At 52.0% G+C, this 267,500-nt stretch overlaps 4 protein-coding genes and 1 long non-coding RNA gene across 23 annotated transcripts; 2 read left to right on the forward strand and 3 right to left on the reverse strand.

Annotated features, from left to right (window-relative positions):
* Positions 1–8,709: 8,709 nt before the first annotated feature.
* LOC129533926 (uncharacterized) lies at positions 8,710–10,859 on the reverse strand. The gene is made up of 2 exons (XR_008680337.2): positions 10,746–10,859; positions 8,710–10,270 (listed from the first exon to the last, which is right to left on the reverse strand). It is a non-coding gene; the product is annotated as an uncharacterized lncRNA (long non-coding RNA).
* On the forward strand, positions 10,811–23,166 carry EIF4A3 (eukaryotic translation initiation factor 4A3). The gene is made up of 12 exons (XM_004040854.5): positions 10,811–11,632; positions 14,175–14,247; positions 16,569–16,635; positions 17,035–17,097; positions 18,273–18,405; positions 18,662–18,742; positions 19,253–19,394; positions 20,138–20,276; positions 20,917–21,032; positions 22,086–22,193; positions 22,290–22,417; positions 22,915–23,166. Exons 1-12 carry the CDS (start codon positions 11,464–11,466, stop codon positions 22,929–22,931), a joined length of 1,236 nt encoding a protein of 411 aa, XP_004040902.1. The 5' UTR covers positions 10,811–11,463; the 3' UTR covers positions 22,932–23,166.
* Positions 23,167–38,560: 15,394 nt separating this feature from the next.
* Positions 38,561–57,738, reverse strand: GAA (alpha glucosidase). 5 transcript variants are annotated; one of them, XM_004040853.5, is made up of 21 exons: positions 56,927–57,738; positions 56,662–56,741; positions 53,430–54,007; positions 52,668–52,813; positions 50,687–50,852; positions 50,506–50,602; positions 49,995–50,114; positions 49,798–49,916; positions 49,577–49,708; positions 48,360–48,470; positions 47,574–47,687; positions 47,389–47,473; positions 46,314–46,431; positions 45,703–45,836; positions 45,411–45,562; positions 45,072–45,220; positions 41,327–41,468; positions 40,687–40,836; positions 40,079–40,243; positions 39,631–39,783; positions 38,561–39,164 (listed from the first exon to the last, which is right to left on the reverse strand). In XM_004040853.5, the coding sequence occupies exons 3-21, from the start codon at positions 53,973–53,975 to the stop codon at positions 39,105–39,107; spliced, it is 2,859 nt and encodes a 952-aa protein (XP_004040901.5). In that variant the 5' UTR covers positions 53,976–54,007; positions 56,662–56,741; positions 56,927–57,738; the 3' UTR covers positions 38,561–39,104. The 5 variants fall into 5 exon arrangements, with proteins under 5 accessions (XP_004040901.5, XP_018883369.4, XP_018883370.4 ...); XM_019027824.4 differs by having other exon boundaries at positions 56,627–56,741; positions 56,927–57,057; XM_019027825.4 differs by lacking the exon at positions 56,662–56,741.
* Positions 57,739–58,679: 941 nt separating this feature from the next.
* On the reverse strand, positions 58,680–124,624 carry CCDC40 (coiled-coil domain 40 molecular ruler complex subunit). 7 transcript variants are annotated; one of them, XM_019027827.4, is made up of 20 exons: positions 123,889–124,624; positions 122,415–122,478; positions 120,334–120,792; positions 113,339–113,462; positions 111,977–112,155; positions 110,753–110,836; positions 110,459–110,678; positions 102,122–102,279; positions 101,793–101,915; positions 95,174–95,295; positions 78,970–79,213; positions 78,701–78,883; positions 73,939–74,184; positions 72,716–72,929; positions 71,162–71,331; positions 70,836–70,927; positions 69,063–69,183; positions 63,658–63,846; positions 61,215–61,373; positions 58,680–59,126 (listed from the first exon to the last, which is right to left on the reverse strand). In XM_019027827.4, exons 1-20 carry the CDS (start codon positions 123,915–123,917, stop codon positions 58,878–58,880), a joined length of 3,429 nt encoding a protein of 1,142 aa, XP_018883372.4. In that variant the 5' UTR covers positions 123,918–124,624; the 3' UTR covers positions 58,680–58,877. The 7 variants fall into 7 exon arrangements, 6 of the variants coding, with proteins under 6 accessions (XP_018883372.4, XP_063562096.1, XP_063562097.1 ...); XM_063706026.1 differs by having other exon boundaries at positions 123,823–123,917; XM_063706027.1 differs by lacking the exon at positions 123,889–124,624 and adding an exon at positions 123,171–123,797.
* A 71-nt stretch (positions 124,625–124,695) lies between these two features.
* On the forward strand, positions 124,696–226,419 carry TBC1D16 (TBC1 domain family member 16). 9 transcript variants are annotated; one of them, XM_055389082.2, is made up of 13 exons: positions 124,712–124,788; positions 147,292–147,530; positions 150,143–150,740; positions 208,565–208,726; positions 209,788–209,935; positions 210,807–210,974; positions 211,518–211,666; positions 212,377–212,511; positions 213,553–213,739; positions 216,498–216,677; positions 219,779–219,925; positions 220,883–221,131; positions 221,296–226,419. In XM_055389082.2, the coding sequence occupies exons 2-12, from the start codon at positions 147,350–147,352 to the stop codon at positions 221,129–221,131; spliced, it is 2,304 nt and encodes a 767-aa protein (XP_055245057.1). In that variant the 5' UTR covers positions 124,712–124,788; positions 147,292–147,349; the 3' UTR covers positions 221,296–226,419. The 9 variants fall into 9 exon arrangements, with proteins under 9 accessions (XP_030866993.1, XP_030866997.1, XP_055245059.1 ...); XM_031011133.3 differs by having other exon boundaries at positions 124,696–124,788; positions 147,288–147,530; positions 220,883–226,419; XM_031011137.3 differs by lacking the exon at positions 220,883–221,131 and having other exon boundaries at positions 124,696–124,788; positions 147,288–147,530.
* Positions 226,420–267,500: the final 41,081 nt, after the last annotated feature.

Here is a 267,500-nt window from a genome sequence, read left to right on the forward strand (position 1 = left end):
AACAAAATTTTTGTGTAATAAGAGTACGAGATGTTTGTTTACCTTTTGAGTAAACTTCAAAAAACAAAACAAAATAGGTGAGGGAGGCAGACAGATTCAGTGGCCTCATGCTGTATTTATTAGTTTTTTGGCTCTTGAATTTTTTTTGAGATGGAGTCTTGCTCTGTCACCCAGGCTGGAGTACTGTGGCATAATCTTGGCTCACTGCAACCTCCACCTCCCAGGTTCAAGTGATTCTCCTGCCTCAGCCTCCTGAGTAGCTGGGATTACAGGCATGCACCACCACGCTTGGCCAATTTTTGTAATTTCAGTAGAGATGGGGTTTTGCCCTGTTGCCCAGGCTGGTCTCGAACTCCTGACCTCAGGCGATCCACTGGCCTCAGCCTCCCAAAGTGCCGGTATTACAGACATGAGCCACCATGCCCAGCCTGAATTTATTAGGTTTATGATTGTTTGGGAAACTGACTCTATTAAAGAGTATATAATTTTTGCTTTTTGAAGTATTTCAATTATCATTGTGGCTCAATGACCATTTTACAGTGACCTATGATCCTATTTTGTGATATGAAGTGTTTTAAACCTTTGATATTTGACAAACTATTTTCTTTTGAGCTATTTATAGCTTTTAACAATTGAGTGAAGTATATTCTTGTGAGCAAAATTTGAAGCATATTTCTTTCTCTTCATCTGATGTCTCCAAGTTTGAAAACTATTTGTGAGTATTCCTAATTTATGGCAATATAGTTATTTGCATAAGGTCAGTAAGAATCTGTTGTCTTTCATAACAGGACACAGTTGGAGACACTGATTATTTTACCAAGGCATTGACTAGAATGGCATAGTTTAGATATGACTGGACTGTTTTGAGGAATTGAAGTTAACTTATAGAGCTGAAAAAAAGACAGTTGAAAAGACTGGCCTGGTACCTTGACTCAGTGGTTCCCCTGCAAGCTTCCTGACCTGTGTTAAGTAAAGAATGTCATTTTCTGATTAGGCCCAGGAATCTCAAAATATATTTTGAGACCTCTAGAATAAGTCATCCAACTTATACAGGTATCTGTAGGCACAGATAAATCCTTGGCTTGGCTCCCAACTCATACAGGTATCTGTAGACACAGATAAATCCTTGGCTTGGCTCCCAACTCATACAGGTATCTGCAGGCACAGATAAATCCTTGGCTTGGCTCAAGAGGCTTTTACAAAGTCTGACCTTGGCCAGTCATGGTAGCTCAAGCCTGTAATCCCAATACTTTGGGAGATCAAGGCAGGAGGATTGTTTGAGGCCAGGAGTTCAAAACCAGACTGTGCAACATAGTAAGACTCCATCTCTCAAAACAACAACAACAACAACAAAGCCCAGTGTAATGATATGTTTCTCTCATCCAAGCTACTTGGGAGACTGAGGTTGGAGGACCACTTGAGCATAGGCATTCAAGGTCATTGTGAGCTATGATCACACCACTACACTCCAGCCTGGGCAACAGAGTGAGACCCTGCATCAAAAATAAATAAGGCCAGGTGCAGTGGCTCATGCCCGTAATACCAGCACTTTGGGAGGCTGAGGTGGGCAGATCTCCTGAGGTCAGGAGTTTGAGACCAGTCTCAGCAACATGGCAAAACCCTATCTGTACCAAAAATACAAAAAATACTCAGGTGTGGTGGCATGTGCCTGTAGTCCCAGCTACTTGGGAGGTGGAGGTGGGAGGATCACTTGAGCCTGGGAGGCAGAGGTTGCAGTGAGCTAAGATCGTGCCACTGCACTCCAGCCTGGGTGACAGAGTAAAACTCTATCTAAAAGAGAGAGAGACAGAGAGATTAAATAAATAGTCTAACCTTATAAAAAGTTCCAGCAAAAGCAACTTAAAAGAGCCTATATGGCCAATTACTATTTTTACTATACTTTATGCAAATAATCGGGCCAAGTGTAATAAGACTAAAACTTATTTTACCAATATATTGGTCTTACTATGATTTCTTCTTGATAACAATGGGAAACTGGAGACAGAAAAAATATGTTTCAAAAGAAAACTACAGGCTGGGTGGGAGGATTGCTTGGGGCCAGAAGTTCAATACCAGCTTGGGTGACATAGCAAGACTTCTTCCCTACAATAATTTTTTTTAAGAAAGAAAGAAAGAATACTATAGTACACTTGTTGTTAGTTTCCAGCCTTGTCCACTGTTTTTTCAGTTTTTATTATTTTCTACAATTTGTGATGAATCCTCCATTCTTATCTGGCTACAAATCTCCAAACTAACATTTTCAAAATCTTCTTCCATCTTTCTGATATGGACTGAATGAAATTGCTACCACATTTTCCCTGAGGCCTTGCAAGCTGAAGCTCATACTATCAGGGGAACCAGCCTCCAATAAATATTTCAACATAGGTTCTTTTCTATTTTCCCTAAGTATTGGCTGGTCTGAGAAATAAAGAGAAAGAGTACAAAAGACAGAAATTTTACAGCTGGGCCTCTGGGGGTGACATCACCTATTGGTAGATTCCGTGATGCTCCTTGAGCCACAAAACCAGAAAGTTTTTATTAGGATTTCAAAAGGGGAGGGGGTACGAACAAGGAGTAAGTCACAAAGATCACATGCTTCAAAGGGCAATAAAAGATCACAAGGGCAGAAGGGCAGAGCAAGATCACAAGGCCAGGGTGAAATCAGAATTACTGATGAGGTTCCATGTCCCACTGGGCATGCATTGTCTTGACAAACATCTTAACAGGAAACAGGGTTTGAGAGCAGATAACCGGTCTGACTACAATTTGCCAGGCTGGAATTTCCTAATCCTAGCAAGCCTGAGGGCACTACAGGAGACCAAGGTGTATTTCATCCCTTATCTTCAACCACATAAAACAGACACTCCCAGAGTGGCCATTTTAGAGGCCTCCCCCTGGGAATGCATTCCTTTTCCAGGGTTATTCCTTGCTGGGAAAAGAATTCAGCAATATTTCTCCTATTTGCTCTCTGCAAGAAGAAAAATATGACTCTGTTCTGCCCGGCCCCGCAGGCAGTCAGACCTTATGGTTATCTTCCTTGTTCCCTGAAAGTCACTGTTATCCTGTTCTTTTTTAGGATGCCCAGATTTCGTATTGTTCAAACACACATTTACAAACAATTTGTGCAGTTAACGCAATCATCACAGGGTCCTGAGGGGACATACGTCCTCAGCTTATGAAGATGATGGGATTAAGGAATTAAAGTAAAGACAGGTATAGGAAATTATAACAGTATTGATTGGGGAAGTGATGTCCATGAAATCTTCACAATTTATGTTCAGAGACTGCAGTAAAGATAGGCGTAAGAAATTATAAAAGTATTAATTTGGGGAATTAATAAATGTCCATGAAATCTTCACAATTTATGTTCTTCTGCTGTGGCTTCAGCTGGTCCCTCCATTCGGGGTCCCTGGCTTCCTGCAACAGGCTGAAGTTTTTCTTTTAGGTTAAAATAGAGATAAGATTGATCAAACAGACTCTTTGTGGCAATAAGATACCAAATTATAAACAAGACCTAAGGCCATGGCAGGCAAAGGCTGATTCACACCCTACTAACCATAAACCCTTGTCAAACTTTTTTTTTTTAATTAACCTGGTACAATGTGGCTTCCTTTCCAAACTGGTTCTGGATGAGCACACATGACAGAATGGAAATCAAAATATTTTTCTGTGAAACATATTTCTTTGACATATTTTGGAATGGCACTGCAAAGCTGTCTTTCGGCTGGGCGCGGTGAACTCACGCCTGTAATCCCAGCACTTTGGGAGGCTGAGGCAGGTGGATCATAAGGTCAGGAGATTGAGACCATCCTGGCTAACATGGTGAAACCCCGTCTCTACTAAAAATACAAAAAAGTAGCTCGGCGTGGTGGCAGGTGCCTGTAGTCCCAGCTACTCGGGAGGCTGAGGCAGGAGAATGGCATGAACCTGGGAGGCGGAGCTTGCAGTGAGCCAAGATTGTGCCACTGCAGTCTAGCCTGGGCAACAGAGCGAGACTCCGTCTCAAAAAAAAAAAAAAAAAGCTATCTTTTGTGGGGGAAATTAATTTGCATCTGTAGAGAATGTCCATTAACATATCCAGGCCTTGCCTGGATCTAGGAGAGATTTGCTGACAGCTTGACACCTTTAACGTCTGAAAAGAGACATTTGACATCCATTTTCTCGGAGGGCTGCTAGAAACCTATGAGGCTTTCATTTACATAACAAGGGCCTTCACCCCCACAACTGCCTTAACTCAAGCATTCTTTTCTACTTACTTCAGGTCTTTAGATGGTAGCTTAACTCTTTTTGACTCCCCCAAAACGTAATATAAATAATAGCTTAACTCTCTCAAATGGCAAGTAAAGAATCTGTAAAACCCACGTATGACTTGTAAGCCCCTGCTCTGGGATATCCTGCTGTTCAGGCTGAACCAAACGTATACCTTCCATGCACTGACTTACATCTTTGCCTGTAACTCCTGTTTACCTAAAATGCATAAAAGTAAACTGTTACCAGCCAGGCACAGTGGCTACTGCCTGTAATCCCAGCACTTTGGGAGGCCAAGGCGGGTAGATCACCTGAGGTCAGGAGTTTGAGACCAGCGTGACCAACATGGTGAAATCCCATCTCTACTAAATACAAAAAATTAGCCAGGCGTGGTACTGCACGCCTGTAATCCCAGCTACTTGGGAGCCTGAGGCAGGAGAATCGCTTGAACCTGGGAAGCAGAGGTTGTGGTGAGCTGAGATTGTGCCACTGCACTCCAGCCTGGGCAACAAGAGTGAAACTCCATCTCAGAAAAAAAAAAAAAAAAGGAAACTGTCTCACGTGTCCTTGTGAAGAGACCACCAAACAGGCTTTGTGTGAGCAACACGGCTGCTTATTTCACCTGGGTGCAGGCAGGCTGAGTCCAAAAAGAGAGTCAGCAAAGGTGGTGGGATTATCATTAGTTCTTATAGGTTTTGGGATAGGCGGTGGAGTTAGGAGCAATGTTTTGGAGGGCAGGGGGTGGATCTCACAAAGTACATTCTCAAGGGTGGGGAGAATTACAAAGAACCTTCTTAAGGGTGGGAGAGATTACAAAGTACATTGATCAGTTAGGGTGGGGCAGAAACAAATCACAATGGTGGAATGTCATCAGTTAAGGCTATTTTCACTTCTTTTGTGTATCTTCAGTCGCTTCAGGCCATCTGGATGTATATGTGCAGGTCCCTGGGGATATGATGGCTTAGCTTGGGCTCAGAGGCCTGACAGAAACTGTTACCTGGGTACCTTGTGACCACTTAAGGCTTTTTGGGTTTGTGTTTTTTCCAGGCCACAGTCACTTATACTGGTTCAGAATAACCCTCTTGAAAACATTTTTACAGGGTTTGGTTTTTCTGTTAACACTGCACATGTGCTAGACTCTGACCAGCCAGTGCAGGGTCTGAGAGTCAAGACAGCAGTGAGGTGAGTTCAGGCAGTGCTCAGCAAGGTGCCTTGCCCCAGCCAGTTGGGTTTAGGCAGGGCTGTGCCTAGAAATGAACAGTGTTCACCCTTTAATACCTACGGATGGGTGGAGACTTCTGGCAGGAAGTCACTTTTAGGGGATGGCCCCTTGGATCAGATCGAGGTCACTTCTATCTAGGACATCAACTCCTGCAGTGATGAGTTACAGGAACCCAGTGCAGCCCAGCAGCACTGCCCCTGAGCCTCCTGGGCAAGAAGAGCCACCTCACCCTTTTCTACCTGATTCCTGGGAGCCAATGAAGGTAAAGGAAAAGGAACAGGTTGGCTCTGGAGGGTGGCAGACCAGTGGGCTGTTCCCATTGTCACAGGGCAAACCCCCAAAGTAGGACTCAGCCTGTGAGACCACGTGGGTTCCTGGCTTCCCACGGGAAGGAACTCAAAAGTGAGCCAACGGAATGAAGTGAGAACAGGTTTATGAAGGAAGTAAAGGAATAAAAGCGTGACTACGTCATAGGCAGAGCAGCCCTGAGGGGTGCCAGTTGGCTTTTATGGTAATTTCTTAATCATATGCTAAAAAGGGGCGGACTGTTCATGAGTTTTCCGGGAAAGGGGTGGGCAATTCCCGGAACTGAGGGTTCCTCCCTGTTTCAGACCACATAGGGTAACTTTCAGGGGTGGCCATAGCATTTGGAGACTGTCATGGCTGGTGGGAGTGTCTTTTGGCAGCTGATGTGTTATAATTAGCATATAAGGAGCAGCCAGGACAGGCGGAGGCTGCTTTCATCACCATCCTGCTTTTGGTGGAGTTCAGAGGCTTCTTTACCACATCCTGTTTTATCAGCGGGTCTTTGTGACCTCTATCTAGTGAAACAAGTCCTGCCAAATTCCTACCTCACCGTCTCCCCCACAGCAACCTCCTGAGCTCACAGCGCTCCTGGCCAGCTGGGACTGCGTTGTGTCCCTCCCTCTCTCTTGCCTCAGAGGTCCACACATTGAGTAAGCCAACAACTATTTATTGAACACCTACTGAGCATTAGGGAATCAGTGGGGGCGAAACAGACATGACCCTAGCAGCCACATTTAATGGGGCGAGTAGCCTCCCTCCCCAACGTGGAAACCATGTGGGAAGTGAGATGCCGGTGACAGCGAGGATGCTGAGACCAGGCATAGGGGTCTGTCTACCTCGGTGACCGGGAGCCTCTTTTCGTAGACACCATGGCAGCCAGGGACAAAGGGCAGGCACTATAGCTACTGTTTAGGGAACTCAGAGCCTGGCCTGCTTGTGCCTTTCCCTGTAGGGCGCTTGAACTTATCACACTGGGCCTTAGTGTCTCCATCAGTAAAAGAAAAAAGATACCTATCTGCATTCTCTACTTATGGAGATAAGGGAGGTTTCCCATAGGAAAGGAAACATTTATCCAGAACTTTAAGCAGGGGACTTGTGGATAGAAAGCTAAGCGAGGCTGTCAGCTCTCATTTTTTAAGTAGATGTTATGCATAGCACAACAGAGCTACACAGAGCCGACACTTTAACAAATCTGGTGCATGACTCACAAGGCATGTTCTCAAGACACGGCTGACGCGATCCTAACTGCCTACCAGTAATAAACAGAACAAGGGGTTTGGGATCCTATTGATGCTAGGGCATCTGCTGAGCACTACATAGGCCATGGAAAAGCACGCACCATATTTCACAGCAAAAACCTCTTCTCCTGAGAGGAGCTCTTGCTGCTCTCCTACATGACAAAAACATGAGTCTCCTCCCATCTATTCACCACCTTCCCACACTGCGTTTTCTAAAGCCTTTTTGGCAACAGGGACAGGTTTTGTGGAAGACAAATGTATTATTCCATTTTCATACTGCTATAAAGAACTGTCCGAGACTGGGTTATTTATAAAGGAAAGAGGTTTAATTGACAGTTCAGCATGGCTTGGGAGGCCTCAGGAAACTTACAATCACGGCAGGAGGTGAAGGGGAAGCAAGGCACCTTCTTCACAAGATGGCAGGAAGGGAAAAGTGCCGAGCAAAGGGGGCAGAGCCCCTTATAAAACCATCAGATCTCGAGACAACTATCGAGACAACAGCATGGGGGACTCATCCCCGTGATTCAATTACTCCACCTGGCTTCTCCCTCGACACGTGGGGATTATAGGGATTATGGGATTACAATTCAAGATGAGATATGGGTGAAGACACAAAGTCTAGCCACGTCAACAACTTTTCCACAGGTGGTGGAAAAAAATTCTTCCAGAGATGGATGGGGTAGTGTTTTCGGGATGAACCTATTCCACCTCCCATCATCAGGCATTAGATTCTCATGAGGAGTGCACAACCTAGATCCCTCGCATGTGCAGTTCACAATAGGGTTCACACTCCTCTCAGAGTCCAGTGCTGCTGCTGACAGCAGGCAGAGCTCAGTTTAGCTCCCTTGCTTGCCTCCTGCTGCACCGCCTGGTTCCTAACAGGCCACAGACAGGTGCCGATACTGGTCCGTGGCCTGGGGTTTGGAGATTCCTACTCTAAAAAGTGGATTTACCCTCATCATCCCAGGGCCCCTCAGCCTCTAAGAAAAGAGGCCTCTTGGTCACAAAGGTGGACAGACCCATTAATCTCTGGGTGAGCAGCCCCGTCTCCAGCACCTCATGTCCCACAATGTTTGTGTGTTGGGGAGGGGTCCATCTCACGCGATTAATCTCAAGGCAGGAGAGCCCATGTCTGTTTTATGCCCCATTGTTTCCCTAGAAAGCATCGTTCACCCAGAGACTGCAGCAAACCTCAGCAGCTCTCATCATTGTCACATTGTCATAGACTCTGGGCTAAAAAGCTACTGCTCCCCAGAAAAGTTAGAGCCCTTTAAGATGTGTGTTCAGACACCTGGCATAAACAACATTTCCAGGAAAATGGTGTAAAATGTTAGATCATCTAGTCATAAAAATATGAAGGAAAACAAACCTAAGCAGTTTGTGGATTAGATTTTAAAACTTTGAACAAGGTGAGGCCTGGTAGCTCACACCTGTGATTCCAGCACTTTGAGAGGCCGAGGTAGGAGGATCGCTTGAGCTCCCGGGCTGGGGCCAGGGTGTAGGGTCCTCAGTAAGGCTTCTGAATAAAACTAACTTTAATTCTTTAAAAGCTTAACTGTTTTTCTTTAGTCAACAAGGTATTTTACATTCTTCTCCTACATTAAGTCATTGAAATCTGTGTGTATTTTACGACAAAGCACTACGGCACGGCCTGGCAAACAGTGTGAGGCACGAAATGATCCTTTGTAGAGTGAGGAAGGTATCAGAACTTACATTTTATTCAGCTTTATAAATATTTAATATTTTGGGTAACACCAGCATCCTTACAAGGAATGTTTATCAGAAGGTCAATTATCTGTCATGGATAAATTCTGGTGCCAGAATGAGACTCACTCTTGGAGAAGGCTGCATTTACTTGTTCACCCTTGAAATACTGCAATCCACCGACTTCTTGATAAAAGGATGCTCTGGTTTTCTGTTTATTTTTGAGATGGAGTCTGCCGCCCTGGCTGGAGTGCAGTGGCGCAATCTCGGCTCACTGCAACCTCCACCTCCGGGGTTCAGGAGATTCTCCTGCCTCAGCCTCCAGAGTAGCTGGGACTACAGACACCTGTCACCATGGCCAGCTAATTTTTGTATTTTTTTTTTTTTTAGTAGAGATGGGGTTTCACCATTTTGGCCAGGCTGTTCTCGAACTCCTATACTCATGATCCGTCTGCCTCGGCCTCCCAAAGTGCTGGGATTACAGGCGTGAGCCACCAGGCCTGGCCAGGATGCTTGGTTTTAACTAAAATTAACCTTCATAAAAGGAGAGCTTTTCAAGCACTCCTAGAAAGAAGCTGCGGATTAAAGATGTGCCCAGCGATGCAAGCCAGATTTGTGACCATAAGAAAGGACAGGACCGGGCTCATGCCTGTAATCCCAGCATTTTAGGAGGCTGAGGCGGGCAGATCATGAGGTCAGGAGTTCAAGACCAGCCTGACCAACACGGGGAAACCCCATCTCTACTAAAAATACAAAAATTAGCCGGGCGTGGTGGTGCATGCCTGTAATCCTAGCTACTCAGGAGGGTGAGGAAGGGGAGTCGCTTGAACCGGGAGGCAGAGGTTGCAGTGAGCCAAGATTGCGCCACTGCACTCCAGCCTGGGGAACAGAGCGAGACTCTGTCTCACACACACACACACACACACACACACACACACACACACACACACAAAATAGTGGGGCGCGGTGGCTCACGCCTGTAATCCTAGCACTTTGGGAAGCCGAGGCGGGTGGATCATGAGGTCAAGAGATCAAGACCATCCTGGCCAACATGGTGAAACCCGGTCTATACTCAAAATACAGAAAATTAGCTGGGCGTGGTGGCGCGTGTCTGTAGTCCCAGCTATTTCGGAGGCTGAGGCAGAAGAATGGCGTGAACCTGGGCGACAGAACTTGCAGTGAGCTGAGATCGCGACACTGCACTCCAGCCTGGGCGAACCGAGCAAGACTCCGTCAAAAAAAAAAAAAAAAAAAGGACAGAGCTGGCGCTCGTGGAAATACAATTTTCCCAAAGTTAAAAACATGATTCTCAACAGCATGAACTGCCCTTCAAAGATGATGGAGCTGCTTCAAAAGGCGTTAGAGGAGCTGGGTACGAAGAAGCACTTAAAGTGTCAGATAAGAAAGCGGTTAGTGGCTGCGCGTAGTAGCGACACCTGTGGTCCCAGGTGCTCTGGAGGCTGAGGCGGGAGGATCGCCTGTGCTCGGGAGGTGGAGGCTGCAGTGAACCGAGATCGCGCCATGGCACTCCAGCCTGGGTGACAGGCCCAGACTGTCTCAAAACAAACAAACGAACAAACCAGGTTAAGATGCGCAACTGGTTAAAGTTCTGCTGGGCAATTAAAAAATGATCCCGTCTGGGTTATCTTTGCTGCAGGACACGCATTAGCAGCACCGTCTACTGACAAGTGGCCTTCATTAAGAGCAAATTGCAGGCTCAGCATGTATTTTACTTTATAACAGCTGTTTGCCGGGCACAGTGGCTCATGCCTGTAATCCCAGCACTTTGGGAGGCCAAGGCAGGCGGATCACCTGAGGCTCCGCAGTTCAAGACCAGCCAGGACAACCCTAACCTCCCCCTCCCCCAACCCCGTCTCTACAAAAAAATTTTAAAAATTAGCCGGGCGTGGTGGCGCGCGCCTGAGGTCCCAGGTACTCCAGAGGCTGAGGCGGAGGCTACAGTGAACCCTGATCCTACCACTGCACTCCAGCCTGGGCGACGGAGCGAGACCCTGTCTCCAACTCACCAGGCAAACGGTGAAGACACACCCAGGCGCGTCCCCTAAGAGGGACGCCGGCGTCAAGGGCCCTGGCCCTCCCCAGCGCAGACCCGCCGGAGCCCACCGCCGCGCCGGGGCCCACCACCGGCGGCCGTGAGGGTTTCCACCCGAATCTCCCCGGCGAGCTGGGCGCCTCCACTACAGGTCGGCGACGCAGTCCACCCACTGCGGGCCCGAGAGAGGACCCGTGCTCGTCATTTTTATTCGAGGCGGGGCTATCTGGGGACCCCGCCCGGAGCGGAGACCCCTCGCGGCCCCAGCCTGTTTCCAGGGAATTCAGGTCCACACGCCGCTCAAAGAACCTCAGCGCCCCAGTCCGCGAAACCCCACAGCCGGCACGAAACACCGCCAACTTCCGAAGTCCCACACCCTCCATCCCTTTTGTAAGGAACTGGGTGCCCCGCCCTCAACGAGATCTCGCGGGAACTGCATATGGCGCGAGAGCAGAAACACCTTACTTTTCCCTGCGGCAAACGCCCAGTTCCCTTTCACGTGACGAAGAGTGTCCCCTCCCCCAGAGGCGTGGCCGCGTCACGCGTACGCACGTACGCACGTACGCACGTACGCACGTCTCGCTTTCGCATACTTACGGCGTCAGTTCTCGGCAGCGGCGGCGAGGTCGGCGTCGGCAGCGGCAGCGAGATCCGCTGCGGCGCGCGCTGTGCTCTTTCGCGGACTCTGAATCATGGCGACCACGGCCACCATGGCGACCTCGGGCTCGGCGCGAAAGCGGCTGCTCAAAGAGGAAGACATGACTAAAGTGGAATTCGAGACCAGCGAGGAGGTGGATGTGACCCCCACGTTCGACACCATGGGCCTGCGGGAGGACCTGCTGCGGGGCATCTACGCTTACGGTGAGCGGGCGCGGGCCGCGGGGGCCAGCCGGGGGCGAGCCGGGGGCTGAGGGCCCGACTGGTGACTCCCGGGCCGGCCCTGCGCTCCGGAGGTCGTGGTCAGGGTCGAGGCTCGGGGGCCAGTGACGTCCGACCCCCACCCCCACCCCCGTCCTCCCCCTCACGCCTGGCTGGGTCGGCGCTTTCGGTGTGTGTCCCCCGTGCAGAGCTCGGCGCTGGGTCTGTCGGGGGCTGCAGCCGCTTCGAGGCACCACAGCGTCGTTCATTCAGCAGATAACTGTTTTCTGCCTATTAGCTTTTCTAGGTACTGGGGTTTTGGCGGTAAACCGGATGGGTTTGCGCCTTTACGGGTTTTGAATTTCGTCTGGGGGGAAAGCAGACTGTCAGGTTGCCCAGGCAGTGGTTGTTGCTGTGAAGAACCTGAAGCGGGGTAATTGAATAGAGTGGGACTGGGAAGGAGGAGAGAATTAGTAAAGCAGAGAGGTAAGGGGGTTCGCAGGAGGGGGTGCCATTTGAGCAGAGGTCTGGATGAAGGAGACAGTTAATGAGAAGAGGGAAGAGCAGTTGGGGCAGAAGGAACAGCTGGTGCCAGGGCCTTGCAGCCCTTAGCCAGCTGCATTCCAGGAGCTGAAAGAAGTCCCCTGTGGTGGGATTTTGGAGAGCTAGTCGGGGCAGATCTAGCAAAGACGTGTAGGGTGACGAATAATTTGAATTTCGTTTAGAAATCTAGTGGGAAGCCACTGGAAGGTTTTAAGTAGCTATGTGACACGATCACATTTACAGTTTTAAAGATTCTTCTGGGTGTCTGTAGATTTGAGGTGAGGCGAGGCAAGGCAGGAGAGGAAACTAGAGTTGGGAGCTTTTGCTCCAGTTCAGGGAAGAGAGGATTGTGCTGCCTTGGAGATGGAGTACCAGGGAGCTGACAGCATTGGCTGATGGATTGAACGTGAGTGACAGAAGAAGGAGAGTTGGAGTGTTTTGAGTAACCGGTGGTTGATGCTGCAAACATTTGGCTAGGTAGGCAGCACTCCAGAGAGTCAGAATCAGGAGCTGTCTCTTGGTATGTTTGAAAGATGTGAGGAAGTTGAGGGAGAGCCTGGAGAAGAGGTTGGGTTGGGCACATAGATGGGAATGACCACCATCTGGGATAAATGGCCTGTGTTTAATGCTTGGGACAGGGATATTTTTTATCCTGTAGTTCTCTTCCTTTTCTTTCTTCCTTTTCCTTCCGACAGTCCTGCTCTGTCACCAAGGCTGGAGTGTAGTGGCATGATCTCAGCTTATTGCAACTTCCACTTCTGGGGCTCAAGCGAGTCCTTTGCCTCAGCCTCCCGAGTAGCTGGGATTATAGGTGTGGGCCACCACGTCCTACTAATTTTTGTATTTTTAGTAGGGAGGGGATTTTGCCATGTTGCCCAGGCTGGTCTTGAACTCCTGACCTCAGTGATCCACCAGTCTCAGCCTCCCAAAGTGATGGCATTACAGGTGTGAGCCACCCCACCTGGCCGTATCCTGTAGTTCTTGATGCCACAACAGTTTGGACAAAGTGAAGCGAAGTTGCTGAGGATGGGTGGTGAAAAAGCATCTCAGGCAGCCTCACAGTGAGGCTGACAGCCCCACCTGGTTTCCTGGCACTCAGGCGGTCCCTGCCCTAAGACACTGTTGTTAGTTTCCCATCTATGTGCTTGCTCTTCATGAAGAGTTTAAATCATCTGCTATATTTGTGTTTGTGTTAAGATGGGAAATTGTGCTACATTTTCTTTTGTTTCTTATTTTTCGCTATGCCCCAGAACTGAGCAGAGCTACATTTAAGAGACTACCAAAAAATAATTGAAATAGAGTTTTTGTACATAAAATCTTATTTACTTCAAAAACACGTGGTTCTTCTTCAAAATAGCCTCACCCTTTGGTGTAGTAGTTGCTTTGCGAGAGAGATGGTGTTGTAGTTAGTGAGCTGCATCCAGACAGAACAACACAGGACACCCTGCAGCGTGACCCGCGCAGGTGAAACGGAGTTGTAGACCTGTCAGCAACACGCAGACTTAATCCTAGCTAGTAGGAGAGAACAATGGCTAGAGTGACTTTCCTGTTTTTTTGTTTTTTTTTTTTTTAATTTAAAAAGTAGTATAGGTTGTTTGTAATCCAGTCAAACCTAAGGGAGTAATTAGAGTAAAAAGTAAGTTTCTTTCCACCCCTCCACTGCAGTAACTGCCAGGAACATTTTGGCACTTATACTTCCAGATGCTGCACGCCCAGATTTTTATTTTTTTTTTTTTAAACAAAGCTGGTGTCTATATTCTACAATTTGATGGTTTTTTTAAAATAGAGATTGGTCTTTACAAATAATATCCCACGTTAGTGTAGAAATCCACTCAGCCCAATTCATTGAGCCCCTGGGTTTTGAGAGCTTGCTATGTTGAACACTGGGTTAGGCTGGAGGACAGGTTCAAAAAACAAACCATGTCTGCTCCTGAGGAGCTCACAGTACAGGGTTTCTATGCTGTCATTGTGGTGAGAGCGAATTTTTTGTTTTTATTTGCAGGTTTTGAAAAACCATCAGCAATCCAGCAACGAGCAATCAAGCAGATCATCAAAGGGAGAGATGTCATCGCACAGTAAGTTGTCCTGGGGTGCGGCGCAGGGCTGGATGTAAATTTGGGCAGCGCAGTGCAGTTAGATGCTCTGGGATGACTGTTTCCCTCAGCTTGTACACGCTCAGTTCCAACACTTTCCCTGACTTTAGCCACAGGGTTTAATAATTTTTTTAATTTGTGTTCTCTACTGTAGAAAGCTTTCATTTTCTTTTTGAGATGGAGTCTCGCTCTGTTGCCCAGGCTGGAGTGCAGTGGTGCCATCTCGGCTCACTGCAACCTTTGCCTCTCAGTTTCAAGCTATTCTCCTGCCTCACCCTCCCAAGTAGCTGGGATTACAGGCATGCACCACCGTGCCCGACTAATTTTCATATTTTTAGTAGAGATGGGGTTTCACCATGTTGGTCAGGCTAGTCTCAAACTCCTGACCTCAGGTGATCCACCCTCCTTGGCCTCCTAAAGTGCTGGGATTTCAGGCATGAGTTACTGCGCCCGGCCAAGGCTTTCATTTTCTTAGCCAGCTTTGCTTAGTGGTTTGCTGGCATGTGGAATTGTATATAACACAATTTCGGCGAAACAGACTGTGCTTTTCCTCTGCTCTCACACCACCACAACAATCATCAGCACAGAAGAAGACTTCTGTGAGCAGAGGTGTGGGGGTTTTCCAGCTGGGTGTCCTCCAGTTCAACTCTCACACCACCTGCCTGGAGATAGGCCATATCCTGCAGGTTGAGGGCTCAGTCCCCATGACTACCCTCTTTTCAGACACCAGTTATAAGTTCGGATCTCTAGAACTTCTGACCAAGCAGCTTCAAGTTGGGTTCCCAGGATCCCCTCTTTAGGTTGGATTAATTTGCTGAAACAGCAGCTCAGAGAACTCAGGGAAACACATTTAGTGGTTTATTATAAAGGGTACTGCAGAGGATACAGATATGGGGGGAGGGGTGCAGCCTCCAAGGGGCGGGTGGTCACCTCCCGGAACCTCCTTGTGTTCCACTGTCTGTGTTCAGCCATCTAGAAGCTCTTCGAACCCAGTCCTCTTGGGTTTTTATGGAAAATTCCATGAGGTCAGCATTCTTTCCCCCATAAGGGAATAGGGCAGGAGCTTTTCTGGGATAATACCATAATGCTTTTTAAAAAAAAATTTGAAATTTAAATTTTTTACATTTTTTGAGACAGGGTCTTACTCTTTCTCCCAGACTGGAGTGCAGTCGTGTGATTACAGCTCATAGCAGCCTCAAGCGATCCTCCCACCTCACCCTCCCAAGTAGCTGGGACTACAGGCACACATCACCATGCCCAATTAATTTTTGTATTTTCTGTAGAGACAGGGTTTTGTTGTGTTGCCCAGGCTGCTCTCAAACTCCTGGCGATCTGTCTGCCTTGGCTTCCCAAAGCCTTGGGATTACAGGCGTGAGCCACTGTGCCCGGCCTAAACATTTTGTTTGTTAAGATATGGGGCCTCACTTCGTCACCCAGGCGGGAATGCAGTGGTGCAGTCATAGCTCACTGCAACCTCTAACTTCAAGGATTAAGGAATCGTCCCGCCTCAACCTCCCACGTAGCTGGGACTGCCAGAATGTGCCGCCGTTCCTGGTTAGTTTTTTGTTTTGTTTAGAAATGGGGTCTCTTGCTGTATTGCCCAGGCTGGTCTCGAATTCCTGGCTTCAACCAGTGCTGCCTCTGCGTCCCAGAGTGTTGGGAATACAGGCCTGAGCCACCACGCCGTGACACGAGGGTCTTTATGACTCACAATCTGAAAGGCAGGGAAGATTAGAGCCCTGCTGTGGAGCAGGTGAAAGGAGAGCAGAAGGTCAGAGAGATTGTTTCCTGAGGCCTAACAAACCCATCAATTTAATAAGACTGTAATAAGGGCTATGGGAGCTGTGAGCCAGGAACTATGGATGAAAACTTGTATATAGCCATATCTCCTAGCACCACAAATCCTCTTCTAATAGCTTTATCCCTCATTTGCCTAATTTCAGAAAAGACTCATTTACACAAAAATTTCTTTGGAGGAGAGAGTTAGTCCAAAATCCTAGAAGGGAAAGAGTTGTATTTAGATAAAGGGGAGTCCTTTTTCTGACACCTGTGAAACGCCTCTTGAAGTTACAGAGTCTGTGGCTCCATTGCCCCCGTGCAGAAGCCATGTCTACTCTCTTCATGGACACTTAACAAGCTGTGACACTGGGCCCGAGTCCTGCCTCCTTGCAGTTAAGATGTTATTAGGTACGGGGGCTTGCTCTAAGAAGGTACCTAAGTGCCTCTGGAGCCCAGGCGTTGGAGTGCAGCTGTGGCGTGGCCTGTCCTCCCTGTAATCCCACTGCTTTTGTTTCCTTGAATAGGTCTCAGTCCGGCACAGGAAAAACAGCCACCTTCAGTATCTCAGTCCTCCAGTGTTTGGATATTCAGGTAATTTGCAATTCTTAAAACAAACTGTTATGTAATTCTAGGAAATACTTGCTTTTTCTTCTGCAACTACAGTGTTCAAAAAGTACAATTTAAAATTTTCTAATATGTATTGACTCAGCAAATTTTTACACAGTCTTAGTTGTACACTAATATTTGCACTAATATTCTGTCATGATTTGCTATTTAACTAGAGGAAGCTCTTGTCTGCAGACGAGGATCCTGACACATTAAGTTATTGCTGGATTTGCAATTTAAATGACATTAATATTTGCTAACCTGTAAGATGAGAAGTATGATTAATATGAGATACTATTTCTCATATAGATCTGAGTGTGAATTACTACAATCCACTTTGATAATACTGCGGATTCTCTATTTTCTGATAAATTATTTCACCAGGTTCGTGAAACTCAAGCTTTGATCTTGGCTCCCACAAGAGAGTTGGCTGTGCAGATCCAGAAGGTGAGATGGCTAAAGATAGCGGTGTCCGATTTACAAGTACTGCTTTTGTGATTTAGTTGTGAAACACCAACTTATTTATTTAATCCAATCCTGTTTTCTGATACCTCAAAATTTTCTTCCTGATTAACATTTTGCCATGAATCATTATATAAATTGCTGGTTTGTATTAAGTCATTTTTGGTGTGGCTTGTGTGCTCTCAGTAGTTTTTTACAGCCTTAGAAATGTAGATTTTTTGCGAAAAATCAATTTTAATAAAAATAAATTAGGCCGAGGTGGGTGGATCACCTGAGGTCAGGAGTTTGAGACCAGCCTGGTCAACATAGTGAAACCCTGTCTCTACGAAAAATACAAAAAATTAGCTGGGCGTGGTGGCAGGCGCCTGTAATCCCAGCTACTTGGGTGGCTGAGCAGGAGAATCACTTGAACCCGGGAGGCAGAGGTTGCAGTGAGCTGAGATTGTGCCATTGTACTCTAGCCTGGGCAAGAAGAGTGAAACTCTGTCTCAAAAAATAATAAATTGTACCCATTTTATACTTAACGTAGTATAAAGATGTATGTTTAAAAAGATGTATATTAAGATGTTAATGTTGGTTTCTTCGGTGGATGGGATTATGAATTTTATATATTCTTTTCTGTTAATGATATAGCTTTTGTAATAAGAAACCAGCAGGCCGGATGTGGTGGCTCACGCCTGTAATCCCAGCACTTTGAGAGGCCGAGGCAGGCCAATTACGAGGTCAGGAGATAACGACTCCCTGAATACACATATAGGATGCACACAGCACGGTGTGCTAACACGGTGAAACCCCATCTCTACTAAAAATACAAAAACAAAATTAGCCTGGTGTGGTGGCGGGCGCCTGTAGTCCCAGCTACTCAGGAAGCTGAGGCGGGAGAATGGCGTGAACCCGGGAGGCGGAGCTTGCAGTGAGCTAAGATTGCGCTGCTGCCCCCCGGCATGGGCCACAGAGCGAGACTCCGTCTCAAAAAAAAAAAAAGCAGCAAAATTAACTTGTTTTTTTCAGAGAAAAGAGCAGGAGAATTTTGTGGTTTCGAGATAATAATGGCATAAATAATAATTGGTGATCATCTCGGAGGAGAAACAGTCTTTCTTTTTGGAAAACGTGGATGTTTCTCTCTCCCACCCTGGACCTGAACCTGTGCTTTCATTTAGGGGCTGCTTGCTCTCGGTGACTACATGAATGTACAGTGCCATGCCTGCATTGGAGGCACCAATGTTGGCGAGGACATCAGGAAGCTGGATTATGGACAGCATGTTGTCGCGGGCACTCCAGGGCGTGTTTTTGGTAAGCACTTTGTCGCTAAAAATGGTGCTGCCGGTAGTATTTGTAAGAAGTGCTTAAATGGTACAGGACAGCTTTCGATTTGGTAGGCCGCACGGTAGACTTTTGCACCTGGGTCACTTGCAGGAGGTGGAGGGAAGGTCTCTGGAACGCTGAGACCAGTGGAATGATGAGCTCTTTCTTGGGAGCCTCAGGTGTGATTATTTCAAAATCTCATAGATGTGATTTGTCATAAGTATTTCAAAATCTCATGTTATAGATATGATTCGTCGCAGAAGCCTAAGGACACGTGCTATCAAAATGTTGGTTTTGGATGAAGCTGATGAAATGTTGAATAAAGGTATGAGTAACAAAAGAATTACTTTTCTACTGACATAATTCTTAGTTCTTAAATTTTCACAGTGTAAAATTGAAACAGCCAGTGACTGTTCTGAATGTGAATAGTGTTTTCATCGTGGAAAAACAATTGTGCCTTGGCGGCAATTATGAACAAAAAATTCCTACCTTGATTTTATTTATTTATTCATTGTGGGTGACTCAGGCCAGCCTCCATTGCTTTTTATTTGGTATCTAGGACTCTCAGGGTGGGTTTCTTGATCCCTAGATCACTTCAGATTGAAGAAGCACCAAAGGGAAACCAGATTCCCTCAACCAGATAACACTCCGGTGGGCAGGGAGTAGGGACGGAGAGAACGCGTGGATGTGGCCTGGTGCTGTAAAAATGAGATTTCCTGTCAAACGTACCTTATCACCACTCTGCCTCTAACCCAGTGGGAACACTGGGCGTGCACCTTCCATTTCTGGGTGTGCCGCCCTAAACATCCTTCACCTGTCTTGCTCCCTGTCCCAGGTTTCAAAGAGCAGATTTACGATGTATACAGGTACCTGCCTCCAGCCACACAGGTGGTTCTCATCAGTGCCACGCTGCCACACGAGATTCTGGAGATGACCAACAAGTTCATGACCGACCCAATCCGCATCTTGGTGAAACGGTAGGAGCCCCTCTTGTCAAGTTTACTAAAACACTGGGCCGCATTTATAAAGGATTTTATGTCGTAATTTCAAAAACTTTTTATAGTCAGAGTCTGGCTGTGTTGCTGAAGCTGGTGTCAAAATCCGGGTCTCAGGCTATCCTCTTGCCTGAGTGTAAAGGAATTGAAAGCATGCAAATTCTTTTAAAATTCCTGTTTTAAAAACCAAATAGGCTGGGCAACATATAGAGACCCTATCTCTACAAATAAAAAATTAACCAGGTAGGGCGGTACATGCCTGTAGTCCCAGCTACTCAGGAGGCTGTGGTGGGAGGATCGCTTGAGGTCAGGAGGCTGAGGCTGCAGTGAGCTTTGATTGTGCCACTGCACTTCAGCCAGGGCAACAGAGCAAGACCCTGTCTCAAACAAAACAAAACAAAACAACCCATCTTTTGTAATCCTCACTGTGGTTTGAACCAATAATTCTAAATTTAAAAATTAGGTGACTGTATTTATTTATCAGTGTTTCGTTGAGAATCGTATTCCATGTGGTGCACGTTGTGAAATGTTAAGTAGGATACAGAATGGAGGCCTGTGTGACGGAAGTGGTGATAGGATGGAGGACAGGGCTGGGGCTGCTGGGGCTGCACCAGATATCACCGTGTGACCTTCTCCACCAGGGTCTCCCTGGATCCTGGCTTGGCCCACCCTCAAGTCCTAGAAGGAAGGATGAGTATGTAACAGGATTTGTCTTTGTCCTTCAGTGATGAATTGACTCTGGAAGGCATCAAGCAATTTTTCGTGGCAGTGGAGAGGGAAGAGTGGAAATTTGACACACTGTGTGACCTCTACGACACATTGACCATCACTCAGGCGGTCATCTTCTGCAACACCAAAAGAAAGGTAAGAGGCACTGCACAGCCTCCGTGTGCTGAAGGGAAACTGCAGACGGAGCCTCTGAATGAAGTAAATCAAGACTTTTCAGTGAAGGGCCAGTTTGTCCATACTTTAAGCTTTCAGGGTATGTGTTCTCTTGTAAAAGCAGCTGTAGACAATATGCAAACGGTCAGACGTGGCTGTGACCATTACAACTTCATTTACAGAACAGCGATATCAGCCACCCCTAAAGATTCAGATTTCGTTGGTTGAAGGTGGAACCCAGGCCTGAGTAGTTTTAGATCCCCAGGTGATGGTAATGTGGAGGCAGACCTGAGAACTGTCGGCCACTTTCCTGAGAAAGGAAAGGAGTTGGGCTACATTCTAACAAGATTGGAATTCAAATTTCAAATGAGAATGAGCACACCTGGCCCCCTCCCCCCATAGAGTCATTATATGGAGAAAATGAAGTAAGAGGGTTTTGTGAGTGCACCCCAACATTTTCTGGGAAAAAGTTTGTACATCCAGTTAGGATGATTCTGAGTTTTAAGAGCAGTTACCTTATGAATATTGATACTGGTTCTGCAAGTGATGCGGTAAAGTCCCGAATGCACATCTCTGCTTTGGTATACTAGCTTGCAGTAGCATCTGCTGATTGGATTTGTAGGTGGACTGGCTGACGGAGAAAATGAGGGAAGCCAACTTCACCGTGTCCTCAATGCATGGAGACATGCCCCAGAAAGAGCGGGAGTCCATCATGAAGGAGTTCCGGTCGGGCGCCAGGTGGGTCCGCTATGCTGTGGCTCTGCAGGTCAGGGTTTGCTAGACTGTGTGCTAAGCACTTCATATGCACTGCCTAAGTGCAGGCCCCACACCCGGGGGGATGACAAGCTTCTGCTCTGAAAGCTGAGGCCCTGGGTGAGCAGAAAACCTTCCAGTTAATGAGGGGTCCGCTGTGCTCCTGTAATACTTAGGTTGAGGTGATAACTAGCCTTAACTAGCCAGGTTGGTCACCTTGGTTACAAGTGTGTGTCTTCTTTTCCAGTAAGTAGGGGGGTTTTCTGTTCATCGTTTCGATTAGTTTAATTCCACAGTGGTCAGAAAGCGTGGATTGGGTGGTTCCATTCATTTGAACTTGATTCAGACTTCCTTCTTTGCCCACCTTGTGGTCAGCTTAACAAATGTGCTGTGTGTGTCTTTTTTGTTGTTGTTGTTTTTGAGACAGTCTCACTTCGTTACCCAGGCCGGAGTGCAGTGGCACAATCTTGGCTCACTGCAACCTCTGCCTCCTGATTTCCAGTGACTCCTGTGTCTCAGCCTCCCGAGTAGCTGGAATGGCTAATTTTTTTTTTTTTTTTTTTTCATTTTTAGTAGAGATGGGGTTTCACCATGTTGGCCAGGCTGGTCTCGAACTCCTGACCTCAGGTGATCCATCTGCCTCAGCCTCTGGCAGTGCTGGGATTACAGGCATAAGCCGCCGCCATGCCCGGCTGAAGTTACCGTTTTTAATTTTTTGCTAGGCAAAAGTGAAGTATTTTTCCCAGTTATTGGTTTAGGACCGATTACACAAGTTAAAGGTAGTCTAGTAAAAGATGTCTATTTTTTTAATCTGATGGAGCACATGACCGAAGTAACTAAATCCACCAACAGCCCCTCTGCACAGGGGTTTCTGGTGCTGTCCCTGAGGCTTCAGTTTGCAGACAGACTGTTGGGAGAGGAGAATCTCGTATATTTTGGACTTGCAGCCAGGATTCCTTAAAATTAGCAATGGAAGCAAGTCCAGTCTTACACTTGTATGAGTAATTTAATCGCCTCAAACACTCTTTCTTTTTGCAGCCGAGTGCTTATTTCTACAGATGTCTGGGCCAGGGGGTTGGATGTCCCTCAGGTGTCCCTCATCATTAACTACGATCTCCCCAATAACAGAGAATTGTACATACACAGGTAGGGTGCAAGCTCTCATTGGCTTCACTTCTGTGACACATTTACTAAATCTTGATTGTTACATATACTAACTGTAATATTGTTTTATTCCTGAAGAATTGGGAGATCAGGTCGATACGGCCGGAAGGGTGTGGCCATTAACTTTGTAAAGAATGACGACATCCGCATCCTCAGAGATATCGAGCAGTACTATTCCACTCAGATTGATGAGATGCCGATGAACGGTAGGAAATCGTCCAGCTCTACTGTAATTGTAGAGGGAACTTCCCTGTTCTTAGTTTGGGGCACTTGAGTTTGTTTTTTTGTTGTTGTGGTTTTTTTTGTTTTGTTTTTGAGACAAAGTTTCGCTCTGTCACCCAGGCTGGAGTGCAGTGGCGCAATTTTGGCTCACTGCAATCTCTGCCTCCTGGGTTCAAGCAATTCTCCTGCCTCAGCCTCCTGAGTAGCTGGAATTACAGACGCGTGCACCATAGCCAGCTAATTTTTGTATTTTTAGTAGAGACGGGGTTTCACCATGTTGGCCAGGCTGGTCTCGAACTCCTGGCCTCAAATGATCCGCCCACCTCAGCCTCCCAAAGTGCTGGGATTACAGGCGTGAGCCACTATGTCTGGCCTGTTTTTTGTTTTGAGAAGTCTGTTGTGAGGTTTTAGTTAAATTTACGTTAACAAATTTTCATTTTGTTTGTGTTGTTCCTTAATCTGTTTCTTTCTTCACTTTCAGTTGCTGATCTTATCTGAAGCAGCAGATCAGTGGGATGAGGGCGACTGTTCACCTGCTGTGTACTCCTGTTTGGAAGTATTTAGATCCAGATTCTACTTAATGGGGTTTATATGGACTTTCTTCTCATAAATGGCCTCCCATCTCCCTTCCTTTGAAGAGGATATGGGGATTCTGCTCTCTTTTCTTATTTACATGTAAATAATACATTGTTCTAAGTCTTTTTCATTAAAAATTTAAAACTTTTCCCATAAACTCTGTACTTCTAAGGTGCCACCAGCTTCTCTAGTCACTTACTGTGTAGTCTTGGGTCATTTCACTCACTTTTCTTTTTTTCTTTTTTCTTTTTTTTTTTGAGACAGAGTCTCCCTCTGTTGCCCAGGCTGGAGCGCAGTGGCACGATCTCCTCTCACCGCAAGCTGTACTTCCTGGGTTCATGCCATTCTCCTACCTCAGCCTCCCACGTAGCTGGGAGTACAGGCGGCCGCCACCATGCCAGGCTAATTTTTTTGTATTTTCAGTAGAGACGGGGTTTCACCGTGTTAGCCAAGATGGTCTCGATCTCCTGACCTCGTGATCCTCCCACCTCGGCCTCCCAAAGTGCTGGGATTACAGGCGTGAGCCACTGCACCCGGCCCATTTCACTCACTTTTCTAATCTTTTTTTTTTGGAGAGAGTTTCATCGTTGATGAGTTTTGCTCTGCTGCCCAGGCTGAAGAGCAGTGGCACCATCACAACTCATTGCAGCCACAACCTCCTGGGCTCAAGCGATCCTCTCACCTCAGCCTCCTGAGTAGCTGGGACTACAGGTGCATGCCAGCACATCTGGCTAATATTTAAATTTTTTGTAGAGACAGGGTCTCACTTTGTGGCCTAGGCTGGTCTGTCACTCATAGGTTTAAGTGATTCTCCCATCTTGGCCTTACAAAGTGCTGGGATAACAGGTGTGAGCCACCATGCCTGGCCTCATTTTTCTAATTTTTTTTTTTTGCTTTTTTGAGAGCCAGGATCTCCCTGTCGCCCAGGCAGGAGTATAGTGGCAGGATCATGACTTACCACAATGTTGACAAACTAAAACAGATAATTATCTGTTTAAATATTTAAATTATTAAAGTATTTAAGTTATCCGTTCAAATATTTAAAGTAATTACCTGTAGCTTTATAGGCACACAGCACCACAGCTGCCCAATTTTTAATTTTTTAGATGTTTTTAAAGACAGGGTCTCCCTGTGTTAACCAGGCTGGTCTTAAACTCCTGACTTCAAGCAGTCCTCCCCCCTCAGCCTCTCAAAGTGCTGGGATTACACACATGAGCCACAGACCGGGCTCTAATATTTGAAATGGAAATGTTAAAACTGGCCCCTCCCTTCCTGAAATTAGTTGGGATGATAATCTTTATTTCAGGGTTAGGGTGAGCTTGGAAATAATTTTTAAATTTCATCAGGTGATTCTACTTGAAGGCATCTGAAATTCTATAGTTTATGAATGGAACTTCCTTTCACTGAAACTGTGACTGGACCCTTGCTAGCCAGCTGGTGGCTGGTAGACCAGCTGCATCATCAGGAGTTGGTTAGAAATGCAAGTGCTCAGGTCCTGTCCTGGCTTGCTGAGTGAGAACCTGCAGGTAACAAGACTCCCAGGTGGCACTGCTGGCCGAGCGGGAGGAGCACGAGACTACAGGCCCGGGCAGCTTAATGAGTTCCTGGCAAGGAGGAACCAGATACAGGTGTGTTCAGGGCATTTGCTCAGCAGCAGTGGGGAGTGACGCCCACCACAGCTGTGGCCAGTGCCAGCCTCAATGTCCGTATCTGCAGGCGCCTGCGCTCACTGAGGCTCACCTGGTCTCATCAGGAGCTGCTGCCAGGCTTGTGTTAGAGGTGAGCAGTGGCTCAGGTTTCCACACAGTCACTCCGGAGGACGGAAGGCCTCCATTACCAGTAAGAATGATTCTAGATGAATAAGCACGCGGTGTTCCAGTGGAGGAGGCAGCATTGGTGCCTTGGGGAGGAGATGGCAGGAGAAGGGGTGGGGCTTAAGCTACCCCACATGCTGTCTAGGAAAGGTCATCCTAAAAGGAAAAATACAGAACAAGTGTTCATAAAAATGTCAAACTGTACTGACAAATAAGAAATGGTATGTGATTATCCAAGATTTAAAAACCACCAGTCCTAAAGGTTGACAAGGAAAGTTTCCAGACTTTCTGGAGAGCAGCCTGGCCCTTGGGCAGTCAGTGATGAAAATGCTGTTTCCCTTTGGTGGTGTGTGGTTCTGCTGTAGACAGCTGTCTGGAATGTGGACTTCTCCAGGAAGTTCAGCGTTGCTTCTGCCTATACCAGGGAAGGATGCTAAGTGCTCATGGATGGGGGCATGGTGTGGGACAGGGTGGAACATTTGCAGTGATGCTGGGAAGAGAAGGATACAAGAGGTAGAGAACTCATGGAGGTTCTTGGGAGGGTGGTTTGGGGCCAGGATCCTCCCAGAGTCCAAATGGTGTCAAGTTCAGGCAGGGGGTCTGCTGAGCCTTGCTAAGTAGGTATCACTGGGCCTCTGGTCAGGTGGAAAAACTGGCTCTAGATCCTGAGGGGCTTCCCAAGGTCCCCAGCAACCAAATCCAGATGAAAAACCCCTGGGTTATGTACTTCATTACAAAAGTATCATCTCACTGAAAAAAAAACATAGAAATGCATAATTTGAAAAAGTCATCCTTAATCCTCCTACCCAGATATAACTCACAATTTGATGACTGTCCATCCAGTATTTTAATTTATCTTGTACATCTACCTGTACATAAAGACCTTTTTAAGCAAAAATTGTAACCCACTTTGCCATTATTAACTCAGGTTTTTGCTTAGTAATGTATCATACATATTTCACTATGTTAAAAAAAAAAAGCTACTTTTCCAGCCTCTCTACCATGCCTCCTTTGGAAGCAGTTGAAGATTCATTAGAATAATCTTTTATTTGTTTATTTTTTTGAGATGGAGTTTCGCTCTTGTTGCCCAGGCTGGAGTACAATGGTGTGATCTCGGCTCACTGCAACCTCCACCTCCTGGGTTCAAGCGATTCTCCTGCCTCAGCCTCCTGAGTAGCTGGGATTACAGGCGCCCACCACCACACCTGGCTAATTTTTCATATTTCTAATAGAGTTGGGGTTTCACCATGTTGGCCAGGCTGGTCTCAAATTCCTGACCTCACGTGATCCTCCTGCCTTGGTCTCCCAAAGTGCTGGGATTAGGCATGAGCCACTGTGCCCACCCAGAATAATCTTTAGAAGTGATTTTCTTGATCAAGGTACATGTTTCAAATTAACGTTGCAGAAAGATTTTCCACCAATTTATACTCCTAATGGTATATTTTCTGTTTTTGTTTTTTTTTTTTTTTTTTTTGGGTGGTTGAAATTTATTCAACAAATACATATAGGATGCCTTGTCTTAAAGCCAGGCAATTTTCCTAAAAAAAAAAAACCACATAAAAAGGGTTCTAACCAAGAGCTAGAGTGTCCTGACCCTTTGAGGTATGTCTAAACTATAGAAATAGAATGGTAATGTTGATGCTGTTGGCATGTTTCTTTGTAGTGAGATTGTTTAAAATAATACATAGACATAAAATGTATGATGAAAATAGCACAGCACCGAAGAAAGGAGTAATGGAAGTATACTGTCAAGATTCTTACACTATTACTTGAAGGCAGATTGTGATGAATTAAAGATGTGAAACATATATAAAAGTGTTAAGCAATTTTTAGGTATGAACCTTTAAAGCAATACAAAAATGTGAAACAGAAATAAACAGCCAACGTAGGAGACAAAATAAGAGTTCTAAGGAATACTTAATCTAAGAATCCTGAAAAGGAAGGAAAAGGGAACAGAGAACTTATGAGATGGACAAATACAAAACGGTAGTAGGTTGAAAATAACTGTGTCAATAATTACATTTATTGCAGATTGTCTGACTCACCTCAAACTAAAAGAAAAGCAAGCTAAACCCAAAGGAAGCAGAAGAAAGGAAATAATAAAGATGAGAGTAGAAATAAATGAATAGAAAAATAATAGAGAAAATCAATAAAACCAACGGTTCATTCTTTGAAAAGATCAACAAAATTGACACATCTTTAGCAAGTCTAAGGAAAAAAATGTTCAAATAACTAAAATCAAGAATGAAAGAGGTGATGGCACAGCTGACTGTACAGAATACAAAGTATCAGTGCCATGGATTGTTTGCCAACAGATGAACTTTGATAAAATGGAGAAATTCCTAGGACAAACAGATTAAATCAGTAATCAAACTTTCAACAAAGGAAAGCCAAGGCTTGTGAATCCTGCTAAACTTTTACAGAGTTATCACCATCACAATTTTTTTTTTTTTTTTTTTTTGACGCAGAATCTCACACTGTTGCCTGGGCTGGTGTGCAGTGGCACAATCTTGGCTTGCTGCAACCTCCGCCTCCTGGGTTCAAGTGATTCCCTTGCCTCAGCCTCCCAGTAGCTAGGATTACAGGTGCCTGCCACCACATCCGGTTAATTTTTTGTATTTTTAGTAGAGACGGCGTTTTACTGTGTTGGCCGGGCTGATCTCAAACTCCTGATTTTGTGATCTGCCCCCGTCAGATTCCCAAAGTGCTGGATCACGAAATCTTTCAAAAAATACAAGGCAGAACATTTCCCAACTTACCCTGAGGCCAGCATTACCTGATACCAAAACAAAGCTACCACAAGAAAAAACTAGATCAATATCATATGAATGTAGATGTAAAAATCCTCAAAAAACTGGCAAAACAAATCCAGCAACATATAAAAAGGATTGTACACTGACAAAGTGGGATTTATCGCAGGAATGGAAAGTTGGTTTAATATCCAAAAATCTGTCAATGTAATACACCCTATCAACAGAATAAAGGACAAAGTCCACATGATGATTTACAGATGCAGAAAAAGCATTGGACAAAATCCAGCACCTTTTCAAGATAGAAAATAAGAATGGAAGGGGGCTGCTTCAACCTGATAAACAGCGTCGATGAAAAACCACAGCATTACCTGCTAAGGTTGCGAACAAAACAAGAATGCTCTTGCCACGTCTATTCCAACGTTGTACTGGAAGTTACGAGCCAGGACAATTAAGCAAGAAAAGAAATAAGGCATCCAGATCGGAAAGGAAGAATCAAAACTCTCTAGTCACAGATAACATGATTTATACCTAGAAAATCTTAGGGAATTTACACATTTAAAAAATCACCTATCAGAACTTATAAATGAGGTCAGCAAGGTTGCAGAATATATGTTCAACATAGGAAAGCCAGTGTTTCTGTACACTAGCAGTCTGAACAACCTGAAAATGAAATTAAGAAAATAATTCCATTTACAATTGCATCAAAAAGAGTGAAATATGTAGGAATAAATTTAACAAAAGAAGGGCTATACTTGTTCACCGAAAACTACAAATAGCTTGTTGAAAGGCATTGCAAACCTAAATATGTAAATGTCCCAGGTTCATGGATTGGAAGATAACTTTCCCAAACTGATTGATACAGTTAGTTAGGCTTTGTGTCTCCACCCAGATCTCATCTTGAATTGTAATCCCCCTAATCCCCACATGTCAAGGGACAGACAAGGTGGAGGTAATTGAATCATGGGAGCAGTTCCCCCCATGCTATTCTTGTGATAGTGAGTTCTCACAAGATCTGATGGTTTTATAAGGGGCTCTTCCCACTTCACTTGGCACTTCTTGCCACCTTGTGAAAAAGGTTCCTGCTTCCTCTTCGCCTTCCACTATGATTGTAAGTTTCCTGAGGTCTCCCCAGCCACACTGAACTGTGAGTCAATTAAACTTCTTTTTAAAGCACCCGGGCTCAGGCAGTTCTTTATAGCAATATGAAAATGGACTAATATACTGCTCTGCAGTGTTTAGGAGAATGTGGAGAAACTGGAACCCCCATACATTGCTAGTGGGATTGTAAACAGGCACAGCCTTTATGGAAAACAGCCTGGCAGTTCCTCAAAATGTTGAACATAGGAGCTGACCTAGCAATTCTCCTAGGTCTATACTCAAGAGAATTAAAACAAAAAATCTGCACACATAAACCTAATGTGTTCATAGCATTGTTCATAAGAGCCAAAAAGTGGACACAAGCCAGATGTTCCTCAGCTGTAAGCAAAACTGGTGAATCCACACAATATTACTTGGCAATAAAAAGGCATGAAGTGCTGACACACTACAACCTGGATGAACCTCGGCAATATGCTAGGTGGAAGAAGGCAGACACAAAAGGCTACACGTGGTGTGATTCCATTTACATGAAATGTCCTGAACAGGTAGATCCATAGAGAGATTAGCAGGACACCATTCACAGTGGTTTCAGGAGCTTGAGGGGGGAGGAGGGGGATGGGTGAAACGAGGAGTGGCTGAAAATGAGTATAGGGTTTCTTTTGAAGGTGATTCTAATGTTCTGGAATTAGATAATCGTGATGGTTGTACAAGTGTACTAAAAACTGAATTGCATACTTTAAAATGGTAAATTTTATGGTGTGTGAATTACATCTCAGCACAAATATCATGACGAATCTCATGCATCCCCCTCTAAAATTACACTTAAAAAGCAAAAAGCACGAGCAAGGGAAAACAAGCAAATTGCCTACTGCAAAATTAAAAGACAGATATTGTTAGGCTGGATTATAAAGCCATACACAACTATATACTATTGCTTATGAGAAATATAAAGACAAAAGTGAAAAGATGGAGAAAAATACACCATGGTAATGCACACATCAAAATAAACCTGAAGCAGCTCTATTAATATTCGACAAAGGAGATCTCAGAGCAAAGACTATTGCAACGGACAAAGAGAGTCATTTGATAATGATAAAGGGGTAATTCATTAAAAGGATATAACAATACTGAATACCTATGCACCTAATAACAGAGCTTCAAAATACAGGAAATATAGGAAGGAAAAATGGATGAAACTGCAAGGGGAAATAGACAAATCCACAGTGGCAATTGGGGCTTTCAGTAACCCTCTCAGGAACAAGGCACAGGTGTCCTCTCCCTTCTGTTGAATATTACACTGTGGATTCTGGCCAGTGCAACAAAGCAAGAGAAAGAAAAGGCCTCCAGGGTGGAAAGGAAGAAGGCTTTCTTCACAGATTATATGTTTCTCTATGTAGAAAATCCTAAGGAGTCTACCACAAAGCTACTGGAACTAATAATTGAGTTTCGGGAAGGTAGCATTCTACAAAGTCAATATAGAAGAGTCAGTTGTATTCCTATATGCCAGTAATGAACACTTGGAATGGGAAATTTGGAAAACACCACCATATACAGTACCATCAAATACATGAAATACTTGGGGGTATATTTGACAAAAGATGAGCAAGCTCTGTAATTGAAAGCTACAAAACGTTGCTGTGAGAATTAAAGATGTAAATAAATGAGAGATACACTGAGCAGATTGGAAGAGTCGACATTGTTAAGACATCAGTTCTCCCCAGGTTGATGTACAGACTCAACACAATTCCAACCAAAATATCAGGAAGCCTTTTTTGGGAGAGTGGGGATAGGGCTAAACATTGACAAGCTAGTTCTAGAAGTTATATGAAAATACAAAGGATCTAGCATAGCCAAAACAACTTTGGAAAAGTGCACCAAGCTACTCCTCATACCAAGAAATATTATAAAGCTACAGTAGCAAAGGCAGTGTGGTATAGTCATAAATATAGACCTGTTGTAGATCCAGGGAAAACAGTAGAAAGTTCAGAAAGACTACACATTTATGGTCAATGGATTTCCAACAAAGGCACTTAAGCAGTTTTATGGGGAAAGCATAATGATTTTTGGGTGTGTGTGTGTGTGTGTGTGTGTGTGTGTTTTGAGATAGCCCAGCTCTGTCACCCACACTGGAGTGCAGTGGCCACAGTTATAGCTTACAGCAGCCTCGACCTCCTGAGATCAAGGAATCCTCCCACCTGAGCCTCCTTAGTAGCTGGAACCACAGGCATGTGCTGCTGCATGCATCTAATTTTTTAATTTTTTTATTTTTAGTTTTTAAATTTATTTATTTTGAGACAGAGTCTCGCTCTGTCACCCAGGCTGGAGTGCAGTGGCGCGATCTCAGCTCACTGCAAGCTCCACCTCCCGGGTTCACACCATTCTCCTGCCCCAGCCTCCCGAGTAGCTGGGACTACAGGTGCCCACCACCACGCCCGGCTAATTTTTTGTATTTTTAGTAGAGACGGGGTTTCACCATGTTAGCCAGGATGGTCTCGATCTCCTGACCTCGTGATCCACCTGCCTCGGCCTCCCAAAGTGCTGGGATTACAGGCGTGAGTCACTGTGCCCGGCCTAATTTTTTGTTTTTTGTAGAGATGGGGTCTTGCTGTGTTGCCCAGGCTGGTCTCTAACTCCTGCTCAAGAACTCCTCCTGTCCCGGTCTCCCAGTGTTGGGATTACAGGCAGGAGCCACCACACTGGCCCAATAAAGAAGCTTTATGTGGTAGGTAGAATAATTGTCCTCAAAGATTGCCAGGTCCAAATCTCTGGACCTTGTGAATATGTCACATTACATGACGATAGGGACTTCGCAGAAGTAAGTGCAGGATCTTGGATGGGGGATCCTGGATTATCTAGGTGGACACAATCTAATCTCACGAGCCCTTAAAAGTCAAGACTATTCTTTGGCTATGGTTGGTCAGAGAATGATGTGATGGAAGGAAGGACAGGCATGAGAGGGACTCAAGTCCCTCATTTCTGGGGTTGAAAAAGGCATGAGCCAAGATATGGGGGAAGCCTCTGTAGGCTGAGAAGGACCTCTGACTGACAGAAGGGAAACAGAGACCTCAGTGCTACAACTGCATGAAACAATTCTGCCAGTAGCCCATGTGGGCAAGGAGACGGATTCTCCCCTGGAGCTTCTGGAAAGGAAGGCAGCCCTGCTGACACCCGGATTTCAGCCAGGAGAGCTCTTGTATCAAATTTCTGACCTATGGAACTGTGATGAAATACATTTGTGTTATTTTAATTCCTTCAAACTGTGGTCATGTGTTACGGCAGCACTAGAAAATTGACGTATGTTATAACTCTATAGTAAGGAACGACCCAGTTTAACAATGGGCAAAAGAGGCGAACAGACACTTTACCAAAGAAGATTTATGGATGACGGATAAGTGGGTGAAAAGATGTTCAACATCAATAGTCATTAGGGGAGTGTAAGAGCCACAGTGAGATACACAGTCACTAGAACGGCTAAAAGGAAACAGACCACGCCAATGCTGGCCCGGATACGCAGCCCCTGCCAACTCCCCTGCACAGTCGGGAGGAATGCAGAATGGTGCAGCGATTTGGAAACAGTTTGGCAGCTTCTTAAACAATGAATAGTTTACCTCCCATATGAACTGACCACATCATCCTTGCTATTTGCCCAAGAGAAACAAAATAATGTCAAAGACTTGTCCATGACTGCTCATAGCAGCTTTATTCATAATAGCCAAAAATTGCAGAGAGGGGCTGAGGGTGATGGCCCACGTTTGTAATCCCAGCACTTTCAGAGGCCAAGGCAGGAGGATGACTTGAGGCCAAGAGTTCCAGACCAGCCTGGGAAACACAGTGAGACACCATCTCTACAAAAAAATTTAAAAAATTAGCCACATGTGTTGGTGCATGCCTGTAGTCCCAGCTGCTCAGGAGGGTGAGGTGGGAGGACCACTTAAACCCATGAGGTTGAGGCTATGGTGAGCTATGATGGTGCCACTGCACTCCTGCTTGGGTGACAGAGCAAGACCCTGTTTTTGTTTTGTTTTGTTTTTTGAGATGGAGTCTCGCTCTGTTGCCCACGCCGGAGTGCAATGGCACGATCTCGGCTCACAGCAAACTCCGCCTCCCGGATTCAAGCAATTCTCCTGCCTCAGCCTCCCAAGTAGCTGGGATTACAGGCGCCCACCACCACGCCCGGCTAATTTTTGTATTTTTAGTAGAGATGGGGTTTCCCCATGTTGGCCAGGCTAGCCGTGAACTCCTGACCTCAGGTGATCTGCCTGCCTCAGCCTCCCAAAGTGCTGGGATTACAGGCATGAGCCACCACGTGCAGCCAAGACCCTGTCTTTAAACAAACAAACAAAAAAATCAAAAACAATTCTGATATCCATAAAGGACAGATAAAGAAATGGTGGCATTTGCATACAATGGAAAACCATTTAGCAACTAAAAAGGATGAGTTATTGATGGATAAATCTCAAAGAAATTATGTTGAGTAGTGTGTGACAAAAAAATTCCCCTTTATACAAAATTCTATAAAATACAAAGAAATATATTTTGACAAAAAACATACCAGTGGTTTCCATTCAGTGGGTGGCTGGAGACTGGAGTGAGGGGATTCCAAAGAGGAGAAGGAAACTTTGAGGGTGATGGAGATGGTCACCATCTTAACTGTAGAGCTGGTTCACAGACATTCACATGTCAAAACGGATCAATTTGCACGTTTTAAATATGTGCGGTGCATTGTCCATTGTTTATATTCTCTCACGTGGGCATCACCGACAGGAGTTCTGTCTATTTCAGTCACCGTTTCACCCAACTCCTGGAACAGAGCCTGACGCAGAGCGGGTGCCCAGCACACGTGGGGAAGAACAATGAGTGTCCGGCTGCACGCATGGTTCTGACTGTGCTTCCAGCCCAGATGCTCTGCTCTTCCCACACACCCTCTTCCTTGTGAGGCAGCTGGAATCACTCTGTTGCCTGCATTCCCGGTTCCCGACGTCACACCTGGGTTGTTTGGGAGGCCAAGGGAACAGCTGTAGGTGCCACTGCAGAAGTCCGTCTTCTCTGCTAATGCTGAGCTTTTTTCTCTCTTGTCCCTGGCATGCAAATAACCAGCCTGTTCACATTCCACCCTCTCACCTGGGCCTTCCCTCTGGCCCTCACCCACCATAATCCTGGTCATGTGGCCTTCTGCAGGCAAGTATGTGGGGGTGGGGTGGTATAGGGGCACCATCCCTTGTCCTAGCTCCTCTCTGAGCCTCCACCAGATCAGGAAGAGCAGGCATAAGGCCCACAGGGCCCCACGGTGGCCGCCAGAGGGCTTCTCTTCAGGCCATGTAACGGATTATTGATGTCATTGATTTGCAAAAAGGAAAGCTGGGCCTTTGTGGAGACACACCTGGAGGCTGCTGCCAGACAGCACTGATTCTTCCTTGGAGTGGGCTGGGAAGGCAATCATCTTCCGAACGCTAAGGACCTGTGGGCTCCACGCCGGGCCTTTGACTAATATCTTACACTTGGAGATTCTCTGCTGGTTTCTATCATCAGCCCTGGCTTTCTGATCCATTCCCCACCAGGCAAGGAAAGAAAGGAAGCATTTAAATTAATCTATACCAACGTAAACGGGAAAGAACGCACCACCCCTTGCAGGAGCAGCCACAGAATTTGCCAAGGGCCCGTCACAAAATGAAAGGCTGTGGGGCCCCTTGTTCAAAAGTTATTCACAATTTCAAGATGGTGACTGTGGAGCATTAAACCCAGCTGCAGCCTGCTGAGCTCGGGGCCTGTGGGCCTGCATGGGTCACACCTGTGAAGCTGGCCCAGCCACACGCAGTGACTCATTGCCCAGAACATCAGCCAAGAGCGTTTTGTCACCAACAGCAGGCCTTGTTTTAGAGGATGAGCTGGGACAGATATGAGGGGGCTGAGCCACGAGACCCCCAGGATGTCTTCTCCCAGGGCGGAGGGTGCCAGCTTGAACGCTCCCCGGCACTAAGACGTCTCCACTGCAAGGCTGCCTGGGGTCCACATCCACATTGCTTTATTTTTATTTGAGATGGACTTTCGCTCTTGTTGCCTAGGCTGGAGTGCAGTGGCGTGATCTCGGCTCACCACAACCTCCGCCTCCCGGGTTCAAATGATTCTCCTGTCTCAGCCTCCTGAGTAGCTGGGATTACAGGCATGCACCACCACACCTGGCTAATTTTGTATTTTTAGTAGAGACAGGGTTTCTCCATGTTGATCAGGCTGGTCTCGAACTCCCAACCTCAGGTGATCCGCCCACCTAGGCCTCCCAAAGTACTGGGATTACAGGCGTGAGCCACCACACCTGGCCTATTGCTTTAAAATTCACCTAAGTTCAATAGGGTCCCACTGAGGCAGGGCCTGTATCAGGCACTGGTGAGAAACAGATGAAGCCGCCTTGAGGTGCCCACAGGCCAGCGTCCCATGTAATGGGCTGTACCGTGTGGACCACCCTGAGGAGACCCCTGGCCTCTCAGAGGATGGAAACAACTCCTCTCCCCCCTCCAACCCTGTCCCTTCCCACACAGGGAGCACTGTCCCACCCCATGCCAACCTCCTCACTCAGGACTCCTGATAGCCCTGTCCTATGGTCTGAAGGTTTGCCCCCCCCCACCCCCAATTCCTGTTGAAACCTAATCCCCAATGACATGGTTTTAAGAGGTGGGGCTGGCCGGACATAGTGCCTCATGCTTGTAATCCCAGCACTTTGAGAGGCTGAGGCAGGCAGATAACCTGAGGTCAGGAGTTCAAGACCAGCCTGGCCAACATGGTGAAATCCCATCTCAATTAAAAATACAAATAAACTAAAATACAAATACAACTAAAGATCCAATTAGCCAGGCATGGTGGCGGATGCCTGTAATCCTAGCTACTCGGGAGGCTGAGGCAGGAGAATCACTTGAACCTGGGAGGCAGAGGTTGCAATAAGCCAAGATTGCACCATTGTACTACAGCCTGGGTGACAAGAGTGAAACTCGGTCTCAAAAAAAAAAAAGTGGTGGGGCTGTTGGGAGGTGATGAGTCCTGAGGGCCCTCCATCCTCATCAGTGGCATTTAGCGCTCAAGGGAGCTTGTCTTCGCCTTCTACCACGATGATGGAGAGTGCGCCATTTATGATACAGACAGCAGCCCTCACCAGACACAGAACCTGCCTCGATCTTGGACTTCCCAGCCTCCAGCCCTGTGAGAAATCCATTTCTGTTGTTTATAAATTACCCAGTCTTGGGTATTTTGTTACAGCAGCCAAGGAAGGGTCAGATCCTACAAGGGGCTAAGGCTACAGTGGCCCTGCCAGGCTGGGCGGTGGCACAGAAGGTGAGGACGCTGATGGTCGGTCCAGGCTGGCCGAGGCTACCACGCTCCATCAACCCTCCCTGACCGTCTTGGGTGTCAACTGCAGACCTGGTGAGCCTGGCAGAGCGTTAGGGCAGGTCGCCCTCAGCACAGAGACCAGGCACGCTGCTGGCCTCAAGACAAACGTTCCTGCTTCTTAACCCCACACGGGACTAGGATGAGGGGAGGAAGTAACATATGTTATTGTCACTACTACGTCCACCTTACAGAAGAACTTTAGGGCGCGAGATGACTTAGTGATGTCAATCTGGATGGTAAAAGTGGCACATGGGGGTCAGGCCCTGGCCTGTGACGTGGCAGAAGAGCAGTGTCAGCTTCTATAAAAGCTGACCCAGAAGACAATAGTGCTGGTCACCCAGATAGACACACTGCCCCCCAGGGATGTCATGCTGCTCCACGGGGAAGTCACTGTACTTTCTGCTCCTGGTTTTCAGGAAGGTGGCAAAAGTAATCCATCGCTCTGCAGAGGACTTCGGGGTTGGCCACTTCTTTTGTTTTTTTTTTTGAGATGGAGTCTCACTCTGTCGCCCAGGCTGGACTGCAGTGGCGTGATCTCAGCTCACTGCAGCCTCCGCCTCCCAGATTCAAGCAATTCTCCTTCCTCAGCTTCCTGAGTAGCTAAGATTACAGGCACGTGCCACCACGCCCAGCTAATTTTTGTATTTTTAGTAGAGATGGGGTTTTGCCACGTTGGTCAGGCTGGTCTCAGACTCCTGGCCTCGTGATCCGCCTGCCTTGGCCTCCCAAAGTGCTGGAATTGCAGGCATGAGCCACAGCGCCTGGCCTTTTTTTTTTTTTGAGATGTAGTCTCACTCTGTCGCCCAAGCTGGAGTGCAGTGGCGCGATCTTGGCTCACTACAACCTCTGCCTCCCGGGTTCAAGTGATTCTTGTGCCTCAGCCTTCTGAGTGGCTGGGATTACAGGCACCCACCACCATGCCTGACTAATTTTTTTTTTTTTTTTTTGAGACAGTCTTGCTCTGTCATCAGGCTGGAGTGCAGTGGTGCTATCTCGGCTCACTGCAACCTCCGCCTCCCGGGTTCAAGCGATTCTCCTGCCTCAGCCTTGCGAGACCAAGTAGCTGGGACTACAGGTGTGCGCCACCACACCCAGCTAATTTTTGTATTTTCAGTAGAGACAGGGTTTCACCATGTTGGCCAGGATGGTCTCCATCTCTTGACCTCGTGATCCGCCCGCCTCGGCCTCCCAAAGTGCTGGGATTACAGGCATGAGCCACTGCGCCTGGCCTTAATTTTGTATTTTTAGTAGAGATGGGGTTTCACCATGTTGGCCAGGCTGCTCTCAAACTCTTGACCTCAAGTGAGCTGCCCACCTGGACTTCCCAAAGTGCTGGGATTACAGGTGTGAGCCACTGCACCTGGCCTAGTCTGGCCACTTCTTTGGCCCCATTAATTCTAAGTGATAAGCTGAAGCATCTGACTGGCTAAGGGCAGTGATTTCTCCTGGTGTTATTTCAATAAAATGGGCTTCTTTCCCTTTCTCTGGGCTTGCCAGGGAGAACCTGGGCCTGAAATCCTCTCTAACTGCATCACTTGGGGACAGATTTCTGGCCTCTGCCTAAAGTCTTAGGCCCCACTGTTGGAAAGCCCCTTCCTTGCAGGGTCCTGTGGTCTACACAGCCCTGGGGGCCACACTCCCACCACATGCCTGACACCCACTGGACATTCCCCAGTCACCTTAGAGATGGGGGAGGCAGGAGTGTGAGGATGAATGGGGAGAGGAGGTGAGGAGGGGAGAGGGGGTGAGGTGGGGTAGGGAGGGGAGGTCCGGTGAGGAGGGGAGGAGGGGAGGGGAGGTGGCGTGGGGAGGGGAAGAGAGATGACATAGGGAGGGGAGGTGAAGTGGGATGGGGACAGGAGGTTGGGAGGGGAGGAGAGGTGACATGGGAAGGGGAGGTCAGGTGAGGAGGGGAGGTGAGGAGGGGAGGGGAAGGGAGGTGGGGTGGGAGGGGAGGTGGGGAGGGGAGGGGAGGTGACATGGGGAGGGTAGGTGAGGAGAGGAGGGGAGGGGAGGTGAGGTGAGGAGGGGAGGGGAGGAGGGGAGGGGAGGTGAGGTGGGGTGGGGAGGGGAGGGGAGGTGGGGAGGTGACATGGGGAGGGGAGGTGAGGTGGGGAGGGGAGGTGAGGTGAGGAGGGGAGGGGAGGAGGGGAGGGGAGGTGAGGTGGGGTGGGGAGGGGAGGTGAGGTGAGATGGGACGTGAAGGTGACATGGGGACATGAGGTAGGCATGTGAGATGGGGGTATGGGACACAAAGGTGACATGCGGCTTTAGGTGATGCGGGGACATGAGGTGACGGGATGTGAGGTGAGATGGGGACAGGACATGAGGTGATGTCAGGCCTCATGACATGGGAACATGATGTGATGGATGCCGGCTTGAGACAGAGGACGGCGCACACCCACTGTGGAAATGTCTGGGGGCCTGCTGAGGACAAAGGAGCTGCCTCTGTTCCAGGGCCCCTGGATACATCCTCCCTGCCCTGAATCCCATAGAGACCCGCAGAAGCTGATTCCAAATGCCCCTTTTATTAAAAATAATTGCACTTAAGATTTAGAATCTCCCAAGTCCTGTGAATTTTCCTGAGTTCCCAGGCTTGCTCGGGGACCGGCAGGCATCCAGCCCTCTGGGCAGCCGGGCAGCGGTCGCGTTGGGGCAGAGCAGCAGGCGCGAAGCAGGAGCTCAGGTGCATACCCCACACCTCCACCTGAGCACCCCCTTCTCCGGTGCTGGGAACAGATGGAGGGGGGTGGCTAACACTACCCGCACGCCGGCAACAGGTGAGGAGGGCAAACCTTACAATCTTATTAACACAGAGCAGCCCTCCAGGGCCCCGGCCCACAGTGCGATCTAGGGAGAAACCTAGACACGTTGGGAGCCAGAGCCCCGGCCCAGGAGGTGGAAACAAGCGATGCGGCGGCTTGGGATGGTTAGTGCCCAGCTCCAGGTGACACACGCAACCCCCAGGCCCGCACACAGCTGCTGCCCGCACACAGGCTCTGCTTCCCTGGGGAACCAGCCTCCCTCTGGAGAGACTAACACACTCCGCCTGGCTAAGACCAGCTGATGAGAAACTGCTCTCCCATCAACAGCAAGACACGGATGTCCAGGACCTGGAAAAGAGAGAGCACAAATGGAGCAGCCCGAGATCCCAGCAGCAGTGAGACCCCAGCGCTCAGAAGGCGGCTCCATCTGGCCCCGAGATCCCAGCAGCAGTGAGGCCCGGCGCTCAGGGGGCAGCTCTGTCTGGCCCCGAGATGCTTCGCACCCGGTTCCTCCCCGGCAGGCGCAGGAGGACCCCGGCTCTCAGTGCGGGTCACCTTAACGCACGCCAGAAACGCGGTGCTGCTTAAACACGGCTCAGAGGTCGTCATCGTGGCCCCATCACCCACGTGTAGACACAGGAGGAGGAAAGGCACAGCCTGTGTGGCCTGACCCTTCCCACTCCTCCCCAAAGACCCCCTTGGGAGGTCCCAGCATCCTCTGTTCCCGGCATCGGTCACCAGGACGCCCAGCACCTTCTGCCCCCTGCACCACGGCTGGGGGATGCGATCCCTGTGCCACTCTGGGCCCTCTTGCCTTGGTGTCGGGGCTGTAGGTGAAGTTGGAGACAGGGACGCCGTTGGAGACGACCTGCTGGGGCGCCGTGGCCACGCCCAGGACAGTCACCTTCTGCAGCTGCAGGCCAGCTCCCTCACTGGTCACACGTACCAGCTCATTCACGATCGTGTTCTGGGCCGAGCAGAGAGAGATGAAAAGGCAGAGAATGTGGAGGTGTCAGCAGACAGCTGGGGCATGAACACCCACGAGAACAGGGACTCACGATGGCATCAGGGAGGTGACCTCCCTCTGTGTACACGAAAGGGCAGAGTGCACAGCCCCACTGCTCACTCTAGGACCCCAGGCCACCTGCTAGAGTGTCCTAGTGGCAGGTAGCCATCGTGGGACCCCCAAGCCCAGGTCCCCTCACCCCTTCTCAACCCCGAGCCGGCCCCTGCCCACCAGCCTGAGCAGCCCCAGGACTCACATTCCTGGCCAGGAAGATGACCTGTGTGTAGGCCCCTCGTTCCAGCACTTCCAGGCTCTCTCCATCGTCCCAGAACAGCTCCCCTCGGGCCTCCCCACCCTTGGTCAGGGCCACAGCCAGGGCCATGGGCTGCTGGCGGGACTCTGTGGTTGTGAGGCCAGGGCCCTGGAAAGGGAAGTACACATGATGTCATCATCCCCACCCTGGTGGAGGTGGAGGCCTCCAGGGCCCGGGAATGCTAGGCTGGGACAGCACCAGGCTGCCAGTAACTAGGATCTGCAGGAACACCTGCGGCCGCAGGGGCTGGAACCCCGTGGTGATGACCCGAGACCCTCCCCACCTCAAGTGCTATCCCACGGCTGCCCGAGGCCAGGCCCGGCAGAACCTCCACCATGCAGACCACTGAGCTCCTGCCGGCCGTGCTCCACGCCTTTGTGGGGCTGTGCCCTCCCCACCTCACTGGCCTGGCTGGCTCCTTGATAACCTACACTGCGGGGGGCGGCCCCTCAGAAGCCCCGCCTGGGCCTCTCCCCCACCATCTCCCTGTGCCTCCCCCAGCTCTGCAGTGTGCTGTCCACACCCCCACCATAGCCGCCTGGCCCAGGTACCTGCAGGGGGATGATGTACCCAGCCCGGAGGTGGACGTTGATGGTGTCCAGGGGGGCCGGCAGCGTCACCCACTGCCCCTCGCTGTGGATGGCTGGCTCACGGGGAGCTGCAGCTGGGGGTGGGAGGCTGCCAAGGGCCTCTATTGGCACCTGGAGGGAGATGTTGCTTTGAGGATTCTGGGCCGTGCCGAGGCCCCCATGCTGTCCTCAGGAACCACGCTCTCCATCTCCCGGGGCTCCACGTGGAGGCCTAGGAGGCCTGGCACAGACGGGCTGAACTGTGACTTCAGGCGCAGACTCAGGGCTCACTGTAGGTAGGGACCCTCCTGGCTACTGAGTGGGGACAGAGCCTGAGAGGCCTGCGTATGCCAGCTCAGCACAGGCACAGCCTGTGATGGCCGTGGGACTCGGCCAGGTTCTGTAAGCAGGCCTCAGTCTGCTCATCTGGGAAATGGGGATGGTGTGAGGAGCGGAGAGGCTGATGGGTGCGGAGCAGCCGGGTGGGGGCCTGGCACATGGCCGGGACTCAACACATACGTTCCTCTTTCCGCCACCTGGTCACACCAACTGGGTGGAGGGGGCAGGTGGGAGGGCTGCTCTGGTCTCCCGCCTCCCCGGGGTTTAGGGTCCCCAGACTCACCGTCTGCAGGTCGTACCATGTGCCCAAGGGGAAGTAGCCAGTCACTTCGGCCTTCCCGGCCTGGAGCACTGGGGTGATGAGCAAGGCCTCCCCCCACAGGAGCTGGTGGTCCACAGTCCAGGTGCTAGAGTCCTTGGGGAACCTGCAAGGGGGATGGGCACACAGGCATAAGGGTGATGAATGGGATGGGGCTGGCTCGTATGCCCACCCTGGGGAGGCACAGGAAGAGGCTGAATTCTGCTCTCTGGAGCTCAAGGTGCCGGAGGACTTGGAGGACTCAGGTCAGACGGGCAGGGATGATTCCAGCAGATAGAAGTCAATGCCGGAGCTGGGAGAAGCCTTCTCCCCGGACATGCCGGCAGCTGGGCTCAGGGCAGGAGTAGGGGCTTGTGCTTGAGGCACCAGGATGGACACAGCACTGGCCTCACTTTGCTCGCTCACTTATCCTCCGGTAACCAAGGCAGCGCGTGCTCGTCAGTCAAGTATTTGGAAAGTACGAAAAAGTATCAACAAAGAGAAAAGATCCCCCCAGTCCCACAACCAAAGGCAACTTGAATTAACATCTGACAAAAAGATGAATGTACACGTGCAAGCAGCTCTACGGAGGATTCTCCGTCTAACGGAGACTGTCCTGCCCTGTGACGCAGCTCTGCCCCCGTCCTGTTTCCTGCCCCCGGACGTGCAGGGGGCATCCAGTGCTCAGCTATGATCCCTGCATGGATACATTCATGGAGCATTCATGCCTTTTGAGGTGACTTCTTTAGGCCCTATTTCTATTTGTAAAATTAACGCATCAATGTGAATCTCAAAAACATTGACTGATATGTACTGTTGCTTTCCACAAATGTGCCAATTTATATTCCACCCTACTGTGTCACTGTGCTCTTGCCAGCAAGGGATAGTCTCATTTTCTCTAATGTATTCTAATTCACGGGCAAAATAAATGGTGTCTTTCTGCTTCAAAATATTTCTTGCAAAATACATTTCTTGGAGTGATGTCAGTGAAGATGGTAGAGAGTAAGCCCCTCTGAAGATCCTCTCCTCTGTGAAAACAGAAACATCGGCAAAAATGGTCAGAGTTGACATTTTTAGGACTCTTGAAACTAACCAAGGGTTTGCAGCCATCTGGGAAGCATGTATTTAACAAAACGGCTGAATCTTTGTAAGAACAGCAAGAATCCTTGGCCTAGCTAAGTGTTGACGGTGCTCCCCACCTCGCCCCAGCAAAGGCTGGGAGACTCACGGATGCCACCTGTGAAGGATATCTGACCAGTTATTGGCTGTCCACCAAGCTAGTCAAGCAGAGACTTTGGTGGCCACACACAATGAAGAACACAGACCTTATGGAATTAGCTCAAGAAAGTCACAAAACAATCAGCAATAGCAACGAGGCCTGAGGGGGATGGGGAATCTGATGACCACAGCAGCTGCGTTTAAAATGTCCAGTCTGAAACAAAAATGTATGAGACACGCAAAGAAACAAGAAAGTATGGCCCACAGATGGGGGGACAGTAGTTAATAAAAATTGTCCCTAGAGAAGCCCAGACATTGGACTTACTAGACAAAGAGTTTACGTCAGCTACTTTAAATGTGTTCAAAGAGCTCAGCGAAACCGTGTCTGAAGAACTAAAGGAAAGTGTGAGAACATGACTCACCAGATAGGGAATATCCTTCACGAGAGAAACGTAAAGGAATGAAACAGAAATTCTGGAGTTGAAAAGAGAGCAACTAAAATGAGAAGTTCACTAGAGGGGCTCAACAGCAGATGAGAACTGGTGGAAAAAAGAATCAGTGACCTTGAAGACAGGGCAATCGAGACTATGCAGTCTGAAGAACAGAAAGAAAACACAACGAGGAAGGAGTCAACAGGGCTGCAGAGACCCCTGGGCACTGTCAAGCATACCAATGTGTGGAACGGAAGTCCCAGAGTAGAAGACAGAAAGGGGCAGAAAAAATATTTTATGAAATAATGGCTGAAAAACCGCCCAAGTTTGATGAAAAACATCAATGCATACGTCCAAGAAGCTCGACAAACTCCCAGTAAGATAAACTCAGAGATCTATACCTAGACACATCATCGGGACTTCAAAGGCCAAAGACAGAGAATCTGGGAAGAGGCAAGACAGAAGCTACTCAGCAGAAACCACGGAGGCCATGGGCTGACAAGTTCAAAGTGTTCAGAGAAATGACCGCCAGCCAAGAACCCTACGTTGAGCAGAACTTTCAAAAAATGAAGGAGAAATTAAGAGACTCTGAAGTCAACAAAAACTGAGAGAATTCATCACTAGCAGAACTGCCCTACAATAAATACTAAAGAGAGTCCTTCTGCTGTAAATGAAAGATGTTAGACAAGAAGTCAAAGCCACATGAAGAAATAAAACCATGGGTAAAGGTAACTACATCAGTAAATATAAAAGGCAGACAGTGTGTATGTACTTTTTGTTTGTAACCCATTTTTCCCTCCGATTTGACTTAAAAGATAATTGAATAAGGCGGTCATTATAAATCTGCGTGGATGGGCTCATCACTTATACAGACGTGTAACAGCACAGAGGAACGAGAGGCAATGGAAACCACATAGAAGCAAAGCTTTTTTATGCTATTGAAAGCAAGTTGGCATCAGTTCCAATGAGGCTAAAATTAAGATGTTAATTGTAATCCCTAGGGCAACCACTAAAAAAAAAAAAAAAAAAAAAAGTGTAGTGACAGAAACAAGAAGGTCATTAAAATAGTAATTAAAACACAAATTGCGTTTCTTGGATTTCCTGGTGAAGAATGTGTGGATACCATTCGTATCTCCTGTTTTGCAAACAGTGTTCCTCCAATTTGGCACTTAGTCTTGGTCTTACCAACATATGAGTTCTCTATTAGGAAGAGTAGCTATTTGCCGTTTTATTGACAATGCCTTCTCTGCTGTTACAGTCCATGTTCAGAGCAGTTTTAATCTTTTTGTGTTTATATTCAGAGATTTACATTTTTTTTTCTGCTATGGTCAAATAAAGTTCACCTTTTTTTTTTTTTATTCTAAATGAAACCTTTCCCCAGAGATACACATTCACTTATCTTTTCCTGTGGAGTCTTTCACAGCTTGGTTTTTTTTTTTTGAGATGGAGTCACACAGGCTGGAGTGCAGTGGCGTGATCTCGGCTCACTGCAATCTCCTCCTCCCAGGTTCAAGGGATTCTCTGGCCTCAGCCTCCTGAGTAGCAGGGACTACAGGCGCCCACCACCATGCCCGGCTAATTTTTGTATTTTTAGTAGAGATGGGTTTCACCATGTTGGCCAGGCTGGCCTCGAACTCTTGACCTCAGGTGATCCACCCGCCTCAGCCTCCCAAAGTTCTGGGATTACAGGCGTTAGCCACCGTGCCTGGCCTCCACAGCTTGATTGTTGACATTAACTATTTAATTTATCTGGAACTTATGTTTCTATGGTATGCAAGAAAAATAAATTGACTTCTGCAAATAGTTAACTAATCACCTTACTCTCTGGGAATCCTCCCTCAACACACTGATGTGAGGGGCTGTTATTAGGAACTCCTCGTGGGTACTACGGCCTGTCTGGAGGATATTACTGGGTTTTCTTGCTGCCCTTCCCCCTTAAGCCAGGCCCAAATGTTGTCTCACTCAGCGGCAACCTGCTGGGTCCTGGGGAACACAGCCCACAGCAGGACAGGGCTGCCTGGGAGTTACGTGCCCCTCCCCCAGGGCACACATGGGCCACCGCCCCTGCCTAGGTCACTCACTCCAGGAAGAGGGGCCGGGCCACGGTCTCCCCGGCGACGTGGGCCTGGTGGAACAGCGTGTAGAGGTGGGGGAGGAGTGCGTAGCGCAGGGTGAGGGCCTTCCTCATGGCCTGCTGGGCTGGCTCGCTGAAGCTGTACGGCTCCTGGGGCTGCAGGGCAGGCGGGGGCAAAGGAAGCACTTGGGTGCTGGGGCCGCGGTCCCCTGGAGTCCCCGCCTCGGGAGAGCTGCACTTCTCAGCCACCCAGCATGGGGTGCTTCTCCAGCAGGGGTGGGATTCCCAGGGGAGAGTCTTGGGTGGGTGGGATCGCCCACCTGCCACGCCGCCACCCCCACCCTACCAGATTAAGCAGGCCGTTGTGGTTCCGCATGAAGGGGTAGAAGGCCCCCAGCTGGGTCCAGCGCACACACAGCTCCTCTGAGGTGTTGCCCAGGAAGCCGCAGACGTCGGCCCCGACCAGAGGCACCCCCAGCAGGTTAAACTGCAGGATTTCTGGGAGGGCAGAGTCGGGCTGGTCCTCAGGCTGCTGCAGCAGAGCCAGCTCAGGCCAAGTGACCCAGAGCCCCACCTGCTGAGTGGGTGGGGGTCCCCGGCTCTACTCTGCTGAGCAGCCCCTCCTGGTAGGAGCTCACCTGGCACGGAGGAGGCGAGCTGCTCCCAGGAGCTCCACACGTCCCCTGTCCAGTGGCCGGCGTATCGGCCGTGGCCAGCAAAGGTCGAGCGGGAGATCACAAATGGGCGTGTCCCCCGAGCCTTCACCAGCGCCCTGGGGTGGTGGGGGACACCGTGAGGGCTGTGTGGAGCGGGGTCACTCGGGAACCCTGTCACCAGCAGGGCAGAGCTGGGAGCAAGGAGCTTTCTGGGATGAGGCAGAGGCTGGGGAGGAGGACGGCGAGGCTACTGCCAATGTCTGCGGGCACAGTTGCCTCTGTCCGGGCCACCTGATGCCTGTAGGTGAGCCAGGACCCCCCCAGCCTCACAGGAGTCATGAGGTCCCCGCGGATGCAGACTCCCTGTCAGCATCCAGCGTCCTTCCTCTCCAAGCCCCAGGCATGAAGTGGGAAGGAGCGCTCCAGCTTCAGGCTGGGGTGCAGGCAGCGGGTGGGGAGAGCACTCAGGCCGCCAGCGGGCCCCGGGTGCTCTGGGCCTCCGCTTTTCCTCCTCCCTGAGGCCCTGCAGAGGCCCCAACCTCGTAGGACAGGCTGTGAGGGCAGAGCCCAGTGGGGCGGGACGTGGCCCTCACCTGTGGGAGGCGATGGCTTCGGTCAGGCCGTAGAGGTTGTGCAGGTTGTAGTGTGTGGAGAGAAACTGGTGGCTGGAGGCACAGATGGTGGCCGCCTGGAGGGTCCCCCCAACCACCCCTGGAAGAGGCGGGTGCTGGTTTCCAGGGAGCTTCCTCCCGGCAGGCTCCAAGGTGCCCTCCCTGCCCCCCACCTCCCGGGAGCCCCTGTGCAGGTCGCTGCCTCTTCAGGCTGGCCCTGGAGGTGCACCTGCAGCCGCTCCCCACGCCTCTGTGGGGCTGGCGTTACCCGGGAACCTGGGTAACCATCTCCACTGCTTCTAAGACAGGGCTGGGCGGGCGCTGGAGCCTGGGCTCTGCAGATCCCCAGACTTCACATCCACCGTCTCTTGGCCCATTTCAAGCACTCCCCTGCCTGTTTACCTAAGCCCAAAACCCCACCCTCTGACTGATTCTTTGCTTGGCCAAACTATAGCCTCAGGCCCCCAAATCTTCTCCCAGGCCCATCCGTGTACTTCCTTGTAAAATCCAGTTTCTGCCACTCCTGCTAAGACAGTTTGGCGAGAAGCCCCAACCTCCACCACCCCTCAGGCGATGTTTGGTCACCCTGGCCTGCCTTCAGCAAGAATCCTGCTGGGTCAGTTCAGCCAGAATCCCCCTGACCCCCATGCTTCCTCTTGGTAATTCCCACCTCTGACCCCACCCTGCTCCCTGGCTAGAAATCCACTTGACCGTGCTGCGTTCGAGTTGGGCCTGACCTCTCCCCACGGGTGGGTAGGTCTCCGCTGCATGGTCCCTGCGCCTATCGAGACGGCCCTGAGTTGAGTCGGCCTCACTGTGCTCTGGCAAGCACCTGTGAGCGGCGTCTCCTCCAGCAGGGCCTGTGCCTCTGCACCCACCCTGTCTGCACTGCTTGGCTGAGTCTCCCAGCCTGAGCCTTTCTCCTGGGGATCCCCCCCACGCCCCTTTCCCGGCTGGCCCATCTGCTTCTCAGAGATGAGGGTGCTAAGTCTCCCAGGCCAGACAAGGGAGTCTCTGATTTGATTAAGTCCCCAGGGTAGGTGGGGGGCGAGCTGACCAGGCACGTAGGGTGGGTTCTCCAGCTCATTGTTGGGGCAGCCATCCTCAGAGCCCCTGATGAAGTTGGAAGGCTCGTTCATGTCCTGCAAGAGAAGCCCTGCTGGTAGGTGACTCTGCCTAGAGTGAGGAGGGTGGGGTAGTCCCCAGAGGCCTTGGGGATGCTCAGGAGGGGGCCACACTTACAATCCACATGCCGTCGAAGGGCACCTGCTCATGGAACTCAGCCACCATGTCCTCCCACCAGGCCAGGGCTGTGGGGTTGGTGAAGTCGGGGAAGGCAGTGGACCCGGGCCATACCTGGACAACGAGAGGCTGGAGTGGGGAGACCCGGCCCCACCCAGGGCCTGCATGGAAGCCCCACTGAGCCTCAGCCTGAGCAGAGGGGCAGCCTCACTCTTAGTGGATGCCCACATTTGCAAATCTGAGAGACCTGCACCCTGGAGGTCAATGAGCAGCTCTTTCTCCACAAGGCACTGATGCGGGGCCAAGGGGCCTCAGCCCTGGGAAAACGAGGGGCCACCCCCAACACGTCCACCCAGGGGCTGGGCTGCAGAACCAGAGAGCGTCAGGGAGAAGGGCAGTAGAGACGGCCCCGTGCAAGCCCTGCCAGGCAGTCTCACATCCGCACCAGACACTCCCTAGCTGCTCCCTCAGCGGGGGCCCTGCCCGAAGGCCCCTGGGGGGGCTGGGAGGACAAGGAGGACCCTAAGGCCTCACTGAGGGTCTGCAGAGCTTGTGCCTGGGCCAGGCCCAGCTGCCCATGAAGTCAAAGGCCTGCTGATGGAAGAACTCACGGGGCCATTCCTCGTAGGAGCCACCATCGTCACGGGCCACTGTGGCCCATTCCTCTCAGCTGTCCCACTGGGCGTGATGGCTCCTCAAATCCCACCCTCTTCCTGAGCAGCTGCCGGCTCCCCCTGGCTGGAGGCCTCTGCTTTCTAACCCCCGTCCCCTGGACCCTCGCCCTACCTTCCCAATCAGCGGCTGGCCGGTCTCGTTGGTGATGAAAACCCCCCTCCGCAGACCCTCGTCGTAGGGCCTGTAGCTCCCGGCAGGGCCCGAGCTGCTGATGGCAGGATCCTGGGAAGAGGGAAACCCGTCAAGGTGAGGGTGGCCCAGAGCCCTGGCGCCAGCCACGGGGAAAACGGGAAACTGAGACAGTGAGAGGATGAGGCTGGGGATGACATCATGCGTGTGTACAGCATGCCTGCCTGTGTACCTGCACACGCCCGCCTGGAGAGGAGCCAGGGCCGGGGGAGTCAGGACCAGCTGGCAGATGAGGGGCGTGCCGGAATGGAAGCTTTACCTTTTCTTTAAACCTCTAGAGTTTCCCAAGAGTTCTACAGTAATCACTTTTCTTTTATAATTAAAAAAATGTGAGAAAGAAAAAGTCTGTGTTTCCACTCCTGCTCTTAAGGGCGACTAATGTTTGCTGCCTGCAGAAGGCAGGGATGGAAACAGGCAGCATCAGCACAGCCCCACATCTCATCTGTGCTTCCCCTGCTCAAGCGGATCTTCCGGGCAGGAACTGTTGGATCTTTTCAGCTCGCCCTGCCTCCCTCCTCCTCCTCTGGCCAGCGTGCCGGACACCAGACTCGGGCTGGACCAGCCCCCAAACTGCATCCTTCTGGCTGTGGGACTGGCTCAGGGAAGGGCCTCTTTGTGCTGGGTGACTCAAGAGTCCTGCTCTGGGACTTTTCTATGGGAGCTGATGGGAAGAAGTCTCCGCTCTGTGGTGCCAGCATGAGGGCTGGAAGCTGCCCTCACTCACGCCATCCTTTCCAGGGATTCAGAGCCAGCCTGAAGGAGAGGCACGGCCAGAAGGCACACGGAGTCACCACAGTTCCAGTGATACCCACGCCCAGGCCCACCGGGCCCTCCACTTTCCAGGACCAGGTGACATCAGCTTATCATGCCCCTGGCCTTTTGCTTTAAGGCAGTTCAAGTAACCTACATCTGATAGAACCCTGAGTAGCACCCGGCCATTTCTGGGGACCCTCAAACCCGACCTCCCTGGACAGCAGGGGCCAAGCCTGCAAACTTCTTGATATTCCCTCGATATCACAAAGACCCTCAGAAAACATCCTCGGCGACCACACAGGCACGAGGATGATGCTGCACAGAGAAGGAGCCACTGGGCACCGGGCGGCCCCCTTCCCAAAGACCCACAGTGTGGGGGCACACACCACGATCATCATGTAGCGCCGCCCGCCCTGGTGCAGCTCCTGCACCATGGCCGGGAAGTCCCGGAAGCCATCCTTGTTGAACGTGAAGTCCCTCCGGGAGTCCATGTAGTCCAGGTCGTTCCACTGGACGTCCTGCAGCCACAACACACGACCGTCTGCTGGGGCCTGAGGAGACGCATCCCGGCCAGCCCCTTGCCTCCCCTGCCACCACCCCAACTCACCAGGGGGAAGTGGGCCCTGGTCATGTTCTCCACCACCTGGCGGGTGATAGCGGTGGAGGAGTAGCCCCAGCGGCACAGGTGGAAGCCCAGGCCCCAGTATGGCGGCATGAACGGGTATCCTGCAGGCCAACGCCGACTTCATGAGGGAGGGAGGAGGGGCCTTGGGGTGGGGGCCGCGGCCAGGGAGCAGGCCCTACCCACAACTTCCAGGTACTGCTGCACGACGCTCTTGGGCTCTGGGCCCAGGAAGATGTAGACATCCAGGATCCCACCTGTCGACCTCCAGCTAAGGGCAGGGCTTGGCTGCAGGACCACATCTGGAAGGGAAGCAGCTCTGGGGTTGGGGGACAGATTCTTCACCTGGAGGGCTCTGCACCCCCAGATGGGCCAATCACAGGCGGAGAGTGAGGCTCTCTCCCCATGGGGAGCTCAGAGTGGCCTGGGGAAGCCGTGCTAAGCCTGACTCAGGAGGAACCTGGCATGGGACGGAAAGATATGTGGTGCCAGCCCACCTCCAGGCAGGGCCCCAGAACCCTCCTTAGGAGCAGAGAAGGCCAGAGTTGGGAGAGGCATCAGCCCATGGGACTCATTTCCCAGAAAACACGAGGCCCAGCACCGTGCCCAGGGCCCCTCATGCGGACCTCCAGTCTCCAGGGCAGGCAGCACGGAAGAGACCCCGGCCCGGGCGCTGGGCGGCGGGCAGCTTACCCATGGCATTGCTGTTCAGCAGGAACACCCCGTGTGCCGACCCGCCGTCCTCCAGCGCCAGGTAGAAAGGGTGAGACCCGTAGAGGTTCGCACCGGGCTGGGACATGCAGGAGACGGCGCTTCAGCACCTGCCCTCCCCAGCTTGGTGCCCCCGCCCACCGCCCGCCGCCCGCTGCTGTACCGTGGGCGCGAGGTCCCGGTTCCACAGGGTGATCCTGGTCCAGCTGGTGCTGAGCATCAGAGGACTGAGGTGCTCGGCGAGGCCTGTGACGTACTGCGAGGGCAGCGAGGTGGACAGCTGAAGGAACTGGTCCGCAAAGAACAGGGGCGCCACCGTCGTGTTCAGCCTGCGGGACAGAGGCCAGCCAGGCTTGCTCACACCCAAGGGGCCACACGAGCCCGAGAGCACCCAGAGAGCACCCCCGGGCCCTGGTGCCCTGGGAGGGCGGAGTGGCCTGGCCAGCCCTGCAGCACACTGACCCTGGGACAGGCGGCTGTGCCGAGCCCTGCAGCCCTTGGCACCCTGGCACCCTGGCACCAGCGTGATCAACTCTCAGGGCATATCAGAAGAGGCGCACCGTCTGGCTGGGCCCACACCACCCCTGAGGGGCCCCCAAGGGGCTGACCTCCAGGAACTGGCTGGTACCGGAACTGGCACACATGCCTGTCCCATGACCCCAAGCAAGGCTGGGCAGGGGCTGAACAGAACCTTTCCAGGCCTAGGAGCTTGTGGCCAAAGTCCTCCCAGATCCCAGCCCAGCCATGCCCCAGAAGGACCCCTGAGGTTTGCTGGGGGTCAAGTGCAAGGCAAACAGCACCTCCGAGAACTGAAAGCCGCAGATAAACCCGGTCCACAGGAAGATGCGTCCTCTGTTAACACAGCACAGCTAATTTCGCAGGACGGGCTCGCACCGCACCCCCCCTCCCCTGGGCAAGACTACGCTGAGTGCTTTCAAGACCGAGATCTGATGAGATGCCTGTTTGTTGTTTGTTTTTTGAGACGGGGTCTCACTCTGTCACAAGGCTGAAGTGCAGTGGCAAAATCATGGCTCACTGCAACCTCGAACCCCTGGGCTCAAGGGATCCTCTCACCTCAGCCTCCTGAGTAGCTGGGACCACAGGCATGTGCCACAATTCCCAGCTAATTTTTTATTTTTATTTTTTAAGAGATGGGGTCTTGCTATGTTGCCCAGGATGGTCTTGAACTCCTGGGCTCAAGTGACCCTCTCGCCTTGGCCTCCCAAAGTGCTGGAATTGCAGACATGAACCACCGTACCTAGCTAGATAAGATGCTTTGAGAAACTTCTCTTGGGTCTCTCTACTCAGAGGTCAGCTCAGAGAGGCCACCCCTGTCCCCTGCATCTGCACAGCTGGTTTCCAGAGTGGCCTCCCCACCCCCCACTCCTGCACAGCTGGGTTCCAGAGAGGCCACCCCTGCCCCCAACATCTGCACAGCTGGCTTCCAGAGAGGCCATCCCTGTCCCCTGCGTCTGCACAGGTGGCTTCTAGAGGGGCCCTCCCTGCCCCGTGTCTGCACAGCTGGCTTCTAGAGGGGCCCTCCCTGCCCCGTGTCTGCACAGCTGGCTTCTAGCGTGCTCTCTGCATGACCACTCCCTGACGCTGTGTCTGCATGGACTTGCTTACGGCTTCCCCTCACTGTGTGTCTGTCCCCGGGAGCAGGATCCAAACCACCCGGCACGGAGGGTCAGTGCGTGAACACTGAGTAAATGAATGAGCAAAAAAAGAGAAACACATTTCCGAAGGCGACTTCTCTTAAGATTAAGGCAAATCCAAGTGCTGTCATTCCTGAGAGTTTTCCTGAGTTAAATGACAAGCAGGGGCTTGGTGAGTCCTGAACACGTGTTTACATGGGATTTAGATAGATCTATGTGAGCAAAAGACCCAGGGAGCGCCCTGTGAGAAACGCCCGTCGCCCTCCCTGCCGTGTGAGAAACAAACGTGTCGCCCTCCCCATCGTGTGAGAAACAAACGCGTGTGGCCCTCCCCGCCCTGTGAGAAACGCCCGTCGCCCCCCCCGCCATGTGAGAAACAAACGTGTCGCCCTCCCCATCGTGTGAGAAACAAACGCGTGTGGCCCTCCCCGCCGTGTGAGAAATGCGCGTCGCCCTCCCCATCGTGCTGGCACAGAGCCCAGAACTCACAGCACGCGGCCGTCCAGCTGCCGGCGCACGATCACCCCGAAGGGCTCCTCGGAGAACTCCACGCTGTAGAGTGGGGACAGTGCCCGGCTGTGGACACGTGGGGTCTCCAAGGGCACCTCGTAGCGCCTGTTAGCTGGATCTTTGATCTAGAAGAGACGGGGGTTTATTGATGTTCCCCACAGCCCCCTTACTCTCCAGAGAACAACCTGCACCCCAAGAACAGGTCAGGTCCTGGTGCAGCCACACATGGATGTGGGACCATGGGCAGCACATTCAGCCTCTCTGAGCCTCGGCTTCCTCATCTGCAGAGCCAGGAGGAGGATGCCTCCCCCAGGATGGAGGTAAAATACAGAACACCTGATAACTCTGAATTTCAGATAAACAACAAGCAGCTTTTCTAGTATAAATACATCCCAAATTTTGCATCCTTACACAAAAAAACAAAGTCATGCCTGGGGTATCTGCAATTCAGGTTTACTGGGCATCCTGTTTTCATTCGCAACCTCTGGCAGCCCTACTCTACCTGACCCACCTTTTCATAAAGATGAATGAGCCCCGAGCCCTGCTTTCTGGAGTACCTGTCACCATGGTGTCCCCACTGCTCCCCGAGGGGCGCTGCCATTGTCTGCTCACACCTCTGCTCCCAGCGAGGGCCCAGCACACAGTGGTGCAACATGCACCCCACCCTTGTGAGGTGCGTGGGTGTCGATGTCCACGCGCACCCTCTGCCCTGGCCGCCGCCCCCGCCCCTGCCCTGCCCACCGTGAAGTGGAGGCGGTTCTCAGTCTCCATCATCACGTCCAGCCGCAGGGTCAGGATGTCCTTGGGGAAGAAGGTGGGGGTGGTACGGGTCAGGGTGGCCATGTAGCCCATTTCAGAGGAGCTCAGGTTCTCCAGCTTGTAGCTGGGGTAGCTGGGTGGGAAGAAGCACCAGGGCTGCCCCATCTGGGCTCCCCGCAGCCCCTGCTTTGCAGGTATGTAGCAGCAGCCGCGGGCCTCGCACTGTTCCTGGGTGATGGCCTTGTCAGGGGCGCAATCGAAGCGGCTGTTGGGGGGGACGTCGCACTGTGTGGGCACTGCTCTGGGACGGCCGGGGTGTGCCTGGGCATCCCGGGGCCCTGGCCTGCTGGCTCCCTGCTGGTGAGCTGGGTGAGCCTCCTCCAGGACTGGGGAGGAGCCACTCAGCTCTCGGGGAACCCGCAGGAAATCATGGAGCAGGATGTGCCCCAGGAGTGCAGCGGTTGCCAAGGACACGAGGGCGTAGACGGCCAGGAGCCGGCGGGAGCAGGGCGGGTGCCTCACTCCCATGGTTGGAGATGGCCTGGACAGCTCCTACAGGCCTGTGGGAGAAGAAAGCGGGCTCAGCAGGGAGGCGGGAGGGGGGCTCTCAAAGCAGCTCTGAGACATCAACCGCGGCTGGCACTGCAGCACCCAGGCAGGTGGGGTAAGGCGGCCAGGGTGGGTGTTGCCCTGCTGTCTAGACTGGGGAGAGGGCCAGAAGGAAGGGCGAGAAAAGCTCCAGCAGGGGAGTGCAGGGCACTTGCACAGTCTGCTAAAATGTTACAAATCAAACACGCTTAGAATGTCCCCAGGAAGACCAGCAAGGCAGGTGGACACTTGAAACAGGCCAAACAGCTGTCGCCTGGGCCAGAGTGCTGTGGTGAGATCCTGGCTCACTGCAACCTCCACCTCCCAGACTCAAGCAATCCTCCCACTTCAGCCTCCTGAGTAGCTGGGACTATACGCACACACCACCGCACCCAGCTAATTTTCTGTATTTTTGTAGAGACGGGATTTTGCCATGTTACCCAGGCTGGTCTCGAACTCCTGAGCTCAAGTGATCCACCCCCCTTGGCCTTCCCAAGTGCTGGGATTTCAGGTGTGACCACGCCTGGCTGGGAGCCCCACTTCTGCATAAAGGTGCGGCTTGGTCCACTGGGTGTCAGCGGAAATGATTCTGGCAACTCATATGTCCTTAGGGGGACCCAGTACCTTCCCTTGCTCCCTTTCCTATTGACTGGTGCACGAACATACCACAGTGGGGAATCCTGGGCACCGCAGCTGAGGGTGACACTCCAGGGGTGGCAAAGCCACAAGAGAGAAAGGACTTAACCTCTGGCGACTTTGCAGATCAGAACCCCTCCCAGCCCCCGAGGTACATGGGGAAGAAACACAGTCTCTGTAACAGTGGCTGCACCTGGAGCCTCGGGTACAGACACAACAAGGATGGCACGTGCAGATGAGATATGGGGGTTCGCTTTCATTATTCTGCTGGTAAGGTTAACAAGTACCAACTACCTTTGTTTTGCTTCTCTGTACATTAATATTTTATGGCAAACATTCTATTCTGGCTCCTCCCAGGAGCAGCCGGAACCCACATGCGATTCAATATACATGGATTTCAATAGGGGAGTCCCTTTGGTGTGTGTAATACACCATGGGGAGGGCGTGGGGAAGGCTGCGAGAGCCACCGCACCTAGGCTAGTCTGACCCCAGGGAAAGGAGGAAGAAGGTGTCCTAGGAGCAAGGCCATGGGGGAGGGATGCAGAGAGGTCCTCAAACAAAAGTCAGCTATCAGAGGGGTCTGCGTCTCTGAGGAACGGGCCTTGGAGCAGAGGCAGGGAAGGATTTCAGAAAGCAGCCCCTGGCCAGTGAAGCTCCTTGGAGCAGAGGACCGTGCGACCTTCTCTGGTACTGGGAGCTGGTCACATACCAGGAAGAAGTGAACTCAGGGCCCGAGGGAGTCTGACCTGTCATGTCATGTTACAGAAGGCTTGGCTGGGAACGGCTCTGCCCCCGGCCGGACGTGGTGTTCCACTGTGGGCCACTGGTAAATTAGGGCTCTCTGGGCTGGAGGGTGAAACATTTTACCCACACTTCTGACATCAAATGTGTAGGGTTTTTCTCACACCCATCAATTCTGCAACTTTCTGGACATGGCTGGGTGTCCTACAATTCAATTCAATCCTGACACTACCTGGAGTCAGCACAGACTCCACAGGTTAAGGGCTCAGTCCCACAACACTGCCTTCACTTCAGAGGCCAATGGCAAATCCCAGGTTGTCACTTGTACTTTCGATCAACTAGTTATAAATTCAGGGGTTCCCAGGACTCCCTCTTCAGGGTCACAGAACTCAGGAAAGTGCGTTTCTTACATTTGCTGGTTTATTACAAAGGATAAAACTCAGACAGCCGTATGGAAGAGACGCGTGGGGCCTGGTGTGGGGTAGGGGCAGTGATGCTGTGCTCTCTGCTCGCACCACCCTCCAGTGCCTTGGTGTGTTCCACAACCCGGCGGGAAGCCCTCTGATCCCTGTGGGTTCTTAGGGGGTTCCATTGTGCAGGCATGGTTGACTAAGCCACTGGTGATTCACTCAATCTCCAGCCCCTCACCCCTTTTCCATCCCAACCCGTCATCAGGCCTTGGTCTTTCTGGCCATCTGCTTCCATCCTGAAGCCACCTGGTGTCCCCGGTCATCAGTCACCTCACGAGCAAAAGGCTCTCTCATCACTCGGTTTCCAAGGGTTTTAGGTGCTATGTGCCAGCAACCAGGGACAAAGACCAGAGACAGTCACCCCTGGCCTGGCCTAAGGGGGTCTTTGTGATTGAGACACTCAGATTTCAGAGCTGGCCCAGGGGCCCCCTCTCAGGCCACGGTGCTCCTCACCCCAGGGATTCAGACCCAGCCATGTGCGTCCTGCAGGAGCAGGAGAGGTGGCTCGGGTCCCGGCCAAGACTGAGCACTGACTGCGTCGATCAAAAGGGGAAAGGAAAGCCTAGAAACGGGAAGATGCAGCCTCCAGCCCCAAGCCCAGCACAGGAGGGCGGCTCCCCGTTCATCTCTAAGCTGAACTCAGATAAAGACCGGGATGACTAGAGGCCGGGGGCTCAAGCTCCGCTCAGGGGAAGAGGCTGGGGGCACGGCTAGGCAGGTTCAAACCCGCTTCTGGGATGTTACCGCCGGCAGCGCGGGGCAGACGTCAGGTGTCTCACCCGCTCCGTGCCTCACTTTCCCCGTCAGCTGCGGCACGCGCAGAGCCTCCCTCGCTGAACAACGGGCGGACGAGGAGAACCTAGAGGTGTCCAGGGTCCTTCGCGTCACGGAGGTCACTGTCCCACCTGCTGCCTCATCCCCGACCTCCACCCGCGGCCACGGCGACAACCTCAGCTTTCCCAACTGAGAGGCCGCGCGGGCAGCCGACCGCCCCACCGACCCGGCCCGCGCTCAGGGAAGCCCCGCAGCCCCGGCCCGGCTCACCTCCGCGCACGCGCGCCCTGGCCGCCCGCGGAGACTCCGGGGTCGTGCCCGGGGGCGCGCAGAGGCGGGTCACGTGACCAGCGGGAGCTCGTCGCGGGGCGGGGCCGCGGTGGGTCACGTGACGCAGCCTCCCGCGCAGGCGCCCGAGGCAAGGGTGCGCGTCCGCGCTACGCCCCCCAGTGGCGGCTCGGGCAGAGCGGGCCTGGGCGCGTCCTCGCTCTCGGAGGGGGCCTGGGGGGCGCGTCCTCGCTCTCGGAGGGGGCCTGGGGAGCGCGTCTGGCTGCGCGTCCGGCGTCCCGCGGGGAGAGGCCCACGCGTGCTGCCCGCTGCCGGTTCCTCTGGGGTCAGAGACGGGGCGAGGCCCCCGCTGGCGCAGTCCTGGCCTGGTCCCCGGTCCCCTTGGGGTCGGATATGGAGCGAGGCGCCACTGGCGCAGTCCCGGCCCGGTCCCCGTGGGGTCGGAGATGGGGCGTGGCCCCCGCTGCCCCGGCCTGGGTCCCCGCAGCTCGTAGGGCTTTGTAAGGGGCTGGAGCCCAGCCGCGCCTTGCGCCCAGGGATTCCTCCTGCCAACGCGTCCCGAGGGCATCATCGGAAAGGCGGCCAAAGGCGCTCAGCGCCAAGTTAGAAACAGCCAACATTTGGAAAGTCCTTAAGTGTGCTCCATAACTCACAGTTATTCCAGAAAGGAGTAATCAAAACATTGTGATAACCCATAAAACTGACAATTGAGAAAACATTAAACTGACACGGGGGGAATTTTTTCATAAAATGAGCAAATGCTTACATTAAGAGGAGCACATTTTTAGATGTGAGATACAAAAAACACACAGTATAACCTTAACTTGCCTAATAAAATGTATGTGCAGAAAAATACAAAAGGAGCCACACCAAAACACAGAGGTGTTGTTCCTGGGTAGGGGCATAGGGGCATTAAAAGCCCCCTTTCCAGCTTGCAGTGAGCCGAGATCGCGCCACTGCACTCCAGCCTGGGCGACAGAGCGAGACTCCGTCTCAAAAAAAAAAAACAAAAAACAAAAGCCTCCCTTCCACCTCTGTTGTGGTTTCTGTATTTCTACAATGTTTTAGAATAAGTAAGCCTAACTCGGAAAGGCTTATTAGATATTCAGATAAAAGATTTTATTCTTCTGCTGAAATGTTTGAAAGTGAAATTATTTTGTAGAGCATTTTCCCTTTAAACTGCAAAGAAGCCCCAAGGTCATTGGTACTTGGAAGTCCAGGGAGAAAGAGCGCTGGGTTAACGATGGAGAAAAGATAGGTGGGCAGACTGGGGCGTAGTCCCTTGGTGTGGACGCCCCAGCGTGCTCTTATTTCAGTGCTCACCCTGTTACGTGTGTCTGGGGCCACTGACTTTCTCCTGCAAGTTGTGGATCTGAATTTAACTCAAATGGGGACATGGGGGCAGGAAAAGGGACCTGAGCTTTCTAAGGGGTGGGGATGGGAAAACTGGTAAAGAAGGTGGTTTGTGGGTTTTCAGATGCACCTAGTAGAGGGAAGTGCTGGGGGGAAGCAGCCTCCCGGGCCAGACTGGCTGGAGCTGCCTTAACTTTCCCACCTCTGCTCAGCCCACCAGCTTGCGGACCTGTGGCAGCGTTGTGTTGTGAGAGGCACGTGCAGATTTGGGAGTGCTGCAGACCAAAGTGTTACCTGGACGAGTAAGCCCAGTGTGGGAGTGTGCGTGTGTGGGTCTGCAGTCACAGGCTCTGTCTTTGCGATGGGATGCCATGGGAAACGCTAGGATTTTACCTGGTTTATTAAATTGCTGAGTGGCTAAAAAGATTCCTATGGGTAGGGCTGGCTTATTTCTCTTAAACGATGCCCTTCTGAGGGTACATGTGGTTTTTAGGAACACAAAAGATTCCAAGTCCCTCATGACAAACACAATTCCGGATCTCTTCCCGGAGGCCTTGCAAGGCGGGGTCCAGGCTGCTCCCTAGGAGGGCCCCGGTGACTCGAGCTTGTTGGCGATCATCTGGCTGACCTTGTGCAGGGCCTCCTGGAACTGGGGGTACTCGTCGCGCACGCGGTCCAGGATGGTGGTGATGAGAGCCAGTCGCTTGTCCAGGCTCTGGCGCTCCAGCATTAGGGACTGCTTGGAGCGGAACAGGAACACGTAGCGCCCCTCTTTCACAGCCTGCAGGTGCTTAAGGCGCGTCTGCAGGGCCACGATCTCTGAAAGGTTCTGAGTAGGAAAAGAGACTCCATATAGGGCTACGCAAACCAGAAGAAAGACACCTGCTGGCCCCCCACAAACTCAGATTCCAGGAAATGCCGAAGAGGAGGCGAGACCTACGCCTGAAAAGGGACGGCGTGAAGGTGTTGCACCCCTGGATCTCAGGGAAGAGGCTGAGAGGCACTGGGTCGGTGCTTTATGGGTCACCCATCATCACCGTCTAGGAGGCATTCTTTTTTTTTTTTTTGAGATGGAGTCTTGCTCTGTCGCCCAGGCTGGAGTGCAGCGGTGCGATCTCGGCTCACTGCAAGCTCCGCCTCCCGGGTTCACGCCATTCTCCTGTCTCAGCCTCCCGAGTAGCTGGGACTATAGATGCCCGTCACCAGGCCCGGCTAATTTTTTGTATTTTTTTTTTTTTTAGTAGAGACAGGGTTTCACCATGTTAGCCAGGATGGTCTTGATCTCCTGACCTCGTGATCCGCCTGCCTCGGCTTCCCAAAGTGCTGGGATTACAGGTGTGAGCCACTGTGACCCGCCGGCATTTTTTTTTTTTTTTTGAGGCTGTCTCGCTCTGTTACCTAGGCTGGAGTGCAATGGCACAATCTTGGCACACTGCAACCTCTGGCTCCCGGCTTCAAGCGATTCACCTGCCTCAGCCTCCCAACTAGCTGGAATTACAGGCACCCACCCCCACCACCACGCCCGGGTAGCTGAGATTACAGGCGCCCGCCACCATGCCTGGCTAATATTTGTATTTTTAGTCGAGATGGGGTTTCGCCATGTTGGCCGGGCTGGTCTCGAACTCCTGACCTCAAGTGATCCACCTGCTGCGGCCTCCCAAAGTGCTGGGATTACAGGCGTGAGCCACCGTGCCCGGCTTAGGCAATGTTCTTGACACCTGCCGTGTGTCAGGCCCAGTGCCAGGCACATTCCCCTCATCATCTCAGTTGGCCAGGCCAGAACCTTGGAGCCATTCTCCACCTCCGTCTCTGCTCACACCACAGCCAACCCAGCAGGAATCCCATTGGGCGATGTTGGCATCACGCATATGCAGAGCCTGATGGCTTCTCGCCAGCCCCACAGGGGCCGCCCTGAAGCACTGCAAATAGCCCCAGGTGCCCCCCGCATCCATGCTTCATCCACATGCAACGTTAGAGCACGCGGGAGCCCCCTAAAGCTCAAGTCACCTCTCGGCCCCAGCGCCCTCCTCTGTGTGCCCACCTCCCCAAGAGAAAAGTCCGAAGTCATGATCGTGCTCTCCCTAAGGCCGCACACAGTCTGGGCCGCCCCTCTCTGCCTGGGTCTTACGTACCCTAACCTCCCCAGCCTGCCCCACTGGCCTCTAGTAGCCCTTGTGCAGTCTCAGGCTCCTGCCTTGCTGGGCTGTCCTGTCCACCTGGGGTGGTTTTGTGGGCTGTCCCCTCCTTCAGGTCTGGACTCCAGTGTCTGCTCCGCAGGGCCTTCCCGCATCACCCTAACTCAAAATGTCAATCCCTCAGTTCACCCCAATGACCCTGACGCTTCTTTCTCTGGTTTATCTTCCTCCAAAGCATTTACCACCACCTAACACACCATTTCCCTTTTTCTTTTCTTTTCTTTTTGAGACAGGATCTCCCTCTGTCACCCAGGCTGGAGTGCAGTGGTACAACCTTGGCTCACTGCAGTCTCGACCTCCCAGGCTCAAGCGATCCTCCCACCTCAGCCTCCTGAGTAGCTGGCACCACAGCTGTGTGCCACCATGCCCAGCTACAACACACTGTATCTTTTAAAATTATTTTGCTCATCATCTGTCCTCCTGCCCCAGGAGGTAACCTCTAAGAGCACAGGAATGTTTGTTTTTTGTGTTCTATTTTGTAGCCCTCGCACGCTGAACATGAGCCCAGCCCATAACAGACACTCCATCAACATTTGTCAGTGGAACAAATCACAAAGCCACAAACGTGTGAGCAGCCGGTGGTGCTGTTACTGGCCTGGGATCAGGACAGGCCGTGACCTGATCAGGAGAGGCCGTGACTCGCACAGAGGGGACGCAGGACCTCTGTGCAAGTGGCACGTTCCATGGCCGTCATCCCCAGGGACCTCCTGGAACACGTTTACCTGTCGTTTGAGGGCCCCAAGCCGGGTGAGGTCGGCCTCGAGTGTGTCGAAGTCTGCCTGAATCACGGACAGCTTTTCCTGCTTCTCTAGGAGGGAGCTGCTCACATTTCTTTGTGTTTCTTCCAGTTCCAGGACGGTTTTGGTGCACTCGTCGGTGGCCTAGGAGAATCACAGGACCATGCTGGGCCCCTGCAGCCCGGCTACTTGGCGGACAGGGAAGAGTCAGGCTGGGAGGACCTGCCAGGCACCTTCCACACACTCCATCCAGGGAGGCTCCCAAAGAGGAATGGGAGGGCTGGAGAGGCGAGGCCTGGGAGATGCCAGGCCCAGCCAGCCCACACTGCACACTGCTCCTTTAAGGCAGGTGTGGCAGAGAGATGGGGGCCTGAGCGGTTCTGGGGCTCCCCATGCAGTGGGTCTGTCCCCAGGCAGGAGACTGGCACAGTTCAGCAGCCGTGTGCCAAGGGCAGGGCTGAGGCTGTAAGGGCCGAGAGGCGGGCTGGGGAGCCTGGGAAAGAGGAGGGTGGGGGCCTCTGCTGAGGGAGGAGCAAGGCTGGGGCCATCTGTGTGGTGTTCGTTCCGCCTTTGGGGAAAGCAGCACAATTAAGAGAAAGAAAAGCCGGGCAGGCAGTGTTTGGCAGCTGACATGGCCCAGGGGGTGATGCAGGAGACACAGTGACTCTCAGGGCTGGCTGGGGACATGGAAGGTCTTTGGGGTGGGGCTGGCAGGGGTGAGGACAAGGACCCATCAGTGATGGCGTCGTGTGGGGCACAGGGCCTGGGGCTGGAGAACTTGAGTGTGGCTTGGAGCAGACAGGAGGTGAGGGGTGGGCATGGGGGTCCTGGCAGGGGACTGAGGTGGTGCCCAGGGCAGCAAGGAGTGGTCAGGGGCCGGGCTAGGAAGCTGAGGGAGGGATGGACATCAGGAGTAGCCAATGTAGTGGAAAAGGACTGAGAAGAGGCCGCTCTGCCGCCTCTCTCCAGAAACTTCCAGTTACTTCCAAATGAGCAGCCCAGGCATGTCTGTCATTTTTGGCTAGCCTTTCCCTACAGGGGTGACTTCAGCACTCTCCAGGGAATCCTCTGGGTGACTCTGAGAGGTGGGCACCCATTTCACGGGTCGGTAAACCAAGGCTCTGGGAGGTCAGACCGTATGCCCCAGTCAGGAATGGTCCAGCGTGGCTCCAAGCCATGCTGTCAGCTGTCCCCAAGGCCACCTTCCCACCCACGGCTGTGGTTGCTGTCACATTTAACTCTGCCCCTCCACCCCCCAGCAGACGAGGCCCTGCAGGTCTGGCAAGGCCCACATGCTCCGAGGTCACACAGCGGGTCAGCGGGGCCGTGGGGCCAACCTGGGAAGTGTGAGTGCAGGGCCCCTGGCTGGCAACTGTTGAGGTGGTAAGCACCGGACAGCACCAGCTGGGCCCTCCCAGTGCAGGCCCAGTGGACATGGCCTGGTGTATGCGGATGCAGGCTCTCGAGGCGCCCGCCATGCTCCCATCAGCTGGTCCCCAGTGCCCACTCGGGCTCCCCAGCATGAGCTGGCCTCTTCCCCAGAACTCTATGCCTTCCCAATGCCACCTCTGATATGCAGGGAGGGGCTGAAACACGGCCGTCTCTGGGTGTCAGCAGCTCTGTCCGGTGCGGGCATTCTGCGGTCTCCCAGAGACAGGCCCCGTGGCAGCAGCAGGTTAGCAATGCTGAGCACGCCCCTCTAACAGCCTCTGGATCCTCACCCCTGACCCCGAACCCAGCAGCAGGTTAGCAGAACTGGGGATGGTCTCTCTGCATCCTCACCCCAGACCCAGCACCCAGCAGCAGGTTAGCAGAACTGGGGATGGTCTCTCTGCATCCTCACCCCAGACCCAGCACCCAGCAGCAGGTTAGCAGAACTGGGGATGGTCTCTCTGCATCCTCACCCCAGACCCAGCACCCAGCAGCAGGTTAGCAGAACTGGGGATGGTCTCTCTGCATCCTCACCCCTGACCCCGAACCCAGCAGCAGGTTAGCAGAACTGGGGATGGTCTCTCTGCATCCTCACCCCAGACCCAGCACCCAGCAGCAGGTTAGCAGAACTGGGGATGGTCTCTCTGCATCCTCACCCCAGACCCAGCACCCAGCAGCAGGTTAGCAGAACTGGGGATGGTCTCTCTGCATCCTCACCCCAGACCCAGCACCCAGCAGCAGGTTAGCAGAACTGGGGATGGTCTCTCTGCATCCTCACCCCTGACCCCGAACCCAGCAGCAGGTTAGCAGAACTGGGGATGGTCTCTCTGCATCCTCACCCCTGACCCCGAACCCAGCAGCAGGTTAGCAGTGCTGAGCACGCCCCCACTGCAGCCTCTGCATCCTCACCCCGGACCCAGCAAGACGCCTTCCTGGAGTGTTCCTTGAATCCCAGAGAGAGGAGCAGGCACCCTGTTTCCTTTCCGCTGCTCCCTACCTTGCGAACGTCCCTGATTTTCCGGCGCAGCTCAAGCTGCTTGTGGTGGAAGTCGGTGCGGGTGAGCGCCTTCCTGTCCATCTTGCGCTGCCCCTCGGCCTGGGTGGTGATGGTCTCTCTGCGGGCAACCGCCAGCTCCATGGCGCGGATCATCTTCTCCTGCTGCTTCAGCAGCTGCCCGAGCCTGACCTGGGAGACAGGACAGAGGGGCTGGGGCTGGGGCAGGCCTGAGCTGCAGCCGCAGAGAGAGGGGCCGGGGCGCTGGCCTCGCTCATCCTCCGGTGACACGCATGGGGATCGGCGGGGAAACAGTGAGGCCTATGCCACCAGGAGGAACAAGGGACATGGAGGCAGCAGCCCTGGGTGGGAACCTGGAATCCACAGGCAGACAGTGCAAGGTGGAGAAATGGCCGAGACCTGAGGACACCAAGGAGGTGTGAGAACTAAAAGCAACTAAGCCAGGGTCAGATCCTGCAGCAGAAAAAAATCTCATTGAGAAAATTGGTGAAATCTGATTAGAGTTTGTAGTTTGGTTAGCAGTATTGCATGAAGGTTAATTTCTTAGTTGTGACAATGCACCTTTGCTTGGGTGGAGGACCTGGGGCTGGGGACTGGGTTGTAGTGTGAGGATTGGCTGCGGGGGCACACAGGAACTTTCTGGAGTCATAGAAAGGTTCTATGTCTTGATGGTGTCCGTGGCTACGTAGATGTGTGCGCGTGTTAGAACCCACCAAACTGTGCTTTTTTAAAAATTTTTTGAGACGGAGTCTTGCTCTGTCACCAGGCTGGAGTGCAGTGGAGCCATCTAGGCTCACTGCAACCTTCGCCTCCCAGGTTCAAGTGATTCTTCTGCCTCAGCCTCCTGAGTAGCTAGGATTACAGGTACCTGCCCCCAGGCCTGGCTGATTTTTGTATTTTTAGTAGAGATGGGGTTTCACCATGTTGGCCAAGATGGTCTCGATCTCTTGACCTGGTGATCTGCCCACCTTGGCCTCCTAAAGCTTGGATTGCAGGCATAAGCCACTGCACCCAGCCTTTTTATAAAAAAAATTTTTTGAGACAGAGTCTCCTTCTGTTGCCCAGGCTGGAGTGCGGTGGCGCAATCTTGTCTCACCGCAACTTCCACCTCCCAGGTTCAAGCAATTCTCCTGCCTCAGTCTCCCAAGTAGTTAGGATTACAGGCACCTGCCACCAAGCCTGGCTTTTTTTTTTTTTTTTTTTTTGTATTTTCAGTAGAGACAGGGTTTCACCGTGGTGGCTAGGCTGGTTTTGAACTGACCTCAAGTGATCCACCCGCCTCGGCCTCCCAAAGTGCTAGGATTACAGGCGTGAGCCACCACACCCAGCCCAAACTCTGTGTTTAAAATAAGCATATTTTATCTTATGAAAGTTATGCCTAAAGTTGATTTAAAAGAAAAAACAGGCAAGAATCCCGAAGATAAGCAGGGTGAAGGGAGACCAAGCTTACTCAGGTTTAAAATGTACCATAAAGTGACTTGGAGCCACATTAAGAAACACTAAAAAGTCTGTGTGGCAAAAGACCCCCTAAACAGAGGGCAAAGACAATGATAGGTCAGAGACACTATTTTAATAGGTATTGAAGACAGGGGTTAATAACCGAATATATAAGGAACTCCTAAAAAATGTTAAGAAATAAGAAAACAGGCCGGGTGCGGTGGCTCACGCCTGTAATCCCAGCACTTTGGGAGGCCGAAACCGGTGGATCACCTGAGGTCAGGAGTTTGAGACCAACCTGGCCAACATGGTGAAATCCCATCTCTACCAAAAATACAAAAATTAGCCGGGCATAGTGGTGCATGCCTGTAATCTCAGCTACTCAGGAGGCTGAGGCGGGAGAATCACTTGAACCCGGGAGGCAGAGGTTGCAGTGAGCTGAGATTGTGCCACTGCTCTCTAGCCTGGGCAACAGGGCGAGACTGTTTCAAAAAAAAAAAGAGAAATAAGAAAACAGCCTAATATGAAAATCAGCTGGCCGGGCACAGTGGCTCACACCTGTAATCCCAGCACTTTGGGATGCCAAGGCAGGTGGATCATCTGAGTTCAGGAGTTCAAGGCCAGCCTGGCCAACATGGTGAAACGCCATCTCTACTAAAAATACAAAAAATTAGCTGGGTGTGGTGGCACATGCCTGTCGTCCCAGCTACTCAGGAGGCTGAGGCAGGAGAATTGCTTGAACCCAGGAGGCGGAAGTTGCAGCGAGCTGAGATGTGAGTGCCACTGCACTCCAGTCTGGACAACAGAGCGAGACTCTGTCTTAAAAAAAAAGGAAGTCGGAGGAATTTCGTTAAGTATAGAATTACAGAAATCAAGACAGCAGGGCATTGGTAAAGGGACAGAAACAGAAATCAGTAGAACAAAACAGCCCAGAAACGAACCCACACAAACGTGTCAGCTGATTTCAACAAGGACTGGACGGTAGTTCGGTGGAGGAAGGGCAGTCTTTTCAGGAAGCAAGCAGGGCTGACTCCAGTGGACATCCAAATGCAAAAAAAATTAACCCCAGTCCACAACTTGCACCATACACAAAAATTAACTCAAAATATATTATGGACCTAAATGTAAAACCTAAAAGCAGGAAGCTTCTAGAAGAAAACAGAAGGGAAGCTCTGCGTGACCTTCAGCTAGGCAGAGGCTCCTCAGATAAGCTACTGAAACCATCCATGAAAGAACAGACTGAGGGGTGGGTGCCGTGGTGCGCGCCCGTAATCCCAGCACTTTGGGAGGCCCAGGCAGGAGGATCCTTTGAGCCCACAAGGTCAAGGCTGCAGTGAGCCATGATTGCACCACTGCACTCCAGCCCGGGTGACAGAGCGAAACCCTGTCTCCAAAAAAAGGGAACAGACTGGGTAATTGGGCTTCACCACACAGAAGAATCTCAAATGCATGAGGCTAAGCAAGGAAAGTCAGGCTCAATATGTCTCACCCTATTTGATCCATTTACGTGACATTCTGGAAAAGCCAAAACGACAGGCATGGAGAGAGACTGGTGGCTGTCATGGCGGCTGGGGTATGCGGTGAGCTGACTACAGAGGGCATGAGGGAATTCAAGGATGAGGAAATATATCACGATGTGGCAGTGGCTACATGATTGTACGTCTCTATCAAAACTTGTAGGGCTGGCTGGGCACAGTGGCTCACACCTGTAATCCCAGCACTTTGGGAGGCCAAGGCGGGCGGATTGCCTGAGCTCAGAAGTTTGAGACCAGCCTGGGCAAAATGGCGAAACCCTGTCTCTACTGAAAATACAAAAAAATTAGCCAGGCATGGTGGCACACACCTGTAATCCCAGCTACTCGGGAAGCTGAAGCAGGAGAATCGCTTGAACTTGGGAGGCGGAGGTTGCAGCGAGCCGAGATCTCACCACTTCACTCCAGCCTGAATGACAGAGAGTCTGTCTCAAAGACGAAACAAAAAACAAACAAACAGACAAAACAAAACAAAACAAAAAAACCCAGAAAATCCTTATAGGGCTGAATGCCCTAAGCTGTGAGCTTCCACTCAACCGAAAAACCTCAATTAAAAAAAAAAAAAAGATAGATAAACAACACCAGAACTGAGAAGAAGGTACAGATATGACTGCCACCATGTGCTTTTTAGACAAGTAATCTGTCAGGCTGTTACAGTCAGAATTTATACACCCTTTGACCTAGTAATCTCACCTTTGGGAACCTAGTATAGAAGAAAAAAAAAGAACCAGTAAGGAAGGATGTGAATATAATGCTGTGTGATGGCTGATTTTAGGTTAACATAACTGAGCTAAGGGATGCCCGGATAGCTGGGAAAACATGATTTCTGTTTTGGGTAGAACTGTGAGGGTGTCCCTGGAAATGATTGGCATTTGAACCAGTGGACAGAGTAAAGATCCCTCTTGCCAGGGTGGGTGACATCATCCAATCTGTTGAGGGCCTGAGGAGAACAAAAAGGCAGAAGAAGGTGGTGGGACAGGGTGGGGGTGGGGGAACACTGGGCCGGGATGACACCGTTGCCTCCTTCTCAGGTCTTAGACTTGACTGAATCATGGGCTCTCCTGGGTCTGCGGATTAGATGCCGGATACTAGGACTTCTCGGCCCTCATAATCATAAGAGCCAATTCTCATAGTAAATCTCTCTCTCTCTCTCTCTCTCTGTGTGTGTGTGTGTGTGTGTGTGTAGTCTACTGGTTCTGTTTCTTTGGAGAACCCTAACACACATTGTGTCTAGGACAAAACAATAACACCAACAACAAATTGGAAACAACCTGAATTTTCACCAACCTGGGACTGGATCAATAAATTGTGAAATATCCATAGTATATATTGTAACTGTTAAAAAATGGGTTAGTATCCATGTAGGGCCAAGGCAAGCCCTGCCTGTGCATTTGTGTGAGATCCAAGAAGGTGAGAGGCCTTATCCCTGCAGCGGCTGACACAGTCGCCCTGGCTGAGGAGGGGGAGCCGGGGAAGAAGGGACAGGGAGGAGCAGCCCGGACCTTCTCTTTGGCCCCCACTCTGTGGAGGAGAGCTTGTCTTGCTCCAGCAAACACACGTGGCTTCTGTAATGTGAAAAGTCAATTAAATTTGGTATTTTTAAACACAACATCTTATTAGCATATGCACTTGATCTGAAAAATAACTCAGCAGAGGAATTTCTATTTAGCATGGCATGGTGAAAGTGAGGCCCATTTATTTTATGAACTGCTCTTACTGTTATCCTTAAGGCCCTGAACCTTTAGCTTGATGACCACTTGCAATTTAATTACCAGCCTTTTAAAGGCAATGAAATCTAATTGTGACCATGGAGAGAAAACGCGGCTGTGAAGGATGAGATGGGGGTGCTCTCTGAGCCCTTCTGTGGTGTGAGACTGTCTCACAGTGGGATACGTTAGAGGGTCACGAAGTTTGAGGGTTGCAACCGGCATTTAAAAATACCAGCGTGCTGTGATTACATGGAGTAGGAATAAAACAACGTTTTGTGAAATGACATGCACGTGCCTGTGTGCGTCCTGTGTTATTCACGCACGTGCCTGTGTGCGTCCTGTGTTGTTCACGCACGTGCCTGTGTGCGTCCTGTGTTGTTCACGCACGTGCCTGTGTGCGTCCTGTGTTGTTCACGCACGTGCCTGTGTGTGTCCTGTGTTGTTCTGCAATATTTCTGCACATTAAGAGCAAGTGTGCGGTGAAAGCTGGGTCAAGGGGGATGTGCGCTTTGCCAGTGCTCGGCCGGAGTGCAGGTCACTCTGCTGGAGCGGGTTGCTCCCTGGAAATCTCACCCATTGCCACCAGCCAATGTGGCCAGTGTGGTTCCCACAGGAGCCCCGGGGGAGCCGAGGCCTTGGTGTGGCCAGGTCTCCAGAGCCCAAGGGCTGGCACCCAGCAGGCCCTGCCACGCCGCTCTCCTCCCCTCACCTTCATCCTGTGGATCTCGCCTTTCATGGCCCGGATCTCCGTCTGGCCGATCTCGGAATCCACTGAGGAACGCATCTCTTTTGCCAGTTGGATTTTTTTCTCCCAAAGCATAATCTGGTGTCTTTAGAGGTAGGAGAGGCAGTGTAAGAAATTAGGAGTTTTCTTCTGATGCTTCGGTGAGCTCACACTCTAAGGCTTTACAAGGCTCTCAAGCTGCAATGGCAGAGCCAAGCAGCTGCGACAGAAAGCGTGAGGCTCTCAAATCCTGAAGTGTTCACTACTGGGCTCCTTATGCAAACGTTTGCCAACCTCTGGCATACAGGGGGAGGGAGGGAGATGGGGGTGGGGAAGAAACAGAGAGACAGACAGAGAGAGAACAGGGATATATAACTGTAGGAGCTGAGAAAGTCAGTATAATTGATAGAAGCTGACTTAAGAAAAAGTAAAAAGCCTGAATACACCAATAGTCTAAAAGCTATTTAAATGTCACCAAAGATACAAGCCCCCCAAAGCATTGGTCCCAGATGATTTTTTGCCTAGATTCTATCAAACCGCAAGGAACAGGCGATCCCTGCGCTATTCATCCCTTCCGGAGCACGCTGAAGAAAGGACGGTACCTCCACACCACGCCTGCTCTGCACCCTTTCCACAGGAAGATATGGGCCCACATGTGTGACATGGAAAGATGGCCATGAAAATACTAAAGTGCTTCAAGGGGGAACTTCTGAAACAATCCCATTTGTGTAAAAAATAGAGCAAAACAAGAAAGGAATATAGCTACACATTGGTTTTCTGGGAAGTGAAGGGCGTTGGAATTATATGCAATTTTCCCTGGGTACTTTGCACGCATTGTATAGTTTAAAATGTTTAGAGCTGGGTGTGTGTTACTTTAATAATCAGACACCATAAAATAATGGATATTTAAAAACTTTATCACAAAGAAAACCCTTCAATTTCTAGCAGTAACTCGTTTGGCTCAAGAACTGCCACCAAGGGTGGTAGACAGACTCTGTGGGGAATCTGGGATCCACTAGGGTGGGTTCCAGACCCATGTCCAGGTGGTCTTTTTCTTCTTTTAGAGACAGGGTCTCGCTCTGTTGCCCAGGCTGGAGTGCAGTGGTGCAGTCCTAGCTCACTGCAGCCTTGACCTCCTGGGCTCAAGCGATCCTCCCACTTCAGCCTCCCGAGTAGCTGGGACTACCGGCATGCACCACCACGCCTGGCCAATTTAAAACATTTTTGTAGATACGGGGTCTCACTGTGTTGCCCCGTCTTGTCTTGAACTCCTGGCCCCAAAGGAGCCTCCTGCCTTGGCATCTCAAAGCACTGGGATTGCTGGGCACGGTGGCTCACGCATGTAATCCCAGTGCTTTGGGAGGCTGAGGCGGGCAGATCACCTGAGGTCAGGAGTTCAAGACCAGCCTGGCCAACATGGTGAAACCCCATCTCTACTAAAAATACAAAAATTAGTGAGGCATGGTGGCGGGCACCTGTAATCCCAGCTACTCAGGAGGTTGAGGCATGAGAATCACTTGAAGCTGGGAGGCAGAGGTTGCAGTGAGCTGAGATCGCACGGCTGCACTCCAGCCTGTGGGATAGAGCAAGACTGTCTAAAAACAAAACAAAACAAAACAACAACAACAAAAAACGACCAAAGCACTGGGATATGGGTGTGAGCTGCCACACCTGGCCTCCTACATGGTCTTCAACGGACAGAGGCCTGTAGGTGCAGTGACCTTCATGACCCACGTGTGGCTGGAGACTGGGACTCACTCTGCTTCCGCCAGTTGATTCAGGAGGGTCGCCTTCTCCTCGCTGAGCTGGTTCAGCTTGTCCTGCATCTTGATGGTCTCCCTCTCAGAGGCCTGCATGGGGGAGGGGGCGGGACAGCTGTGGGGAGGGCCATGGGATTGTGGATGCCAGGGCTGGTGCCCTCTGTCCCGGCACCGAGGGCAGGGCTGCAGGCTGGATTTCTAATACCCCTACAAGCATCTTGAACGGGTGTGGAAATTACGTCCTGGTGCAGAATGCCCACCGCAAGGACCGTACCCCCGCCCTCCATCGTTCTGAGCCCCGGGACTGCGTGGACACGGCCGGACCTTCAGCGAGCGCACGAACTCATTCTCTGTCACCCGGTTGTTCTGCTCCAGCTCCTCCGAGCTGTACCGGTTTTTATTCATCAACATGTTGAGCTTCTTCAGGTCGTTGTCCAGGTCCTTCATGTGGTGCTCGATCTCCTTCTGCTCCTTCTTCTCCTGCTCAATCTTGCCTACGGCAGAAAACAGAGACTCAGGGGGAGACCCTGGGAGGGTATGGGTCCTCGCCCGCAGGCAGCAGTGTCCGAGAGGTGAGCCAGGGTTTGTCTCTCCCTGTAGCTCCCTTCATCCCCTCCCTCTTGTCCTTCCTGGCGCTCCTGCCTGAATCTCATCCCTGCCAGGACAGAGGAGAGGACAGGGGGTCTCTTCTTGGCTGCTAAGCTCCCAAAGCCTGGTCCTCCAACGGAACTGAGAGGACCTGCCTGTGGGGACAGCCAGCAGGTGTGGGCAGGGCGTGTGGGAGGGCCAGGCTCCCTCCCCCAGACACTTGCGAATCTGTGGAGCACGGGGACCTGGTTGATGCTCAGACACTGTGAGTCTCCAGGAGAGGGAGGCCCTTAGACCCCTGCCCTCCCCAGCCAAGCTCAGGGGTAGGGGCAGAGAACAACAGCTCTTCTTGATGTTAAGATGGGTGGAGGGCACAAGAGGCCACAGCTGGTTCATCCGCTGGCCACTCCTCACGGGGCTTCTCCAGCTCCTCCTGCTGTCCCCATGGTGTGCCCTGACTACCCCAGGACATGGGCATGTGAGCCCCTCTCTCTGCCCTCTCCATGGGTGATCCTTCCCATCTCACAGCATGGTATTTCGGCAGCTCTTGCCTTGGGACACCCATACTCAGCTGACAGCTCCATAGGGTCTTTTGGGACTTGCTACTCACCAACAGACGGGTTTGGGCAACCCAAGAAGGGCAGGGCGAGAGGCAGCAGGACCTCCGAGAAGGGCACATGATGTGTCTGGGCAGCATTTCCCATGGGGGCTTTGCTGCAGGCCTGACCAGCATGGATCCCCGACCCAAGACCGGGCAGGACCCGGGATGTCTCGGCAGGTGGCCATGTGGGTGGAGAGTGGTCCAGGAAGGATGGCCGCCTCCCTCATTCCAGGCACCCTGGTGCTTTGGCAGCCCCTTGGGCCTCAGAAGGGTTGGGGAGCCCCGGTGGAATGGTTTTCTAAGCCCAACTGGAGGTGATGTGGGGACAGCACCAGGAGCCCGCCTGGCAGGACCCTGGCTTTTCCTGTGCCAGTGTTTCCACCTGAGTGCCCTGGCTTGGCGGGGATGATAACCTTCCATGCTCCTCTCTCAAGGAGAGCTCTGAAGTCCGCGAGCTTGGAGCCATTTCATGACATTTCTCAACCCTCCCGCTGTGACTGCGAACTGGGCAGCTGGGCAGGCAGTGGTTCACATTTACAAAATACGGGGAGCATGCGTGTTTGTTATTTGCTTTTAAGGCTGCGTGCAAATCCAGTGATGTGCCCCGCTGAGTGCCCCTCCCCTGGGGGGTGCCCGCATCCCAGAGCTCGTCTGAGCATCTCTGCAGGGCCGGGCACGGCGGCTCTTACTTTCTACTCGTCGTTTCTTCTGCTCCATGATGTGGAGCTCCTTCTTGGACGCGTCCAGGGAGGCCAGCTGCTCCTCCTGCTCCTGTGTCACCTTGACCATCTCCTGCTGCAGGCGCAGCCAGGTCACCTGGGCCTGGACCGCCTTGCCATCGTGCTCGTCGATCAGCTTGCTCAGCCTTTTGATTTCAAGCTCCAGGGGCCCCACTTCTTCCCCCTAGATGGGATATTCATCAAAAAGCAAAATTAGGGCTGGGCGCAGTGACTCACGCCTGTAATGCCAGCACTTTGGGAGGCTGAGGCGGGTGGATCACCCGAGGTCAGGAGTTCAAGACCAGCCTGGCCAACAGGGTGAAACCCCCTCTCTACCCAAAATACAAAAATTAGCCAGGTGTGCTGGTGCACGCCTGTGGTCCCAGCTACTTGGAAGGCTGAGGCAGGAGAATCACTTGAACTCAGGAGGCAGACGTGCAGTGAGCAAGATGGCACCACTGCACTCCAGCCTGGGCAATACAGCAAGACTCCGTCTCAGAAAAAAAAAAAAAAAAGCAAAATTAGCCTTCTTGGGCTCAAAGGTCTTTGTGAGTGGGCTGCAGAGGGCCTGGAACCCTGAGGTCATGAAACTGGACGAAGGCTGAGGGGCTCAAGTTAGCTCTCAGCAGAGCCGCAAGCCACAGACCCCGCTGGAGGAAATATGGCTAAGGGGCTCCGGAGCCCCCTCTAGCTTCCCCATGGTGCGTGCGCTGGCAGGGTGGGTGGGGCCTCTGGAACCCAAAGGGGCTTTGAGAGTACAGGGACCTGGATGACGTATATGGCACCAGGCCTCAAACGCATCAGGCCACTTTTCTTAGAGCAGCAGACTATTTCGTGCTGGGTGAAAATTATTTGGAATTCAGACTTCAGTGGCCTTGAATAACATCTGATTGGACACAGCCGTGCCCATTCCTTTACGTTTTACCTATGCTCCTTCTCGCTATGGAGGCAGAGCCGTGTCACTGCCAGAGAGACCAACTGGCCACAAAGCCGGAATACTCTCTGGCCCTGTGCAGAAAAATGTGACTTAGAGCGCTTGGCACACGTGCCATTTTGCCTGTAAAGCGGGTAGGGAAAGAGGCAGTTCTGTGCCTTCCAGGAGTTCATGTCTGACCGTGGGGGATCTGAGGGGGCTCTGCCCCACCAGGCACCACAGTCAGCCGGGGACCGCGTCTCCCTGCCTGGGACCTCACCCCCAGCTCGGAGACCATCCGCTCCAGCTGCTTGTTGAGGAAGTTGATGAGCCCTTGCTTCCTCTCGATCAGGATCGTGCGCCGGGAGATCTCGCTCTGGCTGTTGGTGATGAGCTCGTTGACTTTCTTCACGTCCTGGTCCAGCTCCACCAGTGTCTTCCGGTGTGCGTCCAGCCTGCTGCTGGTGTGTGTGATGTCCAGGGTGGTCTGGGCAATGTCACCGTCGATTTTGGAAAGATGTGTCATCTGAATTGATGAAAAGAAATACCTGTGAATATTGCCCCCACCCGAGGCCCGGGACGAGTTTGCTGATCCACCGTTCCCTGACGGTCGGGATGTTCCTCTGGAGAAATTCCAAACGCACAGTCACGAGTGCAGGAGGCTGGATTTCCCACTGTCTCCAGGACCCAGCAAGGGACCTACTTGTTGGAACCCAGATGTTGGCTTTTTACAGAAAAGAGAGATCATGGTATTAGCTTTTCCTATTGATGTGGTTTGGCTGTGTCCCCACTCACATCTCATCTTGAATTGTGTCCCCATAATCCCACATGTCAAGGGAGGGCCCCTGTGGGAGGTGACTGGACCATGGGGGCCGTTACCCCCATGCTGTTCTCATGATAGTGAGTTCTCATGAGATCTGATGGTTTTGTGTGTTTGACGGTTCCTGCTTCACACACACTCTCTCTCCTGCCACCTTGTGAAGGAGGTGCCTGCCTCGCCTTTTGCCATGATTGTAAGTTTCCTGAGGCCTCCCCAGCCATGCAGAACTGTCAGTCAATTAAACCTCTTTCCTTTATCAGTTATCCAGTCTTAGGTATTTCCTTACAGCAGTGTGAGATCAGACTAACACACTTCTTAAATCGTAGCACACACATTGTGAGGAAATGTGAAAATACAGGCCAGGACAGAGAACACATTCAATTGCCTGCAATTCTGACAGAAGTTAGCTACCATTCCCATCTGTATCCATTCTTCCTCCCAGTCTTTTCTATATAATTCTCCAAAAGAAAAATAGGATCACACCCTACACACTGGGTGCTAACCTGCTTTTTAATCTGGTAACTCGGGTCTTATGTTCCTGTGCTCTGTAAGCTGTAATGGCTGTGCTGTACTCTGTCACATTTGCAGCATAGTTTATGAAGCAAGAAGCAATTGTTAGGCACTGGTTCCTCCATGCGTTCTGACCCCTCCTGCTGTCCGGCAGGTCTGAGCCGCCAGTGCTGGCCTCGTCTGTGGGCTCTTTGGAGGCATTAGACAGACTTTGGATCCCTTCTGGCAACGGGGGGTTTATCGAGAAGACGTTTGTGATAATCAGGAGTGAGGCAGTGGCAGTCACAGCTGCAATGGTGTGGCCAAAGCTGCTCTGGGAACAGGGAGATGCTGTCACCACCAGGACAGGGTCCTCTTCCCCAGGGCATGGCTCTAACAGGTGGCCTCGGGCCCTGTGTCTGCCCTGACCACCCCTGCCCGTCGGCTCCTGCCACACAAGGCCTCGGCTCTCTCACGACTGTAGCTCCCGCCTACCCCAGCCTCCTCAGGGCCATCTGAGCTTCTCCTCCCGCCACGCCTGTGGGCTCCATGTCTCTCACTGGCCACCATGGGCGGCTTCCCAGGAGACCCAATGTCCCCAGGTGGTGGAACCCAGACCCTGCCCACCTGGAGTGGAAGCTTCCGGCATCTGGAGTTGTGTGGCAATGTCAGCTCGCAGCCTCCTCCTTTGCCAAGGTCACCCTGAGATCTGGGCCCCCCAAGGACTCCCTGCCTCCCCCCTCCCCAACTGCCCTGCAGGGGCTGTGGCTCCAAGTCCCCTTCAGTCCCTCCCCCTGTCACAGCCAAGCCTGCGCCCCCGCTCCACTCCTGGCTGTTTGTGGTCCCTGTGGAGCCCACCCTGGCTCCCCCTAGGCATCTACACCATCCCTGGATTAACTGCCTGGACCCCATGGTTGACCCCAGCTCCGGATGCGTGGTCCCGCCCATCCACACTTTGCTCCTCCTCCCAGATATGCCTCCCCACCCCACCTTCTATCAGCCCATGAGGCTTTGAGCAGTTCAAACATCGCGTCGGGGGTGGTACTCTTTTCAGCAGCTGGACTGGCATCTGTTGGAAAATTGTCGTAATAGACGAATGTGTTGGTCCCAGACTCTTTGCTGCCCTCTTCTGGAAACTGGCAGCAAAACACGTATGACCTATCGGGCTGCCCAGACAGGGGCTCGGCGGGGGCCTGGGGGCCTGGGGGCCTGGGGATTGGGAACTGGACTCGGCTGGTAGCAGCACGGCTGGATGGGCTCCTTCACACCCACCATGCCCTTCAGCTCTGCCTGGCCAGCTCCTCTCCCACCCCTCAGGAGGGCAAAACCGGCAGAGCTTGGCATCGGGAATCTGTCACCCTCCTCTGAGACTAAAATGGGGACCGTTGGGCAGGCCCCACTGCTAGGATGTGCTCTGGAAATGGTGGAGCCCGTGGTAGCCTCTGGGGGTCCTCCAAAGGGGGCCTGCTTGAGGCGGGGTGTGGGGGAGGCGGTCACCCCTCGGGAAGAGGCAAAGAAAAAACAATTCAAGTAAGGAATTGTTTTTTCTAAGGACACAAGTCCCCTCCACCCCCACCACAGGTGATAAAGGGTAAAGCAAGATCCCAGGGGATGCGAACATGAGCTCACAATCGGGGGTTCCCTGCCATGGACGTCGAAGTCACACTCCAGGGCCCCCCAGGGAAATCAGCCTTTGGCTGGCAGCTGGCCATGCGGTGGCTCACGCCTGTAATCCCAGCACTTTGGGTGGATCACAAGGTCAGGAGTTCGAGGCCAGCCTTGCCAACATGGTGAAACCCCATCTCCACTAAAAATACAAAAACTAGCCAGGCATGGTGGCGCACGCCTGTAATCCCAGCTACCCGGGAGGCTGAGCAGGAGAACTGCTTGAACCCAGGAGGCAGAGGTTGCCGTAAGCCAAGATGGCACCACTGCACTCCAGCCTGGGCGACAAGAGCGAAACTCCATCTCAAAAAAATCAATAAATAACAACAAAATAAAATAAGATAAAATAAAAACTAGAAACAGCCTAAAGTGCCTAACAAGAGACTTAGTAAACAAAATATGTACATTTGCAGGATAAGATGTTATACAGAAATGAAAATTTAGGTTTTTGAAGAATATTTGGTGGCATGAGGAAATGTTATGTTGAATATGGTCAATACAACAAAATGAAAAACTATACAAGTAGCAAAGATTCATTGGCTCCCATTCTCTCTGTGTCATAGTTCAGTGATATTAATCACAAGCAGATGCAGACAGACCTGGGGGCTGGGCACAGTGGCTCAGGCCCACAATCCCAGGGCTTTGGGAGGCCAAGGTGGCAGGGCCACTTGAGCCCGGGAGATTCAAGACTGCAGTGAGCTGTGATTGTGCCACAGCCTGGGCGACAGAGGGAGACCCTGTGTCAAAAAATAAAATACATAAATACATAAGAAAAAGCAAATGGGCCTGAGTCCAGTGTTGCGTAAGGTGTGTGCTTGTGTGTGTGTGTTTGTAGGAGTTTGAGTGTATGTGCGTGTGCAGGAGTTTGAGTGTGTTTGTGTTTGTAGGCGTTTGTGTGTGTAGGAGTTTGAGTGTGTGTAGGAGTTTGAGTGTATGTGTGTGTAGGAGTTTGAGTGTGTGTGTTTGCAGGAGTTTGTGTGTGTTTGTAGGAGTTTGAGTGTGTGTTTGTAGAAGTTTGAGTGTGTATGTGTGTAGGAGTTTGAGTGTATGTGTGTGTAGGAGTTCGAGTGTGTGTTTGTAGGAGTTTGAGTGTGTGTGTGTAGGAGTTTGAGTGTGTGTGTGTAGGAGTTTGAGTGTGTGTGTGTGGAGTTTGAGTGTATGTGTGTGTAGGAGTTTGAGTGTATGTGTGCAGGAGTTTGAGTGTATGTGTGTGTGTGTAGGAGTTTGTGTGTGTGTGTGGAGTTTGAGTGTATGTGTGTGTAGGAGTTTGAGTGTATGTGTGCAGGAGTTTGCATGTTTGTGTGTAGGAGTTTGAGTGTGTGTGTGTGTAGGAGTTTGTGTGTGTGTTTTTATGAGTTTGTGTTTTCTCGTGTGTGCTGGGGGCATGTGCAATTGCATGTGTGTTCGTGTGTGCGAATGTGTTTGTGTGTGTGAGAATGACTACGTGTGTTTTTGTGGGTGGGTGCAAATGTGTTTCTGTATTAAAAATTTCCAGAAGGAAGTTTACCAAATTTAAAAAAAAGTTGCCTCTGGATGGTGGGCCTAGAGCTGTCTCATTTTCTTCTTTATGCCTTTCTGTATTTCTAAGTTTTCTTTTTTTTGAGACGGAGTCTTGCTGTGTCACCCAGGCTGGAGTGCAGTGGCACGATCTCAGCTCACTGCAACCTCTGCCTCCCAGGTTCAAGCAATTCTCCTGCCTCAGCCTCCTGAGTAGCTGGGATTATAGGCGCACACCACCACACCTGGCTAATTTTTTGTATTTTTAGCAGAGACAGGGTTTCCCCATGTTGACCAGGCTGGTCTCAAACTCCTGACCTCAGGTGATCCACCTGCCTTGGCTTCCCAAAGTGCTGGGATTACAGGCATGAGCCACCACGCCTGGCCTATTTCTAGGTTTTCTACAGTAAAAATGTATCACCCTTACAACCTGAACACCATGGAAAGGAGTGAGCACAGGAGGGCCCTCTGCTCACACTGACTCCGCCCTCTCCACCTCCAGGACGGCTTGCCCTCATATGCCCAGGCTGCAGGGGGCTTCGCACAGCCCCTCCCTGGGACAGGGGCCTACCATGTTGGTCTTCTCCTTCTGCAGCCTCAGGATGAGCTGGTTGAAGTATTTGGTGGTCTTGCTGGAGGTCATGTGCTCCTGCAGCTTCTCCCGGATGGCAGCGTCCGTCTTCCTCCTGAGCTCCAGCTCGCCCTGGATGGCTTGGCGGATGGCCTGCAACTCCTCCGTGAGTATCATTTGTTCCTGGAGACAAGGAGCCACAGGGTGGACGTGCCTGAAGAGGCACCACCGTGTGCCAGGTGTGACCTGTGGGGCGGGCCCGGCCTCACCAGCTGGTCCTGGCTGAGGGCATCCTCTGTGTCCTGCAGGGTGAGCCTGTAGGTGTTGAACTGGCTCTGCAGGGCCACCTGCTTGGTCAGGCACTGGGTGGTGAGCTTCTGCAGCAGTGTGGCTTCCGTCTCTGTCCGGTTCAGGATGCTTGCCAGCTTCTCGTTCTTTTCTTCCTCCTTCATGATGGATTTCTTATAGGCCTCAATCTCGGTGTCGATGGATTTGGCTTGATGCTGGCATTCTCTGCAGAAATGCAGCGGGGAGAGCCAGTTACGTGTCAGACATCAGAGAGCCAGTGCACAGAGCTGCGCCCCACACGAGGGAGCTCACTAAGGCGAACTCAATGCACAGAGAAATAAATTAGGAAGCCAACTCTCTTTTATTTATTTATTTATTTATTTTTTGAGACAGAGTCTCACTCTGTAACCCAGGTGCGATCTCGGTTCACTGCAACCTCCGCCTGCCAGGTTCAAGCGAGTCTCATGCCTCAGCCTCTTGAGTGGCTGGGATTACAGGTGTGCACCACCATGCCCGGCTAATTTTTAAACTCTATTTGTAGAGATGGGGTTTCACCGTGTTGCCCAGGCTGGTCTCCAACTCCTGAGCTCAAGCAATGTGCCTGCCTTGGCCTCCCAAAGTGATGGGATTACAGGCGTGAGCCACTGCACCCAGCAGGAAACCAACTCTTTTAATAGCAGCCAAATCTTTAAAAAATTTTTGTATTAAAAATTTTTATGGATAGATTGGCACATATTTGAGAGGTACATGCGATATTTTGACACAAGCATATAGCATGTCATGATCAAATCTGGGGAACCGGCCATCTATCACCTCAGACATGATCCTTCCTTCGTGTTGAGAACATTCCAAATCTTTTCCTCTAGCTATTCAGAAATACACACTAACTTACCGTGAACTGTAGTCACTGTGACATGCTATCGAACACTGGGCCTTGTTCCTTCTCCCTCACTGTATTTTTGCACCCAATAGCCAAATCTTGACTATTATTTTCAAATAGATCAAAAGAACTATTACCTATCGAAAGCCCAAGTTGACAACTCTTTTGTACTGTGATTATGGGGAGAAGGAAAGTGACGCATGGGTCAGACGTTGGGCTGGGGGTTCTCATCTGCCCACCTTCCTTAACCATGACAATAATCCTAGGAAGGAAATAGTCCAGCTTTACAGATGTGGCCATTGAGACTCAGAGCATTTCAATCACTAGCCCAAGGTCTGCAGGAAACAGCGTGGCTGAGGGAACACCAGTGGGCCCACTTCAAATTCTATTGTCTTTCCCCTCGACATGCTGCGATGAGATACCTGTAATTAACGTCAAGCTCTAAAACACAGATATCGGATAATCATTTCTAAAATACTGATTCAAATAAAATAATCAGATTCAAATCCTGTATTTGTTGGAGTGCAGAGGCACGATCTTGCTTCACTGCAACCTCTGCCTCCTGGGTTCAAGTCATTCTCACGCCTCAGCATGAGGATTTGAATTTTGTGTGTGTGAGGCATGTTTTCCTATTATTCTGGGATGTTCTGCGGTACTTTAAACATTCCTTTCATTCCTTTCTCTCTCTCTTTTTTTTTTTTTTTTTGAGACAGTCTCTCACTCTGTTACCCAGGCTAGAGTGCAATGGCATGATCTCAGCTCACTGCAGCCTCAATCCACCCAAGTAGCTGGGATTACAGGTGTGTGCCACCATGCCCGGCTAATTTTTGTATTTTTGTAGAGATGGGGTTTCACCATGTTGGCCAGGCTAGTCTTGAACTCCTGACCTCAAGTGATCCACCTGCCTCGGCCTCCCAAAGTGTTGGAATTACAGGTGTGGGCCACTGCACCTGGCCATCCAGTACTTTTTTTTTTGAGACAGAGTCTCGCTCTGCCACCCAGGCTGGAGTACAGTGGCGCGATCTCGGCTGACTGCAACCTCCTGGGTTCAAGCGATTCTCATGCCTCAGCTGCCTGAGTAACTGGGACCACAGGCGTGTGCCACCATGCCTGCCTATTTTTTTTTTTTTTTTTGTATTTTTAGTAGAGACAGGGTTTCGCCCTGTTGGCCAGGCTGGTCTCGAACTCCTGACCTCAAGTGATCCACCTGCCTCAGCTTCCCAAAGTGATGGGATTACAGGCATGAGCCACCGTGCCTGGTGATCCAGTATCTATTTTTAATGTGTGTGGATATTTATTGATACACTGATGAGATCAGAAAAAGCCAAAAAACAGGAAAGGGCCTCATTATGGATCGATGAGGATGATGAAATTATGGCACAGGCATCATTTAGAACACAGTGTGAAGAGAACTGAAAAGAACAACGGTGATTTCTATGTGTTCTGACATGGAATAACTCTAAGACACAGCACAAGAAAAACCAAGCTGCAGAGCGGGACACACTAAGCGGCCGCGGGTGATTTTTAAGTGGAGAGATAAACACCCGAGAATAATGCATATGTATGAACGAAATATATCTGGAAAGACCTTTCTGAAACAGTAACAGGTTGCTTGGGAAAGAGAATTGAAAGACTGGGGAGAGATGTGAGAAAAATATGGAAGGTATTATTCTAGTCCCAGAAGAAAGTACTTTCTGAATATTTGAATAAAAACTTATTCAAAGGATAAGACACTATCAATAGAGAAAGGAAGCCTGGCCCACATGACAAAACCCCATCTCTACTAAAAATACAAAAAAAATTAGCCGGGCGTGGTGGTGTGTGGCTGTGTTCACAGCTACTTGGTACACTGAGGCATGAGAATCACTTGAACCCAGGAGGCGGATGTTGCAGTAAGCTGAGATTGTTCTGCTGCACTCCAGCCCAGGTGATAGAGCAAGACTCTGACTCACAAAAAAAAAAAAAAAAAAAAGATAGTATCTACTGTAGAGATTTGCCATGTCCATGAAGCAGAAGATTTAATATTATTAAGGCCTCAATTCTCTTCAAACTGATCTATGGATTCAATGTAATTTCAGTTACATCCCAGAAGGCATTTTTTCCCCAGAAATTGACAAGCAAGTTTTAAAATTGAAATGGAAACCTAAAGGACCTAGGGTAACCAAAATAATTTTGAAAAACAACATCAAAGACTCAGACTATCTGATTTCAAGATTTTCCACAAAGCTCTAGTTAGAAAGACAATGTGGTATTGGTGAAAGAATGACAAAAAGATCGACGGAACAGAATAGAGAGTCTGGAAACAGACACACACACACAATACATTGATCTTTGACAAAGGTGTCACAGGATTTCAATACGGAAAGGACAGTCTTTTCAACAAGCGGTGCTGGGACAACTAGAGAGAGACACACAAAACCTGAGCCTGGACCCCACTCATACCACAACGAACGTGAACTTGAAATGGACCAGATGCCTAAAAGCGAGACCTGGAAAACTTGGGAGAAAATCTTCGTGACCCTTAGACATTTCTTTTTCTTTCCTTTTTTTTTTGAGACAGAGTCTTGCTCTGTTGCCCAGGCTGGAGTGCAGCGGCGCAATCTTGGCTCCCTGCAAGCTCCGCCTCCCGGGTTCATGCCATTCTCCTGCCTCACCCTCCCAAGTAGCTGGGACTACAGGCGCCCGCCACCACGCCCGGCTAATTTTTTGTATTTTTAGTAGAGATGGGGTTTCACCGTGTTAGCCAGGATGGTCTCAATCTCCTGACCTCGTGATCCGCCCACCTTGGCCTCCCAAAGTGCTGGGATTACAGGCGTGAGCCACACTGTGCCCGGCCTGACCCTTAGAGATTTCTTAGAGAAGACATAAAAAGCATGAATCAGGAAAGAAAAAATTTAATAAGTTGGACTTCACAAAAATTTAAAACTTTTGCTCTTCAAAAGACACTGTAAAGAGGTAAAAAAGACAAAGCCACAGACTGGGACAAAAATATTTTCAAAGCACACGTCTGATAAAAGATGTCTCCAGAAGATATGAAGAACTCTTACAACTCAATGATAAGCCACTCAGCGGAAAAATGAGCAGAAGTTGCTTCACCAGAGAAGGCACAGGAATAGAGAATAAGCCAGGGAAGAGATGCTCACCATCGCTAGTCATTAGGGACACGCAGGCTCAGACCGCAAGGCGATGCACCACACATTTGCTAATGGCTATATTTGATGGCTAAAATTAGATGACTGATAATACCAAATGTTGGCGAGGACGTGGAACAACTGGGACTCTCATAAACTGCTGGAGAAAATGCAAATTGGAACCAGTCACTTGGGAAAACACCGCAGCAGCTGTTTTTTTGTTTGTTTTTGAGACGGAGTCTCGCTCTGTCACCCAGGCTGGAGTGCAATGGCGCAATCTCGGCTCACTGCAACCTCCACCTACCAGGCTCAAGGGATTCTCCTGCCTCAGCCACCCAAGTAGCTGGGATTACAGGCATGCACCACCATACCCAGCTAATTTTTTGTATTTTTGGGTAGAGATGGGGTTTTGCCATGCTGCCCAGGCTGGTCTCAAACTCTTGAGCTCAAGCGATCCGCCTCAGCCTCCCAAAGTGCTGGGATTACAGGTGTGAGCCACCGCGGCCGGCAAGCATTTGTTATAAAGTAAAATGTACATTGAGCCGGAACCTTGGAGATACTGCAGGTTCAGTTGCAGGCCACCGCAATTAAGCAAGTATCACAGTAAAGCAAGTCACACAATCTTTTTTGGTTCCCCAGTGCATACAGAAGGTGCATACTTTACTGTAGTCTATCAAGCGTGCAATAGCATCATGTCTAAAGAATGTACATACTTTAGGCTGGGCGTGGTGGCCCACACCTGTAATCCCAGCACTTAGAGAGGCTGAGGCAGGCAGATTACCTGAGGTCAGAAATTCGAGACCAGCCTGGCCAACATGGTGAAACCCTATTTCTACTAAAAATACCAGGTGTCGTGGTGGGCACCTGTAATCCCAGCTACTGAGGAAGCTGAGGTAGGAGAATCCCTTGAACCCAAGAGGCAGAGGTTGCAATGAGCTGAGATCACACCACTGCACTCCAGCCTGGGTAATGGAATGAGACTCTATTTTAAAAAAGAAAAAACAACAACAACTTTATTGCTAAAAAATGCTAACAATCACCTAAGCATTTATCAAGTCATACTTGATAAAGTATGCTGGTAGAGGGTCTTGCATTGATGTTGCTGGCTGCTGACTGATGAGGGTGGTGGTTGCTGAAGGCTGGGGTGGCTGTGACAATTTTTTTTTTTTTTTTTTTTGAGACAGGCTCTGGCTCTGGCTCTGTCACCCAGGCCGGAGTGCAGTGGTGTGATCTTGGCTTATTGCAAATTCAGCCTCCTAGGCTCAAGCCACCACCTCCCTCAGCCTCTCGAGTAGCTGGGACTACAAGTGCACACCACCACACCTGGCTAATTTTTGTATTTTTTGTAGAAATGAGGTCTCACCATGTTGCCCAGGCTGGTCTCAAACTCCTGAGCTCAGGTCATCTGCCTGCCTTGGCCTCCCAAAGTGTTGGGATTACAGGTGTGAGTCACCCCACCTGGACGGCAATTTCTTAAAATAAGACAATGGATTGACTCTTCTTGCCACATCCATTGCCACATGGATCGACTCTTCTTTTATGAAAGATTTCTCTGTAGTATGTGATGCTGTTTGATAGGATTTTACCCACGCAAGACCTTCTTGCAAAATTGGAGTCAATCCTCTCAAACCCTGCTGCTGCTTCATCAACCAAGTTTATGGAATATTCTAAATTCTTTGTTAATTTCAACAATGCGCATGGCATCTTCACAGGAGCAGATTCCACCTCAAGAAACCGTTCATCCATAAGAAGCAACTCCTCATCCATTAAAGTTTGATCATATGAACACAGCAATTCCATCCCATCTCAGCTCCACTTCTCATTCTAGTTCTTGTTTCCACCACATCGGGAGTGACTTTCTGCACTGAAGTCCTGAGCCCTCAAAGCCATCCACAGGCGTTACAATCAACTTCTGTTAATATTAGGTTGGTGCAAAAGTAATTGCAGTTTTGCCATTAAAAGTGATATTTTGGGGCCGGGTGCAGTGGCTCACGCCTGTAATCTCAGCACTTTGGGAGGCTGAGGCAGGCAGATCACCTGAGGTCAGGAGTTTGAGGCCAGCCTAGCTAACACGGTGAAAACCCGTCTCTACTAAAAATACAAAAATTAGCTGGACGTCTGGCCTCAGCAGCGACCACCCCTGCCTCCACCCTCTGCGCTTTGCATGTTCCACTAACCCGGGGCGGGCGGCAGATGGAGGTGTCAGGCTGCTGGCGCCTCTGCAAGGGCAGAACACTAACCTGACCATGAGCGGGGACTTGCACATCTGTCCCCAATAAAAGCAATTCCAACCTTAAAAAAATAAAATTAGTTGGGCATAGTGGCAGGTGCCTCTAATCTTAGCCACTTGGGAGACTAAGGCAGGAGAATTGCTTGAACCTGGGAGGTGGAGTTTGCAGTGAGCTGAGATCGTGCCTCTGCACTCCAGCCTGGGCGACAAAAGAGAAGCTCCCCCTCAAAAAAAAAAAAAAAAAAAAAAGTAATATTTTGGGCCAGGCACGGTGGCTCATGTCTGTAATCCCAGCACTTTGGGAGGCTGAGGTGGCTCATGCCTGTAATCCCAGCACTTTGGGAGGCTGAGGTGGCTCATGCCTGTAATCCCAGCACTTTGGGAGGCTGAGGTGAGCATATCACTTGAGGTTAGGAGTTCAAGACCAGCCTGGCCAATAGGGTTGAAACCCCATCTCTACTAAAAATATAAAAAATTAGCCAGGTGTGGTGGTAGGGACCTGTAATCCTAGCTACTCAGAAGTCTGAGGCAAGAGAATTACTGGAATCCGGGAGGCAGAGGCTGCAGTGAGCCAAGATCGTACCATAGCACTCCAGCCCGGGCAACAGAGCAAGACTCCACCTCAAAAACACCAAGAGTAATATTTTGACCTCCTCTCATGAATCACGAATATCCTTAACGTTATCTAGAATGGTGAGTCTGTTCCAGAAGGTTTTCAACTTACTTTGCTCAGATCCATCAGGGTAATCACTATCTATGACAGCTATAGCTTTACAGACCGTATTACTGCAATAATAAGACTTGAAAGTTGAAATTACTCCTCAACCCACAGGTTGCAGAATAAATGCTGTTTTACAGGTGTGGAAACAACATTCATCTTGCACAGCTCCAGCTCCATCAAAACTCTTGGGTGACCAGGTACATTTTCTTTCTTTCCTTTTTTCGGTTTTAGAGACAGGCTCCTGCTATGTTGCCCAGGCTGGTCTAGAACTCCTGGCCTCAAGCAATTCTCTCACCTTGCCCTCCCAAAGTGCTGAGATTACTTGAGCTAGCATGCCCACCAGGTGCATTCTCTTTTTTGAGACAGAGTCTCGCTCTGTTGCCCAGGCTGGAGTGCAGTGGCGCGATCTCGGCTCACTGCAACCTCCGCCTCCTGGGTTCAAGTGATTCTCCTGCCTCAGCCTCCTGAGTAGCTGGGACTACAGGCACCTGCCGCCACGCCTGGCTAACTTTTTGTATTTTTAGTAGAGACGGGGTTTCACCGTGTTAGCCAGGATGGTCTTGATCTCCTGACCTCGTGATCCGCCTGCCTGGGCCTTCCAAAGTGCTGGGATTACAGGCGTGAGCCACCACGCCTGGCCGGAAGGTTTGATCTTCTGTCCATACCACCTGAACTTTCTCCAGATGCACAATTAGGCTGCTTCCCTTTCTTTTGTGTGTTCATTAGAGCAGCACTTTAAATTTCCTTCAAAAACTTTTCCTTTGTGTTCACAACTTGGCTATCCCTTCGGTGCAAGAGGCCTAGCTTTTGGCTTATCTCAGCTTTTGACATGCCTTCCTCATGAAGATTAATCATTTCTAACTTTTGATTTAAAGTGAGAGGCGGCCAGGAGCGGCGGCTCACACTTGTAATCCCGGCACTTTGGGAGGCCGAGGCAGGCAGATCATTTGACGTCAGGAGTTCGAGACCAACATGGTGAAACCCTGTCTCTACTAAAATACAAAAATTAGCCGGGCACGGTGGCAGGCACCTGCAATCTCAGCCACTCGGGAGGCTGGGGCAGGAGAATCGCTTGAACCCGGGAGGTAGAGGTTGCAATGAGCCAAGATCGTGCCACTGCCCTCCAGCCTGGGGGACAGAGTGTCTCAAAAATAAATAAATAAAATAAAAATAAAGTGAGAGGCATGAGACTCTTCCTTTCACTTGAGCACTTAGTGCCATTGTAGGCCTAACTTCAATATTGTTGAGTCTTGGAGAATAGGGAGGCCCAAGGAGAGGGAGAGAAATGGAAGAACGCCAGCCGGTGGAGCAGTCAGCACACACACGACATGTCTTGATTCAGTTTGCTGTCTTAAACAAGGGCAGTTCGTGGCTTTGCCGAAAACCAATGACAATAGTTAACATCAAAGGTCACTCATTACAGATCACCATAACGGACGATGACAATGAAAAAGTTTGAAATATTATGAGAACGACCACCATGTGGTGCAGAGGCAGGAAGTGAGCACGCACCGCTGGAGAGATGGTGCCGGTGGACTTGCTCCACACGGAGCTGCCGTCAACCTTCAATTTGTGAAAAATGCGATTCCTGTAATCCCAGCACTTTGGGAGGCTGAGGCGGGTGGATCACGAGGTCAGGACATTGAGATCATCCTGGCTAACACAGTGAAACCCCGTCTCTACTAAAAAATACAAAAAATTAGCAGGGCATGGTGGCATGCGCCTGTAATCCCAGCTACTCTGGAGGCTGAAGCAGGAGAATTGCTTGAACCTGGGAGGTGGAGGTTGCAGTGAGCCGAGATCGCCCCACTGCACTCCAGCCTGGGTGACAGAGTGAAACTCATCTCAAAAACAAACAAACAAACAAACAAAAGCGATTCCACGAAGTAGGAGAAAGCGAGGCACACTGAAACGAGATGCGCCTGTATTTACCCGGGAGAAATGGAAACACGTCTCCATGCAAAGATCTTTTCAGAACAGCCACAGCAGCTTTCTTCATGGTATTCCAAAGGTAAAAGCCAAATGTCCATCAGTTGGTGGATGGACAAATACATCTGATGTATCCGTGCAAGGGAATACTATTCAACAATAAAAAGGAACAGACTACTGATCTTGCAACATGGGTGGGTCTCAAAAGCATGATGCCAAGTGGAAGAAGCCAGACAAGAAAAGCTACAGACTGCGCGATTCCATTTATATGACATTCTAGAAATGGCAGAGCTATAGGCACAGAAGGCGGCACAGCGGTTGCCAGGGCTGGAGGTATGCAATTTTGTACATAAATTATCCCCAGTAATCCTGACTTCAAGTAAATAAGTTACTCATTTTCTTTTTTTAGGAAGGAGCAGCCTTATAAATGTCTAAATTTGACAATAAAAATAAGATGCCCAATTTAAAAAGATACAGTTACAAACTGTGCAACAGAACTCCTAACACTCGGGGAAACGTGTGCCTGAGAGTGCGCTGACATGCTAATAAGTCTCCTTGTCACAAAAAGAGAAAGTCGATGGTATTTTTAAATCCTTTTCTCTGTTTTTCAAATGTCCTGTAACGCAATCACTTATCCTTGATAAGGATTATTATTTTTTTAAATCGTACTTTAAAAACTCCGTAGATCAGCAGGCACCAATAGAAAGTACGGGTTCTCCTCAGCTTACGGTGGGGATGCAGCCCAGCAAACCCGTCGTAAGTTGAAAATATCCTAAGTCCAAAATGCAGGCTGGTGCCGTGGCTCACGCCTGTAATTCCCAGCACTTTCAGAGGCCAAGTGGGGGCAGATCAACTGAGGCCAGGAGTTCAAGACCAGCCTGGCCAGCATGGTGAAACCCCGTCTCTTTTAAAAATACAAAATCAGCCGGGCATGGTGGTGGTGCATGTCTGTAATCCCAGCTACCTGAGAGGCTGAGGCAGGAGAATCACTTGAACCCAGGAGGTGGAGGTTGCAGTGAGCTGAGATCGCCCCACTGCACTCCAGCCTGGGCGACAAGAGTGAAACTTCAACTCAAAAAAAAAAAAAAAAAAAGCTGAAAAACCCCAAAATGCACTTCCTGCAGATTTCCTGCGAGGCACCCCGGCTCAGCCCAGCCTCCCTCAAACGTGCTCAGGACACTCCCATGAGCCTGCAGGTGGGCAAAATCATCTCACACAAAGCCTGTCTGATGATAAAGTGTCGGGCATCCATGTAATTTATTGAATACCGTGCTGAAAACCAGGGAGGCTGTGTGGGACTGAAAGCGCAGTTTCCGTCGCCCGCCTGTTGCTTTAATACCGTGGTAAAGTCCAAAAATCGTGAAGTCGGGGACTGTCTGTAAATGAAACAAAAAGAACGGATGGAATCTGGAATATGGCCCAGGCGTTGGGCCCCATGCCTCTGAGGATTAAGGGGGAGACGCAGGAGGTGTCCAGCAGCCTGTGGTCAAGGTCAGGTTCTCTCCCAGGACGCTGCCCGTGGCTTTTGTCCTCGGGTCGGCCTGCCTGGCTGCCGCGGCCACAGCTGAGGGCCTGGGAGGAGGCTGCGAGGCCGTGTGGCTGACCAAGTCACATCTTGGGGTAAAGGGGCTGCGGCTGCGGGCCAAGACCTGTCTGCCCTCTGTATTTCCCGCCAGGAAATAGGACAAAGGCAGGTAAGAGCACGGGTGTTTTTGGCTCCAAGTCCCAGGGGTGTGTGAATTCTGATTAGGTTATCTGTCTCCAAGTTAAGTGCGGTCCAGGCTTTGTTTTCTGAAAGTGAAAGTGACCCGTTTCCCTGCATATGTGATGGGAAGGGGCTGACCGTGGACTCCTCGTGGTTATTCACCTAGCTTTGGGACCCACGTTGGACTGCCCGGACCGCTGCGGTCTTTGAAGGCTTGGTGTGGCAGGCCCGGTCTGGTCTTGAGCGTCACACACGGTTCCTTCAGGACTTCTGGCTGCTGGGGAGGGCAGTGTCCAGCTCCCACAGGCAGGCCCAGATGGACAGGGGGTGTGCCCACAGCCATGGTCATTCCCCGGTGGGAAGAAGGGACAGGACACCATGAGCTACCACAGCAGTCCTGACAGGCCTCACCCATGCCCCTGTGTCTGGGGACACTTTTTTATTTTTTTGAGACAGGCTCTGGCTCTGTAGCCCAGGCTGGAGTGCAGTGGCACCATCTCGGCTCACTGCAGCCTCGACCTCCTGGGCTCAAGCAATCCTCCCACCCAGCCTCCCGGGTAGGTGGGACTACAGGTCTACAGGTGCACACCATGCCCCGCTAATTAAAAATTTTTTGAGAGACAGGGTCTTGCTCTGTTGCCCAGGCTGGAGTGCATTTGTGCAATCACAGTTCACTGCAGCCTCAAATTCCTGGACTCAAGCGATCATCCTGCTTCTGCCTCCCAAATAGATGAGACCACAGGCACACACCACCACACCTGGCTATTTTTTATATTTTATTTTAGAGACAAGGTCTTACTTTACTATGTTGCCCAGGCTGGTCTTGAACTCCTGGGCTTAAGGGATCCTCTTGCTTCAGTCTCCCAAAGCACTGGGATTACAGGCAGGAGCCACTATGCCCGCCCATGGGGGCACATTTTTAAAGGGGTTGTTACTCTGTCTTTGGTCTGTGGCCTCAGGTCTGCTGGGTCACCAGTGTCCTTGGGTACATGGGGCATTGGTGGTGACTGGGACCCACCTGCCAGATCCCCAGGCTAGAAGGAGGCCTGCTGGGGACACTGTGGCAACGCCCACACCCAACCCATCCCACACTGCCTTCCGCTCCCTCCTCCATCAACTGGGGGCAAGGACAGTGTCCCCTTTGAGGAGCTACACCAGACCGAGCTGAGCCTGGGGCTTGTTACCCAGGAAACAGTGAAATCACCCGCTTGTTGCCTAGCTCTAATTCTGCGTTCAGTGTCTTGCTCCATCCTGTCCTCCCTCCCTAGGGCAGGCTCCAGCACTCCATGCCAAGGGGAGGAGCCTTTGAGGAGTCGTCTCTGCCATCATCAGGATTGAGGGAAAAGGAAGTCTAGGAGATTAGGGCAAGCCCTCAGTTTTCTTTTCTTTTCTTTCTTTCTTTTTCTCTCTCTGTCTCTCTCTCTCTCTTTTTTTCTTTTTCTTTCTTATTTTTTTGAGACGAAGTCTCGCTCTGTCACCCAGGCTGGAGTGCAGTGGCACCATCTTGCTTCACCGCCACCTCCACCTCCCGGGTTCAGGCGATTCTCCTGCCTCAGCCTCCTGAGTAGCTGGGACCACAGGTGCCCGCCACCAGGCCTGGCTGTTTTTTTGTATTTTTAGTAGAGACGGGGTTTCACCATGTTAGCCAAGATGGTTTCGATCTCCAGCTCCTGAGCTCGTGATCTGCCCGCCTCGGCCTCCCAAAGAGCTGGGATTACAGGCGTGAGCCACCGCGCCTGGCCCCTTCAGCTTCCTCGGGTCGACTTAAACAGGAAACAGAATAACACGTTTCATGTTTCTCCTGAACTTTTATGACCGTGTGCAAAACTCCTGCAAAAATAGGGAAGACAGCAAGAAAAAGCAGCCAAGACAGGCACAGCTTCTGAGCTAAGCTTGCAGCTTGTGTATGAGACATGGGGGCAAGATTATGGTTACTGCCTCCCCCGCAGCAGCAACCCCCTGACCAAGGACGGGGAAGTCAGACTGTCTTCAAAGCATTAGGTTGTAGACTCGACATCAGACGAAGAGAGACACAAAGGCATGGGAAAAGAGAAAGGGTGAGGTTTGGCTGGAACCTAATCAAAGGTATTAACTTATCTGAAAAAATGCCATGGGTGTCAGGAGGGAGGAGGGGTGGGGAATGGAATGGAGAAAGCAGCCAAGGTCAGGGTGAGGGCTGCTCGGGGGACACCTCCCGCCCATGTGGACGGACAGGCCATGAACTTCGGGGAAGAAGCAGGAAGCAGACAGGGCCAGGGCCCAGGCATTCCGCCCTCTAGCCGGTCCCTGAGCAGGGGTCTGTGTCATCCGCTCCTGTGTCCTCCCCCACAGGTAAGAATCTGCTAGTCCGAGCGTGGAGCATTCAGTTCTTTGGTGTTTATATTTCATCATGCACATAAATGGGCTATTATTCTCAGTTACACGTCAGGCTCTGGTGAGCTCGATTCATGTAAACTAACTCCAGGACAAGTGTGCCTTCTCGGTGTGATGGCAAAACCAAGCTTCTGGGCCAGGGGGTACTGCCCCATGGGGATCTCGCAGGGTGAAGGCTCCAGAAATGCCCAGACAGCCACCAGGGTACTGGCCTGGTATGCACCATCCTGACCATCAGCCAGGAATGTCACCATTTTCTAAGATGCTCTACAAATCTGAACATCTCAAGGTCAATATTTGAGGTATAGTTCAGTCACTGCATTCCTAGCTTGGAAGTCCTAAGCTATGCAATAATTTATTTCTGTAATAATGGCCCTGATCTATTAAACCTGTCTCCAAGTTGCTTCTTCAAATCTATCTGGGTGCAAACAGCAAATCTCTGTAATTACAGTTTATACTTCTCACAATGTTCTACACGGCCTGCACTTTTAAAAGACTGGCCGGGCGCAGTGGCTCCCGCCTGTAATCCCAGCACTTTGGGAGGCCAAGACGGGTGGATCACCTGAGGTAGGGGTTCAAGATCAGCCTGGCCCACATGGTGAAACCCCGTCTCTACTAAAAATACAAAAATTAGCCAGGCGTGGTGGTGCACGCCTGTAATCCCAGCTACTTGGGAGGCTGAGGCAGGAGAATCGCTTGAACCCAGGAGGCGGAGGTTGCAGTGAGCAGAGATGGCGCCACTGCACTCCAGCCTGGGGGACAGAGCGAGACTCCATTGCAAAAACAATAAAAATAAAATAAATAAAAGTTGGGCCTCACTCCTCCCCAGGGCCTTGGTGCGGCGAGCTGCAGGTGAAGTCAGAGGCTCTCTCACTCGTTGTGAAGTGTTTGTGCATGTACATAGTCCACTAAAATATTCACTCAACATTCTGCACATGGACGTTTTATAAAACAAGATATCTATTTTCTTCATCAATCAGATTGGCACAGTCCTAAAGTGTGACAACATGCTGAGCTGTCAGGGGACTTTGAAACACTGCTGCCGGGGGTGTGACTGTCACAATCCTACTTAGCAATACCCGCTAGACCCAGACATTCCGGGCTTGATGGGTAATATAAAAAAGGCTATATAGCATCCTGGTGAGCATTAGCATTCGCGGACCTGGTTATCTACAGCAGCACCGCCATAACAGACGAACGCGAACACCCTCGATGCCCCGGGCAGGAAGCTTCCCCGTAGAAGTATCCCAGTGGAATGCCATGTGGTAGAAAGGCGGGAATGAGCGGTGTTTATATTTTGACTTGGGAAGCGCTCTAGGGACACGCTGTTAAGTGGAAAAAGCAAAGAGGTGCAGAACAGTGTGTGTGGTGTGCTCCCACGGAGCAAGAGAGGGAAGGAAGACTCTGGGTGAACGCATATGCTTTCTTGCGATTGCACACAAGTTAGGCAGGGGATCCCAGAAAACCAGGTGCCTTTGCTTGTCTTGGGAGGGGATTCTAGTGACTGCGGGCCGAGGAGGAGGAGACCTGATCGAATACGATTTTTACAATGTTTGCAACCAAAAGGAAGCCATGTCTCTGAGGGCAATGAGGACGGTTTGCAGAGAGGACACTGGTTAGTCTGGGATGCAGGGGAGAGCTGGACAACAGGACCGTCTCGGAGGTGGCATCTTCCCTTGGGGACACTGCAGGGTTCACAGGCCATGAGCCTTGGAGAGCCAGGCCAGGTGCTGGACCCTCAGAGAGAACCTGGCCTTGACTCTTCTTAAGGCCTGTGGCAGCTGAGCCGTGTAAACAGTCAGGTATCAAGTCCTAGCATTGGGGCAGGAGGAAAAAGACGCCCAAGTGGGCAGATGGCCAAGTCCTCTCGTCCTGGTGTTCAGGCAACCCTGGTGACACAGGGAGAGGAGCCCTTGCCCGGCCACAGCTGGCTCTGGTTCCTCGACCTGCATCTTTACAGGGGAAACGAAGCTTCAGCCAAACATCGCCTGTATCAAACCACAGTGTTCCCTTTGGCTTTATGTTGTTGACTCAAGGGAGTGAAAGAAATGAGTATTATTATTATTTTTAATTTTTTTGAGACAGAGTCTTGCTCTGTCTCCCAGGCTAGAGTGCAGTGGCGTGATCTCGGCTCACTACCACCTCCGCAATTCAAGCAGTTCTCTGTCTCACCCTCCCGAGTAGCGGGGATTACAGGCGCCCACACCATGCCTGGCTAATTTTTGTATTTTTAGTAGAGACGGGGTTTCACCATCTTGGCCAGGCTGGTCTTGAACTCCCGGCCTCATGACCCACCCGTCTCAGCCTCCCAAAGTGTTGGGATTACAGGTGTGAGCCACTGCGCCTGGCCAGAAATGAGTATGGTTAATCCAATATTATTCATTTGAAAATGTTTTGGTCTAAAAACTTTTATCAAAATGGTTTCATTTTGTTTCTTTAATCACAGCACCCAAAAGGAAAAGCATCTCCTGGTTGTGTGACTGCTGCTGGCTGCCTGACTGCGGGTGCTGTGGGGCCAGCCAGTCCCTCATTCCTTGGTCCAGCCTTTCTTGAGCGCTTGCTGTATGCCAGGCTCTGTGCTGGGCACAAGGGGTGGAGACTACGAAAGGTGGAGGGGAAGTTAAAGCTCAGCGGGTGAGACACGTGCCACCACAGTGCCCGGCTTTTTCTTTCCGGGTCCCGAGACCTGGTCACCCTGGGTGGTTTTAGGAATGAAGGCAGCACCTGTGTCTCCAACGCCCTGCCCTGAGCCACGCATCCATCCCCAGAAGTGACGGGATGCCCAGAGGAGGCCTCTTCCTCCCCTTCCTTTGGAGATTAAAATAGGATTTCGGTTGGAATGCAGCCCTCAGGCAGAACAATCGAGAAGGGATGGGGTTTCCGCACTCAGGTGGTGATACTGCAAATCAAAGGGACACCTTTACCTCCCAAAGATAGCTTTCTCTTTACCCTGCTCTGTTTCTACTTAATCCTGCCAGGAAATCTGAGCAGAAAAGCCTCTCCCCTCCCAGCGCCGCGGTGTTGGAAAGGATTTAAGAATCGCTGAAATCTTACCAAACAATGAGAGAGCTTTCCGGACGGAAGCCCGGACCCGGGGATCAAGGTGCACCCTCTGTCCCAGAGATCCGGTGGACCCAGAGAGAAGGGGTGTGGGGCGGGCCTGCCACAGACCCCTGGGGTTCCCACACATCCTCGCTGCCTGTGGCTCTGCAGTACCTGAGCGCCTGCAGCACCGCCCTGTGCGCCTCGTCGCGATGCTTCATGCCCACCAGGCTGGTGGCCCACTGCTGCATGATGCGCCTCTTCTCCACGCTGATGGCATCGATCTCGGTGCAGGCCTGCAGCCAACAGGGGACGGGGCAGGAATGGCTGTCTCATTTCATTTGCGAGCAAAGCCCAAGAACACCAGAGCCTCACATTCCCAAATCTTCCTCTTTTCCTTTTATCATCGGTACTTTCCTTGATCATGCATCTGCAGAGGGGTAAACATGAGCCTGAATGTAGCTTTCAAGATAACTCGTACCCGCTTTGAGCCTTTGCTCAGGGCCTGCGGTGCTCAATGCTTGGGAATGAGGAGGAGGAGGGAAGGGAGGAGAGGGAGGAAGGGGGAGGGAGGAGGGGGAAGATGAAGGAGGGAGAAGGGAAGAGAGGGAGGAGGGGGAAGATGAAGGAGGGAGAAGGGAAGAGAGGGAGGAGGGGGGAGATGAAAGAGGGAGAAGGGGGAGAGGGAGGGGGAGGAGATGAAAGAGGGAGGAGAGGGAGGAGGGGGAGGGGGAAGACAGAGAGGAGGAGGGAGAGGAAGAGGGAGAGGAGGAGGGGAATCCTGGCCAGCACCCGTGAAACACCTCTGCGGGGTTGGTGGTGTCATTGATTCCGGCTGAGGTCCCACAGGACGGGCCCAGCACCGCTTCCTGTAGGGAGCCCATGATGGAAGGCGGTGTTTGTCTCAAGAATGGCCAGGGCTGGATGCTCTCGTCCAGCTGGGGGAAGCAGGGCTGCCTAGACTGGGAATGAGGAGGCATAACTGGACAGCCAGGGGTGGGCAGGTCAGGCAGGCTGAGCAGAGGCTGGAAGTCTAGGGGCATTGTGGGGGTCAATGAGGGGCCACCTGCAGTAAGGGCTTGGGCCCATGCAGGGGAGGGGCTTGAAAACTAGGTGGGTGGTTCAGGAATTTATTCCAAGGGAAAGGGGAGTTCCTTTATGCTTGGGACACAGAAATTAAGGCTGGTACGGCTGCCTGGGCTGAATCTCACCCACTGTGCCTCAGTGTCCCCAGCTGTGACATGGGTACAGGAGCAGCACCTACGTCCCGGGGCTGCTGGGTCAAGTGAGTTGATGCCTGCATGCCCAGCACGGCCTGGATGGCGGTCTTGTTTAGAGTGGTGTTTGGGATTCTTGATGAGTCATCCCCTAATGCAAGCACTGTGACTTGAGCAAGCTGGCGGCCTGAGTCAGCCAACTGGGGCATCCTGTAGAACGCCAAGTCCCAGGAGTGCCTGCACGCCGTGACACCCAGGCAAGCTTGGTAGACAGTGACTGAACCACAGTGCGCTAGAACATCACAGGGGAGCCGAGGGCAGCGCCGGGCATGAGAGAGGCCATCGCCCTGGAGACACCATGCTCGGCTGTGAGGGTTTCTGAACCATCTATTCATTACAACGTAACCTAAAATGGTGTGAATTAAGTATACCACGATGAAGGGACTTTTTTTTCCTCTCACAGATGCTTACTTAGGATTATTGGGCAGCCTAGGAAGGCACACTGTGTACATCCCGGGACTGACTTCCCTTTTGTCTGTAGTATTTCCTTTTATTTTAGCTGACATGTTACAGCTGTATATCTCTGGGGTACAGAGTGATATTTCGACACATGTACAATGTGTACTGCTTGAATCAAGGTAATTAGTGTATCAGTCACCTCCAGCAATTGTTATTTCTTTGAGTTGGGAACATGCAAAATCCTCTCTTCTAGCTATCTGAAAATGTACAATAAATTATTGTTAACTGGGCCAGGTGCGGCGGCTCATGCCTGTAACCCCAGCACTTTGGGAGGTCAAGGCGGACGGATCACCTGAGGTCAGGGGTCCGAGACCAGCCTGGCCATGGGGGTGCAGGTGTCTATTGGACGCACGGATTCCCTTTCCTTTGGATAAATGCCCAGTCGTGGGACCGCTGGGTCACAGTTTTGTATGGGGGTAAGTTATTCACTAAGGAGGCTGCTCTGTGCCATTGGGCAGTGGGAGCTGGCCCAGGCAGCAGGTGGGGACCCAAATTCAGCCAGGATGCACCTTAAACTGAGCCTGTGCAAGGCCTCCCCATGGTGCCCCCGAGGCTGCCGGCCACGGCCTGGTTGACTGAGGTGCAGGTCAAGGCATAAGGATGGAAAGATGGCTGCCGGGCTCAGTCACCCATGCATTTACACCCCGGCTTTTCGCAAAGGCAAGTGTTCAGCCTATGCAAATAGAATGTGCAAATAAGCAAAAAGAAAATGAAAATTCAATAACCCTAACACTTAGAGATAACCATTTCTAACTTCTTACACCTGTGATTGTGTGTGTGTGCGAAATCAAATTCTATATATTGTTTCATAATCTCCTATTAATTTTTTTTTTTGAGACAGAGTTTTACTCTCGTCACTCAGGCTGGAGGAAAATGGCACAATCTTGGCTCACTGCAATTTCCGCCTCCTGAGTTCAAGCAATTCTCCTGTCTCAGCCTCCCGAACAGCTGCGATTATAGGCACTCGCCACCACGCCTGGCTAATTTTTGAATTTTTAGTAGAGACGGGGTTTCACCATGTTGGCCAGGCTGGTCTCGAACTCCTGACCTTCAGGTGATCTGCCGACCTCGGTCTCACAAGTGCTGGGATTACAGGTGCGAGCCACCACGCCCCGCCATATTAAAAATTAATGTATTGTGCCAGGTGCGGTGGCTCATGCAATCCCAGCACTTTGGGAGGCTTAGGCGGGGGGATTGCTTGAGGCCAGGAGTTCCCAACCAGTCTGGGCAACAAAAATAAACACCGTCTCTACAAAAAGAATAATAATAATAAAAAAATTAGCAGGGTGTGGTGGCATGTGCCTGTAGTCCTACCTACTTGAGAGGCTGAGGTGGGAGGATTGCTTGGACCCAGAAGTTTGAGGCTACAGTGAGCCATGAGGGCCCCAGTGCACTCCAGCCTGGGGGACAGAGTGAGACTTAGTCTCTACCATCATTCTCAGCAAACTATTGCAAGGACAAAAACCCAAACACCGCATGTTCTCACTCATAGGTGGGAATTGAACAATGAGAACACATGGACACAGGAAGGGGAACGTCACACAATGAGGCCTGTTGTGGGGTGGGGGGAGAGGGGAGGGATAGCATTAGGAGATATACTTAATGCTAAATGACGAGTTAATGGGTGCAGCACACCAACATGGCACATGTATACATATGTAACAAACCTGCACGTCGTGCACGTGTACCCTAAAACTTAAAGTATAATTTAAAAAAAGTTAGAATAAGAAACTAATATCGAGACAGGTTTCCATGTCAGTAGAGCTCTTTTTGGTGTGGTGTATTCTGATGCACAGGTGTATGAAAATGGGTTTCACTAATGTCCTCTTCTTGGGGTCTTTCTTTCTGATGACACAACACGGTGATAAGCGTCATCTCCCCCATGAGTCTCTATTCACTGTATTTATTTCTTTAGAGACAGGGTTTTCGCTCTGTCACCCAGGCTGGAGTGCAGCGGTGCAATCATAGCTCACTGCAGCCCTGACTTCCTGGGCACAAGTGCTCCTCCTGCTTCAGCCTCCTGAGTAGCTGGGACTACAGGTGCACCCCACCAAGCCTGGCTTTACCATTTTTAACATACAAAAATGTTATCTGCATAGGTCTTTGCTAGGTTCCTTGGAATGGGGTATAAGCACTAACAGGGTGCGGGGTTAGGGTTAGGGTTAGGGTTAGGGTTAGGGAGGGAGTGGCTGCATATGATCGTATCGCCCTGGATGAAGATCTTGATAAAGATAAAGGCCAATCTGTATTTTCATGGTCGACAGCAGGGAGGGCTCATCTCTCCTTATCTTTGCCAACTCTGTAGGGGACTCCCTGTCCTTTGGTTACTTGTGACTTCGCTCGATGAACAGGGGCCCTGCTGTTGCCCCCGCACTGTTCTGGGTGCTGGAAATGAGAAATGAAGGAAGTGCGGGCGGCCCCCTTCCCTGGGGGAGTTGCATCGAGGGGACGGCGGGAGGTGCAAAAGGAAGCATCTACCACGTAGCCCACCTGCCTCCAGGGTGTGGAAGCACACAGGGCGCGTCTCCTTGGCTTTCAGCCTCTCTTCACACCCCTGGATTTACTAATGGCTGCGAGTTGTCTTCTCCTGCCTGTCTCCCCACCTTCATCTGGTTTGTGGTGTCCTTAATCTACAAAGGTTTTATTGAGGGTGTGATTGCCCTCCTAGTCTTTTGTTTTGTTTTGTTTTTTGAGATGGATTCTGGCTCTGTCGCCCAGGCTGAAATGCAATGGCATGATCTCGGCTCACTGCAACTTCTGCCTCCTGGGTTCAAGCGATTCTCCTGCCTCAGCCTCCCAAGTAGCTGGCATTACAGGTGTGTACCACCACGCCCAGCTAATTTTTGTATTTTCAGTAGAGATGGGGTTTTGCCATGCGGGCCAGGCTGGTCTCGAACTCCTGACCTCAGGTGATCCAGCGGCCTCAGCCTCCCAAAGTGCTGGGATTACAGGCGTGAGCCACCTTACCCGGCCCCTCCTAGTCTTTTCCTTTAAGGTTCCTGCTTTTGGTGTTATACTTTGAAAGGCCTCCCCAGCCCAGGATTATATAAATATTTTCATTTGTTTTCGTCTGGCACATTTTCCCCCATTTAAATACTTGATTCCATCTGGAATTTATTTTAGTGTCTGGTATGAGGAAAAGATTTAATTTTTTCCCAAATGATTAACCAAATGTCCCGACATCATTGGATGCATAATTCATTAGCTCTCTGGTAATTTATAATCTACTAGGTTTTTATATAAACTATGGCTTGCTTTGGGGCTCTCTCATAGGCTTCAATGTCTTACCGGTCTATCTTGTGACACATTATTTTAGCCTCTAGAACTTTACGGTTTTGTTTTATTTTAGACAGGGTCTTGCTCCGTAGCCCAGGCTGGAGTGCAGTGGTATGATCATATTTCATTGGATCTTTCATAGTTCAAGGATCTTTCATGATCCTTCCTTTTCAAAATTTTCTTGGATATTCTTGAGCATTTAGTCTTCTAAGTGAACTTTAAAATCAATTCGTTGAGAATAAAGTGTTGTTCTTTTTTTTTTTTTTTGACCTCCCGGGCTCAAGTGATCCTCCTGCCTCAGCCTCCTGAGTAGCTGGGACCACAGGTGCACACCACCATGGTGGGCTAATGTTTTATTTTTTTATTATTATTATTATTTTTTGTGGAGACAGGGTCTCACCATGTTGCCCAGTCTGGTCTTGAACTTCTGGGCTCAAGCCATCCTCTTGCCTCAGCCTCCCCAAATGCTGGGATTACAGGTGTGCACCACCTTGCCTGGCCAGAGCTTTACTGTATACTTTAATATTTGGTGGGGCGATGCTAGGGTGACCTGCCATCCTGCTGTGTCCAGGACCCCCTGGGCTTAGCATGGAAAGTCCCTTGTCTTGGGGACCCCTCAGTCCTGAGCAGACTGGGATGGCTGCTTGCTCCGTTTGAATCTTCTCTTCCAAAACCATTCTTGGCTAGCCTTCCTAATTTATTTTTCAGATAAAACTCCAGAATTGTTTTGTTAATTAAGGGATTGTTTGTTCCTGAGATTCTTATTGGGACGTGCTCTACTTTAATTGCATTTGTAGCTGAAGAGACCAGTGCTGAGTAACGCCCAGCCCCGGGCCCTCCCTTTACCCTGGGAGCCCAGCGTGCTCATCCGTTCCTTCAAGTCCTCTTCCTTCTTTTCCATTGGCTGGGCACGGTGGCTCATGACTGTAATCCCAGCACTTTGGGAGGCCGACGTGGGTAGATCACCTGAGGTCAGGAGTTTGAGACCAACCTGGCCAACATGGTGAAACCCTGTTTTTACCAAAAATACAAAAATTAGCTGGGCATGGAGGTGGGCGCCTGTAGTCCCAGCCACTCTGGAGGCTGAGGCAGGAGAATTGCTTGAATCTGGGAGGCGGAGGTTGCAGTGAGCTGAGATTGTGCCACTGCACTCCAGCCTGGGCGACAGAGCGAGCCTCTGTCTCAAAAAAAAAAAAAAAAAAAAAGTCAATTGTTTCCTCCGTGTCATTCCCGCACCGTGAATGAAGATGGTGACTCATAGTTTTTTTTTTTTAAGTTGCAGTAACTTTGGTTTCTGGTGCTACCACTACAGACCTGAATCTGGGGCCAAGAGGGAGCAGCTTCCATCCGCTTCGTCCCCTCCACTCCCTACTCCACGAGGTGCAGAGATGTAGGAGCTACCCGGAAGGCCGGCTGCCCACGGGGGTGAGAATTGTTAGAAAGACTTCAGTCCTCCCAGGAAGAGGTCCCTGCAGGCTAAGGAACTTGCTGAGCATCCCCACAGCAAGCTGGCCTTGGCGGTCATGAAGAGACTAGAGTACCTGAACCGTGCGAGGCCTTCTGTCACCCACTAGCCAGGGAAGGAAGAGGAATCCGGGCTGTCCACCTGTCGGTATCTACTGTGGCCCCACCATGGGGAGGGCCCGATGTTTGCAGATATAAGCTGGCTGCAGTCACTCATCCAGCAGACAGGCAGGTGCAGTCTACCAGACCCACCAGCACCCTGTGCATGGACACTCACTGGAGGGTCAGACACTGAGAGCTGCGGGGACTGCTTTTACCTCACTCACTGCTTTCCTTAAAATCCGGGTGTCCTCAGCTTGGGCCAAGTACTGAGCCTCAAACAGGGCAATGTCTTCTTCCAGCTGCTGGGCTCGAGTGGTGAGCTGGTCCACATACAGGTCCTGGGAAACAGGATGAGAAGCAGCCCCGTCAGGAGGTGCCCGTGGCTGAGGGCCTGTTCTCCACCAACCCTTGATACAAGTCGACGCCACCCAAGCCGGCCGCCACCCCTCCAGCCGGAAGCCTTCACGCAGGAGGCAAAGCTGAGCCCCTTTTTGAAGCTCCACGGTCTGGTGATCATTAAACATGTGTCGAGTTTGCAGAATACCTGCTTTTTCTTCTCGATTTCTGCCCGGATCCTCTCCGTCTCGGCCTTCTTCACCACTTGCGTCATCACGCGGATGTCGTCACGCATGTCCTGATCGATGTTCTGCATGTAGAAGAGATGCAGGGCCAAGTTCTCCATCTCAGTCTGCAGAGCCGCCACTGCAGGGCGCGGCGGGGGAGAAAGAGAGAGAGAGTGAGTCGGGAGGCTGTCCCAGCATCCCAGGAGGAAGCAGGGAACAGCCGTTCTGGGCACCCTTCCTGCCATTTTTGGGTAAGACTGGGAAACTGCTTTTAAACTATCAAGACACAGACTTTGTCAGCAAAGAGTTTACAGTCTCTTGGAAGAGACAAAAATATACAGAATCTACATCCACAAATTGCAGCAAGCTGTTCCATTCCCCACCAAGTCTCAGAGATCCTCCTGGTAGTCTAAGGATACACTGAAGTAGTGCCAGGTGGTAAGGCTTCGGGTTGATTGCATAGATTTCTTACCACTGAAAGGCTGGCAACCTTAGGTGGAGTCTTAAGTCCCCTGGGAGGAGACGAGAACATCCAGGGCAGGCTGAGCTCCATGGATGCCCCTGCACTGACACCGCCACACAGCAGTGCAGGCCAGAGAGGATGAGGCTAGAAGAGGCAGCACCTTCCATCCTGTCCCAAGTTAAGTGACAGATTTATGTCAGTGCTCTCAGAGGAGGCCAAGGCCTGAGGAACTGATTCCTTTAACAAAACTTGCATGTGATGGATTTCTTTTTTTTTTTTTTTTTTTTTTGAGACGGAGTCTCGCTCTGTTGCCCAGGCTGGAGTGTGGTGGTGCGATCTCGACTCACTGCAAGCTCCGCCCCCAGGGTTCACGCCATTCTCCTGCCTCAGCCTCCCGAGTAGCTGGGATTACAGGCGCCCGCCACCACGCCCGGCTAATTTTTTGTATTTTTAGTAGAGACGGGGTTTCACCGTGTTAGCCAGAATGGTCTCCATCTCCTAACCTCCTGATCCACCCGCCTTGGCCTCCCAAAGTGCTGGGATTACAGGCATGAGCCACCACGCCCGGCCATGAGATGGATTTCTAAAGCTAGAGTGCAAATTTATTGAGGGAGCTACACGTGGGTCAGTACTTCCTTGCTCACTGCACAGAGCACTCCTTTTCAGTGGCTGGATCCAAACAGAAAACTGAATTACAGGCCAAAAGGCTGCTGGACGCATATCATCCTGGAGCCAGATGTGCTCGAAGGATACAGCTTAAACTTGCAAAACCATTTTGGCTGGGCATGGTGGCTCACGCCTGTAACCCCAGCACTTTGAGAGGCTGAGGTGGGCGGATCACTTGAGGCCAGGAGTTCAAGACCAGTCTAGCCAACATGGTGAAACCCTGTCTCTACTCAAAATACAAAAATTAACAGGGTGTGTTGGTGCACGTCCGTAATCCCAGCTACTCAGGAGGCTGAGGTGGGAGGATCATGCCACTGCACTACAGCCTGGGTGACAAAGTGAGACTCTGTCTCAAAAAAAAAAGCAATCTGTGCATTAATATAGTTTGCAGTAGCTAAATTCCAAAGTAATTTCCTCTAAGTTCTCTTTGAGGACTTGCTATTATTCTTTTTTTTTTTTTTTCAGACAGAGTCTCGCTCTGTCACCCAGGCTGGAGTGCAGTGGCGATCTCGGCTCACTGCAAGCTCTGCCTCCCGGGTTCAAGCCATTCTTCTGCCTCAGTCTCCAGAGTAGCTGGGACCACAGGTACCCGCCACCACGCCCGGGTAATTGTATTTTTTTTTAGTAGCGATGGGGTTTCACCATGTTAGCCAGGATGGTCTCGATCTCCTGACCTTGTGATCCGCTTGCCTCGGCCTCCCAAAGTGCTGGGATTACAGGCGTGAGCCACCACGCCTGGCTAAGGACTTGTTATTATTCTTAAATATTTCTTTCATGATCCTTCCTTTTCAAAATTTTCTTGGATATTTTTGTGCATTTAGTCTTCTAAATGAACTTTAAAATCAATTTGTTGAGAATAAAGTGTTGTTGTTCTTGTTGTTTTCTGAGACAGGGTGTCACTTTGTCACCCAGGCTGCAGTGCAGTCACACAATCATAGCTCACTGCAGCTTCAACCTCCTGGGTTCACCTCAGCCCCCCAAGTAGCTGGGACTCCAGGCACATGCCACCATGCCTGGCCAATTTTTCATTTTTGTATTTTTTGTAGAGATGGGGTTTTGCCGCATTGCCCAGGCTGGTCTTGAACTCCTGAGCTCAAACGATCTGCCAGCCTCAGCCTCCCAAAGTGTCGACACTACAGCCTCCGCACCTGGCCCGAGGTGCTTTTTGTTTTGAGGTGGAATATCCGCAGCACGTGTTGCTAAGGGACAGAAAGCGAGGAACCGAGCAGTGGGTATAATATGCAACCATTTAAGTTAAAGAGAGAGAGAGATATACACATACACACACACCCTTGTGACTTTGCTTAGATATGCAAAAAATCTCCAAAAGACTCCACAAGGGCTGAACACAGTGGGTTATGCCTGTAATCCCAGGACTTTGGGAGGCTGAAGCAAGAGGATCACTTGAGCCCAGGAATTCGAGACCAGCCTGGGCAACACAGTAAGACCCTGTTTCTACCAAAAAAAAAAAAATATATATATATATATATAAAATATGAAAATTAGCCAGGCCCGGTGGTGTGTGCGTAGTCCCAGCTACTTGGGAAGCTGAGGTGTGAGGATCACTTAAGGCTGGGAGTTCGAGGCTACTCTGCCATTGCATTCCAGCCTGGGAAACAGAGCAAGATGCTGTCTCGCTGTCTCGAAGAAAACAAAAACAAAAAGAATCCACAAGAATCTACGTTGCCTCTGCGGAGGGCCCTGGTGGCTGGGTGGGGGAAGGGGAAAAGAGAGGAAAACTTCCTCTTAGTTGTAGAGCTCTTGCATTTTGAATCATTACTGTTCCAAAATAAGTAAATAATTATGTTGAATAAATTTAAGTTCACCCAAAACATCTCACCACGGATGGTAACGGGAACTGCAATGGTTTTATTGCTAATTTGGAGGGAAATGGCATTTTTATATCATGCGTCTTCCCAGCTGGTAACGTGGGCACTGCATTTACTTAAATCTGTTTTATGAGCTTTCGTAACATTTATTGTTTTCTTCAGATGGGCTCATCATTCCTTGTTGGATTTCTTCCTGGACTTATTTTAAAGTTGTTATAGCTATCATGAATGAGCTTTTTTAAAAATTGTAATTCCTAACTATCTTACTGGTGTAGAAGAAAACTATAGAGCTGCTATCCAGCTACTTTATTGATTTCTCACTGTTTCTACTGGCTTTTATTTTTCATTAGTAGAGGTTGAGAATTTCAGTATTTCATTCCCAGATCCATATCTCATTTCTTTCTCTTGTTTTCTTTGCGTTGCTGGAGCCTCCAAAACAGTCTGGGGTAACTGCTATGCCAGCAGGCCTCCTCATCTCATTCCTGATTTTAAGTCTAGTCTTTCCACTGGGTAACATGTTCTTGTTAGTTTCCGATAAATACTTAGAACTCTCCTTCTATCCTACTTTGGGATGGATGATGAGTTTTATTAAATACCCATTTGGCACCCACCCAGGAAGCCTTTTTTTTTTTATCCTTGTATTTTGTTTTATTTTATTTATTTTTTTATTTTTTTGAGACAGTGTCTCGCTCTGTTGGCCAGGATGGAGTGCAGTGGCACAATCTCGGCTCGCTGCAACCTCTGTCTCCCGGGCTCAAGCAATTCTCCTGTCTCAACCTCCTGAGTAGCTGGGATTACAGGTGCCTGCCACCACACCTGGCTAATTTTTTGTACTTTTAGTAGAAACAGGGTTTCACCACGTTGGCCAGGCTGGTCTCCAACTCCTGACCTCAGGTAATCTGCCCGCCTCGGCCTCCCAAAGTGCTGGGATTACAGGCGTGAGCCACCACATCCGGCCTCCATTCTTTAATTTATAAATATAATGCACAAAATTAGTAGATTTCCTAATTGTGAATTATTCCTGTGTGAATTCCGGAAGTAAATCCTACTTATTTTTGCTAACGTTTTGTTCAGGATTTTCACTCCTCACATGTGGGGCCGCTATACAGTTGCCTGCTTGTATGCTGTCAGCTTTTGCAGCCAGCCTTTCACTAAGCATTGCAGGACCAGCCTGTGGGGAGTTTCCGGAATCTTCCATGCCCTGGAGCTTTGATAACACAGGAAGTGTTTGTTCCTTGAAAGGTTACTAGAAGCCTTCCATAACATCTTCCAATACTGGTGCATTTAGGGAAAACAGATTTTTGACATTTTCAATTTCTTCCATGATGAAACCAGTACAATGCATAGCTTTCTTGCAATTAAAAACAAAAAACAAAACAAAAAAAACCCTCCCCCAAGTTGTCCTCATTCCCAACATTGTTACTTGCATGATCTCCTTTTCATTGCCAGATAAGCCAGCAGTGTGTAAGGTTTATTGGTCATTTAAAAAAAAAAGCAGTTTTATTTATCAAGTCAATTCATTTTTGATTTATTTCATCAGCTTCTGCTTTTGGTCTTTATTGGTTTCTTTTTCTACTTCTTTCAGTTTATTTCCCTCTTTTTAGCTTCTCGAATAGAATGTCTGTTTTCAGGCTTGTTTGTGGAAATGTAAATAAACTCTGTCACGGGTTTTGTCTGAGCAGATTTGGCTGCAGCCAGAAGTCTTCACGCGTGGACTTCCCATTGTTATTAATTTCCAGAGTCTATAACTGACATGTAGGTCAAATGGTAACAATCCTTCTCCCTTAGAATTCTGTATGCATTGGGAGGCCGAGGTGGGCGGATCACGAGGTCAGGAGTTCAAGACCAGCCTGACCAACATGGTGAAACCCCGTTATCTACAAAAATACAAAAATTAGCCAGGCATGGTGGCGGGCCCCTGTAGTCCCAGCTACTTGGGAGGCTGAAGCAGGAGAATCGCTTGAACCCGGGAGGTGGAGGTTGCAGTGAGCCGAGATCACGCCACTGCACTCCAGCCTGGGCGACAGAGAGAGACTCCATCTCAACAAACAAACAAACAAACAAAAAAACACAAAAAAGAAAATTCTGAATTCTGTATGCATTGACATCCTGCTATTTATATTTAAGATCTGTGATTCTCAGTCCTGGCCGCATGTTAGCATCATCTGGAAGCTTAAGGGTCAAAAAGAAAGCCAGAAACAAACAATGCCTGGTCCTACCCAGAACAAACCAATCTGAAATCTGGGCTGGGATAGGTCCTGGTGGTTTTGAGCTCTCCCTGGTTCCTCCAAGGCGCAGCTGATGGAGACCTTGATGAAAGCGTAGCCCAGGCCGGGCCTCAAGAGGCCATCTGGGTTTTCCCGCCTGGAAGCCTGAAGCTTTTTTTCTTTTGCCGTGGTATTTGGAAATCCCACCAGCAATGTCTGCGGAGGTTTATTTTCTCTTTCAGCTGCATGGCCCGTCACGAGTCTTTCTATCTGCAGATTCGTCTTTCCTGAACTCATGCATCTGTTCTCCTGGACATTGGCTATTGCCTCTCATCTCCTGAAATCTCCCTTACGGACACTGATTTGATTTCCCTAATCTATCGTCCATGTCTTTTATCTCCTCCTCAAGAATATCCATCATTTGGGGTTTTGCTCTATTTCCAGGGAAGATTCCTCGAACTGGCTTTTTAGTTAAGAAATTCAGTTTTCAACTGCATTCATTTGTCTAGTTAGTGCCTTTTGGGGGGATGATGATTATATTTTTAAATTTCACGTACCCCTTTTCCTAACACTTTGTTCTCTTTATGGATGCAACGTCCTCTAAAATCTCATGAGACTACCAGTTGACGCCTCTGCACACTCTGGGATGATGATTATATTTTTAAATTTCACGTACCCCTCTTCCTAACACTTTGTTCTCTTTACGGATGCGACGTCCTCTAAAATCTCATGAGACTACCAGTTGGTGCCTCCGCATGCTCTGTTTTTAGAATCAGGGCTGGGTTGCCTGTCTGTCCAGCTCAGTCTCCTCTCAGGTCTGGGGATCTCCGGTTGGTAACTCACATTTTGGTGTGAAGGTTTAGTGTCGGTGATGGTTAATACTGAGTGTCAACTTGATTGGATTGAAGGATACAAAGTATTGATCCTGGGTGTGTCTGTGAGGGTGTTGCCAAAGGAGATTAACATTTGAGTCAGTGGCCTGGGAAAAGGCAGACCCACCCCCAGTCTGGGTGGGCACCATCTCATCAGTTGACAGTGCAGCTAGAGTGTAAAGCAGGCAGAAAAATGTGAAAAGAGAGACTGGTGTAGCCTCCTAGCCTACATCTTTCTCCTGTGCTGGATGCTTCCTGCCCTTGAACACTGGACTCCAGGTTCTTCATTTTTGGAACTCAGACCGGCTCTCCTTGCTCCTCAGCCTGCAGACGGCCTATTGTGGGACCTTGTGATCCTGTGTCAATACTGAATAAACTCTCCTTTCTCTATATATCTATCCTGTTAGTTCTGTCCCTCTAGACAACCCTAATACAGTCTCCCTCCCAGATGAGGCAGGTGACCGTGGGCTTTCTCCAGGGGCCAGGACCCACGTCTCACCTAAGGGACTGTGCAGTGGTGGCTGCCCCCCCGGTCAGGGCCGGGACCGTTGCCCAAATTCTTCAGTTCTGAGAAGGCAGAGACGGTGCTGTTTGACGCAGGCCTTGCTGGGTTGAAGAGCCTCGGCTCCGGCCCTCTCCTAATCTCCAGGAAGCAGAGTCCACCAGAGTGTTTGGATCTTTTCGGAATCCCACCCACTCTTTGAGCCCTAGCAGAGGGGAGCCGGAGGGCGCTCCACCCCAGCTCCACGGCTCCAGCCTCACTGCAGGTGTGGGGAGCAGTTAGGGGCATGCATCCTCCTTCAGGTGGGTGTAAATTTGGTTACTTCTGGAGGATGTGGCTCTTTCAGTTCAGCGTGGATGTCACTTTCTTTCCTTTTACTGTTTTCTGTTCATTTGATGCTAACTGGAGAGAGGTTCTTTTTTCTTTTTTTTTTTTTTTGAGATGGAGTCTTGCTCTGTCGCCTAGGCTGGAGTGCAATGATGCAATCTCGGCTCACTGCAAGCTCCACCTCCCAGGTTCACGCCATTCTCCTGCCTCAGCTTCCCAAGTAGCTGGGACTACAGGCACTCACCACCACGCCCGGCTAATTTTTTGTATTTTTAGTAGAGACAGGGTTTCACTGTGTTAGCCAGGATGGTCTCGATCTCCTGACCTCGTGATCCACCCGCCTCGGCCTCCCAAAGTGCTGGGATTACAGGCGTAAGCCACTGCGCCCGGCCAAGAGAGGTGCTTGATAAGTGCCCACTTACCCTAACTCTGAAATTTCCAAAACCTCTTCCACTTTTCTCAGGGTTTAAAATGTTTCTTTCCAGAACAGCTGGGATAGCCATGTGCTTCTGTTTTCCTCCAGGTTTGTGTAGGTCATTTCCCCATTATAAGAGTAATACACAGTTGATTGAGAAAGTTGAAAACATCAAAAAGCATAAAGACTGAAAAACTCCGTAGTCACAAGAGGAAGCCACTGTCCCCGGTCACCTACATGACCAGCTCTGTGCAAGGACGTTGCTTTATCGGTAATGTTGCATAGCACGTGCCGTAGCCCCCACTGTCTCATCTGATTCAAAGCTATCCACTGACCTGCCGCACACATCCTACGGCGGTCAGGCCCTGGGCCATGGTCTGACCGTCGTGCCGGCCTCACCCTCGCATTCGCATCTATCGAAACCCTCCATCACCCCTGGTCTGCTCTCGCCTCCTGGTCTCATCTATCCTTCGACCTCTGCAGCTCACCCATCTCTCCCAGTTTTGAATCTCTACACTCTGGCTGTTAGCAGCTTCAGCGTTTGCTGCTTTGCCCTGACAGGTGCCATTTAACATATTTATGACTGGGTGCAGTGTCTCATGCCTGTAATCCCAGCATTTTGGGAGGCCGAGGCAGGCGAATCACCTGAGGTCAGGAGTTCGAGACCAGCCTGGCCAACATGGTGAAACCCCGTCTCTACTAAAAATACAAAAAATAGCCAGGCATGGTGGCAGGTGCCTGTAATCCCAGCTACTTGGGAGGCTCAGCCAGGAGACTGGCTTGATCCCAGAAGGGGGAGGTTGCAGTGAGCCAAGATCGTGCCATTGCACTCCAGCCTGGGTGACAGAGTGAGACTCCATCTCAAAAAAACAACAAAAAGACATTTGATTTATGTGCCTTCCCCTCCTAAAAAGGGTGGGAACCCCTCCAGGATGCACACACATCTTACTTTTCTAGATGCCTGGCCATGGTACATGGAGACACCCCTGGGAAACCCTCAGGACCCGATGGCGTGTGGGGCCGCCGGGTTGCCTTACACTTTTTGCGCTCCTCGTTGGCGGCTGCGCAGGTCTTGGTGTAGAGAGCGCGGGCGGCCTGCAGCTCCTCCTCTTTCTGCCTGCGCTCGCTCGAGGCCATTGCGTGGCGGTCGTGACTCTTCTCCAGCAGCTTCTGCAGGTGTACCAGGTGCTGCTGCACCTCATAGAGATTCACCCCCAGCTCCTGCCGCTGGGCTCGGCTCTGCTTGGTAGCCACAACCTGGACCAAAGAGAGAAACAGGGTCACCAGGATGCAGGCATCCGACCAGGGTGGGAGACTGGACGGATACACACCAGCTCTTGGAGGTCCAGCTTCAACTTTTCGATCTGTCGGTTCAGGTAGTTCTTCAGGGCAGCCTGGAATCTTACCATCAGGGGCTAGAACAATGGAAAACCACAGGTGGTTACCTTCCTGGTTACCCTCCTGCCTGACCCAGGGCTCAGCCCAGGTGGCCACAGGTCTCCCTCCGGTGGGCCAGAGACGACTTCCGTGTGGAGTGCTCCCTGCTTCTGCTTGGGATTCTTACTCTGGAAGCCACAAATTAAAGGCACCTCATGGTCTCATCTGAGGCACTTGCAGAGAACTGAGTGCATATTTTGGCAAAATGACGATGAGCTGGGGCCAGAGGGTGGGGTGGAGCAGTGGTCTGGGGAGAGAACCTCCCCGTGCAGCCCCCAGCTCCTTCCTGCAGTTCCTGGAGCTTTGCAGCTGTCCTGATGGGTAAATGAAATCAACATCTGCCTTTTCCCCTTGCCAGTGGGTGGGGCAGGGAGCTGCGATCCAATTGGTGCCCTCAAGGCAGTGGTTGCCAAGATGGGCCCCACACCGCCAACATTTGGCAATGACTGGAGACTTTTTTTTTTTTTTTTGAGACAGAGTTTCGCTCTTGTTGCCCAGGCTGGAGTGCACTGGTGCCATCTTGGCTGTCTGCATGCAACCTCCGCCTCTTGGGTTTAAGCGATTCTCCTGCCTCAGCCTCCCGAGTAACAGGGATTACAGGTGCTCACCACCATGCCCAGCTAATTTTTTTTTTTTTTTGTATTTTTAGTAGAGATGGGGTTTCACCATGTTGGCCAGGCTGGTCTCGAACTCCTGACCTCAGGTGATCCACAGACCTTGGCCTCCCAAAGTGCTGGGATTACAGGCATGAGCTACCACGTCCAGCCTGGAGACATTTTTGATGATCACAACCAAGGCGGGGGGGTGGTGCTCCTGGCATGTAGCAGGGGGAGCTCAGGGATGCTGTTCAACACCATGCAAGGCACAGCACGGAATGACCCGGCCCCATGGGGCAGTGGTGCCGGGGTTGAGAAACACAGGCCTTACCTATACCAACCTCAGAGCAGAGTACCCTACGAAGAGGCAGGTCAATCAGTGCCGATAAACGGTGCAGTGAACAGGCGAGATACAAGTACAGCATTTAGGGTCAGGAGTGGGAGACAGTACAGGCAGAGAAAGGGGCCTGAGTCATTCTCCATCCGTGTAGGCAAAAGCAAAACCTGGGAAGGCTTCCTTACGTGGTCTGGGTCCAAAACCACCAGCTGGGACCCTTCGTCTTCTGCTTCCTCGTCACTCCCCTCAGACTCCACTCTCTCTGCCACGGCCCCCTCCTCGGTGCTGGGCTGCTGGATCTGGTCCTGGAACACTGGCAGGTCTCCTTCCCTGGGGTGGGCATCGGGCACCCCTGGGGGGATCACTGAGGGGAGAGACAGCGACACCATTGAGGAGCTGCTGGAGAGAAGCCTCAGTGATTCTATTCTGGGGCATCAATGGCACAGCTGCTGTCATGCCTCATGCAGCATGATGGGAAAGTGACAGCAAAAGCATCCAAACGGTCTGTGGGTCAGAAACATCATTCACCCCATCTTCTATTCACTGACTCAATGCATCCCAGAGAAAGCGTCCCGTTTTAAAGGTAGGCAGGAAGGAAATTATTTTTGAGAGGCTTTCTTTACACATAAAGAGTGAATAGAAAGGTGGCCACTTAACTAGTGGATTGGATACAATTTTTTTTTTTTTTTCCCAGACAGAGTCTTGCTCTGTTGCCCAGGCTGGAGTGCAGTGGCGCGATCTCGGCTCACTGCAACCTCCACCTCCGGGGTTCAAGCGATTCTCCTGCCTCAGCCTCCCGAGCAGCTGGGGATTACAGGCACCCGCCACCACGCCCGGTAATTTTTGTATTTTTAGTAGAGATGGGGGTTTCACCATGTTGGCCAGACTGGTCTCGAACTCCTGACCTCAGGTGATCCACCGGCCTTGGCTGGGATTCCAGGCGTGAGCCACCGCGCCCGGCTTGTTTTTTACTAATTTAGACACGTGCTGTTTTCATGTCATTTGCAAGTAATGAAAGGTTTGGACCCGCTGCAGGTCGGTACCACAGGGAATTTGCAACTGCCTGATCTGCCCTCCCACGTCCACAACACTGGGATACTGGGACTACGTAAGAAGACAGGGGTTCTGGAAAGCCTTTGAAAGCCAGCAGACAGATTCAGGCCTAGGGGTGCTGTCACGGCACGTCTCGCTCTGAGACCAGCAGCCAGCAAGAAATGGCCGTCAGGGGATGGGGCTGGGCGTCACTGAATCTTGGCGAAGGCCGCGTTCTGTCACTTAATTGGACCAGTTCCTTAATGCCCTTAGGGAACCTGTCTGTTAAATGGAGAATGATTCCTACTTCATCGGTCACTGTTAGGATTAAATGAGATAAAACAGTAAATGCCCAATAAATGTTATCCATATCTGTTAATAAGATTTTTCTCTTTCAGCTCACAGCCACTCAGGAAACAGGTAACAGATGACAAATGAGTGGCGTCCCTTGCACAGAAGGGCCTGTGCAGGTGGCTCATCGCCAGGGCAGGGTGACCTCAGCGGGTGGGTGGCACCTGGCTCCTGCGAGACGAACTCCTCCAGGTCTGAGGACTCGATGTCGCTCCCGTGGCTCAGCCGGAAGCGGTGCTGGGTGCCCATTGGGAGCACCTGCCCCTGGGGCTCCTCTGTGGATCCTGTCTATGGCAAGAACAACCAAAACTAAGTCAACAGGGCTTAATTGCCACTGAGAAGTTATTCAATTTTAACTCATTACATTTGTGAAAGTTGTCAGACTCAAAATATACAGGTGACTACCTGTGTGTTTTTTAAAAAACCTGGCCGGGCACGTGGCTCATGCCTGTAATCCCAGCACTTTGGGAAGCCGAGGCGCGCGGATTGCTTGAGGCCAGGAGTTTGAGACCAGCCTGGCCAACATGGCGAAACCCCGTCTCTACCAGAAATACAAAAATTAGCTGGGTGCGGTGGCGGGCACCTGTAATCCCAGCTACTTGGGAGGCTGAGGAGGGAGAATTGCTTGAACCTGGGAGGCAGAGGTTGCGGTGAGCCGAGATCACAGCACTGCACTCCAGCCTGGGCAACAGAGCAAGACCCCTTCTCAAAAATAAATAAAGAAAGAAAGTTAAAATCGAGCCAGGTGTTTTTATGAAGGGAAGACATTTTCTTATTGAAATTTCCCTAAACGGGGCTGGTTTGAAAGGAGAGAAGAGGAAACAGTCCTCTTGGGAGACCCTGGCCAGGAGCCGAGGCTTTTCCGCATGCTTTCATGAAGAGGGTGTTCAGAGTTGTGGTTTCCCATCCTCGAGGCGCTCAGCATGTGGGAGCAAAAGATCCCAGGACCCATGCATTCTCGTGCCTGGGTGTTTACACTTAGCTACAGATCCAGACACGCAGAAACCACTCTTTATTATTATTATTATTATTATTATTATTATTATTATTGAATAAGGGTCTCACTCTGCCACCTAGGCTGGCGTGCAGTGCTGCAATCATAGCTCACTGCAACCCCCAACTTCTGGGCTCCGGTGATCCTCCCTCCTTAGCCTCCAGAGTAGCTGGGATTACAGGTGCACACCACCACACTGGTGTAATTTTTTAATATTTTATTTAGAGGTGGGGTCTTGCTATGATTCCTCGGCTGGTCTCAAATTCCTGGCCTCATTCAGCCTTTCCGCTTTGGCCTCCCAAAGTGCTGGGATTACAGGTGTGAGCTGGGGGACCCACTTCTGAATTCCCTGGGCGGGGGAGAGTTAGATGTTTTCCATTTTGGACATTTGCAAAAGTCAAATGATGATCTTTATATCCAAGTGATTTCCTATTACTTTAACAATTATGTTAAATTTTGAGAAATGTATCATCCTAAATAACAAACAGGGAGAGGTTCTGTAAATGAAAATGACATTGATTTGGGGATAGGGCATTGCAATGGGAATACGGGTGTCATAGTAAATTATGTTTGTATTTGGGGAGGTAAAGGAAGATGAAAGTTGACAAAGGAAAAATGAGGAGGATTACATAATTGTTTTGTGATAATTCTCCTTGGCTGTTAAGGATCAATAACAGGGTGGCATCAGCCCAAGTTTCGACAGGCAGTTGCTGGCAGCTGTGCTAGCAGAAGTGTTTTTTTTTTTGGAAAGGTTATGATGATCTTTGTGCAACATTGTGGGGTTTGCAGAGTCTTTTGTGATAGTTTTTGTTATGAGAAGCCCTCCCCTTAATGCCTTTCCCCAGCTCTGTTTTTCAGGGTTTTTTGTTGTTGTTGTTTTTGAGATGGACTCTCGCTCTCACCCAGGCTGGAGTGCAGTGGCACAATCTCGGCTCACTGCAAACTCTGCCTCCTGGGTTCAAGTGATTCTCTTGCCTCAGCCTCCTGAGTAGCTGGGATTACAGGCACCTGCCACCACACCTGGCTAATTTTTGCATTTTTAGTAAAGACAGGGTTTTGCCATGTTACCCAGGCTGGTCTCGAACTCCTGGCCTCAAGTGATCCACCCGCCTCGGCCTCGCAAAGTGTTGGGATTATAGCCACTGTGCCCGGCGTCCATTTTAGCTTTAAAAGAGACTTTTGCAGTTACAACTATTGACAATAATTATTGCTGATGATGAACTCTTGGATATTAGTAACCCAGACAATGAGTCAGGGTTTTGCTGCCCATAAACAACACATTGTTACAAAGCTCATCTCATGCCACCCTCGCCATAACCCCACAAGTCAGGTTCTAGTCGTTTCTGTTCTCCATAGTAAAGCAGCCACATGGAGGCTGAAGGGCTTGCCCCAGTTTGCACGGGCAGCCCCAGGTATGTTCAGCGCCGGCTGTCTCTGTCTCCAGCCCATGCACTGTCTCATGGCACTTCCGCAGATGGTGTTGACTCTGGAAATTATTTCTGAGGCATCTGGAGCCATAACATTAATGGGAGCCCAGGGTCAAAACCCATCTCCAGGGTGTGCAGCAGCGGCTTCTCCTAATGAGAGGTTTCTGGGTGTCCATGTGCACAACTGGACACAAGTCCTACTCACACTGTCCTAAAGACTGAGAGCCAGTGGGAGGTGGGGAGCAAGGGTCGCTCAGGGGCTGTCCCTGCCCTTTGTTCAATCATATTTGAAAACTACTTCCCAGTGTATTTTCTAGAAACTAGGCCCAAGGATGAAAATCAGGTTTACAGAGCAACAAGTGACCTAGACTTCACTTAAACAAAGGTGAAGACACTGGTTTTGCTGTTGTTGAGAGAGAGATATATATATATTTTGTTTTGTTTTGTTTTTGAGATGGGGTCTCGCTCTGTCTCCCAGGCTGGAGTGCAGTGGCATGATCTTGGCTCATGCAATCTCTGACTCCCAGGCTCAAGCGATTCTTGTGCCTCAGCCTCCTGAGTAGCTGGGACTACAGGTGTGCACCAACACACCCGGCTAATTTTTGTATTTTTAGTAGAGATGGGGTCTCGCCATGTTGGTTAGGCTGGTCTCGAACTCCTGGCCTCAAGTGATCCGCCTGCATCGGCCTCCCAAAGTGCTGGGATCACAGCCATAAGCCACTAGGCCTGGCCTGCTGTTGATAAATTCTTAAAATAAGATTTTGGTTTTGGTTTTATATTTGTCACTTGTGATCATAAAACTTAATTAGGGCTCACCAAATACTGAATCATGCTGTTCTCCAAAGTGACTTTTAGAAACTCTTCCGGGTTTCCCAGGGTAGGGTAGTAGGAGGGATGGGTGCCTTGTGGTTCAGAACGGTGGCTTTGAAGCAAGAGCTACCATTTGCCGCAACAGCTGGGTGACTATGCAATGACCTTGCACCTCTCAGTTTCCTCATCTGTACAGTGGGCACAATCATAGTTCCTACCTCGTAGGGTTGTCAGGATTCTAAGACAACACAGAATGGTGTCTAGCCCATAGTCAGTGCTCAGAAGTATAAAGCATCCTCTTTCCCTGCCTCCCTTCCACACTCCCATCTCCCCTTGCAGAACAATTGAAACCTAAGGTATGCTGGGAGTAGGGGGCAGCCAAGGCAGTGAAAGTGGGAGACAGGTTACATCCAGGGGGATTGACCACATCAGTGAATACAGTAAGGATCATGGGGCCAGGCTTCTCCCTGTTGGAGAAAGCAGCTACAAATATGGAAGAGGAGGCCGGGCGTGGTGGCTCATGCCTGTAATCCCAGCACTTTGGGAGGTTGAGGAGGGAGGATTGACTGAGCCCAGGAGTTCGAGACCAGCCTGGGTATCATGGTGAGACGCCCCCTTGTACAAAAAATACAAAAATTAGCCGGGCGTGATGGTGAGTGCTTGCAGTCCCAGCTACCTGGGCGAGACTCTGTTTCAAAAAAAAAAAAAAAAAAAAAAAGGAAGAGGAGAAAACCAGGAGGGACTCCTTATGGAGGTGAGATGGAATTAGGGGTACTGTGGGGAAGCATGTACAGTGCACGCACACAGGCCCTATCTCCTGCCACTGAGAGGGCCTGGGGACAGTGACACCCTAGCATCAATGAGGACCCCAGCACCCAAGTGATAACTTCTAAATTCTATCTTCCACTAACAGAAACAGGGCTCCTGGAGAAACGTCTGATTCTAAGGCTGGGCAGTCTATGGCAGAAAGCAAGAAAGCCCTCAAAGAAGGATGGAGGTGCGTCTGATCACACAAAGGCTGGCTTAAATGGGCCCTCACTGGCCAAATTGAGCATCAACATACACAATGACAGTAATGGGTTATAACCCAGTGAATCACATGGAGAGCCCTGAGTCTATGCAGATGTAAGAATATAAATAAACCAAGAGTTTAATGAGGAACCGACATTCACATCACTCCAAAGTGGCTCCCTGTGTTTATCTCAGAATGTGGGGTTGCTTGAACATCTGAAAATCAATCAATGTAATCTACCAAATCAACTAACTAAAAAGGAAAATACAGTCTTCTTAACAGACATAGAAAAGGATTTGACAAAACCCAATACCCTTTTATGATTAAAAAAAAACAACCCAACAACATACAACAAACCGCGAATACAAGGGAACTTCCTTAACCCGATAAAGGGCATCTGCAACACCCACAGCAAACATGGCGCTTTACAGTCAAAGACCGATGCTTTTCCTGTAAGATCAGGGCAAGACAAGAGGTCTGCTCTCACCACTTCTATTCAACATGGTGCTGGCAGTTCTAGCCAATGCAATCAGGCAAGAAAAAGAAAGAAAAGGCATCTGGATGGGAAAGGAAGAAGTTAACTGCCTTTTTTCTCAGATGAGATGATTATCTTTGTGAAAAAGCCTACCGATTCTACAAACAAGCTAGTCTAACTAGTGAGGGACTTTAGCAACGTGGCAGAATATCAGGTGAGTATACAAAAACCAATTGTATTTCTATATGCTAGCCACAGACAATTGGAAACCATTTATAATGGCATCAAAAATGTGAAATACTGGGCAGGAGCGATGGCTCACACCTGTAATCCCAACACTTTGGGAAGCTGAGGCAGGTGGATCATTTGTGGGCAGGAGTTCGAGACCAGCCTGGCCAACATGGTGAAACCCCATCTCTACTAAAAATACCGAATTTTAGCCAGGTGTGGTGGTGTGTGCCTGTAGTCCCAGCTACTTGGGAGGCTGAGGCAGGAGAATTGCTTGAACCCGGGAGGCAGAGGTTGCTGTGAACCAAGATCATGCCACTGCACTCCAGCCTGGGTGACACAGCAAGACTACATCTCAAAAAAAAGAGAAACACTTAGGGATAAATCTGCCAAAAGTTGTATAACACCTGTATACGTTTGTAAGCAAATATAAGAAGTCCTCAATAACTGGTGGGAATCTGTTACAATTTTTTTCTCATTCTAAATAGTATTCGCCTTCCTATCTTAAACCAAAAAAGAAAAAAGCACCTTCCCACAAAATCTTCATTAAGTATAAAGGAGTAAAAGGTCGCTTCACAATGAAGAATCTTGGTGCTTTTAAATTTGGTGACTGAAGTGAACATCATCAGGAATGGTGGAAGCTGGAATCCTGCATCCCTGATGGGACGCACTGAGAGCCCCACATCGCTTCCGTGATAGTCCCACCAAAGCCTCATGACCCTAACCCCATCATGAGGAAACACCGAGCAAATCCAGGCTGAGGGACACTCTACAAGACAGCTGGCCTATGACCTTCACAAGGGTCAAGGTTGTCAAGGAAAGATTGAGGAGACTACAGAAATATGAGCACTCAGGGCAACGTTTGATTCTGAACTGAATCTCTTTGCTACAAAAGACGTCATTGGGACATTTGGTGAACCCTGAATGAGGCCTGAGCATTCCTTGGAAATGGAGCAAGGCAATTTCCAGAATTTTTTTTTTTTTTTTTTTTTTTGAGACAGAGTCTCGCTCTGTCGCCCATGCAGGAGTGCACTGGTGCGATCTCGGCTCACTGCAAACCCCGCCTCTCCTGCCTCAGCCTCCCGAGTAGCTGGGATTACAGGCATGCACCACCACGTCCAGCTAATTTTTGTATTTTTAGTAGAGATGGGGTTTCACCATGTTGGCCAGGCTGGTATCGAACTCCTGGCCTCAAGTGATCCACCCGCCTTGGCCTCCCAAAGTGCTGGGATTACAGGCGTGCACCACCATGCCCGACCCAGTTTCCAGATTTTGATGGTTGTGTCCCAGCTGTTTGTGGGAAACATACAGAAGCGTTCGAAGGCTTTGGTGATCAGATCCGCAACCCACTCTCCAGTGTTTAAGAAAATAAAAGATCCTTTTTATTGTACTCCGTTTTTTTCTGTAACTTTGTGATTGTTTAAAGAAAATAATGAAAAAATATAAGAACGCAGCTATTGTCATTGTTTTTATCTAGAACTGCACTATTCATTATGGCAGCCACTGGCAACAAGTGGCTATTTAAATGGAAATTAGAATCTTAAACAGTTAAAAGCTCCATTCCTCCAGCTCGCTAGTCACATTTGGAGAGCTCTCTGTAGCCACATGTGACTGATGGACCACATTGGACAATGCTGCTCTGGAAGCCTGGAAACTTGGATGCCCTTACGTGGATGGCAGCTATGGAGGCCCCCAGCCTTGGGCTTGGGCACACTGAAGCAGAGTCCAGGATCTCTCAGCATTTGACCGTGAATCCTGAGACCTAAGCTTGCTAAGAAATTTCTTTTCTTTTTTCTTTTTTTTTTGAGACAAGGTCTCACTCTGTTGCCCAGACTATAGTGCAATGGTGCGATCTTGGCTCACTGCAGCCTCCGCCTCTCGGGTTCAAGCAATTCTCCCACCTCAGCCTCCTGAGTAGCTGGGATTACAGGCGTGTGCCACCACGCCTGCCTAATTTTTGCATATTTAGTAGAGACAGGATTTCACCACGTTGGCCAGGCTGGTCTCGAACTCCTGACCTCAGGTGATCCACCCACCTTCGCCTCCCAAAGTGCTGGGATTACAGGCGTGAGCCACCGCACCCAGCCTTGCTAAGACATTTCTAACAGGGATTGCAGTTTGTATTTATAATGTATTCCCAAGTTCCTCACATAGGGTGACAAACCCCGTGGGCCGTGCGACACTGCCACAAAACAGAAGTCAGGGCTACTCACCAATCTGCCCACTGCTGGCCCAGAGGTGACCTGGCCCATTTGCTCCGATGGGCCTAAGACTCCGTGGGATGGCTCTGGGGAGGTGACCCTCCCTTCTCTGGATTCTGGTGGACCGGTGGCCTCTTGCTGGGAGCCATGGAGACCAGCCTCCCCGCTAACACTATCATACGCCTCCTCTCCAGGCAGTTCCTGAGGAGGACTGAAATACGGGTAAGTCGTATCTGTAGCACTGATTTGCCCTTCTGGGGATGAAGTTTCTGTATAGTAATATTCCTCTTCGCTTTCAGCATCTCCATAGGACACAGCCTCCTCTTCCCCTTCCACTGCTGCTTCCCCTTCTGTCTGGACCTCCCCCTTTTCAATTGCAGCTTCCGCTTGGGTTGTGACTTCTTCAGGATGCTCTGTGCTACCGACAGCTTCTTCACCTTTCTGGCCATCATCCTTCTCTGGTGGTGACACCTGTAAAGGTGTGGCAGGAAAAAAATCAGGAAACAAAGTATAAAGGACCTTGTGAGGTTTTATTCTTTATAGTGTAATTATATCAATGGGAAAACTGCATTTATACCCTTCTCAGCATCACTAAGAGATCATGTTTCACTTTGGGAGGCCGAGGCAGGCAGATCACGAGGTCAGGAGATTGAGACCATCCTGACCAACATGGTGAAACCCCGTCTCTACTAAAAATACAAAAATTAGCTGGGTATGGTGGTGCACACCTGTAATCCCAGCTACTCGGGAGGCTGGGGCAGGAGAATTGCTTGAACTCGGAAGGCAGAGGTTGCAGTGAGCTGAGATTGTGCCACTGCACTTCGGCCTGGAGACAGAGTGAGACTCTGTCTCAAAAAAAAAAAAAAAATCATGTTTCATGCTTCAGTTTACCTGTTCTTTCTTTTTTTATTTTTTTTGTGACAGGGTCTCACTCTGCTGCCCAGGCTGGAGTGCGGTGGCGTGATCTCGGCTCACTGCAACTTCCACCTCCTGGGTTCAAGCGATTCTCCTGCTTCAGCCTCCCAAGTAGCTGGGACTACAGGTGTGTACCACCATGCCCAGTTAATTTTTCCATTTTTAGTAGGGATGGGGTTTCACCATGTTGGCCAGGCTGGTCTTGAACTCCTGGCCTCAAGAGATCCATCCGCCTCAGCCTCCCAAAGTGCCGGGACTACAGGCGTGAGCCACCATGCCTGGCCCTCTCTGCTTTTCATAATCATTTTTGCATCCTTCGTTACAGGAAATGAGTTCCAAAAAACTCAGGGCAACCCAAAGTTGGACATCCTTTGCATCCCTGACTGATCACTGACACTGTGGAATGGGGTAGGAAGAAAATGAGTCTCTCTTCAACTGAATTGAGTTTGTTCTGGTGCAAGATAATGTCATCATACAATATACTTGACCAAGTCCTAATTCTCTTTATTTATTTTTAATTTAATTTTATTTATCTATTTTTTGAGACGGAGTCTCGCTCTGTCGCCAGGCTGAGTGCAGTGGCACAATCTCGGCTCACTGCAACCTCCATCTCCCAGGTTCAAGCCATTCTCCTGCCTCAGCCTCCTGAGTAGCTGGGACTACGGGCGTGAACCACCATGCCTGGCAAATTTTTGTATTTTTAGTAGAGACAGGGTTTCACCATGTTGGCCAGGATAGTCTCGATCTTTTGACCTTGTGATCTGCCTGCCTCGGCCTCCCAAAGTGCTGGAATTACAGGCGTGAGTCACGGTGCCCAGCCTATTTATTTATTTTTGAGATAGAGTTTCACTCGTCACCCAGGCTGGAGTGCAATGGTGTCATCTTGGCTCACTGCAACCTCTGTCTCCCGAGTTCAAGCCATTGTCCTGCCTCAGCCTCCCGAGTAGCTGGGACTACATGTGCGCACCACCACGCCCGGCTAATTTTTATATTTTTAGTAGAGATGGGGTTTTACCATGTTGGCCAGGCTTGTCTCAAACTCCTAACCTCATGTGATCCACCTGCCTTGGCCTCCCAAAGTGTTGGGATGACAGGCGTGAGCCACAGTGCCCGTACTCTGATTCTCTTTAATTCCTAGTAAATATAAGCCCGGAATAACTTCCCATAGGGAATTTTACCATGTGGCTTTCATTATTCCCTTCCTTCTCTCCCTCAGAAGCCGATCCATCTTCCGGATGGGACCTGGTTTTAGAGAAACAATTGAACAGTTTCAAGCAACAGCTTTCTTTTTCTTGGCCCTTATCCCCTCCTGAATTCTGCATATCTGTTTATTTACTTGTTACTTCTCTGCCACCCCCAGGCTGTTGTCACGACTTTGTCTTGTTTGTCAGGAACCAGAGCACTATATCATGCCTGTCAGGTGGCGGAGATGCCACAAAAGCAAAGCTCCATGAATGAATGAAAAATATAATTATTAAAACATCGAAGGAACAGCAGGATTAGATCACCCCAGAAAAGTCACCTCAAATATAACTTGTGTCTGGGACAAAACTGGGGAAAAGAAATACAACGTAGAGAAAGTAGCGCGATCAGAGTAAGTGTTCTGGGGACTCTGAGTTTCTCCACGATTTACGTAGCACAAGAATATATATATAGCTTTTTTAAAAAATTAAAGATTCAAGCTATTTTTATCTGACAAAGGAATATAGATATGTTCAAAGAGACAGACAGTGAGAGTTCCCTGTGATCTTCCCTTTCCTTCCCAAGATAATCATTGGTAACATTTAGGACTACATTCTTTCAACATTTTTCTGTTTTAAACACACACACACACCCTGAATTAGAGATCATAGTATATCTACCCTTTTACATTTATGCCTATCGTTTTATTAATAATACCTTTAGTCTTTCCATGTCAATACATACAGACCCACCTTAAAAAAAAATGAAACAATACCGATGTGTCAAAGGTAAAAAGGCCAAACTCTTTCCAATCGTTTCTATCCTTTTAAACAGAGCCTAAGCGAGCAGAGGCCCAGCGGCAGGGATCTTCACTCAGCCGCCCTCCCTGTGCGCGCTCAGTGCTTCCACCCAGGCCCCAGGACGGTGACCGCGGTCCATCGCGGGGCCGCCTAACCGCAGGGACCCCTCCCATCGCGGGTCACCCCCAAGCCTGCGAGAGGGGATCTGTCCTTGCAGAAGGGAGGCGCGGGGCCGGGCTGGTCTCCGGCCACAGCGAGTGGCCCCGGAGCAAGGTCAGGGGCGGCATCCGACAGCTCCGCGCCCTGCAGAGCCCTCTACTCTTAGGACTGCGCGCAGGGACCGCCACGCAGAGTGGTTGCCATGGTGACTATAGAGCGAGCGGTCCCGGGTTTTAGAGGGAGTCGCGCGCTTGGAGTAGGGGAAAGAGGGAGGCCGAGAGAGGACAAAGGGACAGGAAGGGAGAAGTGAGAAGGGTTGGCGGGGGGGTGAGGGGCTGAACGCAGTGGATGGGAAAGGCCAGCAAAATGGCGACAGAAGGGACACAGGCGAGAGGAAGGGGGAGTGGAGGCGAAGGGGCGAGGCAGGAGCCGACGCGGGGGCCACCTGGATCGGTGAACGGAGAGCGCGGCCTGGCGACTCCAAGACCCGCTGCCCCTCGGCCCGGCTTACCGGCCCGCTGCGCCGCCCGGTTCCGCCATCTCCCGTTGCTAGGCGACGCTGTCAACATCCGGCTGGGCCGGGACCACGCGCGCTGCGAGGGCGGGGGCCGCCGGGGGCGGCGCGGCCTTTGTGCCATCTCCACGCACGCAGAGGCGCGCGCCATCTCGACGTGTCGTCCCTTAGACTGTAATGATTAGAGCACGACCATGCTTTTCCTTTATCGCTCTCTGCGCCCGGGTCCCGCCTCGGCTGCACTCAATTTCTGTAAAGCGACAGCGGAGTCAGCGTGTGCCCAGCGGGCGGCCCGAGGTCCCGAAGGGACCTGCCGGGCACCTGGGGACCCCGGACTGCTAAGCGCCCGGGAATGGCAGGCGGGCTGGGGGCACCGGGGCCGGGGACCCCGCGCATGGCGAGTGCTTTTCCATCTCCTGCCCTAGGGGGCTCCAGTGCCCTTCTCCAGGGGTCCTACGGAGACTCCTTGGGAAGCATGGACGCCCGGGGGTCTTCCGGAGCGTATCTTCCCTTCCTAGCCCGAAATAGGAGAAATCGCCCTGCAGAGGGCGGCAGCGGAGGGCCAGCGCGCACGCGGAGCGTCCGAGGAGCCCTGCCTTTCCCTCGGGGACGCCGGGTTCGGGTCGGGGCACAGTCCCCGAGGCCGGGACGCGGCGAGGCCTGAGGGAGGGCCAGCAGGGAACTAGAGGCTTGGGCCCAGGGCTGGGCCAGAAGGTGGGCGGGGAGCCCGGCCGGGGCAGGCAGGGGCCGGGCCGGGGGCGGGCCCGGGGGCGGGTCGGGGGCCGGGCCTCCCCGCGCGTCCCCGCCCCGCCGCGCCTCACTGGCGGCGGCAGCGGCGGAGGCGACGGTGGCGGCTCTCGGAGCCGGCGCGAATCCGGCCCCCGCAGCGGGACCCGGGTGGGTATCGGGGCCCGGACGGGGCCGCGGGGGCGGGGTCCGAGGGGTCCACCGCGCAGCGAGCAGCGCCCCATCGGCGGAGCTGGGGCGGGGGCGCGCGGGGCGCGTGGGGCGCGTGGGCCTGCAGCCGCGGGACCGGGGAGGGGCCGGGGTCCGGCCGCTGTCCTCGGGGTGCAGGGCGCCAGCAGGAGCGGGAGCGTTGTGGGAAGACCTGGATCACGGAGGGGCACCTGGGGACTTTTCCCCGCGGCGAGTGAGGGCGCCCCGGGCCCGGAATGGGCCTAATTCGGGGAGACTGGTCCCCGCCTGTCTGGAGCGGTGGACCGGGGAACTTGCGGTCTTTGTCTGGCTGAATCGGCGGAGCAGACGTATGAGAACTTGTGGGGTGCCGGCGCGCGCCCACACAGCCTCCAAAGTGTGCGTCCCCCCAGCAGCGCGCGCTCAGCTTTCCCGGCCTGTCGGGCTTGGTGGTCTGGGCTGTTTAAGATCCGCGTGTCGGGATACTCACTTCCGTTCCGCCTGGGCTCCCTTGTTCTTTCCTTTGGGAAAAAAAAAAAAAGAAAAAGAAAGAAAGAACGAAAGGAAGGAAAGAAAAAAAGGAAAGGCAACTGAAGATTGCTAAACATAACCTAGGGGATCCTGCCGGAAGCCGCTGAATCCTGAAATCCTGTGATTCCCACACTCGGAAGCTGGTGTCGTATATTGGCCACAAAGTAGTTCAGATTTGATTCAGAAATAGGAAATGAATAGAAAAGACATAACAAAAGTTAGTCTCGCCGTATGGTAAAGTTTGTTTTACTGTCTGGGTCAAGTTCAAATGAGAAGCTGGGCTGATTGGCCAGCCTCTGCGACTTGATCCTGAAGATCTGCTTTCTTTTCTACCAGAAGGCTCCTAATTCTTTTATCTGGAATAAAAAGGGAACTCCGTCTTAAAGATGCTCACGTGAGGCGGCATATTGCCAGAGGGTGGGCGCAAAGACTGGGGGCTGGAGATTCCATTCCAAGTCTGTTACTGATTGATCAGAACACTTTTTCAAATCCATGCCTCAGTTTTAGAAAATCCTCATTAGAAACGTTAACAGTAAAATTGGTGAATACTAAACACTTTTAAGAACCATGAAAGCTTTTGTAAATAAAGAATAAAGTGAGGAGTAACTTTTAGTATTAACTACAAAGTTCATTAATGGCTGTTGTTTGCATCCTGAGCGTGGTAATTGTGCGCATATTTTTTTGTAAGTGGCATGTTTATGGTGAGACTATGGCTAACGAAAGTTTTTATGGCTGGGTGCCGTGGCTCACGGCTGTAATCCCAGCACTTTGGGAGGACGAGGCGAGCGGATCACCTGAGGTCAGGAGTTCGAGACCAGCCTGGCCAATATGGTGAAACCCCCATCTCTACTAAAAATACAAAAATTAGCCCGGTGTGGTGGCGTGAGCCTGTAATCCCAGTACTCAGGAGGCTGAGACAGGGGAATCGCTTGAACTCGGGAGGCGAAGGTTGCAGTGAGCCAAGATGTGCAACTGCACCCCAGCCCGGGTGATAGAGCAACACTCCGTCTCAAAAAAAAAAAAAAAGGAAAAAAGAAAGTTTTTATCTGTGGAACTATTTAATCCTCTAGCAATTTTGGTGATTGCGTTAGTAGTTCCTAATTATCATGCATGAATTCACTTAACCCACAAAACAAGCTCATGAAGTCAGGACTGCAGTTATGCCCATTTACAGATGGGAACACTGACGCTTAGAGAAGTAACTTCCCAAGCTCATGCAGTTAGGAGTGACAGAATTAGGCCTTAGGCCCAGGACGTCCCAGCTCCAGAAAACCGTTGTACCACTTTGCCCTCTGTCTTACAGAGGGTGCCCACCATTCATATACAAACATTCTGCCAAGTGGTTCATAACAGTGCAAGGAGGTGGGACTAATCCCATGTCACCACTAGCTGCTAATCTCAGTTCACTTCAGTCTGGAAAGCATCCCCCAGGCTTCAGGATAAAGTCATTGAGTTTGCAGAACCTACCTACAATTGCACTGGTCTCTGTCCACAGTTTTGGGTAATAAGGTGCAGTGGTTAAGAACATGGCGTAGAAAGATGGGCTGCTGGCTTCAGATACAAATCCTGGACTGGGCATAGTAGCTCACACCTATAATCCTGTATTTTGGGAGAATCACTTGAGCCCAGAAGTTCAAGACCACCTTAGGCAACCTAGAGAGACCCTATCGCTACAAAAAATGAACAAATTAGCTGGACATGCTGCTGGGCACCTATGGTCCCAGCTATTTGGGTGGCTGAGGTGGGAGGATAGCTTGAGCCCGGGAGGTCAGGGCCGCAGTGAGCCATGACCAGCCTCTGCATTCTAGCCTGGGTGACAGAGTGAGACTCTGCTTAAAAAAAAAAACAACTAAAAAACCCAAACAAACAACAACAACAAAAAACAAAACAACAACAAAAACCCCAACTCCTCTGGCACTTAGTTAATTCTTCAGTGCCTTAATTTCCCCATCTATACTACCTACTTCAGAGACTTCGTGCAAGGATCATGAAAAGCATTGAATTCCTGACACATCCTGAGTTACCATTTAGGATGTGGTAAGTAATGTCAAATGGTAACATTTTAACACTGTTATTAATGACCGTTATTTGGATTTTCCACATTTAACTAGATTGACACAGAACATTTTGTTTTTGTGCTTTGACTCCTCACTCCCCTTTGTGTGGTCCATGAGGTGGAAAGTGATTCCAGGCAGATGTAGGATTTACTATTTGTGCATATGTGTACTCTTATCTTTACAACTTGACCGGGGGCTGGGTCCCTGCAGGATGCTATGGGGAACAGAGCTGATCAGGTTGCCTGGCAACACCACCTCCTGTGAAAATTTTAGCTCCCCTTCTTCCCTGGCTGAGGGACCCTGATTTTTGTCACAGGCCTAAATTCTCTTGTAAGATTAGCTACTTTGTTTCATCCAGCATTAAGCACCGGGGGCGGGTGGCTCTGGGATGTGAAGGTGACAGCGCAGAGGATGATTTTGTGATCGAATTGTACACCATTTGTATTGCGTTTGCATTATATTGCTGTTAATGAGGCCAGTGCACAGGAGAGAGCACACATTTGCACCCTTCCCAAAAATATGGGGCAATGATGTTGGAGGCCTTTTTCCGTTCACCTCAACGGCGGTGTTTTTTATCCCGTTGGCTTTGTTGGTGTTTTTATCCTATCTGTCCTTTGAGCACCTGATCTTGCATCTCTAATAAATCTGCTTTTATGAGCTGTCTGGTGGCATCTGATTTGAAATACGTTCTTTACTCTGTCTTCTGAACTTACATAACCATCCTCAAAGGATGAGAGGAATCGGGCCGCTGTAAGACTAAGTTCGATTTCTGCCCGTGGTGGCTTCTGTCACATGAATAACAGAAAGGAAAGAGAAGTAATCCAAATCCACTGTCCAGTCGGAATGGCCTGCCCTTCTGTTGCTGAGCCTTGGGCGGTGAGTCTGTGCAGGCGTTGGAAGGTGATACATGTGTCTGCTTGCCTGTATGGGCTGCAGACGCTGAGATGTGGCAGTATTTTCTCCGTGGTCTTTCTGGATTGGTCACTATGAAGCCACCGTACTGCGGGTGCCAAGCCCGCGTCAATGCTGGCTTGCACACTTCAGTTGTGTGCTGCTTTTTGCATGTTGAGTGAGCCTGAATTCAATGCTCCAATATAGTTCATCATTACTCTAGCCTTCTGGAAGTGGGGGAAAGGGTGAACTTTACAGATGTCATTTGACAGCCTTTTGCCTTTTATTTTCTGTAACTAAAATGCTTTCTCAAAGCAAGATCAGTTGTGTTGCTTTTGGGTGTTGTTAATATGTCCCCCCCCAGTTTCAGTTTTGTTTTGCGATGCATTCGCTGCTCCTTCACTGACAGATGCTGAGAAGCTCTAGGCCTCCATGTTTACAGGCACAGCATAGAAGTAGGAGGTACCTGAGCCAGACTCAGGGCAGTTTTTGATTTCCTGGCTGGGTCTGCATCTTCCCTTACCCTTTGTGTTTAGTCTTTCCTTAGTCCCAGATCCAGGCTCACCTCTGAGTTGAGTTTCTTCTCCCAGGCCTGACTTCCTTGGCTCTTTGCGGGGGAAATGGGATTTTACAATTTACTATCAAGGGTGTGCAAACGGCAGATGGTCTCTCCTTGGAGGCAGAGGCTTTGGGGTTTTCCAGGGAGTGGGTGCTAATCAGGGTGACCGCTGGACAGTTGCAAAAGGAGAGTCACAGCCACACAGGCCACCAGGTTTTCCCTCACCACCGTTTTGGTGATGGTCCTGCCCCGTTATAGCCTCTCAGGGGTCCTCTTTCCCTATGGTCCAAGATCCCAGCACTGCAGTGAATGCCCTAAGCCCTAGTTCCTTCATTTTAAATACAACTTGATGTCCCGTTCTCGCTTCTGCATAGAGGCTCATCTTTGGGCCCCAGGCTTTCCGGGTGTATCCTGAATGTGGCTTCTGTGCACAGCCAGTATCTTTATTTTCTCAATTCATCCTGTAACTTGAAGTTAAGCGCAGCTGCGAGGAGAAATCATGGCGGCCCCGCAGGGGATTATCCTCCTGATGAGACTGAAGGAGCTACCTTCCCCAAGCCTGCTGCCTGGGGACTGGGTCCTGATCCTGGCTGCCTACAGGATTCCATATCGCCCTTTGTCCCGCAAAGCCAGGGGTTCCCAGAAAGATGGGTAGGGCCCCTGCCTGGCTCTGGGCAGGTGGAGGAAGCTGGGGCCTCATCCAAGGCATGCCAGCAGCAGATGTTCTGCAGCGGGGGGAACGCGATCCTTGTTTGCGTGCATCTGGCTCATGTTTAATAAGGTGTCGCTGTTTCCCTGTTCTTTGTTGCTTGGGCTCTGAGGGCAAAGCAGATGAACCAGTTTCTGCCGGCCATGTGCCAGGTGACCGGGCTCAGTGTGTGTTGCTCCTGAGCAATCTGGCAGTGACATGGCCATGGGAATAATCGGCTGTGGGCTGCGTCCCGTGGCCCCACACCCTGCCTGCCTCTGCCTCTGCCCCTGCCTGTCTCTAGTGGGCATGGGCTGCGTCCCTCTGGTGAGTGGGAACTGCCAGCTCCATGGGTTTCCAGGACCAGGTCTGTCCTGCTGACCACTGCATCCTGGCCCCTAACCCACGGTGGCCCTGAGGCCGGTGCACCGCACAGAGTGAGCAAGAGAAGAGGCTGGGGTAATACCTCTCTCCTAGTGGCTCCAGGCTACCTCCAGGAGGGTTCTGGAAGAGACTTTTGCACCTCTGTTCTTTTTGTTTTCCTGTTTGGGAACTGATGGAGCCCTTTAGGCCAGGACAGGAAACCAAGACCTTAGGTGGAGGCAGCCTCCACGGGCAGGTCCTGGTCATGAACCTGCAGCCCTCCTGTGTCCATTCTCGCTGCCCTCACAGGGACGTCGGGGCCCAGGCGCGCTCCTCTCCTGGGTTCTAGGCCTCGGTCCTCATCCTACTGCTAAAAGAGTAGTCACTCTGTGTGGGGGGTTCACCGTCAGTGGGTGAGCAGGTCAGAGGCCGCCCTGCGAGTTGGAAATCAGCTCCTTACAGTGTCCTCGGCTTGGTGTGGTTGGCAGAAGAATGGCCCCCAAAGATGCCCATGTCCTAATCCAGGGAATTTGTAAATATGGTATGTTACGTGGCCGCGGATTCAAGTTGGGGATGGAATTAAGGTTGCTCAGCAGCTGACCTTGAAATGGGGGATGATCCTGGGTTATATGGGTGGGCCTGATGCAATCGCAGGATCGGGCAGGAGAGTCAGGGTCAGAGAGATGAGGTATGAGAAGGACTCGATCAGCCACTGCTGGCCTTGAAGATGCAGGAAGGGGTCGAGAGCAAGGAGTGTGGGTGACCTCTAGAAGCTGGAAAAAGCAAGAAAACAGACTCTCCCTTAGAGTCTCCAGGAGGAACCAGCCCTGCTGATACCTGGTTTTAGCCCTGTGAGACCCATTCCAGATTTCAGACCTCCAGGACTGTAAGGTTATGCATTTGTGTTGTAGCTGCTAAGTTTGTGTCATTTGTTACAGCAGCCGTAGGAAGCTCATACGCGTGGAATGAGGGCTTTCAAAAGGAGACAAGAGGGGAGACCGTTGTGTCATTTCTTTATCTGTGTTTGCTCATTTCTGGTTTTCTGGTGACTTTGCCACTTTCTACATTGAGGAGGACTCTCTTTTCTAGGGTATAAGTCACCACATCTTGGGCAGTGAATTTTGGGTGGTAGATGTCTTAACCTCATGCTCTGTGAATATTTGCTAGAGAAGACCCACCCCCACTGCTTACACAGTGAGTCACCAAATCTTTGGCTGCTCCAGGCCAAGTTTCAGTGGCCAAGTGGCTCCTAGGGGACGGGAAGGGAACATGTGTGGTTAACAGCAGGCCCACAGCTGTGCCCTGTGTCAGCTCCAACCCAACAGCCTGGCCAGTTCCCAACAGCATTGTGAAAGAATAGATCTGCTGCCCCTCTCCTCCCCTGCCCGCCCCTCTCTCCTTAGGGCTTCTGAGGTTTCCCACGTCTTTACCTTGCAGGCAGCTCCCCCTACTCCAGCCCCCTCAAAGCGCTCTCGTCCTGGAAACAGACTTCAGCTACCTTTATCACCAGTTTAACACCCCTGCCAGCTGCAGGTGCTGCGACTCCATGCTTCTCAATGGTGCTCTAATTCTTAAAGAGTTGCAGGTTTCTGGGAAAGAATGACTCTCTGGTGGAGGAGTTTCTGCACAGTTTTTTGTTTTATGAGCCTGTGTATTTTTGTTGAGGAACGGCCAAGTTGTTCTTTCCTTTCGAATTACACAATGGCCTATTTTGCAGAAATCTGGCCCTACCTACTGGTCAGTAATGGCTTTGAGCAGCACAGAAATCAACTGGTCGGCTCGGGGCGGTGGCTCACGCGTGTAATCCCGGCGCTTTGGGAGGTCGAGGTAGGTGGATCACGAGGTCAGGAGATCGAAACCATCTTGGCCCACATGGTGAAACCCCGTCTATACTAAAAAAAATACAAAAGTTAGCTGGGTGTGGTGGCGCGCGCCTGTAATTCCAGCTACTCTGGAGAATTGCTTGAACCCAGGAGGCAGAGATTGCAGTGACCTTAGATTGCGCCACTGCACTCCAGCCTGGGCGACAGAGCGAGACTCTGTCTCAAAAAAAAAAAAAAATCAACTGGTCATTATGCCCCGGTCTGATGGTTTAGAATCAGCATTGACGCTTTTACTTTTTGCCTTCTAAAATCATTCTTTTTTTTTTTTTCTTTTTTGAGACAGAGTCTCGCTCTGTCACTCAGGCTGGAGTGCAATGGTGCCATCTCGGCTCACTGTAACCTCTGCCTCCTGGGTTCAAGCGATTCTCCTGCCTCAGCCTCCCGAGCAACTGTGATTACAGGTGTGTGCCACCATGCTCGGCTAATTTTTGTATTTCTAATAGACAGGGTGTTACCATGTTGGCCAGGCTGGTCATGAACTCCCGACTTCAGGTGATGCACCTGCCTCGGCCTTCCAAAGTGCTGGGATTACAGGCGTGAGCCACTGCGCCCGGCTATTCTTTTTTTCTTTTCTTTTTTTTGTACACTCAAGCTGATGCAAGTTGTAGATCCTGGCTTCAATCCATCTGTGAATTCTTTGTGCCAACTGCCAAGTTGGCATTGCTATCCTTTCCATCAACAAAAACAAGGCATTTGGAACCTTAACAAAGATGGCATTCTGGGAGGCACATTATAAAAGGAGCGTCTTGGAGGTGTCATGCACTGGGGAGCTTATAATTGAAAACACAAACCGACAAGGACGTCACCGTTTCAAAATACAAATGTGAAGTGGATGCATTTGAGGAGAATGGGGGGTTCTTATTGTCAAGGATCCACCCTTAGCTGCTTCTCTTTTTTTTTTTTTTTTTTTTTTTTGAGTTGGAGTCTTGCCGTGTCGCCCAGGCTGGAGTGCAGTGGTGCGATCTCAGCTCACTGCAACCTCTGCCTCCCGGGTTCAAGCAGTTCTCCCGCTTCAGCCTCCCAAGTAGCTGGGATTACAGGCGCCCGCCACCATGCCCAGCTAGTTTTTGTATTTCTAGTAGAGATGGGGTTTCGCCATGTTGGCCAGGCTGGTCTCAAACTCCTGACCTCAAGGGATCTGCCGCCTCAGCCTCCCAAAGTGCTGGGATTACAGGTGTGAGCTACTGCACCTGGCCTCTTTTTTTTTTTTTTTGAGACAGGGTCTTGCTCTGTCACCCAGGCTGCAGTGCAGTGGCGCAAGTACAGCTCATTGCAGCCTCAACTCCCAGGGTCGAGCGATCCTCCCACCTCAGCCTCCTGAGTAGCTGAGACTATAGGCACAGGCCACCAAGCCTGGCTAATTTTTAAAGTTTTTTTGTAGAGACGAGGTTTCTCCATGTCCCCTAGGCTGATCTCGAACTCCTGGGCTCAAGCGATTCTCCTGACTCAGCCTTCTGAGTATCTGGGACTATAGGCACATGCCACCATGCCCAGCTAATTTTTGCTTTTTTTGTAGAGACGGGGTTTCACCATGTTGCCCAAGCTGGTCTCAAACTCCTGGACTCAGGCGATCCGCCCACCTCGGACTCCCGAAACTGTTAGGATTGCAGACATGAGCTACCATGCCCAGCCTCCTCAGCTTCTCTATCCATCTTCATCTCTCAGGATTTGGGGAGGGGATTTGTAATAATTGCCACAAGGTGCTTTGAGCATCTTGCATTGCTATTTTGATTTTGATGAACTCTGAGTCCTTCCTATAGATTGGAAAAGCCTGGTGGTCTGTTCTTTGCTGCAGGCCTGTCTCAGCTCCCTTTCCAGTGTTCACTCATTTTGTGTCTTAGGAGTTCTGCTGGCTGCCCCCGCCTCTGTTCGTGTACTCATGAGAAGGCATCTGGCCCCTAGGAAGAGCCCCAGGCCCACAGAAGGGAACCTGGATGTCCCCCTTGCTCTGAGTTCCATGCTGGGGCAGCCTTCCTGACATCCAGCTTCCTTGCCTCCCAGGACGAATGGTTTTCTTTGCCCCTCTCAAACCCCGCAGGACTCCAGGTCCCTAAGGTCATGGGCATCAACTGCCCCACACTGCCGTGGGCAAGGGCCATTCAAAGTCTTGCATCTTGCAGATTCAAGGACATTAGGAAACTCTCCCATCAGACAACTTGGGCTGCTGGCAGCTGGGTTCTCAGTCCAGGAACCAAATGTTGTCTTTGACTCTGCTCTGTTCAGCCTGCCTCTAGTGCCTGCCTGTTCTCGGCATTGGTCCACACAACTCCACCCTCGTCGACGCCTCCTCCACACCTCTTTGGATGCAAGCTTCCTGATCTCAAGCCTCTTTTTATTTTAAACTAATAGATTCCCCCCTCCCCCAAGAGATGATGTTTGTTTTGGAGAGAGAGTCTCGCTCTGTCACCCAGGCTGGAGTGCAGTGGCACAATCTTGGCTCACTGCCACCTCTGCCTCCTGGGTTCAAGCGATTCTCGTGCCTCAGCCTCCTGAGTAGCTGGGATTACAGGCGTGCGCCACCATGCCTGGCTAATTTTTGTATTTTTAAATTAGCGATGGGGTTTTGCCATATTGACCAGGCTGGTCGTGAACTCCTGACCTCAGGTGATCCACCCGCCTTGGCCTCCCAAAGTGCTAGGATTACTGGCGTGAGCCACCATGCCCGGCCGCCCCTTTCTTTTTAGTATTAAATAATCCTCCATTATTTAGGTGTATCACAGTTTATTTATTTATTCAGCTGTTGGAGAACATCTTGGTTGCTTCTGAGTTTTGGCAATTATGAGTAAAGCTGCTCTCAACATCCGTGTGCAGTTTCTGCGTGGCGGACTTCATTGTTTAGAGCAGTTTTAGGTTTACAGAAAAATGAGCGGAAGGTACAGAGTGCTGTATGTGAGGAGATAGGGGGCGGGGGGCCACTGCTTCCCTGTGGGGCTTCCTGTCTCATGGATTGAGAGTCCTTAAGGAGGGCTGGACGCCATTCTCTGTACTTCTGTTCCTGCTGTGTGAAGAAGGAACCGTGTGACACTGACAGGTGAACCTTCCAGGGTCCCTGGGTCTTAGGGACACAACCAAGGGACAGAAGTGGACCAGAAGTCACTGCCCTGGGCAAGCTCCTGGCCATTAGGCAGCAGTGTCTCCCTGGCACTCTAGCAGGAGGGTGCTCCTGGGTGGGGGCGGGGGGGCTCCTGGCAGGGGTGTGCTTCCAGCAAGGAGGTGCTCCTAGCAGGCGGCTGCTCCCAGCAGGGGGGTGCTCCCAGCAGGCAGGCCCCGAAGCCCAGGCGCCAGGGCTGCTGCAAAACTCTCCAGGGCTCTCCGGGGGCATTTGCCAGGCCCCTTATTCAGCCCTCAGAGCCTAGGCGCCCCCTCCTCCAGCTCACAGAGCCTGCACTTCCTGCCGCCCGGTGACAGGTGGCTGACTTGTGTTTATGGACCCAAGACAGACCAGCATGGGGGCTGGGTAGGGAGGCTCCTGCAGCCCTGGATCCGCCTGGGGCTTCCCTAATCCTGGAGACAGCTGGGAAGGAGTGGGGCCCAGGCAGCCTCTGGCGTGTCAACACTGGTGCTGTCGGAGAACAGAGGCAAAGCTGGTAGAGCAGAGGGTGGCTGTGTGTGGTGTGTGTCATGGGGTGCGTGTGTGTCATGGTATGTGTGTGTCTATGGTGTGTGTGTCCTGGTGTGTTTGTGTGTGTCATTGTGTGTGCCTATGGTGTGTGTGTCTGTGGTGTTTGTGTGTATATGGTGTGTGTGTGTCATGGTGTGTGTGTGTCATAGTGTGTGTGTATGGTGTGTGTGTCGTGTGTGTTTGTGTGTCATGGTGTGTGTGTGTCATAGTGTGTGTGCCTGGTTGTGTCATGGTATGTGTGCATCTGTGGTGGGTGTGTGTGTCTATGGTGTGTGTGTAGAGTGTGGTGTGTGCCTATGGGGTTGTGTGTGTGGTGTGTCTATGGTGTGTGTGGTGTGTGTGTCTATGGTGTGTGGTGTGTGTGTGTGATGTTTATGCAGTGTGCCTATGGTATGTGGTGTGTGATGTATGTATCTGTGGTGTGTCTATGGTGTGTATGTAGCGCGTGTGTCTATGGTGTATGTGCCTATGGTTTGTAGTGTGTGGTAGGTATGTGTGTCTATGGTGTGTATGTAGTGTGTGTGTCTTGGTGTCTGGTGTATGTGTGGTGTGACTGTGGTGTGTCGTGTGTGGCATGTGTGTCTATGGCATGTGTGTCTGTGTGTCTATGGTGTGTATGTCTGTGGTGTGTGTGGTGTGTGTGCTTATGGTGTGTGGTGTGTGTGTCTATGGTGTGTGGTGTGTGTGCCTATGGTGTGTGGTGTGTGTGTCTATGGTGTGTGGTGTGTGTGTCTATGGTGTGTGTGTCTATGGTGTGTGGTGTGTGTGTATATGGTGTGTGGTGTGTGTATGGTGTGTGTGGTTTGTCTATGGTGCGTGTGGTGTGTGTCTATGGTGTGTGGTGTGTGTGCCTATGGTGTGTGGTGTGTGTGTCTATGGTGTGTGGTGTGTGTGCCTATGGTGTGTGTGTCTATGGTGTGTGGTGTGTGTGTCTATGGTGTGTGTGCCTGTGGTGTGTGGTGTGTGTGTATATGGTGTGTGGTGTGTGTATGGTGTGTGTGGTTTGTCTATGGTGCGTGTGGTGTGTGTCTATGGTGTGTGGTGTGTGTGTCTATGGTGCGTGTGGTGTGTGTCTATGATGTGTAGTGTCTGTGTCTATGGTGTGTGTGGTATGTGTGTCTATGGTGTATGGTGTGTGTGTCTATGGTGTGTGTTGTGGTGTGTGGTATGGTGTGTGGTGTGTGGTATGTGTGTCTATGGTGTGTGTGGTGTGTGGTGTGTGGTCTATGGTGTGTGTGCTTCTTGGCCTCTGACTCCTCCGGAGTGGGAGCAGCAGGCATGGGGTTTGGGATCTCCAAGGGGCTGGGGTCCGTGGGGCGTGCCCCGCTGCAGTCCTGCCTGGTGGGCTGAAGTGGGGCCTCTGGTTGGGGCCGGGGCTGCGGGTAGAGCCGGGTAGGGCCGGGCAGGGCCGCCTGGCCCGGAGCTGCGCTTTGTCGCGGAAAGCCAAAAGCCGCTTCTGCTTAGCCGGCCGGCGAGGGATTTGGGCCCCGCCCGCACTCGCCGAGGGCTGCGTCCTTAGCTGCTGCGCTTGGTCCTCCAGCCTCGTCCTGGAGGGGCCTGGGAGCCCTGTCCGCCGGAGCTCTTTCCTCCCCCTCTTCTGACAGGATCGGGTTAAACTCAGATTTCTCTTCTCTGGCTGGAGGACTCCGTGGACCTGCAGAATGAGGGCGCTGCCAAGGTGGATTTTGGACCCTGAATGGAAATTCACACCAGGGCTGGAGGCGCCAGCTGGGCCTGGGAGGTGGGAGATGAGGGCGGCCTGACACAACCCGCTGTGACTGTGGCTGGGGTGGTGGGAGGGAAGCCCACAGCGGGGCCAGGCGGGCCACCGAGGAGCAGGGCCACCCCAGCCACGCCCTGAGCCGGGGGCCCGGCAGCAGTTCTTGCTCCTGGCCTTCACCGAGGTGAGGAATGCCTGGAAGGGTCCCTGGGTGTGCACAGCCTGGACCAGTGGGCTGTGCGCTCTAAGTGGCACTGAGCGTCTCTTTCAGCAGTGGCCACACGAAGCAGGATTGAGATTCGGGGAAGAAGTGGCCGCAGGGGCTGTGGGCCTCTGCAGGGAAGGGTCTCTGACGAGCTTGCCCTGGGCTCATGGGGAACTGTGGCTTCATGCTGGGACTGCGGGGCGGAAGGAGGGCATGGAGGGCTGTGGCTGCCCGGGTACTGTCCCATGGTAGCCTCCGAGCAGCCGTCGCTGGAGCCCGTTCGCAATACCCCTGGAGGGCCGCCTGCCCATCAAGGGGAGGGGAGCAGCTGGGCTTGATCTTTGGAAGGGACATCTGGTGAATTTCTGAAAACGTATTTTATTGCAGGTGCTTTCAGCAGGGTGGAGGGGGTGGCCTGGGGAGGAAGTTAAAATGACCCCGCCTGTCCCATTTCGCGGTAAATCTTGCCTGTGATGAGCCATTACTCTCACCAGAGCGTGTGATAGTATGAGAACCGTGAATCTCACACACGTGTTTGTCACATGTGCAGCTTTGGGGCAGCTGAGAGGGTGTGGACCATGAGGTGGGCCAAACCACACAGGCCTCCGGGTCACGGCCAAGGCACCTCTTAAAATTGTCCATAAAGTTTTATATAATAAATGTCCCTGGCCAGGCACGGTGGCTCACGCCTGTAATCCCAGCACTTTGGGAGGCTGAGGTGGGCGGATCACCTGAGGTCAGGAGTTTGACACCAGCCTGGCCAACATGGCAAAACCGTCTCTACTAAAAATACAAAAATTAGCCAGGTGTGATGGCAGGTGCCTGTAATCCTAGCTACATGGGAGGCTGAGGCAGGAGAATTGCTTGAACCTGGGAGGCGGAGGTTGCAGTGAGCCAAGATTGTGCCATTTCACTCCAGCCTGGGCGACAGCGTGAGACTCCGCCTCAAAAAAATAAAAACAGGGCCGGACGTGGTGGCTTACGCCTGTAATCCCAGCACTTTTGGAGGCCAAGGCAGGTGGATCACCTGAGGGCAGGAGTTCGAGACCAGCCTGGCCAACATGGTGAAATCCAGTGTCTACTAAAAAAATACAAAAATTAGCCAGGCGTGGTGGTGGGCACCTGTAATCCCAGCTACTTGGGAGGCTGAGGCAGGAGAATCACTTGAACCTGGGAGGCAGAGGTTGCAGTGAGCCAAGATAGCACCACTGCACTCCACTAGCCTGGGCAACAAGAGAGAAACTCTGTCTCTAAATAAATAAATAAATAAATAAAAATAAACATCCAAGCTTTATTAATTTATCATAGATTTCAGTGTTTTTGTCAGATAACTGAGTAAACAATAAAAACAGGGCCTAGCAATAAAAACAACATAAACACTCAATGAACTGCTCGATACTTTAGTTAACATGTGAGTCCCTTTCAGGTAAATGTATGCTTTGAATTAGGCTTTTGAAACGTTAAAAGTAGTTCATTGAACATAGAAGAAAATATAGACCAATGTTTAACGATTTTTAGCTTGGAAAGGATTATATTAAGTATAAAAGTAATAAAGGAAGTTACTAAGAAAAAGTTACCATCAATTTACATAAAAGTTTAAAACCTCTGTATGTCAAAATAGGTAATATAAATAAAAGGCAAACAACAAATTAGGAGAAATACATGTGTGTCATGGTATGTGTTTGTGTGTGTCATTGTGTGTGTGTCATGGTGTGTGTTTGTGTGTCATGGTGTGTGTGTGTCATAGTGTGTGTGCCTGGGTGTGTCATGGTATGTGTGCATCTGTGGTGGATGTGTGTGTCTATGGTGTGTGTGTAGAGTATGGTGTGTGCCTACGGGGTTGTGTGTGTGATGTGTCTATGGTGTGTGCAGTGTGTGTGTCTGGTGTGTGGTGTGTGTGTCTGTGATGTTTATGCAGTGTGCCTATGGTGTGTGCCTATGGTATGTGGTGCGTGATGTATGTATCTATGGTGTGTGTCTATGGTGTGTATGTAGTGATCTTTGCTATATAAAGAGTTCTTACATATCAATGAAAATTCCATCTCAGCTTAATCTCTGTATTAAAAATAATAATTCCACCACGCCAGCAGAAAAATTGTCAAAGCACACCAACAGATAATTCACAAGTGAACACAAATGTCTAATAAATATAGGATAATCTGTCACCCAGGGTGGGGTGCAGTGGTGCAATCATGGCTCAATGCAGCCTCGACGTCCTGGGCTCAAGTGATCCACCTTAGCCTCCCGAGTAGCTGGGACTACAGGCACACACCACCACACCCAGCCAATTTTTTAGAAGTGGGATCTTGTTATGTTGCCCAGGCTGGTTTGTTTGTTTGTTTTTGTTTTTTGAGATGGAGTTTCACTCTTGTTTCCAGGCTGGAGTGCAATGGCACGATCTCAGCTCAGTGCAACCTCCACCACCTGAGTTCAAGCGATTCTCATGCTTCAGCCTCCTGAGTAGCTGGGATTACAGGCATGCACCACCATGCCTGTCTAATTTTGTATTTTTAGTAGACACGGGGTTTCTCCATGTTGGTCAGGCTGGTGTCGAACTCCCGACCTCAGGTGATCCACCCGCCTTGGCCTCCCAAAGTGCTGGGATTACAGGCGTGAGCCACCACGCCCGGCCCTGCCCAGGCTGGTTTTGAGCTCCTGGGCTTGAGCGATCCTCCCACCTCGGCCTCCCAAATTGTTGGAATTACAAGTGTGAACCACTGTGCCCAGTCAGAAAACCATTTTTCAGTTCCCAGCCTGGTGGAGATTTAAATCCCTGGCAGCACTCTTACATTTCGGGGAACCCACTGGGCAGTACGAGTTGGGGTCCAGTTTATCCTCCTGGGGAAACAGTAATCCTGGAAATAATGAGGATACAGATGAAGATTTATGTATGAAAATGTGGAGTTTATTATTTCAGTAGCCACTAGTTGGAAGCCAGATGCCTAGCAATGGCGGCTGATTCTATGAAGATGGAGGGTTGGCATTTATAATTTTTATTTTTATTTATTTATTTGTTTTGAGACGGAGTCTCGCTCTGTCGCCCAGGCTGGAGTGCAGTGGCGCCATCTCAGCTCACTGCAACCTCCACCTCCTAAGTACAAGCAATTCTCCTGCCTCAGCCTCCTGAGTAGCTGGGACTACAGGCACCCGCCCCTACGCTTGGCTAATTTTTGTGTTTTTTAGTAGAGGCAGGGTTTCACCATGTTGGCCAGGCTGGTCTTGAACTCCTGATCTGAGGTGATCCGCCCACCTCAGTCTTCCAAAGTGCTGGGATTACAGGCGTGAGCCACCACACCTGGCCTTATACTTTTTAAATGTGTTAATAATGTGGTATATTTGTTTGCTAGGGCTGCCCTAACAAAGTACCAGGGTCCAGGTGGCTTGAGCAATAGAAATCTCTCTGACAGCCCTGGAGGCAGGAAGTCTAAGATCAAGGTGTCGGCAGGATTGTTTCCTTAGGAGGCTGTGAGGGAGGGGCTGCTCCAGGCCTGCTGCTTGCTGGTAGGTGGCATCATTGTATTCACACAGCACTCTCCTTGTATGTAGGCACCTGCCACCAACTTCCTCTTTTTATAAAGACACCAGTCATATTGACCTCAAGGTAACTTGATCACCTCTATAAAGACGCTGTCTTCAAAAACAGTTTCATTCTTGGGTACTGGGGTTTAAGACTTCAACACAGGAATTTTAGGGGATGTTCTTCAACCCTAAAGTTTGTTATATCATAAGTATATTTCACCTGGGAAAATAGATTTATGATCCAACTGAAAGCAAGACATGATATAATTCCAAGGAGTGGGTTTTTCATTAATTCATTCATTATAGGGCACAAAATATAGTAGAGAATACATAAATGTCTTAGGATTATGTGATTTAAGGGACACGTATTCTTCCTTTTCCTTCTCTGAGTGTGTTTCATAACCAAAAAAAAGTTTTAAAAAATGGGCCAAGGATTCTCCACTTCTAGTTTGCTGGTGACCAGAGGTTGGGAACTAGGTTGGATTTCGATGAAATAGCCTCTTGCAAAACAGCAAATGCACTTTACAAATAAGGAGAATTGTTTTTAGAGAGCAAACAGTCCTGTCTAATGTTTAATAGACATGCTCCATTTCTCCAAAAAGAGCCCAGTCTCTCCAGAACAATCTGGGAGGGGCGGGGGGTGGGGGGGTTGTCCTGGTGTCCCAGGTGGCGGGTGATGGAGGAGCCGGAGTTCTGCACGTGGGGGACGAAGGTCTCACGCTGCAGGGTTTCCCGCTCACGAAATGACCCTGAGTGGTCAGAACCTGTCTTCTCATCCGTAAAGCTGCACTGTTGGGACGCACCTCGCAGAGCCGCAGTGAGGTTCTGCACGTCATGGTTTGGGAGAAAATGCTCTATTTTGAACACTTGTATTTCGGAATCACATTCTTTTGATTATCCTCAGTGCTGGCAAAACATTTTCACTTAAAGAGGGTTTTGATTTGGGGAAGCAGCTGAGAGCTGTGTGCAGCCAGCTCTGGCGACTGGAGCGATCACACTGAGTAGAGCCGTTTGAAACACAGAAGGAGGTGGGCTCCAGCCCCGCTGCGGCCTTGTCCAGTGTGGACACCGCGCAGGCTACAGAGCACCCAAAACGTGGCTGGGCAGAACTTTGACGTGCTTAAGTGCAAAATGCACAGCAGACTTTGGAGACTTCAAGGACATAAAATAGGCCGGGTGCGGTGGCTCCCGCCTGTAATCCTAACACTTTGGAAGGCTGAGGCAGGAGGATCACTTGAGGCCAGAAGTTCAAGACCAGCCTGGGCAAAAAAGTGAAACCTCATCTCTACAAAAAATAAAAAAATTATCGGGACCTGGTGGCATGTGCCGTTAGTCCAGGCTATTTGGGAGACTGGGCAGGAGGATTCCTTGAGCCCAGGAGTTTCAGAATACAGTGAGCTGTGATCACACCACTGCACTCTAGCCTGGGTGACAACCTGTCTCTAAAAAAAAAAAAGAATGTAAAAGATTTCATTAATAATTTTTTCAGGCTGGGCACGGTGGCTCACGCCTGTAATCCCAGCACTTTGGGAGGCCGAGGCAGGCGGATCACGAGGTCAGGAGATCGAGACCATCCTGGCTAACACGGTGAAACCCCATCTCTACTAAAAATACAAAAAAATTAGCCGGGCATGGTGGCGGGCGCCTGTAGTCCCAGCTACTCGGGAGGCTGAAGCAGGAGAATGGCATGAACCTGGGAGGCGGAGCTTGCAGTGAGCCGAGATTGCACCATTGCACTCCAGCCTGGGCTATGGAGTGAGACTCCGTCTCAAAAAATAAAAAAAAAAAAAGAAATAATGTTTTCATATTGACTATATGCTGAAATAATAATATTTTGGATATATTATGCTAAAAATTATTAAAATTAATTTCACTTTTTTTTTTTTTTTGCTTACCAGAAAATTTAAAATTGTATCTATGTCTCCTGCAGTGTTTCTGTTGGACATGGCTGGTCTAGAGGACAGCGAGCAATTTTCTTGCAGGGCTTATTAAATGACCTTGCAATTCTTGAAGAATTCTTGAATTCTAAAACTATTCTGGATAACATTAGAACAGAACATAGCTTTTCCATGTGATTATTGGGAAGGACAATATGTTTTTTGATTTGTAGTTTGCAGTGTGATTTTTTTAATTAAGTTTCGTCACTTGGTTGTCATATGCCCCTGTGTGGGATGAAGTGTTTAGGCCAAGAGTGGCCAGAAGGCTTCCTGGAGAGGTTAGCAGAGAGCTGGTTTGGATAGGTGGAGAAGAATCCCCTGGATTTGGTGAGATGGTCTATGCCAGGGCACTGCCATCTGCAACCCACAGGCCAAAGCCAGCCTTCCACCTGTTTTGTACAGCCTATGAGCTAAGGATGGTTTTTACTTTTTTTTTTTTTGAGATGGAGTCTTGCTCTGTCGCCCAGGCTGGAGTGCAATGGAGCGATCTAGGCTCACCACAACCTCTGCCCCCTGGGTTCAAACGATTCTCCCGCTTGAGCCTCCCGAGCAGCTGGGATTACAGGCATGCACCATCACGCCCGGCTAATTTTGTATTTTTAGTAGAGATGGAATTTCTCCATGTTGGTCAGGCTGATGTCGAACTCCCAACCTCAGGTGATCTGCCCACCTAGGCCTCCGAAAGTACCAAGATTACAGGCATGAGCCACCGTGCCTGGCCGGTTTTTACGTTTTTTAAGGGGGTTGAAAAAATGGAAAGAATTCTTTTTGAGACACATGAAAAATGATCTAGAATTTAAGCTTGAGTGTCTGTCAGTAAAGCTTCACTGTCACAGTCACGCCCATCATTTACTGTCTGTGGCTGCTCCTGCACTCCAAGGGCCGAGTTGAGTGGTCACGACAGAGACTCTCCGGCCCAGAGAGTCCAAAGCGTTTACTCTCTGGCCTTTTGCAGAACAAGTTTGCTGACCCCTGCACCAAGGGGTCGACTTTCTTCTGCAGCCTTCACTGGACATGTTGAGGGGGCCTAAAAAGGGGTGGGCTAGGGATTGCTGAGTGGATGAGGGCCCTGGAGACGGTTGAGATCAGGCAGAGGGCGTCTGTGGCTCAAGGCTGAGGAGGTGAGGATCTGAGCTGGGTCCCCACCCCCAGAACTGGTGATTTTCACAAGTGATGTTGACGTCGGGATCTCTGAGATGGGGAGATGGGAGTGATGGATCTATCAGAGGAAGGACATGGGAATGGGAAGGCCACTCCTGGGCTGGCTGGAACATCTTTGGAATATTGTGCTTGGGAAGTCAGCAGCCATGGAGACAATTGGAAATACACAAACAGGGCGGGGGGAGGCTGAAGCATGGAGGGGTTCAGAGGAGAGGAACCCAGAGAGGCAGAGAACGCGGAGCTGCCTGGTCCTGGGACGGTGGCCATCACCACTGACATCTGCCCCCTGCCTCCTGCCAGGGTGGGAGCCAGTTCTGCTGAGCCAGTGGGGACCCCTCCACCCACCCACCCACCCTCTGTCCCAGAGCCTAGCCAAGTGCTGGAGGTGAAAGGGACTTGATTTAGGGACCACCCTCAACCAGCTCTGGATCTTTGGAGAAATGTAAAAAATGCAGAAAGTTCAAAGAACAAGATCATATACCCAGAGACCCTCCACTAATAGATAATTTTTAACTTTTTTATTGTGGTAAAATCCATATAACATAAAACTTACCACTTTAACCATTTTTAAGTATCAGGTTCAGCGGCATTGAGTATGTTCATGTTGTAGAGCCGCCGCCACTGTCCACCTCCAGGACGCTTCCATCCTCCCAAGCTGAAGCCCTGTCCGCCTTAAACACGACCTCCCCATTCCCCCCACCTCACCCCCTGGCACCCACCATTCCACTTCCTGTCTCTATGAACCTAACTGCTCTAGGGACCTCACGTGAGTAGAATCCTACAGTGCTTGTCTCTTGTGACTGATTTGTTTCACTTAGCGCAATGTTTTCAGGGTTCATCCGTGCCGTAGCAGGCGTCAGACTTTCTTTTCAAGGCAAAATAATATTACATTATACCACATTTGGTTTATTCACTCCCAGTTGCTAATTCTTTTTTTTTTTTTTTTTTGAGATGGAGTCTTGTTCTGTCACCCAGGCTGGAGTGCAGTGGCGTGATCTCAGCTCACTGAAACCTCCACCTCCTGGATTTAAGCAATTCTCCTGCCTCAGCCTCCCATGTAGCTGGGACTACAGGCACATGCCACCACACCTGGCTAATTTTTGTATTTTTAGTAGAGGCGGGGTTTTGCTATGTTGACCAGGCTGATCTTGAACTCCTGACCTCAGGTGATCCGCCCGTCTCGGCCTCCCAAAGTGCTGGGATTACAGGTGTGAGCCACTGCTCCCAGTCAGAATTTCCTTTCTTTTAAGGCCAAATAATATTCCACTGTACCACATTTGGTATATTCATTCCCAGTTGCTAATTCTTATCATGTTGGCTTCAAGTCTTTTCTTCCTTCAAAGAGGTGAAGGTGAAGCCCCTCTGTGGCTGTCCTCTCCCAGCCCCCCGACCTCTGCAGACTTTTGTGAAGCCGGCCTGCATGCAGCCCAGCTGTGGTCAGAGTCCTGGACATCCCCCATCAGTGATCAGGATGCAGCGTGGCTCTGTGCCTGTCTTTTATTTTTTTTATTTTTTTTATTTTTTTGAGACGGAGTCTCACTCTGTCACCCAGGCTGGAGTGCAGTGACTCAATCCCAGCTCACTGCAACCTCCACCTCCCGGGTTCAAGCAATTCTCCTGCCTCAGCCTCCCCAGTAGCTGGGATTATAGGCTCGTGCCACCAAACCCGGCTAACTTTTTTTTCTATTTTTAGTCAAGATGGGGTTTTGCCATGTTGGCCAGGCTGGTCTCGAACTCCTGACCTCAGGTGTTCCACCTGCCTCAGCCCCCCAAAGTGCTTGGATTACAGGCATGAGTCATTGTGCCTGGCTGTGCCTGCCTTTTCACTGACATGGTCGTTCCTTGGCGTGGCTTGGTGTGTGTGTTCATGAACTCCATGTGTGTATAGAAGTCTAGTTGGTTCTCATCTGCTATCTAGAGGTTTGGTGGTTTCATTTTTGTTGGTAGAAACTGGCTGCAAAGCATTTGATTAGGTGTTTCCTTGGGTTCCTCCAGGCAGAGTCATCACATGTTTCAGGTCACAGCGCATTCTATATACATTTCTTACGTCCCAGGTCGTCTTACCCACATGAATGTGTCCTCACGGGGCAGAAGTTCTCTGACCCAGTGCTGAGCCTACCTATGGCCAGGGTTCAAGGGCATTTTCTATTTTTTTTTCTTTTTTTCTTCTTATGCTGGTGTTGACCCACTAAATTGATTTCAGGATCTACGATAGGGCTGCAAATTGCAGTTTGAAGAACCACCCTCAGGTATTTCCTAAAGGAGGAATTTCAGGGGGCTTTGGGCCTTCTCAGTGGTGCCAGATTCTGCCATGTTGCTCCCACATTGGAGGAGACAGGACTGGTGACAGCTCCCCTTTCCCTCATCCTCAGTATTTTTAGACTTAAAATTGCTTTTTGCTGGTCTGTTGGGTGTTGAATTTTTGTTTGAAACTGAGAATCTCTTTACATATTTATCAGTTCTTTGGTTTTCCTCTTGTGTGGAGCACCTATTTTTTTCTGTTGAGATGTTGCTCCTTTTCACCATGAATTTATAGGAGTTCTTTATATGTTCTGGATACTAATCCTTTTGTTTATAAATTTTCCTTATTTCTTTTTTTTTGAGACAGAGTCTTGCTCTGTTGCCCAGGCTGGAGTGCAGTGATGTGATCTCAGCTCACTGCAGCCTCCGCCTCTTGGGTTCAAGCGATTCACCTGCCTTAGCCTCCCGAGTAGCTGGGACTATAGGCACCCGCCACCACACCTGGCTCATTTTTGTATTTTTGGTAGAGATGATGTTTCACCATGTTGGCCAGGCTGGTCTCGAACCCCTTACCTCAAGTGATCTGCCTGCCTCAGCCTCCCAGAGTACTGGGATTACAGGCGTGAGCCAGTGCGCCTTGCCTGTTTATTTCTTTTTAATGAATTAGAAGGGCTCATTTGTGCTGTTGCAGGTGGGAAACTGAGAAAAGAAAACTTTTTTTGTGAAAAAAACGTTTTTGTGGAGGTTTTTGTGAAATTGCTAAGGTGGGAACAGGGTTCCTGTAGCTTAGTGGTTCTCCTTGGGAGGGATTTTGCCCTCCAGGGCACATTTGGCAAAGCCTGGAGATGTTCTAGTTTTCGTACTGGGAAGGGAGGTGCTGGTGGCATCCACAGGTTGAGCCGAGGGACGCTGCTCAGCCTCCTGCGATGGACAGGGTGGCCTGGCCAAGATGGAGAACGTGGCCTACCCTGTACAGAGCTGTGCACCAGCAGGACACGCTCCTGTGGTTAACCAGAAGCCACCGGGTGCCGAGGCGACACGTACTGCTGTGAGACAGGATGCAAGTCCACAACCTTGACCATCTCCTCTCTCTTCCTCCCCCAGGCAGGTCTTGACGAGCCCTGCCCGGGCCGACGCATGCAGAGGATGGAAACACTTGCCCGGCAATGTCTCTGGGCCGCCTCCTTCGCAGGGCCTCCTCCAAAGCCTCGGACCTCCTGACCCTCACCCCCGGTGGCAGCGGCAGCGGGTCCCCCTCTGTCCTGGATGGAGAGATCATCTACTCCAAGAACAATGTCTGCGTGCACCCGCCGGAGGGGCTGCAGGGGCTGGGGGAGCACCACCCAGGTGAGCCAGGGCAGGCGAGGCTCCAGGGTCGCACAGCCCAGGTTATTTTCCGAGCCAGGGCTCTAAAGGCCCTGGGCCACAGCACGTGAGAGTGCATTTGGTTCCTTTTCCAGAACGTGTAACTAACAGCAGCTGTCCTCCCAGAAGGAGGGTCTGGGGGGTGTTAAGTCTGGCTCATGGCAGGCTGGGTGAGTCCCTCAGCCCTGCTGCTTCCAAAGGGAGGGACAAAAGATGGGTTAGTGATCCCTCAGGCCTGCCTGGCCCCTTGTCATTCGTGTGAATGACTTGCAACAAATAAATGCATTGCTTTATTCATCTGTTGCTTTATTTAATTTGCACAGCAACCTCATGGGAGTGGCCAGGGCCCCAGCAGGCCTCTTAGGTGGGTAAGGACGCTGTTGTTCAGAGAGGCTGAGCGACTCTCGGCTGCACAGTGCCAGTGTGTGGTGGAGGTGGGGCTGCAGGGCAGTCTCTGGACTCTCTCTTCTCATTTCTTCCTGTTGCCGTCCCCTTCCCTGGCTGCTAAAAGGATGTTTCAGGGCCCCAGTGTCCTGCAGCCTGGCTGTGGCCTGCACCGGCATGCCCTAACATTTGCTTGGCTCAGGCAAGAGTACAGACAGAAGTCCCAGACAAGATGGCAAAATAGTAAAGTTGTCATCTGGGCGAGGTGGTTCACACCTATAATCCCAGCACTTTGGGAGGCTGAGGTGGGAGGATTGCTTGAACCCAGGAGTTTGAGACCAGCCTGGGCAACAGAGTTAGATTTCATCTCTATTAAAAAAAAAAAAGTTATAAATTACAGTGAGATCTGGGCACTTTATGCAGATTATGTTTCAATCGAATACTGAATAAATGAATTTTTAAACAAGACAAAAGTTTAAATTATGCCAATGAAACATTTAAAGAGAGTGTTCTGTCCCCCTGCCTTGATAAGTGTATCTTTATAGCCACCGGCTGGTTGGCTGCGGCTGTGTGGGCAGGGGCTTCCCTGGAGTGCCCTAGAAAGGGGTGCAGGTTCTGGGCGATGCGGCCCCTCGACCCGGAGGTTGCCTGGCCTGAGGGTGTTCTAGAGAGAGAGACCAGGGAGTAGCCACCTCGGACCCTCTTGCCGATCTCAAAGGATGTGGAAACACTTCTCAGCCTCAGGCTCATGTTATCCTAATGCCCAGCTGGCTGACATTCCCCAAATTTCCCAGCCTGTTTTGGCAACAGGAGCAGTGCTTAGGAGATTCTAGGGGTCTGAGTTGTGGAGGCCTGGAGAGTGGGTGAGGGAGGCCCAGGAATCAGGATATCCCGAAACTGCTTGGTGCTGGGTTAGGAAATGCCACCTCCCCCAAGAACTGAGCACCCACCCACTTGCTCTGGCCCAGAGAAATCCCTCCTCCCATGTCACCAGCAACCCCGTGTGTGACATCAATGCTCATCTGCAAAGGTGGCCCCTTCCTCCAACAATCTGCGTTAAAAAAATGCCATGAGTGCCACTGATGATTGGAAAAGGCCCAAATACCACCCAGCTTGGATGAAATTTTTTTTTTTTTTTTGAGACGGAGTCTCGCTCTGTCACCCAGGCTGGAGTGCAGTGGTGCAATCTCGGCTCACTGCAAGCTCCGTCTCCTGGGTTCACGCCATTCTCCTGCCTCAGCCTCCCAAGTAGCTGGGACTACAGGCGCCCACCATCACGCCGGGCTAATTTTTTGTACATTTAGTAGAGACAGGGTTTCACCATGTTAGCCACGATGGTCTCGATCCCCTGACCTCGTGATCCACCCGCCTCGGCCTCCCAAAGTGCTGGGATTACAGGCATGAGCCATCGCGCCTGGCTGTATGAATTCTTTTTGTGAAACAGAATGAAGTCTCCAGCCTCCATCCCTCCTAACAGTGCTGTAAAGCCATGAAGCTGGGCACCTGGGCCGCTTGGGCTCACACAGGCAGGGAGGCTGCAGGCAGGTGAGCCCTGGGGCCAGGGTCAGGGCTCTGAACACAGGGAGAGCCCCTGGTATACTTGGAAAGGTGCATGGCAAGCCTGAGTTCGTGGCTCATCGCCTGTAATCCTAGCACTTTGGGAGGCTGAGGTGGGTGGTTCGCTTGAGCTCAGGAGTTTGAGACTAGCCTGGGCAACATAGTGAAACCTTATTTCTACCAAAAAAATAAAAAATAAAAAATTAGCTGGGTGTGGTGGTGTGCACCTGTAGTCCCAGCTACTCGGGAGCTGAGGTGGGAGGATTGCTTGAGCCTAGGAGGTGGGGGTTGCAGTAAGCTGAGATTGTGCCACTGCACTCCAGCTTGAGACACAGAGCGAGACCCTGTTTCAAAGAAAAAAGAAACAAACCCAAAAACCAAAAAGAAAGGCGCATGGCAGGCCGGTGCTTGGGGACCAGTGCCCCCTGGATCTGCTGGAAGTGTGTGTTCTTAAAAAACACGCATAGCTGGAATTCATTTCAAGCTCCACAGTTTCCCTCTAGTGTTTTTGCTCAGCACCAGGCTGTATCTGAGGCCGGACTGGCACTTTACTAAAGGGCAGTGGCCTCTCCGAGCAGCTCGCCAAAGGTACCACAAGGGCCTCATCCACAGCCTCCTGGCCTCTAACGCACCATCCCCCTGGCTCCTCACAGGTTACCTGTGCTTGTACATGGAGAAGGATGAGATGCTGGGAGCCACCCTCATCCTGGCATGGGTCCCCAACTCTCGCATCCAGAGGCAGGACGAGGAGGCCCTGCGCTACATCACACCCGAGAGCTCCCCCGTTCGCAAGGCACCCCGCCCTCGGGGCCGGCGCACCCGGAGCTCAGGAGCCTCCCACCAGCCCTCCCCGACGGAGCTGCGGCCTACCCTGACCCCCAAAGATGAGGACATCCTGGTGGTGGCCCAGAGTGTTCCAGACCGCATGCTCGCCAGCCCTGCACCAGAGGATGAGGAGAAGCTGGCGCAGGGCTTGGGGGTGGATGGTGCCCAGCCAGCCTCGCAGCCTGCTTGCAGCCCCTCCAGGATCTTGTCGACGGTCAGTCCGCAGGATGTCACCGAGGAGGGGCGGGAGCCGCGGCCCGAGGCCGGGGAAGAGGATGGCTCTTTGGAACTGTCAGCCGAGGGCGTGAGCAGAGACAGCTCCTTTGACTCAGACTCAGACACCTTCTCCTCGCCCTTCTGCCTCTCGCCCATCAGCGCAGCGCTGGCCGAGAGCCGCGGCTCCGTGTTTCTGGAAAGCGACAGCAGGTGAGTTCCTGGTTCTGGGCGTGGGCTCTCGGGAGGCCCCCAAGGCCTGACCTGGGCAGGAAGCACTCACCTGCGTCACTTGTGATGCCAGGTGAGCGCTGGAGGCATCTGCCCGACCTGCCCGCGGCTGTGGCTGTGGCTGTGGCAGGAGCCCCTCCCCGAGGCAAGGGCTTCAGCAGGGAGTCCCCACTTTACACCCCACTGAGAGGACTGTGAAGGGTGCGTCGGGGTGTCCACATTCTTCTCTCTCCTTGAGACTCACTAGGACTAAACAGGCCCTACCAGGTCTGATGGGTCCATGACCAAGGCTAAGCCCCCGGGAGTCCTGGTTCCTTCTGTTCCCATCACCGGAGGGGCAGGAGATTTTCAGTCCCCAAGCGAGTGCCCAAGAGGCCCGGGTGGCATCATTAGGCTCATGCACAGGGCTGGCCCAAGCCCAGATGTGCTGGTCTCCAGCTCCCCGCTCTGCCCTGCAGCCCACTGGGCACGTGACCTGGCCCCCTGTGGTCCCCGGAGGCTTCAGCCTCCCTCTTTCTCATAGCTGTGGAGGATGGATGTAGTCCCGGGGCAGTGTTGACCATATTCACCCAACTTGGCAGCCGCTATGCACCCTGGGGAGTCCAGCCAGAGTATCTGGACTCCTTGCTGGCCACACTTGCAGGAGCTAGAGTTGGACCCGTGCCCTGCGGTGGGTTCCCTGGGCCTTGGAACCCAAAGAGACCTTCCTGAGTGGGGAGGGTTGCATGGTGCCACGAGGGCCCTCATGGCCTTGAGGTGAGTGCCCGTGTGGTCGCATAAGCCCGGAGCCCCAGAGCCAGCACAGGGGGCCTGCATCCGACTTCCACAGCCCCTTCCTATGCCCTGGCTGTGGTCCTTACGCTCATTAGATTTCTAGGCAAATAATGGTGGTGACCACAGACAACAGTAAGAGCCGACATCAGTCAGCGAGCAGGTCATTAACTGTTGAGCTCGTGGTGTGAGCCGGGCGCATGCTGGACGTGGGTGGTCTGGGTCTCGCCTGGGCGCTGGACACCGTGGGCTATGGATGGTACGTGTGTGCTTTCCACAGCCCCACACCCCGTGAGGTGGGCCCTCCTATTATCCCCTGCTATCGAAGGGGAAAGGGCGGCTCGGAGAAGGTCAGCAATTTGCCAGGGGTCTCCCAGCCAGTGCCCGGGCCAAGCTGGGATGTGAACCCAGCTGGGTCTGCCCCAGGGCTGCAGCATAAAAGGTCACCCCAGGCCGATTAAGCCGGGGAGTGGTGGGGCATGAAGTAAGGACACAGGCTTTGCTGGCCTCAGCAGGGGTGACTGTGGGACGGGTTCTTCCCTGATTTTATCCCTCCAATAAGATGCAGTCCATTAGAGCCCCAGGGTGAACCGATAACATTCATCTCAGTTATTGGAGAGTGCAGATAAAAGGAAGCCGTGAGCCGTAACTGAGGACTCCAGGTGCCAGGAGGCTTGCTGAGCTGGGTGGCGTCAGGCGCCAGGGAACCCGAAGAGGTGTGGGGGAGGTGGGGCCCGAACTCTGGTCCTGGCCTGGGTCCCGCAGGCCGGACTCAGTCGGAGCTCCCCCTGGTGGTGCCAGGCCAACAGTGCAGCAGAACCTGCAGGCGTCCCCGTGTCCCTGCATCCCCAGGGCCCAGGCGAGGGGAAGGTCCCAGTTGTGTCTCAGAGAGGTGGTGGGGTTGGCCCACGGTCTTGGGGCTGAGGATTCTGTGGCAGAACCACAACCAGAAGCTGGCCGGTCAGCTCTCTGTCCTGCAGCCCCATCTCGTAGGGAGCTCAAGTTTAGGAGTTAGGGAGTTGAGTGCCGGTTGAGTCCTGGCACCACTGGTTAGTGTGAACCTGGGAAATTCTTTCTCTTCTTGGAGCCTCGGTTTCCCTGTTTGTAAGATGAGGCTGGTAATATCCACTTTCTGGGGGTATTGTGAGAATGCACCCCGGTTCGCTTTTCCCCGCCCTTCGCCTTGCTGGTTCTTCAACCTGGCTGCATGTGGGGGTTCCTGGGGGAGCCTTTATACGCTGATGCCCAGGTCCTTCCAGGTTCTTCTAGAGCAGTGATTCTCACCCGGGGCCGAGTCTGTGCCCAAGGGGTGTATGGCAATGCCAGGAGACACTCTTTTTTTTTTTTATCACAACTGAGGGTGGGGATGTATTGGCATCAGTGGGCAGCGGACAGGGGTGCTGTGCACTCACTCTGGAAGCCAGGCTGCCCCTCTGCCTGGGACCCGCCGGGGGCCGCCCATCATTTTCAGGATGAAGCGCCATCTCCTTCACTCGGGGTCCAAGGCCCGTCACCATCTGGCCCTGCTGAGCGATGCTGCCTGCCTCCCCGCCCCCCACTGTGCACACCTCCAAGTTCGTCGTCTTCTCTGCCTCTAGATCTTGTGGGGCTCTCTCTGCCTCATGCCTTTGGCTAGGGATCCCCTCTACCTAGGCTTCCTCCTTCCCCTCTCTCCTAACCGGCCAGCTTGTATGGTTGAGACTCACCTCCTGGGGCGAGGCACCTTCATGTCAGCTTTTGGCGGAGGCTTCTCTATTCCCCCAAACCCTGGGCTGAGGAGGGCCCTCCCCATGGCCCCCTTCTCTGCTCTGACACTCGAGTCCCCACTAAGACACCCTGTCCGCCTGTCCGTCCCCAGCTGCTGGGAGGCAGATGGTGGTGAAGGAGTAAATTTTGGGGTCCGACAGATCTGTTTCCAGTGCTGGCATCATCCTGAGTTATGTGTGATCTTGTAGCTGTTACCTCCCACGTCCAAAACGCAGATGCCTCACGGGTGTGAAGTGCGGCCAGGAACCCCCTTGTAGGGCAGAGTCGGCGTGAGGGTTGAGCACCAGCCTGGGGTATGGGGTCAGCGAGCCTGGCCTGGACTCGTCCCCACCCGGAGACCGTGCTGGGGGGTGCTTACCACAGCCCGGCCCTGCTCCTGATGAAGGCTCAGAAAATGCCTCTTGGCCACATGGCCGCGGGCTCGGTGTGGCTGGCACCTCAGGCCTGTGTCAGCCCGGTCCAGCGGAGGCTCGCTGAACGTGGCGAGTTGCAGCTTTGTGCTGGGACAAGGTGGATGTGGATGGGACTCTCCCCACCCCCCCAGAAGCGTGTGCTTCAGTGCAAGGCTGGAGTGAAAACAGCCTGTCTCCGAGACAGACTGCTGAGAGCTTTCTTTTTATTTTTAAAAAGTAGATATGGAGGCCGGGCACTGTGACTCACGCCTGTAATCCCAGCACTTTGGGAGGCCAAGGTGGGTGGATTGCTTGAGCCTAGGAGTTCAAGACCAGCCTGGGGAAAATGGCAAAACCTCATCTCTATAAAAAATACATAAAAATTAGCTGGGCATAGTGGTGCATGCCTATGGTCCCAGCTACTCAGGAGGCTGAGGCAGGAGGATGGCTTGAGCCTAGGAGGTGGAGGCTGCAGTGAGCTGTGATCATGCCACTGCACTCCAGCCTGGTTGACAGAGAGATACCCTGTCTGGAAAAAAAAAAAAAGAAAGAAAGAAAAAGAAAAGCGGACATGGATTCTGAAAGGGGTTGGGCGAGCCCTGGAATCTGCATTTCCCTGGTCTTTCCTTGCTCCTATGCGCTTCTGGCCCCCACCACATGGTAGACCCAGGAAGCAGAGGTGGTGCTCCTTGCCCCATCCCCATCCCCCGGGGCCTTCGTATGATGGGACTGGAGATCCTTGGCTAAGGTGGTTAATTGTCCTAGATGCTGTAGAGCAGGCGTCCCCAGCCCAGCTGCCCGTGAGAATGCCCTGGGGCAGCTTTAAAAATCCTGATGCCCAGGCTGCACCCAGACCAATAAACTAGGATCGCTGGGGTGGGGCCCAGGCATGGGAATGTTTTGAATTTACTGGGGGTTTCTGAAGTGCAGGTAGCGTTGAGAACCCCTGCTTTGAAGGGGCTGAGAGAGAGAGAGAGAGAAAGAGAAAGCGAGAGAGCGGGAGCGAGAGAGAGCGTGAGAGAGCGAGAGCGCTCCTGGTGCTCTGGGGTGGGGAGGGGTGTCAGGGCCGAGGACCCCAGTTGACTGGCCATCCCGCCAGGCAGGGGTGTTGGTGAGGACTCGGGTGCACCCATCGCCACTCTGAGCGGTGGGGCGTCTATTAATAATTAACCCGGAGTTGAGTCCCCCCGGAGGGCAGAGCAGGTAGGCTGGCTCGAGGGTCCCCTCTAGTGGTGGATCTGAAGAACTGCATGTGCAGGCTGCGTGTCTGGCTGGGATTGGCCAGGAGGGACAACTCCCCCACCCCACCCCGGGGGCCTAGGGTCCCCCAGGTATATGGTTATTTGGCAAGTAGTTCACAGAAGAGCTTAGGGGTTAGAAATGGCAGTGTCCCCAGGGCTGCCCACATTCGTGTGCTACCTGTAGAGTATGGCCAGGTGGGGTCTGGATGCTGGAAGGTGAGCCCACCTACTAAACCCAGAGGTCTCCTTTGGAAGCCCCAGGCCCCAGTCCAGCGACGGCCTGGAAATCCTTGACGAAGTGAGTATTCGAGGCTGACTTGGGGGATGGGGTGATATGGAGAGCTGCTGTCGCCAATGCGTCGTCCTGCCTCCCCGCCCTGAGACCCCAAGACCCTGAGCTTCCCCGAGCCGGGGGTGAGCCCTGGGCTATCTTGGTCCTGTGCCCTCCTCAGTGTCAGAAAGCAAGGCTCTCGGGTGTGCTGGGGAGGGTGACCACCAAGCGCGACTGGTCATCCTGCCCTTGGTTTCTGTGCTGGAAGCTACTGTCCAGCCTAAAAGGCCAGTTGGGCGAGGATGTGGAATAACGGGGCGCCATGGGGCTGGCACCGTGTCCACTGACCCTGCCCTGGGGATGTGCATTGGTGACCTGGATAAAGAACTGAAACAAGCCTGGGCAACACAGCGAGACCCCGTCTCTACCAAAAAGAAAAAAAAATTAGCTGGGTGTGGTGGTGCACACCTTTAATCCAAGGTACTACTCCGGAGGCTGAGGCAGGAGGACTGCTTGAGCCTGGGAGGTGGAGGCTGCAGTGAGCCATGATCGCACCAGTGCACTCAAGCCTGGGTGACAGAGTGAGACCTTGTCAAAAACAAAAACAACAACAACAACAACAAAAACGCCAGATTCTGCTCCCTAAGTGAAAATGTCTCCTCTGGACCTCATCCTAAGAAAGAATCCAAATTACAGATAGAAAGGCCAAAGTGGCCAGCATGTGGCTTAAGCCTGTAATTCCAGCGCTTTGGGAGGCTAAGGTGGGCAGATCACTTGAGGTTGGCAGTTGGAGTCCAGCGTGGTTAACACGGTGAAACCCTGTCTCAACTAAAAATACAAAAATTAGTTCAGCATGGTGGCACATGCCTGTAATCCCAGCTACTTGGGAAGCTCAGGCACTAGAATCGCTTGAACTTGGGAGGCAGAGGTTGCAGTGAGCCGAGATGGTGCCCCTGCACTCCAGCCTGGGTGACAGAGCTAGACCTTGTCTCAAAAGAAAATAAAAGTAGAAAGACAAAAGCTTCTGCATGAAGATGTTCATCATGGTATTCCTTACAGTGGGGAAAAAGGAGCAGAACATAAGAATCCAATGGCAGAGGAGGTGGACCGACTAAGGTCCCTCTAAGGTCCCTCTGTTGGATCAGGGAGTTTCCAAACCTGGGCTCACGAGCCCCTGAGATCTTACCCCAATTTTTTTATTTGAGGAGGAGGAGGCACCATCTGACTTCCCAGAAGGTCTGTGACCCGTAAAACGTTCAGAAGCTCGGTGCTGCCAGATAGGAGAAGGTGTGGTATTGACAAGGACTGTCAAATGGTCCATGCTGTGTTGCAGTGTGGAAATTTACAGTGAATCAGACGCAAAGCAGGAAACGGGTTATGATTCTGCACGTTGCAGTTAAACTCTGTGAAGAGGCCTGAGGTGCGGATGAGGCTCTCAGGGCAGGGCTGCCCAGCAGAGCTTCTGCCAGGGCAGACAGAACCCAGGTCTGTGCCGTCCCGCACTGCGGCCACTGGCTTCATGCAGCTCTTGAACCCTTGAAATGGCGCAAGTGCAACTGAATTTTTAATTTTACATAATACGGATTAATAAAATTGTTTTTAATTTTAAAATGTTTTTAAGTTTCGTTTTTAGAGACAGAGTCTCACTGTATTGCTCAGGCCGGCATACGGTGGCAGCAGCACAATCACAGCTCACTGCAGCCTCCACCTCCCGGGCTCGAGCGATCCTCCCACCTCAGCCTCTCAAGTAGCTGGGATTGCAGACATGCACCACCATGCCCCGTTCATTTATTTTATTTTTTAGAGACAGAGTCTTGCTATGTTGTCCAGGCTGGTCTCAAACTCCTAGGCTCAAGTGACCCTCCTGCCTGGACCTCCCAAAGTGCTGGGATTACAGGCATGAGCCGCGTGCCCGGCCTTGATGAATATAAATGTGAATAGCACCTGTGGTCAGTGGCCACGGCAGTGGATGGCAGAGGTTGAGAGGAAGGTGTGCCCATGTGTTAGCCTAGTGTGATTATGAGCACTTTTTTTTTTTTTTTTACTTTTCTGTTTTCAAAAATGTTATTCTGTGATTATATTAAGCTTAGAATGAAAACCAATGTATAAAAATAGACAGAAGGGGATAACCTGCACATTCGGGGGCGCTGAGCATCTCCCACTGCGCTGCACGCTGCTAACTAGTGAAGAGGCCTCCAGGGTGAGCTGGTCACTGAGGTCCTTCCAGTGACACCAGTGCCGCCGGCCTGCCACCTTGGGTCCCGTGCCGCCAGCGGGGCCTCCCCCTGGGGAAGTGAGTGTTTCGTTCTCTCTCTCCCTGGGTCCTCTTGTCATTCCGGCATGCGTTCTCGGGGTGGCCAGCCTAGGCAAGATGGCGTTTGGGTGTTGGGATGGGCTGGGTGGCCTGGCCTCAGAGTTTGGCCACTTGTTACTGTGGTTTCTGTCATGCAGTTCGTGCCAGGTCAGACTCAGTCCAAGCGGGTTGGCGCGGCCACAGGTGGGCAAGGGCCAGGAGCAATGTGCTGCCCACCTGGGGGTGCTGCCGGGACCCCCTGCCCTCCCACTTTCCTCTTGCCCTTTCCTGCACACACACTGGGCACTTCACCCCAAGCATAGCCGCTTCCCACCTTGCTGCCTGCAGCTGGAATGTTCTCCTCTCTCCTGCTGAATCCCTAGCCCACCTGCAGGTGGAAGAGACTTTCTTCTCCGTGACCCATGCTGGGACCTGAGCTTTCTCTCTGGAGAGCTCCTATCAAGACCGCGTGGTGTTCCCTACGTGCGCCACCGTTCCTGGGTGCTTCCTCACAGGGTCCTCCCAGTGCCTGGGCCAGCGCCGTCAGCAGAGCGTCCTGCAGTGCACGCGGTCCTGTGCCTGTACCCCACTGTGTGTGGCCACCACGCCCTAGAAATGCGGCAGATGTGGCCAAGCAACTGGACTTTGGTCTTTCTTTATCTTCAATGAATGTGAAGTTTGGTGGTCACAGCGGGAGGCCTCCATGCCTGACAGCACAGGTCTGGACGGAATGTTCCTGGGAGGATGGAAGGTGGACCCTAGAAACGTAGCGACCCTCCCAGCAGGACAGGCCCGAAAAACTCTCTGTCCAAAGTAATGGGGGAAAGATGAGATGATAAGACAAGGCCCCTCTACTCCCTCAGGGTGGCCCCTGTCATGGGGGCGATGGCACAAGGGTTCACCTGGAGCCGGCCAGTGCTTGGACAGCAGACCCCATGGGGCAGCCGCTCCCCACCACACATGGCTTCCCTGGCAGGTGCCAGCCCACCCCACAGGGCGTGCGAGGCAGTAATAAATGGCATCTAAGTGCTTTCTGCCTTTAGGAGGAAAAGGCTCCCTGTCGACTGAGTATCAGTGGCAGTGGCTGAATTATTAACGGCGTTATCGTTCATCGTTGGTGTAATGGCCCCTGTCCTCCTACACGGCACAGAGGACAGAAATGAGGCTCTCGGGGAAGAGTCCAGTCTCTGAGAATGAGCTAGAGCCAGTGCGCTCGGTGGGCCAGGACCCAGTGCTGGGAAGCATCCTTGCAGGAGCTCCCACAGAAGGCCCTGGGGGTGTCGCCCTGGCCTCACAAAGCTCTGCTCCTTCCGGATCCCTTCTGCGTTTCCTGCCGTTCCTTTTCTGCCCAACCCTCCAGGCAAGCCCGAGGAGGCTTAGAAACTCCTGGAGGTGGGCGAAGAAGTGAGCGGTGGCACACGAATCAGGACGCGCTTTGCCCTTCCCGTCTTTGTTCCGGGGCGCAGCAGCTGCCCAGCAAATCAGAGCCTGGAGCAGGAGACAGGGGGACACAAAGCAGGGGACGAAGAAGGGAGCAGGAGGCGGGAGGTGGAGGGAAGGGCATGTGAGAGGGTCCAGGGCAGGAGACAGCAGGGAAGGGGGCAAGGGGTGAGCAGGGAGGGTGGGCCGTGCGTGTCTTAGGGGCCACTCCAGCAGCAGCAGGGACCAGGGGCAGGTGCAGCACAGATGTCCAGGAGCTGCCGCCACCCAGGGGAGGGACAACTGGGTCCCAGAGAGACCTCGGAGGTGGGATGGCCAGGAGCTGGGAGGGCTGCATCCTCCATTCCTCCCAAATTTCAGGATCAAACCCCCGATCCCGGTCGTGGGCCAACCAGGGCGCCCGGGGATACCCCGAGAGCGCCCGCCGCCCGCTGAGGATGCTCCAGGAACCCCCGCCCACCCCTCCGGGCCCAGCGCAGCCTGGCAGCCGGGAAGCCAGCAGCTCCTGAAGGTCTGTTGTTTGGGTTTGTTTGTGCTTCTGTAACCGGGAGCTGAGATTTATTTCTTTAAAACATCCCATTGCCCGACACCCTGCAATCTGTTCTGTGTGTCGTTCAGACTAATCTCGTCTTGTTTCTGTAGCACTTGGCAGGCTCTGTGTGGCGTTCCTCCCTCCCCCAGACTCCCCCCCGCCCAAGCCAAGGTGGCCACCACCAGCTGCTCCGCCTGCACCCAGAGAGTGGCCGACGTCGGGGGTCTGAGGGAAGCTGTTACGGGAAGGGCAGCTGGCTGGTCCGAGCCCCATGAACTGGCGTGGTTACGGGAAGGGCAGCTGGCTGGTCCGAGCCCCATGAACTGGCGTGCGGCCACAGTCAGTCTAGAAATGGCCACGGGACATAGCCTCGCCCCGGCAGTCTCACTGTCAGGCGGAGAAGCCAAGCAGGCGCCCAGCCGAGCACTGGTCCCCTCCCTGGCTGCCCCTCAGCTCTGGGAGCTTGGAGGGGCTGCCAAAGAATTCGACTGGGATGCCACCGTGCCCAGCCCTCTGGTGTGCAACTGTGGCGTGGCTGTTTGGCTCACACATGATGTCTAGGCAGAGAAGGGGCTGGCGGGCTTGGTTGGGTGAGGCCTGTAAGTGAGCTTTGGTCAGAGGCCCAGCTGTGAATCCAAGCTCCACTCAAGACCCCCAGGCGGTGGCCTTGGATGGTGTTGAACTACTCTGTACCTCAGTTTACTCCTCTGTGAAGTGGGGGCATTGTGGGGGTTCAGGAAGGCCGTGCATGTAAAGCTCTGCACAGAGGGCTCAGTACAGGGCAGATAGACAGTGTACCTGACTGAGTTGCCAGCCCCGTTGGACGTGCTCGTATCAGTGTCCTGGGGCTGCTGTGACAAAGGACCACAAACCGGGTGCTTGAAACAAGAGAAATGTATTCTCTCACAGTCCTGGAGCCAGAAGTCCAAAATCAAGGTGTCTGCAGAGCCACGCTCCCTCTGGAAGGTCTAGGGGAGGGTCCTTTCTGGTCTCTTCCGGTTTGGGTGGCTGCAGGCATTCCTTGGCTTGTGGCCACATCGTTCCGACCTCTGCCTCTGTTGCCACATGGACAGGGTGTGTCCCTTTGTGTGCCCTCTCTTCTTCTCATACGGATGCCAGTCATTAAATAGGGCCTACTCAAATCTAGGGTGACCTCGTCTTAGCTTGGTGACATCTGCTGAGACCCTATTTCTGAATAAGGTCACATTGGGAGCTTCTGTGTGGACACGAATCTTGGGGGAGCACTGTTCACCGCGGCATATGCTCTATGGGTGCCAACCTGAATCCCAGAAACAGCTCCCGACATCAGTGTGGTCATCACCCCGTTTTAGGAAAGGGTGATGCAGAGCTCAAGCCTTCAGCACAAGTGATGGCTGAGCAGTGACTCTGGTTAAAAACAAAAAGCAAAAAACCAAACACAATCAGGGCCCTGAGAAACTCCTTGTTTCTGTCATGTCAGTTCCTCCTCATGGCCCAGCCTCATCGACCCCTAGAGCTGAGCGAGTGAGTCTGGTCAGGAGTCCCAGACAGGTTGCTGGGGCCCCGGCAAAGACACTATAGAAATGGGCTTCCAAAGAGACAAAAGAGATTGTGTTCATTTTAGAAATTCAAGGGTGGCCAGGCCTGGTGGCTCACGTCTGTAATCCCAGCGCTTTGAGAGCCCAAGGCGGGTGGATCACCTGAGGTCAGGAGTTCGAGACCAGCCTGGCCAACATAGTGAAACCCCGTCTCTACTAAAAAGTACTAAAATTAGCCAGGTGTGGTGGTGGATGCCTGTAATTCCAGCTACTCGGGAGGCTGAGGCAGGAGAATCACTTGAACCCAGGAAGCGGAGGTTGCAGTGAGCCGAGATCACGCCACTGTACTCCAGCCTGGGCAACAGAGTGAGACTCCATCTCAAAAAAAAAAAAAAAAGAAAAGAAATTTGGGGGAAAGGCAGAAGGGAAATATTTGTGATCTTTGATCCCTCTGGTGTTGCCGTTATCATTTGGGTTGGTTTTCTTCCTAGACTTTCAAAGTTGGGAATTGTAATTGTCTATTCCAGGGGTTGGCAGGTGGGCCAGACAGCAAGTATTTTCTGCTTTGGGGGCCAAATGGTTTTGGCTGCAGCTTTTCAATTCTGCCCTTGTAGCATGGAAGCCACCACACAATGTATGTTAATTGGCATGGTTGTGTTCCATTAATTTTTTTTTTTTTTTAGACAGTGTCTCACTCTCTTGCCCAGGCTGGAGTGCAGTGGTGTGATCTTGGCTCACTGCAACCTCCACCTCCTGAGTTCAAGCAATTCTCCTGCCTCAGCCTCCCGAGTAGCTGGGACTACAGGTGCCCACCACCACACACAGCTAATTTTTGTATTTTTACTAGAGATGGGGTTTCGCCGTGTTGGCCGGGCTGGTCTCAAATTCCTGACCTCAGGTGATCCCCCCGCCTCGGCCTCCCAGAGTGCTGGGGTTACAGGCGTGAGCCACGGCGCCCAGCCCCATCCACATTTTATTAAGGATACTGAAAGTGGAATTTCATATAATTTTCATGTGTTGTGAAATATTCTCCTCTGGATTTTTTTCAACATTTAAAAATGTTCAAAACCATCCTTCACATGAAACCTGCACGCAGGTGTTTGTAACCACTTCATTCATACGGGCGCGGTGGAAGCAGTCAGGATGCCCTGCAGTGGTGGGTGGATGTGTGAACGGTGGCGCTTCCCTGCAAGGGAATATTGTTTATGGATAAAAGGAAATGAGCTGTCAAGCCTTGAGCAGATGTGGAGGATGCTGAAATGTATATTGCTACGTGGAAGAAGCCAATCTGGGCTGGTGCGGTGGCTCACACCTGTAATCCCAGCACTTTGGGAGGCCGAGGTGGGTGGATCACTTGAGCTCAGGAGACCAGCCTGGGCAACATGGTGAAACCTTGTCTCTACAAAAAAAAAAAAAAAAAATTATAATAATAATACAAAAATTAGCTGGGCATGGTGGCTCACACATGTAGTCCCAGCTACTTGGAGGGCTGAGGCAGGAGGATTGCTTGAGCCCAGAATGCGGAGGTTGCAGTGAGCTTAGATTGCACCACTGCCCTCCAACCTGGGTGACAGAGTGAGACCCTATCTCAAAAAAAAAAAAAAAAAAAAAAAGCCAGTCTGAAAAGGCTGCAAGCTGCATGATTCCAGCTCTAGGACATTCTGGAAAAGGCAAAATTGTGAAGACAGTAAACAGATCAACACCTGCTGGGGGCTCAAGAGGAGAAAAAGATAAATGGGCAGATACTGGATTCCAAAGGCAGCGACACTATTCTTTTTCCTTTTTTTTTCTTTTCTTGTCTTTTTTTTTTTTTTTTGAGACAGAGTTTTGCTCTTTGTGCCCAAGCTGAAGTGCAATGGCACAATCTTAGCTCACTGCAACCTCCACCTCCTGGGTTCAAGCGATTTTCCTGCCTCAGCCTCTTGAGTAGCTGGGATTCCAGGCTCCCGCCACCACACCCAGCTAATTTTTGTATTTTCAGTAGAGACGGGGTTTCACCATGTTGGCCAGGCTGGTCTTGAACTCCTGACCTCAGGTGATGCACCCTCCTTGGCCTCCCACAGTGCTGGGATTACAGGCGTGAGCCACCGCGCCCGGCTGCAGTGACACTATTCTGTGTGAGGCTGCAATGATGGACGCCTGCCACTGTGTCTCTGAAACCCCATAGACTGTACAACACCAAGAGTGAACCTAGTAGAAGCTCTGAACGTCAGTTATTACTGATAATGTATCAATATTGGCTCATCAGTTACAGCAAATGTACCACGCAAATGCAAGACATTAATGGTATGGGAAAGTGTGTACATTGAGGGGAAACTCACTGTACTCTGCTCAGTTTTTCTGTGAACCTAAAATCGCTCTAAAAAAGAAAGTCTATTCATTTAAAAAAGTCTTCGTTCATGGGCTGTACAGAGGCAGAGGGCAGCCTCAATTTGGCCCTCGGGCCACGGTTTGTGGATCCCCCGGTTTAGGCTAGCCGTGCCCAATAGAAATGTAACGTGAGCCACCTCTGTGATTTAAAATTTTCTATTAGCCACGTTTAAAAGTTTTTATTTCGAAGTAACTACAGGAAGTTGCAAAAAAAAAAAAAAAAGTACTGGGAGGCCCTATACACCCTTCACCCACTTCCCCCCATGGTGACATCCTGCATAGAAGCATAGTACACTCTCCAAACCAGGAAATTGAGGTTGGTACAGTCCACAGGTCTCACGGGTATTACAGGCACCCATCTGTGCTTGTGTGTTTAGAATCCTGTGCCACTGGGATACATGTAGCTTCCTGCAACTACCACCACTAGCTAGACGCAGAACCACTCCCCCACCGCAGGGTTCCTCCACGCTGCCCTGGCACAGGGCAACCACTCCTCTGTAAGAATTTTACGTAACTGGAACCCTGCATGATGTCAGCTTTGAGATGGACTTTTTTTGGTTCAGCATCATCCTGTGAAGCTCTGTCCAAGCTGTCCTGTGTGTCAAGAACTTGTTCCTTTTTACTGCTGAGTAGCAGCACCCCACGGTCCACGCGCTCACGCACTGATGGACATGAACCATGGCTTCCCATTCAGGGGCGACTGTGAATAAAGCTACTAGGAACATTCATGTGTGGGGTTTTGTTGGAACCTAAGTTTTTATTTCTCTAGGATAAATTCCCACAAATGCACTTGCCGAGTCATATGTGGATTGATTGTGTGATTAGTTTTTTAAAATACGTTTTTTATCTAGTAAAAATAGAGACAGGGTTTTTGCCATGTTGCTCAGGCTGGTCTCGAACTCCTGGGCTCAAGCAGTCCTCCCACCTCGGCCTCCCAAAGTGCTGGGATTGCAAGCGTGAGCCACCGTTCCCGGCCTATGTGCTTAGTTTTTAAAGCAATTGCTAAACTGTTGCATAGAGTGGCTGGGCCGTTTTACACTCCCACCAGAAATTTACGAGTGCCTTGTTTCTCCACATCCTCATCAGTATTTGGGGTTGTCACTATTATTTTTTTTAAGCATCCTGATGGGTGTGTAGTGACATCTCATTGTGGTTTTAATCAGCATTTCCCTAATGGCTTGTGATGTCGAATATCTTTTTGTGTGTTTATTTGCCATCCAGGTATCTGATTCTTTGGCGGAAGATTTCTTTGTCTCTTAAGCATCTTATATCTTAATAATATATATCGAAAGGCTTATGGGGACAACCTTTGGTTGGAGGATTTTGAAAAAAGTCATAATATGATTTATTGTGGCAACCAGAAGTGATAATTTTGTTCTAGTGACAGGTAATAACCTGCTTTTTTATTCCTGTTAATACATGATTTCTTTTGTGACTGTAATAAAACAATGTATACAAATGATTCATTGCAATGAAGACAGATACCCAAAGACACAAAGAGACATCGTCTAATCCATTTTTTGTTTGTTGACTACTGAGTTTTGAGAGTTGATTATACATTCTAGAAACTAGTCCTTTGCTAGATATGCGGATTGCAAATATTTCTCCCAGTCTGTAGTTCTTTATTTCATCCTCTTAACAGGATCTTGCACAAAGCAAAAGACTTTAATGTTGATGAAGTCCAGGTTATCAGCTGTGCCTTTTATGAATCATACTTTTGATGTCAAGCTCAAGAACTCCTGACCTAGTCCTAGATCCTGAAAGTTTTTTTCTTTTTTTTTTTTTTTTTGAGACGGAGTTTCGCTCTGTCGCCCAAGCTCGAGTGCAGTGGCGCGATCTCGGCTCACTGCAAATTCCGCCTCCCAGGTTCACGCTATTCTCCTGCCTCAGCCTCCCGAGTAGCTGGGACTACAGGCGCCCACCACCACGCCCAGCTAATTTTTTGTATTTTTAGTAGAGACGGGGTTTCATTGTGTTAGCCAGGATGGTCTCGATCTCCTGACCTTGTGATCTGCCCACCTCAGCCTCCCAAAGTGCTCGGATTACAGGCGTGAGCCACCGTGCCCGGCCGATCCTGAAGGTTTTCTCCTGTTATTTTCCTAAAAGTTTTATGGGGTCGAGGTTTATTTATTTATTTATTGCCTATGGATGTGCAATGACTCCCGCGTCGTTTGTTGAAGAGGCTGCTCTTCCTTCATTGAGGCGCTTTGCTCTTTTGTCCAATATCAGTTGGGCATATTTGTGTGGGTCTTATAGGTACAATTTTTTTTTTTTTGAGACCGAGTCTCAGTTTGTCACCCAAACTGGAGTGCCGTGGTGCGATCTCAGCTCACTGCAACCTCCGCCTCCTGGGTTCAAGCAATTCTCCTACCTCAGCCTCCGGAGTAGTTGGAATTATAGGAGTGCCTCACCACACTCAGCTAATGTTTGTATTTTTAGTAGAGATGCTGGTCGTGAACTCCTGACCTCAGGTGATCCACCTGCCTTGGCCTCCCAATGTGCTGGGATTACAGGCTATGAGCCACCGTGCCCAGCCATAGCTACATTTTTACAAGTCAAAAAACAAAAAGAAAACAAACAAAAAGGTGAAAATTTTTGTAAATTACGCAGCTTGTTCAAAATAGTATCATTCTAATGTGGGATCAGTATATACGGCCGCCGATGGGAAGTGTTTTACATTCTCTCTGTTTACCAAGTCCTGGGAATTTCGCGTGTACTTTACACCTAGACCACGTCTCAAGTGTGATGCCACATGTGGCTTGGGGTCACTGCCTCGGCCAGCATGAGTCTACACAGATTGGCGACCTGCTTTTTTGAAAAAACATTCTCGGCCGGGCGCGATGGCTCACGCCTGTAATCCCAGCACTTTGGGATGCCGAGGCCGGTGGATCACCTGAGGTCAGGAGTTCAAGACAAGCCTGGCCAACATGGCGAAACCCTGTCTCTATTAAAAATACAAAAATTAGCCGGGCGTGGTGGCAGACGCCTGTAATCCCAGCTACTTGGGAGGCTGAGACAGGAGAATCGCTTGAACCCAGGAGGCAGAGGTTGCAGTGAGCCGTGATCACGCCATTGCACTCCAGCCTGGGGGACAAGAGTGAGACTTCGTCTCAATAAAAAAATAAACAAAACAAAACAAAACAAAATATTCTCTGGCCAGCCCTTCTTCATGGACTCCCTCTTCCTTTGTCCTTGATGGTTGGGCAGCCTGTAGGAGGAGGGGGTTTCATTGCCTCTTGTCGGGGGTTCGCAGCCCTGGCACCCCCCTGGCCCTGAGCTGGGATTCTAGAAGTCACCAGCCAGGTATGTCCCCCAAGGGAGCTGGATTCCAAAGAGATGTGGGCGGAGCCAGTGCATCTGGTGGGCTGTCTCAAACCATGCTGTTGTTGACTATCTTCCAAAGGACTGACAGCTCTTTAAAAAGCTGACCTTTCTAGTAAAACTGTCAGGACAGGGAGGAAATAAGTGCCTGAAACCTCCTGAACCAAAAAGAAGGAAGTTCAGGCTCCTGGAGAGGCAGTGCTCCCCAGGGATGGGCGCTCCCTGCATCAGGAGGGCTGTCCAAGGTCAGGGAAATGAAACTTGTCAGCCTTTTCCACCGCAGCTCACAAACCATGACAGCTGCTCTGGGAGGCCTTGACGCAACCCCGGCCGGTGGTTGCACGGGGGCTGGGGGCTCCTGGTGCTCTCGAGGGCCTGAGCTGCTCTGAATACACAGAGCTGCCCTTGGGAGGCTCCCGAGCCCCAGCTCTTGCATCAACAGCCCTGGCAGGGGCCCCACAGGCCACGTGAGCTTCTGAGAGCTCTGAGCATGAGGTCACGGGCGCCCAGAGGCAGTGATGTGGCAGCGCCTGTCTCCCAGTGAGTCGGGGAGCTCACACCGTACCTCTGGGGACCCACGCCTGGCTGTTGCAATGTAACCCAACACCTGATGAAATCTTCCCTAAAAGTTGCAGGTAGTGGGGGCAAAGGACCTTTTGTCTTGCGGTCGAAAGACTCCCATAGCTGGTTCTGTTTGGCTTCATATCCTTCCCAGCAGAGTAAACAGAAAGGGCATTTTCACGTGGCTCTTCCTTCCAGTCTAAACAATGTTCCCTAAACACCTGCAAGGCAGAGGACACAGGGCTCCTGGTGCCCGTCCACCTAAGTGCCTCCTGGCGCCTGTCCACCTAAGTGCCTCCTGGCCTCAGGGAATCTGCTTTGGGGACCTGAAAGTAAGGTTCCCTGACCATCAAGAACAGACAGACACTCAGCCACACTTCTGGAAACCTCCGCCCTTTGAAAGGGACTGGCTGGTGGAAGCAGGCGGCCTGGGGCATATCCCTGACCTTATTACCCCCAGGTGGTGACAGAGATGATCTTTAAGTGTGGGAGCCTGCAGCCAAGTCCTTGGCCACATCCCAGCTCTGCCTGGCTGTGTGCTGGTGGGTTATTACCCTCATTGCCTCAGCTTCCCCTCTGCACAATGGGGCTGGCGCTAGTGCTCCCCACCCCATAGACTGTCATGAGAAGTAGCATCTGGACAGGCCCTGAGAGCAGTGCCCATCTCTGTGCCATCTGCTGGGACTGGTGTTGGCCTGGTACTGTACCGTCTCACCCTTGTGTCCCCAGGAGGGGTGTGGGGTCGAGACCAGCCCCAGGGGTTACATGGACAAATGCCTCTTGTTACATTTTGTTCACTGGTTCCCAAAATGAGGTGCAGGCTCTGCAGAGAAAGCAGGCTTTCCCCGAGGGGCTCTGGAGCAGAAAGAGCTCTCTGAAGGTCGGTGTTGGGGCTGGGGTGATGTGAGAGCAAAGAGTTGGAAGTGGGAATGTTCTGGAAGGAGGGAGAGGGCTAGTGGCTGATATGTGGTCACCGGAGGAGGAACCCTGCGATATATATCAGGCAGGGACAGGGAGAGGAGAGGCGACCTGGGACCCCGAAAACCGGGTGGGTGGTCGCTGTGGCCTCTCCTGGGAGCCTCGGACTGGCGGTTAGGGCAGACTCCAGTAGATTGTAAAGGCATCAGGATCTGTCTTGCTTCTGTAAATATTTAAACACTGGGAGGATTATTTTTGGTAGCTACGGTCTCTCTCCGAGCCTGGCGGGCTGCCGGGACGGGTGTCAAGTGACATCGGGTGCAAGGATACCCCACCCCCTGGCCCCACCGGCCCCAGGCTCCGTGTGTTCACCTTTCCAACGGCCACAGTTTGATGTGGGTCACCGTTTCCCCTTCTAGGAGACGCAGAGAGATGGTCTCGGGCGTGCGCCTTCAGCGCGACCAACAGGGATTCCTCGTCCACACAGTTTCCTGACAGCGGTTGAAAGGGACGGGTCTACGCAGGCCAAGAACAGCAGCGGAGTGTGGGGTCAGGAGCCCAGCGGGGGGCACCCCGGGGAGGGGCCGCCTCCGCCAGACCCACCCCGGGTGAAAGGACGCATTGTGTGCCCGCAGCATGAGGGGAGCCTGCAGAGAGGCGTCTTTGTAGGGTCCACGAGGGGGAAAGCGCTTCCCGGCAGGCGGAGCACACAAGCCAGCCGGTGGCGACGGCCGGGGACAGGCTTGTACGCAGGACATTGAGGTCTGGCGAGGATGGGGGGGCCACCAGGCCCCCGGCCCTTTGCAGAGTGTTGCTCGTTTTCTCCCACCCCAGAATTGGGCTTGGCCAACACGGCCCCCCCAACCATCCCCCCACCCCCGCCAGCTGCCCGGAGCCTCTGTGAAGATGGCGGCACCGCCCCTTGCAAACTCCATCAGCGTGGAGGTGGCACTCCTGCTCCGGGAGGGATCCCGGTGCCCAGCAGATGGCAGGCTTCCCCTAGATCAGCCCAGGGCTGGCCGCTGCCTGCGGTGCACACCCCCGCCCTCCCCCTCCCCTCCCCTCCCCTCCCCTCCCCGCCCCGCCCCACCCCCACCTGCCTGTGGCTGGAGGGCAGCACTGCCTGCGCACCTCCCCACCTGACCTCCCTCTTGCCTCCCTGCCTCCTTCCAAGCAGATTTTGGTGAATCCTAAATCACGTGGATATTAACTAGCAAGTGCCTGCAAGCAGTTCTGAGGGCCGGGCTGGGGTGCACACTCACTTGGGCCAGGGGTGCACACTCACTTGGGCCAGGTCCCCCTGGTCAGGGTCAGCCAGACACCACTCCTGCATCCTGTCCACTTTTAGCAGCCTTCTGCCTTCCCTGCTGACTTTCCACCTCTTCTCTGGATGTCTGGTGGGTGGAGAGGTGGAGAGCCTCCAGCACCTCACCCCACCCCACCTCGCGTCAGCCTCAGCCTCCCCTGAGACTACACGGAACCCAGACACGTTTGACCTCTGGCCCCAAAGCAGAGATGCCTGGCCGATGGGATGGGTGGGAGGCCTGACACAGCCAGATGCAGCCTGCTTTGTGTCATTCCTGCTCTCCCGGTGTGGACGCAGGGACCGCCCCCCCCGGGACAGCCCAGCTGGGTCTCCAGGGCGGCCTTGTCTGGAATTTACTTTGTGAACCTCTTGCTTGTCAAAATTGTTTCATAGATGATTCATGGTTATATAGAAGTGTCAGAAATAAAGAGAAGGAGCTCAGATACATGACCACCCCTGCCCATAGCAGCACCGTCCACAGTAGCCCATGGTGGAAGCGTCCATGTTCCCCCGACGGGTGACTAGAGAAACGCGGTGTGTTCACACACACGTTCCACACACACCCAGCGGAACGTTCAGCCTTGGGAAGGCAATTCTGACACACGCCGCAACACGGATGAGTTGAGGACGTTACGCCGAGTGAAATGAGCCAGACACAAGGGGCCAAATCTGTGTGATTCCACTTGTGTGCGGCCCCTGGAGTTGTCAGGCTCAGAGAGGGAAAGATTGGGGTGCCAGGGGCTGAGGGAGGGGACGTTGGGGAGCTGGCGTTTCATGGAGACGGAGCTTCAGTTTGGGAAGAAGGAGAGTTCTGGAGATGGGTGGTGTGACGGTTGCACAAAAATAGGAATGGTATAACGCCACTGGGCTCGACGTTGAAAACGGTTAAGATGGTGAATTTTATGTTATGGACATTTTACCACAATAAACAGAGAGAAGGAAAAATCAGTTAAGATCCTTTAAGGTGACTGGGACTGTGAGACTGGTGCACATTTTCCCAGCCTTTTGAGAACTGACTTCTTGGATTAGGTCTGTAAGCCTGTGTAGGTTGTCCCCACCCCAACAATTGGTCGTGAACTTCAAGCATTGGGAAATCACGTGGGAGGTGGCTGCCCAGGCTCACCTCTGCCCGGGCTGGAACAGGAGGCTCTCATGGGGCAGGTGCTGCGCTGTGGCCAGAGCGCTGGCCGGGGGCGTGGGCTCCCAGCACCTGGAGCCGGCCCCTCGCTGGCTGGGCGCCCAAGACCCGTCACCACGCACGCCTTGTGAGAGCTACGGCTGCTGTCCACCCGGCTTGTTCAGGCTGAGTTGAAGCCTCCGTCCGAGCAGCTGAAAGTCAAATCTAGTCGTTAGACTCTGAAAGCTGGTTCATGTCAGAGACCTGACATGGAGTGTGGGAAAACCTTGACGGAAGCTTCCAGAGCCTGGCAAGATTAGATCAGGAAGTAACACTTTACCTAGTGAGCTTAGAAAAATAGACTCTCCCTGTTGTCTTCTGGGAACTGGGAAATCTGAGCGCAGGTTTCTGGGCATGGATGCTGTACACAGGCCTGCCCCTGGGGGTGGGCAGCAACACCCCAGCCACCCCAGGAGGGTGGGGACCCCTCGGCTGACTTTTGGGAATTCAGAGGGGGTCATTACAGAAGGGCTGGCGCTAGAGTGGCCATGAGGGTACAGTGGGTCCCTCTCCCCACACCTTGACCCCAGTCATCTTTTCAATACCGTTCTCTGGTGGGACTTGCGAGGGCCGATGCTGAGGCTGCTCTGCTTATGCAGAGAGGACATTCGTGTATTTGAGGATGTTCGTGTATTTGAACAAAGGTTGTAGTGTCTTGGCCTCTCGGCCTTTGGCATTGCCAGGTATCTGGGCAGAACCAGCTAGAGCTGCTGGAGAATACATGAGCAGTATCTAGAACAATTCCGAACTCCACAAGGCCGGTTTGCCATGCCAGACTGTTGGGAAGAGGCAACGACAACTAGTATTTATGACTCTGTCCATGGCAGGCAAAGCGAACCGTGGCTTTTCATCCTGGAAATACCCCAGCACAGTGTTTTTGTGGGAGCCTGTTACTCAAAGCAGGCACAGAGTGGAAAAGGGCCCGATCAAGGCCACAGTGTGGGAGCTGTCAGAGCAGGGCAGGCCCGAAGCCCAGGGCTCTGCTGAACCAACCACCAGTGAGAGGGGCTTTGATGCGTCCAGTGATAAAACCCGTCGGGCAGGTCCCGGGAGGGATTCTGGCTTCGGGGACTTTGCTGTGCTTAAGTCATGGGCAAAAGTTCCTGCGCTGGCCAATGTTGTTTTCATCGAATGTGGGGATCCCTGTTCAGGGGGCACACGGTGCTGCGTTTGAGGGTCTTGAGTGGTCCTCCACATTTGGGGTGTCCTTTGGGCCATGTGGAGCCCTGAGAAGGATTGACAGGTGTTTGGGAGTTTGTGTTTGTATCTTGGACGATGGAGGAGTTTCCCTAATCATGGTGTTTTTTCAAGTTAAGAAACTTCCTTTGGAGAAGCCGTTTTCTCTTTTACTGATGAAAGGCTTCTCCTCGGCAGGAGGACTGAAGGTGCTGGGTCCTGAGGGAGGGCCTGGGGCCGGCGGGCAGGTGTGGGTTGGGGAGGGTGGCACCATCCAGCCCAGCAGAGCCCAGAAGGCGGTACCAGGCTGAGGACTTCCACGGGGCTGGCCGGGCTACACAGCACCATGCTTAGCAGGATTGGACTTTGATTTTCTGTGGCTCTAACTGATAAAACAAGCAGGGGCCTTCTAAGTTTTGCTTTGAGGTTGACTGCCGATTAAACAGCCAACATCTGGTGATAGGACCCTCCAGAAAAAGTCTTTTTGCCCTTAATGTTAACTTTTTCCCCCTTTGTTGGAGTTGATTTGTTAAGTTGCTGGTGTGTGTTGACAGAATTGTTTGGTACAGAACGCAGGCACGTGGGTTCACCAGGACCCTGGCTTGCCAAGCGGGAGGTGGTCGACTGTGGACTCTGGGCACGTTTGAGTTTCAGCCGCAGTCTTATGATTGGGCAGCCTCCGTCCGGTTCCTGCCCCCTCTGCCCCTTGGGCACACGCCCAGTGGAGCTTGGACCTGACTCATAGCTCTCTACAGTCGACAAAAGGAAAATGTTTCAGTTTGGGTAAATCAGCCACAGCTGGAGCCAGGGAGAGGCCCATGGGCTGGTGACTTTTCAGGGTGGTGGTGTTTGTTCAGTGTGTTGTTTTGCTCTGTGACTTTGGAGAGTGCATCAAAGGCTCGGCGGACGCCCACTTGCCGAGGAGCCACGGCCCTGGCTGGTGGCCAGGCAAGCACCTCCCAGGTAGGCGTCAGGGGAAGCATCCAAACTAGTAAATAAAACGGCTTCTGGCAGGGCGTGCTATCATCCCCCTCTCCCTTCTAAACACACACACGCTTTCACAGAGAAGAACTTAGAAGTATTTCCTTTGAATCAGAAGGAAATATTGAATATCGTCTCATTCTCCTCCACCTAATTTTTTTTTTAAACCACATTCAGAATTGCTGGGCAACCTCATTTCCCCACATTTAGGATTCTTCCCTCGAAATCTCATGCAGGCGTAAAATCCGAGAGCCTCGGAGGGTTTTTCTGAGCCTCTGCATCTCCCAGCACCCCGCCCCCGCCCAGCACTCATGTGTTTGTCTCCTTTAAAAGCTTCAGGATGGGAAATTCCTCACCAGCCCATAAGCCGCTGTTTGTAGGAGCCCCTAAACTCTGTGGAACCCAAATCTCCCAGTACTGACTTAATTCCCTTTTCCCTGAGAACCGGCTCCCTGCAGCACCCAGGGTTCTGCCCGCAGAGGGAGGCTGTGGCTGGGAGTGGAAAATGCCCAGCCAGGGGCTACCTTCATGGGGACATTCCCTACCCCCATCCCCACCTTCATTCGGAAAGAGTCATGACTCCTGGTCACCAGGCAAACTTCTGTACCTGCTTATTCTGGTTTAAAAATAGGTCAGGCATGGTGAGTCATGCCTGTAATCCTAGCACTTTGGGAGGCCGAGGCAGGAGGAGTGCTTGAGCCCAGGAGTTCAAGATCAGCCTGGACAACATAGCGAGACCCCATCTCTATAAAAAATAAAAAATTTAGCTGGGCGTGATGGCGTGCACCTGTGGTCCCAGCTACTCGGGAGGCTGAAGTGGGAGGATCGCTTGAGCCTAGGAGGTGGAAGTGGAGGTTGCAGTGAGCTGTGATGTCACCACAGCACTCCAGCCTGGGTGACAGAGCAAGACCCAGTCTGAAAAAAAAAAAAAAAATTCCTTAAAGAAATGCTTATTCCCCGCTCCCACCCAGACCGAGACGCTCTGGAACAATTTTCTCCAGTGCTTGAGTTTGGGATGAGGGCCTGGAAAGACCATCCAGTCTCCTGCCCCTGGTGGGCAGCCAGTTCTGCCTTGGGCAGCGACACTGGGCACAGCCCGTGACCCATCCTGGCCCTGATGTCTTGTGGCTCTCAAGGGAGGTTCTTTGGCCCCACCTCAAAATTCAGGGTCCCTCTATGGAAACAAAACATATCCCAGATGGATTTGCTACAAGGCCATCCCAGGAAGGGAGCCGAGTAAACGCAGCAGCAGAGACCGGAGGGTGCGAGGGGACGGCTGACCGCAGTCCAGCTCCTCCCCTGCACCACCCCCTCCCACCCGCCCGGCCTCAGGCTTCTCGTTCATCCACATCTCCCCGTGGACCTGATCGGAGGTGTCATCTCCCGCTGTGGGCTGAGGCTCTGAGGAGGGCCGGGTGTGTAGAGCCTTCCTTGGAAGGGAAAACCCAACCAGGATGTTGGTTTCCCAGAGGAAGCCCGTTCACCCACCATGGTGGCTCTGCCCTTTAATAAGAGGCAAAGAACTCGGGTGCTGCGGGTACCGGTCACTCTGTCAGGGCAGGCATACCCCTTGCCGTTTATCCTTCAAGGGCCAGGCTTCAGCAGGGGGCGGCACGTGTGGTCTCTCTTTGGCCTTTTCTGGTGGAAGGTCCTGGGGTAGGGAGTCCTCACGTGGTTGCTCTGCAGGGAGGGGCCCTCCAAAAATAATCCCGGGGCCTCTTACCCACCACTGCAACGCTGACGATACTGCACTGAGGAATCCACTCTGGAGCTTTGCTTTGAAACGCTGCACATTTGCGTCTGCCCAGACTTCTGTCTAGGAGGTGCTCAGAGATCACCTTGCGTTTATGAAGTGAACATGGCCTTGGGATATAGACCTGGGGCCCCAAGTCCAAGACCAGTGAATAAAGTGAGAGATGGCTTTGCCCCAAGTGGGTGAGGTGGACCCAGCACCCATGCTTGCCGCCTCCTGCCCTCCCTCCCGCACTTTGGGACCACGAGGAAATTGGCACTGCAGTGATTCATGCAGCTGCTAATCAAAAGCTTTTATTTCCTGATTATCTCTCTGTTTGAGGGATGGCAGATGCCAGTGCAGTCAAAATATAAACAGATTCTAGTTGGGACCTTTCAAAGCAGACACCAGCCATTCTGAAGAGCAGAGGACCGCGCCCCTTATGCCGCCTGGCAGAAGAGTTTCGTTGGGAAAAATGGTTTTTCATAACCTTTCTGCTTTGTTATTTAAATTAAGCTTTGCCGGGAGAGTTTGGTAGTAGCAGAGGGCTCCTGATTTGGTCCCCTTTGACCTCCACAGCCTTGATTGGCAGTTTGTTGTGGGGATTGAAGTTGTGGCTGCGAGGTGGGAGCCAGCAGAACAAATACCCTAGGACAGCTGGGCATCCCCGAGGACCCAGCCGAGGGGGGAGTGTGCGCAATTAGAGAGGTCTTCACACAGAAAGTTAATTAGCTACTAAATGGCATTTAGCACAGTTTATGAGAATTGCATGTTTGAAAAGCAAATGGAGATCAATGCGGAATGGCTGCCACCGGATGGGGACCCTTGGACCCAGCACCAGTCTCAGGGCCTGGGATGCCCCCCACCCCGAGCGTGAGTGCCAGGCCGGTGCCTGCTGAGACTGGACTGGGAGATGCTCCTCGAGGACCTGCCTGGCCTTGGGGGGCAGTCCTGCTTCGCACCCACAGCCGAGCTTCCCTGTCCAAAAAAAGTGGGTAAACATGTCTTCAGTTTCCGGGAACTGTGTCTGCCGTGGCCTGGATAGTGACTCCCTTCCCCGCAAATTCATGGCCACTCAGAACCTCAGAATGTGACCTTATTTGGAAATAGGGTCTTTGCTGATGGGATCAAGGGAAGGATCCAGTTGAGGTCTTCCTGGATTAGGGTGGCCCTAAATCCAACGGATGTCTTTAAAAGACACAGACGGACACACAGACACAGGAGGGGCAGGGAGATGGAGGCAGAGATGGGAGCGATGCTGCTGCAGGCTTGGGGGCTTCCAGGATCCAGGACGAGCACCTCCAGCTGGAAGAGGCAGGAAAGACCCTTGCCTGGAGCCTTCAGAGGGGGCGCGGCCCGACTAGCACCTTGACTTTGACCTCCAGAACTGCCAGACAATACATTTCTGTTGTTATCAAGCTTCTGGTCTGTGGTCCTTCATTACAGCAGCCCTGGGAAATGCCGTGTCACCACCAAAACGCAGCCCCCAAAACACAGCCCCAGCTCCATCGCAGGGCTGTGTCCGAAGCTGGAGGATGGTGGGGCGGGTCGGGGGGAGCTAGAGGGAGACCTTAGAACCTGCTTTTTGTTTCTGTTATGATCTGAGGTCTGACTTCAGTGTGGTCTTTTCACCTGCTTGTCTTAGTTCCCTGTTGATCCTATGGAGGGATTGCTTGGGGCTATTTTTGTTTTGGGGAGGGTGGTTTTTGCTCTTTTTAACATTTTTTTTTTTTTGCCTTTACTGTTTTCCATGTTTTGTAGGGCTTTTGTCTCCTTTCCTTCCTTCCCTCCTTCCTTCCTTTCTTCCCTCCCTCCCTCCTTTCTTTCTCTTTCTTTCTTTCTTTTTCTTTCTTTCTTTCTTTCTTTTTCTTTCTCTCTCTCTCTCTCTTTCTCTCTCTCTCTTTCTTTCTTTCTTTTTAATTATAAAAGTAGCACCTGCTCCTAAGGAAATTCTGGGAGATAGGGAAAAGACAAAAGAAGGGTGTGAAGCCCCACCATACCCAGCTCACCATCGTTAACTTTTTGGTGTATTTCCTTCAGCCTTGTGTTTACTTTTATTTTTTATTTTTGCTTCCGATGCCTAAGTTATTTTACAGAGTTGTAGACAGGCAGGCTATATATAAAATTCACTTTCTTGGTTTAAAATTTTTTTTTGATTTTAGGCCAGGCACAGTGGTTCACACCTGTAATCCCAGTGCTTTGGGAGACTGAGATGGGAACATCACTTCAGGCCTGGGCAACATCGTGAGATCCCATCTTTACAAAAAAGTCTTGAAAAATTGGCTGGGCATGCTGGCAGATGCCTGTGGTCCCAGCTACTTGGGAGGCTGAGGCAAGAGGATGGGCTTGAGTCTGGGAGTTCAAGGTCAGCCTGGGCAACAAATGAGACCCCCCCCCCCCCCCCCCACCCCGCCATCTCTGTAAAAAATACAAAATAAATAGTCAGGTGCTGTGGTGCCTGCCTGTAGTCCCAGCTACTCAGGGAGGCTGAGGAGGGAGGATCCCTTAAGCCCGGGAGATCAAGGCTGCAGTAAGCCGAGATCATACCCCTGCACTCCAGCATGGGTGACAGAGCATGACCCTGTCTCTAAATAAATTTAAAATTTTTTAAAATTTTGTCATATTTGATACATGCCAAAGAATATTTGTAGCACGTAAACCATGAAACACAATCATGAATGAACCCCGTGACCCAGCACCCCCTGTGTCTGAACTGGAGCTTCCTAGGAGGCCAATGCTCCACTCCTTCCTCCCCAGTCTGGTTGTTCCGTGCCCCGGTCTCCAGAAGGAACCACCTTCCGGAATGCCGTGGGCGGCACTTCCTTGCTCTCCGAAAACAGGCTTTGCACACATGTGCACTTCTCAACAATGCACCGTTCCATTCCGCCTTGCTTTGAGCCCTAGGAAAGTGTCCCCGTCTTTGTAGCCGTCGGTGGCTCAGCTCCCTGTGCCTGAGGTGCTGCAGGTGCTCACTCCAATAGGGGAACACTGTATCCATGGCTGTTCCCCAGGTTGTCCACACTCCTGTTGATGACCATGTGGTTTAGTTTGGGTTTTTCTCTGTGAATGATGTCACCTTGACAGCTTCTGTGCACACCTTTGGTGCAGAGGAACAGGAGCCCCTCCGAGGGGACACCCCTGGGCCTCACAATGTGCGCTCAACCTCCTAAGACACACCGACTGCATTTCCTGGGGTTGGGCCAGCTGAGAGTCCCTGAGATTACATGGTCTGTCTTGCCATTCTCAATTCATGCCCTGCCATAAACCCCTCCCGCGCTGCCACGTCTTCTGAACGGCCACTGGGTTTCACGCCTGCACAGCGGCCTGTTGGTGAGGGACGTAGCATTTCACTTGCCCATGCCCCTTCCATGGACATGGAGCTGTTCCCGGCTTCCCGCTTGTCCTCGATGAACACGTCTGTGCTTGGAGCTCTGCACACAGAGGCTCGGGGTGGATGCGTGTGCACACACACAGGGATTCTGCACAAACGTGGATGACACACAGGTTCAGTATTTACGTGTACACACATATGCATGCACAAAGAAGTTCAATGTCATATTATTTATTTTACAAAAAAATGGAATGAGTAACATCCCAATTCTTGTCTACAGGGAATTTTTTTGTTTTGTTTTGTTTTGAGACCGAGTCTTGCTCTGTCGCCCAGGCTGGAGTGCAGTGACGTGATCTCGGCTCACTGCAATCTCCGCCCCCTGGGTTCAAGTCATTCTCCTGTCTCAGCCTCCCGAGTAGCTGGGATTACAGGCACCGGCCATTACACCCAGCTAATTTTTGTATTTTTTTTTTTAGTAGATGCGGAGTTTCACCATGTTGGCCAGGCTGGTCTCAAAGTCCTGACCTCAGGTGATCCACCTGCCTCAGCCTCCCAAAGTGCTGGGATTACAGGCGTGAGCCACCACCACGCCAAGCCTCAGGGAATGTTTCAAGAGATGCACGGTACCTGTACACACGTGCACACACAGGTTCGGTGTATTGTGTGCAGACGTGAACACACAAAGAAGTTCAATGTGATATTATTGACTTTACAGAAAAATGAAGCTGGGCACAGTGGCTCAGGCCTGTAATCCCCCTACTTTTGGAGGCTGAGGTGGGTGGATCACGAGGTCAGGAGTTCAAGACCAGCCTGGGCAACATGGTGAAACCCCGTCTCTACCAAAAATACAAAATTAGCTGGGCTCGATGGCGGGCACATGTAATCCCAGCTACTCGGGAGGCTGAGGCAGGAGAATTGCTTGAATCTGGGAGGCAGAGGTTGTGGTGAGCCGAGATCGTGCCACTGCACTCCAGCGTGGGTGATAGAGTGAGACTCGGTCTCAAAAAAAAAAAAAAAGAAAAAACCACACACAGAAAAACGAAAATGGAAACAACCCAAGTCTTTATCTATAAGGAATGTTTAGAGAAAACGTGGAAGCGGCCCTCAAAAAGAGGTGCAGCTTATCCCTGCATACCGACAGGGCTAAGGCCCTGGATATAGTAACTGAAAAAATCCAGGCGTAACACAATGTTGACAGCACGATCTCACTTTTGCTTTAATACATGTGCATGTGTGTGTGTGTGCGTGTGTGTGTGTGCACAGGGAAGCCCCAGAGGGCCGCGTCCTGCTGTTCCCTGGCGCGCCCTTGGAGGAGTGGGATTGAGGTTGGGCCGAGGCTGCTGCTGCAGGGACGGATGTGGGTCTGCTTCGTGCCCGTGGCAGGTTCAGCGTTATGTGCAGTGAGCACGTTCTTGCTGAGATTACAGAAGAGCCGAGGGAGCCGCTCCGAGGGTGGCGCGTCCCTTGCCTCCGGTGTGGGAGGTGCTGCTTTGACTGTAGCCCTCCCAGCTTTGGAGGTTTGGCCTCCCCGCTTTGGAAAATGAAGTGTTGCTGGTAGGATGGCTTAAAAATCATGTTCATGCGCATTTCTTTATCACCGACGATCTTGAATATGTCTCTGCGTGCTTGTTCACCTGGTGTCTTCTTTTGTGAAGTGTGTGCCAAAGAAGGAAGGGGTTAAACTTGTCAGGGGCACCCAGAGCTTCCCTGTCTTCCTCCCTTCTCTCCGGAAAGCTCTGAGGAGGTATTAGAGGATTGCTGGAGGTGGAGGCCCGAGGCCTTCTCCCGGCAGGGCCCGGGCAGATGGAGGGCCTAAGAACATACCCGCCGCTGGTGAACAGCCATTTTGCTCTAAGAATTTTCTGTCGGCCAGGGCCCCAGTCCTGGTTTGCGTCAAATCCTCTGAGCTGGGCCAAGCAGTGCATTGGTGCGGAAGATGCTGGCTCCCCTGAAACTAGGCCCAGGGGGTGGAAAAAGCCGAGTGGAGATTAAGGAGGGAGCGAGGAAACGATGCCTAAACAAGTTCTGTCCTTCCGTCACTGCTGCCACGAGGGGCTAGATACAGAATTCAGCTTTGCTGTGTCAAGTGTGTGGATGGAATTTAAATGAATATAAATGAGTAGCCAAGGTCTTATCAAAGGATGTTGGTGATTGGTATCATGACTGTTTGCCCTTTGGGGTTGGGGTGCTGGAGAGTACCCACCAGTTCCCTCAGGGCCTCCCGGGGCCCAGGTCACGTCACAACCCCAAGCCATGGTCCCAGCAGCTCCCGGTCAGCTCTGGGTCAACTCACAGGCTCCCCTTCCAGCCTGCAGGAACAGTAACGGGGACCAGGGCACAGATTCGGGCAGTCCCAGGTGTGCCACTGAGTCCGAGAAGATTTTTGGGAAGCACCAGTCAGTCCTGCACGTCTCTGCTGTTGGGGTGCGCGGAGGTGGTTCCAGTGAACCCTGGGGGGCTGAAAGGCGGGACCAAGCTATGTGGGATGTCGCAAAGCCCAGCAGCTCAGAATCTAGAAGGTTCTGGCTTTCTGTTCCCCGTTCCTGCCACCCACTGTGTCTCTTCGCCAGTCCCTACACCGTCTGCGCCACAGTGTCCTGGTTAGGGAGAGGAACAGACTGGGCCTGGTGATCTCCAGGGTCCCCCAGGGCCTGCGGGTTCTGTGTCTTTTTCTGGACAAACCCTGGTTACACCACCCCACAACGTAGCGGCCCAGACTCCCACTGCATGTTCCCCTGGGAACCTCTTCTTAGTGTCTTGTTCCTCCGGGAAGGAAGGAAAGCTCCGGCTTGTTAGGCGGAATTTGCTGACCCTACATGGTGGTCAAGAAGCCCGTGCCGTGAAGCCAAGAGAGAAGGGGAATTTGGGCTGCAAGCCTGAAAAAGAGTTCATGAAATTTAATCAGATGCCTAAGGGGAACACCTAAATTTAGTCAAATTATTATTAGTATTCACTCCATTTTTAAATTGCCTAGGGAAACGTCACGCCAAAGTTGGGAAGCCACCAGCCTGGGTGGTGATTATTATGTTTCTGCAGAGCAGTGGGATGCGCTGGGAGGCTCGGAGGCCCAGATGAACCTCGCGGCCGCCCTCCACGGCACGGTGAGCTGCTCCTCCAGGTGCAAGGATGGGCTGCCCAGAGGGTCTGGGGAGGCACCGGTGCCCACAGCCGTGTCGGGCAGGCCTGAGGGCTTCCTGTGTTTGGCCATAATGGATGTGTCTGGGACCTGGACCTTGGCCTCCTGCGCCCCAAGCTCTGGCCCGCAGAGCCCACCACCTGGAAGCCAGAGCCCACCCATAGCAAGACCTCTGTCTGTGAAGATCCCTCCCCTCCTTGCTACTTGGTTATTCTCTGGCCTCAGTCTCTGCTTGGTTCTCTAGTCAGGGTGAGCTTTTGGTGGATGTGAAGGGAGACCAGGGTCCTTTCCTGCTCCTAGTGAGAACCGTGGGATTCGCGGCCTGACAGGTTACATTCCTTTCCGGGCTGATGTCCCAGCTGTGTTTGCAGGAAACAGTGAAGGTCGGCGTGTGCCTTTTTATGGCACCGAATAACCTGGACCTGCGACAGGAACCGTGAGTGTCTTTCTGTCCCCTAAAAGTATTTAGATACTAATTGACTGTTTGGTCCTGCAGAGATGACACAGGGACGTCTTCACGCCCAGATGCATTTGCAGCTATGCGGTCCTCCCGCCTCCTGCTTCAGGCCTCTCCCATCTCCCCTGGGTTTCCACACAGTGTCGCAAATTCACCTCGAGAGGGCCACATGATTGGCGGCACTGGGGATGCCTGAGCCCCTGATCCCTCTGCTGGGGTCCAGGGCGTGGGTGTGCATCCCTGGAGTGTGTGTGCTCTGGGCGTGGGTGTGCATCCCCGGAGCGTGTGTGCTCTGGGCGTGGGTGTGCATCCCCGGAGCGTGTGTGCTCTAGGCGTGGGTGTGTGTCCCCGGAGCGTGTGTGCTCTGGCCTTCCCTGCCCAGCTCCTATGGCTCCTCCTTTCCGTAGGTTGGGCAGAATCTCCCAGGTGTGCTGCTGATGGACAGGCTGAGAGCATGGAGCCCATGAGGGCGCTTTGGTTTAGAATCATCTCATTGGCTTGCCCACGTTAAGCTCCTATAAAATCTAGGGGAAAAAAAAAATAAACATTCTTTTGGGTTCGGAAAAATCTCTTGGCTGTTTTCTTCCCAGTAATGTGTATTTCAAGGACGAAGTCGGGAGGGAATGAAAACAGAACGAATGGCTCTCAAAAGCCTGGTTCAGGAGCAACTGGGAGTGGTCTCTAGACTGCTTTAGCTATTAATTATTTTGCTTTATTTATTAGATGTACCCAGCGTCCCTTTGCCTCCAAGCATATTTGCAAATGCCTTAAGGGAAAAAGAAAAACAAATGATTCCTGCCGTCAGAGTCTCCAGCCCTTAATGAATAACACCGTGTAATCACGCTAAATGGAAAAAGCCCAGTACGGCATCACGTGCACGTCCTGAGTCTAAGTCGTCACAGTCGTAAATGCACGGGACCCACGGAAGCTCAGAAACTCGTAACAGCCGTGAGATCTGTTCAGTGGAATTTTTCTTAATTTCCCTGGGAAATCCACAAGGTCACTCCATATGACTAAGAAAAAATTAAAACAGAAACAGCACTCAAAGGCCTGGTACATTCTCTCCTCCTACCTGCCGCGGATTGTTGCCAGCCCGCCACGGCCCCCACCCCGCCCCCACGGCTGGCAAAGGAACAGAAGAAAGGCCGGGCCTGGTTATCTTTTCCTAAACTGTGCTGGTAATCAACCTGAAGGATGTGCCTGCCCCCTTCCTCCCGGTGATTTACACCTTCCTAATTAGCCCTGAGCGCGCTCACGTGGTGTTGCAGATCCGCAGAGTTAATCGCCGGAGCAGAGACCCTGCCTTCCCAGTTCCCAGCAGCTCTGGCTCTGGGAGTGCGCCGCCCATGCTGCGAGGAGCTGCGATTCATCCCCGCCCCGCTTGGCCCTGTATTTTCCGGCCTTGCTGCTCCCAGTCCCTCTGGCTGGAAAAGCCAGGCTGTCTCGGTGCATGCGGGATGTCGGCGCTCCCGAGCTCGACCGTGACCATGGGGCAGGTTCTAGGCCTGGGATGGCAGAATCCGGCCGGCTGTGCGCCCATCACTTAACATTGCCACTTATGTCAGAAATGGCAGCTTGAGCCTAATAGAGCCAGCTTCCCGTGGGCCCCTCTCAGCATCCAGGCCTCTGAAAAGCTTAGGAGTCCCACCCTGGCAGCAGAAGGCACCACAGTCGCCGAGGCTTTATTGCTCTGCCTCTTCGAACTGGCAGCGGCATCAATCGCCCTCCAGTGCACAGCCGGCTGGGCTCTGCGAGCAGACCCCAGAGCTGGGCCTGGCGGCCTCTGTGGTCAGCGGGAAGCTGGCAGAGTCCAGCCTCTCGGCTGGATGGATCCAGTACCGCCGTGTGCACATGTGTGTGTGATGCTAATTATGCCAGACGTGCTTCAGTTTTGCTGGGAACAGTTAGCTTACTGTGCATTTTAGAAACTGCCAAGATTTTAGAGCCTAATGGGGTTCCTAGAGATCGTAGCGTCCAGCCAACTCATCACCGTCTCACAGGTGGGGGAAGGAAGGTGCGGAGAGCTCTCTCTCCTCCGTCACCCCCATCCTGCAGCATGCCAGGCCCTGTGGGGCGAGGGTTGCAGAGATGGCTGAGACATCACCCTTGCCTGGGGGACCAAGACACACCAGTGGGTTGCAGATGCTGGGAAGGGGCCAGGTGGAGGGATGAGGCGTCGGGGAAGGTGGTCTCTGCCTCGTTGGAGTCAGAGACCCGGAGGTGGAGGCTGCTGCTCCACACGGACCCCTTCCCATCCCATCCCCTCCTCAGCCTTGTAATCTGTGTGACCTGCACGTCCCTGTGCACCGGGCCGTCTCTGGGATGGGGCGGGGCTCCATGCATCTTCCCTTCTCTTCACTTACTGAGGGTGGTGGAGGCAGTGGGGCTTCAGGAAAGCTTTGGACGTTGAGCTGGGGTTCGCCTCGTTGGGGAAGGTGTGAAATGACCCAGGCAAAGTAGGATATTCTGGTGGACGGATCACTGAAAAGGATGAATTCATGGGCAACAGAGATGCTTGGGTTGAATGCTGGATTTTCTCCCTTCCTTCTGCCGGAGGCTCCTGACACTTTTGTTTTAAGTCACCAGAGCAGCTCAGCAGGCAAGTAGAAACTGCCCCATCCCGTGTTCCCTGTAGCTTTCTGCAGGGCAGGCCTCACCTGGGCTGTGTGAAGCAGGAGAGGATGGGATGGGAGGGGGCTGGGATGGAGCAGCAGCCTCCACCTCTGGGGACCGATTCCATAGAGAGGAGTCCTTCAGAGTTTGTTTCAGATGAATGGAAAGGCACTGTCAACGGAAGAGGCTTCAGAAAAATCTCAAGCTTGCTGCTCCCTTTGGCTCCTGCCTCGGGGGACTTAAACCCTCCAGGATAATGATGTGGAGAAGACCCCAGGGCCCAGTGTATCAGGGCCAGTTTGCATCCAGCATCCCTGCTGAGTCAGGAGCGGCGGGGGTCTTGCTGTTTGGATCTCTGGACATTCACCAGAATCCCCTAAGCTGGTCTTTGCATGATGTGTTTCCCTCACGCTTTTGAGCTCATCTTTGTTGGGAAGGATGTGGGCACACCGCACATGTGACCGACGCAGTCATTTGTTTCAGGCGTGTAAACACACACACGTGCACACCCAATACCGTGACTCTAGCCTTCCTCCATCCTCTTCTCTCTAGAACTCTTCTTCCCAAATGTCCAGTGGGCTTCTTGTCTGTCGGCCAACATTGGAAAGCCCTGCGTGAGAAAATGTCTTATGGTTAAAACATAACAGAGGGTAAAGAGCCATTTTCCCTTGCTGCAAGAGAGACAGCCTGGGACAGTGCAGGGGCCGGTGTGAGCAATGACCAGGCCTCTCTGAGCCTCAGTCTCGGCATCGACATGTAGGGTACCAACAGAGGAGCAGGGCTCTTGCATAAGCCTTTAGAGTAATCACTGCCCAGTATAGGTTGGTTCTTATTTGATTCCATCTCGCTCCCAGGTTTGCCTAGACAAGGGTTAGTAAGGCCGAGGTCACAGGTTGACCTGGATGTGCACCTGTTCTGCCTGGCAGGGACAAGAGAGAACTTGGCAATGGCCAAGTCTGACACTGCTGCCTGGCGTCCCCATGCCCTGACTGGCTCTGTTGCCTGGGAAGCCGCAGAAGCTGTGAGGGTGCAGGAAGGTCTGTGCCCATCTCGTGGCCTGGAGAGCCGCCTGCCGGAGCTGCTGCTGCCATCCTGAAGCCCAGAGCTCTGCCCGGTCTCTGCACAGACCCCGTCCATTCCAAAGTGGGGCTCATGCTCTGCAGGTGTGGGCAGACGCAGGCATTGCCTGAATTTGTATTGTACTAAGGGCTGCTGGGAGTGTTAGTGGGCAGTCAGCGACAGGTTTGGGCTGGCTGGGGGTCCCGAAGCTGTGCACAGTTGGTTGCAAACTGGAGGAAAAATGATATTTGTCTTTTCACTTCAGGGTGGACCTGTTGTGGGCAGTGGCTGTCTTCATGCACAACCCCCCCAGTCCCCAACCCTCTGTCACTCGTTGATCCTTTGAAATCAGGAGCTGGGTCTCCAGAGGGCATTGCGGTTGCTCCCGGTCCCATTCTTTTGAGCAAGCTTTTTGTGTAACTGATCAAGAAATCTTCACAGGGGCTTAAAGAACACCTGGCTGGCTCTGAGCAGCCTTTTAAGTAGGCCACGTAGGAGGCAAGGGTTCCCAGGAAACCTCACAGCCAGCTGGGGCCAAGGGTGTGAATAGGACCTGGCAGAAATTCCAGTCGGCCGGAGCTCAGGCTGTACAAAGCTGGGCGTTCCAATCCAGGTGGATTACAGGAGATCGGGTTTGTTTTGTTCTTCCTTGAATCCCAAAGACTAGCTTTCCTGACACGGAGTTCACCAAATGCGAAGGGAAAAACAAAACAAAATGAAACAGAACTCGCTGTCCAAAAATCCAAAGCCCTGCTGGAGGGTGAGGAGTGACGCGGCCTGGCGGATTGTTCCGGGTGTTTGTGGCCTGGCAAGTAACGTCGCGCCCACTGGCAGTGGGGACGGCATGGCGAGGAGGTGACGGAGCAGAGGGCTTCTTCCTTGGGCCTTCTTACCTATAGAGGGCGCAGTGGCTGCAGGAGTGGCCCCAACCCCAGGTCAAAGGCAAAAACCGAGGCCAAATCAGGAATCGGACAGGGAGGTAGCCACAAAGTCACTCTGAAGCAAGGCGCCCAGGCTTCTCCCTCTTTCAACGTTTTTGAACCTATTCCACAAACTCCTCAGCATCATAAGATAAACCTGAGCGTGAGCCGAGCCTCCTACCAGCCCCACCTGTGAGTTGGTGCAGCCTTTGCTGGGTCCCCAGGGTTAGCTAGCCCTACTGTGTGGGTGCCACGCCTGAGAAGAGCCTGGGAGAGCCAGGGAAGATAAGGGAATGTGCTTCAGGGTGGAGGAAGCCAAGAAACTCTATGGTTCACCTGTTTTTTGGTTTTTAGTTGCAATAAAATACATATAGTCCCCCCTCACTGCAGCTTTGCTTTTTGCAGTTTCAGTTACCCTCGGCCAACCATAATCCAAAAGTATTAAATGGGGCTGGGCACAGTGGCTCACACCTGTAATTCCAGCACTTGGGGAGGCCAACGCAGGTGGATCACCTGAGGTCAGGAGTTCGAGACCAGCCTGGGCAGCATGGGGAAACCCTGTCTCTCTAAAAATACAAAAATTAGCCAGGCGTGGTGGTGCATGTCTGTAATCCCAGCTACTTGGGAGGCTGAGGCAGGAGAATCGCTTGAATCCGGGAGGCGGAAGTTGCAGTGAACCGAGATTGCACCACTGCACTCCAGCCTGGGCAACAGAATGAGACTCCGTCTCAAAAAAAAGAAAAAAAAAATTAAATGGAAAATTCCAGAAATAAACAATTCATGAGCTTTAAATTGCATGCCATTCTGGTAGAGTAATGAAGTCTCCTACCCTCCCCCTCATCCCGCCGGCTGTCTGGGTGATCAGATCGGCTGTCCTAGGATCTCAGTGCTTGTGTTCAAGTCACCTTTATTTGACTGAATAATGGCTTCACAGCACCAGAGCAGTGATGCTGACAATTTGGATATGCCAAAGAGAAGCCGTAAAGCGCTTCCTTTTAGCGAGAAGGCGGAAGTTCTCAACTGCATAAGGAAAGAACAGAATTGTGTGCTGAGGTTGCTAAGACCTCTGGTAAGAATGAACTTTTATTACAGTGTATTGTTTTGGGGGAGGGTTTTGGTTTTGTTTTTGTTTGAGACAGGGTCTTGCTCTGTTGCCCAGGCTGGAGTGCAGTAGTGTGATCATGGCTCACTGCAGCCTCCCAAGTAGCTGGGATGATGGCATGCACCACCATGCCTGGATAATTTTTTGTTGTAATTTTTTTTTCTTTTTTTTTTTTTGAGACAGAGTCTCGCTCTGTCGCCCGGGCTGGAGTGCAGTGGCGTGATCTTGGCTCACTGCAAGCTCCGCCTCCGGGGTTCATGCCATTCTCCTGCCTCAGCCTCCTGAGTAGCTGGGACTACAGGCGCCCGCCGCCACGCCTGGCTAATTTTTTTGTATTTTTAGTAGAAACGGGGTTTCACAATGTTAGACAGGATGGTCTTGATCTCCTGACCTTGTGATCCACCCGCCTTGGCCTTCCAAAGTGCTGGGATTACAGGCGTGAGCCACTGCGCCCAGACTTTGTTTTAATTTTTTTTTATAAAGACGGGGTCTCACTGTGTTACCCAGGCTGGTTTTGAACTCCTGGGCTCAAGTGACCTACCCGTCTCAGCCTCCCAAAGTGCTGGGATTACAGGCATGAGCCACCACGCCCAACCACTTCTATTTTATTATTATTGTTGTTCATCTCTTACTGTGCCTAATTTGTAGATTAAACTTTATCATAGGTGTGTATGTATAGGAAAAACATAGTATTTATAGGTCTTGGCACTATCCAAGGTTTCAGGCACCAACTGGGGTATTGGGTTGTATTCCCCTTGGATAAGGGGGTATCACTATAACATAAAATTTACCATTTTAATCATTTTTGTTTTTTGAGACGAAGTCTCGCTCTGTTGCCCAGGCTGGAATGTAGTAGGGCGATCTCGGCTCACTGCAACCTCTGCCTCCCGGGTTCAAGTGATTCTCACGCTTCAGCCTCCTGAGCAGCTGGGACTACAGGTAGGCACCACCATGCCTGGCTAATTTTTTGTATTTTAGTAGAGACGGGGTTTCACCATGTTGCCCAGGCTGGTCTCGAACTCCTAAGCTCAGGCGATCCACCCCTCCCTCGGCCTTCCAAAGTGCTAGAATTACAGGTGTGAGCCACTGCACCCAGCCTTAATCGTTTCTAAGTGCACAGTTGAGTGGCAGTGGGTATATTCACATTGTTATGCAGCCATCACCATACTCTCCACCTCCAGAACTTTTTCATATTCCCAACCGAAACTCTGTTCCCATTAAACAACTCCCCATCTCCTCTCCCCCAAGCCCCTGGCAGCCTCTATTCTACTTTCTGTCTCTGAGATTGACTGCTCTGGGGATCTGATAGGAGTGGAATCATGCAGGGTTTGACCTTCTGTGTCTGGCGTCTTTCACTTAGCGTAATGTCAAGTGTCATTCATGCTGTAGCCTGTGTCAGAATCTCCTTCCTTTTTAGCAGGGCGCGGTGGCTCACACCTGCAATCCCAGCACTTTTTTTTTGGGAGGCCAAGGCGGGTGGACCACGAGGTCAGGAGTTTGAGACCAGCGTGGCCAACATGGTGAAACCCCCGTCTCTACTAAAAATACAAAAATTAGCCAGGTGTGGTAGTACACACCTGTGATCCCAGCTACTCAGGAGGCTGAAGCAGGAGAATCGCTTGAACCCGGGAGGCGGAGGTTGCAGTGAGCCAAGATTGAGCCACTGCACTCCAGCCTGGGTGACAAAGCAAGACTCCCTCTCGGGGGGGAAAAAAAAAAGAATTTCCTTCCTTTTTATAGCTAAATAACCTGCCATTGCATGCAGGGACAACATTTTCTTTCTCCATTCACCCATCGATGGACACTGGGCTGCTTCAGCCTCTGGCCATCATGAATGATGCTGCTGTGAACACGGGGTACACATACCTGTTCGAGTCCCTACTTTCAGTTCTTTTGAGCGACCCTTTTTAAAAATCAATGCCAGGGCCGTTTTCAGAGCACTCCGACCTGTCCTCCGCGGACCTTCCTTGTCCCTGCACCCACTCAGGCTCCTTCTTCCCCACAAAGACCCCCACAGCCAGCCCCCATGCCACCTGCTCCGAGAGGAAGCCTTCCAGAGCCCCCATCCCTACCCCGTGGGATGCTCCTGTCTGACACCTCCCAGCAGCTCACAGTCCAAGTGGTGTCCAAATTATCCACATCCTCAGCTCACCTCCTATGAGGTCCATGTCTTCTGGTGGGTCGGGCACCAGCTTCCTCAGGTCTTCCTTGAGAGAAGTTGACTGTTGTAGAGAAGAGTGATTGACTCTACTTTTATGAGTCAAGTTGAAGAATACATTAAAGACTCTTCTTTTCTAATTGCTCCTGAGCCATTATTCCAAAATGGTGTCTACCAGCAACATGGGAAGATACCTTCAAGTGTGTGTAAACCTGCAGAACGAACTTTGGAAGAAGAGTCACTCAACTGCTGACCAGGATGACCTGGGGGACAGACTTCCAATGCCGATTCTGCACACTTCAGTCTTTTTAAAATTTTTAACCACAACGTGAATTTATTTACCACTTGCAAATGTTAAGCAACTTAAAAAATACTGGGAGTGGGCTGGGCGCGGTGGCTCACGCCTGTAATCCCAGCACTTTGGGAGGCCGAGGTGGGCGGATCACGAGGTCAGGAGATCGAGACCACGGTGAAACCCCATCTCTACTAAAAATACAAAAAATTAACCGGGCGCAGTGGCGGGCGCCTGTAGTCCCAGCTACTCGGGAGGCTGAGGCAGGAGAATGGCGTGAACCCGGGAGGCGGAGCTTGCAGTGAGCCGAGATTGCACCACTGCACTCCAGCCTGGGCGACAGAGCAAGACTCCGTCTCAAAAAAAAAAAAAAAAAAATACTGGGAGTGTGGGCCGGGCGCGGTGCCTCACACCTATAATGCCAGCACTTTGGGAGGCCGAAGTGGGTGGATCACCTGAGGCCAGGAGTTTGAGACCAGCCTGGCCAACATGGTGAAACCCCGTCTCTACTAAAAATACACAAATTAGCCGGGCTTGGTGGTGCACGCCTGTAATCCCAGCTACTCAGGAGGCTGAGGCAGGAGAATGCCTTGAACCCGAGAGGTGGAGGTTGCAGTGAGCCGAGATAGCGCCACTGCACTCCAGCCTGGGCAATGGAGACAGACTCCATCTCAAAAAAAAATAAAAATAAAAATACAGGGAGTGTATATTAATGTAAAATTATTTACAATATGAGATCACTTCCATTCCCACACTGGGAGGAACGTAAAACTCAACAATGCAAGAGCAAACTGCATCTCTGTTTCCAGAGGGTGGCGCTGTTTTTGCACTGGGCTGAGTCTCCATTTCCAGGGTGGCGCTGTTTTTGCACTGGTGTTTTGACTGCTGTTTTGTACTGTTTTGTACGAGGACTGGTGCTTTCTCTGATGTGCTTAGCTTATTTCAGGCATGCATTTCCCCTGGGCTCTCTGCCAGCTCTTCACCTTTCTGCAGGCTTCACTGGGGACCCCCAGGTCCACCTCTCTAGAGTGGCCGTGACCAGCCCCTCCACCTCCCATCCTGTGCTCATTAGAGCACCCCATGACCCGTTTACTGTTTGCTGCCTGGCTTCCCACCACAATGAAGCTCTACACAGGTGGCGACCTTGTCTCGTTGTCTGCAAGTTGAGGGGGTGGGGGACACCCAGAACTTTTTATTGCAGAACAAATATTTTCTGAGGCCATGCTTTGTACAAGACCCTTTGGTGGGAGATGTACAAGATAAATCAGACGGGAGAGAGCGGGTGCATAGTGACCTTTTATTCACATAGCATAAAAGTCACACTTTTAAAGTGTACAATGCAGTGGCAGTTAGTACATTCATGAAGCTGTGTAATCACAGCCTGATTCCAGAACATCTTCATCCCCCCAAAAAGAAACCTCATACTCTAGCAGTCACAGCCCAGCCCTTCCTTCCTCAGCCCTGGCAGCCACTAACCTGGTGTCTGTCTCTATGGATTTACCTATTCTGGATATTTCATATAAATGAAATCATAGAACACGTGGTCTTTTGTGACTGGCTTCTTTTGCTTAGCATCGTGTTTTCAGGATTCATCCGTGTTGTAACAGGCCGGTACTTCATTCCTATTTATAGCTGAACAGTATTCCATTGTATGGATGCCACGATTTGCTTATCTGGTCATCAGTTGATGGGCATTTTTCTCTTTTTGGATATGATGAATAATGCTACTATGAAGGTGTGTGTACATGTTTTTATATAGACATCTATTTTCTTTTCTTTTGTTTTTTTTGAGATAGAGTCTCGCTCTGTTGCCCAGGCTGCAGTGCAATGGCATGATCTCGGCTCACTGCAACCTCCGCCTCCCGGGTTCAAGCGATTCTCCTGCCTCAGCCTCCCAAGTAGCTGGGATTACAGGCATGCACCACCACACCTGGCTAATTTTTGTATTTTTAGTAGAGATGGGGTTTCACCATATTGGGCAGGCTGGTCTCGAACTCCTGACCTCAAGTGATCCACCTGCCTCGGCCTCCCAAAGTGCTGGGATTACAAGCATGAGCCACCGTGCCCGGCCCTATTTTCTATTATCTAGGATATCTACCTATGAGTGGAATTACTTGGTCAAATGTTAACACTGTGTTTAATTTTTGAGGACCTACCAAACTGTTTTCCACAATTGGCTGCTCCATTTTATATTCCCATCACCATGGAATGAGGGTTCCAATTTCTCTAGGACCTCCTCACCAACACTTATTATTTCCCATTTTTTTATTATAGCCATCCCAGTGGGTGTGGAGTGGTATCAACGTTGTTTTTGACTTTTGTATTTCTTTTTGTTTGTTTGTTTTGAGATGGAGTCTCACTCTGTTGCCCAGGCAGGAGTGCAGTGGTGCAGTGTTGGCTCACTGCAATCTCCACTTCCTAGGTTCAAGCGCTTCTCCTGCCTCAGCCTCCCAAGTAGCTGGGATTATAGGTGTACACCACCACACCCGGCTAATTTTTGTATTTTCAGAGAGATGGGGTTTCACCATGTTGGCCAGGCTGGTCTCGAACTCCTGACCTCAGGTGACCTGCCCACCTTGGCCTCCCAAAGTACTGGGATTACAGGCGTGAGCCACCACGCTCGGCCTTGATTTGCATTTCTCCAGGGAATAATGATGTGGATAATTTTTCATGTGCTTATTGGCCATTTATATCTTCATTGGAGATGTGTCTATTTAAATTATTTGCCCATTTTTAAATTGAGTCATTTGTCTTTTTATTCTTACATCTTAAGTGTTTTTAAAAAATATTTGGGTACTAGTCCCTTGTCAGATATATGATTTGCAACTATTTTCCTCCCATTCTATGAGTTGTATTTTCACTCTCTCTCTTTTTTTTTTTTTTTTTTTTTTGAGACGGCGTCTGGCTCTGTGGAGTGCAGTGGTGCCATCTCAGCCCACTGCAAGCTCCGCCTCCCAGGTTCCTGCCATTCTGCTGCCTCAGCCTCCCGAGTAGCTGGGACTACAGGCGCCTGCCGCCACGCCCGGCTAATTTTCTGTATTTTTAGTAGAGACGGGGTTTCACCATGTTAGCCAGGATGGTCTCGATTTCCTGACCTCGTGATCCACCTGCCTCGGCCTCCCAAAGTGCTGGGATTACAGGCGTGAGCCACCGTGCCCGGCCTCACTCTCTTGATAGTGTTCTTTGAGTTTTAAATTTTTATGTAATCAGATTTATCTATTTTTTTCTTTGGTTGATTGTCTTTTTGGTGTCATATCAAAGTATCTATGTTTTCTTCTAAGAGATTTATAGTTCTAGCTCTTACACTTAAGTCTTTGATCCATTTTAAGTTAATTGTTGTAGACAGTGTGAGGTTATGGTCTGATTTCATTCTTTGTATGTGGCTATCCAGTTGTCTCTGTGCCATTTGCTGAAAAGACTATTCTTTCACCCGGTTGGGTGCAGCGGCTCATGCCTCGAATCCCAGCATGCCTATAATCCCTTTGGGAGGCTGAAGCAGGCAGATCACTTGAGCTCAGGAGTTCGAGACCAGCCTGGCCAACATGGTGAAATCCTGTCTCTACCAAAAAATACAAAAATTAACCGGGTGTGGTGGCGCACGCCTGTAATCCCAGCTACTCAGGTGGCTGAGGCATGAGAATCCCTTGAACTCAGGAGGCGGAGGTTGCAGTGAGCCGAGATCTCGCCACTGCACTGTAGCCTGAGTGATAGAGTGAGACCCTGTCTCAAAAAAATTTTTTAAAGATTATTCTTTTATCAATTGAATTGTTTTACCAAGCTTGTTGGAAACAATTGACCATAAACGTGTGGATTTATTTCTGGACTCTCAATTCTATTCCATTGATCAATATGTCTATCCTTATGCCATTATCACACCATATTGATTACTGTAGCTTTGTAGTTAAATTTTGAAATTAGGAAGTGTGAGTCCTGATTTTTCAATGTTGTTTTGGCTATTCTGGGTCCTCTGTATTTCCATATGAATTTTAGGGTCAACCTGTCAATATCTGCAAAAAAGGTAGCTGGGATTTTGATAGGAATTGTGTTGAATCTGTGTATCAATTTGGAGAGTATTGCCATCATAACAATATTAAGTCTTCCAATCCATGAACGTGGGATGCCTTTCTGATTATTTAGGTCTTTAATTTGTTTCAACTTTTATAGTCTTAAGTACACAAGTCTTGTACTTGTGTGTGTACGTGTATTGTGAAGAGAATTGTTTTATTAATTTTATTTTTGTGTCGTTCATTGCCAGTGTATAGAAATACAATTAATTTTTAGACATTGATCTTATATAATGCAACCTTACTGACTTCATTTATTGGTTTCAGTGGGTTTTCTGTGTGTGTATGTGTGTAGATTCCTAATGATATTCTATATGCTAGATCATGTCTTCTGTTAATAGAGATAGTTTTACTCCTTTTTTTCCAATCTTCTTCCTTTTCCTTTTTAAAATTTTATTTCTTTTAAAGATTTTATTTTTAAAATCTTTTTGCCTTTTATTTCTTTATCTTGCCTAATTTCCCAGGTAGACCTTCCAGCACAATGTTGACTAGAAGTGGTGAGTGTGAATATCTTTGTCTTGTCCCAGTTATATGGGGGAAAGCTTTTAGTCTTTCACACTTAAATTTGTGGGTTTTTTTTATAGTTGTTGGTTTTTCATAGATAACATTTATTAGATTGAGGAAGTTCCTTTCCATTTTTAGTTTAGTGAATGTTTTTATTTTGAAATGCTGTTGGATTTGTCAAATGTTTTTTCTGCATCTGTTGAGATGATCTTGTGTATCCTGTCTTTTCTTTTACTAATCCAGTGTCTTACATCCATCTATTTTCATATGTTGAACCAGTCATGCATTCCTGAGATAAACCGCACTTGGTCATGGTGTACAACTTTTCTTACATGTTGTTGGGTTCAGCTTGCTAGTATTTTGTTGAAGATTTTTGGGTCTATTCAAATGGATCTAAAGTTTTATATTCTTGTAATGTCTTTGTCTGGTTTTTGTATCAACAAATAACCTTTATACAAAGTTAAAAGCAAAACACATGAAAAAAAAGACTGATAAGTTTCTAAGGATTTTCCAAGGGAGAAAGGGAAATTAGCATATGTTGGACCTGCTATATGTTTCAGACACTTTGCTTAGTGGCTTCCCTGGGGATTGAAGGGAAGCAACCTGGAGGAAGTAGTGTTTGAGCGGGGCCTTGGAGAGTGGGAAGAATTAGAAGAGAGAGAGAGGCAGAGCAGGCTGACCAGAGAGAGGGACCCACATAAGCAAATCCTGGGGAGAGGAGGTCCTGGGGTATGGAAAGGAAGTGAGCTGTCATGTTTGCCTGTGATCTAGTGGGGGCATGGTAAGGGGTATACTGGATTGAAGAGTGTTCCCTCAAATTCATGTCCACCTGGAACCTCAGATCGCAATCTTACTTGGAAATAGGGTCTTTGCAATTAGTTAAGATGAGGCCATTCTGGATTAGGGCGGTCTCTAATCCAGTGAGTGGTGTCCTTCTAAGAAGAGAAAACAGACACAGTAGACCCATATACAGAGGGAAGAAGGCCACGTGATGATGGAGCAGAGACTGGAGTGATACAGCTGCAAGCCACGGAAGGCCACAGATTGCCAGGAACTGCCCGAAGCTGGGGAGACTCAAAGGAGGAGTCTCCTAGACTTTCAGAGGGAGTGTGGCCTGCTGGCACCTTGGCTTCAGGCTTCTGGCATCCAGAAGTGTGAGAGAGCACGTTCGTGTTGCTTTAAGCCATGCAGCTGTGGTGTTTCCTGCAGCAGCCCTAGGAAACTCATGCAAGGGAAAACAAGGAAAGAGGCGACCAGGCCAATGTGTGGGGCGGGCTCAGTGCCCATCTATGGATGGGAGCTTGACTGGCAGACAAAGCTGACTGTTGATAGTTTCTGAGCCAGGAGCAGGGGTGAAGCGGAGAAGTGGACACGGTTTCAGGGGCATTCTTTCATAGATGTTGTTTTTAGAGTGTTGTCTTCTTTTCCAGTTGTTGTGACTGCTGTCTCTGGAAGGCATATGCCAAAAGAGTCAGGAACGTGAGCTTCCCATAGGTCACGCCTAGGTGTCCATCCTGCCCTGCTGTGGGCCATTCTGAAACCCGGGGACATGATTCCTGGCCTCGGTCTCCTTAGCTATAAAATGGAGTAGGTGCTGTCTCACCCACAAGGTTTATATAAGGAAGTCTTCAAAGCAATTAGGAGAGCTCCTGGCACACAGGAAGCTCCAATAAATGGTAGCCATGACGATAATTGGTTATTTTGCCTCACCTTTTTCTTTTCTAAATTATTATTTTTTTGTTTTATAATATTAAAAGAAACACAGGCTTCTTTTTTTAAAAATTAGTACAGGCCAGGCGCAGTGGCTCACACCTGTAATCCCAGCACTTTGGGAGGCCGAGGCAGGCTGATCATTTGAGGTCAGGAGTTCAAGACCAGCCTGGCCAACATGGTGAAACCCTGTCTCTACTAAAAATTCAAAAAAATTAGCCGGGCGTGGTGGCACATGTCTGTAATCCCAGCTACTTGGGAGGCTGAGGCAGGAGAATCGCTTGAACCTGGGAGGCGGAGGCTGCAGTGAGCCACCAAGATCACGCCACTGTACTCTAGCCTGGGCGACAGAGCAAGACTCCGCCTCAAAAAAAAAAAATTAATACAGAAAATTAGCTTATTATTTCTGATTATCAGAATGATACATTATGCCTTTTAGAAAATTCTGTTAATGCGATGAAAGTATATTATAGACATGCCATGTAGATATGATCACATTATAGTTTTAGTATTATTTTCTACTTCTACATTTGCATAGGTATAAAATACCTGTCAATATATATTATATATAAACAGTATTGATAGTATATTTTTATATAGTTTTGCAACCTACTTTCCTCATTCAGCATAATAGTGTGAGGATTTCTCTGGTCATCACATACTTTTATTAAATATTTTATAAGTGCTTAACGGTGTTGTATCATATGAATGTGCCACAATATATTCAAATATTCTCCTATGGTTGAAAATTTAGCAATAGCACTGAGAGTTGAATATTGGTGTTTTTTTTTACAAGTTTATTGAAGTATACTTGTACAATCAACTGCACGTGCTTAAAGTGCACAATTTGATCAGTTTGGACCTAATATACACTCATGGAGCTGTCATCACAATCAAGATAATGAACAGATCCATCACCCCCAGAAGTTTGTTCGTGTCCCCCCATGTCTTATCTGCAATTTGGCAATGATTTCTTGGCTATGACACCAATAGCACAGGCAATAAAAAAATAAACTGGACCTCATGAAAAATTTAAAAATGTGCGCATCAAAATATACTATCAGCAGAGTATAAAGATCACTCACAGAATGCGGGAAAATATTTGCAGATCATGTATGTTTAATAAGGAATAATTGTCCAGGATTTATAGAGAACTCCTAAAACTCAACAACAAAAAAAACAACTGGCTGGATATGGTGGCTCACGCCTGTAACCCAGCACTTTGGGAGGCTGAGGCAGGCGAAATCACCTGAGGTCAGGAGTTCGAGATCAGCCTGGCCAACATGGTGAAACCCCCGTCTGTACCAAAAATACAAAAATTAGCTGGGCGTAGTGGTGCATGTCTGTAATCCCAGTTACTTGGGAGGCTGAGGCAGGAGAATAGCTTGAACCTGGAAAGCAGAGGTTGCTGTGAGCCGAGATCATGCCACTGTACTCCAGCCTGGACGACAGAGCAAGACTCTGTCTCCAAAACAAACAAGCAAACACACACAAAAAACAACCAAACAACCAAACAAACAAAAACAAACCCCAAACAACCCAATTAAAAAATGGTCAAAGGATTTGAAAAGACGTGTCTCCAAAGAAGAGACACGAATGCCCGATAAGCACATGAAGGTACTCAATATCATTAATCCTCGGGGAAATGGAAAATCAAAACTCCAATGAAATACGACCTCCCACCCATAAGGATGGCTACTATAAAAAAAAAAAAACTAACAAGTGTCGGTGAGGATGTGGAGAGATTGAAATCCCTATGCATTGCTGGCGGGAATGTAAGGCGGTACAGCTGCTGTGGAAAACAGTATGGCAGTTCCTCAAAAAATTAAAAATAGAATGACCATATCATCCAGCAATTCCATTTCTGGGTATATACCCAAAAGAATTGAAAGCAGGGACACAGAGATATCTGGACACCATGGCTTCACAGCATTATTCACATAAGAACATAGAGCAACCCATCAGTTGGTGGATGAAAAGATAAACAAAACGCGGTCCATCCGTACAATGGAATATTATTCAGCCATAAAAGGGAAGGAAATTCTGACCCACGCCACGGCATGGATGAACCCGGAGGACATTATGCTAAGTGACATAAGCCAGTCACAAAAAGACAATACTGTATAATTTCACAGAGATTAGGTGCTAAGAGTAGTCAGATTCATTGAGACAGACAGTTGATGTTGCTTGGAGTGTGAGGGGGGAATGGGAAGTTATCGGGCTGTTTTTTTTTCTTTTTTTTTTTGAGATGGAGTCCCACTCTGTCACCCAGGCGGCAGTGCAGTGGCACAGTCTCGGCTCACAGCAACCTCCAACTCCTGGGTTCAAGCACTTCTCCTGCCTCAGTCTCCCCCAAGTAGCTGGGATTATAGGCGCCCACCACCACACCTGGCTAATTTTTTTTTTTTTTTTTGAGATGGAGTTTTGCTCTTGTTGCCCAGGCTGGAGTGCAATGGCGTGATCTCGGCTCACTGCAACCTCTGCCTCCCAAGTTCAAGCGATTCTCCTGTCTCAGCCTCCCATGTAGCTGGGATTACAGGTGCCCGCCACCACACCTGGCTAATTTTTTTTTTTTTTTTTGAGATGGAGTTTTGCTCTTGTTGCCCAGGCTGGAGTGCAATGGTGTGATCTCGGCTCACTGCAACCTCTGCCTCCTGGATCCAAGCGATTCTCCTGTCTCAGCTGGGATTACAGGCTCATGCCACCACATCTGGCTAATTTCTGTATTTTTAGTAGAGATGGGATTTCATCATGTTGGTCAGGCTGGTCACAAACTCCTGACCTCAAGTGACCTGCCCACCTCAGCCTCCCAAAGTGCTGGAATTACAGGCATGAGCCACTGCACCTGGCCTGGAAGCTATTGTTTAATAGGTATAGAGCTTTAGTTTTACAAGATGAAAAGAGTTCTGGAAATGGAAGGTGACGATCATTGTACAATATTAGAAATGTATTTAATACCTGAACTGTACATTTAAAAATGGTTGAGATGGGGCCGGGTGTGTGGTGGCTCACGCCTGTAATCCCAGCACTTTGGGAGGCAAGGTGGGCGGATCACCTGAGGTCAGGAGTTCGAGGCCAGCCTGGCCAACATGGTGAAACCCCATCTCTACTAAAAATACGAAAATTAGCCAGGCGTCGTGGTGGGTACCTGTAATCCCAGATACTTGGGAGGCTGAGGCAGGAGAATTGCTTGAGTCTGGGAGGTGGAGGTTGCAGTGAGCCAAGATCATGCCACTGCACTCTAGCCTGGCCAACAGAGTGAGACGACTCTGTCTCAAAAAAAAAAAAAAAAAAAAAGGTTGAGATGGTAAATTTGATGATAAGTATTTTTTAACACAATAAAATAATTGGAAAAAGGAAAAAAGTTGCATCTGCTTTGCGTCACTCTAGATTTGTTTGCCTTTTCTAGAATTTTATGTAAATGGGATCACGCAGTATGTGCTTGTTTTTTGTCCTGCTTCTTTCAATCAGCATAATAATTTTGTCATGCATCCATGCTGCTGCGTGTTACAGCTGAGTAGTATGCCATGGTATGTACAGACCACGATTCATTACTGCATTGGCTGTTGATAAACCCTGGGTTGTTTTCAGTTCTTAGCTATTTTATTTTATTATTTTTATTTTAATTTTTTTGAGATGGAGTTTTGCTCTTCTTGCCTAGGCTGGAGCGCAGTCTCGTGATCTTGGCTCACTGCAACCTCTGCCTCCAGGGTTCAAGCAAGTCTCCTGCCTGAGCCTCCCGAGTAGCTGGGATTATAGGCACCCGCCACCACGTCTGGCTAATTTTTTGTATTTTTGGTAGATACAGTGTTTCGCCATGTTGGTCACACTGGTCTCAAACTCCTGACATCAGGTGATCCACCAGCCTCGGCCTCCCAAAGTGCTGGGATTACAGGCGTGAGCCACTGTGCCCGGCCAGTTCTTAGCTATTTTAGATAAAGCTGTTACACACATTTATGTGCAAGTCTTTACATGTGGACATATGTTTTTATTTCTCTTGGTAAATACTTGGGAATGGAATAACTGGAAACAGGCATGTGTTTAATTTTTAAGAAATTGCTGAACTGCTTTCCTAAAGTGGTTGTGCCGTGTCGCATTCCCACCAGCAGTCCGTGAGAGTTCCAGTTCCTCCATGTCCTCAGCAACACTTGCTATGATCAGTCTTGTCCACTGTAGCCATTCTAATAGGTGAGTAGGAGTATCTCATTGTGGTTTTAATTTGCATTTTCCTGACTACAAAGGATGCTGAGTATCTTCTCATGTAGCCTTTTGTGTCTGGCTTCTTTCACTTAACATAATACATCTGAGATGCCTCCATATCGTCATGCATATCAGCAGTTTGCTCCTTTTTATTGCTGAGGCATATGTATTCCCTTGTTCAGATGTACCATTGTTTGTTTAGCCATTCACCAGCTGAAAGACGTTTGTGTCATTTCTTGTTTTCTGCAATGATGAATAAAACTGCTATAAACATTCACACACAGATTTTGTGTGAACATTTTCCATGTATTTTGGGTAAACACCTGGGGGGCATTGCTGAGTCATACGGTAGGGGTGTGTGTGACTTTATAAGACACTGCCAAACAGTTTTCCAGAGTGGTTCTATCATTTGACTTCCCGTCACATTGTAGGAGAGTTCTGTTGCTCGCCTCCTGGCCAGCACTCACAGTGTCAGTTTCATTCCTTCGTTTTTTTGTTTTTTTTTTGGTTTTTTGTTTTTTGAGTTTTTTTGAGACAGAGTCTCACTCTGTCGCTCAGGCTGAAGTGCAGTGGCATGATGTTGGCTCACTGCAACCTCGCCTCCGGGGTTCAAGCGATTCTCCTGCCTCAGCCTCTGGAGTAGCTGGGATTACAGGGGTGCACTACCATGCCTACTAATTTTTTGTATTTTTAGCAGAAACGGGATTTCGCCATGTTGCCCAGGCTAGTCTTGAACTCCTGAGCTCAGGTGACCCACCCGCCTCAGCTTCCCAAAATGCTGGGATTACAAGCTTGAACTGCCTTGCTCGTGGCCTCATTCATTTGTTTTTTAGTCATTCCAAGAGATGCGTAGTGGATCACGTCATGTTCCTTTAGATTGCATTGAGGTGTCTTTCTATTTGCATTTCTCTAATAATGAATGACATTGAGCACCTTTTCATAGGCTGCTTGGCCATCTGAATATCCTCTTTGGTGAAATGTCTTTTCAAATCTTTTGCCCATGTTTGGATTGTGTTTTCTTATTACTAAGTTTTGAGGACCTTTTCTATATTCTGTATAGAATGATGATTTAAAGCATATTACTGACTTATATGATAAGCCCTTTATCATATAAGCATTTGGCAAATATCTTTTTCCCAGTCTGTGGCTTATCTTTTTATTTTCTTAACAATATCTCTTAAAGAGTAGAAGGTTTTCATTTTAATGAAGATTAATTATTTTTTTTTTCACTTATGGTCATATGTTGGTGTCTGGTCTAAGAAACCTTTGTGTAACAATAGTATTTCATTTTAACAGTTTCTTATACATACTCTGGATACAAGTTTTTTGTTGACTATATGTTTTGTGAGTATTTTCTCCCAGTCTGTGACTTGCATTTTTGTTTCCTTTAATGGAGTATTTTGATGAAAAAAAAAAGTCTTTAATATTCCAATTTATTATTTCTTTTACAGTTTGTATTTTTTGTGTTCTATCTAAGAAACCTGGGCCTATTCTAAGGTTACACAGGTTTTCTCTTACGGATTCTTCTGGAAGTTTCCTAGTTTAGGTTTCACATCTAGGTCCGTGATCCGTTTTGAGTTAATTTGGGGGAGTGATGGGAGAAGAGTTGATGTTAATTTTTTTCATGCAGATATCCTGTTGATCCAGTATCGTTTATTGAAAAGCCATCCTTTCTCCACTGAATTGTCTTTGCACTTTTGTAAATAATCAGTTGATATTTTTGGACTCTGTTATGTTCCATTGATTATTTGCCTATTTCACCATAGTTATCTTTTCACCAATACCAAACTTTCTTGATGATAGCTATGTAGGTCTCAAAGTCAGATGCATCCTCCAACTTTGTTCTTCTTTTTTATAGTCGCTCCGGTTATACTAGCTCCAAATTTTAGGGTCAACTTATCAATTTTTACTAAAAATTCCTCTTGGAATTTTGATTGGGCTTGTGTTGAATCTATAGATCAGTTTGGCAAGATTGTTATTGTAACCAAGTTGATGGTTTTATTCCATGGACATGGTGCATTTCTGCGTTTCTTAAGATCCTATTTGACTTATCTCAGCAATTTTTGTGTTTTTCAGTATGACGTTCTTGAATGTCTTTTGTCAGGCTTATTCCGAAGTATTTTATGTGGGGATTTTTTTGCTACTATAAATTTAATGTTTTATTTATTTCACGTTCCAATTGTGCACTGCTACTGTTTAAGAATACAATTAATTTTTCTCTATTAACCTTTTATCCTGTAGTTTTATGAAATCCAGTTATTAGTTCTAAAGATTGTTTTATAAATTCCATGAGGTTTTTCAGATGAACAGTTGTATCAACTGAAAATAGGGGCAGTTCTATTCCTTCTTTTCCAGTCTTTATGCCTTTTATTTCCTTTTCTTGCCTGATGCAGAGGCCAGGGCCTCTGTGAGAGCATGGACTAGAAGTGGTGGGAGCAGAGGCATTCTTACCTTGTTCCTGCTCTTGGGGGAAAACAATTCCATCTTTTACCATTCAGTGTGATGCTAACGGTGGAATATCTGTGGGTGCCTTTATCAGCTTGAGGAGCTTCTCTTCCATTCCTAGTTTGTAGACAGGTTTGTCATAAATGAGCATTGGATTTTTGTCGAATGCTTTTCTGCATCTATGCATGTATGCCTTTATTGTGGGCACCTCTGGCTATGTCCTTAGGATTCATTCCTAGGAATGGAAGTGAAAAGTCAAAATGTATAAACATTTTTAAGCCTTTGGCATCGTGTTTCCAAATTGCCATTCAGAAATATTTGGTCAGGGCCGGGCGCGGTGGCTCACGCCTGTGATCCCAGCACTTTGGGAGACTGAGGCAGGCGGATCACGAGGTCAGGAGTTCCAGACGAGACTGGCCAACATGGCGAAACCCCATCTCTACTAAAAATACAAAAATTAGCCAGGCATGGTGGCAGGCGCCTGTAATCCCAGCTACTCGGGAGGCTGAGGCAGGAGAATCGCTTGAACCCGGGAGGCGGAGGTTGCAGTGAGCCGAGATCTTGCCATTGCATTTCAGCCTGGGCAACAAGAGCAAAAAACTCCATCTCAAAAAAAAAAAAAAAAAAAAAAAATTGGTCAGTTTATATTCTTTCTCCCCCTGAGCTGAATGAGAATGTCTGTTTCCCCAAATCCTTTACCACACTAGATTTTATAATTTGTTAATTGGTGCCAATTTCATAAACCATCCCCCCACCGTGTTATCCCATTTCTATTTCCGTTTATTTCATTACCCTGGGCCTGGAAATTTTATTCATTATTTGTATTTATTCTCTACTAAATTTTTTATTTTCCTTTTGCCAGTTTTCTGTTGGGCATTTATATTTTTCTTTTTAATTTACATACTTTTTTACATACTAAAGATGTTAATCTTTATCATATATATGTCCCAGTTTCTTTGGCTATTCATTTGTTTTGTTGGTTTTTTTTTTTAATAGATTTTATTTTTTGGAGCTGTTTTAGTTTCACAGCAAAACTGAGTGAAGGGTACAGAGAATTCTCATCCATCCCCTCCCCCACCACACGCACAGCCTCCCCCACCAGAGTGGGACACGTGTTACAACTCACGAGCCCACACGTCATTGTCACCCAGAGTCCATAGTTTGTCGGCATTCACACTCGGTCTTGTACATCCTATGGGTCTGGACAAATGTATAAAGACACATGTCACCGTGACCACTCTGGTGTCATGCCGGTGTGTCACTGCCCTAAAAGTTCTCCGTGCTTCACCTTCCTACCTCCCCGCCAGCTCCTGGCAACCACTGGTCTTGTCACTGTCTCCATGGTTTTGCCTTTTCCAGAGTGTCCTAGGATTGGAATCCCACAGGGTGCAGCCTTGTCACAGTGGGTCCCTTCACTTAGTAAACCCCTTCGTAAGACGCACTGACGTTCCCTCCGTGTTGTTCCACAGCTCGACAGCTCATTTCTTTTTAATGATGAGTAATATATTCCCTTGTCTGGCTGCACCACAGTTATTTAAACTTATTTATCCATTCACTACCAAAGGACATCTTGGTGGCTTCCAGGTTTTGGCAATTATGGGGGACCACCAAAGGGTGTCATTCTTTCCAGCCTCCTCTCCCATCATAGCCTCCTCTCCCAACCCAGCACACCGAGCACACCCTGCTCACTCCTCCAATACCTACACATCCCTCCCAGCATACTGTGTCCCACCCACCCTACAGGGCAGGGCAAGGTTTCCAGAAACCAGACAGAACACAGAGACTCGCTTTGGCAGTCACGGGTGGACGGCCTCCTCCCTGCTGCTGTGGCCACAGAAAACTGGTCCCCTGGAGGGCCAGCGCCAGTTTCTATCTAGGCAAGAGTCCTGGACCCAGGAGCCACCGCACACCTCCCCCAGCAACGTGCCTCCAGGCAGAAGTTGGCTTAAACCCTCTCACAACCCCTTAGGGGCAAATTATTTGCATTAATTAATGGATTGATTCATTAATTCAGGACACTGTGCTTGGGACCTACAGCTGGGTTCTCATCGACTTTTTTCAGCAAACTTAAAAGGCTCAGGATGAAGAAAAGCAAGAGGAAATTTAGCAGTTTAGGTATTTTAAATAATGCTAAAATCTGGCCCTGGTAACCTTGAGAACCACAGCTCAGTATGTTTGAAGGTTTCTTCCTCCCCTTCAAGCTTTTTCTGAGAGCTGGCTTGTCCTGTGTGTGTCAGTGATCCGTTGCTGTGAAACAAACCGCCCTCAAACTCAGCAACTTAAAGTGACCACCGGGCCCGGCGTGGTGGCTCACGCCTGTAGTCCCAGCACTTTGGGAGGCCAAGGCAGACAGATCGCTTGAGCTCAGGAGTTTGAGACCAGCCTGGGCAACATGGCAAAACCCCATCTCTATAAAAAATACAAAAATTAGCCAAATGTGGTGGTGAGTGCCTGTAGTCCCAGCTACTTGGGAGACTGAGGCTGGAGGATCGCTTGAGCCCCGGAGGCTGAGGCTGCAGTGAGTTGTGTTTGCACCACCGCACTTCAGCCAGGGGGATAGAGGGACACCTTGTCTTTAAAAAACAAACAAACAAACAAACAAACAAACAAACAGAAAACCGCTTCTTTGCTCACAGACCTTTGGTTTGGGCTGGGCTGGGACAGGCTGTTCTGCTGGGCTCCCTGGAGTTCACTCAGGTCGCTGCAGCCACCAGGAGGCTTGGGTGGGCAGAGGGTCTGGAACGGCCTCCATTGACAGGTGTCGGGGCTCTGGTGCTGACTGCCAGTTGCGTGTCTCTCTCATGAGCTCTCGTCTGTCTGTCTCGCCTGCGCTGTGCCAAGAGGAAGAGTGAGAGGCTGCCTAGGCCCCAGAACTCACCTCACACCATGTTTGCCACATTCTATTGGTCAAAAAAGGCCCACCTAGATTCAGGGGTGGAGAGACAGGTGCTATCCTTGATAACATGAGCTGTGAAGAATTTGAGGCCGTTTTAAATCTCTATCTCTGTATCTGACGTGGCATGGTTTACTGTGGTGGAGGGAGAACCTAGTGTTTGTGTTTGTTTCCAGTGATAGTGCTGACTGTTTTTCATTACCGCTTTTACATTTTGGTGATCTTCAGAAAATGATAGAAATGAAGAACTGCTACATTTCTTAAAGTTTAGCGTCTTCTAGTTTTATGTGTGAGATCTTCCTAATGTAATAGCATCTTGGGAGTTATCGCCTGCAAACCCATCCTTTTAGTACCAATGCATCACATAATTTTATGAACAAGCTAAATTATTTGCAGCATATATGAATATTCTTAAAACTAAATTGCTTTACGTGTGTAGAAAGATAAGCAAAAATAAAACACTGTACATATTTCGTTTTCCCTGTAGTTTATTTTCTTTAAACATTTTTTTCTGTGACTTCAAAATTCCCAGACACTACATTTTCACTTCAGGCATGAGTATTAAATGTCTGTGTGTTCTGCGCCAAGCCAGGGCTGGGAGCTGAAGATGAAGAGACACGATGCAACCCCCACCCCACAGCAGCCGGCCTCGAGGGGCACCAGAGCTCGTCCTCCATGACCGCACAGGGTCTGGGGTACCTGCCAGACGTACCCCAATGAAAGCGAACTGAGGTCTCCATCACCTTCGCTCTAGTTTGAGCTTATGGAACCCCAGCTGTAGGTCCCAAGCACAGTATCTTGAATTAATGAATCAATCAATTAATTAATGCAAATAATTTGCCCCTAAGGGGTTGCGAGAGGGTTTAAGCCAACTCCTGCCTGGAGGCACGTTGCTGGGGGAGGTGTGTGGTGGCCCTTGTGTCCTGGACTCTTGCCTGGTTTGAAATCGGCTCCGGCCCTCCAGGGGACCAGTCTTCTGTGGCCACAGCAGCAGGGAGGGGGCCCTCCACCCGTGACTGCCAAAGCGAGTCTCTGTGTTCTGTCTGGTTTCTGGAAACCTTGGCCTGCCCTGTAGGGTGAGTGGGCCACAGTGTGCTGGGAGGAACAAGCAGGTTTGGGGGATTCTGCTGTTGGGTGTGGTAAGAAGTCTGGGGGAGGAGGCGGGAAAGGATACCACCCTCTGATGGCCCCACTGGGTGGGCCGGGGCAGCAGGCAGCACACGGGGCAGCAGCTCTCACAGTCACAGCAGCCCCGTGGTTCAATAAGCAGATGACAGAAGGGGGCACCCATGGGTGCAGTGGGGCCTCAGACTCGAGACCTGCCCTGTGTTGTGAGCAAGGATTCTGAAGCGCAGCTCCCGCAGGGTCCACTTGGGAAGAGGTCAGGAGCCCTCGGTCTTCTGGGCCCGTCCGCGGCGCAGCCACGGCATTTCAGGTGATGGCCCCACATGCCCATCTCTGATCTAGTTTTACCTGACTCAGTTTCCTTGAGAGCCCAGGGGCCCCAGCAGTGGGAGGACCTGTTCGGCTGACTTCCTTAGGCAGGTGGGGAAGAAAGGCCACCTGCCACTCACCAGGCCCAGGGCTGTGCCTGACGCAGTAGAGGGCTCTAGAAAGGCCAGTCAGGTTTCCCTGTGTGAAGTTCCCAGTGGGGAGGGATTGTGCTGGAACCCTCCAAAGGAGCTTTATTTACTTAGACCTGGTGCTTCTTGGAGGAGGAAGTGCCTCTGGATTGATTGCCTCTAACACTTTATGTTCTGAGCTCAAACGGGAAGGCAGGTGCGGTGAATGCGGCTGAGTCTCTGTGGGGTGCTGCAGTTGGGGTCCAGAGCTGAGTCTTGCCTGTACTCTGGTTTTATTTTAGCAGACATTCGCTAGACATTACTATTAAATCTCAAGAGAGTGTCAGGCGCGATGGCTCACGCCTGTAATCCCAACACTTTTGGAGGCTGAGGCGGGTGGATCACCTGAGGTCAGGAGGTCAAGACTAGCCTGGTCAACATGGTGAAACCTCGTCTCTACTAAATATATAGAATTAGCTGGTCATGGTGGTGGACGCCTGTAATCTCAGCTACTCAGGAGGCTGAGGCAGGAGAGTCGCTTGAACCCGGAAGGCAGAAGTGGCAGTGAGCCGAGATCGCACACTGCACTCCAGCCTGGGTGACAGAGCGAGACTCTGTCTCAAAAAAAAAAAAAAGAAAAAGAAAAAAGAAAAAAAGAAAAAGTCTCAAGAGACAGGATTTAACCTGTGAGGCGGCTGAATCCATATAATAAGATATTTTGCAATTTGGAATGTAACAAACTCATAAAAAATAACAGAATAAATGGGGTTGTACTGCTGAACTGCAGACAGCTGCACAATATGCTGGTGAGAACATGGGCCACAAAGCTTGGGTTCTAATCTCAGCTCTACCACTTGCCAGCTGTGTGACCTTGGGCAAATTACTTAACCTCTCTGGGCCCCAGTTGCCTCTTCTTTACAATGGGGTAATTCCACTATTCATTTTGGAGGATTTTTGTGAAGATTAATTTCAATAAAAGCACCTGAGAAGCATTAGCTCAGGGCCAGGCCCATAGTCAGTGTTTTAATAAATGCTGATGATGTTATTGATAGTACTGAGAACCCAAATGTTTCCTAACCAAAAGCATAAACTGAACCAGTACTTTTCAGGAATACAGTGAGCTGGTTTAAACCACGCGGAAGCCCCATGCTATCTAAAATCATCACAAAACAGCTACTTTTAGTAAAGCCCAGCCCCATGCTGTAGGGAAAGCCAGCCTTGTTATTCTCCTCCCTTCTTTATCCATGGGAAAACGAAGGCTGAGAGAGGCTTGGTGGCTTGGCCAAGGTCACACAGCGAGGAACCCCAGTCAGTGTGACCTTGGCTGTCAGGACGATGACAACTTACTGCCTCTATTGAAGTGGAATGGAATTTGATCATGAAAATGCTTTCCCATCCAAGTGGAAGTAGAACAGTGCAGTGGGGTTCATACATTCATTTATTCACAGGTGTTTACACGGCATATTCAGCCGTGCCTGTATGTGTGTTTAAGCTTGGTGCGTAGGTTTAAATGACTCCCCCATGACCCCCGTCCCCCTCTGGGTAGTGTGGGCAGGGAGAAGTGTGGCGATCATCACATGACCTGTTCCACCAGCCCCCCGTCCAGCTCCGACGCCGGCCTGCGGTTCCCGGACAGCAACGGCCTCCTGCAGACCCCACGCTGGGACGAGCCGCAGCGAGTGTGCGCCCTGGAGCAGATTTGCGGCGTGTTCCGTGTGGACCTGGGCCACATGCGCTCCCTCCGCCTTTTCTTCAGGTAGGAAGCATCTCTGGGCGCCTCCTGGGAGTTGGCCTGTGTGTGTTTTCCCTGGCAGCCTGGGCTTTGCAGCCGGTGCAGTGCACGGCTTGGGGACACAGGGCCCTGGATGGAGTCTTCCCAAGCGTCTGCTTTCCTCCCTCGCTGATCTTGTGGGCAGTGGTTCCCCCACTGCAGCTCCCTGACAGTTCTCAGGCTGGGTGAGCTACTGAACTCACTCCCCTACCTTCAGCGTGATGGTAGCCAGCGGTTGCTTGCAACTCTGGCTTGGGAGAAGAAACCAAACCAGGGCAGAGAGTAGCAGCTGCAGGCGGCTCTGATCGCCGGGAGATGCTCTGGAGCTCGGCCACCTGTGTGGGACGGGCCGCAGCTTTCCGGATGGAGGCTCCCTTCCTTTCGTGATGGGTGGGCGATGCCTAGTTTCCTGCAGTCATTCCCCACATCAGATCCTCCTCCTTATAGTCAGGGCTGCCCAGCCGCAGACATCACCAATGAGAGGCCCGGGCTTAGAAGAAGCCGGCGTGTCCAGAAGCTGGGGGGGGTTCCCAGAGCCAGAGCCACATTCCAGCCTTTCATGTAAGGGCAGCCGGGGCTGGGCTGACGGCACTGACGGATGTTTAGTGAGTTTCCCTGGAGGGTTCTCCCAGAGTTCCACCCACACGCAGCGAAGGAGGCCTGTTCCCAGGAGGTTCTCTTAGCACATGGCCCGCCAGGGCTCAAAACTGGATTCCAGGGCACTCAGCACTGGGACCCAGGTCTGCCGGACTGCAGGGACCATGCAGCCGGGCAGGGGGTGGTGGGGAGAAGGCCACTCTGGCAGGTCTCCAGAGAGGAGCTCCAGGGCCCCCCAGGAAGGAGCAGTTTTGCCATCTTCGGCAAAGGGGGTGATGGTTTTTGTTCGGTGTAGTTCTGTCCCCTCCTGCTAGCAGCCAGCTCCACTGGGACTCACTGTTTCCTGCTTCTGAGGTTGGCGACAGTGGCCTCTGATTATACTTGGAAATAAAACCCCCGTGTTTACATATTCATCGGGCTTCCCTCTCCCCCTTCCAATGGCCCTTCAGCGACGAGGCCTGCACCAGCGGCCAGCTGGTCGTTGCCAGCCGAGAGAGCCAGTACAAGGTTTTCCACTTCCACCACGGCGGCCTGGACAAGCTGTCTGACGTGTTCCAGCAGTGGAAATACTGCACCGAGATGCAGCTCAAAGACCAGGTAGCCCAGCAGACCGCCCCAGAATGCCCAGCCGTTGACACTCCCCACCCCCCACGGGCCCCATCTCCCTCCTGGGTCCTGTGTCTGGGGTCCCCGGGCCCGGGGGCTTACGGGGTGTGACCCACGGTAGTTTTTGGCCGTCAAAGCAGCAACTTTGGGTTTGAAACCTTTGCCCAGGGCTTTCGGTAAAGTCAGTGCCCTGCACTTGAAAAATCATGTTTTGACAAGACTTCCTGCCATATTTTGCTCAATCTACGTACAAATGTAATAAGAGCTCTTTAATTATCTGTTTAAGATACTGTATGTGCTTATTATAAATGGGGCTGACTTTTAAAATTCCCTTCCTTCCTACAGAGCCTCCTGCTGGCTTCCCTTATTACAGTAGCATGGCTTTTTTTCCCCCTACATTGAACAACCTTTGATTTTTGAATTAAATGTCAGCTGCAGTTTTGCCCTGGATTCGTGACTGCTCGCGGAGACAATCTGACAGGCTGGCTCCCTGCTCGCAGAACAGCGATCCCTTTGTATGTGGCCAATCACATGTAATTCATTGCAGGCCCTCCCGGCAGAGGGAAGTTAGGCCGAACGAGGCATTAATTCCGTTTTTGCGGCTGGGGTTGGAGAGAGAGGGGGGCGGCGGCACAGTGGGCCGGGGAGGAGAGAGCCGCAGAGGGAAACCGATTTTAAGATGAAGGTATTTTCATTTTAATTGCGCCTAATTACACTCGCCATTTAGGGGTTTGTATGCAGGGGACGGCCCTTGCCCTCCTTTCAGAAGAGAGAGAGGCTTTTAATCCTGGGAAAAGCACTGCTGGCCTCTGAAGCCGCACGGCTGAGATCCTGACCTTTGCCCAGTTTTCCTCCCGTCCAGCAGGTCGCCCCCGATAAGACATGCATGCAGTTCTCCATCCGCCGCCCCAAGCTGCCGTCCTCCGAGACGCACCCCGAGGAGAGCATGTACAAGAGGCTCGGCGTCTCCGCCTGGCTCAACCACCTGAATGAGCTGGGCCAGGTGGAGGAGGAGTACAAGCTGCGGAAGGTGAGGTCCGGGCCCGCCCAGCGGGCCCCGCGGAGAGCCGGCCGGGAACCGGGAACGAGCGAGAGGGAAGGAGGGCCAGGGCCTGGCCGCCCGCCCGCACCCACGGGCCACCTCCTCGTGAGGGCCCCGTTTTCTTGTGTGAGGCTCTCTGTGAACACACCGATAAAGCAATCAAAGCTGCTGCGTTGAAAAAAAAAAAAAAAAAAACACCTCCCTCGAGGGTTTGGGGGGATACCGTGTCAGCCTGCATAGAAGGGTTTGCAGTGAAATGCAGCATTTCCAAAACCAGGGATTAGGCCATGACGTGAGAACGACACGTTAATCTGAGCGCCACCCCAGGGGGGGCATTGACATTGAAATGAGCCGGGTTTGTGTCCTGTATGGGAATTGAAGGCCACTGCTTTCCCCTTGTAAATATGTGCAAATTGCAGAGATCTGAATCAAGGCGCACCAAAAACCACCAAAACACACATCTCTGGGGATTTGGGGGTTCTTTGAGCTGCCCCATTTTATCCCCTCCCCAACTTTTGCCGCTTCCTCCAGGCCATTTTCTTTGGCGGTATTGATGTGTCAATCCGCGGGGAGGTCTGGCCCTTCCTGCTGCGCTATTACAGCCACGAGTCCACGTCGGAGGAGCGGGAGGCGCTGCGGCTGCAGAAGCGAAAGGAGTACTCTGAGATCCAGCAGAAAAGGTAACCGCCGGGGCCAGCCCGGCCCACCCCGCCGAGCCGCGGAGGAAAATGTCATTTGAAAAGGCAATTTGAGGTGCAATTCAGCATTGATAATATGTTTCGTGACCCATAGTTTCTTTCAAAAATGGGTCTCCCAGGAACGTGAGTGATAGGGTGGGATAAGTGCAGTCATTAAACCAAGCACTCGGGCCTCGGAACTGCGGGGCTCGTTAGCTCACATGTCAAGGTTTTAGAATTCTCGTTCAACAGACTTAACTAGGCGCTGACGTCCCACAGCTGAAGGCTGGGGCTGGGAGCAGGGCCTGGAGGGGTGAAGGCATCCGGAGACTGTGTCCCACTTTGGCTCTGCTAACCCGGGACTGGGCTCAGCTCTCTCTCCAGGAGGCTGGGACTGGGTGAAGCCCCTGGGCTGTGCTCAGCTCCCCTCCAGAACGCTGGGCCAGGGCCAAGGCCTCATTACCCACTGGGCTGCAACTTGCTCTCCTTCCTGGAACGCTGGAGCCTGTGAGGCTGAGTTAATATCAAGGAGAGCCTTGGATACACGCCACCCATCCGCCGCATCCGGGGAGGGTCTGCAGCCGGCAGCAGCCGCCCAGCTCCCGTCCAGGGAACGGGGGTTGGGAGGAAGGGTGGCTTCCTGCAGTGTGTGCGCCACACGATGCCTCTGGGTGCCACCCGCTGACCCCGGCTGGGTGCTCGGCTCCACACAGGCTCTCCATGACTCCCGAGGAGCACAGAGCGTTCTGGCGTAATGTGCAGTTCACTGTGGACAAAGACGTGGTCCGGACGGATCGGAACAACCAGTTCTTCCGGGGGGAAGACAATCCCAATGTGGAGAGCATGAGGTACTCCCTCCCCAGCCAGCTCCTTTCCCATCTGCAAGTCTGCAAGCCTCACCTGACCGCTCTGGGAAGTGGATGAGCCCCCAGCGAGTTTCTGCAGGGGCTCTCTTCCAGGTTCATACATCAAAGCCCCAGAAGTGAAGGATACGCTACTCATGAGCTACTTCAGTTGGCATCTCAGAGCCATGGCATCCCAGGGAAGCCACCCAGGTCCCTGCCCACAGAGCCCCTCTATCCCCTGGGCACCACCAAGCCTGTCCTTGCTTGGCTCACACTTAACCATGGACCAGCTTCCCCATGCACCCCCTCCATCTCCCCGTGGGTGGTCCCGTAGTCATACAGCCACACAGAGCCAGAGGCTGGCATCTGTGACATTCTGCTACAGCCTAGCAAATAATTGCACAAAATTAGCAGCCCACAGAAATGTCCCTGCCAGCCCACCCCTTGTCACAGGCAGTCCACCCTTCAGAAAATCAGAGCCATGTTCCCCCTTAACCCCTGCTCTCAAGATTCTGGGCCTAGACAGCAGCTAATAGCAGGCCATTACTTTTTTTTTTTTTTTTGAAACGGAGTCTCGCTCTGTCATCCAGACTGGAGTGCAGTGGTGTGATCTCGGCTCACTGCAACTTCTGCTTTCCGGGTTCAAGCGATTCTCCGGTCTCAGCCTCCCAAGTAGCTGAGATTACAGGCGTGCACCCCACCATGCCCCGCTAAGTTTTGTATTTTTAGTAGAGACAGGGTTTCACCGTGTTGGCCAGGCTAGTGTCGAACTCCTGACCTCAGGTGATCTGCCCACCTCAGCCTCCCAAAGTGCTGGGATTGTAGGCATGGGCCACCGCGCCCGGCCAGGTCATTACCTTTTGCAAAGCAAGGGTCTGTGTGTCTGGAAGCTAAGCTTGGGCTCTGAGATGGTGGCACAGCCGCCTTCCACTGAGGTGAAGGCAAGCGAGGGAAGGCAGGGTCCACGGCCCAGGGTTCTGCAGGCTGGGCAGTGTGCCGCAGTGAGGGTCATCCCCACCCACTGCTGTCTCCACCGCCTCCCAGGAGGATCCTGCTGAACTATGCTGTGTACAACCCTGCCGTCGGCTATTCCCAAGGGATGTCGGACCTGGTGGCGCCCATCTTGGCCGAGGTCCTGGATGAGTCAGACACCTTCTGGTGCTTTGTGGGTTTGATGCAGAACACGATCTTCGTCAGCTCCCCCCGGGACGAGGACATGGAGAAACAACTGGTGAGGCTCAGGGGGATGGGTGCGTCCAAGGGCATGTGAGGGCCCGTGTTGCCTCTCCCCTTGTAGCCGGGGTTGCCGTGGTGATGCGTGGCTTGGCTGCTGTAGGTCAGTGGGCAGTGGAAACGCCAGGATAGGACTTGCCCGTGGGATATGGGCGGCTTAGCCTATCTCGGCCTCCGGGGATGGCCCTCTGACTCTCTGCGGGTCCAGAGGCCGCGTTGTGTGGGCCGCTCTGGTGGCCTTCCACCCCTGCACGTGACAACCTGGCCCAAGCTCCCTGGCTGGCAAGGAAGAGGTGGCACCATCACACCCAGCCCCCTCTGAGCCTTAGAAAATGGGTCCTCAGGTGTGTCTAAGCTGCTCCCTGCAGGAGTCCACACAGCCAGGGCTTCTGAGTGCAGACAGGAAGAGGAGGGGCACCTGAAACCCCCTGAGGTCTCCGGGGCAGTCCTCACACCCCACCCCTCCCCTGGGGTGCCCTGCTGACACCTCTCCCGTCAAGGCCTCCTCAAAAGGACCAGCCCCTATGTAGACCAGGAAGCACTGAATGTCCGTGGTGGGGCTGAACCCAGCTGGGTAAGGCAGCACCGGAGGGCCAGCGTGTGGGACCGAACCAGGGCCGAGCCAGGACACCTGCTCACTGTTCTCAGCACACATCACCCATGTCAACCAAGTGCCTGCCGGGTGCAGTCACCAGACATTCACCCTCCCAGCTGGGCCAGGAAGCTGGCATTGTGAGCAGAGGACGCTGGGTGTCGGGGAGCACTGTGGGAGGTGCCCGTGATAAGGACAAGAGGGCTCCTGCACCGGGGACAGCTCCAGGGTGTGTGGGGTCTGGCCCTGAGTGTCGCTAAGGCTGGGCTGAGCGGAGCAGTCCCAGTGGTGAGACTGAGTGACCTGGTCTTCCTGGACCAGACCCGTCACAAGTAGTGAGCGTGGAGCTGATGGAGGGCCTTGAAGGCCAGGGCCACGGAGTGTGTCTCATAGAACGGGGGTCCCCACCCCCAGGCCACAGAGCATGTCTCAGAATGGGGTCCCCACCCCAGGAGACAGAGTGTGACTTGTAGGATGGGGTCCCCACCCCAGGACACAGAGTGTGACTTGTAGAACGGGGTTCCCCACCCCAGGACACAGAGTGTGACTTGTAGAATGGGGTCCCCACCCCAGGACACAGAGTGTGACTTGTAGAACGGGGTTCCCACCCCAGGACACAGAGTGTGACTTGTAGAACGGGGGTCCCCACCCCAGGACACAGAGTGTGACTTGTAGAACGGGGGTCCCCACTCCAGGACACAGAGTGTGACTTGTAGAACGGGGTTCCCCAGCCCCAGGCCACGGAGTGTGTCTCATAGAATGGGATCCCCACTCCCAGGCCCAGGACTGGTACTGGTCCATGGCCTGTTAGGAACCGGCCGCACCGCAGGAGGTGAGCGGTGGACGGGCCAGCGAGCATTCCCGCCTGAGCACCTGCCGTCAGATCAGCGGCCGCATTAGATTCTCACAGAAGCTCGAACGCGAGAACCCTACTGTGAACTGAGCATGTGAGGGCTCTAGGCTGTGTGCTGCTTATGAGAATCTAATGCCTGATGATGTGAGGGGGAACAGTTTCAACCTGAAACCATTCGCACTACCTTGTCCGTGGAAAAATTGTCTTCCAGGAAACGGGTCCCTAGTGCCAAAAAGGTTGGGGACCGCTGCTATAGACTGACTGTTAGTGGGTCGCTGATGACAGGCTGGGAGAACTGATGCCAACAGAGAGGATTTGAAGGCAAAGGAGCCCAAGCAGGGAGGTGCAGGCACCTGCACAGGGGGCGGGAGTGGAGCATCTGCAAGGGGGTCAGCCACACGAGTGGGCTTGACCTGACCGTAGGCCACAGGGCGGAGGGCTGGCCGCACAGCTTCAGCGCAGTCTCCCGTGGGAACAATGGGCCGCCTGTGTGGGAAGGGGGCATGTGGCCCCGAGCTCTGCCCCAGGATCCCCCCAGCTGTGATCTAACTCCACCTGGGCCGGGGGGCTGAACCCAGCCAAGCCTGCTCACTCTGCATCAACGGGTGTGTGTGACGTCGGGTGTCCACATTGCTTGGGGAGGCAGTTACAGTGTCCAACGCCATTCGCCTCTGACGGCTCATGGCAGCGCATGGCTGGGTGACTCACTGAATGCTGGAGATTGATTTGCCAGCGGCATTGATGAAGTCCGCGGCCTGGGCCCGAGTGCTGCCAGAAATAGCCCCAATCTTGTCCCACGTCATTGGGAGGTGACCTTAATGGCAGGAATCGAGCATCCTGGGGCTCAGATACATCCCCTTCCTGCCCTAAAACAGCTCTGGAAGATGATAGATCTGGGTGAGCGTAGCTGAAGAGGGGTGGGGGGGCTCCCTGGATGATCCACTCACCTCACCAGGAGGAGTGGACGTGGGAAACAGCCCCCAAGTGTCCACTGAGGGTGGGGAGCCTTCCTGGCCATGGAGCGGCTGCCAGCGTCCTGCCACGCCCGGGCACAACACTCTGCCTCACTCTGGACCACACCACAGCCTCCGGAACAGTCAGATCTGGGAGGAACTGGCAGAGGCAGGTGTGAGCCGATTCCAGCGGCGGAATAGAGTGTTGGGGGGCAGGCACATGCAGCAGGTAGAGGCCCCTGGGTGTGCTTTTCCAGGTTGGGGTGGCCCAGGGAAGGGCCCCAGTGGGAGTGGGCTTCCTGGGCAGCAGGCTCGCATGGAACCGGAGCTAACTAACGCGTGATGGCCTCGCCCCCAGCTGTACCTGCGTGAGCTGCTGCGGCTGACACACGTGCGCTTCTACCAGCACCTGGTCTCGCTGGGCGAGGACGGCCTGCAGATGCTCTTCTGCCACCGCTGGCTCCTGCTGTGCTTCAAGCGGGAGTTCCCCGAGGCCGAAGCGCTGCGGATCTGGGAGGCCTGCTGGGCCCACTACCAGGTGAGCCAGGGCAGGGGCCGGGAGGCCTGCTGGGCCCACTACCAGGTGAGCCAGCGCAGGGGCCGGGAGGCCTGCTGGGTTCACTACCAGGTGAGCCAGGGCAGGGGCCAGGAGGCCTGCTGGGTTCACTACCAGGTGACCAGGGCAGGGGCCAGGAGGCCTGCTGGGCCCACTACCAGGTGACCAGGGCAGGGGCCAGGAGGCCTGCGGGGTTCACTACCAGGTGACCAGCGCAGGGGCCAGGAGGCCTGCGGGGTTCACTACCAGGTGAGCCAGGGCAGGGACCAGGGGGCCTGCGGGGTTCACTACCAGGTGACCAGCGCAGGGGCCAGGAGGCCTGCTGGGTTCACTACCAGGTGACCAGGGCAGGGGCCAGGAGGCCTGCGGGGTTTACTACCAGGTGACCCAGGGCAGGGGCCAGGGCTGGGGAGGTTGGGACCATGGCCCCTGAACCACCGTGGCCACCCTGCCTGCTGCCCCTGTCCGCCTCGCCGCCCCCCACCCACAGCCACACATTAGCCCCCCATACGGCGACTGCCTTCCCGTCCCACGTGGCTGGCTTCAGACCTTACAGCTCGCCTCCCCGGTCACTGAAATCGATGCAAATTGCCCGCTGACTGCACTCATTACCACTTTCTGGGGCTGAGCTCCCTCCTGTCACAACCAATCAGTGTGAGTGACACTGTGGGGGGCCTACACTAGGCCACAGCAGCCCAGGACGCTGGTGCCCACGAGCGTGAGCCAGCACCGCCCCACCCCCTTGGGACCGCCCTGCCACGAGGGCCGACTCACCCATTACCCTCCTGTGCAGAGAAAGGGCCTGAGATCCCACTTCCCTGTCGGCCCCTCCAGAGGGCCCCAATCAGTGATACTGACTTCCACTCTCCGTCCACCTTCACCAGCATCTTCTCAGCAAATTCCCCTTGGAGCACAGCACTGGCTCTGTCACATGGCCTTAACGCCCAAACTAGGGACGAGCTGGAGATGTCAAAAGATAAGCAAGTCTCTTTGAATCCATCAGCCTTTAAAAAAAAAAAACTCACATGGACGCATCCAGGAGGGCCGGACCCTTTTGCAGGAGCTGGCTGCATCCATCACGGCAGCTCCAGCAGCCTCCGTCAGAGAACCCTGAAGATGGAGGCAAACACCCATCTGCTGGAAGACATTTGCGTCAGCGTCTCCTGTCCTCACTCACACTGCAGGGGGCTGATGTCTGACAAAAGCGAGTCTGAAGCCACTGAGTGCCGGTAGCACACGCCGCCTTTGCATGCGGTCATCGGCTCGCCCCTGGCCTGGGTCTAGGTTTCCCTCCTGGCTTAGCCTGCTGGATGTGGACGTGCAGGGTGGACGATCTGCATTAATGAAGGGAAGCACGGCATGGACGGTCTGAGAGGCTTCATTCCCACCACCCCCGAAGAAAAAAATCGCGCCTCCTTGCACGTTTTCCCAGTGGCAGATTTGCCGCCCTCATTCCTTTACATTCAGGCTGATGTTACCTGTGAACTCAGGGCGTGGCCCGGCAGATGGGACCCTTTCCCATGGACACCCACTGTGTCCCAAGTGTAATGAGATCTAGTCAGAATTCCAGCGGGAGGCCCATGTGACGTGGGATCTCTGTTGGCTGCCATTTTGTTGGAAGTCCACAAAGCAAGTTTCTGTTGTTTTCAGACTGTGGGCTCGATTTAGCCACAGTCGGTCCCATCCCTCGATCAATTTGGTAGTATTACGGGGTGGGGGTGGGCTGCTGATGAGCTGAGAGTGAGCTCTGTGGAATGGGAAGGTTGCTGCCAGGTGAGGCCTTTAACTGTTCAGTGACCCCTGAACGAGAAAAGGCTTTTGATGCTATCCGTCCGCTGTCAGCATGTGGTGGGGCTGGACGGCCCTACGCCCTGCCTGTCCTGGGAACTGAAATCTGCCTATGCTGTACAGGCTGTGGAGATCGTGCCCTCCCTCTCCCTCCCCACATTCCTCTCCCAGAGAAGCTGGGCGTCCACCTTCCTGCAACCCCTCCGCTGTGTCTCGCACCAGCCACAGTTCAAATCACTGCAAAAGGATCCGTCAGAGCCAAAACAAGACCGTCCCAGATTAGTTCAGAGGAAGCAGCCGGGAAGCCTGGTGCATGGTCTGTCTCTCCAGGAGCAGGCTGGGGCGTGGGAGTCACCTGTAGCCTCTACCCTCATGGTGTGCTCTGCTCAGCCTGGGCCGGGGACACCGTTCCGTCTGGTTTGTGTGGTCGACGTCAGGAGACTAAACATGGACTTCCCAGTGCCCCCGTCCTTCCTGTGCCTCCGGAAGCGCATGTGCATCAAAGGTGGCGTGCCTTGAGGCGGCCAGGCCGGAGAGCACACAGGATGCAGCCGTCAGGACCTGGCGTGGGCTTCCTGCTGCGCACAGCACGTTGCTGGCAGGCCCTGTGAGGCGGTCTTTGAAGGGAGGGCTGCGGAGTCCTCAAAGTATGCCCGAAAAGAGGCTCAAGGACAGGGCGATCATTTCAGCCACACTGTGGGTGAGCTGCTGTGCCCGCTCTGTTAGGATCTTCCCACTTTTCTAGCCACAAACCCTAGAGTCATCTCTGGGGCATGATTTGGGGGATGTGGCCTGGAGCCAGGAGGACAGGCTGACCCGTGGGTGGCTGCCAGAGGCGCATTCCATGACCCGCTGGAGTGAGTTCTGACCCAGACTTCCGCACACGCCGTTGCTCAGGACCATTACAAATGAGTCCTCCCCATGAGCACAGGCCAGGCCTTCTGAGGAAGGGCGCTCTTTGTACCCCCCCACCCCCACCCTGTCATGGAGACCACCCACATCGCCACCCAGGAGAGCAGCAGCAGCCCATGGGGGCTGAGCTCAGCATCGTCCCCTCTGGATGTCACAGCAGCCTGGGCATGCGGGTGCTGGGACAGACCCCATGTGCAGGTGGGGAAACTTAGGGCCGAAGAGGCGGTGCAGCTTGCCCAGGGCCACACGGCCCCCGAGCTGGGCTGTGAGCCCAGACCCCTTGCCCTGGAGCCCTCACTCGCACCCTGGCACTCAGTTTCTCCCTGAGTGCAGGGCCTGGGGCTCGGTCAGAGCCCGTGTCTGAACTCTACCCGCCTCCACAGACGGACTACTTCCACCTTTTCATCTGCGTGGCCATCGTGGCCATCTACGGGGATGACGTCATCGAGCAGCAGCTGGCCACGGACCAGATGCTCCTGCACTTCGGAAACCTGGCCATGCACATGAACGGGGAGCTCGTTCTCCGGAAGGTGAGGCTGCCCCAGACGTGGGCCCCACCCCGCCCCGCCCCCAGAGCCCCGCCCCACCCCACCAGCTTGTTCTCAGAAAGGTGAGGCTGCCCCAGATGTGGGCCCCGCCCCCAGAGCACCATCCCCACCATGGCCCCCCAGCACGTGCCCTCCCCCACCCATAGCACTGGGGGCTCCCCACTAAGGCCTTGTGGTCAGCACCTGTCTCGGCCTGGCTGTGTCATCTCACTTTCCTGGGGTGCCAGCCCTGACACAGGAGCCTCCCTCGCTGGCTGAGGAGGGAACGAATTCACCGGGGCTGACGGACAGGACAGGTTCCCTACCCTGGGGTACCTCGCTTACAACCCAGAACTGGGAACACTGAGAAGGAGGCTGGACCTGGGGACAGGGTGGCCAGAATACTGGGGATCTTGGGCTTTGGCCCCCTCCCCCACTTCCCAGACGCCTCCTGGAGATGCTGCCTGTTAGCTCTCTGGTGGTCCTCAGGGCAGTGAGGGGGGGTCCTGAGGTCGGCGGTGCCCTCTGGCACAGGACACAGATCCTGCAGGAGCTGAGAGGCTGCTGGGGGTGGGGGGTGGAGCAAGGTGCGGGGCAAAGAGAGAGGGGTGCTGCCAAAGGGACAGGTGGGCTTGGCTGGGCGCCACCCGGCCCTGTGCTGGTGTTGGTCCTGTTCACCCTCCTGAATGAAGCCCATTCAAGGGCCTTGTTCACCTTGAGCCACCTGTGAGCACAGCCCGAGTGCCTTGTGGGTCCCATCACTGCAGCCACCTAAGACCCAGGGCCCCGTGGTGCCGGTGATGGTGGGAGATGCAGGCAGAGCCCTCAGTCCAGCACTCAGTGAGCCCCCAAGGTGCAGGCCGTTGTTGCTGCTGCTGTTGTTTTTGGCCACTCCCATGGGGACCCTTAGCTGCCAGGCTGTCCCCCGGCCCCTCCTCACCCCCCGTCCTCTGTCTGCAGGCGAGGAGTTTGCTGTACCAGTTCCGCCTCCTGCCCCGGATCCCCTGCAGCCTGCACGATCTGTGTAAGCTGTGTGGGTCAGGCATGTGGGACAGCGGCTCCATGCCCGCGGTGGAGTGCACTGGCCACCATCCCGGCTCGGAGAGCTGTCCCTATGGGGGCACGGTGGAGATGCCTTCCCCCAAGCCCCTGAGGGAAGGCAAGAAGGGCCCAAAGACGCCGCAGGACGGCTTCGGCTTCCGCAGATAGGTCGGGCCCCCGACACTGGACAGGGGTTGAGGGGACCTCCCCAGAGGCCCCGGGCACGGGAGGGGGTGGGGCTGGGTGTGAAGGGGACAGGGGACAGTAGAAACCTAAGGAAAATGCTTTTGGGCAACATGAGAGGAACCTTTTCATATTAATGACAAAATTAGAGTCTGGAAGTGACAGAAGTCAGATCTACAGCCACCCAGAGGAAAGTCAGCTCCTGAAACGCTGCAGTGGAACGCACAGCCACCGCACCTGAGACGCAGGCTGGCTGGGCTCTCCTGCTGGCTGCCCTGGAGGATTTCAACATGTCCCAGGATTTGCTCCAGCCTCGAGGGCAGCCAGACAGCGTCGCCAGGCAATGAGGAAAGCAGGGACAGGAGAGGAAGGCCTCACTCACCCACTGCGTCGAGGGCTGCAGAACACAGCGGGGTCCTGTCCAGGCCCAGGGACATCTTTGCAAGCCAGACACACTTCCTCTTGAGACCTCGTTCTCTCGGAGTGAGCCAAACACACTTCCCAAAGCTTCCCCAGCCACAGCTGGGATGCTGATGGAAAGACATCTGCCATAAAAAAAAAAGCAAAAGATAAAAAGCCCAACCGATGTGGGGATAGAGAGGTGGAAGAGCAGTCAGGCTTGAGGAGCTGGCGCTTGTAGTGTTTATCCATTTAAACATTTCGTCCTCCTGGTACATGAAGGGAACTGTCTGCCCAGGAGCCTGAGCCTCAGGCTGTTGGAGAAGCATCTGATGCCTTTTTCTTTGCTGGGGGTCTTCTACGTGAGGTTCCTTGGCGTTGTTTAAGGTCAACCCCACCAAATACAGCAACCAGCTGGGGCTTGAATGGGTCGATGTGTGCGTGTGTCCCTGCGTGCATGCATGCATGTGTGTGTTTGCAAGATCCTCTGACGATGATCTGCTTTGTCCCAGGGACGTGGTAGTGTATTAGCTGACCAACCAAGACAAGGACACCTGGAAATAGTTAGACTCTTCCACTTCCCTTCAGGACCTGTGAACTCAGATATGTAAGTCAGCTTCTCAGGTGGTCGGACGTGAGAGCGACCACAGTGAAGGAGCCAGCACTCAGGGCTCTCTGCCTTCTATGTGGGAATGAGGTCTTCCCAACAGACTCTCCCTCTTCCAAAAGATCGTGTATCAGTTGCTCCTTCTGGGATTTAGAGATGGACAGAAAAGGGTGTGCGATCTATGCTGTGAGAACTCCCAGCCAGCTTAGAAGTGTCGAGCCATTTGCACAGAAAGCCACTCCTTGAGCGAGGAGACCAAATCCCTCCTGAAATCCTCCATCGCGTCCTTCTGCGGAGAAAAACCCTTGATGTGCTGAGAACCATCATGGGGACCAGGATAGAAGGCTTCTTCCCACTCAAAGCTTTTCTCCCTGGAGGGTGGGCACTGCTGGGCCATGCCACTTCAAAGCAGTGTTCCTCAGCAGGAAAGCGGAGGTCACCACTTACCGGCCTCCTCCACCTTCTCGGCTTCTCTTTTCTCCATGAACCCAGGTCGTCCAGCAGGTACTTCCAAGTTCCCAGGTCTGTCTGCCCAAGAGCCTTTTGAGGAGACTGTCCTGGAGCCCCATCAGTGCCCAGATCCTGGGGTACCGACCATTGCTGTCTAGCAGTGGGGGATCCTGTGGTGGGAGTGGGGTGGGCTTCTCATCCATGTTGCTTCTGGGAAGAGAGGGTTGCCTTTCTGGGCTAGGGAGGTGGCTGGAGCTTCTGCCCTGACCCTCCGCTAGAAACCAGTTATATCCATTGCCACAGCAATACTGTGTAACAAATCCGCCAACACTCGGTGGCCTGCAACAGTCAGCACTGATCTAGGGCAGGAGTCAGCAGTCTGGGCAGGGTGATTCTTCTGGTCTAGGCTGGGCTTGTTTGTTTAGGGCCAGTGGGTCGTTAAGTCCCAGGGGATGCTCATGGTGCAGAGGTCGGACCTGGTCCTGCTCTGTGGTCTCTTGCATCCCTCCTGCAGGCCAGCCATGGCACAGCCAAAGGCACGGAGGGAGAGACAGCAAGTGCCTTTCCAAGCCTTGGTGGACACCACACCTGCAGCTCTCCCCTTGGCCACAGCAAGTCACGTGGCTGGGCTCAGCATTAAGGGGTGGGGGACAGGCCTGCCACTTTATTGTCTGCTCTGCACAGTCGGGTGGCAGTAGACTGAGAATTTGGAGGGCTAAAGAACTGGGGCTCTGGAGAGTCTGTGTCCTAATAATGCCTGCTTTGGAGCACTCCTTCCCCACCCACCTGCTCCAGGAGAATAGCGTCCCTGGTCCTAGCATTTCACTAGATACCTCGTGCCTTTGAACCGCTGTGTTTGGGAGGGAGGAAGAGGATAGGCAGGTCCAGGGCTCCCCTCACTTGGGAAGGTCCTAGTAGAAGGCATTCCTTCTGAGTCTCCTGGCCCTACAGCTTCTCACGCCTGCTGCTCCCCAAGACCTGACCCGGACCAATCAGCTGCATCTCTGCACCAAGTGCCACCCCCGCCGTGCACTGCTCGCACCTCACGCTCCCCGTGGGCTGGCCCGGACCCTGGTGAGGTCTGCACCTCTCGGACCAGCCAGGACCTCGGAAGCCATGACCTGGGTGTTCAGGGCTTGGCGGAGGAGACGCTGCTCCGCGGGGGATGGAGAAGCCCCGCCCCTCCACAGCTCCCTTAATCTGGATGCAATTAGAGGAAACCAGCCAAAAACCCCGCGGCAGCTGTTGCCCCGGGATTATTCCCAGCCAGCGAGAGGCATTAGGGCGATAATTCAGTCATTAGACTTCTAGCCTTCCCACCGCCAGAACGTGCAAATAGGGGATAATCAGCCCTGCACGGCCATCCTCAGCAATGCTGCTTATTTAACCCATTTTTTAAAATGACACTTAATGTTATTGGCTGGCGTACGTGTGTGCGCATACTTAAAAGTTGGCGCGTGGTGCGGCCCTGCTGCTAATGTCTGTGCTGACAGCGTCGCCCGATGTTGCTCAGGGCCTCTGGGAAGAGGGGGCACCTTTGATGTGGGCGTGCTGGCACCCAAGAGGCAGCGTGGTCAGGCTCGATGCTTGCCAGCCCTGGAAGGTCCCGCCAGGGTTAGGGGGTCGGGTGAGCACTCAGAGATCTGGGGAGGAAGCGAGGAGCCTGGTGTCCTCACCAGGTGCAGAGGGGAAATGCGTACTGCGCCAGAAGGTTCTGACTCAAGTCTCGGCCCTGAGGACTCAGAACTCACAAGTCATGGATCAAGTACAGAGGGAGGGAGGGCCCCAGCCCACCCGTGCGGGGGAGGAGGAGGGTCTGAAGGTGGGAGGGCAGCTCCATGAGCAGCCACTGTTCCTGACCAGCCGAAGTGCCAGGCAGGGGGAGGTTTCCATGTCCAGGAGGGAGAGGACTTCCACCCTCTGACCTTTCAGTTTTCCGTAGCAGCCCAGTGTGAAGCTCGGCGGGGGTGGGCAGGGCATCAGGACAAGATGAAGATGCTGGTTCTGGAATGAGGCCTCCCCTTGGGCTAAGGGGTAGTGGCTGGCAGAGGTTGCCCAGCTCTTTTGGAGGCCACAGGGAATAGAGGTGGGGTGGCAACAGGAAATAGGGTGTGGGCTGTAGACCATAGTGGGTGGAGTGGTGCTTCCGTTCCTGTGAGGCCCGCCCCCCTGAGCCCCCTCATCTGCTTCTTGTTTGGCAGAAATAGATGTGGGGCACAGCCCCCAGATGATGGGAATCTGCCCACGCTGTGCCCTCTGGGGAATGAAATCTTGCTCCTTGTGCAGCCTCCCCTTTCCCTTGCAGGGTGGGGGCTGGGGGTGCCAAGGCTCCACCCTTGGAGGGGGTTGCTGGGGGTGCCAGAGCTCCACCCTTTGCTCGCTGGGCAGAGGGAAGGAAGCACCTCCCTGTATGCTCTGCAGGGGCCCCTGCAGGCCACTTTGCCTCAGAGGAAGGAGGAGAGGTCCCCTGGGAAAACACACACACACACACACACACACACACACACACACACACACACACACACACACACACACACACGTGCACACACGCACGCATGCACACACACACATACGTGCAGGGGTGCAGCCTGAGTCAGTGGGGCCAGGACTGGCTGCGCAGCTGGGCCTGCCCCATTCTTGGAGTCCCCAGGGAATGAGCCTCAGGATCCACTTCACCCCTTGTTTGTAAGCCAGGCTGCACGGCCGTTCCTGGGTGTGAAAGCATTCTGTCCTGTCTCCAGTCAGAGGGAACCGCCCCCAGACTAGAAAGCTAATTTCCCCCGAAGGTTCATGAAGCCAGAGGCCTGCCCTTGGGGGTCGGTCGGGAGAAGGGTGAGAGGCAGTGCTGTGGAAGGGGCCTGGCTCCTGCTGCCTGCGATTCTCCCCGGGTATGTGGCCTTCTGCCTCCTTCAGCCTCAGTTTCCTCGCCTGTAACATGAGAACAACGATGCCTGCCCGCCCAGGCCACCTCCTGGGACTGCAGTGGGGACTCTAAGTGTAAAACTGTCATGAGGATGGTTTATGAAGTCCCAGGGACCACACCTGCCACTCAGGGAAGAGACTGCTGACCTCAGCCATCAGCCGTGTGCATCGTGAGGGGCAGTGAGCTCAGGACGGAGAGCTCTCCCCTGGTTCAGAGTCAGCACACCTGCACTCCCTTCCACACGCCCACCCAGCTGTGTGTCCTCCGCCGAGGGCGAGCCTCTCTGTGACTATTCTGTAAAATGCACCCCATTCTGCCCACTCCTGCCACGAGACCCATCCTCTGCGATGCCACCAGGCATGTGTGCGTGAATGCATGTGCAAAGCTCTCCATCAGAAGGGTGGTGTGGGCCCTGCAGGTCCTACCCCTCGGCCTTGAAGCTCCCTCGGGCTGCGGACTCTGCCTCCTGGGTCTGAGCATTAGAACCAGGAGAGGGGTGTCCCTGGGCAGAGCCAGGGGTGCAAACAGCCTGCAGCTATCTGGCCTTTTAAGTATAGTGTGTCGCATTTCCAGGTAGGAAGGTAGCATTTCAAATTCAAAGAGAGGTCAAGTCATGCAACCATCTTTCCTCCAGCACCTTTGGGGTAAGGAGGACAGTTTTTGTTATGGTTTAGGGGAAATTTTCATGAAATTTCCACCATTACCAATAGATTACTAATGTCCATGGCAAGTGATCTGTGCTTGGTATTTTGTTTTGTTTTGTTTCGGTTTTTAAATGTAATCACCCATTGGTCAGGCCCAGGACTGGTCACCATGAGCTCTGCTAGCCACGGCCCCAACGATGCTTCCGGCTCTCATGGATTCCACAGCAAATAAAACTGTACTGACAACAGATGCACGCTGTACAGTGCCTCTGGAAGGTCCGGTGGGACTTGCTGGGTCAAAGCATGGCAGGCTCTGTGCTGGGCAAACAGGCCCCCGCGGCAGCCCAAGGGCAGCCTGCAGACGCCAGTGTGCCCGGCTTCTCCCGTGTTCTGAGATGGGGGAGGGGAAGGTGTAAAAGAGAGCTGGATGGGGGCTGTGGGGACTGAGGGTCCTGGGAGGCTGGCCAGGGGCTCAGCAAGCGCCCACTTTGGGAGGCCTTGCCCTCTGGGCTGTGGTTGGACAGCACTAGGCCTGCAGGGTGGGCTGCCAGGAGGAAGAGCAGCTCCGGACCTCAGGCCCCCCCAGCAGGCAGCGATGGAGGGTGATGGGAGAATTGACGAGTGCTCGTGGGGTCTCACTCGGGAAAGGGCCCGTTAACTCTGAGCAACTGGGAGCCTCGCTCCCACCCCAGTGCCTGGAAACACAAACAGTATTTTATTGAGCCTTGGCTGCCGGGGCTCTGGTTTCAGGAAAAGCCTCAGTCTTGCATTTGTGAATTTTTAAGGAGGCAAACAAGGTGAATTTGACCTTGCTAGGAGTGGGAGTTAGGGAAAATTCAGGCTGCCCTACCAAGCCCTTGGAACCGTGCAGCAGGGGTCAGGGGAGGGATGGGCAAAGGCGGCTTGGCCCATGGAGCAGGTCTCCTGGTCCTCCCGGAGCACGGGGGGTGGGGAGCTCCAGCTCTTCATCAAGCGCCCTTTGGGGTTTCCAACTGTTTTCTGTTGTTCTCTGTGTGTCTTTTCCCCTTTTGCCTGGGGGCGGGGGCTGGAGGGGAACATAACTCTTATCTATATCACTCGGGTCTCACGTCTGAAGGGCCTGTCTCACCTGCCACCTACCTGGCCTTGGCCTCGACATCTGAGCGCCTCATCACCTCCTCTCCACATGCCCAGGGGTGCCCCTCCCAAGGCTGGCTGGGCAGGTCCCACGGACCAGGCCCCAGGAGGAGCAATGGGCTTCCCCCAGGAAAGAGCGGAGCCAGCACTGCCTGCCTAGGGAGGGCACCCACTACCAGGCATGGCTGGTGGCTCCGTTTAAAGAAATCTTTGTCCATGTGGGAGTGGGAGGTGCTTCCCCTTCCTGCCTGGAAGCCACGTCCTGGCTCTTACCATGGACTCTGCAACAGCCGTGGTGGCCACATGAAGATGGAGGAACCTGGTGGCTCAGGGGCCCCTGATGTCACCGCCTCCAAGGCAACGGGACTGGGCAGGGCAGCTCCTCAGGAAGGATGATCCCACCTGCACGGGTCAGCCCTGCAGGGGGACAAGGCCCACCACAACCCCACCTCAGGCCACCAACTGGACCTGTCCTGCCAAGAAGGTCCCTTCTAATTTGTCCGGCAGCTGGTTCCCTGGGTACAGCCCAGACGCAGCATCATCCTCATGTTCACCTCTGCTGTGCCCTACTTCCCCCGTAAATGACAACTGTGTAGTCACCCACGCCGGGCAAGAGGACATAGGTGCCACCTGGCGGGCCACACTTTTCAGGGGCCGTGCCTCGGGCAGGCCCGGCTCTCTGTTGTCCCGCAGCCCTCAGGGCTGGCGGTGGCTGCTCAGTGCCTAGGGAGTGCCCTTGCCACACAGCTGGGCAGCGAGCATGACTCAGCGTTTACACTCAACCAGCTGCACAGGCTCCAGAGGGGAAGTTCTCTGGGGTCCTTCTATGAGAGAGCATCCTGTCTGCAGCCCTGTTCTGGCTCCTTCCACATCATTCATGCATTCATCCCACGAGGACTATGGTACCGTGGGCTCGCTCTAGGGAAGCAAGGCAGGAGCGCACTGGGGCTACTTGGATTCCCGGGGCAGACACATATGTACCCTGCACACCCTCAAATGAGCAAAGCCACCCCACTGGCCCCTGGGTGAGGCCATGTGGACCCCCACACCTTTGGGGCCGGCTGGGCAAACCTTGAACCCCCAATTTCTGCGTGGCCTTTGGCTGCCCTCCTTCTCCAAGGCGTGACTCTTACTCCAGAGACTCAGGTGAGCACGTGTCCCTTACCTTATTTTCTCTCAATCAAACTGAAACCCATTGTGATCCCCCATAGTCCAGTGCGGTCTCTGTTATTATTACGGGTGTCTCCCTTCCTCCCCGTGCCCAGGACAGGCCATGAGCCAGAGGTACGAGGGGCCCCAGGCAAGATGCAGGGTTCTCTGCTCCTGGCTCTTTATCATCATCGGGACACCCTTCTTCCAAACTCAAGGAATCCCGGGAGGTCTGGCTTTGCCGCTTTGGCTGGGACTCAGGTACCTAGGCATACCTGCATCTGTGTCCCCTCTTCGTCCCAGTGAGACGGACCCTCAGTATCCCCCCCAACACAGAACAGGAAGGTCTCAAGCCAGCCCCCTCCTCCAGTTCAATCACCCTCCCTCACATCCACCCAGAGAGGTCCAGACCTGTGGCCACTTCCATGCCCTCTCCAGACCAGGAGACACCTGCTGCTGACCTCGTGGAAAACTTAGATTTTGACATTCTGATGCTTCAGAAGTGGTGGCTCCTCCTTCTTCACCCCTCCGCCACCTGTGGGCCTCCTCTCTGCATCTCAGGAGAACAACCAGATCTTTGGGCTCCTGGGGTGTGTGCCATGCAATTTTGACGAAGGGCTTTGAAAATATGCCATTCAGTCTCTGACTAGGAAAATAACTCTGACTTGATAGGTCCGATGTCATCAGCTCTTCAACATGAGCCAAAAGACGGGATTTTATGTTTTGAGTCATTAGAATGATATAATAATTTTCTGAATTGACATCTGGATGTTGAAATTAGGATGGTGCAAAAGGGGTACAGGGCCTCAGGCTGGGCGCAGCAGCCAGCTCCCAACGACGCAGAAGCTGCTTCAAAACCCCCTCAACAAAGAGGGGCACATGCAAGTCACCAAAGTGGGAAGCCTTCACCAAGGCCACACCCAAAGTCTACTGATTGTCTGTCCAAAGTTCGTTGATTCCTGGCCATGAACAAGCACAACAGAAAAAGACACAGGGTCCTAGTGGCTACAAGTCAATGTGAATTGGCACATGGTCTAGCAGTTTTAAAATCTAACAGTAGAGTATGGCAATGGGCAAGGGCCAAGAAGTCCTGAGATGGGAGGTCAGCACTCTAACTGGGCTCAGTGGAGGTCTGTGACCAGTGTCTGGACACTAGCTACAGGGGACCGGGCAGAGGATTCTGGGCAGAAGGAAAATGTCTAAAAGTACTTTGGGAGGGTAAAGGACAGGGGCCTTATTTAAAATAAAGACTGAAGGATAATAAGTGTCACCCAGGTTTGTGGATTAATGGAGGGGGCACCATCTAGCCATTCTCCACTTTTCCAGTGTGGAGAACCTGGGCAAAGGCGCCAGTGGTCACATGAGGTGCTGCCACGGGGCGGGCTCTGGGAGACCCACTGTAGACCGCTGAGCTCTTGGTGCCATCCATTCTGCCTCCTAGAACTCTGGGGTTCTGAGTGCGTGCTCTTGGTGGGGGCCTTCCTCTTTGTTGGGAGAGCCGCTGCTGAAGGGGCCTCTCCCTCTGGCCCAGGATGTAGAGGACACATGAGGACTACACAAGTGCAGGGGTGGGTGTGGGGGTGGGTGAGGCTTTCCAGCCCTCGCCTTTGCTGCCCTGGAAGTTCTGGTGTGACCTTTGGGTTCCCTCTCTGCAAGCAAACAACCAGCTCAGACAAAACCAACCATGACCACATCTCAGGTGGGTGGCACCTGGGTCACCCTCCCACCACAGCCCCTGGAGCAGTTTCCAGGTACCTGGCCTCCACTGTCTATTCCACCCACCTCCTGCTGATGTGGACAACTTTAGAAATAAAGTACCAGGGACCCCAGACCACTAGGCAAGAGCCCAGGTGCCCCCTGGGAAATGCCACCACCCACCCCAACAGCAGGGTGGGGTCTAGCTCCTGAAACAGTCTCCTCTGGGCAAGTGCTGCCTTTCTTCAAAGCCCAGGCGCCCTCTTGGTTGTTGGATAAATCCCCAGGTTCTGCCCCATGATTCATGTAGATGGGAGTTTCCCCCGGTTCTCTATTTCTGCCTGGCTGGGCCACAGATGAGTGCCCCAACCCGGCAGACAAACGGAATTGGACTTTTAGGGTCAGAGGCAGCCAGCCTGAGATGGAGTAGGGTGGGGGCTGGGGAGGGTGTTGGGACCCAGGCAAGGGGGATGAGGACATTCCAGGGGAGGTGAACTGTTTGTTTCCTGGGAGGGTTAGACAAAGAACCGAGCTCTTCCAGATTTTGCCGGAAATGCAACCAGAGCTATTGATAGGGTTGAGGATGGGGTCTTTCAGGGTGGGTGAGTCCCAGGAGCTGACTAAAGATTAGTGTTAGTGCAGGTCAGATGAGGAGCTGTCCCCACAGGTGTCGCTCCAGGTGCCCACAGCAGGGACAAACCCCCGCCGACCCCCTGCCCCACGGGAGCTGGTTGCAGCTTCCCCTCCGCCTCCCCCACCCCACCTCTCTCTGTTCCTTCCCCCGTGCAGTGGCCTCAGGGTGGCCACCCACCTGCTCCCAGGGGACGTGAGAATGTTAGCAAAAGCACCGTGCCCTTCCCCTCCACCCTCTGGAGCCTTCAGGGCAGCCCCAAAGCGGTCCCAGTGTCTCTGAAGGGGCTGGGGACCCGGAGTCTGAAATTCAGCTGACGGGTCACCAAACTGGCCTGGCCTCTGAGCCTCTGCACCGATCCTCTCACCCCATCAGGTACCTGAAGCTGATCCAGGACACCAAGGTCTGTTTGTGTGGGGGGGCTGCCAGCTCCCCAGAATCTGGCCCACGATGGTTTTGATTAGAGGAAACACCCCACCACAAAGCATCCCAGAGATACCTAGAGACCCCCTGTGGCTTCCCCAAGGTGTCCCCTCCCCTCCCCCCGACCTGAGAGGCTGCCATGCCCACAGCACGGGCCCCCTGGGGTGCTGTCCTTTCTAGAAAGCAAGTTCCAAAGGTTGGGTTCGGGCCTACTTGGCACAGGGAGGCTTAGACAGAAGGCGGGACTCCCCTCTGCCACGGCCCCCCCAGACCCCGGCCGGCTCCCCGTGAGGCTGGACCCGCCTCCCCACCCCCTCCTTCGTGCGGTCCTGATGAAGGTGCCGCGTTTTCCGAGATGCAGAACTGCTGTGGGGTGTCTGCAGAGCCCGGGCTTCTCACCGGGAACAGCTCTCCTGGGACGGACGGCGGAGGCCTCCCGGAGCCCCCGGCCCACCTGAGGCCTTGGGGGCGGGGTCCGTGCGCCGCGAACCCCACCGAGCCGGGCAGGAGGAGGCGCATTTGGGCACAATGGGACCTTGCGTCCTCAAAATAATCCGCGCCGCTAATTCCCATTCCAGCAGGAAGAGGCCGGCGCCGCTCACATCCACCCCATTTTCCGCGGAAGGGGCTTTGTTGCTTTTCTTTTGATTTCACCCCAGCGGGCGCGCGATCCCGCCCGGCACACGCCTGGCCTCCGAGCCGCTGCATGCGGTTCTGCCCAAGTCGGGGAAGGAGGGGCGCGCAGAACGGGAGAGGGCTGGAGACGGGCACAGAAGGAGGGGAGAGGAGGGGAGGGGAGAGGAGGGGAGCGAGAAGGGGCCGCAGCCTCCGGGCCCAGTCATCCAGCCACGTCAGGTGTGCGTCGGGTAAAGGTAGTAACCTGGTGGCGGTGACGAGGAGGCTGGAGAACGTGCAAGAGCAGGCCGAGCCTCAGAGTCCCAAAAGTCGGAGGAAACTCCCCACCTCCTGAAGCCTCCCACTTGTTGTAATTCCCTGCAGTGACCCACCCCACCTCAACCAGGGCAGCGAAGGACCCACCAGGCCCTGGCCCCAGGCCGCTCTGAGCCTTCCACCCACCCTGCCCAAGCCGTCACCCAGCCCAGCCCTACAGCCCGCCTGTAGCCGGGACACCGCACCACTCCCTCCACCCCCACCCTCAGCCGCCAGCCCCTGTCTGTCCCTGTCCAGCCCACCCTCTCTCTATAAAACGTGAGCAAAGGCAGGAGACCCTCCCGCCTCGGAAGAGCAGCAGCACCCCGGGCTCCCTGCAGCTCTCTACGGGGTGGGGGTGCAGGAAGCCACAGCGGTGACCACCAGGGCCAGGGCCCAGCAGGCCGGGAGCTGCTGGCGGAGTGGGACAGAGTCCTCACCAACCGAACCCAAGTCCAGTCTGTCTGTCTGATGGATCCCCTGTCATGGGGACCCACAGGCTTGCAGGGCCTGTTTTTCTTGAAAAGAAGGTTTATTTGGGTCACTCTTAGGAGTTCATGCTGCTCTTTGGCCTTCGGCAGCTTGGCTCGGCCAAGCTGGAGCAGGAGGAGAGAGACCAGGAGACAGGCAGCCTGCGGGCGGGCTCAGATCCTGGGCTCCGTGCTCCCACAGCCTGACTCCAGCCCCTCGCCCAGACCCTGGCCCCAGCTCCCGGTGGAGGGACTGCCCGTCAGAGTGGGTTACTCGGCTCTTCCTTCTTGTGTGGGGTAAAGGGACCTCCCTGTCCAGTGCCACGCCCCTCCCAGGTGGCTGCAGGAGAAACCCCCCAGGGGCAGATCATCAGATGGCCCGCCTGTGTGAATAGGCCTCTTTGGGGAAACTCCGGAAGAATTGTTAAATATCTCAAGGTGGGAAGGGTACATCAAAGTCATCAAGGCCCACTCCAGGTGGGGCATGACCCTCCCTGCTTTGGGCTGCCTTTTCTTTCTCCAGGGCGTGAGGAGCAGGCCATGTGGTCTGGACTCACTGTGTAACCTTGGACGTCATGTCTGCCCCTTCTGGGCCTCAAGACGTGCCACCTCCATCCATGGTGGGGGAGGCTGGTGGGGGTCCCCAGCCAGACCGTTGGGTTTGGCCCTTGCCTTAGGAGGTGAGGGTGGGAGGCTAGGGGAGTGCTGAGCTCTGGGCTGTGTCCTGCTTAGCTCCCTCCTTTCCTGGAGAACGGTAGGAGCACACATTGAGCACCTGTTGCATACTAAATAGGAAGAGGATTTTTTTTTTTAAGAGGGAGCAGGCTGGGGAAGGGGATACTTGTTCTTGTCCACGTGGATGGGTAGGAGCGGAAGGTGTCACAGACAGATCAGGGCCACAAGGGCCAACTTCCCAGCGCCTGCCCCTTCCTCCCCTCCCACTCCCACTTCCCCATTTCACCCCCACTTCACTTCTCCCACATCTTACTCCATCCCCCACCTCATTCCCCATCCCACGCCCCCTACCTGGCTGCCCCCACACAGGACCACCTCCCAGGGCCTTCCACCCCCACTTTTATGTTCTTGAAACCACAGACATGGAACCTTCATGCACCTGCAAGCTTAGAACTTGGCTGACTTTCCAAAGTGCTGAGCCACAAGAGGCCTCACACCTTTCCTGGAAGAGGAGCCAGCCCCAGGCCAGGCCTGGCAGCCTCTGGGCCAGGACAGCCTCTTCCACGACCCCGCCTAACCCTGCCTGCCAGACCTGCCCGCCACACCATCGGGAAAGTGTCTCCCTCCCCCTCGTCTCATGGCCACTCCTAGATCGCAGCCCCCTGGGGGTCAATGCACAGGGAGCTGTCACCACACGGCCAGGCCAGGGGTGTCCCTTCCTCTTGTCCTCAATGGTGTATGTGAAGAATAGTGCAAGGAGGGTCCCTGCGGGGCTGGCTCTGGCCCCAAGGCCTTGCATGGGCTGCTATGGCAAAGGCCCATCCCCACATACCATGAGATGTCCCTCACTGGGGGCTTTGGATCAAGGGCACCCCATGGTCCCAGGAGAGGCCCGTTCAATATGAGGAGAAAGGCCTGGGCTTGAACCCTGAACTCCTGGTTCCAGCACGTCTTGTGACCTCCCTGAACTTAGTGTCAGACGCTAGGATCCTGGTTATCCCTGCCAGAAACTTTGGGGGCTCCAGTGAAAGGAAGTCGGTCTCTCCCCCACATTAGTGCACCCACAGCCCTCAGTTTCCGGGCCATGTGCTCAGAGAGACACCCGCTCCTGCACCCCAGCATCTCTGTGCACACCTGGTACACCCTGGTCCTTCCCATCACGACCCTCCCCACATCCGCCACGGAGTGTCCCGTGATGCCCGCCCCCACCCGGGAGCCCGCACCCGGCCCGGCCCCAGCTGGCAGCCGCCTCGTGGTGTTTGCTGGATGATAAATGAATAAACGGGGGCCTCCTGGGTGCTCAGCAAATATTGCCTGAATGAAGGAACGTCGCACAAATACAGACACACGAGAGTACACAGACCATAAAAGTGGCCGTGACAAGTGCTGATGGGCTGATAAGCGATCTCGGCGCATGGAGGCACTCGGCAGGTCACCATGGTGGGCCCGAGGGGCGCGGGAGAAGTTTCTGCTCACAGCCGGGTTTGAGAAGGCCCTGGTCGCTCTATGGCAACCTCTGCCTGTGCACCATGGGCCCTTTAGTTCTCTGGCGAGGCCCCTCTCTTGCTGTGTGACCTTGGACAAGTCACTTAGCTTCTCTAAGCCTCACTTTGCTCACCTGTGAAATGTGGACAGTAACTGTGCCCACCTCTAGTGCCCATTTCAGGAACCAGAGGCAAAGCATGAAGGGCCAAGCACAGAAAGTACTTCCCGTGGGCCCGCCTGTTGGAGACCCTCACGATGTAGCCTCAAGATTAGGGTCTGCCCTGCGTGGTGAGCCCCGCTTGGTGGCCTCCAGCTCAGTGGACACAACTGCATCTGACTTGAGTGTCCCCATCACTGCTGCCCCACACAAACCCCAGTCACACACAGCCTCACATCTGGCCTCACCCGCCAAGGGCTCAGGTGACTGCCCCCCAGCAGGTGTGAGAGCTGGAGGCCAGGGGTTGGGATGGCAGCACTGGCCCAGCTGTCTCTGTCCGCTGCTTCTCCAGCCCTGATGGCACCCTGTGGGCCAGCAGTCCCTGGACCATTGCACAAATGAGCAAATGGAGGCATGGAATTTGGGGACTTTCTATGCTCACTCAGCCTGACTGTGGCTCAGAGTCAAACTGGACCAGAGGTTGGGGAGAGGGCCCTGCCCTGGCTGGGGGCCGTGAACACAGAGGGGCGAGAGAATGGGCATCCAATCTGGGAAGGCCGCCCAGACCCGGCCACAGCCTCAGGTCGCTGCAAACCTGTGTCCAGCCTGCCTCGGTCAGGGAGGGAGTCCCGGGCCTGCCCACCCACAGAGGCTGCTGTGACACTCAGGTCTCCTGTTCCCAGGTGGCCCCAGTTCCTGAGCCCCCGTGTATACTGCTTGGGCCTAGAGGTGAGGGCCCTGGAAACATGCCCCCGGCAGCATTTACCGGTGTCTGCTGGATGTGACCCGGGGCCAGGCAGCAAGCAGGGGTCTCCCAGGTAGGATTCATATGTTTCCTTGGTTTATTTTCAGCTGAGGGACAGGGCCTGGGGCATAGTGACTGTGGTAGAGTTGGCCTTCCTGCTCTGGGAGAGGGGGTAGCAGAGGAGGAGGGTCCCCAGAGCCCCTGGAGGGGTGAGGGGACCGTGGAGGAGGGCCGCTGCCTTGGGAAGGTCTCACTTCCCTGGCAGGGGTGGGATGCTGGGCCAAGGCCTCCATCCTGGGGAGAGACCTGAGGATGCATGAAGGGCAGGGGCTACTAGCCAGGAGCCACCAAGCGTGGGAAGGGGCACGGGGGCCCTACGCTGGGAGGCTGGGAAGTGGCAGGGGCTTGACTGGCAGTGCCCTCCCTGCCCCCACAGCCCCACCGGCAGCTCCTCAGGAAGCTCCAAGGTCCAGGGTTCCTCTTGCCTGTGGCTGTGGCATCCGATGCCTTCTGCCCTGGGAACACCAGTGGCCGCCGGCTCCCAGTGAGTGGCTGGCACTGCTGGGGAAGGGCAGGGAACCTGGCCCAGGGCTCCCAGGTGGCTGCTGGTGCTGGTGGAGGGAGGAGCAGACTCACCAGCGGTTCTGAAAAGTGGCCCCCAGGATGGCAAGAGTACTAGATTCAGACTAATGGGGGTCTGAGATTCTGGGCCACAGTGCTGAGTCTACACAGCAAGGGGCTTGGGCTGAAGGTCAGGCTTGGTGGGCACCTATCGAACACTCTCAGCCATTCCTCACGATGGCCACATGGGACAGGGCTACTATTACCCCCATTCTTTAGATTAGGAAACCAAAGCACAGAGAGGTTAAGTCACCTGCTTGAGGTCACACAGCTGCTTAGAGACCAACTGGATTCAAACTAGGGGGAGTCTGGCCCAGAGTCCACACTCAGTCAGGACTGATTCTCTATGCCTCGCCCCACTCCAGCTTCGTCACCTTCTACCCTCTAGGTTGCTATCAAGAAAGGATGACAGCTCAAGGACAGGTGTCCCAGGGAAAGACTGGCCAAGCTCAGGGCCTGGACACCTAGATGCCGGGGGAGGGGTGGCTTCGAGGAGGACCCCGAACGTCGCGGGGAGGGAGCAGGGCAGGCTCCAGCATAACCTGGCCTGGGTCCCAATGATGCAATCAGAACCAGTGCACGCGTCAGCGCCCGGAAATGACACTGGGAGCTCAAGGCCAGTGGTGGCCCTTCTAGCAAACCGGGCACCCCAGGGGACGTCTGGGCAGTGGGGAGTGGCCTAAGCGGATGAAAAACCTGGGGCCCACAGCTTGGAGTTCAGGTCCTAGCCATCGGCCCCCATCTCTGTGCCGCCGTATCCCTGCCTGGGCAAGGGAAGGACAGTCATGCCATCTGTGCGCGGTGGACAGGCAGTGTCTGTGGGAGAACCAGCATCACTAAAGCAGACAACGTGGGAGGCCCTCGCCCGGGAGTCCCTCGGGGAAGGGCAGCTGCTTCAGGAAGGAGGCCGGAGGGTCCCCTCAGTGCAGGAAGCCAGCTCAGCCGCCCCAGGCCCAGATGGGGAGGGGGCGAGGTGGGGGACATGGAGCCGGGCCCCCTTGCAAGGAGCCCTGTGCAGATGCATGCAAGGACAGGGGCTGGCCAGCCCCAAAGCCCAGCTGTGTGGCCTGGGGCTGCTCTGGAGGGGCTGCCAGCTTAGCTATCTCGGGGCCTTGAACTTTCTATTCTGTTTTGCAATCAGTTCAGAAGGCGGCATTTCTAGATTCCCTTCTTATCACAGAGAAACTTCTAGCACAACAATAGCTGATTGTACTGCTCTCTGGGGTGCGGCTGCATTCCTGGACACCCCCCACGTTTTTTTTTTTTTCGTGGTATCTTTGGAACTACAATGGATCTCATTGTGATTGGTCTGTCCAGGGGACAGTGTGGCCCTTGAATTTAGAAGCGCGGAAAGGGTAGTGGGGGCTGGGGAGAGGGTGGCAAAGGAGAGTAGGGGTGGGAGGGAACCCGGAGACAACCCGCGAGACAGCCAGGGGACATCTCAGAGCATCTCGGCGGCGTCCTGTTGCATAACGCACCTGGAAACTGCATCCCCTGGACTGGCTGGGTTTGAAAATATGTAGTTATTTGTCAAACCACCAATGTTTGTTTTCGTTCAGTTATTAAGAAATAAAAAGGGGTAGATAATTTTCACTCCCTGCCCGTGCCTGTCCGGCAGGACTCGGCAGCAGGTCAATCCGGCGCAGACTCATCTGAGTGCGACGTAGCGGCAGCCAGTCACATCGTGTCCTCCGGAGGCCGCCTGCTGCTGCGCGGAGCCAGCGTCGAGGACCTGGGGCCGGGGGACCAGAGCTGGGACAGGCCCAGCCCCTGGGCGGCATAGCTATGTGGCCCCGGGAACGCTGGCTCTCCAAGGCACAAGGTCTGTGAGTGTGTCAGGTGGGGAGCCCAACCTGCTGGGGGAACCCCCAGCCCCACAAGTAGGTGCCGGCCACTGGCAGGAGGCCCTACACTAGGCCTCACAGTCCTGCCTCTGGCCCAACAGCCTGGGCCCCAGGAGAGTGCTGCTCTGGGTGCCACCTGCCGCCACGGTCCCCTCAGCCCCTGGGGACTTCCTGCCCCACCCGGGCTCCTGAGAAAACCCTGGGAGGGATTTCTTAGAATGTTCAGCAGTTGCTGCCCAGCCCAGGACTTGGCAGGAGCCCCAGTGTCCGGAAGAGGGAGCAGATCAAGTTCCGAGGCCGGGAAGCCAGGCGTGCTGGCAGGGAGGCTGTGGGCCAGCGTGGTGCCTGCTGGGTGTGGATGCTGGGACTGCTACTTCATGGGGAACATCCAGTGGGCCTCCTGCCACCCTGCCCCTTGGTGCCCCTGTCTATAAAGTGGCACCTCCCAGGCCCAACCCTTTCTTCACTGGCTGGCCAGGGTTCAATGGGAGCAGGTTTCGTTGGCATGTAGCACCGTGCCTAAGACAGAGAGATGGCTCACAAATGGTCATCACTGTTGTTAAAGAAATAAATATGCTTAGAGAAAATGGCGTTTACTCTCTTCCAGGCGTTTTCACTGGCTGCATCCCATTCAGTCTTCCCAGCATGATCCCAGCTCGGAGAAGGCAAGGGGCCTGGTCAAGTGTCCTGGCAGGGGCTGAACCCAGATGCATGGCTGGCTCGAGGGGCCATGTGCCACAGGGGCTCACCTGTCTGAGGCTTTATTTCTGCTCTGAAACCCCTTCTTATCAGGGGCAGGGGCACCCCAAGGCCCACAAGACAAAACACAGACATCAGAAGAGACCCCTGCCCCAGTGTCATCTTTCCAGGTGGCAGGGGCCTCCGAGGGCTTGGGCTCTGGGTGGGCTCGGACTCGGAGAGCAAGAGGGGCAGCCAGGGAGGGGCCCACATTGGTGACATTCAGAGGCCACTGGGTGGGGGGTCTGGGAAACAGGGGACAAGGCTTGTTCTTCCACAGGCAGGGCAGGCAACCTTGCACTCTGTGGAGGCCCTGCTGGACTCACTCTGAGATAGAACTCCCTGTCACCGTCCCGTGCAAGAAGGCCTGGAGGGGGCGCTGCAGAGCAGGTGCAGGGTCCACCAGATGCCTTTGGAGGCCCTGCAGAAAGGCCAAGGGTTCTGAGATCTCAACTCAGAATGAGAGGGCTTTCCTTTTCCACCAGTCTTGGGTGCCAGAGAGGTGGGGAGCCCAGGCCAAGGGACGGCCAAGGGCTGAGGAAGCACCCAGGATCCCAAGAGAAGCTGGCAATACATGCATGCATGTCTCATCCTGACTCCTGGGAGAGATAAGAGCACCTGTCCCCCGGTGTTGTGGACAGAGCCCGTGAGCCACCAGGCAGAGCCATGCATGATGAGGCTGCGGCCTGACCAAGAACAGCCTATGTCCCAGACACTAAAGAAGACATGGTGTTTGAGAGGTGGAGCCTTTGGAGCCGGTGGGGACAGCCAGGAAGGTTTCCTGGGAGAGGTGACAGACGCTCCTGCTGGGCAGAGGATGTCTCAACGTCTCTCCTGCTAGCACACAGACCGCATTAGGAGAACAGCTGAAGACGGCCTGTGGGGACACCCAGACTCTTGCCAAGCAGGTGGCAGAAAAACCTAAGCTGGTTTTTTTTCCAAATAATTTATTTTTTATTTTTTATTTTTGAGGCGGAGTCTTGCTCTGTCGCCCAGGCAGGAGTGCAATGGCACGATCTAGGCTCACTGCAATCTCTGCCTCCCGGATTCAAGCGATTATCCTGCCTCAGCCTCCTGAGTAGCTGGGATTACAGGCATGCGCCACCACACTCAGCTAATTTTTTTGTATTTTTAGTAGAGACGGGGTTTCACCATGTTGGTCAGGCTGGTCTCGAACTCCTGACCTCAGATGATCCACCCATCTTGGCCTCCAAAAGTGTTGGGATAACAGGTATGAGCCACCATGCCCAGCCTCAAATAATGTATGGAAGGGAAGTTCACATGACATAAAATCAACCAGTTTAAGGTGTACCGTTCGGCAGCCATCATCTGCAGTCGCAGAACACGCTGGTCACCCCAGGAGGAAACGCCCGCTCATTCAGCAGTTCCTCTTCACCCCCTAGCCCCTGGCACACGGATCTGCATTCTGTGTCTATGGATTTGCCTATCCTGGATATATCACATCCTAAGGTGTTTTAAAAAGAGGATTAAAGGGCCGGGCATGGTGGCTCATGCCTGTAATCCCAGCACTTTGGGAGGTAGAGGTGGGCAGATCACCTGAGGTCAGGAGTCCGAGACCAGCCTGACCAACATGGTGAAACCCCGTCTCTACTAAAAATACAAAAAATTAGCCAGGCGTGGTGACACACAACTGTAATCCCAGCTTCTTGGGAGGCTGAGACACAAGAATGGGTTGAACCCGAGAGGCGGAGGTTGCAGTGAGCTGAGATCGTGTCACTGCACTCCAGCCTGTGGTGTGACAGAGCGACACTCCATCTCATAAAAAAATTAAATAAAAATAAAAAGAGGATTATAGAGCCAAAGCGGGTAATTGGGTTCCAGTCCCCAGCCCACGTTTCCAGCTGTGTGGCTTGTGAACAACATTGCATCCGCCCGTCTCAGTTTCGTCATCTGTAAAATGGCCATAAGAATGTCCACAGTGGGGTCGTCATGGGGGTACAGGGCTCATCCAGGCAGAGCACTGAGTGCGGTGTTCCAAGGCCGTGGTGCACTGTAGCTGTTGGTGACACGGGTGTCAAGTGTCAGGTGTCAGGATGGTGTGGGACATGGACAGCCAGGGGCCTGGGAGAGCAAAGGCTGGAACGGTAGACCTGGCTCTCCACAGAGCACGGCTCATGCACGGAACCTCGAACAGGCCACAGAATCCTTCCAAGTCTACGTCTGCCCCTTCCTACCTCCGTGACATTGGGTTTCAGTTTCCCCATCTGTGGAATGGCAATGCTGGAGGGACTGAGCCTGGCATCGTGGTGGGCAGAGTGGGGGGGGCGATGCCCAGGGAGGGGTAGGGCTGTGGTGGGGACCAGGGAGGCCTTGAGGGCAAATTCCTGGAAGGCGTAACAGCTGGCCGATGCCAAGGCCACAGTGATGGGGAGTTGAGGGGAAGAGAGGGGTGGGCCTGGGAGCAGGCAGGCAGCCCCGGCTCTGCTTGTAAGCAAGTGGCTGAAGGCCTCCTGTGCTGGCTCCCCTGGCAGGCGATCCATCAGCTCAGCTCTTACTGTCCGGAGCCGGCGAGGGCCCATAAATGCGCCCGACCCCACCCCGCCTGCAAGTCACCCAGGTTTTATGTTGTAAGAACACCGTGGGGCGTCTCAAACACACCACTAATGACGGGCATCATGAAGCAATAAAAGTGATGGGGCTGGTGGGAGGGGCTGGCGGGAAGGGCGGGGGGCTGCTGGAGCCCGGCTCCCATGGCGGCGGCAGGAGCTCTCCGAGAATTGATTAGTCTTGGACGTGCTGACCTTTTTGTTCTTGAAAAATTGCTTTTGAGCAGCTGAGGCAATAAAAGTGAATTGATTCAGAGAGAACGGGGATGAAATTTGCGTTGGGCAAGGAGCAGTGCATAAACGCCAGTGATGTCAGCACACCCGCCCCCAGCCCCAACTCCGGGGCTCGGGAGGGCAAGCCCCGGAGAAGCCGGGCAGGGTGGGTGCTGCGGGGAGGGCCGGCGGGGCAGTGGGGCGGGCAGGGCCTCCTCAGAGGTTTCAGCGGAGAATTGAAACCGATAGCGAAAAAGGGAGGGCAGAGGGACGGAGATGAAATAAAACAAAGTGAGAGCGTAGGGAGAGGAAGAAGCCGAGAGAAATAAGCACCCTGCAAGAGAAGCAAGGGGGACTTAGGCTAGACCTCGGGACTGCAAAAAGGAGGAGCTGGAGGGGACCTGGGGCAGGAGTGAGAATCACATAAGCACTCACAGGCACGACAGCCACACTCATCCTCACAAAGCCTTGTTTGTGCCCATTTTACAGAGTGAGAAAGCCGAGGCCCAGAGAGGTCAAGGAACCTGCTCAAGGTCACGCAGCTGGGACGTGGTCAAGCCCCACTGAGTCCCTCTGAAGCCAGGCTGGGGCCTCCAGTGAGTGGGGAAAGCCTAGAGGGGGCGCCGCAGAGCAGGCACAGGATCCACCAGACGCCATCGGAGGCCCTGCGGAAAGGCCAAGGGTTCTGAGAGCTCAACTCGGACCTTGGCAGGTGGGGAGCTCAGGCTGGGTCACCGTCGGCATTGAGAAGGCACTGGGGCAAGGAGGTGTCCCCCGGGTTCCAGGTTAGAAGCCACAGAGAAGCATCACAGCCAAGGTTTCCGGGTGCGGAACGGTGGCGCTGGGACTCAGCCACCCTGGCCAAATGCCCCCACTCCTATGCGCCCCCCTCTGAGCACCTAAGCCCGTTTCTTCACCAGAGCCCTTGGGAAACCGCAGAAGACCAGGTGTGTAAAGGCAAAGGGGAAATGCTCGCCTGCCCCAGAGCCAGCTGGGAAGTCCTTGCTGGAGCTGCTCTCCGGCGCTGGGGTACCTAGGCGGCCACATGCTGCCACCCAGGAAGGCAGGAGACCCAGACGCCTCCCCAGGATGCTGGCAAGCCCCTTCCCTTCTGAGACAACAGAGGTGGCAAGGTCTCCCCGGCCTTCTCTGGGGGCTGGGCGTGTGTAAAAGCTCACCTGTGTTTGCAGGTGCCTCAGGTGGGCTGCTGAACTGGAGCCTGCCCCAGTCCCAGGAGAGAAGCTAAGCCATGTTTCATCCCTGCAGCTGCCCAAACCCACTTTCTACCAGGATCCTGGCACAGGCTGCTTGGCCAAGTTCATTGGCCCCACTCCTGGGTTTGGTGCTAGTGGGGTTAAGATGGGGACGCCTGTAACTTTTTGGTTGGAATGCATGGCCTTGAGTGGTGACTAAACCCCAAATCAGGCTGGCGTCAAGGGTGGCTAATGTCTCCCTAAAATGCAGGCACTCCATGGGGGGACCCCTAGTCACAATGACTGCCAGCAGCTCCTAGCCTGGGCTCTGTAGGCGACCAGCTCCCAGGGTCCAGGAAGAGGCATGTCCAGCTGCTGCCCTCAGCCCCCAGCCGACCCCAGAGGGACCAGCCCAGAGTTGGATGTCACTTTGAACATCCTGGATCCCACCTGAAATGACCCTGCCACCCACCACCCCCAGGCACTGCATTTTGCTGAGCCCAGCCCAGCCTCTGGTTTGCACCTCAACAGATGCCTCACACCTGCAGGCCCTCGCTCCTCGCCCAGCCCCCGGAGAAGGCCTTGCTGCCTCTATTGTCCCAGAAGGGAAGGGGCTTGCCAGGATCCTGGGGAGCAGCCTGGGTCTCCTGCCTTCCTGGGTGGCAGCACATGGCTGCCCAGGTGCCCCAGTGCCAGAGAGCAGCTCCAGCAAGGACTTCCCGGCTGGCTCTGGGGTGGGTGAGCGCTTTCCATTTGCTGTCTGCACCCCTCCCCTGTCCGCTGCAGGAGGGGCTTCGCTGAGCCACGGGTGCCCCACTCGGGGCTCCCCGGGGCGCAGGGGCCTGGGGCGTGCGGGTTGCCGAGCGACCGGCTGTTGCTGGTGGAGACGTTTGTGCAAAGGCCCCCCTGGGGCATCCCCAACCCAGACGGCCTCGTGGGGCAGGGGTGGCGAGGAGGGTGGGCTTGGGCCCCCGTGCTGCGCTGGGAAGCTCCTTCTCCCACCCCACCCACCCCCGTGAGTCCCCTCACGCCCGTCCATGCCCCTCGGACCCTCGATGGTCCTCATGTGCCCTTTCTACTCGAGGGGCCCAGGAGGACGACAGGACAACCCCCAGGCTCCTCCCTGCCTCGGTGACCCTCCCCACCCTACCCCACCAAAGTCTGAGCAAGACTTGCTGGAGCCAATGCAGGAGAGAAAGCTGCTGTTGCTACCGCCAGCCCAGCTCAGCTCCAACCTTCCTGGCTGGTTGCCTGCGAGGGCCCCGGGAGGATAGAAAGGGACATATTTCAAGGGAGAAGGGACGTTTCCTTACAGGGAAACAAGCTGAGTGGTCTGTAACATACCTGAGGCTTTATTGCTAGGGACAGGCAGAGCTGGACTGGGGACCCAGGCTGCTTGACATCCGGTGAGGGCTGCTCCTCCCTCTGCCCACTCGGTGACTAGCTTGCTGGGTAGCACCGGGCAAGGCTGTCTCCCTCTCTGACTGCTCACTCCCAGCTGTAGAGAGAGGTGGTTCCTGGATCACGGAGCAGTGCCTGCCTAGAGTGCAGGGCTGGGCTGGGCACAGGGCCGAGAAGCTGCCGCTCTGCCCCGCCTCCGGGAGAGGTCCTGGCACTGCCAGCCCATGAATAAGGCCTGGCAGGGCGCCGGGCGAGGGTGTGCAGAGGTCAGCGGGGAGGGCCGAGTGGCAGCATTCTTGGGACTGGCTGCCAGCTGCAGCTGGACCTGTTTGCCTGGGCTGGGCTGTCTCACTTCCCCTGGAGCGGAGAGGCCACTGGGGAGGAAGAACAGGTGTGGGCAGTGCTTCAGGGGCCCTTGAACTCCAGGATGGCCAGCTCCTGCCACAGGGGACCCAGCCAGCCGTGGCCAGAAGCCAGGGAGCCACATGCTGGAGCTGAGGACAGGCTGTCGTTAGATCAGTTCGAGCCCCTAGCCCCCTTTCCCTGCAGGCCTGGCCTGGGGGGCTAGCACAGGCTGCCGGGGAGGTCTCTTGCCCTGTGTGACAGGGGGTCCCAGCCTGTGGCCTGCAGCCATCGACACCACAACAAGATCCTTGCTGGGGTGTTCTGCAAAACCTCAGGAACCCTGTGCCCACAAACACTGCATGAAAGTCAACCAAGTAACCCTTCTGCGATTATTCATTCATCTGAGGTTTGCTCAGCAACTTTCAGTCATCTCAATCCTGTTGCGATAAAATGCAAAGTCCTCTGACAACGTTGTAGGATTGGGAGTAAGTGTTGCCTTTAGCAGATACCAAAAGTGCTACTGTTATCTCAAGCAGGTGTGTGACTTTCTATGACTTTAAAAGGGACCCTCCCAACTTCTGGGAAGCCAGCCCCCTCTGATCTAGCCAATGTACCCACCACTACCCATATTTGCCTCTCTCCCTGGCACCCAAGACTGGTGGAAGAGGAAAGCCCTCTTGTAGAGACAGCCCCACTTGTCCTGATGGAGGCCATGGCTCATCCCCTCACCACATGGCCTCACTGGGCTGGACCCTGGTGCATGGCTTGGGAAGGGAGGGGCTGCTCAGGACCTGAGACAGCACAGGCCGACCACCCCGTAAGGATGGGAAGGAAGTCAGGAGTCCATGCAGTGGCACAGGCCAGGGAGGGTGGACATCGGGAGGGGGAATGGAGGCTTGGCCTGTGCTGAAGGAGGGGGTGGAGGCGGGCATTGGGGTGGACCATGCTCTAGTGGGGAGGTCTGGCCAGAGCAAGCAGGTAGATGCAGTCACGGGGAGTCCAGTGAGGCGGGCAGCCCTTCGCCCTCATCCTGTGGTCAGTGGTGGGGTGCAGTGCGAGCTTCCACCTTCATCTGTCCCCCACACACCACCACAGCCACAGACCACCTTGCCATGCCCTGGATGCAGGAGGACACCTGCACCTCACAAGCCAGCTTGGACAAAACCAAACTAGAAAAACGAAATGCCAGGGTCACTACTGTGCCTTCCACCGAGGAGGTGACACGATGTGTGGATGGCGGCTTGCCTCTGTGTCTGTGTAGGGCGGGTGTGTTTGTGTGTACACCATCCACAGGCAGGTGCTCGGTGTGCAGCACATGCACACACACACATGCACACACACATGCACACACGCACACACACACGCACACACACACGCACACACAGACATGTACACACACATGCACACACACATGCGCACACACGCACGTACACACACAGAGGACAACATTTGGGTCAATGTCTTGCCAGGGTCTATTGGTAACACACTAAGCACTTTGCAAGGGAAGGGACTTTCCAGGGACCCTGAGCAGTGTCCAGTGGAGAGGCTGTCATCTCTGCTCCACAGCCGGAAGTGGCACCTCCCCACCCCTGTGCACAGGAGGCAAATGGACACAGGCTCCCTGAGGCCCCACACTTCCCACAGACACCCCCCTTCCCGCACAGTCCTGGGTAGCTGGCATTTTGGGCCAATCCACAGTGGCTTTAGCGGTTGACCATGGCTGAGAATATTTTGGGAACTGCCTTTTAGAATCTGTTGACAAGACACACAGACGCTGCTGTCCCGGTACTTTGCAGCCTTATCCAGGTTCACGCTGGTTTTCTCTGGATTGGGCAGTAACTCCTCCTTCCCAGGGGATGGTCACCTTTGTGACCCTACCCGGGTGGCTCTTTCCGACCATGCTGTCCATCATGGGAGAATCATGGTTTCCCACCAGAAAGGCCACCCTGGTCACATGTGCTGGGATCTGGGAGAGGAGTTCCTGATGCAACCCTGGCGTCGGCGGGGCCACGGCACCACACAGGAAGGCCAAGCCAGCTGGAGAGGCCACAGTCCTGAGGTGTGTGTCACCCCGATGTTTGTGGAGCCCCTTACAGCCAATGCTGGCAGTGCTGGGGACGCCCATGTGGAAAAAGGAGGTGAGTTCCTGTCCTTGGGGAAGAGCTCGTGGCTGTGTTCTTCTTGGGGAGCACCGTGGCCGGGGAGAGGAATACAAATTCTGTCTCACCTTTTATAACCCCTCCTTCAGGCCTTACGGTGAGGACCCATCCAAAGCAGAACCATGCCCAAAACAAGATACCAACAAGGAAGCATGGTGTAAGCACAGCTCACCGACAGCCGTTTCATATGGGGCTTCAGAACACCCAAGAGAGCTTTGTGTGACTCCATTGACTTGAGGTGTCTAGAATGGGCCAATCCATAGAGATAGGAAGCCGATTTGTGGTTTGCCCAGGGGCGGGGGCAGGAGGGGAATGGGAGTCAATGTCTCATGGGTGCAGGTTTTCTTTGAGGGTAGATGAAAGTGCTCCAGAATTAGATTATAGTGATGCTTGCACAACTAGAAATTTACTAAAAACTATTTAACTGTATACTTTCAATGGGAGAATTTATGGTATGTTAATTATATGTCAATAGAGCTGTCAAATATTTGAAGTATCATGGCGAAATGTTGCTGAAGGTATTCATCGGTATGTACTTTCTGATTTCATTGTTTAAAAAAATATGTGCTCATATATAGTAGAAAGACTAGAAGGAAACACACCGAACGTTAACAGTGGCTTTGTCTGAGTAAAGGAACAAGAGAATGTTTTATTCTGCAAGTGCAAACAGCCACGGAGCAGGATCCGTCTAAAGTTGGGGTGATGCTGCCATCCTACAGCCCTGTCTCCGGACCAGCCCCTCCCTGCCCAAGGTGACCTGTGACTCAGCTGCAGCGGCATCCAGCGGCCAGGGGTCAGCCCCTCCCTGGGAAGGGAATGCTGTGGGCCTGCAGGGCGGGCAGGTGAGGCCACAGCGGGCGTGGCGGGCAGGTGAGACCTGCGGGCCCCTCTGGCTGTGAGCTCCAGCCGGCTCCCCTCAAAGCAAGCAGGCAGGAACCGCGGTAATTACCGCACAGGCAGGCGGGCGGGCGGGCAGCACCCCTCCCTCATTCCTGAGGAGAGGTCACCCCAGTGCCCTGGCGTGTCCCAGTGGCATCGTCCAGCAGCACAGTCGCCAGGCTGCGCTTGACCCTCTAGGAGCGGCCAGGAAGTGGAGCTGGCCCAAGAGGGAGGCAGTCAGGGGACTGAGGCTGGGGCCTGGCCTGACTCTCGCTCTGAGCCCCCTACAAAACCACAGCCCCTGAGCCATGATGTTGCCCGTCTTGCGCCTTCTCATCTGTGCTCACCTGGCTTTCCACCTCCACCCCCAGCTATACCCAGAGCCTTCCAGATGGCTTTGAGGCCCTCCTCCACCTGCCCCTCAGTCCTCCAGCCCCTGGCCCCACCTCCTCCTCCTGCGTCCCTCTGCTCCCTCACTAGCTTCCTGCTGCTTTGCAAGCCCCCGGACCCAACTTCCACCTGTGGCTTCAGGCTGCCACCCTCTCCCTGACACTCAGTTCCTCCAGACATGCTCGCGCCTGGCCCCGCCGCCCCACCCAGCTTTTCCCCAAGGTCACTTGCACGGCAGCCTCCTCTGACCACCCACCCAAGCAGGTGCACACACATGTGCACACACACATGCACACGCACCTGCAGTCCTGCTCTCCTGCTCTCCCAGCCCCTCCCTGTGCTGCCTCTCCCCAGCTCTACTCTGTCCACTGTGTTTTGCCACCTGGTCGTTTTGCTGGCTGCCCAGCTCTGCTGTTAGGACAGAAGCAGCACGAGGCAGGGAGTGCTACCTCCCTGTTCCCAGTTGTGACCCGGAGCTTTGCAAAGGAGCTGGCTCAATAAATATATGGTGGATGAATGAATGAGTGAATGAATGAATTAGTGAATGGATGAATGAATGAGTGAATGAATGAATGAATTAGTGAATGAATGAATGAATTAGTGAATGAATGAATGAAGTGGGGCAGTGGTCCTGCCTATTACTCTGGACTGCACACAGCCTTATAAAGGAAAGTTCCTGGGGAGTGGGGTCATTGCTGCAGGCACTGCCTGAGTCACTTGGTTATTCCTGGCCACAGAGGACATCCGAGGCTGGAGTGGGGCTGAGCTAGGGGGGCCTGAGACTGGGGCGGCCACCTGACCACACAGCGGGTTGGTGGGGCTTGGGGAGGCCATTGTGGGCGAGTTCAGCCCTGGTGGGAGCAAAGAAGGGGTGTCCAGGCCCCAGGTGGCAGGTTTTCAGAAGGCAGGTGGGGTGGGCCAGGGGTCTGGGGTCAGGCCTCCTGGACACAGTGCTTGGGGACAGGAGGCCGAGGTCAGCCTGGCTGCTCTGGGAGTTCCCTGGCCCTCAATCAAGGGAGTCAGTCTCTAAATTGGGAGCTGAGTCCTGCTGATGGGGATGCAAAGGCGGACATCTCTGTCTGCTCAGCCCCCGTGCAGCTGGCCGGGGAGCCCTTCCTCAGGCCCCAACTGCGCAGGCGACAGGTATGTGACCATGAATAAATAGCCACAATTATCCCTCCCCTTCCGTTACCCTGATGCAGGCTGGTGGACAGGGAGGAAGGGCAGCCTGGCGGCTCCTGCTGCCTCCAGAACCCAGGGGAGCCCTGGGGATCACAGGTGCAGCCAGCAGCAGGCACTGGCCGGGGAGGGCCAGGTCGATGGTAGGCTCACAGTAGGGACTGGCTATGGGCTCACCTCAACATAGAGAAGTCACTGGAGGTAGTGACAGACACCAGAGACCAGGGTTTAAATCCCAACTCTGCCCCTTTCCAGCTGTGTGACCTCAGGCAAGTTGCCTCACCTCTCTGAGCCTTGGTCACCTCCACTGCCAGAGAGGGTGAAAAATACTGATCTCTCAGGGTCAGGGCAAGGCACAGCCCAACAAAGAACAGATGCAAAGTGCAGGGGGTGGCAGGGGATGGCAGGGGGTGGCAGGGGATGGCAGGGGGTGGCAGGGGATGGCAGGGGGTGGCAGGGGTTGGCAGGGGGTGGTGGGGTGGCAGGCGGTGGCAGGGGATGGCAGGGGATGGCAGGGGATGGCAGGGGCAGAGTCTGTGCTGAACACGTGACCGCTGCGCCCGTGCTTCTGCTCCTTACTCTTATCAAAACCATCATCATTCTTACCACCCATCGTAGTATCTCCAACCGCAACACGGGATCGGTCCCCAGGGCCCACGCCTCGGTTGTTGAGCCTCCTCCCCGAGTCTATACACGCACCCCTGATGACCCAGGATATGTTAAGCTCCTTCTCATGGAGCTGAAGGATTTTGCCCCCAAACCTTTGTCCACTTTGCAAAAGCTCCCAGCCCCCTCCCTGCCTCCTTCCCAAACGTATCCACTTGCTCTGCAGCCACAACTGCCCCTTCCCCCTGCTTGGACAGCCCCCGGAGGATGGAGGATGCTCTCAGTCCCCAGGGTGGGCTTCCCATTCAGCTCCCTCAGGCCCTTGGTCCCTGCAGAAAGATCCCCAGTCCCCAGCATCAGATAGGCCAGCCTGAGCCGAGCAGCCTCCGAGCCAAGGAACAGGCTGGTACTCCAGTTTCCCCAGACCTCGGCTTCCCCTCCTGCAAAATGGGATGACAACGCTGGCCTAGTGAGAGAGATGAGGGAGTGTGTCCCAGGGCCACCGGCAGAGCCTGCCCAGCAGCCTGCACTCTGATCTTGGGGGGCACACTGACAACACCTGCGGCCCCTGCTGGGTCCTGGAGGGCACAGGGAAGCCCCGTAGGGGCTGGTTCTCCACAAACTCCCCCACCCTCAGGGCTTTTTCCAACACAAGGCGAAGGGGCCACCCAGCATAAGGGTGGCCACCCTGAGCCCTGGCCCCACAGGGAGTCAGGAACCAGGAGGTCTGTCCTGACCTCCTCTTGCACCCTGAGAGATACGTGGCAAAAACTCAAACGTGGATGTGGCTCCCATCCCTCCTGCCGCACATCCTTTGGCAAATCTGATGAAGAATCTGCAGCCTCTCCATGAACACTGGCCTCCTCGTTGGGTCCCCAGTCAGGTTCCACACAGGAGGCCTCGCCGGGGTTAGGGTGAGTGAGGCTGTGAGCCAGGGTGGGCATGGTTATGGGGTGGCATGAGCATGGCCAAGGGGCAGGGTGGGCGTGGCCACAGGTCAAGGATGGGTGTCCTGTCTGGTCAGGGGGTCAGCACACTGACTTGCTTGGACAAACCAAGGCCTGCAAGAACCAGGGAGTTTCGGAAACAGAAAGATCCACCTAAGGGCCCGTGGTGGTGGACACCAGATCCCGCTTCCAGAATAAAGGGCTGATTATCAGAAATCAAGCGGCCCTTGGCCATGGGCCCAGCCAAGGGCACACCCCTCTCAGGGCAGGGGCTTCCAAGGACCATTGAGGCTGATATGAAGGCCCAGCCTTCTTTCCCCAACTCAGGGTAGTGCTGGGGGCCTCCTGTCTACAGAGCTCCTGCAAGATGGATGCAGTCCCTCAGGACTGACTACGTGGCAGCTGCCTCCGCCCTCTGCTGGGTCCTGCCTCCTGATGCTGTTCTCCGCACAGGAATCCAGAACTGATTACCCCCAACCAGGAGCCTCCCTGTGAGTCTGCTGCCCAGGGCACCCCCAACCCTGCAAGCAAGCGACAGGACTTCACAAAGGTCCACCCCACTCACCCTCAATCCTGAGAACAGATCCAGACACCTGCCTCAGTTTCCCCAACAGCATATTCAGCCTCCAGGATGTCTGTACTGGGTTGCCTGGTGGTCCCCACAAATTCCTGTCCACCCAGAACCTCAGGAAAGGAGTAAATAAGGTCTTTGCAGAGGTAATTAGTTAAGGATCTTGAGACATGGCCATCCTGGATTTCAGGTGGACCCTAAACCTCATCAGTGGTGACCTTGTAAGAGGAGGGGAGGACACAGAGACTGCCACACACAGGGAGAGGAGAGAGGCAGAGACTGGAGTCATGCATCTACAAGTCGAGGCATACCAAGGGTTGCCTGCAGCCCGGAGAAGACAGGAGAGAGGCCCAGAACAGACTCTCCCTCCGAGCCACAGGAGCCTGCCCTGCTGGGCCCTGGACCTGGGGCTCCTGCCCCCAGAGCTGCGAGACAGTAGATTTCCATTGCTGAGGCTGCCTCGTTTGTGGTAGTTTGTTAGGGCAACCACAGGAAACTAATGCAATTTCAGAGGCAAAATGATCTAAAGACATAAAGATGTAGTCTGTCCTGCACAAGCCTGTTTGCCACCTTTTCCCCAAGACGTAGCATTTGGTGCGGAACTGTCTCTGAAGCACCAGGACGGGGCGGGGCAGGGCGGAGGCCGGAGGCGGAGGGTGAAAGGCCTCTGTGCCATGACATGGCTGGGTTTTTTCATTAATTCATGTGTTTTTGTTTTCACAGTCCCCTAAACGCTCTGGGGTGGATTTTATCCTGAAAGTGCTTTGGAGTCTCAGGCAGGAGAGAAAAGAGAAGGAATTTGAGTTATAGAAAGAACTCTCTTGCAACCGTGGCCGAGTGTTTGTGGGAGGAAAGCTGGGAGGATGAGGGCCACACATTGTAGGGTGTCTAACCGTCTGTGTTAGCACTGGACAGCCACTCCCCGAAGGGCCCTCAGTCCCGGCCAAGCCAGCTCGGTGGGTCAGCCTGGCTGGTCTGGAGGCCTTTACGGTACATCAGGTAGAGAGACAGAGGCTGGCAAAGGACGGAGCAGACTCTGGGAATGTTTGGGGACAATCAACAGATCTTGGAGGAGTCAAGACTGCAGGAGGAAAACATTCATTTTGGCCACGTAGAGACTGAAGTTCCAGCGGGACACCTGGATTTCAGGACAGGCCTGGGAACTGCCATCACAGAAATAATAACGCAATGGAATTCTAAGAAACATGAACGGCCAAGGCAGCCCATGAAGTCCTTCCTGACTTGTGTCACTTCCCTGTATCAGCCAAGCACTCACGCTGACGTGATGGCATAGAAGGACAGGGAAAGGCGGGGCCCGCTCCGGCTCTTTTCCTCTCAGCCCTTCCTTACTCATAGCCAGCCCCCGCCAAAGGCTGCTACCAAGACTGGAGTTGAAACCAGGGGCCACAGGGCCGGGGCACTGAGGGTCCTCACCCACGCGGGCAAATGCCCCGAGCCTTGGGTAGTGGGCAATGCAGGGAGAGGTGATGAGAACTCAGTCATTGCCCAGCACCACGGGCAGACCAGGGAGAGCCGCTCTGCCTTAGGGTTTCAAGAGCTTATTTTCTGATACATGAATCAAATGAGAGTGAAACGAAAATGTGGCAGGGCAGTATGAAAAGGGGGAAAGAATAACCTGTCTGTGGAAAAACCTGACACCTCCCGCTCAGCCAGGTGATCCGGGCCCACATCACAGCCGCACGGTGGGTGAGAGCTCGGACCCTTCACGTGGTGGAGTGAGAAGCGCACTTCGCCGCCATGCTCCTGGCCCCGGAGAAAAACCGAGACACATCCCAATAGAGGGACGGTCTGTAAAACCCCTGACCAGGCTGGGCGCAGTGGCTCACGCCTGTAATCCCAGCACTTTGGGAGGCCAAGGCGGGCGGATCACTTGAAGTCAGAAGTTCGAGACCAGCCTGGCCAATATGGTGAAACCGTGTCCCTACTAAAATACAAAAAAAAAAAAAAAAAAATGTTGGGCATGGTGATGCACACCTGTAGTCCCAGCTACTCGGGAGGCTGAGGTAAGGAGAATCGCTTGAACTTAGGAGGTGAAAGTTGCTGTGAGCTGAGATTGCACCATTGTACTCCAGCCTGGGTGACAGAGCAAAACTCCGTCTCAAAAACAAACAAACAAAAAACACAAGGAAAGTCCGAGTACTGTCACGGCCAAGAAGAGCCTGGAGACCTGAACACTGCATGTCATGTGGGATCCTGGAAAAGAAAAAGGATAATAGGTAAAAACCAGGGCAATGCGGAGAAAGTGTGGACTTTTAACATCAACGCTGGTTCTTTAATTGTGACAAATTTCCCACATGAATGAAAGGTATTAGTGGGAGGGGAAACGGTGTCAGGTAATGAGAACTCCGTACAGTCTGCAACACTTGTCTGCAGGTCGAAAACCATTCTAACATGAAAAGTTTACTGTTTCTTTTTTAAAGCAACGGAACATCATTCAAAGAATACAGATAGTTTACAAGAGAAGAAATACAAATGAATCAACAAACGTGATAAAATCCTCAATCATAGTGATGATTAAATACAAATAAAAACAGCAATGAGGCATTTTTGCAAAGATGCAAAGATCTAAAACTCTGATAATATCACCTGTCGGAGGAGGCATGCGGAAACAGGTGTGCATTGTAGGGGGTGAAGAAATAAATTGGTAAGGTGTTGTCATCTCTTATAACATACAATCTTCATACACTGTGAGCCAGCAACTCCACTTCCAGAAACTTCACCCATAGAAATATTGGGACAGAAACATTTGCTCAAGTGCACGAAGATATTTGAAGCAGTATTGTTTTGTAAGGGGGAAAAATTGAGGAAAAGGGAGTCTATGAAAAGAAAATTGGCTAAATAAATTTTGATACATTGAATGAAATGTTATACATTCTCTTAAAAGCACTAAGTATATTTTTAAGGAATATGTAAGGCATATTCTTGCATAGTATGTTTTTTGAGCTATGTTATTAAGTAAAAAAAGGAAGTTGTAAAACATTTCAATGGTGTGTATACACATAGGTGTACGTGTGTATAAACAGGGCTGATGTTGCAGGAATACAACGGCTGTGGTCACACAGGGCCCCGAGCCCAGAAGGACCTGTGCTTGGCTTAATGCCCTGCCACTGCCAGCTCAAAATTCTTAATAATTTTATCTTTGTTGGGTGCAATGGCTCATGCCTGTAATCCCAGCACTTTGGGAGGCTGAGATGGGGGGGGTCACTTAAGCCCAGGAGTTCAAGACCAGCCTGGGCAACACAGTGAGACCCCCATCTTTACAAAAAATAAAAAATATTAGCCAGGCACGATGGCATGTGCCTGTAGTCCTGGCTATTCAGAAGACTGAGAAGGGAGAATGGCTTGAGCCTGGATTTTGTTTGTTTGTTTTGTTTTGTTTTGTTTTGAGACAGAGTCTTGATCTGTCGCCCAGGCTGGAGTGCAGTGGTGCGATCTCGGCTCATGGCAAGCTCCGCCTCCCTGGTTCACGCCATTCTTCTTCCTCAGCCTCCCGAGTAGCTGGGACGATAGGCGCCCACCACCACGCTTGGCTAATTTTTTTGTATTTTTTTTAGTAGAGACGGGGTTTCACCGTGTTAGCCTGGATGGTCTCGATCTCCTGATCTCGTGATCCGCCCGCCTTGGCCTCCCAAAGTGCTGGGAGAGCCTGGGAGTTTTTGTTGTTGTTGTTGTTGGTTTTTTTTGAGACGGAGTTTCACTCTGTCATCCAGGCTGGAGTGCAGTGGTGCAATCTCAGCTTACTGCAATCTCTGCCTTTTGGGTTCAAGCAATTCTCCTGCCTCAGCCTCCCGAGTAGCTGGAATTATAGATGCCTGCCACCATGCCCGGCTAATTTTTTTTTTTTTTTTTTTTTTGTATTTTTAGTGGAGATGGGGTTTCGGCACGTAGGCCAGGCTGATCTCAAACTCCTGACCTCAGGTGATCCATCCACCTTGACCTCCCAAAGTGCTGGGATCACAGGCATGAGTCACTGCGCCCGGCCAAGCCTGGGAATTTGAGGCTGCACTCCAGCCTGGGCGACAGAGCAAGACCCTGTCGTGACATAATAACGTAATAATAATAATGATGATGATTATTTTATCTTTGAGCTTGTATTTTGCAACTGAGGTCTCTGGGGTGGTGGAGCGCATGTGTGGGCAGATACTCACAGGACGTGCCCTACTGCCATATCACATTGGCAAAGCCCCATGAGCACAGTGTCCCAGCAGACGCACGCCTGTGGGTGTTCAGTGAGACTCAGTGAGCAAGGTGAACATATCATGTCTGCAGCTGAGGACGAGGGGACCCAGGTGGTTCCAAATGCCCACACTTTCTGTTCCAACCAGAACTTGCTTCAATCACAGAAATAATAACGCAATGGAATTCTAAGAAACATGAATGGCCAAGGCAGCCCATGAAGTCCTTCCTGACTTGTGTCATTTCCCTGTGTCAGCCAAGCACTCACGCTGACGTGATGGCATAGAAGGACAGAGAAAGGCGGGGCCCGCTCCGGCTCTTTTCCTCTCAGCCCTTCCTTACTCAGCAGGAGGCTGGAGGCGGGGAGTGTTGGGAGAATGTATTTCAAGAAGTGAAATACACGCAGCTGAGTTTGGTTTGTGTGGCGTCTCCACTCCGCTGCTAAACACGAAGTACGTGTCCATGAACAAGCTACGCAACGGGGGTTGTGATGTTTCAGCGATTCCACATAAGTTAAATGCTTTTGTATTTGCCATTAAAACTGTCATTGCACCTTATAAAGGCCAATAGTGAAATATGCATGTAATAATTTAAAGTTTTAATTTTTCTTTACTTAGAGTGGCCTTAATTAGCAAATAAAAGCACTGTAAATAGAGAGAGACTCTGCAGAGGGAAGAAAAGGAAAGGCCTCCTATTTCAGTGCCTTTAATGGCTCTTTTTCCTGTTTGGAGAAAAGCGTTATCTACATTGAGCAAAGCAAAAATCCCAGACCAACTGTGGCAGATGGCAAAGGCTGAGAGACGTGGCGGGGCTGGAGTGGCATTCCACGTGAAGGCTGGACACTGCACTCAGCACCTGTGTTCCATGGGAGACTCAAGCAACAAGGGACACGGGGAGGGGAGACACCCTGGAAAGCCCGTCTGTGGGCAGGACTGCCTGTAGGAGGTGCTGGTACAGCACAGGCTCCCAGACACCAGTGGGGATGGTAGACCCCCAGGACAACCTTACAAATTCCCATAAAAAAGCAACAAGGGCAGATTGGCAGTGCAGTGAGGGTGCTGACCCAGAGAGAACTCTGAGGGTGGTTAATAGAAAGCAATGTCCCAGCCGGGCGCGGTGGCTCACGCCTGTCATCCCAGCACTTTGGGAGGCCGAGGTGGGTGGATCATCTGATGTCAGGAGTTCGAGACCAGCCTGGCCAACAAGGTGAAGCCCTATCTTTACTAAAAATACAAAATTAGCCAGGTGTGGTGGTGCACGCCTCTAATCCCAGTTACTCAGGAGGCTGAAGCAGGAGAATCACTTGAACCTGGGAGGCGGAGGTTGCAGTGAGCCGAGATCTCACCACTGCACTCCAGCCTGAGTGACAGAACGAGACTCTGTCTCAAAAAAAAAAAAAAAAAAAGAGAGAAAGAAAGAAATTAAAAAAGGAAAGAGAACACAGTGTCTGGCCAGGTGTGGTGGCTCACGCCTGTAATCCCAGCATTTTGAGGGGCCAAGGTGTGTACCTCACGAGGTCAGGAGTTCAAGACCAGCCTGGTCAAGATGGTGAAACCCCGTCTCTACTAAAAATACAAAAATTAGCTGGGCATGGTGGCAGGTGCCTGTAATCCCAGCTACCCAGGAGGCTGAGGCAGGGAATTGCTTGAACCTGGGAGGCGGGGGTTGCAGTGAGCTGAGCTGGGCAACAGAGCAATGGGAGAATGGCTTGAGCCTGGGAGTTTTTGTTGTTGTTGTTTTTGAGATGGAGTTTCAAACAAAACAAACAAACAAAAAAGAACACAGTGTCCCAAGGTGTGTGATAGGCAGCCAGGAAGGGGGCTGCTTCACTTATACAGCTTCACGGAGCCAAGCGTGGACAAAGGAGATGGAGGGCAGATGCTTATCAAAGTCATGGTCCCCAGCCCAGTTTTCAGACCTATGGCAATTCTCAGATCCAAAACGCATTGGCTAAGGAGAGGCTAGGTTCCATGTGTAACCCCAGGAACAGTGTGTATGGTCATGACTCCCCCATCCTTCTCCAGGGACCTGGGCCGCTGACTTAGGTTACCACACATAGAGAAAGGGGACCATTTACACAATGTCTGAGTTGATACTTGGGGACTCAAAGTGTAAGCGTGGTCTTTCTGTTAGAGTGTGAGGGCCAAGTAATAAATATCACCCTGCCCCAGTGGCTCGCAGCAGGTTCACCGGCACCAGGGACCCATCCAGTGGTCATTTCCTGGTCCCTGAATGTAAAGTTGGTGTGGACATAACCTCTGCCCTCGTCCATTCATCCCAGTAAGAGCTGTCAAAATGAAGAAGGCAGGTGGAAGCCTTTGTCACTGCACCCCTGGCAGGCAGCGTTAGTCCGTGCAGGGCGCTGGAGCAAAATACCATAAACTGGGTGGTGTAGAAACAACAGAAGTCTATGACTCACACTTCTGGTGGCTGGAAATCCAATATCAAGGCTCCAGCAGATTCAAGGTCTGCTGAGGGCTCAGTTCCTGCTTGATAGATGACAGCTTCTCATTGTCTGCATGGAGGCGGAGGATGAATGAGAACCCTTCAGTCTGTTTTATGAGGGCACTCATCCCTTCCAAAGGCCCCACCTCTTAACACCATCACCTTGGGAGTTAGGATTTCAACACATGAATTGGGGAGGGGGGGACAACAACATTCGGAGCATAGCAGCAGAATAATGGCCCTCTAAAGAAGGCACTTGAATCCCCAGAACCTGTGGCTATGTCACCTTACATGGCAAAGGGGAATGAAGGTTGCCGTTGGAATTAAGGTTGCTAACCAGCTGAGTTTGAGATGGAGACATTGTTCTGGATTACTTGGGTGGGCCCAATGTAATCACAGGGTCTTTAGACTTGAAAAAAGGAAGCAGAAGAGTAAGAGGGAAGTGTGACTATGGAAGAAGTCGGAGCGATGTCGTGCGAGGAGGACTCAGCCTAGTGTTGCTGGCTTGGAGGATGGAGGAAGGGGTCATGAGCCATGCAGGAGGCTTCTAGAAGGGAGAAAAGGCAAGAAAACAGAGTCTTCCCTACAGCCTCCGGGAAAGAACATAGCCCTGCTGATACCTTGATTTTATCTCCGTGAAACTCGTTTTGGGCTTCCGAGCTTCAGAACTGTAAGATAATAAATCTATGTTGTTTGAAGCCAATGTTGTTTCAAGTGTATGGTGTCATGTTACAGCAGCAATAGTCGTCTAATACACCACCACCCCCTAGCTAAGACTGTGTATACACAAAAGTGTTGCATCCTTGGGGGAGCCGTGGAGATTGCGCCACCCTCAGAGACCTCAAGGTTGCAGGACGTGCAGTCCTCCTGCACGCCCAGACATTGTGTGAATGGTCCCCTTTCTCCATGGGTGGTGACCTAACTAAGTGGCCACAGGTCCCTGGGGAAGAACTGGGGGAGTCATGACCGTACACACTGTTCATGGGGTTGCATATGGAACCTAGCCCCTCCCTAGCCAATGAGTTTTGGATCTGAGAATTGTCATAGGTCTGAAAACTGGGTAGAGGACCATGACTTTGATAACTGACTAGACTCTCTCAAAAGCACAGATAAATCCTGGAGGCTAACAGTAGACTGCAAACCCAACTAAGTGGTAGCCCCAATGGCAGCTGTTCTTCCAGATGTGACATCTCGGCTAACGCAGAATGACATGGACACAGGTCCATGATTGGCAGCCATTGACCCGGCAAGTGCGTTCTTTTCCATCCTGATCACAAAGGAGGCCAGAAGCAGGCTGTGTTCACATGGAATGGACAACAGTAAATGTTTACTGTGTTGCCCCAGGGCTCTGTTAACTCTCCTTCCATCTGTCATCATACAGACCTAAGGGACCTGGACTTCCAGGAGAATACCATGGAAGTCCACTATACCGATGCTATCGCATTAATCAGATAAGATGGGCAAGAAGCGGCTAGTACTTTGGAAACCTTGTAAGACACCTGCACTCTAGGGACAGGAGATAAAGCCTATCAGGGACCGGGTGCGGTGACTCATGCCTGTAACACATTGGGAGGCCAAGGTGGGCGGATCACCTGAGGTCAGGAGTTCGAGATCAGCCTAGCCAACATGGCAAAACCCTGTCTCTACTAAATATACAAAATTTAGCTGGGTGTGGTGGCATGGGCCTGTAATTCCAGCTACTCGGGAGGCTCAGGCAGGAGAATCGCTTGAACCCGGGAGGCAAAAGTTGCAGTGAGCCGAGATTGCGCCACTGTACTCCAGCCTGGGTGACAGAGTGCGACTTCATCTCAAAAAAAAAAAAAAAAAAAAAAGGCCTACAAGGCTTGTATGGGTCTGGATGTCTAAGGCATGCTGAGACATTAAAAGTAGACAAATACCCGCTCCCACCGGGGAGGGCTGCTTGGAGATTACTTGGACTCTGGAGGCAGCATGTTCTGTACTCGGGAATCCATGAAAGGCAGCCAGCTTTGAGGACCCACAGCAGGAAGGGGCTCTGCAGTGGGGACGGCTGTGCCACCCAGGCCACATGGCTCTGCAGACCAGATGGCTCTAGAGGTTGTGCAGGAAAAAAGATGCCATGCATTGCTGATGACAAGCCCCAACTGGAGAAAGGCCGTGCCATTTGCAGCAGAGAATTATACATAGTTTGAAAAACAGCTCCGGGGCCCTGCTGGAGATGGAATGTTTGGCCATCAAACATCAACAGGCACGCAAATAGAATTGCCTGTCATGAGCTGGGTCATTTCAGACCTGCCAAGCCAGAAGGTCAGGTAGACCCAGCAGGATCCACCGTGAGATAGAAATTGTCCATCAAGGCCGGGCGTGGTGGCTCACGCCTGTAATCCCAGCACTTTAGGAGGCCAAGGCGGGTGGATCACCTGAGGTCAGGAGTTTGAGACCAGCCTGGCCAACATGATGAAACCCTGTCTCTAGTAAAAAAAAATACAAAAATTAGCTGGCTGGTGTGGCGGGTGCCTGTAATCCCAGCTACTCAGGAGGCTGAGACAGGAGAATTGCTTGAACCCGGGAGGCAGAGGTTGCAGTGAGCAGAGATCATGCCATTGCACTACATCCTGGGTGACAAGAGCAAAACTCAAAAGAAAAGAAAGAAAGAAAGAAAAGAAAGAAAGAAAGAAAGGAAAGAGAGAGGGAGGGAGGGAAAGAAAGAGAGAGGGAGTGAGGGAGGAAAGAAAGGAAGGAAGGAAGGAAAGAAAGAAAGAAAGAAAGAAAAAGAAAGAAAGAAAATTGTCCATCAAGATCGAGAATGAGCACGACTAGAGGCAGAAGCAAGCTACCCTTGCTACCCTCAAGAGTCTGGGAGGTGGAAAGTGAAAATCCCCACATTGGACCAAGGGACCTAGTGATGGCCAAAGGGCTGTTGGAGTAGACCAGGGGTCCCCTGGCTCTGTCACATGCTGCACCACCCAGAAGCCACTAGTCTCATAGTGTGATGCAACAGCGTTTTGAAGGCATGGCTAAGATGATGCAAGGATGTGACCTCAGCCTCCTGGATGCAGAATACACCTGAAATCAACAACCGTTCTAGGGGCCGTGTCCCCAGTAGGCAGAATGCATTGACCCAGGAAGCAGGGGGTGGAAGGAGGAATGTCTCCATTTACTGTCACTCCAGTGGTCTCCCTGGGGGAATTTCTGCCTTCCAACCTCACAACTCTAGGTTTGGTGAGTCTGCAAGACCCGATTCCCAGAGCAGTACCCTTCCAGCAGGATTTGCATCACGGGTCCCATTACACTTGACGCTACGGCTGCTGGCTGAGCACTTCGGGCTTCTGTGCCAAGGAGCCAGCAAGCAAGAAAAGGAGTCACCATCGTGGCAGGGGCAGCTGACCCTGGTCCGTGGGGAGAAAGGGCTGCTGTTCCCTAGCAGGGAAGGGGAGAATGGGAGGGGTGAATCTAACAAAGCGTCTCTTCTCACCCCCATGCCCAGTTTTTACAGCAAATGCATGAAGACAGCAGCCATAGCTTGAGAGTACGTGGTGACCTGGGGCTCATAGCCTTGGCATTCGAGTCTGGGTCCCCCCACCAGGTAAACCACCTAGCCAGCACAGGTACTCACTGAAGGTAAAGGGGCTCTTGGGTGGAGAGTGGAGGGGAAGATGACATCACCTCTGGGTGCCACCTGCAGTGGCGGGAGCTTGAATCTGAACCATGCACTCCCCTTTGTGAGTTTCCCCAGGAATAGAGACGAGAGTGGGCTGAATGGTGACCCCCTAAAAAGATAAGCCGAAGGCCTAGCCCCAGGAACCTGTGACTATGACTTTATTTGGGAAAAGGGTGTTCGCAGGTGTAATTAAATTAAGGATTTCGAGATGAGATTGTCCTACATGGTGAAGTGGGTCCTAAATGCAATGACAAGTATCTCTGTAACACAAAGAAGAGATGGCACAGACACAGAGGCGAAGACCATGTGACGGCAGAGGCAGAGATTAGAGGGACGAAGTCCCAGACCTGGAGCCCCAGAAGCTGGAAAAGGTGGGGAAGGATCCTCCCCTAGAGCCTCTGGAGGGACGCTGCCCTGCCGACACCTTGAATTCAGCCCTCTGGCCTCCAGAACTGTGAAGAATACATCTCTTTCCTTTTATGCCAAGTTTGTGGTAATTTGTTGCAGCAGCTCTGGGAAGCGAATACAGGGACCAACCAGAGTCCTGGAGGTGTTGTTTCGGATGGGATGGAGTGAGCTTGCCACACGGAAGTGCATGCTGCTGGGGCGAGGGGCAGGGGTGTGGACGCTGTGCTGTGCTGCCCACTGTCCCTCCTCAGGACCTGGGTGCTTATCCTCAGTTGCAGGAGGGTTGCCCCTGGCTGAGTCCCTCCCCAGGTGCTGCCTCCCTTAAGGCTGCACTCCTCCAGGGCTGGCTGATGTGATGGGGCAAAGGCCTGGGCCTCTGGCCTCAATCAGGCCTCTCTGTGGGGCCGCCCCAGCTCCAGAGCTCCCTGTGGTGGGCAGAGGCTGCTCTTCCCACTGCACTGTGGCCCAACTTTGCCCTCTGCCCAATCTCTTTTTCTTTTTCTTCTCTTAGGAAGGGTCTTGCTCTGCCACCCATGCTGGAGTGCAGTGGCGCGATCTCGGCTCACTGCAACCTCTGGCTCCTGGGTTCAAGCGTTCCTCCCACCTCAGCCTCCTGAGTAGCTGGGACCACAGGCACGCACCACCACTCGTAGCTAATTTTTGTATTTTTTTAAAGATGGGGTTTCACTATGTTGCCCAGGTTGGTCTTGAACTTCTGAACTCTAGCGATCCACCCACCTCGGCTTCCCTAAGTGCTGGGATTACAGGTGTAAGGCACTGTACCCGACCTTCCTCTGTCCAATCTTGCCTACCTCGGCCTCCACAGGTGTCATTCCCAAGAGCACCCCACTAAACCCTTGGTGCTCAGGCCTTAGAGTCTCAGAGTCTGAAGCCCAGGAACTGACCCATGAGGGATCTCAACCCAGAGAGGAAAGGATGATGATGTAATAAATGGTGATGGAATGGCCCAGACATCATCCAAAAAAAAAAAAGCTGAATCCAAACCTTGCACCTGACACCAAATAAACTCCAGATGGCTCAAAAATCTAAGAACCTACAGAGAGCTCCAAGAAAGCATGGAGGAATTTTTAAACGATCTTTCCAAATCTTACTCCAAAACCAGGTGCTGTAAAAGAAAGAATAATACATTTGATTGTAATTACTGTATTATTTTTTAATATTCAGAGCAAAATTCACCATAACCCAATTCAGAAAAATAAAATTAAAAACTGAGAAAAAGATTTGCAATCTATCACACAAGATCATTTTCTTTAAAAAATGGAATTACAAATCAATTCTAAAAATCAATAACTCAATAGAAAAATGGTCAAATGATATCACCAGGTCAAAGACAAGGAAGTACATATGGTTCTTGAACACATTAAAATACACTCAACTTCACTTTTTAAAATCGAAGTGAAATTGACTTAACAAAATCGATCATTTTACAGTGAACAATTCAGTGACATTAAGTACCTTCAAGTTGTTGTGAAACCATCACCTCTATCTTGTTCCAAAATATTTTCATCACCCCAAAAGGAAATTTTGTATAAATAGAATCATACAAAATGTAGGCTTTTGTGTCTGGTTTCTTTCACACAGTTATGTTTTCTGCGTTTCAGCCATGCTGTGGCATGTATCCGAATTTCATTCCTTTTTATAGCTGAATAATATTCCATTGTGCAGACAGACCACAGTTTATCCATTTATCCATTGATGGCATTGGGTTGTCCTCACCTTTTAGCCATTGTGAATAATGCTGCTATGAATGTGTGTGTATCTGTCAGAGTTCCTGTTTTCAGTGCTTTAGGGAATATACCTAGGAGCGGAATTGCTGGGCCATCTGGTAATTCTATGTTTAACTTTTTGAGGAAATGCGAAACCAATTTCCATAGCAGCTGCACCATTTCACATTCCCACCAGCAATGTATACGGGCTCCAATTTCTCCACATCCCTTGCCAACCCTTGTTATTCTCTCTTTTTAAAAAATAATAGCCATCCTAGTGGGCGTGAGGTAGCGTCTCATAGAGGTTTTGATTTGCATTTCACCAATGATTGTGACGTGGGACATCTTTTCATGTTTCTTGGCCCTTTGTGTACCTTCTGTGGAGAATATCTATTCAAGCCGTTTGCCCGTTTGTTAATTGAGTTGTCTTTTTGTTGTCAAATGTAATAGTTCCTTATAAATTCTGGATACTAGACCCTTATCAGATACATGATGATATGGGTTGGCTCTGTGTCCCCACCCAAATCTCATCTTAAATTGTAATCCCCACCTGTCGAGGGAGGGACCTGGTGGGAGGTGACTGGATCATAAGAGTGGTTTCCCTCGTGCTGTTCTCACGATAGTGAGTGAGTTTTCACAAGATCTAATGGTTTAAAAGTGGTTGACACTTGCTCTTGGATCTCTCTCTCCTGCCACCATGTAAGACGCGCCTCGCTTCCCCTTTGCCTTCCACCATGATTGTAAGTTTCCTGAGGCCTCCCCAGCCAAGCAGAACTGTGAGTCAATTAAACTTCTTGCCTTTATAAATTACCCAGTCTTAGGTAGTTCTTTATAACAGTGTGAAAACGGACTAATACACGTGATTTGCAAATATTTTCTCCCATCCCGTGGGTGGTCTTTTCACATTCTTGATACTGTTCTTTGATCCACAAAAGTTTTCATTTTGATAAAGTCCAAGTTATCCATTTCTTTCTTTTGCCACTCACACTTTTGATGTCGTCAACTCCGCTTAATAAGGCAAATAAAAATTAAAACTATTCTGAAATACAAATTTTTCAGTTATTTATTTGGTAAGGATCAGAAACTTTGATTACACACTTCATTGGTGGTAAACACGTTTCTCATGCATGTAAATTAGTACAACTTCTGTTTTAAAATATTTTTAGAGACAGGGTCTCTGTCAGTGTAGTGGCACAACCATAACTCACTGCAGCCTCGACTTCCTGGGCTCAAGCGATCCTCCCACCTCAGCCTCTAGAGCAGCTGGGACTATAAGCATGTGCCACCATGCCTGGCTAATTTTAATTTTTTTTTTTTTTTTTTTTGTAGAGACAGGGTTTCACCATGTTGCCCAGGCTGGTCTCTAATTCCTGGGCTCAAGCAATCCTCCCACCTTGGCCTCCCAAAGTGCTGGGATTATAGGCGTGAGCCACCACACCCAGCCTAACTTTGTTTTTTTGTTTTGTGTTTTTTGTTGTTGTTTGTTTGTTTTGAGACCGGGTCTCACTCTGTCGCCCAGGCAGAAGTGCAGTGGTGTGATCTCGGCTCACTGCCACCTCTGCCTCCTAGGTTCAAGCAATTTTCGTGCTTCAGCCTCCTGAGTAGCTGGGACTACAGGCACCTGCCACCATGCCCAGCTAATTTTTGTATTTTTAGTAGAGACAGGGTTGCACCATGTTGCCCAGGCTGCTCTCGAACTCCTGAGCTCAGGTGATCTGCCCACCTTGGCCTCCCAAAGTGCTGGGATTACAGGCTTGAGCCACCGTATCCAGCCTAACTTCTTTAAATTGTCTCTTTGATTCAGCAATTCCAGGTCTAGGAATTTTTCCTAGATGCGCCGGCACACTGAGAAATTGTGTACCTGCAGCTGGTGTGCACTTACAGACACTGCCACATCATTTGTGTTATCAAAAGTAGGAAACCACCTAAAGGTTCATTGTTGATAGTACAGTTTAATAAATTGTGACACCTCCCTACAATGGACGACTTGGGAGCTGTCAGAGAAATGAGGACGCCCTTTCTATTCTGAGATGGAGCAATGCTTAAGGACACAAGGTGAAGTAGCCAGGTACAGAGGTTTGCATGCCCTGGTTTGTGTAAGCAGGGCAAGGGGAAAGTAAACAAATCCACACACTCATTGCGCATTCATGGGATATCTGTGAACAGGGACAGAAGAGACAGTACTGGCTGCTCCTGGAGAAGCCCCAAGGTGGTGAGGGACAGACAGGTTTGGCTTCATGAGCATGACACCTGCAAAGCCACAAGGCCTGGCTCCAAAGGGCCCCGTACACGGTTTGATGCTCTCCTGTCACCGTCTTGAAATTCCTGATTTTTTTCTAATTTTTTATTGTGTTAAAATATGCATAACTTAAAATGTACTATTTTAACCATTTTTAAGTGTGCAGTTCAGTGGCATTAAGTACATTCACATGGTTGTGCAACCTTCACCCCCATACATCTCCAGAATTTTTTTTTTGAGACAGAGTTTTGCTCTTATGACCCAGGCTGGAGTGCAATGGTACAATCTTGGCTCACTGCAACCTCCACCTTCCGAGTTCAAGCCATTCTCCTGCCTCAGCCTCCCAAGTAACTGGGATGGCAGACACCTGCCACCACGCCCTGCTAATTTTGTATTTTTAGCAGAGATGGGGTTTCACCATGTTGCCCAGGCTGGTCTTGAACTCCTGACTTCAGGTGATCCACCCGCCTGGCCTCCCCAAGTGCTGGGATTACAGGCGGGAGTCACCGTGCCCAGAACTCTTTTAATCTTTCCAAAACTGAAAATCTGTCCCCACGAAACACTGACTTCTCATTCTCCCTATCCCCAGCCCCTGGCACCCTCCCTTCTACTTTCTGTCCCAATGAGCTTGATTATTCTAGGTACTTCTAAAAAGTATTGTACAGTATTTCCTTTGTGTCTGGCTTATTTCACTTAGCATGTGAATGTCTGTGAGGTTCATCCATGTTGTGGCATTTGTCAGGTTTTCCTTCCTCTTTGAGGCCGAATCATATTCCATTGTCTGGATAAGAGCATTTGTTAATCCATTCATCTGTCCATGGACACTTGCCTTGTTTCCATGTTTTAGCTACTGCGAATAGTGCTATGTACATGGGTGTACAAACATCTCTTTAAGACTCTGCTTTTGGCCAGAGTGGCCCTAATCCCAGCCCTTTGGGAAGCTGAGGCATACAGATTGCTTGAGTCCAGGAGTTTGAGACCAGCCTGGGCAACATGGTGAAACCCTATCTCTACAAAATATACAAAAAAAATTAGCCAGGCATGGTGGCACACACCTGTGGTCCCAGCTGCTTGGGAGGCTGAGGTGGGAGGATCACCTGAGCCCAGGAGGTCAAGGCTGGAAAGAGCTATGATAGCACCACTGCACTCCAGCCTGGGTGACAGAGTGAGACCCTATCTCAAAAAAAAAAAAAAAAAGCAGAGCAAAGTGGATTACACCTGTAATCCCAGTACTTTGGGAGGCCAAGTTGGGAGGATCACTTGAGGTCAGGAGTGTGAGACCAGCCTGGGCATCATGGTGAAACCCTGTCTTTATTAAAATACAAAAAATTAGACAGGCGTGGTAGTTAGTGCCTATAGTCCCAGCTACTTGGGAGGCTGAGGCATGAGAATTGCTTGAACCTGGGAGGCAGAGGTTGTGGTGAGCTTAAATCACCCCACTGCACTCCAGCCTGGGCAACAGAGTGAGACCTTGTCTCAAAAAAAAAAAAAAAAAAAAAAAGACTCTGCTTTTAATTCTTCTGAATATTATCTTAGTCCATTTGCA

This window comes from Gorilla gorilla, chromosome 4 (genome assembly GCF_029281585.2).
Source record: "Gorilla gorilla gorilla isolate KB3781 chromosome 4, NHGRI_mGorGor1-v2.1_pri, whole genome shotgun sequence".
Classification (NCBI taxonomy): domain Eukaryota; kingdom Metazoa; phylum Chordata; class Mammalia; order Primates; family Hominidae; genus Gorilla; species Gorilla gorilla.

Bases quoted from the DNA above. Each gene is read 5' to 3' on its own strand.
- TBC1D16 (XM_031011133.3), top strand. From the start codon at position 147,350: ATGTCTCTGGGCCGCCTCCTTCGCAGGGCCTCCTCCAAAGCCTCGGAC. The intron at 210,975-211,517 runs GTGAGGTCCGGG...CGCTTCCTCCAG, and splicing joins AGGAGTACAAGCTGCGGAAG to GCCATTTTCTTTGGCGGTAT. The intron at 216,678-219,778 runs GTGAGCCAGGGC...CCGCCTCCACAG, and splicing joins CCTGCTGGGCCCACTACCAG to ACGGACTACTTCCACCTTTT.
- GAA (XM_063706031.1), bottom strand. From the start codon at position 53,975: ATGGGAGTGAGGCACCCGCCCTGCTCCCGCCGGCTCCTGGCCGTCTAC. The intron at 50,115-50,505 runs GTAAGCTGCCCG...CTTCCCTTCCAG, and splicing joins GCTGAACAGCAATGCCATGG to ATGTGGTCCTGCAGCCAAGC. The intron at 40,837-41,326 runs GTGAGTCTGGGG...ATCTCCCTCCAG, and splicing joins CATGGTACGACCTGCAGACG to GTGCCAATAGAGGCCCTTGG.
- EIF4A3 (XM_004040854.5), top strand. From the start codon at position 11,464: ATGGCGACCACGGCCACCATGGCGACCTCGGGCTCGGCGCGAAAGCGG. The intron at 17,098-18,272 runs GTGAGATGGCTA...GCTTTCATTTAG, and splicing joins TGGCTGTGCAGATCCAGAAG to GGGCTGCTTGCTCTCGGTGA. The intron at 20,277-20,916 runs GTAAGAGGCACT...TTGGATTTGTAG, and splicing joins TCTGCAACACCAAAAGAAAG to GTGGACTGGCTGACGGAGAA.
- CCDC40 (XM_019027827.4), bottom strand. From the start codon at position 123,917: ATGGCGGAACCGGGCGGCGCAGCGGGCCG. The intron at 113,463-120,333 runs GTGAGTAGCCCT...TTCTTGCCATAG, and splicing joins GGCCAGCAGTGGGCAGATTG to ACAGGATCCACAGAGGAGCC. The intron at 69,184-70,835 runs GTGAGTCCCAGT...CTACCTCTAAAG, and splicing joins AATCAACTGGCGGAAGCAGA to ACACCAGATTATGCTTTGGG.